Source organism: Opisthocomus hoazin, chromosome 7, assembly GCF_030867145.1.
Source record: "Opisthocomus hoazin isolate bOpiHoa1 chromosome 7, bOpiHoa1.hap1, whole genome shotgun sequence".
Taxonomy (NCBI): Eukaryota; Metazoa; Chordata; class Aves; order Opisthocomiformes; family Opisthocomidae; genus Opisthocomus; species Opisthocomus hoazin.
Window position 1 is genome coordinate 13,289,917 of NC_134420.1, and position 265,490 is coordinate 13,555,406.

Sequence of the window (265,490 nt, forward strand, 5' to 3'; positions counted from 1 at the left end):
ACATACACCAAATCATACAGTGTTAGGAATTTGCTCAAGCCCACACAATCTCAAGCTAAATATGAAGTATTTGTGTATTTAACCCATGAAAAACGCAAGTAAATCTGGAAGTGCTAACTAAAATCAGTGTTCTGTAGTGGAACAAAGACCTTGTGAATCAAAAAGCAGAGGCAGCAGAGAATCGTACTTGGGTATCCTTTGCTTTTTATCTTAGCAATCAGTTTTCTCCACAATCAACCACACCTGTATCCCAACATCAGATTTGAAGAAGCTGAAACAGCACAACCGATGCTTGTAAATGAACATTACATGAAGGCCTGTACTTTTTCATTGATGCAGAGAAATCTCAACAGAAAGTATTCTAAGCCTGGTGCTTGGCAATACGGGCAAATACACTATCTTTCTGGACTGCCTATGCTATAACAAAAATACTGTTGTTGGTAATACTAGAGAGCATTTTCAGTCTCTAATGTCCCTACGAAGTATCTTCCTGCACCAGGGTCAGTCTTTCAGTCTTGCAATGGGATCGTTTACTCCTAAATTTTTTTCTTTGTTATCCAAATGTTCTACTTAGGCTGGTTATCCTGAGTTGCTCATCTTGTCTTCATTATCTAGGGAAGTTCCTGACTTCTAAAAGATGACTAAAGCAAAAAAACTTACACTCTGTAGAGTTTTTCTAGGTGGGCATTTCAAAAAAATTGGTGTATTTTGAAATTATTTATGTAACTTTGTTCTAGATCTTGTACTCCTTTGCACAGTAAAACCAAGATATCAGACAATGTAGTGTATTTTTTCAGGTATAGCTCTATGCACTGTTATGCTGTAATTTAAAATATAGAAGAGATCACCTAATTTACAAGGAAGGTGGCTGCCACTTTGGGTTTGTGATTTTTTTTCTTTTTGAGGCTTTTCCACCTTCTTAATATGAAACAGCTTCTAGACTGCAGATATGACCTAGTCCATGTGCATTATAGGAGATGAGTGGATGAGGGGGTTTGGGGTGTCATTTTTGCTTGTTTTCATTGATGCTTTTTTCTTTTTATCTTTAGAAATCTTGTTTGAGAAGACACTCTTGGCCTAAAAATTTCTTTTGCTGTTAATAGTATCCGTGCTACTGTCCTGGGTTTGGCCAGGACAGGGTTAATTTTCACCGGACTCCAGGAAGGGGCACAGCTGGGGGTGGGGGCTGACCCGACCTGGCCAAACAGAGCCGGGTATTCCATAGCATGTGCCGTCATGCTGGGTTCCGGTGGAGGGGAGCGGGGGGAGCTCACTCGCGGCTCGGGAGTGCGCGGCGCCGGTCCTGTCCAAGAGAGCGGGTCTGTTGTGCGTTCTGTTTTGGCATGTTTTCTGCTTATTTGTATCGTTGTTGTTCCTGTTCCCTTTGTTTGCTGTTCTGTTAAACTGCCTTTATCCCAACCCACCAGTTTCTGCCTGTTTCTTTCCATTCTCCTCCGCACCGCTGCGGGGGGAGGGGCGGCCGCGTGGCGCTTTTGTTGCCGGCGGCAGCCGAAACCAAAACAGCTACAGAGCACTTATGAAAGTGCTGTAATATTTGGTTTGCAGCCAAACTGTTACTGTTTAGAAGATGAACCGTTTTGTTTAAATACTGGTGGAAGTTTTTGTTTTGCTACCCTGTCGTTGAGTGTAGCAAACACACTGTAGATAGAAAGTTGAAAACAAAAAGGTTTGAGAGGTTAGTTTTACGAATGTCTTCCTAAATTAATCCTAGGACTATACATATTATCATTAATGCTTCTGAGAGTATTTTTAGGTATGACTTCAGATAGTTAGACTATGGCTTTCAGAAATTTTTGTAAAGTATTCAAACACAATATACCTTTCATACCAGGAAGTGAAATTCAGTGTATACTGTTTCATAGAAACAAATAATCTTAATTTCTAACTTTGTAATTCCTAAAAAAAACAGGTTTCATGAGGACTCAAAGCAATTCCTATTTAACTTGCTCAAGTTTCCCAAATATCTTGTTCCAGATGACAGCTATTTGCTTTTATGACGAACTTTGAGGTATCTATAAGATTGGAATCCAAAATGTCAATGCCATTATAGAGCAGATGTCAAATTTGGGGCAGGAGAATGCCATTATAGAGCAGACATCAAATTTGGGGCAGGAGGGAGGGACAGAAAGAGTGACTACAAGAACCCAGTTTTCTTTCAAAGGATTTCACGCACTCATGTGGTCTGGGACGTACCTGATGTCATGTTTCATTAGCCTTTGGTAATAAATTTGGTTTAGCTCTCACTGGTACTAACTAATGCTGATCTAACCTTGTCTAGACACATCCCTGTCCCGTTCCCACCCCCAACCCCACCCAAACTTATTCCACCTCCACCCCCAAAGATTAAATGTATTATTACTGGCTATGGATATTTATGCTTCAGCAGTGCCTTGTGAAATCTTCCACAGTGCTGTTTATTTAGGAGCAGACCATCTGAACCTAATTCACTTTCTTGTTTTCAATTTGTTCAAAAACTATTATTTTAAACTCTTCAATGTGGAAAAAGTCATTGGCTTTTACGGTGTTCTAACCTTGTCCTGTTTTTGCCTCTTGGTAACCTCATGTGATGAAAAATGTTGCTTGCTGGGGCATGTGATTATCTGTAGCTTCCTCTTTCTTCAGTGGTTATTCACACTGATTCTCTTAGTGTTCATGACAGAGACAGTCTTAGTTCACAGCCTGTACCTGCAGCCCAGCTTCCTCTCAGTTGTGTGGGCTGTTGGCACCTACTCTGCCCAAAAGCGGAAAGGACAGTAGCAGAGCCGTGCTTCACTTCCTTGCTACTACTGTTGACAGGGAGGCGACCTTTAAAATCTAGTCACCCTGCATGTGTTCCTATTTTTATTTAGCTTTGTGTGGTTTTTCCTATGGTGGTAGGGGAGAACAAGCAAAACCTTAAGATGTACCATCTTTCTTCAAATAAATCTATCCTTATTCTAGAAGAGGTTTCCAGACTCACCCAAGAAGTTACAAAGCTCTTCCTGCACGGTACTCCGGTGTTTGTTGTTAAACCCAACTTTAACATGCTTCGCTGTGCCTCCTCAAGTGTTACGTTTCTTTGAAGGCCACTAAGAAGTAGAAAAAAAGTATGTCAAATTAATCATGTTGGTACAGGACTACCTAGGCATCAGAGGAGGAGCTGTGTGAAGTCTTCAGCTGATATCTTTGTTGCTTTTGATCACAGTTCCACCCTGATCTCCTGAGCCAATTGTGCCTCTGTCCTCACCTGCACCACTCATTTGGGGCTCATTTGTATCGATACTGCTAAGTCTGAAAAGGACTGCACTTTTAAGTAGATACCAGCTTTACACAATGTATGTGACACCTTCTAAGAAAGCTTACCTAATGTAGCAGGTAATTTTTAATAGGAGCATTTTAAAGTCATGTACCCTTAGTCCTCCTGTGAATGAGAACATAAGAATCTAGAGCCACATCAAGAAGCACAGAAACATCCTGATGAAGAAAATATGTAGATTGAGAACTCTGTTTTTTCACTTAGTCATGGAGAGGAGTTAACAATACTAATTCTGCAGCATAGATGTGTTGAATAGCTAAAGGTTTCCTTAATACTAGAAAGTGATGATTCAGATGGGAACTCTAAGAAAAGTGTCAGTAGACAGCAGCATTTTATTCCTTCATCAGGAGGTGCTTCAAAAGGCAAAGGCGGGTGGCAGGACTTCACCTGCTGCAGGTAGCTCTGGTGTCGTCAGAGGGAAGGATCCTGTTTAACTCTTTGTGGCTTCAACAGCATAACAGTGAGTTACTATTGTATTTTTTTCCTGACTAGGGGACTCTGCTGCATAATGAAACCTGTATTTTTTTTGTATTTCTGAAATGCAGAAGTGGTCCCTTTAATTTGTAGGACAGAAACTTGTATTAACTACTTCCTTTCAGAAAGTCCTAAATGGCTCACACGGTGATTTTCAAGAACATTCACTACTACAACTTGAAATGCAGTTGTAGCACAGTTTACTTTTAGTTTTATACCAATATTTTCCCTTGAGGAGCGTAAACTTCAGATTGCATCTTGCAGTTTATTGAACATAAATGCCTTGACTGTATCAGCGCTGGGAAGTGTGTAGTATTCTGCTCTAATTTATTTATCCTTTGATAATGAATTTGGAATTGTTTTTAGCTCTCCACATAGACTGTAAGAGAGTTAGAATAGATGGAAACGCCAGTGCTGTTGTTCAAAACAGCAGTGAGTATGTTCTTGTCAACTCAAATCGAACTTAATTGTGGTAGACATGTATTTACTGCTGTCCTGAACTGAGGTCAGTAAGACCTGGCACTGTCAAGATAGTTTTTGATTTGGTTGCTACAAAATGATTTATATTATACCAAGAAAAACTTGGGTTTGTTTTGAGTCCTAGGCCTCTCAATGCATTATGATTAGTATCTTGAGAGCATAGTTCTCAGTATATTCTAAAGGATTTCATTATAAATCTCTGTCCTTGTACGCTTCTTCAAACTACCCTGATAGGTAAAAACTTCTGCTTATAAATGTTTCCTCTGCTCAAGAGAGATTACAACTGCATTTACCTGATTTCATTCAAATGAATGTTAGAAATGTGCCTCAGTTGGATCCAAGCTTTTTCAAAGTTCAGGAATACTGCTGAACGCATCTGGGGATTCAAGGGGAAGGAACTGTGAAGTTCAAATTCAGACCCAAGTGACTGGAAAGAGCAGACACAAGTTGTAAGCCCTGTAGTAATTACTGTGGAAAATGACAGGCATCCAGTTGGAGCCTCTTGAAGTTCACTGTTGATGGCTGTACTTGTTCATCAGACTGGATTAATATATATGAATCCCACCTTGATTTGTGAAACAGACCATTTGCTTTCAGGAAAGGTATCTTGGGAGGGGGAAAGCAGTCCTGGTTTTCTATATAGCCTTTAATACTCAGGGGTATTTGCTGCAAGTTTACTTCTCTTGTTTTCCTTAACATTTTTCTTTATTATTAATTTTACATCTTTATACAAATACTCTGCTATATATTTAGATATATTGTTCTGCTTATGACAATATAATTGGAAACAAAGATGAAATTGAAGATAGCTACTGATATACCATAAATTAAAGTTTATAAAATTTGTTTTCAGATCATTACTGCCTCTTAACTATGAAAGGCATAAAAATAAAATTTCATCATAATTTTGTTTTCCTTGCTGTAGAGATAGTGGTGCTAACGGGAAGGCTGATGATAGCAGAGTAAACTTTAAAAAAAAAAAATAGTGTGAAATACTTGTGATTTCTCTAAAATGGGATCTCTCCTAGTGTTGTACTATACCTTTCTGTCCAGAGATACGGTACACAGTGGAAGCATTTGGCTCCAGAATGATCTGCCCACTGTTAGTGCTTTCACAGTGGCTGATGTGGAAATGTGCAGCGCTCTTCCAACGATCTGAAACAAGCGGAGTGATACTTCCTTTTTTCTTCTCCCTTGCTGTGTGCTGGGAAAGGGTGGCTGGCTCTGGCTGTGTGTGCCAGCACCTGCCTGTCAGCTCTTGGAGGGGGCCAGCCTCCACTTGGCCTCCTGATGTGCAGTTCCAGAAGAGGACTGCAGAGACAGATTGCACCCAGGCTTACCTTTGCTCTCCAGCACAAGCTAAGCATTTCTCACCAACTGTTTTGATCTACCGGAAGTAGCTGTAATATATTTAAATGAATGGCACGTCTGACTCTCCTGTTTGCTCTCTGAAAAGCTGGATCCTATTTTCTATGGCCTCACTCCTCCTTCCACCCCCGCTCTCTCCCCGCCTTCCCCCAGAGGAGGACAGCACTGCCATACAGCATAGCAATCCTCGGCGCTGGAAGTGGCCAGTTCAGGACAACTGGAAAGGAATTTGAGCCATTACTGGAATTCTAATCTCAGACTCTTCTAGAAAATTGCTTAACAGCTTTTTGCTTGTCCTTTTGGGTCTGATGTTTGACAGGAAATGAGCTTGAAGGGTTCAGGAGCAGGTCATAGAACTTGCCTTGCTGCCAGCTGCTCTGCGGACCTTAACAGCATGTTTGCAGAAATCTGATACACTTGCTTATTATTAAAGCCTTTTCTCTGAGAAAAGTTACTTCCAAAGCCAGGTCCTACCAGACATATTGTTAGCATATTGCATCCTAGTCTCTCTGAATTCTTCTGCACTGACACTTATTATGACCTAAGACTCTAGACATGTGAAAAATGCTATTTTGTAATTCAAGGCAGAGTGAACAGTTGTGTTTGCAGCCATGTTTATGTTTGTCTTTTGCAGCACTTACTTTGTTTGTCTTTTTTATTCCCATCTGTTGGATCTCAGAGAAACCCAGATACTTTCCCAATCTTGCATAATTAATGTTAGACTTCATAAAATACCTGAAATCTGGTTTTGAGAAAGCAGTTTTAATGGATGGGCTAACAGTTTCCTGTGTGGCAGCTGAGAAGTATATTCCCAAGCAAATCTGAAAATAAAGCAGCCTTCATACTTTCTGGGAATCCTATTGGCAAGTCAGTGTTGTTCAGACTAGTACGAAGTTCAAATAGGCCATGGAGACTGGTGGCACATCCCTCTTTCTTCACTATGTTCCTGATTTAGAAATTGCTTTCCAAATTAAAAATATCAGAGCGGGATAGACCAGATCAGGACAGTGTGGAAGCCAAGTAACGGAACTATGCTGGCAGGAATATTGCAGCTAAAAAGCTGTAGCAGAAGTACCCTTGATCACCTGCTTTAAAAGTGCTACATCTTCCCCAGAGGAGTTTAGAGCTTTGTATGTTATCTCATAGAGGGTCATGTCTAGAGAATAATCCTTTCACAGAGCCTCTACTTTGAACCCTGGAGGCTTGCTTTTCCTGTCTTCTTCCTCCTGCCCAAGAAGTTTAGGTGCTCTTGCAAAAATAATTAAGGAGGTGAAATTAAAATAACAAAATATGTAAGACTGATCGGCTATATCACTGCATTTTTTTAGCCTCTTTGTATTTTTATTTCTCTCTCAGGTCTTCACTTCTGTAGGAATTTGGCGTATCTGCAGCTTCTGCTCTTTAATACCTTGCTCACTTAGCCCTTCAGTTCAGCCTTCTCAAGCATCTGCTGTCTCTCCAGAATCAGTGTGTCCTGGAAAACTAAATGTGTGCAAATACACTGACAAAAAACAGAAATATGGAATATAGAAATGTACCACTATTTTGACTTCTTAGTTTCACTGGTGAAAAGTCTTCCAGAAATCTTGAACAACAGCTGAAATGGACTTGCAAGCTCAAAAGACCTATCATTCATGGATAACAACTACTTCAGCACTAATCATTTGAGGTTCCTGCCCCGGGTTAAAAGGCCAGTCTATTATTAATGAAGAACTGAATAGTAACCCTCTGATTCAACAATATTATTACCAGTTTCAATGCCACTGAGCAAAAACAAGATGTACCTTTTGCTTCAGCACTGCATATGTACAGCACTCTATAGAATGGAAAAGCCAGGAATTAATAACAAGTAGGATTCTGACTTGAAATGTTTCTGGTCTCCTTGTCTTCCTTAGGGATTCTTGTAAGTCCTGCTGCGGCTCCGTAGCAACAGTGTTTGAGAGGAGCTACTTCTATCTTAACAGGAACTCACATTTAAATAAGAGTGGATATCTAGCAAAACTATTATATTACTTTTTAGTGCAATGACTGCTGTGAGTATGGGTAAGTAGAATAGGTCATGAATGGCACAGATGATGCCAAAGCCAGTTAAATAAGTTGAAACTTACTGCCTGCTCAGGACCTCCTTCTTGTAGGACAGTCAGGGTTTTCTATGTAAGAGCTGGAAAAGGGGGCGGGGACAAGCCCACCATGTGAAAGCAACAACAAAAAAGCCATCGATGCTCCAACAATATAGTCATTTTTTGAGTGCATCCTTCCCCAAAAACAAAACCAGTTCCCTTGCTGTCAATGGAGGATCTATAACAGACTGCGTAGTTTCCCATGAGAGTATTTGGGAAATTTAAAACAGTAAACAAGCTCCTTAGAAGGAATGCTCTGTGCACCTCCTTGCTACCATATGAGGCAGCAGTCCTGTCTACGAGACCCCTCAGGTAAAACACACAGACTTCCAGCAGTATAAAGTGGCAGCTCAAATTCACATGGTATCCAAGTACTTGCATTCATGCCATGAGTCTTCATAAACTTGGGGTTAAGGTGTGAGAATCCTTACTGAAGGGGTGGTCAACCCTCCTGACGACTTTAGCAAAATACCTGTGTGGCAGGGGCCACAGGATGTGTTTCGCTTCTGCATCTGTATATCCAAAGCCAGAGAAAGGATAACCTTCAAAAGTAGCTCACAGAAAGGAAAGAGCAGTAGCTCTGCGGAGACCTTATCTCCGTGTTGCAGAGGATGCTGTTCTGTTTGTGGCTTTACCATAATCACTGCCTCGGCACAGCACTGGTGCAGTGGTGTTTTCCTATGGGCACTGCCCTGGAAGTGTGTCAGCCCCACAGGTTTCCCTCTTTGCCCACATGAACATAATTAGCTAATTCTTTGGATCGTTCAGTTGCATTGTAAAGATCTTTTAACTTTCTCTCTGCTGGCTGACTTTTTCTTTAAATTTTTAGGCAGATTAGCAAAGAACACTGATGAAACAAACATCAAAAAGGAAATTCAGTCTTGGAAAGGTTAAAGATAGCAGTGTTTGCAGAGGAACTTCAGAACATAGACAGCTACATGACCCAGTGAAGTCACCTGGATGAAACCGCTGAACGTTGCTTCAGTACAGTGGCTTTGGGATATTCTTTTGCTTAGATTTTCATGGTTTTGTTTTTCTTAAAGAAGAGCATTTCTGAAAGAAGAACATTCCGTTTTACCACAACAGAAGCTGAGAAACCAGTACTGTGCTTGACTGGGCCTTTGTTTCAGAAAACACATATCAGAAGAAAAAAAAAAAAGTGACCCAAAAGATAATCATGATTGTAAGAATCATTAATTTTTTCCTTCTGGGCAGAGGCCTGAAGAAACTTGCTTGTAAAGGCAGAATTTCAGGGGAAACTCCAACTTAGAGTCATCCTTGACTCGCAAGCCAAACAACTATAAATGATGAATTAAGAGCAGTTTAACTCACATCTGCATGTGGATTCTCCTGTTTTTGTCATATGCTATCAGCTTTTCACATTTAAATGTTCTTCTCACTGTTGTAAGAGCTATACAAAAATCAGAGGAAACAGTAAGCTTGACTGTGCACAGAGTGTTATCAAATGTGCAAGTTTGCTTGGACTGTAGTGTAAAGGAGCAGAACAACACTTTTGTATTATCACCTCTGGCCATCCTGCGTATGCTAACAGTAAATGGGTGGAAAAAAAATGTTGGAAACTAATGTTGTTTTCTTAAACTGATGCTGTTCACAGCAATTCACCCTGGAGTGCTGAGGCTAGATGCATTGAGTTTTTACTGTCTCGTGGGATCTGTGATTATGTTGAAGGAAAATGATTAAATTTTTTGTTTTCTGAAACAAACTTGATTATTTTGTACAGCCACTTTAGTAATCATCTCTTGTGGTCCGAACGAAAATATCCAGTGAAGCTGCAGTGGGATTCATTTCATTGACTTCAATAAGCTCTGGATCAGACCTATGGGAAATAAAGAATGACTTTCCCCTAATCTCTTGAATTCTTCTCCTCTCTCATTCCAAAGTGATTACCAAATTGGTGAAATGGAAGGAATAGTTTCTCTTGGTCTCGTGTTCTTCATCAGTCTTTGGGTTTATTTTAGGCTATAAATTGCCCTAATCATGGATGCTTTCTTGTTTTTGTCTTACGATGTTTAGCTGCAGAAGGCTAAAATGCATGTTTAGTGCCTTTCTGCAGCTGCTGTTGTACTGAGATTGTTTATCTGCATAGTGCCTGTCTGCTGTGGCTTCTTAGGTATTTCACAATCTCAGAAGCTCAAAATTCTTTAGTATAGTTTTCAAATTGATAAGAGAACAGAATCACAATGTTCTGGGAAGGAGTCTATCAGACTGAAAAAGGTAGATTTTGTTCTCCCATTGTGAAAGCGTTGCTGAGGGCCAGCAATTTTTTGTGGCTGTGCTGTCTTGCGGTGCTGCATGCCCCACTTCATTGCTGGCAGAGCGCAAATGTGTGCAGCAAATGGTTTGCTTAAGGGTGTGCATTAGGCTGGTAACAGGATACACACAGTGGTTTTATATAGCTGAATTGTATAGCCATAAACATTGTGCAGTGAATACTGTCACTCTACAGCCAAGGTAGTTTCAGCTGTGTATCACTACAACTGTCCAGTGTTGCAGTGTTTCCAAACAAGTGTTGGGCTCGTTAGCCAGGCTTCCCAAGATGCATTGCTACGATCTTGGGACTTTACATACTGTGCATTGTGGCATCCAACTGCAAGATAATGGAATTTTGAGGCTTGGAGTGAAATTTAAATTCCCATGATTCTTCTTACCTCACATCCATCTTGTTTTTTGCAACCCCGCCAGCACCAGTTTGAAAACATTGGCAAGCACCGAGATGTTCGTGGTGATGAATATAAACAGGCTGTTGCAAACACGTCTGAAGACATGCAAAGTTTTCAGGACCAGGTCAATAAGGGCAGCCAAGGAGTGGTCTGACACCAGGCACACAGAGCTCTACTCCTACGCCTTCTAGGGCAGCCTCTCTCAGGGCAGTGTGGTCTGTCTTAGGCAGCCAGTGATGAGTGGTAGCACGTTAGTTTTGTAGGTCTGGTATTACAAATTGGTAAAATCCACTGTGACCAAAGCTCTCCTCAAAGCCTGCACAGAAGCCCTTCGAAGGGGTTGCAGGGGTTTCGTTATGTAAAGGCAGTTCTCCCTTTGACTCATGCTTCTCCATCCTTAAGCTTGCTATGAGCTAGCTGCTGACTATCTATGCCAGGTAGAGCTGCTCACTGACTGTTGCATAGGAGCCATGTGCTGCTATAGTAGGTACTTGCAAGACTGTGCATTTGTGAATCCCCGCATTATTTGATTTGGGTGACTCGGTTTCTTACATTTGGAGCCCCTGGAATAATTCTGTAAAGAAGGGCCCACAAAGCCTGCAATTTCTGTGAAAGGTTCACCTATATTAAGGCATAGTGGTCTTGAAAAGCCCCTTATGCCAGGCTTCCCATGCTTGCGATTCTTGACCTTGCTGCCTCTGGCTGTGTCCCTTGCTGCTACTGTAGACTTATTTGTTTGCCTGTAGTCTCCATGTCAGGTGTGTCACCACCAAACTACAGCAACGGCATGAGCTCTTCTGCACAATCGTTCATGAAACAAAGGGCTGCAATGTTATGCAACAGATGGGGGGAGGAGGCTGGTAGACCCTGAAGGCAGACTTATCGTATAGCAATTCAAAACACTAAACAAATGCTGCCACGACTGGACTATAGTCATTCATGCTCCTGCTTCGACAATTAAGACTGCTGATGGAAAAAAGTGTGTTGTGCTTTTTTTGGAACTCATCCCGCATAGTAATGTTGTGATGTATAGCCTCCATCCTCCACTTAAGTGTGTGGCTGGAGTGGTGAACATGCAGAAATGCTTTATATGGGGGAGGGTTCATGCTTTGTACAGAAAGAAAAGATTTCTAATAATAAACACATTTTGTATGGGTGTGTGGTGAGTTGTTTGTTTGCTTGGTTGTTCATGATTTTTTCTAAAGAAATTATTTGTGAAAGATCATAAATAAGTGTCCTCAGTGCACACTGGTCATTGAATGCTAAACTATCCTACTGGTAGAAGTCAGCAGTTAGGGCTCTCTCAGTGCCCAGCATTCTCTTTGCTGTCACTTTGTGTAGAAATGCATGATGGTGTGGGCCAGACAGAAAAGGGTGGTTGCAGAAGCAGGGGCTTGCAGAGGGTGCCCAGGCTGCAGTCTGTAGTCTGCGATGGACTCTTTGAGTCCCTCGCTAGGTGAAGCAGGCTGACTCTTCAACCTCTGCAGCAACTGCATCTGCGAGGCCACTTCTCTATTCCCTGTTTCACTTTAGGAACCCTTTCCTCCACTGCTCTGTTTCTTTATTCGCCTCCTGGGATGCCCTTGCGAGGATTTTGAACATGTTGTCATCTCTGGAGCTCTTCTTTTTCCTACGTAGATTGGACAAGTATTTGCTTAACGACAATAGCAGCCCTGTCCTTAGTTGCCATGAGTTGTCAGCTGTTGGGGGGAAGGAGAGAATGAGCTATTGTAAGAATGATGCTTTCATGCCAACTGGAACAAAGAGCTTGGGTTGCTCCCCTTCCCCCTTTGTTTTAGCTTTCTGGTTCTTCCCAGTCTTGGAGACAGCAAGACATTTTAAAAAATCTTTTGCCTCTGAAGAATGGGGGTATCAGTCTACCTTGAGGAGAAGAGTTTAGAAAAATTCAGTACAAATCAGACTAATGTCCACATCTGTTCTTACGGAGCGTGTTGTGGAAGGGGAAAACAATGGTGCATGCAGAGGCAAGGTGGTGTTTGTTTACTTGTTGGTATTGACTGTACTTTCTTAAGCAGGTATCCCTTTTCCATAAGGTGTCGGACAAATGGAGCTGTTGCACTGGAGTGGAAGGACGCCACTGGCTCTGAACATTATGAGTCACTTCGAGAGAACTACACTGCTGTGCAATTCTCTTCCCTAAATTAGATACTTTCTTAAGCAGGTATCCCTTTTCCATAAGGTGTTCCATAAGGACAAATGGAGCTGTTGCACTGGAGTGGAAGAACACCACTGGCTCTGAACATTATGAGTCACTTTGAGAGAACTACATTGCTGTGCAATTCTCTTCCCTAAATTAGATTTCCTTAAGGTTGCTCTTATTTTTTGTTTCTCTTACCTTTCCCAACAACTGCAGTCTGCATGAATTGCACAACAGTTAAGTGACCCAACAGTCCAGAAAAAAGTGTGCAAAACCCTAGTCATGTCTTGAATCATCTGTATTTTTGCAATCTCTGGCTTCTTTTTTTAATCCTCAGCCACTTCTTTGCCACTACAGTTAGAGCTTGTATTTCTGTTCTGTTAATTGGTACATTGCTGCAGTCTTCAGTTAGGTGACAGCGTAGGGTGGAGGGGAAGAGAGAGTGTTAAAAGAAAGACGGTTTAAGCAGCCAGATGGTACATAGCAAGACTGAGCAATTAAAGTGTTCGTTGTTGCTCATCATTAGGGGAATCCAGAGAGCCTGTACTTTTTCCAGCGTGGCCTCTACTTGGAGTGAGTGAGCGATACTCTCTTCTGTTTAAAAAGAAGGTGGGGTAGTGTAGATGAACATAGCAGCCCTTGTAGGCTACCTGGAACCAGGCTGCCTTAGTGATACCACTGTAAGGGCAAGAGGAGCTCTGACAAAGTAGAAACATTCCCACCTTCAGCTCTGTGGTGCACCTTGTTTCACTGATCAGCACCATGGTCTTCAGACCATGTCTCCAGTGGCTGAACATACTGAGGTTGAGGCTTTCACTGTTACGTTGGTCCAGTTTGACTCCCTAATCGCATGCAGCAGGAACAGATTTCTTTTGTGACATCCACAAAGTCCTGTGATGAGTTTTACTGGAAGTATATCCCAGTTCAGGGAGCAGTAAGGTTTGGGTTTCTGTGAGCACTCGGGTCACCTGGGACTGTGTTCTATCCTGCTGACCAGTACTGGCACTATCATCTGGGTAACTGCTTTTGTGCATTTGTTCCTCACACTGGCTGCCACTCAGATGTGTGCTGCTGCCCGCCTCGCCCAGAACAGGGAAACCAAATGCCTGGGTGCCGGACCAGGCAGGGGCACAAGCCGTGACTGCTTGCCCTGGCAGGATGGGGAATGCAACGTAGCAATCGGGACATCTTCATGACTGGATCTGCAAAAGAAGGTCCCAGCTGCCGTTCAGCACTGTGTGAGGTGAGCTCTGTTTGGGATGATGGCAGCACTGTGACATGCCTGGCAAAAATTACACAGGTTGTTGGGAAACCAGGGAACATGGGGTGGAACCAGCCTCTGGGTTCACTGGAAGAAAACTGAACTCCCGTCTCCCTCATGCACAACCTCTAGAAAACTCATAAGTAGCAGCAACAAAATTTGAATTCACAAGCAACTTTTTGGGGTTTGGAGTATTTGTTACGTTTGTTTTGTTGTTGTTGTTTAAGTAGAAAATTTTTCTGATCAATGCATGGTAAATTATAGCTACAGATAAGGCCTAAAGCATGATATAGTGTAGATGATAGGGTCTGCTGATAGAATCCAGGCATGGGGTTATATTGAGGATTTGTCACAGACTGATCATAGTTTAGACTTTATCCACTGTAGGTTTAGGTCTGATTCCTAAAACTGTAATTTGTGCATGTGATCCTTTCCCTCCCTTGAAGCCTCATTAAATGTATATTTTAGTAAATTGCTTCATGTTTCTAATACAGTTGACTGAGCCCTAGTGCTTAATGGAATTTCTTGTAATGGGAGTGTTGGAGCTGCAATGGGATGATGGATGGCATCAAACTATAGGACAGCTTTGTGAGATGCATCAACTGTGAAGTCAAAATGTGTGCACACACTAAAAATGTTTCCGTATTGCCATGTGAGTTAGTATGTCACAAAAGCATTAATCAATAGGCTTATTCCAGGAATTATTCTAAGGCTGAAGGGCAATCTGATCATCAGCAGAAGGATATTGGTGCTGCCAGAAACAAAGCTGCAAACAGCACAGGAATTTGAGAAAATATATTCAGTGCTGTATTTGTAATAGATTTACATATTTGTATAACTGCAGAATGAATTAATTATATTCCTACTGCTTACACTACAAGGACATGAGAAGATAATATTTTCCGCTGATGTTGATAATAGATGTGATCTGTATTAAGTAGGTAAAAATTATTTGAGCAAAAATTCCATAAAAATTGGCAAATCATGTATGGGCAGCTTTTCCTGAAAACAGGCAAGAAAGTGAACTCAAGAAGTGTTGCTGTAAATCTGTATGCTTAGCTACACTTCTAATGCTGCTAGAAAAAACCAGGAAGTTTTATACTGGCTTATGCAAAAATACGTAAAATTATGAAATGCTACTGGAAACTGAAATTGTTTCCCCATCACCTTTACGTTGCTCAATGCAGCGGCTATGCCAGCCACCTCATATTTGGGCCAGGAGGCACGACCACTTTGTCAGCCTTCCCAGGTTCCTCCGTGCTAGGGGTGCTGTGGTTGATGGGGCTGATTGCCCCTGGTCTGCACCACCAGCCTCTGGTGCCTGGGAAATACTTCCTCAATGGCTCTGTCAGTGCTTTCAGGCCGGGGAGGTAGAGACATTTCTTTCAGACTCCTGTGGGAGTTTCTGATATTTCCAAAACAAGGTGGATTTTTTCCCCCCACTGAGAGAGGAAGCTTTCAAAATGAGACGTTTTCAAAACCTTGTGTCTATTTATATGGATATATAAAATAAAGATATCTTTTAATATATATGTTTAGAGCTATATTTATCTGTAAAATAAAGATATCTTTAAGCATACATATTTAGAGATGAGGCTAAAGCCAAATCTACCTTTTAAGCCCTGGATTGCCCCTGTCTTTTCTAGCCAGCAGACACGCAGCAGAGCCAGCTGCAGAGATAAGAGTCAACCTCCCTGTGGCAGAGTGATTAAAACCTCCTGATCTGAACTCCTGCAGACTCCCAGCACTTCTGATCGAGATCTGAGCTTGGTGGCACAAGCCCGTTTCTAGCACTAGTGCAGACAGCTGAACCACTACAACAATCACAGCTGAGCACTAGAAAATGGAAGAAGTGAGTCACATCAGGGAGATGAAAGCCAACGCTAAGTGCTGTGATTATTCTATCAAAATGACTGCTATAAACATGTCTTTAATAAACAATACCATCAGGTGCTATTAACTGGTGACACTTTCTAATCTGGGATTGTGAACTGGCTGGGTTTGTGTACGCTTCGGTTTGCAGCAAACCGCCAGGAGCAGAGGGGTAGCTGCACAGTCTGGAGGCCCACCAGGGTACAAAACACCAGCACTGGAGAGGGGCTAGCAGCCCTCTGACCAGTTGTCACAGAAAATCACGTGTGCCAGTACCACCCTGGAAGTGGTTTTGCAAGCACCACAGTGGACGGCAGGGGTGATGCAGCGGGTGGATGGCACAATGAGGTGCCCAGTTCCTCCTCCTCAGTGCCCCGGGTGATCCCTGCTTAGTGGCAGCGGGAGAAAGAAGGCTGTGCAATGGGGCTGCAATGGGAGAATAGTGTGGGACCAGGCACATAACACCGCTCGCTGTAATCTGACAAATTATTTGCTGGCAAAGCAGGAGACCTAACCTGTAAGCCCCAGGGGCTGTGCTAGCAGCAGCCAGGGGTCTCAAGCAGGCTGTAAAACCTGGCCAGAAATCAGAGTGAATTTTTGGGACCTGGACTGACATTATTTCTGTGTCATTGCTTGGGACAGTAGTTTGAAACTGGTTTGCATGCTTCTACATCCACTGCTTTTACATTGTTTGAGCTGCACTGTAAATATAACAGGCAAAGCTATGATTGGGCGAATTCAGAATTCTGCCGTGGTTTGGTTCAACATTCATGGATTGCACAGTTACAGGTACTACAAAACCAAAAAATCCAATTATTTCAGTGCTTTGATGAAACCCGCTATTTTGCTTTAGTGGTTGCACTTGCAACTGCTGTCAGCAACTCTCCTTGCGCACTTTGCCAGCAGGCTGCTTTCTGGAGCCCTGCTCAGCAGGAAAAGCCGTTCTGTCTGTAATCAGACATATTGACCGTCCCTTTCAAAGAATTCAAGAATAGGAGAAGAAGGAGAGATTTTTCTCACACCATCGACTCTCTTCATGAGACCAGGAGCTGAGACCAGGAGCTGAACCCTGAAAAGTCCCTTTAAAATGTCAAGACCATGTAAGGTACCTGTGTCCCACCCTTCTTGGGTGTTCTTGGCTCCACTGTGCTTGACCTGAGTAATATCAGTCCTATTTGTTTTGAGTAATTCTGGTTTTGCTGCTGCATGTCTCTGTGAATGAGAAGCAATGTTTCTATTGGCAACAGTTAGTTCTCCAGCCACCCATATCTCCTAGAGTATGATAAAAGTGCAGAATGAACTCTCAGACTCTGACCTTTCCAGCCTGTGTGTGTTTTGTCACCCAAGTGGACTGAGAGCAACATTTCATCCTTTAAAGGTTGATGTGTCCATGCTAGTGGAAGAAGTTGTAAGATTCGGGTCTATACTTTGAAGATATCTCGGTATTTGGATTTGGAGGTTTGGTTGATGCCACTTGTAAATCCAGCTCCAGCTTCTGTAACTTGAGAACTGACTGTGTGAAATCACTGGGAGCTCTGCCATGCCTATTTGGGTGTTACAATTTCATACTCATAATTTCCTGGGTATGAGATTCAGTGTTTCTATCTGAACCAACTTTAAGTAGGGAGAAGCAGGCTACTAATAAAGTTAACTCTCTGGGGATTTTTTTTTTCTTTGTATGTTCGTATTTCTCGGAACTCTGCACTGCAAAACTTTGGACCAAAGGTGGGCTCAGGTTTAAAAAAGCAAGAAGTGCTCTTACAAGTCTGTGGGAGGCATCTCTTTGGCATCCATGTGCTCTTGGCTGCAATCTTCAAGCCACTGGGAAATGAGTGAGAATCTAGTCTTCTGCACACAGTGTCAGAATGCCTGCTAGTTTTAAACTTACATTTTTAAAAATTATGAAAATGCTTTCTGTTTAAGAAGAAGATATCTCCCAAGAAGTATGTCTGCTGCAAATGAGAGTACTGCAGTTCTCGTAAGCTTCTCCAAAGCTTGATGGAAGTTCCCTGCTAGATCTGTAAGCATACCCTGTCAAGTTCTGAGTTATGGAAAGTACCTCTGCTGAGTTCAGATTTCATGACCATTTGTTCTTTGCACAGGCTATAATTTGTTTACTCTTCACTGGAATGTTGAATCATTAAATTAACATTTATTGATGTCAGTGGTGGCAAAAGGTAGAAGCTGTCACTTACTAGGAGTGTAAATAGACGTGTTGGATGACTTTGTGGGATGTCTAACTTATTTTTGTTCTGCACTGCTACGAAGTCATGGTTTTTATGTTGCTATATTCCTAGAACCAACAACAACACCTGCTCTTGCATCTCCCCCACTCCTCCTTTATGGCCTAGAAGGGAAAGTGTAGTGCTGCTGCTGTTCATGGGGGTGCACAGCTCTGTGGTAACAGAGGTGCATGGTGATGGTGACTAAAGGTCCTTCTGTGACTGCCCCACGGCATCTTCAACGCCAAGCTCCGCTTTGCTTTTCCTGGATGGGATACTCCCAGTCTACACTAGAGTAGCTACTTCCCAATGCACGACTGTAGCAAGGTAATTATCTTCTAATGTGAGATTCTTGCTTGTGCTGTATCCAGGACATAGGTTGTTATTATTCCAGAACAGTATGTATAAAGTATCTACCTATACAGTATACATAGAAAGTATAAACCTGAACAGAGAAGTACTGATACTGTGTGCAAGTGAAGTGAAGTGAGGCTGGAGTGATTGTTTTGTTGTTGTATGCCCACCTGGGTCTCATTTCTTTTTTTCCCTCCCCCTAAAAAGGCACTAAGAGCCTGTATTAGAGAAAATAAGCCCTTTTTTGTCAGGGTCACATAGTGGTTACATGATAAGAAAAGAATGTATATCCTTGAGCAGACCGTGGTTTACTTGACCTGGTGAAATCTTGGGGCCTGTGATCCCATGACAATTAGACAGACTCCAGAGTTTAGACTTTTTCCTATGCATCCATGTTATTTCAGTTGGAGGCTCGCTTCTCAGCTCTGCTGCTTCTATATGACCCTGCACAAATCCCTAAACTCAGTTTTTCAGTCTTCTGCTCAGTGATATACAGGGTTAACGTGGCTTGTTTGCACTGTGTTGTGTGATCCCCTGATGAAAGCTATCGTGTAAACTCTGATAATCCAGCATGCACGTACTGAAAAGCTTGCAGTCTGAATAGTTAGACATGCTTTCTTCTCACTTTCAGGGAAGACAAGTCTTTCAACATGTTTTGTTTTCAGATTTTGATCTTTAACCTTGATACTTACGATGGTCAGAAAAGGGAGAGGGTTGGCAAGTGTGTTTCTGGTAGAGATAAACCAGACCAAGACCAGTGGAGCAGCTGGGGGGGATCCTAGCTCTTTCCTGTACAGCACACCTAGCCCAAGAGTAAAGTCTGTGTCATGTCAACAAGCAAAGATCTGCCTCCACTTGGCAACAAGTCCGTAATACTAAACTTGCTTTCTTGGTGTTCTTTCTTTCAGTACTGCTGGTATTTTCTTCACCTTCCTATGTCAGCTTTCTTCTTCAGGCACAAGAGGGTCACCACTGTGTTCTTTTAACAAACTTGAGAGGAGGAAGTAATGCTAGAAGTCTTTTAACAGCACTTAAGCATCCTTCTTTCACTCCTTGCGAGAGGGGAGAAGATGATGTGGGGAAGTTTTAGGATTTTCTTTTGACTTTGATTTGTCCAGGTGTAGAAGCTACATGAAGCAGCCGAGGGTTGTAGTTTCATTTGTTCTGTCCTCTGGTTTCATTATTTTGGAAATGTAAACAACGCACAAAGTGTCTTGTTGCAAAATCTTCCCATATGACTAGTATAAAATTATCTTGGTTACGTAATAGTTTTAAATCCCCATTGCTGATAATATTCCTTCTGGTTAAGTAGTTCAAAGGTAGACATCCAAATCAACATATTCTTGATCTCTCTTCTTGCCATAGTGGCTTCTACCGTAGAAAAGACTGCAAGATTTGGCCCACTTTCTGCAGTGGTCAGTCTGCACTTGAATATTAGTACAATATTTTGAAAGAGAGTGATGCCTTTGTAACACTAGGTGAAGTGCTGCAAGAGTACTCCCCTATTTGGCTTGTCCTAGGACAGGGTGGAGGGGCAGGGTCCATACCTGCCAGACTAACTGCTGGATGTGGAGATAAATGCTCACTGGGCATATTGTGAATGATTCCCACCTACATACCAAAAATGTTCTTTCTTAGAGAGGTTTTGCACGTGTTCGAGCAATTTCCTGTACAAAGCCCTTCATTTGTAAATCTGATATGTTTGCTATAGACCAATAGTGCTATGGTAATAAACAAGTGACAGTTCTCACAATTAATGCCAGCGCATGACTAGCCTCTTTCAGACTAAAATAAGTAATTCCACGGTCTTGTGAGTACGACTATGAGGAAAGAGATTCCAAAATACTGAGTACTTGAGGGGGCTAGCAAAAAATGCAAACATTTGTCTTTCAGGTTAATACCCTGTGTGGATGCTGTCATTCTGCCCTCAGGACCCTGTGGGTTGCCATCAAGGCTGTCTCTGAGCGTGTTGAGAGAAGTTAAAGTCTTATTAATATAGGTCACATTCCACTGATGTGCAGCTTCGAGGTGCTGAGGACGCCCTTGTTAAAATCTTGGCAGATCATCACAAGCATCTTCCATGCTTTTGGCCTGAGGGAAGTGTTCCTTCATGAACTGCATTAGTCAGGAAAAAAGGGGAAAGTTTCAAAACAAAGCCAAAGTTCAAATTCAGAAAAAAAGCCTCTCTTGCCTTTTTAAACTGTGTATGGTTCTGGGGCACATAGTTGCAGGCATGTGCACAGCCACAGGAGTCGTGAGGAAGGTGTGTACAGCTTACTGAGAAGGGAGCTCTCTCTTTCTACGTGGTCTGATAAGTACTGACTCCTCCGTTAAAGACTTGCACTTTGCCAGGAATTTTTCCCAGCTCAAGCAGACATGTTCCCAGTAATGAGAAAAACCAGCTACTGAACTTCGATGAACTTGCAAAAAATACCTGAATTTTTACTGTAAAAACCTTTTCACCATGCAAGTGGCTGGAATGCTTTATGACTAATGGCAAAAACTTTAGAGCAAAATGAGGGTGTCATAAAGTCTAAGTCTGTTCCTTAGCACCTGGCCTCCCTAGGAGGCTGCTCAGGGGGCATCCTCTTTGGCTGGCCTCTTGCAGCTGCGTGAGGAACATGTTGAGAAGGGTTAATATAATAGATACCAGTTCTGGTTGCTCTTCAATGGGGAATCTCAGTAGCTGGGTGAACACATCAGGAGCAGTGTCCTATGCAATCTTACCATAGTAGTCCCTGTCCTTTAAGCATGTATTATGTACAGATGAATGTTAATTCTGTGGAAGGGGAACAGGCAGAATAGCAATTTAAAAAGCATTGTAGAAAAAAGAGAATCCCTGTTACACTAAAACTTTATATCTGTCGTGCATTTACTTTGAAAAAGAATGCTGGAAGCTGATTTAAATAAGTGAGCATGCTTTAAGTTCCTCTCTGCTTTGTACTAAGAGTTTTCAAGTCCAGCTCTCTCATACAGATAGATAAGTCCAAATAAAAATTAATTATAGTATATAGTTACCTTTTCTCTCCACCTTAAAGCTTGGAATCTGGTAATTTTTACAGTTTGTAAAAATTTGTTATGTTGTCAGGCTTGATGAAATAATACTAACTTCTGTGTAGCCGGGGACCTCCATTCACTGTATTCTTCACTAGATGCAATTCACAGAATCACATAATGTTAGGGGTTGGAAGGGACCTCTGTGGGTCATCTAGTCCAACCCCCATGCCAAAGCAGGGTCACCTACAGCAGGCTACACAGAACCTTGCCCAGGTGGGTCTTGAATATCTCCAGAGAAGGAGACTCCACCACCTCCCTGGGCAGCCTGTTCCAGTGCTCTGTCACCCTCAGAGTGAAGAAGTTCTTCCTCATGTTCAGGTGGAACTTCCTATGCTTCAGTTTGTGCCCGTTGCCCCTTGTCCTGTTGCTGGGCACCACTGAAAAGAGTCTGGCCCCCATCCTCCTGACACCCACCCTTCAGATATTTACAGGCATTTATAAGGTCTCCTCTCAGCCTTCTCCAGGCTAAACAACCTGAGCTCCCTCAGTCTTTCCTCACAGGAGACATGCTCCAGTCTCCTCATCATCCTCATAGCCCTCTGCTGGACTCCCTCCAGTAGCTGCTCATCTTTCTTGAACTGGGGAGCCCAGAACTGGACAGAGTACTCCAGACCACTGTAAAGACTTGAGTGGTTCCTGGAGTGGTCACCAGTTCAGGCAAGGTTGTAGTTTGAATATTGCAGTGTTTTTTATGCCGAAACTTCCTGGCGAGTGGGACAGCAGCTGAACCTGCTGGTCTGCTCTGGCATTGGTGATGATTGATAGACCTGCTTCAAGCAGGAGGTTGCGCTGAGTAACACCTGGTGGCCCTGCCAACCCGTGTTTTGTGGTGCTTTGTGGTAGTTCATGGAGGTGACGCTGAGGTTCAGTAGCAGACAAAGCCAAGCAAGCAGGCAAGGTGTAGAAAACAGACTGCATAATTACAATAGCACGAGGCCACAAAGGAGTGTTGAGGGATGGCCACTGGGTTCACATGCCTGTGCATATGCTGGGGTTTGCCTACGCCTACTGTATTAATCTAGAAGTGAAAAGATGTAAGTCTTCATCTCGGGAGATATCCAGCCTGGCTGAAATATTTATAGCAGTTAGTTTCTCTGTTCAGAACAGGCCAAAAAGATTGGTGTGCTTTGGATGAGTGTGTCTCTATTCACATTTCAAAAAATGCCTGCATCTTAAATTACCTTCTGCAGGCTGCTATGAAGACTGAAGTGTCAGGGAAGGACCTTTGTACATTTGTAAAATGATACATTGCACTGATGTTATATTTGTCATCTGATTTTGAAAAAATTAGCCTGAACAGAGGAGAAAATGTTTCCTATTTTAAATCTGTCCAATTACTTTATCTGTGAACAGTTTATGAATGTAGCTGGCATGCTGTAAATCTGGGAGGGATTCTTTGGACAAAAAACCTAGTGTATTTTGTACAGTTTTAGCTGAAAACAAGCGATCTTTTGAACTATCCACTTTGAAAGGATGTTCACTGGCTATATTCAACAAAATTTTAAGTGTGTGTTGGGGGCCTGTTAAAAGAATTCTGAAAACAACACTATTTGCTGGTAAGACAAAACTTCCATTGTCGTGAAGAGAAATTATTTGGGATTGATTTTAGACTGCAAATAGTCGGGAAAAATCAATTCTGCCCCATTGCTTATATTGATAAGTAGGGAATGGTCATGCTCAGCAGCTTACTGCACAGAGAAGAAAAACTACAAAAATTACTCAAGACTCCCTTGTTCTCTCTGATGCATTTGAAGGAGAACTTGGTGGTTCAGCAAATGAAATTTGAAAAGCTTGGTCATCCACCCCAATTTTCTTCCCTATGGAGCATTCAGGTGGATATAATGCTGTGCTCACAACCATCGTCTTGCACCTCACTAACATCCTGGGCCAGGGCTCCCCATCCTGGGGGAGGCAAGAGCTCTCCTGCGTAGGAAGCAGCACCATATTTGCAGCCTGCCAGAGAGAGCGCATTGGTAGCAGCAGCAAGCATGTCCCCAGCAGCCACGCTGGCTGCAGTGCACCACTTGGCCTTGGGAAGAAGCCACAGCCCAGCCAAGCCTGACGGAAGGGAAGCATCCAGCCCATAGGGAGGGAGAGCAATGGTGTGCTGGGGTGGCAGGAAGGTCTGCTTCAAGGAGGAGCTGTCTAACTAAGACAGTCTCCCACAAGAAATCTAAGGCATGTTTAAAGTCACCTTGGTTCAGCATCTGACAAAGGCAGACCCAGGAGCCTCGCTTTGTCCCCTGGGGCCTTGTTGAGACAGTCAAATGGATATTCAGGAGTATGCTGGAGCAGAGCTAAACCGAACAGCACACAGCTGTTTTACCATCATAGAAAGTCTAACTTACTTACAAAGAGGATATTTTCCTTGTTGCTTTGTATGATTTTCTTTGGAGACGGATGGTCTTTTGGGCTCGCTGCTTTTTCACTCATCTGTTGAAAAGCCCCATTTTGGGACATCCCAACTCTTCCAGCCAAGAAGAGCTGGATTCGGCTCCTGGCTTGCTCAGAAATGGTTGCTCAAGAGCAAAATGAAGCATTCCTGTCAGGAATTGGATGCACAACATCCAATGCACTCCTGGGGTCAGAGAAATAGGTCTTAGACTTGAAGAGAAATCCTCCGCATGGCAGTACATTACGTCAGTACAGAAATGGACCGTCCGATTTTGCATTCTGATATGAAACAAAGCAGCCAGTTGATATGTCCAGCAATATGCAAGTTTAATAAACATCTTGTTCAACTTGTGGACAGAATAAATTGTTTCATGATGTCTGCTTAACAAAGCCAAGTTGCACACCTCTCTATATTGCAACTAGAATGCTACAGTTAAGGGGCTGTCAACATTTTCCATCTGGATGGATGATTTAGCTGCTTTGCTTCACATCAGGGCTGACTTGACATTTGACTTACCCAGTGATGCTACAAGATTTCTGTTTTTACTGAGTATAATTTGCATCCACTGGCTATATCATTCTTGGGCTTGAAAAATGAGTTTTTAGCAGCATTAGAGTACAAGAAAAATGAATATTTAAACATATAATTTGCACATCCCTGGAGAATGAGAAGAAACTTAGAGGCGGATGCACATAGAGCCTGGAGATGGCAAACATTCCCCTTCCTTGCTTTTAATCTTAAAAAGGTCTACGGGATTGAACTGTTACTCATTAGTGCCTGCCTCCCACAGCTTTCTGTTCTGTACCAGACGCACAAGGTTTTTATAGAAAGCAAACTTGTTGTACTGTGTAACAAGACTTGAATGCAAACATTTAATTAATGTTATCTGTTCAGAAGCATTATTTGAACAAAAGTTAACCTTTCTGTGCCAAAGCTGAATGCAACTTTTAAACTGGAGGTTAGGTTTTTTTGTTCCTCTGACCAATGTCATGGATCGATGTGCTGTTGGTACAACCGCTTTCTCAGATTTCGCATATAGAAGTCTATGACGGAGTAGTAACTTCATTAATTCGGCCCATACTGATTCAGTTGTATACTAATATTTTGACCTTATTCCCTAGGAAATAGTCTTCCTGCTGCACAAACTTGGAAAGCGTGGCCATCTCTGCGGTGTGAGCCACATTTATGACAAGCTTTCAGAAAGATAATATTTCACATGTAAATACGTGACTGTTGGTTCTTAACACTTTCTGTATTATCGGAAAGAGTTATGGGTTCTCATTGTCCTGTAGCTTTTGAGTATTCCTTTCTTTCCATTTTTTCAGTACCCTGAGATTTATATTTCTGTGTGTCCTGTAACCCAGGAGGGACAAGGATGTGAGTCCTGTGCACAGCTGACCTCGCCTGGGCTGACACACAGTTTTGAACTTTGAGCCCCAGCGCAGAGGATAAGGATGCATATCTATAAAGGTATTTAAGCAACCAACTCCTTTAAAGCGTTTGTGCATCTAAAGCCCTGTAGTGGATCCACCAGCCTCCATTAAGTTGGTGTGTGGAGAAGCTGGACATGATTACACATTGACAGACTCCCATAGTCTAATACAGTAATCACTGAGGTGGATTCTGCCTCATTATCTCAAATAGGAAGAAACTAGTCTAGGAGTTATGTTTTGTGAAAATACAATACAAATTCCTAACACAGTTTTCAATCAGGAGAGCATGTTATTGTTGAATAATTGATACCACTTCATGGACTCTTATTTTCTGTGCCTTAAGGAAAATACAATTAAGTGAACTTCTATTTTAAAACACTGCTCTTTCCTGTCACTGATGAAGCAACAGCAATTACAGAACATGGGATTTTCTGGGAGTGTTGGTTGTTTGTTCTCATTGATATAAATTTTGCTGCATCTATGTGAATCGTATTTGTAATACTCCCTAAGGCAGCCACTAGACACCTAACTGATTTGACTGGTGACTCTAGGCTGATGTGTTCTTGCTGCCCACTAAGGCATGTCCCACAGCTGCAGGAGTTAGTGTTAGAGGTGCTATGGCCCCAGTGAATAGGGTTGTATATGATAGTAGCCAAGATTTATGGCATACTTTACCCTTGGGCTGTTGCTCATATCTAGACAAGCTCATTTCTCTACATAGAAAACTGCTTCTTTCACTAACCAGCCCAGAAACCAAAATGTTCACAAGTGGTGCAAGTCCATTGTCTAGTCCTTGCCTTTCCACTCTTATTACAGCTTACCAAATGCAGAGATTTGAATCTTAACATAACAAGAAGTGTCAGAATTGGGGATTAATTCTCTGTGAAATAATTTCTGTGGTGGGATGCTGCCAGGAAGCTTGACTCTGCATTCCTTGGACACCATAGATTCCCACAAACTGCAAGGAGAGGGCTGTGTGGGCAAGGAACGTGGCATGAGCTTGTAATTTTTTCAGCTAGATAGAGATATCTTATCACAGAAGTGGGATGCTCTCGAGAGCCTCTTGTGCTAAAAAGTCAACCCTTCTAGGACTAGGACCATTTATAGAATGCTGATTTTTAGTGCAGAGCACGTTTTTATAACTGACTTCTGTAAATATTAAATACCAGGCCAATTAAGCTTGACAGTGCTGACAGAAACTTAATTAAATCAGTGTGAACAGTATCAGTCTTGCATAACTCTGTTTCCATCAAAGCATCAGAAGTTACGATTTTTTTTTCTTTGTCCCTTTTAAGCGATGAAGTTCTGACAGCTTGTTCCCATTTGCAGTACTGCTAGTTCATTAATTTGTTCATAATTCTGAGCTTTCTACTCCACTCCCTTCTCTCTTTGGTTCTCTGTTTTGCATCCTTAGTGTTCACATTTTGGCTTATTCCCTACAATGCTAGAGTTCAAGTATGCCTTTCCTGTAACCCTTCTGTCCCTCCATTTAACGGCAGAGGATACAAACCTGCAGCCCTTCAACAAGGAAGGATCTTGCAAAACACTTAACTACTGAGAGCTTATATTTGGTGTCCAGCGCTTCTTTTTTCTGGTGTTTTTTTTTTTGGAAACTGAGTCTCTAGGCAAAACTGTCATTTAAGCACAGAGGAAATTCAGCATGCAAGTAGATTGCTGAGGCAGGGCCGCTCTGAGATGCTGACAAGCCACGTGACTTCTGTGAAACAGGTTCTGATTAATTAATGGGTATGTAAGAGTTAAAGGTCATGTAAAGTCTGGTCTTGTTGTCAGAGTCTCCTACCTGTCTGCCCATGCACAAGGGGGACTGCTTGCATGCCAGCCTTTGAGTCATGCAGCAAGACAAAGGCAGCCACACATGCAAAAGAGCACAAGCTAGGACAAAACCCTCTGCTTTCTGCTCAGATGAGGGGCAAAAATGCTGGCAGGCCCTCTGGTAGCAGCTCACCTCTTTCTCTGGTTTTGATATCTGCAATTTGATACCCACCAAAGCAGCTCTTACCTGAGATGAGGGCAGGAAATGCTCATGTGATTTTTGCAACTTCAGCCTGCTGGGCTCCTCCCCAGGGGGCCACAACACTGAGTGCTGGTTGCCCCCTCCTGTTGCCAGATAGCTGGGGAGCACCTGCCTTGTCAGCAGGGGGCGGACAGCATGAACGTGGCTTCATCTGGCTTGATGCCACCTTTGGGTCACCCCAGGAAAAGGAAGTTCCCAGCTGCTCCCAAGGACAGCTTGAAGTCCTCTATTTTTCTGGAAATGGTGCAAGGGAAACTTAACCTGGATGTGATCGATGGGATCTGGCCTGAAGTCTCCTCTTCAACTCAAGAAATAATTTGCCTTTCTCTCTCTAAACATTTTTGGCTGTCTCTGCTTAAAAGCTTTATATAATTTTACAAAACTGTTCACATATACAGAACTGCAAAACAGATAAACAGGGAGAGGAGCTGAGTGTGTATAAAGCCGGAATACAATAAAAAATACTTAAAGACTGTGATCAACTTGGTAGCACACAGCAACCACCAGGGATGGTCACAAGGGTTGACTTGAGTTCTGCTTGCTCTCTCTTCTGCTTTCTTATCCCGTTTACATCCTTGATCTCAGAGTTAATCATTCTGTGATGACTTAGACTTGATCAAAACTTCAGCTCTTGGGAGTAAGTATTGTTAGCATCTTCAGGGAACATGTGGATCAAGGTTTCAGGGTCTTGAAAGTGCTACCATGTCCTGAAAACCCATTTCTTAGACTGCAGTTCATCATCTTGTCTGTTCTCCATTTAGAACCCTGTTGATTTGTGTTCAGAATCAGCCCGCATGAAGTAGAATACAAATAAAGAGGTTTTGTGGAAGACTACTAGAAAATTGTAATCTTCTGGTCCTATCTCTCCTTCCAGACATATCCTGAAATGACTCGTTCTTTCTTCTCTCTTTATTTCACAATGTAAGCATTTCACAGAGGAGGTGATAGCTTTCAGTGCTTTAGCATTTCATCTCCCTGTGTCTTCACATTTTTTTCCACTTTCTCATCTGCATGTTACCAACTTAATTAAACTGCACAATGACTTTTAAAATACAAACTCTAACAAAGGCTAACGAGGATGTTTCTTGGCAGTTGGTCATTGTTTTGCCTTGGACCCATAGCTTCACTTGCTGCTCTCCACTGGGCGCTGAACCCATGCTTGTGTTTAAAGATAACTGCTCCGAGCATGATTATATCACAGTTTCTGTGTATGCTTTCAGGGGGGTTTAATGTTGTATAATCTGTCCATTATAGCCATGCTTCTGGACAATAGCAGGCTGTAGAATACAGTTAGCAAATCTTGTTCCTGTTCATTCCCTGACATTACATTTAGGTTTTGATGAGCTGGTTTAAGATCACGCAGAAAAAAACCCACAAGCTCAAAGTAATGGCTGCAAATGTAACCAGTTTTCTTAGTCCACGAGCAAAGATGATATGGCCTCTAGCCAAGATATGTGATATTTTTCCATCTGAATCTGTCTGCCAAAGCAGCATAAGCTTAAGTAAGACTATTTTTACCTAATCATGCAGATTGACTAATCATGTTGATTTGACTGGACCAGCATTGGAGAATAACTGCAGCAGGTATCATCTTTCTTTGTGGGATTTCAGGTAAATTTCTGCAGCTCAGTCTTGCAAGTATGAGCAAGTGGAGTCTGTTGAGAGCTTCCCATTCTTTTTGTTATACTGTGACCTGTTTTCCACAAGCAGTACCAAAATGCTAATTAGTTTTGTAGCAGTGCAATTCGTCATGATTTACTTATTTCTTCTGTAAGCATAATTAGTGGATAAAGTCAAATTCCATTCAAGACTGAGCATAAGTGACTTTGTCTCAGTTTCCTGTCTTGTTTAAGATATAGTTGATGTTTAAAGAGTTGGGAAGTCACGTTCCTTGAAAGGCCTTGTTCCTTTGAATTCCTGTAAACAAACATCTTTAATTTCTGAGCGCCACTTGTCAGCAAAGTCCTGAAACCATGCTGAAGCCGTGTTATTGCCACATAGTTGCATGGGTCAGAACCATCTTTTGCAAGACTAGAAAGGAGCTGATCTTGTCTCAAATTGTGCTCCTGGTTCCTAGAAATACTCTTGCTAAAAGATAAGCAAAATGATGTAATCACAGATGTCCACTGGGTGTTCTGGATTGAATGAAATCCTCCTTGTGTACCATGGGAATGGTCATAGAATAGAATTCCAGATGGGCTAATCATAACGCAAACATCTACTGAGGTTTCAAGTTGGGACGTCAGGGGGAATAACTATGGAGTAAATGTTAAAAGGAAAGGTGTTTTCATCCTGATAGGGGAAAGCTCTTACCTCAGAGTGGCCAGGGCCCCTTACTGAGGGGAAACGCCCTCGGAGAAATGCCCTCTTCATTTGGCCAGCATGAATTATGACAGCATTTCCCAACCAGTCCACTCTTGGACTGGAAGATGAGCTCTGGGGAAGGGCATTATTGAAATCGCTGATGCCTGGATGAGGCTTTAGAGTGGGGTCCCCTGTTTGTCTTCATTAATGTTTGAAAGCATTGTGTGGAGAATAGAGCCAATCTTGAGTTTGCTCTATATGCCATCCACAGGTATCAAGATGGGAGAGATTTTTTTCCCCCTGCTGAAGCTGTCTTTATGCTTTGCATATAATGTAAACAGTGTGTTTAGAAATGTATTGTCTGTGGCAGATCTGACATCACAACCAAATTCTTTTAAATACAATGTTTAGGGGGAATTGTGTCAGCTGCCTAACACTGAAAGGTATTGAATGGAATTAAGCAAACCTTTTCTTAATTAATAAATGAAAATGGATTCTGAACTTTATCTAAGGGTCACTTTGGGATGATTTCTAGACAGAAAAAAATCTTGGCTTTCTGGCAGGACAGCTGTGAGGGAGTGTTCTATTCATTAGAACACAATTTGTCCAAGAAAACACATTCCAAGTCCTAATCAATTTAGATGAAATCTTGCTGGACAGGGTTCAAGCAGGTCAGTTGTGGAGTCTTATAAAGCCAAACCCACATGTCTCAGTGGGCAAGAGGCAAGATAATCTTAGCTTACAATGGAATGTTTAAACTTACATAGCTAAGACACTAACATAGGCACAAGAGTTGGTTCTTTTGTGTGTTTGTTTTTAACCAGAAACATGTGAAAAATTAGAATTTTCAAAAAGAGGGGAAGTCCCTTGAAGACATAATCACTCATGGTGAATGGACTGCAGCCAGACTCATCCTTGCTTTAGCATGTATAGAAAGTTTTTTGGAAAAGAGCAGCTTCCAAAGTGCTAGAAAGGTAGGTGTGCCCCCAAATGAAGGTCGTCGGCATCACACACTCTTGCAGAGTGTTATAATTCCCGGCTGTATAAGGATTTTTTTTAATGAACTGCATCAGTAGTGGAAATTCAATAGTTTGGAGAAGCTGTTGCATAGATAGCCCTTGGGAAAATGACACCATGCACGGCATTGTTCAGCCGTTAAATGTACGCTCTTCATGATGACACATTGCTACCAAGCACAGAAAACCACAGGATAACGCACCCCCAGCTTTCCTGGTGTTAATGGTAACTATTTTAGGGTTTGCTTTTCTGTCATTCAGTTAGTCTTTCCATTATTGCAGCTAGTGGTTCAGGCTGCAAAAGGGTACTGAAATAACTTTCAAACTATGCGTTTGCAGATCCAAGCTAAAAATTCCCATAGGGATGAAATATAACGTGAGCAATCTTAACCTGGGGAATATTTAATTTCTTAACTTGAAATGGTTTTCTATCTCGCAGAGTCTTAGCAAAGGTTAATCTCCACCACAAATATGAATCAAGCGTGTCTTTCGCAGTAACTGTCAGTGCTTGGTAGAAAGCCACAGCAACAAGTTGCTCTCTGAAGTGCCAGCTTACATCCGCCTCTTTGCTAATGGATCCTCTGGTCTCCTGCATCCATCGCTGGAAAGTAACAGATACACCACTTCTCCCGTCTCATCATTCTTTTCTCGCACTTGAGGGCCTCCACTGACTTCAGAGATGGTCTTTCTAGCTGCAACTGGCCCTGTCTACACTACAGGGCAGTCCCTGATTTGTTACTCACCAGCCCTCTCCTGTCCAGGGACTGAGACCTGAGTCAGGAGCTGTCTTTTCTCACCATGACTCCTGTAATTTCAAGGGGCAGTGAAACACCCCCTTTGCCAATCCTCTTCTCTCAAGCAGCACCATACACAAGACCACCCATGCACCTGCATCCACCCTCTTGACTCAAAGGGGGATTTACCCACGTGACTGGGTCTGGATGTGAAACAGAAGGAGCATACAGTATTGTTAAGCAACTTGTGGTTAAAGTCACAAACTCTGGAGACCCCTCAACTACTGTAAACGCCAGCAGTTCGATGTCCCACAGCCTTTTCATTCCTTCAATGCCCTGCTCTGCCAAGTTGGCCACCTGAGACTCTGCTCATTGCTCTTGTTTTCCCTGGCTCTTCTCACTTGTTTACTTAAAGATCTCTTTCCCTCCCCTGCACTTCATTTGAATTTCTTGCAGGAGGGTCTTATAAGGACACCTACTTTAATCAGAATTTCCTGTGAGATAATAGGCAGCTTTTTTGGGGTTTTGCATGTTTTGAAATAAAATTTAATCATTTCTTAAATACCCCTTCCCCAAACTCTGCTTTAAAATAAACCCTTTTCTTACAGAAAGTAATGGTTTTAAAGCCCCAGTTTAAAAGACGAACTCTGTATGCGGGGGGGGGGGGGGGGGGGGGGGGCGGGGAGGAATGGGGGGGGTGTACTTTGCATGCAGGAGGACAGCCTGTCACCCAAGGGAAAACAGCCAACATGCTGCTGAAGCTGACTGCATATTTTCCTTTTCAAAAAGCACTCAAGACTAAAACCACCTGTGAGTAGGTCTATCCTCTTTGGCTGATTTAGTAGGGCCTAGTGCAGAGTGTCCTCTCAAAAGGCACACATTTTCACAAGGTGAATGAATTAGTTTTTATGTGGCAGGGCTAGAGCTTGTTGGGAATGAACTCATTAAAACTTTGTAAAACAAACTGCAAGCAAGAGGTGCAATATTTCATTATTCAAACCCAGAGAATAGACAGGCGTCCTATGGAAAAGTGAGTCATATTGTCTGTGGTACATTCTGTTCATTCTGTTACAATAAACACACGTGCTTGTTTGCTGAGCCTATTAGCATCCAACTATAAACTTGATTAGGAGGATGAGTTCCTTGTCCCGCTGCTGGGTTAGTGTGTGCACAGCCGTTTGGTCACTCTGTTGTGTAACAGCACCAGTCATGTCAGACTGCCATTCCAAAATGAAACAGCAGCACTTGCCTCATTTCTTTCAAATCCATCCCAAATTTCTACTAAAGACATCAAAGGAATGACTCTAATACTTTCCATGCTTTCTGAACGACTCATCTTTTAAAGAAACTGCTGGGAAATAAGGCATGACCAAGGTTCCTTAATTTCAGGGTTTGAGGCTTTTAAGAATCTCATGGAAAAAAGTGAAAACAAGAAGCCACAAACCCACCTTTTCATAAAACATCCATATTTTATGTATTGGTTTTAATTTCTGTGCTACTAATTTGAGTTGGTTTTACAAGCCACATGCCAGAAGATAAAACAGGTAGTTAGTCTAGCTTTGTGATTGCAGAAGGTAAATTAGCCGATCAGATGTATTTATTGCTACCATTGTTGGAAGATGGTGGCTAAGGAAATTATTTTTAACTAGGAGGATGGTTGGCTGCATCTAGAACTAGTAGTTAAACAAGGGATTGTCTGCTGGAGACAAAAGGACTTCTGGGAAGGAAGTTTCTGTGCAGCATAAGTAGCATTTTGGAAATATGACTCTTCACCAGTTCTAAGATGCCTGCTGTATTTCTAATGACTGTGGGGTGGTAGGGATTGCTGTGGATTTCAGTGGGAAGAGAGTTGGAGATTAGCCATGGGTTAGAAACTCATTGGGTTATAGCTTAAAGTGTTTCATCTATTTCCATAGAATGACTTGCTTATTACAATTATTTGTCTAGCACAGTGCTCCAGGAAGTGAGTTTACTATCCTGCAATATCTGAAAGGAAAGGCTGAGGACAATGAGTATCCACCGTCTGTCTCCAACAGATAGGCATTCCCAGTTTCTGGGGTGCATGATGGTATCCTTAAGACTGCTCATTTTGCTGACTTTTTTCTCACACCTTCTATCCACATGTCAGAGGGGCAGTGGCATGCAGTTGCAGACTCTCTCTAGCACAAGATGGAGCACGCACTGAAAATCTGTGGAGTAACAGCATGAGACTGTGGGTAAAATGACTGCTTCACTCCTCAAACTGAACCTACCTTGGGGCACTCAAGTAGGGAAAAAGGAGTCTTTCGTCTTTTTACTATAGCAAATATCTGGTGATAGTTTTTGTGGTGATTTCTGTCCCTGATAATAGTTCTTTAAAATTAATTCCTCTTCAAGGTATCCAATTACTAAAGTCCATTCCTCCTTTTAAGTCCCGTGTTGCAGGTATTTTTAGCAGTCAAGGAAAACCCTGTATTGTCTCTCCTCAAAGTCTACTCATGCCAGTGTTTGCTGAAGTGGAAAAATGCTGCAAAGCCATGTCAGATGCTTTCAGCATGCAGCCAGCCCCAGGAGCCAGTCCAGCTCGAGGTTCCCACCCAGCAAGCCATCTCCCAGCACACAACACAGCAGCAGCAGCTGAAGGCTCTCCTCATCCACTGCAGTGCCTCAGCTTATCTCTGTGAGTCATTCTGGGAGGAGTGGTGGATACACCAGAAGGCTGTGCTGGCATTCAGCCTGACCTGGATAGGCTGGAAAGTTGGGCTGAGAGGAACCTGATGAGGTTCAATAAGGGCAAGTGCAGGGTCCTGCACCTGGGGAGGAACAACCCCATGCATCAGTACAGGCTTGGGACGGACTTACTGGAGAGCAGCTCTGTGGGGAGGGACCTGGGTGTCCTGGTGGACGACAGGTTGACCATGAGCCAGCAGTGTGCCCTGGCTGCCAAGAAGGCCAATGGCATCCTGGGGTGCATTAGGAGGAGTGTGGTCAGTAGGTCGAGGGAGGTTCTCCTTCCCCTCTACACTGCCCTAGTGAGGCCCCATCTGGAGTACTCTGTCCAGGTCTGGGCTCCCCACTTCAAGAAAGATGAGGAGCTACTGGAGAGAGTCCAGCGGAGGGCTACAAGGATGGTGAGGGGACTGGACCATCTCTCCTACGAGGAGAGGCTGAGGGAGCTGGGCCTGTTTAGCCTAAAGAAGAGAAGGCTGAGAGGGGATCTTATAAGTGCTTATAAATATCTGAAGGGTGGGTGTCAGGAGGATGGGGGCCAGACTCTTTTCAGTAGTGCCCAGCAACAGGACAAGGGGCAATGGGCACAAACTGAAGCATAGGAAGTTCCACCTGAACATGAGGAAGAACTTCTTCACTCTGAGGGTGACGGAGCACTGGAACAGGTTGCCCAGGGAGGTTGTGGAGTCTCCTTCTCTGGAGATATTCAAGACCCACCTGGGCAAGGTTCTGTGCAGCCTGCTGTAGGTGACCCTGCTTTGGCATGGGGGTTGGACTAGATGACCCAGAGAGGTCCCTTCCAACCCCTACCATTCTGTGATTCTGTGATTCTATGTGTCGCAGGAGGACATCTCTTAACTATAAATAGTATGTTTAATAAACCTGAGGTTTTTTTAATCTTTAGATGCTCATAGCGATTCACAAAAAATAAAATACGCAGCCCAGCATGATCAGCTACACGCTGGGGAAAAAATAGTACACAGCATTGAAGTGGTGTGTTTGAGCAGGGGCAGGATCTTTCAGTGGGTTCTCTGGCAGGAATGAATGGTTGGCACTGTATTTTTCTAGGTAAAATACAGGAAGAGTATCTAATAATAGAGTCTGTTGAATCCAGAGCAGTCTGAATTTTTCCAACACGCCCTGCACACACACCTGTGTTGCAGGTGGAAACACTACACTTAAGAAATGCAGAAGGACTTGATTTCTGCTGTTTATCTCCTTACTTTTCCCTACCAGTAACTGTCTGCTTCCCATCATGGAGATTGTCTGTGGACATGTGGTTGAAGTGATTTTCTTTTTTTTTTTTTTTTTTAATCTGCTCTCCCTGGGAAAAGGGATGCTCTATGTGTGTGAGTGCTTAGACCAAAGCAGGGGATGTTGGGAGCTGCAGGTCCTGGTCTTTGCTGTGCTGGCTCCTGGTGAGGCATGGATATGTAAAGCCGTTTGGTATATGCTGATGCAATAAATAACATGTGTGAGCATGATGTGATTTCTGTGGGTGCAGGAGCATCTCTTTGGGAACTCTAATGTTTTGTTTGCTGACAGTATCACTGTAGTGAAGAAGCTTTTAGTTGCTTCCCACCTTAGTTTGTTTAGCTATAAAATGGGAATATGGAACTTCCTAGAGAACCCAGGGCTAAATTTTTAAATATTCATAGCTTTTGCATACCCTTGAGGAGAGTATAAGCTGTAAATTTCTGAAGCTCCATACCAACATTTCTGTGGTCTAAGCATCAAGGGACCCCCTTTTCCAAAGACCCTGCTGTATTCTCTTGGCTGTATGTTTTGTGGCAAGCACGTGTTCAGTCCTTGGCATGTAGAATCTCAGCACCTAGACCTCACGACCCCTTTCTGTGTGCAGACCCAGTATTTTTTCTCAGTGGAGCCTGTCCTGCTGGGGGCTGCAGGTTTGCTTTTGGAGCTAGGAAGGTGCCTATTGTGTGTGCTGTGCCTTTGAGGTGCAGGAAGCAGCATCTAGCAGACCTGGACTCAACGGTCTGTTAGGGCACAGTCCTAGCATGCACAGGGAATAGCCCCCTTCTAGCATCTGCACTGCCCTTACTCAAGGCACAGCCACACTGTGCACACTGGGCCATTCACCACCAGGGCTGTGGACATGCGTGGTGCCTCCCAACAGGCTGGAAGGTTAGTTGGTCCACCCTGTGCTTCTTGGTAACAGGCTCTGATGCTTTATCACCAGCTCCTGGGAGGCTGTGACATTTGAGCTTCCACTGGCTGCCCCAACACAGGGAGGTCAAACAAATTGAATTACCCTTCAAACTAGTTGGATACGGCTTTGATCACTGTCCATTTGAGACCTTGTGTGTTTTAGCTGGAAAAATGCACACCACGTTCCAGCCACCTCCTCCAGCCAGGAGAGTAGTGATGCCACTGGCAAATACATGCACTCGTGGAGCATTACTTAGCTGGAAAGTTATCACTGAAGCATGTCCTCTATCGAGAGCAATCTTGGCTTCACTGGGCCTATCTCTTACAGATGTTAATTCCTTACTATTTTCTTTACAAGTTCCAGCAGAATAGTAAGCTGCAGTAAAGAGGGGATATGTTCAATTTAAGCAATAAGATTACTATGCTCTGAATAAAGCCACTTTTATTAATAATTACCTCTCTGCCGTGACTTTAAATTCAAACAGCTGGACAGACTCTGCTCTTCATTAATTTCCTTGGATCCTTTGGCATAAAGCCCTCAATTCCTGTGATGTAATGGTATAAAAAGTTGGCTCCTGCCTGAGCTTCTACCCACAACTTCTAAATTCAGACCATGGCAAATTTCTGCAGATTTCAAAGACAGGCTATGCTCAAGACGTGCTGATGCCTTCAGTCGCACCCTATTGCACCAAACAACAAGATTGTGTGCTTTTTATAACTGGGATCATAAATATGACTCAGATGCACATGTTGTCTATGTAAGCACTTGGGGTTGGCTATCACTTTATGGCACTGGGAAGAAGCCAAGCCAAATAAAAACTGTTTTGAGTAAATACTACATTTCTAGAGCATGAATAAGTTTTCTCTGCAGCCAATTTGTCACTAATGGGAATAAGGAAGAAGACGGGGTGGAGGGAAAACAGTAACTAAATCATCCAACTAAACACAGACAGTCTGCAGCAAGACCTGTTGTTTCAACTCGTCTGGGGTGTAATATCTGAGATAATTCACAGCAGGTCTCAGCAAGGCCACAAGTGATGGAAATAAAAATAGCTATATAGTTCAGCATCATCATGCTGCATGGCTTTCTCTTGGGTGGGATCTCCACCAGTTGTATGTAAAACAGGCAAAAAAAGAACGAAGTGTCCTTCTCTTCCCCACTCCCAAATGTGCAGTCTCGATCATGCGGATCCACGGAGATCAGTATTGCTACTCACATGCTGAGCGGTAAGCGTGTGCATATGTCTGTTCAGGATCCGGGCCAAGAGGGAGGATGAGTTTTTCATCCTGCGGCTCTGGGATCCCAGGGGATGTCTGTGTTGCAGAACATGTGGAAATAGAAAATGAGCCCGCATGTGGCTTTGTGCAACTGCACCAGAAGGCGAAGCGGCTTATCGGCCGCTCGCTGGGGCAGTGACACGCCACCCCACCACCAGCATGTAACACTGCAGGGCTGGTCAGCATGCCTGCTGGCTCTGCTCCAGCTCTTCCAGCAAGCTAATATGTCTCAGCCTCCCCTCACCCCCTAAAAACGCACTTACTCCTGCCTGTGAGCAGCGCTTAGCAAGCAGCTTATGAAGTGCTTCATCTGCCTGAAATGCAAAGGGGTAAGAGCAATGCTCTTTCTGTACGAAATTATCAGGAAACATGCCATCATATAAGGAATCTTCAAGTATCCCAAAAATCATAGCCAGATAGAAATAACGAGTGAGAGTCTAGCTTTGAAAATTATTAGTGGCTTTCCCATTTTCCTAATGGGCATGTAATCCTGAGCATTGTGCATTCCTTTGTGTTACACCTCTGAGCTTTTGCGTACCAGATAAGTGCTTTCCTGAACTTTGCTGTCTCTTCCCTTTTTTATAGGCTTCTTTGGCATAGCAGGAGGAAAACTTGGAGGTTTTCAGACAGGAGCATTCATTCAACTGGTAAAAGTGCGTATTTCAGAGGTGCCTAAAACATTCAGCTACACAACTGGAGCAGGTGGGTGGAGAGGCATCAAGAGCATTGGACATTCTCATGTTCCAGCCATCCCTATCAGAAGCATTTGAAGAGCTTTTCTGTGCAGTGGGTTAGACTAGGACTTACAGATAAAATGTTTTAAGGGCTGTGAGCCCTGCAATGACAAGGACAGCCTTGACGTCAGCAGAGCTGCACCTCCAGGGACTAGTGCTGAGAAATCAGTGCCCAGCAAAGCGAGCTTTGACTGTGTTTCCAGGATCTGGGTGATAAGTCTTTTTTCCATGCCTTCCAAGCTGCCAGTGGTCATTTTCTGCCAGGAGAGCAGACCAAGCAGTGTACAAGGGACAGACTCCCTCCCCTTTGTAATGCATTTTACAGTTCAGAGAAACTTTTGTAACACAAGAAAGCGTTTTTGCATATTAGAGCTTCTAAATTGTTAAAACAGGCGGAAAATCCTAGTTGCCTTTAGCAGACAAAAAAAAACCAGTGAAAAAAAAAAGTTTTGGGTTGCAGAATTAACAAAACTGGGAGCTGAAGACTGGTTTCCAAGACCAAAAACGTATTCAGGGAGTCATGTTATACTTGCAAGTTTAACACAAATACTTGAGCCTTCAACAATGGTTTGCACCTACCTGCAAAACTTGTTGCTCTGAGTTGCAAAGCTTAAGCTCTGAAAACTGTCCAGAGATGCAACGTCCAAGTCAGTCATGTTTAGATTTACCCCAGGATGTGTCTGGTGCTCCACATGCACAAGGGAGAGGAAAACTTACCTGGGCTTGATTCAGCAGCCGGAATTAGAGATGACAAGAGAAGCCTTGGCTGGAGCACAGCGTGACTTTGTGACTACTGGCTTAGTTTTCCTGACACTTTGGGAATAGCTACATGGTGATTTAGCTCCAATAAATTAGAGAGCTAAAGGCTGCTTCAGTTTGTGGTTGTTACCCAAGAGCTCAGCGATGTGTCACGGTGGAGGAACGTGAGGTGCTGGCAGGAGATGGTGCCGGGGGCGCTAGTTGTGCAGTGGTTACCCTGGTACACATGGCCCTTTCCAGGTCATCACACAGCAATCTCTGATATGCACCTTGTGGACATAATTTCAGTCTATCATAGTGTGGCTTAAAGAGCTCTCTTTTTAGGGACAGATGAGTATTTTGCAGATGTTTATTAATCTATGTGCTTTTTTTTTGTGGACAAATATCACGCACGTTTCGTCAATGGGCAAGTGAGGCATAAGGAGGTTAACAGACCTGATGAAGATGATAGCAAGTCAAATTGTTTGGAATTTTGTAGCTCTGAAACACCATCTTTGTAAAACAAAACTCTCTCAGGAGTAATAGGTTTTCATAAAACAACAGTTCAAACTTGTTGATATATCAGGAAAAGCAAGAATGTAGAAAATGTGAGAGTTAGCTTTGTCTCTCAAACTAAACCACCAGGTTCACGTTCCTATGGAGAAACAAATATCCTGCAGGCATGATGGTGTCTTTGATATATTTTTGGAAGTTGAAAACTCCCCATTTTGATGTCTGAGCGAAGAATAAAACAACGGTTTTGTGGGCCAACAAAAGGTTTCTGGAGGAAAAAACCTCCAGTCCCACTTCTCAAGAGTTTATGACATAAGCAGTTAAGCTAATGTAATCCAATTTAGCCTCCCCTACATTTCAAAATTGGATTAAAGTTTGTAAGTCGTTGAGGGGAAAATGTTACCCAACAGAGTAACTGTATGACTCTCCAATTAATGTTGGTCCTTCGCAGCTGTGGGTGCAGACCCTGGTTTCAGTCACCCGAATAAATCAGGGTAACCCAGTGTGCCCAGAGCACACGGGGTGGGATGCCTCTCTGCTGCTCAGCCTTTGCAGTTGGCCCACTGAGCTGGGATGGCTGGGTGTGCCAGCAGCCTCGTAATTCGTAATCTGCCATGTCCTCTTTTTACTTTTCTTTGGTGAGATAAGTCATCCAAACCCTAAGAAAAGGTTTTGGTTTGGTGTTACGTGTGCTTTCCTTGCAAAGGAAGAGTGGGTTTTTCCTCCTGCGGTAGCATTGTTTTGCTGCACGTAAGCGGGTGACGCAGCTCCAAGCATGCTACCAGCTCAGCTGTAAAGAACCCGGGCAGTACCACATCTGTGTGAATCTGCCTTTCAAAACAGGATCCACAGACGTGATTAATTACAGGCCTGCCGAGGAGAGGCTTTGCTGCCGCGAGCAGTTTCACCAGGCCGCATGGCGGAGTCCGGCTGCCATCTGGCGTCAGTGGCTGCAGCGGGGCAGTGCCCCGCAGCGCGACCCTGAGCCACCCCGGCTTGACGACAGGGCTCTTCCAGTGGCAACCTCTGGTCTACGTCCAAGCTGTGAGCAAATCCTGCCCAGACTTACCAGGGCCTCCCACCACCGTATCTCACGCATTCCTGCGGTGGATCTGGTATTTCTTATTGTTCTCCCGGTCGCTGGGGGAGCAGCTGCAGCTGCCCAGCCGGCCTGCTGGGGCAGGAGCTGCGGGTCCCAGAACTAGCCGGGGGCTTTGGAAAAATTGTGTCAGTCTTCTCACCCTGCTTCGGCATGTAGGGAGTTGGGGCTGATCAGGAGGGGTGAGAGAAAAATGAGAAAGAAATGGAAAATTGGAAGAGCAGTGAGTGGTCGCGCAGGAACTTTCTGCTAAGATAGCTGCACCAGTTTGCAGCAATAGAGCACGTCTCATTTGCTAGGTGGTAAATGCATGCTAACTGGTACGCTGTCAGCTGGGTCACAGGGACACCAGTAGGAGTGACTGGTTGAAGTATGGTGAGGAGAAGCAGAGACAGAGCTGTCTTTGAAGCTGTGCAGGACTGGTCCGCACTCGGCAGAGATGGCAGAAATACCAGGGAGTGGCCCGGCCCAGCAAGGTTATTTGGCACCTGGTGTGGTTTTCTTTTTCCCTTTTTATTTGCTGAGCTGTTCTGCCAAGCTGGTTCTCGTACCGCACCCCATGCCTGTACCCAGCCCTTGGCTGCCCAGCCCTCGGAAATAGGATTTCAAGGAATATACGCTCTGGATTTTCTCCTGCCGGCAGGGAGGATTTGCTGGCCGGAGGTGACCTGAGAGCAGTTGTGGGTTTGGCTCTTGCCATCCATAATGGTGACAGTGAAGGGAGCACGGGCAGGCAAGTTTCTTTTGCAAGCCAGGCCACATACAGCTATGCTACGAGACCAGGCTTATGGAGATGGTTGTTTTTCGCCAGCTGTCTCCCCAGGATGCTTCATGGGCCAGCAGCGACCCTTTGGGCATGGTGCAACCCTCACAGGCAGGCAATGGCCACACTAAAGCAAAACAGCAAACACAGAAAATGCCACCTTCATCCCCACAGGGAGCAGCACCACACCACTCAGCTTTTTGGGGGAGACCTGTGTGTGAGTAGGCTGTACACCCCCCCCCCCCCCCCCCCCATTTCCCACCTTCTGTTTGGGAAAAAGAAGCCCAGGGCAACATAATCTTTCTGGCAGTGCAGAAAGCCTGGCTGTGAAATGGGCCATGCTCTTCCCTCACAGGTGGACGTAGTAGTTGACTTCATGGCTTGGAAAGAGCATCGCTGGCAAAGGAAATGGTTGGGAAAACACAGTCTCAGGCTGCTCCAAATGCAAAATTGCAGTCCCAGCTATACTCTGAAATGGACTTTCTAAAAGTGTCTAAGCGGAGTTTGACCTTAAATAGATGAAGTGGTTTTTTTCTTTTTTTAGTCAGGACCAAGGAACCAACAACCCAGAGGACCTGAGCTTCCCCAGCACTTGCACGCTGTGTTGGGGCTGAGCTCTTTGGAGTGGAAAGAGAAATCCCTGTGTTCTAATAGGCACTGAAACAGCTAATAAATGTCGGCACTGAGGGAGCCTAGGCGGCTTTTGAAACTGTCTCATGTCAATGCTTGAGTTTTTAATCCCATCTGAGACACTAATGTGTTCAAATTAGACTTGTTGGCCAAGTTAGGTGAAAGGACACAGGTGCTTTGTGTGCCTGTGGGTGAAAACATCCAATGCAGGCCTGCATGAATCATGCTCAAACACCCTCACAAACATGCTGGTAGGTTCCCTGTGGTGAAACCTGCATTGCCTCAGCAAATCACTGTCATGTGCTTAGAAAATAGGTGACAGCAGGAAGAAGGGCAGGTGAGCACTTGCACAGAGACATTATTAGGCCCAGATCTTGTAAAAGCTGTTTAGTGTGCTGCAGTCATGGCAAGTAGTTCTATTAATTAGCAATGATATTAATAACAGTGTATAAAACTGGTGCTAGATGAAGCTCCTTTGATACGGCCAATGGGGAAAAGTGAGAAAGTGAGTGCAATTGTTCTGGGGGTTGGTTTGTTTTTTCTTTCTTTCTTTTTATCAACATTCTGCCCAGTCTGTCATGAGCTTTCCTCTGATTGGCTGCGCCTAGCCTTCTACATTACCTCTGTCAATCAGGCTAAAATATCAGAAAGCTGGGGGGGGGGGGGGGGGGGGGGTGTGTGTGTGGAAAGGAGGCTCTTTTGGAGTGGTCTTTCCAGGAGTGTCTTGTAGGTATTAAAAACTGCCTCATTGAATCTCTCTCAAGGCTTTTCAGGCTGTTTTGCATCATAGTGATCCAATTTTAATTCCTTTTAGAGAGGTAAAGCAGCTAGTGTTTTCCAAATCTTTTTCATCTTAAGTGTTTAAACAACCTTTGGCCTTTCCATTTTTTTAAAGGCTATGTACTTCTGACATACTCAGAAAGCCAGTTTATAAGCCAGTACTTTTCTGCAGTTTCGCTTCCCTGGCATTTCCACGTAGCTGAAGTCCACAGTGAGATGCAGTGTATGAAAGTCACTATAGTCTCTAAATTCATGTAGTGTCACAAACTTTCTGTTTGTGCTTTATTTTGGAACTCTTGGCTACATTAGCAGCAACAGGAGTCCTCCAGACATGGTGTCTGTGTGGCTGCTCACCTTGCCTGGTGGGGAGTCCTGCAGCCACAGGCTGGTGTCTCTCCTCACTCACCCACCCACACACCCCTTCCCCACCCCCTCCACCTCCCCCCCACCCCCATCTTCCCTCCCGCATTTGTGATTTGAAGGGATGAGTCTCGGCTGTGATCCCAGAAGGGGAATATGTGTAAGCTGGACATCGCACATCCCTCAGCCTGGCTGCAGCCTCGGGGTTTTTATCCTGCACCATTAATGCAGCACCATTCAGTAGGATGAAGGGGAATGGGGTGCGAAAGGATAAACGAGGCATGTACATGAGGCACCTGGGAAAACACTACTTGCAGGTAAGTAACCTTCCTTACATGTTTTTTTCTTGCCCTGCTTTACTCTGTAAAAGCTGTATGGCCGCCCATGCTTTGTGCTGCAGCTGAGAGCTTGCTGGGTGATGTATTCAACCATATGCATTGTCCTTCCATGATGCAGTAGGGTTTTTCTGGAAAATGTGCCTGACATCTTCAAGGCTCTGAGCAAAAATTTATCCTAGGCCAGTGGTAACACTTTTATTGAACTCCTTTTTTCCTAGGCTCACGGGATGTCTCTGGGATCAGATGTACCTAGCTGACATAACAGAAGAGCCAGACTGGCGCGTGAAATCAAGGACAGCAGTGTGCTACACTGAAGGCAGGGAGTTAATCGTAACACAGCAGGACAACTGGTTCACGTTTAACTTTTTTTTTTTTTTTTTCCCCTGGCCTTTCTACGTCATCGTACGTCTCCCCGGTAAGCGGCTGCTGCAGTTGTGGCCGGGGACTGAAGCCGGAGTGGTGGCTCAGCGTCTCGGGAGGCGTGAAGCCCCTCTTGCCGAGGCGCGCTGGGGAAGCCGGGCGCCTCAGGGCCGCCAGATGGCAGCTGGAGCCCAGCGATGAGCCGGGCCGGTGCCGCGGCTGCCGCCGTCATGCGCAGAGATGGCGCGCGCGCGCGCGCGCGCGCGCGCGCAGGCAGGACTGGAAAGTTCCGAAGTGGTGAGTGGGGTAGCTAAAATCTTGCTAGCGTGGCGGGATGTTTTCATGCTGCTAAAGACGAAAATTTTATGGCGCATTATAATTTCTCTCCTCTGTGCCCTTTACTTTATGAACAAATAATTACCTCTTGCTCCCAAGCAGCTAAAAGACCTTATGGGATATCCCCTTTTCTGGCCATGCACTGGTTTGCTCAAAAATTGTTTACTTAACTGCTTTACATATTCGAGATAAAAATCAGAGCAGTTACTTTCAGTTCACTTTTACTGAACCAGGTGGTGCGGCTACTGTTCCAGAAGGCCTGCAGAACTTAACAGTTGCTTCTTTTGGGCTTGGGATCCCCCCACGCCAGGCTACAGCTACTGTCCTGACACGCTGTTGCTTTCCCATATAGGCTTTGCTTTTGTGGCTGTTCCTACAGGAAAGTTAAACAGAAGTATGAGATGCTGGAAACCTGCCTGTTACAGTTCAGGAATGTGTGAATAAAGATGTAAACAAATCAAGTCATAAAATGGTCTCATAAATCAGCTCCATAAAATGGTCATAGGGAGAAAAAAGAAAAAAAAAGAAATCCTGTCTGTGTAAGGAGAAAAAAAAGCGGTTTCTGGTTTGCAGGATTGTTTCAGCAGCAGCTACTGAACTGCAATCTGATTGATAGACAAAAAAAAAACAGACTAAGCCCGCCCTCCAGTGTATCCTGCCAAGGTCTGAAGAACAGCAGACACAGCTTTCTGCTGGCCTCTGCACAGGTAAGCCTGGCGTGTACGTAAGGCACTACAGCAAGGCTTCTCGGGGCGGAACAGAGACCTCTGCAGCATCACATTTCATTGACGATATCCTCACCCTTAGCAGTTTCATTGGTTTCTCAGAACAGGAGTGCTCTGACCTTTGGGTTTACCAGAAATGACACCACACCAGGGTCCAGTTTTCCATGCGGCACTGTTTCATGAGATGTGATGACTCTGACTCACCACTCTATTCTGTGAATGCTGCATTGAGTGTAGCTTATTCTAAAGTGGTATTTTTGCTCAAAATGCAATTGGTTTATTTTTAAACCAACCTCTTCCCCCACTTTTAATGTGCAACACTTCATACAAAGCTTTCTTATTTTGTCAGAGCAAGCAGGGACAACAAAGCTAAAAAGAGACATGTCTCATTTCCTCTTCGAATAGTGACTAAGAAGACAGACAGACAGACACAGATGACATTTTCATGAAGGGCTGTTTTGCCTGCAGAGGCACATAGCTGTGTGCCAAGCTACCCTCACTCCGCAGCCATTTATCCCCATCACCTTGCTAAGAGCAGGTCCACCCTTGTCCCAGGCTAGCACTGTTAAGCATTGATGTGTTACTGTAGATGCAACTTGTTCTATCAATTCATTTACCATCTGGCATGCTTTGTGTTTCAGAAAACAGCTAAACGGCACCTTCAAAATACTGTTATTGAGCAAGGTTGTCTATCATAGCCAAGCATCATTATACTGTATCAAGGTGTACTGAATACAAACATTTAAGTGGTGCTGTTACAACAAATTATATTGCGTTATCTGTGTGACTATTGCCTTTATTATGGCTTTAATCCAAATCCCATTGAACAGGCCATTAAAAGTATATTTCTTCCATAAATGTAATACTTCTACACAACAGTTTTGAACTCCAGTAACCCAAAAGAAACCCATGCAAAAAGACATCAATTCAGAAATGTAAATGACTTTGTAGTACTTTATTAAATAATCAATTCTAAAGAACAGTAAAAAATATGAAAACATGCATCATTTGGTGTTCTTAAAAAACATTTGTCAAAAATACAGACTGTTAGAAAAATTAAACAAGTTTAGCCCCAATATACCTTCTGCTCTCCACATAAAAGATGGATATTTATAAATACTGTTCCATCGCTTTTAGCAAAGTTCAACAATGTATACAATAGTATTTCCATTACAGTTTTTTTCACATTTCTTCTGTAAACACAATCAATTTTAAAAATACCTTGTTAGCAAGCTTAAGGAACTACTGCTTTCCTGTACAGTAAATATAAGTAGGAAGATCTTGGATTTTCCTGCCATTCTAGTCAGCACTCCATTTATAGAAACATTAAACATTTCAATTAGTATAAAAATACAACCAGAGAATAAATGTCTGAGAAGTTTCAGTATTTGAGTGAGTCTTAGTTAATAGGCAAATAAAATGCTATTGACTTCCAAATCTGAAGATCACTTCTGTACAGCTTCTGCTCTTCTGAGATCCAAGTATCACAATGCTGTACACAAATACACTGGTTATCCAGCTGAAAAATTCATTTATTGTTTTCTAAAAATAACATTTAGCTGAAGTGAAAAGCAGGTGCTAGGAGAGGGTTGTACATCTTCAGTCTACATACAAAGGTCAAAGTTGACTAACAAGCCACACCTGCTCTTTAGGAGGGGGGACTTAGTTCTCAAAACGTCTGTACAATTTAGCAAGAATAATATTTGATTTAGCAATAGACTGACTTGTTGTCTGGCATGGGAGAGATCTACAAAGCAAAATCACAGACTTGTTCCTTTTCCCTATAGAAACAGAAATAACTGGCTTTGTCCCTGGAGAGAATTTTGAGACAGAGCAGTAGGTTCTTTGGGAAGCCTTGTTAGTAGAAACACTGAAAGTATTTATTGACAGGAATTAGTTTTTTTCTAAAACAGTATTGCTACACATTTGTCATTTTTGTCTAAAATAAAAAATGTCTAATTTAGTTTTCCTCTTGTATTTTTTTAATGTGGTCTCCAATTAAGAATAAAAGTGCTGCATCTAAAACGGTGGTATGTTATAACCCGATTTGTTGCACAAACATAGCCTTGATGGAGATAACAGTTGGTCTGTGTGCGCTATCATCTTCCATTCATCTGCTCCAGAAATCTGCCAGTCAGAACTGTGCATCTTTTAAACTATGAAGTGAATGTTCAAGGCTCTTTTTAGCACTTCTCAAGTATGAGACAGTACAAGAACAATCTTGCAACACTACTTTTTCCCAGTGTTTTATTTGGTATTTGGTACATGTCTACATCCAGTTCTTTTGTTCAGATTCCTGCAAACAGAAGAAAACAGGACACAAAAACCTGACGAGCCAGCAGGTATCCAGTGATGCCAGTCTACTCTTGCCAGGGAAGATAAGAACTGAGCACTAAGCACTGTGCAAAGAGCAACAGATGGACAGAGCAAAAATAAAAGGAGACTCAATGGACTCAAAAACAAAATGAGACTCAGCATTGGACAGAACCTCCAGGACTGATTTATCCTGGGTTTAAATTACACTAACTGAACCAACGAAACAATTGCTTCCCTTGCTTTTTGGAATGAAAGTGGTGCTGTTTGATCAGTTACATGCTCGCAGATTGTTACAGGCTAGTATAAAAACAACTCTGTCACAAGCTACTTTTCAACAAAAATCTTCAGTTACGCGTCGTTACTCAGAAGTGGCTTTTTTCCCTTTCCAGTTCTTTTGTCTTTGCTCCAGTTCAGCTTCAGTGAAGGCGGCGGGACCCCAGTTTGTGATTAAGTGAGGATTCTTGGAACCTGGAAGACAAAGTGCAATACTTGAAATAGGTGTTTCTGAGAGGGACATCGCTCACCCAGAGTTGGTGGCACACGCCGACTGTCGCCACGTGATGATTTGGTAAGTGCTTTGCTTTAAACAAACAAACTAATAATAACTAATAATGATAATAAACAAAATTAATTGTTATAGTAGGGCCAGTAGAGGTAAAGACTTGAAAGTTACCATCAGCAGTTCTCACAAATGTAATATATATAGGCTGCCGTGAAACCAACAAGCTACAGGAAAAGGCAGACTTCAGTAAATCACTAAGTGATCTATGTGAGACAGAATGAATACCAATTTTTTGTAACTTTTCTGTTGATAACTTACCTGGCTCTATCAGTCGAATTAATCCCTCATGATGAGCTACTTTATCTTTCCAACTCTTGGTATTATTAGCTGCTGCTTCCAACTTCTTCTTAACCTCCTGAAATAAGACACAGCCTGCATGAAAATAAGTACAACTTTACTCTATATAAAAATAAAAAAATATCCTTTTAATCCAAAGACAGAACCACACTAATTCAGCCAGCACTCCGTTTAGAACAGACAGGATTACTTCACTTATAACCAGCCTAAGTCAGTCACTAGCTGTATAAAAGCAAGCTGTCAAACCAGAATCCAAAAATAACTAGGTTTTACAAGATTCTGTAGCTGTGCAAGTAGGGCTAGTCTTCATGAAGACTGAAAGCATGAACTGTAGTTTCAAAACAGGAAGATGCATCTTCTGTTCCAAACTAAGAAGAGCTAGTGGGTATTTCTCACTATCAGAAATCATAAAATGTAACCAAGGAAAAGGACCACTGGTGTTACACCCAAGCAAGAAACAGGTATTCTTCAGTCTAAACTGGTCTTTTGGTCAATTCCAAATGGAAAGCCAGAATGTTCAATTATGAGTCAACTGTCACAGTGACCTACTCGATCATTTGTTTTGTGGATTTGGCTGGTTGGTTGGGTTTGTCTGGGGGTTTTTTATGTCTGTTGTCTTCAGCAGTTCCTTTGGAGTAGTAAATTGATATTTCATAATATACAAAAAGCCTGAGATGCCATCTAAACAAAAGTCAAGTATTATCTAAAAGCAATCTAATGAAGGTGTTAGATGTAACACCAACATGGTAAGTTGTAAAGTGGCCAGAACTACCCCACCTGGGCCCTTGCAGTCACTGCAGCATTCGTATTCTGTGGCAGCTGAGAGCTCACTAGCTTGTCCTTCACAGAGCTCACCCCAATGGTACAGAGACAGCATAAACACACTCCATAGTTAAACAGAAATTCAGTCATGTTTTGTTTCCTGACCTAAACGCACACAGGATCAACACCTCCCTAGCCCTAGAAAGTGTGCAGCACCTCAGACTCCGTACTCACTGGATTCTGACTCTTATTTCTTCCATGAATACAACAAATACATTCAGCAGTGCAGGGAACAGGCCTGGCATCTGGGATGCGAGGCACTGCTACACACTGAGAATCTGAGGTAATTCCTAGCTACTCTTGACATCAGTTCAGTGCTTAAATACCTTTTTGAGGAGCACATTGATTTTTCATCTGTAGAAGACAACATTGCCCCATTACACCATCAAAATATCACAAGAATAATTCAAAAGCTTAACGCATTTAGTTACGACAGCAATGAGACTGCACAAGAATAGTTAGTCTGCAGCAGAAGACAAATGTACACAGAGTATTTCAGGATATGACTGAGCTGGCTTGCATGCAAATTGGGACAAAAGAATAAAGGACATGGTGCATCTACTGGTCTAGACCAAAAAACCCCAACACGTAACTATCCTACCTGTTACTATAATTTTTGTGCCATACTAATCCTTAAAGAAGCATGATATTGATGAACTTCAAATTCAGTTAAACTACTGAATACCTGGCTAAGTATGAGAGGTTGATGAACAGAACAGCTCACCTCGTATTGCTCAAGGGCCTCCTTCCTTTCCAGTTCAAGTTGTTCCAGTTGCTGCATAGCAACTTGTAGAGCCCGTTCCTTTATCATTCTCTGGTTTTCTAGCTCTTGCTTCTCTGCTTCTGTCATCTGAATGGTCTGTTGCTGCTGCAAGTGCCATTTTTCCAGTTCAGCTCTCTTTGCTGACTCTTCTTCCAGTAACCTGCAGTGGAGATTGTGATGTTATCTGCACTTTAAATAAGCTATGTCCATTATGCAGCTAGCATACATGTAGGGAAGCCAAGTTAATTATTTTCTTTCCTTTTTTTTTTTAAATACTTGGGAAGCAAGGAAAAACTTACTGCTTGTTGGCTTGTCTTCAGTGTAAAGCTGAAAATCATGCCAGCAGTGCAACCAGTCTGGCTGCTACAAAGGGCTATTCAGAAAATTTAATCAATAATGCAAATACACAACACTGAAAACCACAGAAGAAATAAGCATGCATAAGTTATCTTAATCGTCTTAGGAGGACTGAACACATGAAGAAACAAACCACACTAAACAAAGCCCAAGATGAGTAAGGAGAGACTTAACCCTTTATCAATGACAATTTAAACCTGTGATAAAATATAGCAGAAAGTCATATTTACAATTGTTGCTTTATAAAATACACAACTGAAAATTCTGTACAGAGTGATCTCAGTTTTTCAAATGTTGACATGCACACCACCTCATGAAAAATAAGCACGCCTGCTTTTCTGAAATTGCTGAGCACTCCCCACTACTAAGGGCTAATCGAACATTTTAAAAAGTCATAAAATACCGCTTTAGCCTTCATAGTTTAAGGGAAAAAAATAAGTCTATCCTGTGTGTGTTTGCACTTCAAGCTAGTTCCCCCTTTCCAGCAGTGAGTCCAAGATGCAAACAATCTTTAATACACAGTTATGTTTAATGCACAGTTATTTATTATTGCGAGGGGGAGTGGGGAAGTGAAATAAATCTCTACTAGGAAAAACCATACCTGGCTTGAAGTTTCCTTACAGTCTCTTCATCTTGACGTGCCTGTTTCTCATCCTCCAAAGCGTCCTGTAGCTGCTTATACATTTCTTCCAGTTCACGTACTCTCTGTAAATACTGTTCCAGTTCAGATGATTTCTGAGCAACCTGCTCTTCCATTTTTTGTCTTACCTAACAGCATAAATTGAGGACATGGATGAGCTACCATTCAACTCAGGTTTCCAATTTTTAAAGGTTTCCCTCAGATAATGTTTTCAGAGACAAACCTTTTCCTGCTGCCTGTAGAGCAAAACTGATAAGATCAAGTCTAGATTTGTAGATGTGTAACTACGAGCATTTTAAAAAATAAATAATAATACAGGTTACTTACATCGCCCTACTTCATGCAGCACAGGATTTTTACAGGGGTTTAAACCTAACTTCAATCCATTTGATCTTGTCACTTAAGTTTACATATGCACACTAAACTGAAGGAAGAGAAAACTCCTAGAGTCCCCAGACACAAAGGCTGGTTTAATTACACTGTTTCCACTCCTTTCCTCAGGCAAGTCCTCCCTTGGCAGCAGTGTATTTCACACAGTTATAGCTGGATGATGGCACTGCGACAGCAGAGGATGGATAAAGGGGTGGAAATTGGCTAAGGAGGTTGTTTTTGATAAGAGAACAGCAACTGTAACAAAAAGCAATGGTAAGGGATAGAGGAAGGTGAGGAGATGCTGCATATCCACAGTCACTCAGTCATTGATCCTTATTACCCTCCTTTCACTGACCAGAGCAGGAAACCAGGGGCACTGTGGCAATCAGAGCCATCCTCCCACTCAGCCCATCACTTTGCTGGGGACAAGAGCAGTCAGATGGTTTTGAACTGAGTCACGATAAAGCACCAAAACCTCAGTATTCAGCAATACATAACGTGTACTTCACAGAAGGTGAGCACAGATCCTGAACTCAGCAAGAAAGACTTACTGTCAAGTGTGATAGGATGTCATGTCCTGCTCTGCAGTCTGCTTTCCCTCAGCTAACCTAAATACCACTGACCCGGAAAGTGATCATATTCAGAAATTCACACTTAGCCCATAAAGCAGCACTGTGTGCGTTTATGTCCTGAGACTTCCACCACATCGACTTGGCTATTTCTACCCCTTTTCCCCAGCTATCAGAAAAGCCTGTTATGCCTGACAAAGCCCTTGAAGATTGAAAACTAGTTCTTTTCGAAATTCTCTGTGTGGATAACAGTAAAAGCATTGTAAAGCTACAGTATTTCTTTAAGTTTTTCTGTTTGTCTGGGTGTATAAGCATAAAAGAACACACAGTATAAAAAAGCAATAGTTTTTTTATTCAAGTCAGAAAATTCCTAAAATGCATTTTGATTATGCCTGTGTTCATTTTGCATATTCATATAGTATGTACTTGCCTCAGGTTCTCTGTCTTTGAAAATTGCAAGGATATCTTCAGCCTGCATTTATCCCTCAAACAGTCAAATTATTCCAAATTTTCCAATAACACATAAGTCTGGAATGCTATACAAATTGTAGGCAAGCTGTTCCAGTATTTGAATTCACTAGTAAAAATATTTTATTCCTACATCTCTAATAAATGCAACACAGGTTGCATTCTCCAGCCTCCTGCAAAATTTCTGGAACCCTTTCAGTGACTGCCAGTGAGGGAAGTCACTGCTGAACACATTGCTCACTATGTGTAATCATAGCAAAAAACCACGTGCACTACTCACCATTTTTTCTCTCTCCAGCTCCAAACTGAAGCGATCTTGTAATTCGACTTGAGTCTGAAGTCTTTTCTTCTCTTCCTCAGCAGCACGAGCAGCTGCTACTTCCAGTTGCTGGAATAGAAGGGTGGGGTGTGGGGGGAAGGAGAGAAGGAAAAAACAATTTGTCAAAACTAAAGCATTTGGAGGGAATGGAATTTTATTTAACAATTTTTGGTTTTAACAAAAATGGAAGAAACCTTCAAAAGCATTAAGGCACCAGCTTTTTTTTTTTTTTAAATGTCTGAGATTATTCTCAATCTCTAAATCTAATTTTTAATCTTGTTATTTCCAAGACAATTTTAAATTTACCAATGAAAAGTCAATTATCAGACTTCCTCCAAGTTTCTTTTGAGTCCTGCTTTGCACAGCTGACAGAAATCGCTACATTTCCTTCTCTATCTATCTCGTATGGGACAGAAAACTATTGTGGAAAACCACATCCCAGCCAGGACTGCACGGGAGTTCCAACAGTGAAAACGTGCCAGCATTCATAGAGTTCATAGAGAAACAGAAGCGAGAAGCACTAAATTGCCATGGGAAAGCAGAAGTGCCATGAACTTTGACTGTAAGAAGCAATTGTGCTATCGTGAATCACATCCCTTTAACATCCCCTAAATTGCCATGTAAGGTAAGTAAAATTCTAATTGATAATCATCACTTGAAATTAGGGGAAAAATTAGCCTAGTCAGACCTAAGGCCTAGGAAACAGCTACTGGTACCTTCACACCTGTTTGCAACTTATTTAACTTGTTTTGCATCTTGATTTCACAAATAAAGACAGTGGTCACAGTTTTTCCTTTCATCAGGATCTAAATAGCGTGTATTTTTAGAATGCATGGAAGGTTAGAAACGTACAAGTACCAGCCAAAACTTTACCAATGCTGAAAACAAAATAATTCTTTCACAGAATTTTCCTGAGAAAGTTATCTGATACTTCAGAGGAAGCATAAAGCAAGCACCCTTCTTTCATAATCCACTAGACTGGTGAAATTGCTTCCACAGACCTTCAGTAAGAGCAGGACATCCATCTTCTTTAGTATTTTTGGAAGGTAACATATTTAAACCGTCTTCCCTCACGCAATCTAGATGAACTAATGAGATGCCTAAACAATTAAAACTGTCAAGCTAAAACTTTCATTCCTTTAACTGCTTGTGATACCACTCTAGTCTGAAATAGATGGGAAGAAGGAAAGAAGGTGGCTCTTAGTTTCTGGTTTTAACCTGTAAAAGATAGCACAGAATTGCTCTCCTTTTGAAAGGCTTAAATGATACCAGTCTTTTAGAAGTAGTATTCCTCCTCTGCCAGAACATTGAAAAGCACATAATTGTAGTAAAATCCAAGATGCCTATTTAAGTGAAATTTTATTTCCTTCCCTGCTTTGAAATTAAACAAACGTTGCCAATACTGAGCTGAGAGGGCGAATGTGCAGAGTGACAGGAAAGGGTGGGTGTTAGGCTTTTGCCAGAGAGCTCAACGAGAAAATGCACTGTTTGTCCACTCTTTATCAGTAACTTCCCGATTAATTCATGTCAGAGGACATAAATTCCTGGCAGGTAAGGTTACTGGCAACAACTGTGCAGTTTAGGGAAAAGTCCCAAATGCTGGGAGCAGGGAAGGATGGGGAATCAACAGGAACACACCATTCCAGCAGAGGTTAGTTAGCACAGTCTCTGAATCCATGCAAGACTGCAAGTTTGAAACAGAAAGGGTGCGCATCTTGTGCATGCTCTCTTGGTAAGAAAACTTACTGTTCAGTTTGTTCAATGTGTGTATCTCAAAATTGCATTAAAAATATGAAAAAATCTACTTCAGACAAAGGCTTTTATTCTTCTGAAATTTTCTGCTGCAGGAGCTTATCAAAATACAAACCAGTCTCAGTGCGCACTTTGGCAGATTCTGTGTAAGTGGTGGCTCACTGCCATCAGGAGCAAACTCTAAGCTTTCCAGAACAATTCAGTTTCCTGAACCATTTACAAAGACTTTTCTGTGAAAAACATTTTTCTAACTAATCAAACACTAAAAGTTCCTCCAACAGTACCTCCCCACTAATTCCACTTAGTTCAAGTTGCAGTAGTTCATGTCAGAGACAAAACTACCTTCCTTGAGAAGTCATTTTAATCCAGTCCACTTCAAAAGATGCTTCTTGCCACAACTCTCTTTAGTTTACCCATTGTGATTTCTACAAAAGACCCTGGAGCCTGTCAACATTCTACTGCTCCTTTGGGGTAGCTTTTGTGTATTCTTCCTCTTAACTTTTTCTCCATAAAGTAAACTCAGCACAGAAATAAAGCCCTGTGATTTCTGTTAACAGGTATGCTACTTGCCAGTAACTTGCAGGTAACACAGGCTATCCTTTAAAGCATATTTTGCACTTTGAATCTTAAACACATGGTAGAATATAGGTGCTAAAAGTAAATTAACAAATGGTTTTCCACTGTTAGACTCTATTTAAAGCAAACAGAATAATAACCACATCAGTACTGTCAGTGCAATGTTAATTAAAAAAAGACAAACTTCTCCTTGCCACAAATTGTGACTTAATGACAAGACTTTAAAAAAGATAGATTTTGGATTATTTTATTTGCTTCCTAGACTCGGCACCTTTAAAATACTCTCACAGTATTTATAACTCGCCCTCCCTCCCTCCCTTCCCAAAGATCACTAAAGTTTTTTCTGAGGGCTAAAATTAGTGTTTTTCATTCACTCAAGAAATGATGCAGACTTGTCCTAAATGGGAATGCAAAAAAATCAAATTAATTTAGGAAGGTAGTGAACGAACGACTCTTTAGACTAAGCACCAAGCAAAGATCTGGATTGCTCTAGAAGCTGGGACTCAGCAGCTGAAATGCTGGGCAAGCAGTGAAGATGGAGGCATTTGACAGCATTCTAAGATATTTCCAAGGCACGCTCCTCATTAAAAGGCATCATGGCAATAAAACCCATAGTAATTCTTCTTGCAAGTGCTTAAAAACAAAACATAGAAACAGAAAGTATATCTGCATCCTAATCAAGTCTCTGTGGAGAACTGTAGCAGAGGTACTAGTTGTTCCAAAGTACAAAGATCTGTCAGCATGTTCAATCTACTGTTTGTGCAGCCACAGCAAAGGCACCTTGGTGTTGTTGGATTTAGACTAAAAAGCTGTCTACAAGCAAAAAATGGATTCAGCAAGTATTTTGCTAATACTCAGAAATTTCTAGTCCAGTTCTCAGGCTTTTAGAAGTCAATCCAGCATTTACAAGGAACATGCATTTAAACAGTTAATAAACGGTTGCTATGTGTCTCAGCTGTATAAATCTCACCCAGACTACTCCGATTATGCCTATACATACTCACAAAATCACTTCGCATTTTTGGAATCTTTGTAAATTAAATTTATCTCTGGAAACTACATCTGTGTGAAGAAAAGAGTTCCCACACACATACAATTCACATAACAGAACTTTGGAAAACCGTAAAAGAAAATCTTAATGGAAAGCCCCAAGTCTGACAGACAACATCTAACAAAAGAAAAACAAAAAACCCACAAGTAACTGAAAATACTAGACTCCCCAGTCCCCAAACGCCATCCACACAGCTGGGGCTTTCTTCTACACCAGCTTCACAGTACCCTCATAAGCACAGGGGACAGGGCTGGGCCACATAAGTTACTACGAGCCTACTGAACAGTCCTTAGAAACTGCTGCAGTCAATGCTAAAGGCTTTACTTGCAGGCTTAACCAGCAGATCTACTTGCTTAGGGGGCTGATGCTGACACAAGCTCACTTCCTCTGGAGGAGTTCGCTCAATGTGTTTGAACACCTGAACAGGACATAGATGTCTAATTATACTTCAAGAAGCCCAACTCAACTACAGAGATTGAGCTTAAAGCTTGAAGGTTACCAACTCCCACTCCCTCCCACCTTTCGCACAGTCTCCAGTTCCTTCTGCTTGTTCTCGTTGGCCATTTGCAGTTCTTTCATCTGCCGCTCCAGCTCTTCTTGCTCAGCTAACAGCTTCTGGCGCAGTTCTTTTCGTTTTTGGCGTGCTTCTTTGTGGGGTGCAGGGCTCCCCGCTCTCAGCAGGTTTACAGTGGTTTGTATGGCTGGAAAGGAGCATGTAAGACAAAGGGAGAGGAAAAGAATACCAGTGAAGGAAATGCTAAACTTTCTGGATAGCCTTAGTGAATAAATACCTGTGGTGTTACTTGTTTGTTGGGTTTGTTTTTTTTAATGTATTTTTAAATCACAAATAACTGTTGTCAGTTCTCCTGATTCTCATCAGGCTAGCTGTCAATACAAACCAAAAGTGAAAGGTGCTTGGCTTCCAGTATTGGCTATGTGCCACAAGGATAAGGTCTGGCAATTCCCATGCATTATGTCAATTCCAATACTGATTTCTAACAGGCAGTGGACATACAAGTCACTTCTACACCTAGCTGCAAAAAAAATCCCCAACACTTCAAGAATTCTTACTGCCTAGAGTCAGTGACTCTAATCAAGCAGTAAGATGTTTTCTAATATATATATCACTTACTTCCCTAGAACCAATCTTAAACCCTTTATTCTTATTGATACTCATAGGGAAAACTTTCTCCCAGTCAGAAAGTAGCTCTCATTCACTTATATTTAGCGGGGAAATATTCAGAGAGCAAAGCTGAGGAGTGGCAGATGATTTTGATATTTTATTCACTTACTACAACTGTGAAAAAAAAGCTCTCCTTTTGGAACTAAGTAATCAGTCATCATACATCAGATTTTGGTGCAATTGAACACATGCTTTAGGTAAAGAGGGATGTGCAAATGAAAGCACACAGCTCCAAATATTTAAATGCTGCACACACTTCAATGGCATTGGCAACAGTTGCTTTGCAAGGGCTTCTACCTCACTCTGCAAAAGATGCGTGTAACTCACTCAGCACATATCTGGGAAGGTCTCACAGAAGTATTAACTTCACCATGGGAATAGAAAAGGAAGCCCCAGTTCCCAGCCTTATCCTCAGCTCAGCAAACCATGCTACCTCAAGCAAAACTGCAAAAGCAAAGCCAAGATTTCATGGTGCTGAAATGAACCTTTCCCTTTCTCCCCAAAAGCAACAATTCACAATGTTTTCCTTCCCCATCCCTAGAAGTACAGCCAATATAGAAAAATCAAACAACAATAATCTCCATTTCATTTTGGTTATTGCTGCCTAAATTGATACATCTAAGTGACAGAAACTGATTCCCCTTACATGAATCCTTAGTTCTTCCTGAGTCTTAGGCTCATTAAAGACCCTTTCCACGTGCCCAAAACAGATATGTCAAAAATCACAAGACCAAGAATTTCAAATTTGAGTAAAATACAGCTGTACTAAAGTACAGCTTACTTTCACATAACTAAGATTTTTGAAAACTCACCTTGAATCCACTCCTGCTTTTTCTTTTTATCAGAGGCACTGATCTCAAAGCTTTTATCGAGACATTTTATGAGAAAAAGGCATTTTTTTCCATCTTTATCAGGCAAGGCCTAGAATAGGTCACAAAAGGATTAGTTGCAAACACTGATCATAGAATCATAGAAAGTTTTGGGTTGGAAGGGACCCCTAGAGGTTATCTAGTGCAACCCCGCCGCAGTGAGCAGGGACACCACTAACTAGATCAGGTTGCTTAGAGCCCTGTCCAGCCTGGTCTTCAATGTTTCCAGGGATGGGGCCTCCACTACCTCTCTGGGCAACCCGTTCCAGTGTTTCACAACCCTCATTGTGAAGAATTTCTTCCTTACATCTAGCCTAAACCTACCCTGTTTTAGTTTAAAACCATTACCCCTCGTCCTGTCACTGCTGTCTCTACTAAAAAGATTGTCCCCATCTTTCCTATAGGCTCCCTTTAAGTACTGAAAGGCTGCAATCAGGTCTCCCGACAGCCTTCTCTTCTCCAGGCTGAACAAGCCCAACTCTCTCAGCCTGTCCTCATAGGAGAGGTGCTCCAGCCCTCGGATCATTTTTATAGCCCTCCTTTGGACCCGCTCCAACAGTTCCATGTCCTTCTTGTGCTGAGGGCCCCAGAGCTGAACGCAGTACTCCAGGTGAGGTCTCACCAGAGCAGAGTAGAGGGGCAGAATCACCTCTCTCGACCTGCTGGCCACGCTTCTGATATCTGATGTCAATCTGCACACATGCAATTATCTGTCACAGAGCTACAAATACCGGCACTTAAGACCCTTGATTAAAAGGGTGTTTATGAACTGTTCTTATATAAAGTAAAAAAAGCTCTGTTAACAGATGATGTCAGGAGTCCATCCCACACACAATAAATAAATCTCTTCTCTTTAGAGACATTCAGAGTTTTTGGTGTTTGCTTTTTACCTCTACGCAACAGTTGCCATCCAGTATGATGTCTCCCTTCTTGTCCTTCAAATCTTCACTTACATAGTAGGAAATAATACTGGGTTTTAGCACAAACCACCGTTCCGTCCAATTTTTCCTTTTGTGACCTTTTTTTAACATATAGCCCTGTAAAAAGAAACACATCAGCTGAAACTCCCTTCCTCTGTTGAAGCACTTGGTCTTTTGGTTATGTGGCTTAAAGGCCCAAAAGAGCACACAGAAAAGTTAGCTCAAGGTCCTAAATACTTCACCCACACACTTTCATTCCTAATACCAGCACACTGCTAATTGTTTAGGCAATGAGAAACTACTCACTGTTCTTCTGTCCAGTTTTTAAGTAATTGGGTAACCTGAAGAACTGACCAATTATTACTGTCATTATCAAGTCATTATTATGACTCTGTGGTCCTCTGATGAGTTTTAGTATTTAATTTTCTTCAGTTAGGCAGAGGCATTAGCCATTCCTAGGACCCCTCTGTTAATATTTCAATGACAGCTGTTATTAAAAATCAGTCCCATGTGGATGCATGCCCCGGTGACAGACATCAGGCTGCATCTATGCACTGTGAATCCAGTCTGCTACAGGATATTCCCAAGGACAAAGCAGAAGCATCCCTGTCCTGGGAGTGGCTCTACCCTGCTAACACACTCATTTAGCTGCACCCTGTTGAAGAGGCAATCCCATGTAGGATACTTCAACTAGTGTGTTAGAGAAACTGATAACAGAACCATATTCCTGGCATGTTTATTGAATGGGTTATGGGAGCACTGGTTAAGTCTGTCTTTTCCCTTAAAGGAACAGAGTTTTATCTTGATATAAACAATGCCAAGATTTCACTCACAATATTTTATTTTCCTTGAAAGATGATCCACTCAACTTCCTGTATGAGCAAAAATACTTGCAAGCCTTAACAAGACTATTTCAAAAGAAGAAAGAGAAGCCCATACTTTGCACTGAGTTTTATATAAATGAAAGAACAAAAATTGTTATCTCCTGTAATTACAATAAATAGGGCTGGTATCACAATCAAATCATCCAACTTTGCCTCTGCTGAATATTAACATAACTAAAATACAAGCAGCAATACTAAGTGCAGTTATACTAGTTACCCTGTTATACATTATCCAATGCAGCTATGGCAATTCAAAAACCATCTCATGGAAAAGAGGGTGCACAGGGAACAATGTAATAATTGACCATTCTTTCAAGCATTTGATTTTTAGTGATCTTACCAGGGGCACTCCTGTGACCTAGTCAGTGTTTAATCTAGAGTGTCAAAGTTTGCCAGTATTTCAGCTATTCCTGTCATTTCTGAAACCATATTCCCCAATTACTTACATACCTTTTTGTCTGACTCCTAACTTTAGAAAAAAGTCAAATCACAGATGAAATTGAAACACCTACATCAATATAGCTACAAACAAGCCATACAGAAAGCACTGTACTCAGTATTCCAGATTAAGAGGATCGAAAAGTTGGAAAGCAGACCAAGGTACATTTTTCTGTAATGCCTTTTAGCTATAACAATTTTGGATACAAGCAAAAAATGAATGTTCTGTGGCATACTGAAGTCAAAGGTGTCTTTGTGTACAGGTCTGAGGGGAAAAAAATTCAGGATAGCTGGAGAAGTTATTTTGTTTAAAAAACAGAATATACAAAAAAGAAACACCCCCCCTACACATACAGCTTACCTGTGCTCAGCTCCTCTACCCAGTTAAACATGGCCAGAGCCAAGCCTATGCCTATTCCCTTGCCATCCCACCCCCTTGCTCCAAAACAGGCATGCGCAGAGAAGCCGCTTTGTTTGCCGCCTCCATACTCAAGCCCAAGGTCTGGGTGGTTGCACTCTAAGTCATAACCAGGTGTTTTTCCCCTTCCTGACTGTCCTGGGTTCAGCCAGGACAGGGTTAATTTTCACCAGAATCCAGGAAGGGACACAGCCGGGCAGGCTGACCCAACCTGGCCAAACAGAGCACGGTATTCCATACCAGGTGCCGTCATGCTGGGTTCTGGGGGGAGGGTGGGGTGGGGGGTGGGGTGGTGGAGCTGGGCGGTGGGAACTCACTCATGGAAGCTTGGGAGCGTGCAGCGCCGGTCCGGTCCAGGAGAGCGGCTCTCTGGGTTGTGCGGTTTGTGTTGTGTTTTCTCCTCATCTGTATTGTTGTTGTTCCTGTTCCCTTTGTTTGCTGTTCTGTTAAACTGCCCTTATCCCGACCCACCAGTTTCTGCCTGTTTCTTTCCATTCTCCTCTGCACCCCGGCGGGGGGAGGGGCGGCCGCGTGGCGCTTTTGTTGCCTGCTGCAGCCAAACCATAACATCAAATTTGGCACCCAAGCGTGGGGTGGGGATAACGGCAGGGCTGAGCAGCATGTGTTAAAACAGCTTTCTTAGATTTTGTTATAATTTGTTGTACGCATTTACTGTGTTAGTTAAACAGTCGCCGGTAAAAAATGTTTCTTTGATCAAATGGCTGTGGTATTTGAATTCGTACCTGCTGTATGTGTTCACTGCCGTGCTTTTCATCATCGCGGGGAAAAGGATCAGGATTATGATTTTGCTCTACTGTACGATATCAATTTATGACATGATAACATCACTGTGCATGAAATTAGGCTTGTATCTGCATGCGACACTGCGGTCATTTCCGTACCTCGGATCCTGTGTCTTAGAATTTGTTAATAATCAAACCCAGCCTCTGGGGAAAACCATAGGGGATACCTTCCCCAACTGTTCCTTCAGGCTAGTCCTAACAGCTTTTGAGAATTTTGAGTACCCGTGGGATGCTCAGGCCAGCACTCTCCTTTTGTTCTGCCTCCTGAATGGGTTGCAGGTTTTGTTTAGGGTTAAACAAGTAGTTAACAACATCGTGCAGAGAACTGCCCCAGGGCTGGATAGCTCTGAGTGGCTGGGTGTGTGGGACAGCATGGGCAGGTGTCTAGGGCAGTGGGCACCCCCGGTGTCTTTGAAACTCACCCCTGAACAAGTGCAGAATCCAGAAAAACAAGTAAAATATCTGCAAAAAGTGTGCTGCCACCCTGGGAACTCCAGAGAGACACAAATCACAGCAATGTGCTGGGGTCTGGCTCACGCCTACCGAGCCCTGTTCAATCTGATTCAGTGCCCTAAAGGGGAAAGGGGGGGGAACAAAGTGGCAGGCACTGTGACTGGCGCTGCCCCCCCCAGCCGGCCCTGCAGCCCCTCCAGCCCAGCAGGCAGTCACAGCCCCCTCCCGACCGGCACTGCCACTATCACAGGGGCGGCCCCGGTTTCCCCAGCAGGCATAGCAGTTGCTGCAGTTCCAGCTCCAGCAGCAGGCATTGCAGCTGAGCCCAATGACCAACCTGTGCCGGTAGCAGTTGCCCCTGTAAAACTAAAGAAAGACGCAAAGAAATCAGATCGCTCCGGGAAGGATGACAATGAGCCAGGGTCATCGCAGGAGATAGAGACGGAGATCATCACCTGGTCCCTGTCCCTGAGTGAGCTGCGAGACATGTGGAAAGATTTCAACTGCCACCCAGGCGAGCACATTGTCACCTGGCTGCTGCAGTGCTGGGATAACGGGGCCAGCAGCTTGGAATTAGAGGGCAAGGAAGCCAAGCAGCTGGGATCCCTGGCCAGGGAAGGGGGCATTGACAAGGCCATTGGGAAAAAGGAACAAGTCCTCAGCCTCTGGAGGAGACCTCTCTCAGGCATGAGGGAGAGGTACCCCTTCAGTGATGATTTTGTATGCTATCCTGGCAAGTGGACCAATATGGAAAGGGGTATTCAGTACTTGAGGGAATTAGCTGTGCGGGAGCTGGTTTACTATGACACAGACGATGAGCAGGTACCCACAGACCCAGATGAAGTCCAGTGCACATGACACATGTGGAGGAAGTTTGTGCGGAGCGCACCCTTCTCATATGCCAACTCACTGGCAGTAGTAAATTGGAAAGGTGAAGAGGCACCAACAGTGGATGAGGTGGCTGTCCAACTCCGGTAATACGAGGAAAGTCTCTCTTCCTCCCTCGTTTCAGCTGTGGAGAAACTGTCCAGTGACTCGAACAGAGTATTTCCTACTCCCCACCTCTACGGGCCAGCATCTCGGCTATTAGGGGCAAGCGTTCCTCTGCTCAGGAGAGAGAATACAGAGGCTACACACCACGGGGCACCCTGTGGTTTTACCTGCGTGACCACAGAGAGGACATGAGGAAGTGGGATGGAAAACCTACCTCAACCCTAGAGGCACGAGTGTGTGAGTTGCGAGGTAAAACAATCAAAAAAGCAGATTCTGCTAGGAAAAATGCTGCTGCAGTTTCCAGCAGCCAGCTCTCCAGACCAGGTAGACAGTTTGATCTTGATTCTGATCCTCTTGAAGGGACCTCCAAGTCATTTTTACATCAGGTGAGCAGCAAATTCTCTGACCAGGATTAGAGGGGCCCTGCCTCCAGCCAGGTGGAGGCAAGGGACAATCGCCTTTATTGGACGGTGTGGATTCAGTGGCCTGGCACGTCAGATCCACAAGAGTATAAAGCTCTAGTGGACACTGGTGCACAGTGTACTTTAATGCCATCAGATTTCAAACGGCCAGAGTCCATTTGCATTTCGGGAGTGACGGGGGGGTCCCAAGAGCTGAGTGTATTGGAGGCTTAAGTGAGCCTCACTGGGCAGGAGTGGCAGAAGCACCCCATTGTAACTGGCCCCGAGGCTCCGTGCATCCTTGGGATAGACTATCTTAGGAGAGGGTATTTCAAGGACCCAAAGGGGTATCGGTGGGCTTTTGGCATAGCTGCTTTGGAGACGGAAGAAATTAAACAGCTGTCCATTTTGCCTGGTCTCTTGGAGGATCCTTCCGTTGTGGGGTTGCTGAGGGCTGAAGAACAACAGGTGCCAATCGCAACCACAGCGGTGCACCGGTGACAATATCACACTAACCAAGACTCCCTTATCCCCATTCATCAGCTGATCCACCAGCTGGAGAGTCAAGGAGTGATCAGCAAAACTCGCTCACCCTTTAATAGTCCCATATGGCCAGTGAGAAAATCTACTGGAGAGTGGAGACTGACAATAGATTACCGTGGCCTGAATGAAGTCACACCACCACTGAGTGCTGTCGTGACAGACATGCTAGAACTTCAATATCAGCTGGAGTCAAAGGCAGCCAAGTGGTATGCTACAATGGACATTGCTAATGCATTCTTCTCCATCCCTTTGGCAGCAGAGTGCAGGCCACAATTTGCTTTCACCTGGAGGGGCATCCAGTACACCTGGAATCGACTGCCCCAGGGGTGGAAGCACAGTCCCACCATTTGCCATGGACTAATCCAGACTGCACTGGAAAAGGGTGAAGATCCAGAACATCTGCAGTACATCAATAACATCATTGTATGGGGTGACACCGCGGAGGAAGTTTTTGAGAAAGGGGAGAAAATAGTTCAGATCCTCCTGAAAGCCGGTTTCGCCATTAAGCGAAGTAAAGTAAAGGGACCTGCGCAAGAGATCCAGTTTTTGGGAATAAAATGGCAGAATGGGCGCCGTCAAATCCCAATGGATGTCATCAACAAAATAGCAGCTATGTCTCCACCAACCACCAAAAAGGAAGCACAGGCCTTCCTGGGTGTTGTGGGTTTTTGGAGGATGCACATCCCAAATTACAGCCAGATTGTAACTCTGTACCACGTGACCTGGAAGAAGAACGATTTTGAATGGGGCCCTGAGCAACGACAGGCATTTGAACAAATTAAACGGGAGGTAGTTCATGCCGTAGCCCTTGGTGCAGTCCGGTCGGGGCAAGATGTTAAAAACGTGCTCTACACCGCAGCCAGGGAGAATGGCCCAACCTGGAGTCTCTGGCAGAAAGCACCAGGGGAGACTCGAGGCCGACCCCTGGGGTTTTGGAGCCAGGGATACAAAGGATTGGAGGCCCGCTATACTCCCACTGAAAAAGAGATTCTGGCAGCACATGAAGGCGTTCAAACTGCTTCAGAAGTGGTCGGCACTGAAGCACAGCTCCTCCTAGCACCACGATTGCCGGTCCTGGGCTGGATGTTCAAAGAGAGGGTCCCCTCTATGCATCATGCCACCGATGCTACGTGGAGTAAGTGGGTCGCGCTGATCACACAGCGGGCCCGAATGGGAAACCCCAGTCGCCCAGGAATTCTGGAGGTAATCATGGACTAGCCAGAAGGCAAAGATTTTGGAGCATTGCCAGAGGAGGAGGTGACACATGCTGAAGAGGCCCCACTGTACAACAAGCTGCCAGAAGATAAGAAACCGGATGCCCTGTTCACGGATGGGTCCTGTCGCATTGTGGGGAAGCAGCGGAGGTGGAAGGCTGCTGTATGGAGCCCTACACGACAAGTCGCAGAAACTGCAGAGGGAGAAGGTGAGTCAAGCCAGTTTGCAGAGGTGTAAGCCATCCAGCTCGCTTTAGACATCGCCAGTCAAGAGAAATGGCCAGTGCTCTATCTTTACACCGACTCCTGGATGGTGGCCAATGCCTTGTGGGGGTGGCTGCAGCAATGGAAGAAGAACAACTGGCAGCGCAGAGGCAAACCTATCTGGGCTGCCCCATTGTGGCAAGATATTGCTGCCCGTCTGGAGCAGTTGGTTGGAAAAGTCCATCACGTGGACACCCACGTCCCTAAGAGTCGGGCCACTGAGGAACATCAAAACAACCAGCAAGTGGATCAAGCTGCCAAGATTGAAGTGGCTCAGGTGGATCTGGACTGGCGACATAAGGGTGAACTGTTTATAGCTTGGTGGGCCCATGACACCTCGGGCCACCAAGGAAGAGATGCGACATACCAATGGGCTCGTGACCAAGGGGTGGACTTGACCATGGACACCATCGCACAGGTTATCCATGAATGTGAGACATGCGCTGCAATCAAGCAAGCCAAGCGGGTAAAGCCTCAGTAGTATGGAGGACGATGGCTAAAATATAAATATGAGGAGGCTTGGCAGATTGACTACATCACACTGCCACAAACCCGCCAAGGCAAGTGCTATGTGCTCACAGTGGTGGAGGCCACCACCGGATGGCTGGAAACCTACCCTGTGTCCCATGCCACTGCCCGGAATACCATCCTGGGCCTTGAAAAACAAGTCCTGTGGCGACATGGCACTCCCGAAAGAATTGAGTCGGACAACGGGACTCATTTTCCTAACAGCCTCATAGACACCTGGGCCAAAGAAAACAGTATTGAGTGGGTATATCACATCCCCTACCATGCACCAGCCTCTGGAAAGATCGAGCAGTACAATGGGCTGCTAAAAACCACTTTGAGGGCAATGGGGGGTGGGACTTTCAAAAACTGGGATACTCATTTAGCAAAAGCCACCTGGTTGGTTAACACCAGAGGATCCACCAACCGGGCTGGTCCTGCCCAAGCAAAACCTCAGCGCCCTGTAGAAAGGGATAAAGTCCCTGCAGTGCACATGCAGAACATGTTAGAGAAGACAGTCTGGGTTAGTCCTGCCTCGGGCAAAGGCAAGCCCATCCGTGGGACTGCTTTTGCTCAAGGACCTGGGTGTACCTGGTGGGTAACGCGAAAGGATGGGGAAGTCCGATGTGTACCTCATGGGGATTTGATTTTGGCTGAGAACAGTCCATAAATAAATTGTATAAAGTTAATTGTTAAATAACCCTGTCACTGTCTGTTATCACTGTTATAATTGTTATATATTATACCAGTAGTATCATAGTAAGAATCATCCAGATTAAAGAAGGATGGACTTTTTCATTAAAACCTAGCAGAGCACAGCGATGATGGAACTGGACCTGGTTTTCAAAAACTGGCACCCAGCAACTTCATCAAGATCAACATCTCCTGCAGACTGTGGGCACGGGCTGCACCAGATACATCAGCCGTGAGCTCCGGGTGCAGCAAGTGACCACCCATCACCACACATCACCTCTCCTGCCATGGAAGACCATTACGACAGATGGAGCCCGAAGTCATGGATTAAATGAACTCAATGGACACTTTAGAGTGATGATCCATAGACTAAGGGAATGATACCTGGAGACAGGAGAAGTGGTGGTGATCAACTGGACAATGGGGGACCTGGGAATGACGTAGATGGTATGGAATAAGGGGTGGATAATGTCTTGGGTTTGGCCAGGACAGGGTTAATTTTCACCAGAAGCCAGGAAGGGACACAGCCGGGCGGGCTGACCCAACCTGGCCAAACAGAGCAGGGTATTCCATACCAGGTGCCGTCATGCTGGGTTCCGGTGGGGGGGGCAGCGCAGCGGGAACTCACTCGTGGCTCGGGAGCGTGCAGCGTCGGTCCGGTCCAGGAGAGTGGCTCTCTGGGTTGTGCGGTTTGTGTTGTGTTTTCTCCTTACCTGTATCGTTGTTGTTCCTGTTCCCTTTGTTTGCTGTTCTGTTAAACTGCCCTTATCCCGACCCACCAGTTTCTGCCTGTTTCTTTCCATTCTCCTCTGCACCCTGGCAGAGGGAGGGGCGGCTGTGTGGCGCTTTTGTTGCCTGCCGCAGCCAAACCATAACACTGACATACTGAATTTGCTTTCAAAGCCAAGTCAGACTGATATTTTCCCCTCAATTTCTGCAAAATCTTTATCTATTGTTTCTGTGCATCAGCTGCTTCTCATCTTCCAAGAGGCCACTGACAGCTCCTGGGGATCTTTTCACACCAGCTGTCACATGAGGGACACGTCTTTCAGAAAGCTAAATATCACAAATTTAATTATCACTGCTTCCCTCCAGAAGCCTTGGAGATCCAGGATAAGTGTACAATATAAAGGGTAATATGAGACTTCACTTCGATAGGGTATGTAATTAATTAATACCTTGAAGTAATCATACACTGCAATAAACAGGACAAATCTGTGGATCAACATGGTATCAGGGTACAAGCTGTGACCAAACCAGACATTTGTAAGTCACACAGGGAACTCCATTCTCCATTAGGCCCCTGACTGTCCGGGAGGTGCTGGGCCAAACCTTGACACAAACTACATTTAAGTAGGCACTACTACATTCAAAGGCACTCAAACATCCTTGAGAAAGAGGCCCAGCCACCAAGAGAGGAAAGAAAGGAGACAGTAAAAAAAAAAGGGGGGGGGAGGGGGGAACAATGCAGCTCCAGAGAAACACACAAGACAATTTCAAAACTGAAAAGGAATCCAATTCCCTCACATTTCAAGTGGAAAGACTGACCTGACACTCATTATGTTATTTTCACAGAATTAAACAGAATTATTTAATTTTGCCCTTCACTGACTACATGTGTGTGTCCTCAGCCCTTGCCTCCAACAGGTGTTGGGGTTGATGTAGTTTGAGAGTTAGCATGACTAGGCCGCTTAAGCAAAACACTTAGCATAACTGAACAGGCCGCTGGAAAGGACAGCTAAGAATAACAATTGAGAAAGTTAGCAAAAACAAGATGTGTTCAAGGATGTGGAGAACAGTCTGTTGCTATTGGCGTTAGTGCATAGTTACCAATTATAAGGGAATGTGGGGCGTGTGAACAGTGTGTGATTTATGTCTGTAGCCTATCCGATGTAAGCATAATCGTGTGTACAGATATGGTAAATGTATATAACCGCACAAGCGGGAGAATAAAGTATCTGACTGTGCATCTTACCAATGCGTGTGAGAATCATTCCCGTCCTCTCACGGGATGCTGAGACTTGGCATTATGGTGACCCCACGGATTTATCGCAGCCGAAAAAAAAAGGCACGGGACTGCCAGCTGGCGAGGTAAGCCGGGCTGCCCGAGAAAGGCAGGAGCGGATTCGCGGCACGCCAGGGGGAGCGTGAACATCGGCAGTATGGGTTCCACTGTATCAGCGTCAGAAAACATGGCGCTGAAAAGCCTGTTGGAATTGGCAGATCGAGCCGATGCTAAGTTAACTAAAGGAGACATATTGGGACTATTATTACGGTGCCGCCGCCGAAAGCTGATAACAACAATGGATCAGCTGTTCGATCTTGATGTGTGGCACAGAGTTGGGATGGACTTGTGGGACTCTGTGCAGGTCGGAAACAAAGAGGAGTGACAATTAGCCCCTGTTTTCCGAACTGTTAAAAATATGATTGCTGATATGAAGGACGATGCTACTGCGGCTGCAGCCGCCACGAGAGCTGTTTATGCAATCAGTCAACCCGCAGGAGAGTATCAAGATCCCTGTACAGCATCGCTGGCTTGTGAAACGAAGCTCTGTGGAGAACCGAGTGTGGCACCAGCGCCACCTACAGCCCCACAACTGCCGGAGAATGTGCCGCTCCCGGAAATGGATACTGACTTGCCCGAAGGACCAACATCACTATTATACCCAAAGATTCATAAAAGTGAACTTACGGACACATTGAGAAAGCAGCAGGATCAAATGACAAAGCTGTTGGACGAGATGCAACAAGTAGAAAAAGGATCCCGTAACGCCACGATTGAACAGGCATATCGAAAGGCTCACCAAGCCATAACAGACAGTTTGCGAGCAGTCGAGCAGCACATATGTGGGGAGTCGGACGGGATGGGGGAGGTGATTTCAGGGGGGTCAAATAATGGAAGCATTAACGACAGTGCGCCAGCACAGCATTTGCAACAGCACTGGGTTAGGCTCATGCTGGAAGACGGGGAAATGAGCTTAGCTGACGCTGATCACTATTTACGCAGTAAATACGGTAAGGGGGTGGGGGATGACGAACGTGAGGCGTGGAAGAGGGGCGTGAAGTGGAGAGAGCAAGGAGGGGGGGCATCCGGTGTTCACAAGCCTGATTGCGCGTGCGGTGGGTGTGGTCTGCAGGGACCCGGCGGTACGGAGCGGGGTGGTGTGGCCGCTGGAGGTCGGAGTGGAGACGGGACGCCCCCGATACGCGACCCTAATTTTAACATGGGTCAACGATGGAGGGGGGTAATAGAAAATGCTGTAATTGAAGGACAAATGCTACCAGTTTAACAGCATTCCCGGTGTTTACGCAGGGGAATCAACGGATATGGGCTCCTTTTGACTGGAAAACAGTGAGTCAGTTACAAAAAACTGTAATGAACTATGGTTTAGATAACAAGCAAGTTATGACGCTGGTTACCACCTTTTTCAAAAATCAGATATTAGTACCAGCTGATGCCTGAGCCTTGTTAGAATTGGTGTTGCCCCCCACTGCCTTTATGCTGTGGAAGGATAAGCGGCGGGATAAATGTGAGGTTGCAATGACGCAAAACCTTCAGCTAGGTGCCGATGATCCTTTACGTGTAGTTACACTAGACCAGCTCATGGGTACTGGCGCTTTCCGTGACGGGGCGGCTCAAGCAGCGCTCCACCCTCGAATATTGCAACAGTCACAGAGCTTAGCCCTGGCCGCTTTAACTGAGTTACCACAGATTGGGAAGCCTGTATTACCTTATACACAGATTCGTCAGGGTCCTGATGAGCCGTACATGCACTTTATAAACCGATTAAAGGAAGCATAAGATGCGGCACCGAATCTGCCAAGTGAAGCAAAAGGCGCAGTAGGAAAGGATTTAGCTTTTCAAAATGCCAACACTCAATGTCAACAGATAATTGCATCCCTACCTAGTGGGTCTACCCTTAGTCAGTACATGGAGGCTTGGTCCTGATTACCTTGCTTAGCGGGGGAAAGAGAGAAGGCCAGAATACATGCAGCTGCTATGGCCACTGTTTTATGACCTGCCATGCAAACGGGGAAAGGGGATCAAGGTGTTAAAGCAAAAACTGGTTGTCTTATTTGCGGAGAGGAAGACCATTACAAAGAAACTGTCCTCAGATCAAGAAGCAAAAGGTGGTGGCTGACGAATTTGTAGGGACATGTCATCGATGTGACAAGTTCGGGCATAAAGCAGCTCAATGAAGGTCGCAGTTTAAAAAGGATGGTACCCCCCCTGTCGGGAAACAGGCAGAGCAGCGCCAGGATGGGGGGCGTGAGGACAAGAAAGTTCCCCACAGCTATGGCTGTCTTGACGAGCTCCGAGCCGCCACAAGCGGCTCCGCAGGAGTCGATCTGGCCACGGGACAAGACATCACTATAGAAGATGATAAGGTGCATGTCATCCGCTCAGTAGCCACAGGACCTTTAGGTCATGGGCTGAGTGCATTGTTGGTGGGACGATCCTCTGCAACTAGACAGGGAATTTTTGTCCTACCAAGAGTAATTGATGCAGATTTCACAGGTCCAATAGGGATTATGTTAAAGGTATTCACGCCACCATTAACCATCAAACGAGGAGCAAGGTTGCCAAACTAATTCCTTTTATTGCTCAGGTCCCCCTAACTGACCCTAACTATAGGGGAAGTGATGCCTTTGGCTCAAGTGGACCCCCCTTGGTGCATTCGTACAACCTCTTTCCACAGAACAGCCCATAAGAAAGATCACTATTAAAGGACCGAACGGCATTGTACTAAAAGACCAGAAAATGTTGTTAGACTCCGGAGCAGATGTTACTATAATCCCGAGGGCCCAATGGCCAGAGTCATGGCCATTGACGGTAGTGTCGGGCATGGTGACAGGAATCGGTGGTGCAACAGCGACACAAATGAGTACTGAGTTCAATTACCTTTGTAGACCAAGATGGTAAGTTGCTGGCACAAGCACGCCCTTATGTCTTCAATACCACTATTTGGCTTTTAGGCAGAGACGTATTATCACAATGGGGTTGTGTCATTCAGACGCCTTTTTGACAGCGGCCATTGAAGCAAGCGCATCCAGGCCTACAATGAAGCTCACGTGGTTGACAAAAAAGCCGATCTGGGTGGACCAATGGCCGCTGTCTACTGAAAAGCTCGCCCATCTCCAAGAATTGGTGGATGAACAAGTGAAGTTGGGGCACTTGGTCCCATCCACTAGTCCTTGGAATACTCCTGTGTTTACCATTCAGAAAAGTCCGAAAAATGGAGATTCTTACAAGACCTAAGAACAACCACCATGCAGACCAACTAGTGACAGCCACTCCCGTACAACTGTCCACAAGCTTTGATGCTGCACGAGCAGCGCATTATTTTTTCCATCAGTCCGCAGCGGCGCTGCAAAGACAGTTTTCATTATCTAAAGCAGATGCGTGTGCTACTGTTGCAGCCTGCCCTGACTGTGCGAGACTCACTCCTATACAGGATGGTGGTGTAAATCCTCGAGGTCTACAGCCCAGACAACTTTGGCAAACCGATGTGACTGAGTTCCCCCAGTTTGGGCGTTTGAAGCACATCCATGTCTCTGTTGATACGTGTTCGGCTGCCATCTGGGCAACAGCAGCTACTTCTACCAATGCCAAAGCAACCCAATGACATTGGGCGCAAGCCTTTGCTGTGTTGGGAGTACCTGAACAAATTAAAACTGATAATGGCCCAGCCTACAGGTCTCAGGTCATGGCCCGTTTCCTTCAGCGGTGGGGTGTTAAGCATGTACGTGGCATCCCATACAACTCCACCGGTCAAGCTATTGTTGAGCGTTCCCATCGCTTACTAAAAGATCATTTAAATATTTTAAAAAAGGGGGGGAAAGCAATCCCCGATAGACTGTCTACACAAACCCCTTTTTGTCCTGAATTGGTTGAATGTTAGAGCAGGTCATAGTGACCCCCCAGCTGTTCGGCACAGGGGAACAAACAAAATGTCTGTGACAATGATGTGGTGTTAGTAACGGTATTCTGCCTGGACAAAGGGGTTTGGGAAGGTCCAGTACGACTACTCACTTGGGGGAGGGGATATGCTTGTATTTCTACAGATAATGGACAGACGGAGTGGGTGCCGGCAAAATGGATCAAACCCATCTTGAACACGGAAGAAGAAGGGGAGGTGATAAAAAGATAGTGGACCCGGTTAACAAAGATGCTAACCACATGGTTGAAGGCACTACATCCTAACAATGTATAGCTGTTATCTGTACTATCTGACGAGTGTCAATATGAGTGCCTGCTTTCTAGGGCTCTGGAGTTAAGTTTTGGAGTGTGAATTATTTTGCTCCTTTCTGGTAGTAGAGTTTGGGTACCCAGGTAGGACCCTGCTCTTGAACATCAATGGTCCAAGGGATCGCAGGACCTCCAGCCAGCACCGAGGGATTCTCAGGGAGAACCTCTGATCACTGGACCAAAAAGTTCTGAGCAGGGACTATTAATAAGACAAAGGCATTCTTCCAGTATCACTTCTGTTGCCTGCCTGCTGTCTGTTCATAAGTCTTTGTAATATTTGGATTTATGTTGAAAACTTGGTGTGCCTGCGTGTGTGTCTGTGTGTGTGTGTGTGTGGTCGCGACCATAAATGTGTAATTTTATGTGTTTGTTGTCAATAGTGTTTGTATTTCTGTGTTCTGATGGATTTATTTGGTTTTTGTGATCTAATGGATTTGTCTGGACTAAGTAACTGCCTTTGCATCTTCTGGTTTGGTAAGTTTTCTGGGTTCTGCCTTTAGACTATTGTATCTGCATTCTGATTTATTGGGGCTGCGGAAGTATTTGATGCAGCAGGAAACAGATGGGGAATTTCTGGCTGGTTAATGTCACTAAACAAAATGTTATTGCTTATTGTTGTAATGATTATGGCAGTGATTATGTTGGTCCCGTGTATAATACGCATAACACAAGAGGCACTAGAGGTAACTGTGAAGAAAATTTTTGTGATGCAACTAACACCAATTGAGCAAATGTTTTTAAGATAATGATAAGACAGCTTAGCTTTTTTTGAAAAGAAAAAGGGGGAGATGTTGGGGTCGATGTAGCTTGAGAGTTAGCATGACTAGGCCGCTTAAGCAAAACACTTAGCATAACTGAACAGGCCGCTGGAAAGGACAGCTAAGAATAACAATTGAGAAAGTTAGCAAAAACAAGATGTGTTCAAGGACGTGGAGGCAGTCTGTTGCTATTGGCGTTAGTGTAGTTACCAATTATAAGGGAATGTGGGGCGTGTGAACAGTGTGTGATTTATGTCTGTAGCCTATCCGATGTAAGCGTAATCGTGTGGACAGATATGGGAAATGTATATAACCGCACGAGCGGGAGAATAAAGTATCTGACTGTGCATCTTACCAATGCGCGTGAGAATTGTTCCTGTCCTTTCACGTATGCTGAGACTCGGCAAACAGGCAACAAAAATAGACTTTTGCATTGTTCTGTGGATATTCAGAAAGAATTTCCTGTGCCAAGACCTTCTGATGGTTTCTTGAGAACAGCTTAGGAAAGTCTGCCAAGAAAGCCTTTGTTTCTCTCCTCACCAAGAAGTCAAGAAATCAAAGGTGAAAAAAATTCTCTGTCAGGTAAAAGTAAATTTTAAATAGCTCTCTAGGTAAGCTCTGCTGTCACCCCTCAGCTCCTTATGATATTTATACTTGCCATGAAAGACAGACAGTTGTTAAAGCCATTCCTAAACTGATAATCCAGCCACTGGAAATCTGAAGAAACTGAAGACTGACAGAAGTTTGCTAAGAATATAAAGGCCAGCATGACTTCCTGTGTTTGAGTACAGGTAAATAAGTTGTCATTCACGTAGCCTGCTAAGCAGAACAAGAAGAGAGATCGCTCTGGAGCTCTTCTTGCCCTGCTGAAGTGGGGAAACTTTGAAGCAGCTGGAGCAATACCTTTGACCAGACTCCTTGTTTGAATACAGAGGTTATCATCAGCACAACTTGTATTTGCTAAAATATTACTGCAACTAGAAAAAAGCATTTTCAAAGACTGAAGAGCTGTCACCAGTTTAAGAACTGACAGCGTGTTGTAGATATTCTGTCAGCTAAGAAGCAGTTGATACTAGTAAAAGGCTGTATTTCAAGTCAGAGCACACTAACTTTCTAAAAAAAAAACCCTCTCCCAACAAGCAACTCATTCATAATACTGCAACAATCTGAACAGCAACACTTTATCTTTTATAAAAATAAGCTCAAATTAAAGAACCCTTGTAAGTAATTGTTATAATTTGGCCGAGGCCGGCAACAAAAGCGCCACGTGGCCAGTCTGCCACCCCTCCCCCCACTGGGGTGGGGAGGAGAATGGAAAGAAAACAGGCAGAAACTGGTGGGTCGGGACAAGGGCAGTTTAACAGAACAGCAAACAAAGGGAGCAGTAACAACAATACTGATAAGGAGAATACACAACACAAACAGCAGAACGCATAGAGCCACTCTTACCGCCCACTGACGCGCACGCTCCTGAGCCACGACTGCCTTCCTGCCGCCCAGCTCCCCCCAGCCAGAACCCAGCATGATGGCACCTGGTATGGAATTCCCTGCTCTGTTTGGCCAGGTTGGGTCAGCCCACCCAGCTGTGTTCCCTCCTGGCTTCTGGTGAAAATTAACCCTGTCCTGGCCAAACCCAGGACAGTAATTTACCTAATTTCCCCCTGCTCATTATCATCGGGTAAAGAAATCTCAGTACATGTCTGACATTTTCCAATTATGCAATAAATTGTTCTACTTGAAAACATTAGTTCTCTGTGGTTCTTACCTGTTTGAGTACATCTAATATAAGCTCACTGAAGACTTCATTCACTGCCATGGATACCGTCTGTCGGTCCATCCCTTTACTAAACTGCCCACTTCCAATGAGGTCAATTAGCTCCCATGCAGAAAGACCTTCTTGAGTGGTGTTGAGAGCAATCTTATAATGGTCAAACTGCTCTTGCTGCCAGCCTGCTCCCATTGCTTCAGTGAGTTTTTTAAGTAAATATTCAATCTGTACAGAAATACAAACAGAAATTAATTCTTTTCAACAGACATGGAAATCAAGTGTTTCAGAGCTGTAAACTAAGCTTCTCTAGAGACTAGCATTACAGCTAGATTCCCACGTTCACACGTAAGCCCATAAACACAGGTGATTTAATGAGCAAAGATTTTAAGCTCCTGTCTCGGTTGAACTTTTGACTGCCAAGCTCATCCCGCAGCTACTGTCTTCATAGTAAAGAAACAAAGAATTGAACCTGACAGCTTATTTTAATATTTCAGATTCTTACCGAACACATGGGACCTTCCCTGCAACAGCTTCCAAACTGTGATGACTGAAGTGTGAGAAAGCAAGAAGTTTCAAAAAATATTCTTGTAAGATAAAAAGCCAGCAAATTAGAAAAAATAAGAAAAGATGGCAGTTTGGACAGTAAGTTAAATGAAAAACTACCCAGGTTCGATCACTTATCTTAGTCTTCACCTGACTCCTCTTCTCCAGCTCTCAAGCACTTCATCACTGGACACAATCTTGGCAGATGTATCAAGAGAAGTAAAAGAACAAATTTTTCACGTCCACTTTTATTGTTTCCAAAATAAACTCTCCTTTTCATTTAATCTTTCATCATTCTGTAGCATTACCATACACAGGGTAATAACACTAATAACACTAGTCAAAATAAACACAAGTGTGAAAATGAGGGAAAGAAGGCTGGATTTCTTCTTTTGTCTGTTTTTTATGTTGTTTTTAAACTCATCACTGTTCACTCTTTAAACAAGGCAGTATTTCAAACTAAGCTCATCTACAGCTTTGGGCACATGTAAAACAATTTTAATGGCTCTTTAAACAAAATAATTGGTGAGAGCCTTCCTACAAAGACCTCTACACTGCAAAGCAAAAGCCATGCTTTGAAGTTTCTCTGACTGAAGACTGAAGTCACAGGATACCAATTACAGCGTTTAACCCAGTTTGAACACAGACCAAACTAATGTGGCATTCCACTATTTTGGGTAATGGCTCCCCACTTCAGAGAACTCGACTGCCTTCAGCAACCAGCCAAGCCGCCTGTGCCCTCCCTCCGGAGGAAGCCTGGGGAGAGGGTGCTCAGTAACCCAGCACAGGAGCACCCTCCTGCAGCAGCTCACTGCAGGGACGAGGCAGCACCAGCTCCCCCAAAGACTGGCCTTTCTCTCCAGCCACCACCAGGCCAGTACAGACCTGGTAGGTCGGCCCACAAGGCTGCAAAGGACAGGGCTCCTGCCGGGTGCCCTGCTTAGCTGCAGAGTGGGAACTGCACGCAGCCTGCTGGAGGTGGGGAGGGAAAGCACCACGATCCTTTCACAGGTTCTCTCTGCACACGTGGGAACACACGAATTCCCTCAAGTGCTGCTTTTCTGAAGGTCAGTCCTTCACGACAGTCTGCTCCACTTTCAGTTCACATATTTTAGGTGTGGTTTTGGAAACACTAAGTGACTCAGGAGTCTGAATCCCATTATCAAAAATTATTGAGGTGTACAGCACGAACATGCCTTGTTAAAAAGTGGTGGAAATCAAGTATTTCCAGGACTTCATTTTTCTAATCACCAATGCCGGTTCACCTCTGTTCCTCAGCACTGCTTGAAAATGCAATGTAATTTCTCCTACAGGTAAGAAAAACCCTGGCTGAGAGAGCCAGAGGATGCTTCACCACAGAATAAATTAACTTCTCAGATACAGATCAGAGTCATTTTTCAGCAGGCTTTTGAGCACCCAGCAGTCTCTACGTAAGAGCTTTGGGAGTAAAAAGAAATTAAAAAATGTTTTTTCCCCCACACGTTTCACCACAAGGGCTCCCAGCCCTCAAGGTTTTGATACAGCATACACGCTAGTTTTGTGACTGTTGCTTCTCTCTCTTGCAACTGGTACAGGCAGATCTCTTCCTTTCTCTCACATCTATGATCAAGAAATACACAAGTGTGTAGCAGAACACACTCATCTGGCAAAGCAGTAATTACCAAATTCATCCCAAAGCAGTAATTACCAAATTCATCCTACAGATGGGTGGGCTTTTCTCACTATTTTCTCTCAGTAACTTAGTCTCACAGTCCTTACTATAGTAGCACATTTTGCTACAGCAAAATGGAGAAGCTACTGAAAGCTGCTGCACTGTCTAGAGGAAAGTTTCTGCTGTGTTGAATGAGCAGGAAGCGTGTATCCCTCTGAGATGTGGCTGTCGTATCCTCCTCGTAAACAGTGTCTTAGGAGAATACAGGCTAACCAGGCACAGAATATGCCTCCAAGGTGGGTACAGAAGTTGTAGAGAGCATTGCTTTTCATTTCAGCTTCCCTGAGCAAGGCATTTAAGTATTTTTAGCTCCTCATGCAATTCTTACCAGCAAAGATACAATTTGAACAGAGGCTTCTACAAACGTGGCATTCAAACTGTGGGCAAGTGCAACTAACACAGGGTACAATGTTCATGGTAATCAGCAAAGATGACTTTCAGCCCTGTGCTATGCCTGCCTGCCATTTGAAGATCCCCATCAACACATCACTAACGTGACCACAAATCCCATTAAAGTACATAAAATATCTAATTATTTTAAAATACATTAACTTGTCATAACTGAAAAAGGACCTATGCATATTACAATTTAATTTCTAAAATTAAAAAAAAAAAAATCAAGCTTTATCTTGCATTCAGAGAAGTACATGGCTAACCAAAGTCCCCAGAAAAACTTTATCTAACGTATCTGCACAATAGCAACAGTGAGTGCTGGGGTGGGGTATAAATATGCAACAGTATGACTTTGCATAAAGTAAACAGTAAAGAAGTTGGATCCGGTAAGTGTGGAAGCAAAGAATAGACCACACATTATGAACTCAAATGAGGAACCTCTTAGAGCAAATGACATTTCCCCTCCTCCACAAAGAGTCATGTCAACTCAGCAAATAACCAACAAATTAAGTCTACTGGCTCAAACATAACCTACTCTTGTGGTTAAAAAGTAGAGTGTCAAAAAGCAAATGTGAAGCAACATCAGAAGACTGGACCTTACTCACTTTCAGATACAGATGTAAAACCACAAGGAGATTGCTAATGCTACATATGCCAGTACGGACCAACTGGCTCCGCAGTATGAAAAACAGCTTCCATTTTAAATTAACAGAAACTTTTCAGTCAGAATTTGCCAAGGAAAAAAAAAAAAAAAAAAGAACAGAGGCTCTTTCACATGAGCTATGCAGCCTGTTTGGTACCTTCTTTCAGGGGGCACTTTCTTTTCCCGTGTTTCCATACCTATTTGCTTTGCTTTTCCAGGTATTCCTGGCACTGTCCTCCATGGGGAATCACATATCATAGATGTTTCACATATTTTTCTGATATACAAGTGGGTCTCTTAGAAGATGAAAAATGATGTCAAGGAGGCCTTCGTGCCCAGCAGAGCATGGCAGACAAGGCTATTCTGGTTCACGCTATTTAAATAAACTTTGTGATATTAACAGAGCAGAAATAAAAAGTCTATTCACATTGTACAAAATTCTGTGGAAGCACACGTTACTGGGCAAGAGACATGAAAGCAGTTATATCCCCTTTCACAGTCATCACCAATTCCTTTTTCTCAACCCATCAGCAGATCACTTACTTTTAAGTCAAATACTTGTTTCCTCCTTTCCATCAACAAAAAAATCCCCATACTAGAATTTATTAGACTTCATGGACAGTAACTACTCTGGATTAATAGACTGTGACAACTGTGTTCATTATGCAGTGTAAGCCATTATCTTATTTAAATAAAATTAGCATTAAGTAATATAAGGACAATCTGCTGTATAAGCTGAATATGGTCTTATTTTTTGCAGGAATCAAGGAAAAGAGTAGCGAAATGGGAATAACAGACGCAAGTCATAAATAACCAAACATCTTTCTAACCATCAACTTGTAGAGGTCATGGGTCAATTAAAAGCCCATGCAAGCAGCTTTCATTCTAGCTGTATCAGTTTTGATTTTATTTCTGAACGGCCAAGGTTCAATTCCCAGTATTTCATTCACTGTATCAGTTTATGATACTAGAATGCAGAACAAGGAAGGTCGCAAAAAGCCTTTTTCTGCAAGGAACGCCTCCAGAAGAATCACCACTGGACTGCTTCAGACTTTCACCTCCTTAGTCTGAAAAGCATCACCTCATTTTCAAATGCATAGAAAGCCAATAGGATTAGAAATGCTACATGTTAATACATGTATTAACAGGCTAGAAGGCAAGTGAAAAAAGGCTTTACAAATCTTCTTTCCTCAAGAAGTGAGGCTTACAAAGCAGACACCAAATACATTTGGCTTATTTGAAACAAGTTACGTGAACACTATATTACAACACTCAGAGTGTGCAGCTTGCAGTGTACGTATCTGCGAGTTTCACCATTAAGGATGGCCCAGAAACACAGCTAACCACATACCACTGCTTTCAGGCAATAAAGCATTCCCAAGACTACAGTCACACATCCAGAAATAAGAAAGGGGAAGTGTTTGGAAACCTTTTTATAAAACAGAAAACATCTGATAAACAATACCAAGGCACACAAATGAGTCTGTAACAACTAAGAGGTGAGTTGTAAGGGAAGCTGATGACAGACTAGAAATATTTCTCCTCTTATGGCTACAGTTCTCTCCACCTTTCTTCCCTTTATTTTACCCTTCTCATGGAAGAGGTAATGCCTGTGAGAGCTGAAGGAAACACACACTCGGATGTCTGCATCTCAGCTGATCTAGTGGAAAGGACCAGCTGTGGGGAGTGGAAGGAGCTCCCACCCAGGCCCCCACTTTCTGGGCGCATTAGTGATACAGCTGCTTGGTAAAGCAATTCTATTAGCCAAGAATTATAGTAATTCTGAAAGCTGTCCATCAGGACTAATTTTAACTAGAGCAAACAAAACACAGCATTGTTTTTCTCCAGTCCATCTATATCTCTTTGAAATACCGCATTCAACCAGTTCACAGAAGTATTTCACTTCATGCATAGCAAGGCTTCTCACTTGAAAGGGGAGGGAGATTGCAAATGTGATACTATTTTGCATTTCCCTGGGATGTGAGCACCTTTGCAAAATAGATATTAATGGATCTGTGTTCCTTTCCAACTCTCCTAACTGGTTTCAGCTGCCCACCAGTCACCAGCAGAAGCTACACTGGAGCCCAAGGCCATTATCAGCCAAGCCTGATGCCCTGCATAGCCACCAGCTCTTGTCCCTCTGTGACCTGACTTCTCCCCACAGCATAGAGGGATCCTCTCTAGCTTGAAGTCACATCCCAAAACTGCACACCCCAACCCAGGCCCTTTCCCATGCTGAATTTTAGTAACCTTATTTCCCTCAAGTGCAGCACTGCCATCTCTCCTTCCATGACAGGTGAGAAGCATTGGCCAGATGCTGCCTCTGGCTTTTAGCCTGGCCTCTGCTAAACAAGCAACTTCTGGCCCTTGCGTCACCTCTTCACTGCTTTCAAATTCCCTCTTTGCAACTACTTTCCTCACTTTGCTCTTTCTAAAGCTTTCCTTGGCCTGCATCTCTGAAATCAGTAGCCTGTTTCCCTTCTCTAGTTGAGCTGCAGCTGTTCCCAATGTGCTGCCCGTTCAACACCTGGGCAGGGAATCAAGACTTAACACTTTGCAGATGGGTTAACAGCCCCACCACAATTAGCTAATATGAAAAGCCCAGCACAGTAGCACTAATGCAAAAGTACACAACACAGGCAAGAAGAAAGGACAGCAGCCTCAATCTTTAGTCGGCACAGTCCAAAGAAGGTAAAACTGCACCCAAGCAGGAGAGTTTTCCTGATATGAAATTGTTTAAGTGGACAAACCACTTATTTAAAAAAAAGGGAGGAGGAGGAAATCACACTCCCAAGGTGGTCTCAAAAGGTAGATCCTCCAAGGAGGAGGAAGAGAAAGCATTATCATAGCCACATGAAATAGTGTCCCGGCTTTGGCTGGGATAGAGTTAATTTTTCTGTCAGTAGCTGCTCTGTTTTGGATTTAGTACCAGAAGAATGTTGATAACACTGATATTTACAGTTGTTGCTATGAAATCAAGGACTTCTTCCAGTTTCTCATATTCAGCTAATGAGCAGGTATGCAGGAGCTGGGAGGGAGCATAGCCAGACAGCTAGCCCAAACTGGCCAATGGAAATATTTCATACCATGGACGTCATGCTCAGTTTATAAACCGGGGTTGGCCAGAGGGAGAAAGCTACCTTTTCTCTCTTGTTTCTGGGAGTTTGAATCTCTGTCTTGGCTGGGAGTTCAAACTGTTTTTTGGGCTGCAAATGGGTTGTCAGGTGGTGAGAAAAATTGTGTTGTATATAGTTTGTTTTGCATATTTATTATTTTCATTGTTATTATCATTACTATTATTAGTATTTCCTTTGTTGATGTATTAAACTGTCTTTATCTCAACTCACGAGTTTTCCCTTTTGTCCATTTCTCCTCCCCATCCCACTAGGAGGGAAGGGGAGGAGTGAGCAAGCAGCTGTCTAGTGCTTAGTTGATGGCTGCCAGGTTAAACTACAATAAGTTGTATCAACACATTCACTGGTGACCTAGGAAGTTCTATTATAATCTTCCCATCCACGAGATGGGAAGCAAAAAGCGATTACCCTTCCAACCTGAAAGTATGAGGCAAGTTTCGAAGTTACTTAGAACATGGAAACAAAATCTCTGAAACCCAAAAGCCTAAGAGGAGGAGGGGAAACAGCTGGATCTCACACAAAGGACTCCAAGCCAGAAACTGCAGTAAATTGTGTGCCACAATATTCTCAGCCAACGATACGAGCAACAGACAGGGAGGAAAGAAAAGCTTGCTCCTTGGCTGGGAAGCTATAGTCACGCATGAAAGGTTTACATTGGTCTCACCAAAAACAAACATCACAGAGCAGCGATGCTTCCATCACCCTCTCCTCTGTTCTTCACTTTTCAAAAATCCCCTCACTTTACACATGACATGTGAGCAATTTTGTAATTAAATGATAGGATGCAATATACAGTGGTGAAGACTAAATATATAATCAAGTTTTATTATGAACTCAAGAGGCAGAAAAAGTAAATGGAAAGGAAAATACCTCTACTAGCTACTAGTATCATTTTGAATACTATTGAAAGGATTTATTTTCAGGAATAAATTCTCAGCACTAAGAAAACAACTACAAGTTTGTATGAAAAAATGATTTGCAAATCTGAAGTTTAGATTTAATATAAAAAAACAGACATAAGAAATTAAAAGGCATATTATGAAAGGTCACACAGAGAAAAAGCAAAACTGACCAAAATTGAGACTTTACATCTTTACTTTCAGAATTTTATGTAAATGGGTAAATGAGTAAATGTGGAATTTTCCAGCAGCACAGAGAACCCAAGGAGGACCGGTGCAAACCAGAAAGGAGTACATTCAACAGACAGCATTCCTCCACCGGCTGATTACATTACCTGTGTGGTGTAAGGCAAAAGGTTAGAGTGAATACAGGCATTGTAGCTGATAAGAACAGAGCAGCCTTTCTTTGTCAGGCTCTATAAGCTTTCTTTAAACAGTATTGCACAATTTAAATCTTGCCGTAACCAAGGAGGTACAGACACAGATCTGCCCCACGAATTTTTAAAATACTCCAAGTAGAAGGGCAATACAGGTTAACCCTAGACATTAAGGATGGGAAAGCAGGTAAATAACAGCAGCTATGAAATCTAGAAAACCTCTTTTGTGCTCAGAGACGACTGCAGCCCATCTCCCAACAAACAGACACATTGCTATTACCCGGCATCAGCTACAGAAGGCAGCACAAATCTGAGGGCTTACTTGGGAGAGAAGGAGCAAGTGAGCAACGCCAATGCGCCAGAGCTAGCAGGTCTGAAGATTTTAACCATGCCAACAAGTAAGATATGAAATATCTACCCTCAGGTAAGCCAGACTGCGCAGTGGGGAACACAATGACAAACTAGAGACGTGGATTTGAGTCCCAGTTTGATTAGTGATTCCAACCTTCTACCAAAGTCAAATCTGTCACCTTTAAGAAAGCAGCTGTCTTAGCTTTTATAACCATGATCCCTGTCTCCCAGAACTGACTGCAAAAACAGGAAAGCAAGCAAGAAGACTGTCCCATTTTTCAGGGGAACATAGCATGCCAGGTAGAGCCCTGTCATCACCAGTCTGGAAAAAAATAGAAACTTTGTACAGAGTGAAAGTCTTCCGCTAAAAAGTGATGGATATGGCAAAACTGAGCATTTTATTTTGATAGGGAAGGGGAGTTATCTGTACTCTATGGTTTGACACAACAGTTTGGAGTCCAACAGTTATGTGATAGTGGCATGTAAATCAGACTGGTTTGACACCTGACTGTTAAAAAATTTGCAAATATTTATTAATCAGTACTCCAGTGCCGAACTGCAAACCCCTGGGATTTCTGTATACAGTTTTGCAAGAGATTATTTATGCCTACAGTTCTGATCTTTCTGCTTCTTCCCTCGCCTTTCCCCATGGGTAGAATTGTGGAGACATCAAAATCTTGCTTTAGGGTTAAAATACCTATTTGAGCATTGCCCATACTTGTTAATGGACTTAAAGTATAAAGAGAGATCTCTGGTATTATTCGTTCAACCATTTCAAGCAAGAGTGTTCAGCTGGTGGCTGCTTTTGATTAGAAACAGACATCATCATCAAAGTTCATACTTCTCCTTTTCATCAGGAGCGTGACATGAGACTGAAGACTCATCTTGCAAGTCATGGTAACAGAGAGCAGAGGGGAGAATTTTTTTCAGAATCACATTGATGTATTAATTGTGCAAAATTCTGATCACATGTAAGCAAGTACACTGATTAAAGATCACATACATGCACTATTCCCTGAGTGAAGCAAGAACCTCAACAGCTCCAAGTGTTGGTAGTGGAGCCAGCACCAGCTAGTCCTCACAATAAGCAAAATAAGCTATTTACTGGGGGGGCAGGCAGCACATCCCCCTTAGTCCAGCCTGTTTAAATGACAGACACATGCAGCCATCAATATCAAAAGTATCCTGTGTGAATCCCCATATATGCACTCGGGAAGACAAAGAAAAAGCACCCAAGACCTTATATTATTAAAAGAGTAGAATAAAAGTTTTACATAAAACAATTATTTTCTCTTAAATCTCTAGAGAGTAGCAAACATTAACATAGTTCAACTGGAACATTAAGCAAACTGGTGTTAAACAGCTTAAGTTTTTGTTTTTTACCTCCTCAGGTACAATGATTAAAGGGTATTTGTCCTCTGATAAGAAGTTAAAAATAGCCCACACTTTAAACGCATCTTCATCACTCATCATCAAAGGACTTTTAGAGAGGTTCTTTTTAGCACAGAGAGTCCAGCACATCCTGTTGAATTCAACTTTGTCAAAGTTTCCTTGAACCTAAAATGAAGAAATTGAACAACAACAAAAAATTAATATGCACGAATGGCACAGAATAACAGACTGACAAAGTTTAACAGGGTAAGTCACAGAAAAAGCTCTGAGAAAATTCTAGTTTGCAAGAAATGTCAAGGCGCAAAAAGAGCACTGTATCAGCCTAGTCTGACTTCCTGCATGGGGTCAACTAAGGAATTTCTTCCAGCAAAATCTACATTCAACCTCCAATTTCTGGTTGAGTTAATAACACCCTGACTTCATGTGAAGGAGGCTACACTGCATTCTGCGTTTCCTCTAGCATGTTTCCAAACCATCTTCACAACTGTCTCATTTCCAGCTGCCCTTCTATTCCACTGAATTACTGAGATTTTATACAGAAAATTTGGAAACCATTATAGCCAAAACTACATGTGGATATGCTGAAAGCAATATTGGAACAATAGCTGGGAAAGACCTTTAATATGTTTTTCCACTTCACGTTACTCAAACATAACTCTTGTAGGATATTCATAAACATGTAATAATTTTTTTCTTGAACGCTAATCCACTGAAAATCTTTCCTTTTTCTCAGACTTGCAAATCTTCACATTATTGATAGCAAAAATTCCTGTCATTTTTGTTATCTTTTCTCATACCTAGCAACTGTGCCCATCTGTGAATTATTTACAAATGTGAAAGATTTCATTTCCTCTGTTTTATTTTTAAACGCTCATTTATATTAGAGACGAAATCTATTTATCTAACTACAGCTTAGCAATGCTATTTCTTTGCCCACGTGTAACTGATAAAGGCATGTTCTGCGCTGTAATGGAATTCCCTTGGGATTTCAGAAAGCACGTCTAAGGAACAGATTCTTGTACCTCTTGTGGTAACACCACCAGTAATATTCAGTGACATTTTCTTATAATAGGTTAAACCATGCATCTCAGATACCTCAAGGACACCATTGCAAACTGTATGATCCAGTCTGGTAAGTGGTCAAATACAGTGGAGAGTGAGACACAGTGGCTAAGTCAGACTAAGGAAGTGGATGAACTGATGTGGGTGGAGGAAAAAAGAAGGGAAAAAAAAAAAGAAATAAGGAAACAGGAAACCAACCCTACACCAAGAAGCACTTCACAGTACAATTTCCAGGACTGAAAGTGGGAATACAAAAGAAAGCCATAGACTTCACATGCTTGCAAAGCAGGCCAATAAAAGTGACAATGCAAGAGGCCATCTACAGGCTACAGCTGTCCTTTGAAGAAGGTAGAAGCTGTATGAGCTATAGTTGCTACAGCCAGAAGCTCAGCATCCTGATTGTTCGCACAAGAAACATGTCTTAAAGGAAACACCAGCTGAGCAAACAAACACCCTCTGGAAGAAGGGCTAGAAGTCAGGTTTCCTTCTCCTTCCTTCAATTTGACAGCAGTTCATCCCTCATCTACTTCTGCCTGTGATTTTTTCTGTCTGTCCCCAGCCTGCCCAATGAAGCTTGACTTCTCTCTTAAAACAACTTCACCCACCCAGATGATTAGCACTTCCACCTTGGAAATGCCCTTGTGGTTACGTTACTCCCAAGGAAGACACCAACAAGGTGCGAAATCTCCTTTCCTACAGCCACCACCTGGCAAGTGCTCTAAGCACTATAAATAAGGTGGGTTGCTCCATGAGCAGCTCATGTTTTAAAGCACAGGAGCAATCAGTGACCACAGGAAGACAGGTGGAGAAAGGCATGGGCCCTGGCCAGGGTAAAGAAAAGCGCATGGTTTGTGGTCATGTAGCAAAGCTGGACCATGTGCGCCTCAGAAACTCATGTCAAAACCCAGGTCACCTACAGCACATTACTGCCACCAGGATCAGGCAGCAGCCAAGCAGAAGGTTTCAGGACCATTTTACTGCAGTGAACTAGGTTGCGCCATGCCAGAGGTCCCACTTGAGACATACAAGTCCTTTCTTCAGAATCCAGACTTGATTCTGAAATGGACTTCATGGGACCTATGCAGCATCTGGAGTAGAGGCATTGCTTAGGAATTATTCAGGAGCAATAATCAGATGAGTGCACAAGTCCCGGCTCTCCAAAACAACTCTAATTTTGCATCTGTGTTTTTTTTCCTAAATGTTCAGGCTGTCTGTTAAATAAAGGATATAATCAGAAAATTGTTGTTCTGGAGATATTGGGAGTCAGGGATGGAACTAAACAGTTCTCCTTAATAAAGAATAAAAATTTTCCTCAGCAATTTCATGTAGCAATGCCAATTATTCCTGGTACCTGTGTTCTACACGTACATTTGCATGGGGTGAAAGGGGAAGGAAGATGAAAACCCAGCAACTAAACCCAAACTGCATTAGAGCTAACTCCATACTAAAGTCTTGCCTGTGATAATTTGGCTTCCTTGACTGGTGATAGTCCACTGTAGGTGGCTACATAATAATTGCTCTGAATGAATAATCTCTCTGGATTTATGAGAGATCATTTCTAAGCATCATTTCAAAAATTAAAAATATTTGAGCAGTTTCTACATGTATACTTGAACTTATTTGCAAAAGTACTTCAAAGTTAAGAAACTGTAAAAGTAGAACCTTTTCAAACAGAAGGTACTAACGTCAAAAAAAGGGTCATAAACAAATACACACATCGCTTTTTCATGACATGAACAAAACACATAAAAACAAACTGGGTCAAAGACTATCCTGGAATCTAAATTTAAAGAGGATTCCCCCAAACATCTTTAATTACAGTGACACTCTACCATGAATCCTACACTGAAATAATCTTGATGTGAAACTAAAATAAGAAATTTACGACACTTTACTGAGAAACCGGAATTTAGATTGTGTTTGGCCAGAATACTCATCCTGCTTGCAACTTGTGTAGATGTCACACAATTCTGTTACTTAATTAATGGACAGATCTTTGTACAAGAGATTTTTCCTGTGCACTAGTATATGTTTTTAACTGTACTTCCTAATTTGTCCTAATTATGTGAAGTCACTATTTCATTTGGAAACTTCTACAGTATTCTACACTACTGACTCTGTGCAACTTTCATTTGTGAATCTGTCCAATTGATGAAATATGCAAATGAACCAAGCCCTGCAACCTTAAAACTGCTTAAACTTCTCGAGATAAAAGCATGATATATCAAAGACACCTACCTTCCCTTTCTAAGAAGTTTCACAAAATAATCAAGAGAAAAATGCAGCAAACCCATACAATTTTCTAGATGTTTAATTTCTACTAGTATGCAAAGTAGAATTTACCATCATCAATATCCTACCAAATAACCCTAAAACATAAGGAAATACAGAAAATATCTGGCTTACATACCAGTGATCAGATCAGTTCCTAAAACATAATGAGCACTGGTAGTGTAAACAGCATTCACTAAGGAGATAACCTGAGGTTTAGAACGAAGCCCTCCTTTGTCTCACCCCACTATGACTCTTCCCTGATATAAATAAGGCATGTTGTAAAACACCACTATCACCATCATTGAAAAGGAAACATTTTCAACTGGTATTAAAATACAGACATTGTAAATAATGGAACATGTTAAAATATGGTTATGAAACCAAGTAAAAAAAAAAATTATGAAGACATTATACTGGCAAGCGACAGCTCCCTCCTGAAAGGGACACTTACAGAACAAGAATAGATTTTGTTTCAGATGCAGGAAAATCCTAGATACATCTGTCTGCTAAGTAACAAGCAGCATGATACTAGAAATCATCAACAAGGCAATACTAATTATTAAAAAACTTATTCAAATTCCCTATTTGGATAAAGGAAATTAGTTGCAACCAATTTGCCTTATTAAACTACCGACGTGCCTTTCTTGATGACTCCTTGCTTCTATATAAAGAGGCTTTATTGCAGGGTAACACAGGGTAAGCCAGCACCAAAACATAAAAAGCTACAACTGCACTTAAGAGTACAACAGCAGTTATTTCAAAATGTTACAAAGTCCTCTCAACAAAATGATAAGTCACAGTTACATATCTTTTTAAAACAAATCTAAGGATTCATTCTTTAAATATTTTACTAATGTTTTAAAGTAAAATATCTTGAGATCAAAAAAATATCTCGAGCATGTTGCTCTTGCTCAAATCAATTAATCCACCAGAAGATGTATAATTGGAAATTGAGATAACTTCCTCTGTATGTGGGACTATAAAGCACTAGTCTTTCTTCAGTAGCTTTGCTTACTAGCAGAAATTAATAGCAATTGTTCTACAATCACCCCATCGAAAAGAACAGATTATGCCTTGGAAGAAGGAAATAAGAAGGGGTTTCTTGTTTGCTTTCTTTGCTTGTTTGTTTTAAACAAAGAAGACATGCTATGAACCAGTGACTTCATCCTGCTGCATGTTGTCACCTCTAAAAGATGAGATGTCACAATCAAGATTTTTCCAGTCCACAAAGCCAGCCTTCTGTCATTTTCATTCAAATTTCAGTAATTTTTAATAGTACATATTGAAACAATTTACAAGCATGTCGTCAGGATTAAATAACATTAAGTTATAGGTAGTTTAATCCTGTTCCTTAACACTTTCGTCTTTTAAGATGAACTAATGGTATGGGTATACCAGACAACTATTGGAAGCCAGATCAGTGTATGAATAAAACAACACAAGAAACTACATGCAGTCATGCTCTTTCCTTTCATGAGAAAGCAAGGTAGCTTGTCCTTTGTTTTTACCATGCGGTAAGAAGGTGCCCCAGAGTAGCTCAACACTGTAAATTCACACCAACTTGCTTATGCAGCCAGGTCTTTCATTTTCAAACTGAAGTGTTATTTAAATGCAATTGCTCCTCATTTCCATAACTGTTCTTCCTATAAACACCCTTTAACAATAAAGCATGTTTATATTTGAAAAAGCCTTCCATCTCTATCGTTTTTGGTTTTTTTTTACTTAATGACCTGCTACTGCCTACAGTAACAAAAACCACTGCCGTTCAGACTCTACTACTGTAATCTTTCGGTCAAAAAGTAAGGCCTTTTCGTTTTCCCCAAAATTTGTATACAGACTGCTTGGTCTCAGTTGAATCTTTCAGGAGCTCAGACAGGCAATACAAAGTGGAAATGAGATCAGAAACTTCTCAGGGACAAAGCTAGATTCTCCAACATCAAACAACCAAGACATTAAGCGGGTACTTTTATGTGTATTAACAGCCAACAACTCCCACACATAAAACAGGACACTATTACTGGGAATGAGACAGACTAGAGAGGCAGAGGAGCAGTTAAGTCTTAGCTAGATATACGAAGCTTCTCCTGCTTCCAAGCTACCAGACTGCATTATATATATATATCACATTTTCTACCAGTATTAAATGTAGATTAAAGAAGCAGCAAAAATCAGCAAATAGGGCTAAGGAGTTTGCATAATCTGCAATTGCTGCATTGGACTTTTCAGCAGCATGTCAGTTCAGGACTTCTTAACTTCATAAAAGAAAGCAAACATCTATGTATATGCAGCCACAACATCAAAGTTTGATGGTTTCTGGGGTCAGCCCCCAAGTGTACAAAAAATCAGTGGTATTGAAGCTCACGTTTGCACTGTCACGTGGGCTGTTTTCTACCGTCTAGACCATTCTCTCAACAGAAGTTGTCAGAAAAAAAGCAGGAAGATAGGTTTTTTTACTTTAAAAAAATTTCACCCAAAATCTTCAATGCACAGCTCCCAGAGCCCAGCTCTGACTCAGTGACTACCTGTCTTAGAACAAGATGCAGAGGAGAGCAGGGGAAACCCTGCTGGCTTTCCAAAGCTTCCCCCAAAACAAGGTACAACAGATGACTGAAGAGTGCTCAGGCACTAAAGGAAAGAATATGCAAGATGGAACTTAACAACATTTCATAACATCACCCACGGCAATTATTTGAAGGGATCTATTTATTAAAATACCTTGTGAACAGACATTAAAGATATTTTTGCCCTTCCTGTTTGAAAAGGAGTCTATGAAAATATTCTGTTATAGCCATAGCATAAAGCAGGATAACCTGTAGCTCCAAGACACTTTCAAACAAATTCAAGCTGCGGTGTTTTATTAATATGAACGCTGTACTCCATGAACACAGCTCAGACAATGATCAGCTGTAATAGAAACCAAGGAGATAAAAATGAAGTAGAGAACAGTGCACCATTCCATTTTCAGGCACAGGCTCTCCAGGAGTAACCACCCCATCACGACCCCACACAGGCACACTCACAACCAGAGTGTCTTCGCACTAGCACGCTTCCTGCAGCAGGAGTCTACTGTAAAGATACTCTAACACAAAACCTAATAAAGCGAAAAACAGAACGCAAGAATTCAAAATTTACCTTTTCCAAGATGAATTTGTTCAGATAAGGCATGTAACCCTGATTGGAAACTGGTCCTTCATCATCATCCCTGAAGTGCTCCTCCAAGGCCACTGGGTCGTGGGGAACATTTAACACTGTGCACAAGTTGTGAGAAAGGACCTAAGGACAGAATAGAAGTCAGTGACACTGCTGTTGGCCTTAACCATGCTCTGTTCTCTCCAGAGCAGAGCTGTGATTTGCAAAACTATGCACAGAAAGTGACACCTGCTTGTCAGCACAAGTCCTACCCAGTGGATTTTTGTCAGAAAACAAATTGTAACCAAAACAGTTGACACCAAGGATTCAATGGCTTCAGACAGTTGCATGTTTACAGAAGCAATGCGATCATAGATAGGTCCATTCGTACAGAATTGCAAACACAGCTACAGAAGCTTCCCTTTGCACACATATACTTATGCATTTGAAAACCAAGAGAGGGATGCAGAAACACCAAATATTTACAGAGTGAAATTAGATAGCTATGGAAAACAACCACGAACACCTAACCTTTGAAATTATAAATATTTATTATCTAGTAAAAATAAGGAAGAAAACAACTCAATATGTACCTTCACTTTACAAAGAAATCACCACTCAAATTAAAGCATTAACTATGGATTTCTCTCATCTGTTGGTTTTCAACATTCACCCCGAGTTTCAGCTGGCACAGGAAAAGTAATGTTATAGAAAGGGGAACAGTTTTGGTGTGCTTCTCAAATTTTTATTTTAAAAAGGTATTTGCATGAATTACGTCAAGAGCTTAACACCTACCGCCACTCATGTCTGTTCTTGAGAAATGACCTTCAAGAAGAGGCTACACACTTGACCAGTTTCAAGGAAGTACTGAAATACTGGAAACTAACTGGTAGCCAACACATCTCAACTTCTTCAACTTAGGCCGAGTTTTGCACGCACAAACTGACGCCTGGGTACCAACAAGAAGGCAGCAGAGCCTGGGCAACAATGACTCCTGTGCCACCAGCACCTTCCTAAGCAAGGCAAAACACCATCCCTTTCATTGCTCATACTGTTTTAAGTCAAGTCAGTCCTGTAACAGGCTGCCCGCTGGATCTTAAACACACTGACACTTGGGAGCCCTCTCCCCTTGGCACGATCCAGAGTTAAGCCTCTGAAGAACATGTACCAGCTACAGGAACTGGGTTAAGGATTTAACAGGAATAGTCTGCATTAAAAAAAAATGTAACCAAGAACCAAAGGCACAAAATACAGGTGAAACAAAATTAGGCAGAAGTAAAACAGATTGCATCTTTTGAAAATGCATGCTGCTTGTAGCATTTTTTTTTAAACCAGCAACTAGACTGGACAGACCGCAACCGAATTTTGGTGTATGTTTTTCACTATGCAGCATAAAATTAAAAAAAAAAAAACAAAACAGCCCCAAATGAGAGAAAGCAGCAAAAAAAAGGTGCAGAAAATTTATAAGCAGCTCTATTTAGGTGAGTAGACATAAAGTGGTCCTGATGGGGTAGCTGCAAAACAAGAAGTGAAAGTCTGAATGCAATAAAATTAAAATTGTCTGGGCTCCCCCTCAAAAATGTATATTTACTTTTCCTGTGTATGATAAGGAGACATGCAGAATCTAAGTGCTAGTTAGCGTAAAATTCTACAAAGATGGCTCAAGAGTCAAATTCAGCTCAGAGGAGAATTCTTCTCCACATACCTCCAAAGTTACACTTTCTTTTAGAAAAGCACACATTTCCATAAGAAATATATATTTTCATTGCTGTATGATTACAGTAAGCCACTGGAGCTAAGTGGGTGCAAAAGTCTAAAAGCAGAAAAACAATAGTATCAGCCATATTACAACAAAAGCTGTATTTCCAAAAATAGCAAAACAGTATTTAGAAGTTATCACATTTCACTCAATGCTCCATCAACAGTGTATTTCCCTCAATCTACCCTTACTTTTAACCACCACATCAAACCAAGTATTTGAGTCCATGTGATTTACATATGAGGGGAAAAAAAAAAACACACTATCATGAGTGTTTCCCCTTCTATTTAAGGCTTCTGTTGTTATTCATAGAAGACCGAGGAATTATTGAATTTTTGAGAGATAAAGATGATCTCAGTTTTCCAACCAGACTGTAGGTGCTGTAACTAAAAAAATACTCCACTAATAAAAACATTCTAAAAGCATAACTGATTTAAGCTTACCAGCAAAATAACTTCAAAGACTCTCTTATCATGTGCTTTCTACATGTTTCTCTTCCCCATTTTTCAGCCTTCTTGCTGTGCTTGGGCTGTCAGAAACCTAGGTGGTTTCCACATCAATCAACCAATTTACCAGGAAAGAATTCCACTTTCAATCATTTTCTAAGATCTGCCTTATATACCCAGTGCTCTCTTTTCACAAGTCAGGAAATTCCTCAGTGCCTGCCAAAGCCTGCCACTCTCTAATATGGTCAAGCGCCAGCTGAATTCTTGAGTTGCAGGGTAAGCCTGAAAAATTCTGCAGTGAGGTCTCATTTTGTTTTGTTCTCTCAAATCATATTATCTGGACCATGATACACTCTATTTTGATGATCAATTAAAAAAAAAAATCTGACTGAATACTAGGTTAATTGAGGTATGAAAAATTGCCTTGCCTTGCAGAAGCTCTGTCAACCATGAGGAAGTTTTGTACCAGTAAGGATTATTCCCCCCTGTGCCCACAGGGTTGCTAGGCAGCTTCTTCCTGCAGCACTTACTATGCTCTGGATGCCATGTTTACCAATCTACCTTCATGCCAGAGCCAATTCCTGCCCCAGGCTGGAATTCATCTCCGCACTGCAGTGAATGCATACAGTGGTGGTCCCCAAACTGTAGTCCATGAGACAGTTGTCACAAATGAGTGGTTTGGAGGTATTTGCAAGAAGTGATTTTAATAGGAATTAATAGAAATGTGATTTAACAAAGTTCGATGTCAAGGTCCACCGTTACTCACTAAATGACTGGAATACGCAAAGGAAAATCAAGATAGGATTGAGGTAGAATGATTTATACAGACATTGAAGAAAGATGTAAGGGAGACTCTCCTGTTGAGTTACAAGCTTCAGAATCGACCCCCTTGCCTTCTAAACTCCTTCTCAGAGAGAAGCCCTGGTGTGGTTGGATCCAGACCACAACAGTTTATATCTAAATTGATAACTGTAAATGTAACAAATGTAACATGTAGGGGATGTTATCACTTCAGGTGGTCAGAATCATTGCACAACCAAAACAAGTCTTGGTTCTTTGTGAATAATTGGGACAGGACGGTTGCAAGATAAGGGACTCCTGAATAATCCCTTTAGGCGGCTGGGCCTTGGGAGAGCAGGTATACAAACAACAGAGATAAGGAGGCTGCAGGATAATCTGAAAACCCCACCGATTACCGAGAGACGCCAAACAAACATGCGCGATAGACATCATCATATACTAATGAGTTCTCGGTAAAACTATGATAAGCATTTCTTGCAAATGTAATGAATGTGTACATTAACATAGCATAAATACCTAGTAAGTGTGTCCTTTCAGTGCACACATTTGGAGGAGAGATCCCCCGTGTGCCCGGCGCCGTAATAAAGAATACCTGCTTAATAGTCTTCCAGCTATTGAGTCTTCAATTCCAGCTTTTCACGGCATCAAAATGATAGATCTAGCAGCAATTTAAGGTTTGTTCACAGTTAAAGAGAGAATCATAAGAGTTCAGCAGCAATTAATCGTTGGTTAATTCAGCATTTACAAATTTATTAAAAAGGATTCACTACAATCACAATAGTAGGATATCATGATGTGAATTAATTCACACGCACACAGACAATATGCATAGATAGAGGTACCTCAAGTTCCCCTTAAGTGAAACACTCACTTCAAATGATTTTCTCAATGGGCGAAGGCTGGGCCTCAGGAGTGAGGGACCCTTATAATTCAGCCCAGGTTCCATCAGCAACGGTAACTGAACTTAGGGAGTTCAGGGGCTCTGAGAGGCGTCCCACTTAGAGGGAGATGCTGTGCGCAGCCCACTGCAGTCCCAGAGAGCTCAAAGGGCTTCACTTGGTACCGCTGTTCATAGGGTCTCAAGATGATTGACTCTGGTCATCAGTAACATTCCATCCTGGCCACAATCTGCATGAGGTAATTCTGGTATCTTGCCAACAACTACACAATTCCAGTGCTTTCCAGAATGTATAGTTCTGACATTTACCAGGCAGGTACGATCCAGGCAGCAGGAATTCCAGGTGCAATCAGGGAGTGCCTGATCGGCCCAACTCACTGCTCTTGTACAAAGACAAGAAAAGTGCCAATTTGTCCCAGCTCACTGCTCTTGTAATAAAGGCTGGTTCTGAGATCTCCAAGTGGTCTGATGAGGGAGGGCTATACCACCACAACAGCACAAGGAGTCCACAAAGGGTCCAAAGCCAGTGCACTCTCAGCACAATTTTTCCACTTCAATGAAAAGTTTCTTAAGAAAGATGCCTAGTGGTACCCTGGGAATACTGAGGGTGTTCTACTCTAAATATAAATAACTGGAAGAAACAAGTGAGCTAGACACCAAAGGTTGTTACAGACTTTGTATTTACTTTATTTATGGCCAGTCTCATGCTGCTTTACCTGGAGTGCAGATCTCCACCCCAGTTCTACTCTGCCACAGCTAGTCCCCTCTGACCTCCCATTTTCCAAAACTTTCAGCATGTGTTGAATTGTTACCATCTGAGTAGTTCCATTTAATCTTGTCCATAAAAGTCGTCTGCATTTCTAAAGGGAAAAGGAATATCTGCTAGACTACTTATTGCTCAGCAACAAATATTTGGCCCAGATGACAGCAGGAGCATTAACAGGGCAGACTAATCCTACAGCGGCTATTGTCAGTTTCTTCAGTACTTTTTTCTTTCTCTTTTACATCTTTCATGGGGTCCTCTCCCTCCCCCATCTCTTTTTAAGATTTTAAAATGTTGGCATCACAGATCCCAACAGCTCTATTCAGTGGCTTCATGAAAATTCAATCCAAGACATTCTTGGCTCATCTCTCCCTGACATCCATGTCAGCAGCTAGCCAGCCAAAATAAGGCTACTCACAAGTACTTTCCCTTTTCCTTTTTTGATCAGTGTGGAAACCAGTATTGTATATGCCTCTTGCCACAGGTCTTTTCAACTACAGTATGTCTTAAGCATATAATTTCTTCCGTCACAGCATCTCCAAGGCACAGTTTCCTTATCCACTCAGGTAGCAAACGTTTCATTCAGAGTATCATTATTTAAGATCGTGGTTAGCGCAGCAACGTCTTTCCTATTCGGCCGAGCATATTCAAGCTCGACCTCCACCAGCTCAGGTTCCTGACACTAGTGCCCTTCTCCCACATCACCTCTGTTCCTTCATTTGCTCCCGGCTCGCTTGGGCACTCACAGACCCGCTGCTGCCATTTTCAACAATCTCATCATTTCCTCTTGGCTTCATTATCAGTACATCCCCTTTGGCCCCCAATCACATACTGGTGCCAGCCCACATCTGTCCCACTGCCAAAGGAATTGCCTTTCTGCCCTGCAGCTCCAGGCCCTTAGGAAGAGCTCCCAGTAAACATCCTTCATCTACTGCGCCTTTCTTCTACATCTTCCTTGAAAACAGTTGACAAAACCTCAAGGACAAAGGTTAAACAGGCTGCTGATCCACTGGCAGCTACTGCTCTCAGGTACGGTATCATGGCCCTGTCATCTCCTAATGCCCCTCCTTTTGGTCTACAAGCTGCCTTGGCTTGCCAGCTCTTCTGGAAGAGGGACATCCCTCCCCTCACATCTTACAGACACAATTCCTCATGGCTACCCTAATACAAACACTTCTGAGCCCCGTTAATACTGTCAGAGTACAACTCTCTCATAGTGAGTCACAATGACTAATTTCCTACCATCCTTCAATGTTGTACAAAGTCTATTGTCCTGCTGGGGTCCTGCCCACTTGTCACAGGCACTTAACCCTTCCAGTGCCTTGCTACATTGTTTGAAGTCTTCCTCTTCATTTGGACTGTCCCTCTTGCCCCTGATTATACCATTCCTCCTCTTCCCACTAGCCACTGAACTCCCATTTAGTAAAAAGGTGAAACAAAGATAGGAGGTGTCATAATGCTGTAACATCCCAGATATAATTTAAGACCAGTTTAAATTTTCTGAGTCTGACTAGTAACTTTGGCCACCCAAATATTATGGGCCCAAACAAGACCGTATTTTCACAAGGTATTCACCATCCATATCCTGCAAACATCACAACAGAAATCCAAGACTTTGAAAAGCCACCCCAGGGGTAGCGCGCAAAACAACGCAAGAACCCCATTGCCTAAGCAGAGCCAAGTCACAAAGCAATGTAAGGAAGAGCTTCCAGATGGAGTGTAAAAACTAATTGGTATGTATTCTTTCCAAGACCCAGTCATACACACATAACTGCAAGGAGTATTGCTGTTTGCTAAGTGTAACTACGTTTAAAAACACAATGTTTCAAGATCTGGATGAAAAGCAGACTGAATGTTGGCACATTACAGAAATTTTTAAAATAAGTCATTTTTAAAATTGAAGATTGCAGGAAAGATGAAATTGGATTTAAATATAGGAAAGCAAGTATTTGCATTTAGCTTGTGCTTGAACCACAACAGCAGCTATAACTGCACACACAGAACTTCAACAGCAGCTATAACTGCACACACAGAACTTACACTTTAGCCAGTTTGAAAGTGCTGAAACACACTAACAAAATAATGATTGTGTCCATATTTAAAGGTGTAATTTAGAACAGAATACACAAATATTTCTGCTGATGTAGAAAAAAGGGTAAGAGCTACAGTAAGCAGAACAGTAGAACTTCTGAACATTACTGATTAGACAAAAAACCAAAAAACAACAATAATCAGCACATATGGGAAGAAGACAATATTCAAAATTACACAAAGGACTCATTTGACTATTTGACTGTCTCTTCCCTCAGTACATATTTTTTGTATACAAAAGATACAAATGGCTAAAAGACGTCTCATGAAATCTTCCCTATTGCAAGCAAGTCCTAGTCTTCCCTCCAAGTGTCTGCTGTTTCTTCAGACTACAAAACAGACCCAATTCGCTCACCTTCATCCCTTTGCTCTAGATACATTAAAAACAATGTGTCACGCAAACCCTTCACAGTATGGCCTCAGCTACCGAACACACGTCAATTTTTCTCACAGTATTTAATGAAAAATATTTATTTTTATGGAAAACCTAAAGATCACTTCTAGGTGGAGAAACTAGAAATCACTCTCTTTAACAACCAAGATGTTATACCTAGGACCTTCCGCGCAACAGGACAACACCACCTTATACTGGATTATACAACTCAAAGATCCCTTGTCAGTGACTTTTCTCATTGAGGAGGGAAGAGTTCAACAGGTTACAACATTGCATGTTGTTCTCCGAAAACAAACAGGTTTTTATGTTTTTTTTAATAAAAGGACTTTGATTAAATTATTAAACATATTTTTCCAATGCTATAGATCTCTACTAACCTATCTCCAAGCTTCATCTCTCCATTTTATAGGGGTACTATATCTTCCTCATGATAGTGTGGATGAGAAATACTTAATTGTGAAATACCTTCTTAGTGTAACACAGCCCTAAATCAATCAGCCAGGACCTTGTATTTTGCTGTCCTGCCTAGCCCTTTCTGCTGCATTGATGTGGGGCTACTGCCATAACGTACACCTTTTCTCCCCAGTAGAACTATCAGTTTGACACCACATTCATTATTGTTACAAAAAGCCTACGGAAGAACACTCTCTATCCCTTCCTGTGTTTCCTGAAAACTCTTGGTGACCACAGGAGAAGGCAGCAGCCTCATTTGAGACTTGTTTCTGCATTTCCAGATCCCCCACTTGACACTTCCCTCAGGAGCCTTTATATCACAGACAGAACTGCACAGACCCACAAAGACCCACTTTTTTTCATCCCTTCTCTCTCACAGACAGACAGAATGAAACATTAAAACTGTTTAGGAAGATGTTTGAGAGGTAACGAGTGGATAAGTTTCATTTCCCCTCTCCTTTTCATTTTTTACCTTTTCTAAACACAAGCATTTGTAGACATGGGGCTCTAAAAAGACAGCAGAGCATGACAAGACAAGCAACTGTGCTTCAGTTTGGAAATACCACTGCTGCTCTAATCCATCTATGCCAGTCAATGATCCCACAGAAGTGATGACACCTCCATCAGAGCAAGCTGCACAAGCCCACCAAGCATGCTGGCTGCTTCTTTAACCATTCAATTCACCCCAGCACCTGTGTGCACAACAGCTTCTTCACCGACCAGCACACCAACACATGCTACAGACACACCTCCCAGGTGAATGCACTGAGCACACAAACCGCGCCAGCGCACACAAGGAGTGGTAGTGTGTCAGGAAGACAGAATTCCCTCAAAAAGCAGGACAACAAAAAGCCACCTCTTTGCAACCTACTGCAGTTAGTCCTGCAACACTGTAACACAAATGCTCACTGTCATGACGCCACTTGTCAAAGACCTGGGACCTATACACGTTTGCAGCTTGAGCTTGCAGTGAAGTCTGGCCTCTCACCTGACTCCTGTCCCACTGTCACTTCTGGCGAAGTTAGGCAGTATCTTACAGCCCCAAGTGAAGAAAAGGAGAAGAGGAACAGGCTGCTTGCAGCACGTTGCACGTTGTGGACACTTATTACATAATACTGAAAACAAAGTCCACTAGCTACTAACCACGCTTGGAAATACTGCCCACAGCATGCCCAGTCTCACTTGTGGAGTTAATCCCACAAAGGGCACAAACTTTAGCTAATTGTTGCAGCCAACACAACTCCAGCGCTCAGCACAACGACACAGTCTCCAATGTCAAGAACACAACAGGTGTTGTGTTCTTATTAAAAATATTTATTTAGCCAGATTCCTACTATTATTCCCAGGCCAAAATGGTCCCATAAAGCAGGGCCAAGATGGGATCGGGTTCAGCAAGCTGCCTGAGAGCTCTTGTAAGAGCACAAACATTACTTCAGCGTATAAGCTAAAGAAAAAATAGCACAGTTGGAGCCTCTTGACTAATTCTCCTGTTTATATCCAAATAAGAGAGCACTGTGGAGCCTTGATCTCCCTTTGGCATGCTATGAATTTCACTTGGATGCAGCCAACTCCTATGGATGGGACATTGAAAGATTTTGGCCAGAAAGGGTACCAAGGACACGCAGTTGAAAGCAGACCAGAAGCACAACAAGGGTTTGTGCACCGACATCTCAGGAGGAACAAAGTGCTTGCCTGAGCAGAATGAAAATAAGCCTCCTCGAGGACACGGAAAGGCTCACAGCCTCTCACACCCATCGTGGCAGCCCCTCACACCCACACCGGGCCCCCGCCCCACACCGCGTCCCCCGGGCTCGCCACCCCTCTCTCCTCGCTGGCCCCAGCAGGGCCGGGCCGCCGCCCCACTTGCCTTGAGCTGCGACTTGGAGACCTTCCCGCTGCGGTCGAGGTCGAGGGCGGTGAAAGCATGCCAGATGGACTTCAGCAACTCCTCCTTGAGGCCCACCATGGCCGACCCGCCGGTTGCTGCTCCCGCCCCGCTCCCGCCGCCGCTCTGCCTTCGCCTCGCCCGTCCCCACCGCCACCGTCCCCGCGCCGCACCGCCCCGGGGGCGGGTGCCCGGCCTTGCCCGGCTCCGCAGGCACCGCCCCGGGAGCCGACCGTATCCCGCCTCGGAGGAGAGGGCCGAGGGGGCGCGGAGCCCGGGCGGCTTCAGGTACCGAGGAGCGCAGAGCCTCGGCTGGTTGGCCCGACCTCCCCGCGGGCAAGGGCAGCCCCGCAAGGACCCTGGGGGAGACCGGCGTCTACTGCGGCCAGTCCGGGCTCCAGCTTGGGGTTGGTCCTAACGGGAGGCACCGCCCGATTTTCGCAGTAGGATACGCTCACACAGAGGAAAGTAACTTTCTTCTTAGACTGTTTCAGCCCCAAGAATTTAAAAAAAGCAGCTTGCAACGAAGCCTACATACAGCTGGACTTCCAGAAGTTCAGTCAAAAATACCGGCAGGAGGGTTAAAAGAAAACACCTTACCACTACTTTCAGAAGAGGAGTGGTACAAATATCATCACAAGAAGTTCTGTTGTTAGGGGGCTGGGGGGGTGTGTGGTTACGTTATAGGGCTGTGGTGTCAAGACTAAGCAACGGTGAGAGCAGCTGCTGTGCAAGGACCTAAGATGTCTCCACACTCCTTGTGCTTTCTCACGGATCCCTTGGTGGTATTTCTCTGCTAACAACATGGTTAGTCACATCTAGGCCAGAAGTGGCAAGAAGATAATGTCACAACATTTATTGCTTTGAATACTACACCTAAGATAATTCACAGACCACAGTTCATGATCAAGTTGAGGTTTCATTTTCATGGATTTTAAGCAGAACCACTAAGATTATGAATTCAAGACATAGAACAAGGAAAAAATTAACTTTTTGAGGGTCCAATTTTAGTCTTCATCCAACTGCATCATCAGAACAAAAGTAGCACTCTGCAAGATGACTGTTTTGCACCAAGTGGTGCTGGTTCATTATGATCCCAGTAAGAAAGGCACTCAGACTCTAAACTACCACTTCAAATGCCATTTATTGGAGCTAACACTATAACGAAGAGTACAGAACCGATAATCTTGCATTCCTTCAGGTCCTGGGAACCCTGAGCTGTAGCAGCATCAACCAGGTCTCAAAGTGCAACATGTCACACAGATCCTGCCCATTGAAAAATTGCACCATTTTGGTCATTTGGATTTTCTTACAAGGAAACAACCCTATACATTGTTTCTGCTGCCAAACAGAAAGGATGTTCACACTAGAAGCTCTTGCTTTTTCAGAGAAGTGGCAGGCCATGCAGAGGGTATAATCACAGGTAGCAAGCGGAAGCTGCCCGCAGGCTCCTCTGGTACAGTCAAGCAGTTCAGTTTATCCCACGGCCATGGGACACACGCAGCCCCACATGGGCCTGGAGGCCAGGCTGGACAGGCAGTGCACTAATCCTCAATGTACAATGGTCTTCTGGTAAGGATCACTACAGATGAGCAGATAGTGAAGTCCACTGTAAGAATTACTTTAAATTCTCATATGTGACAATTCATAAAACGAGTTTTCTATATGTGGGAAATTGGAGACTAGAATCATCGACAGATTTCTGGTAATTTTTATTCTTTAGTGTCTTCTCTAGCTTACAGCAAGCAACAAAAATACTCCACCAATGCAGAGATATTGTAGTCTCTCAGTAGTACAGTGAACAGTCAAACACAATCCTGCCTTATTCAGCAGGCGTATCCTAGCAGCCTTTTCCCTCTCATTTTTCTTAACATTTTTCTCCATAGTTTAGTCAGGACTTTGGAATCTGCAGACAATTATTTATGCTCTTTCCTCAAGATGGATGGTGTGAACTAAACAATTAACATCAATTAATTGGATTTAATTTCCTCATGAACTTGATTTGCTAACATTTTAGCTGTTAATATTACCAGAAACATCTATCATCTTGAAGTAAATTAGCATTTCTCTAATTTGGCCACAGCTATTCCACCTAAGGAGGAAGGAAACAACTTTTGCACATGCAGATAACCTAACAAACTTACTTTATTTAGTAGCTGAACAATCACAAGGTCACCAGTAAATACAGGACATCTCTGTTAAAGTGCATTGAAATACAGTTAGGTTCTATGAAATGTCACTGAGCAAAAGCAATTAATATAGTTCACACATGATTCTCCTCATGGCAGGGACTTAATTTCTGTTTTGAACATAGGTCAGTGATTTTCAGCAGCACATTTTTATAAAAACAATAGAGTGGAAAAATGAAATAAAAAAAAAATGCCCCACAAAGTAATTGTAAAAAAAAAACCACCAAAAACATGTACTTTGCTTCATTCTTCTTCTTTCTTTCTGTTATTCCTGTTATTCTGTTATTTAAATGACATGCGAAAATCCTTTGCCAGAACAGGACCTGTTTTCCACTGAAAATATAAATAGTTCCATTCAGGTCAATAGGTTATGTTTCGTTAAAATGAGTAGTTTATAAAAGCCTCAGCTGCTCCAGCTTTTGGCAGGTTAATCAAAAGGATACTTACAACTTATGCATAAAACTAGTACATGATTTTATATAGACATACTCATATTTAAAATAGATTTTATAGGATTGAACGAATTGAGCAACAACAGATAAACTGAAGTTCGTATGCAGACATAAACTTGCTGTTGAACAAAGCCTTTTTTTATACTTACCCAAAATAGCTTTAACAAAGTTACAGGACTAACTGCATCCACACCCAAAGTGCAAGTTATTTTAAGCAACTCTTCTGTTTTAATGTGCTAGTCTGATCTTTGTTTATCAAAGACTTTACATTCTAAGCCTTTGAAGGCAAGATTGACTTATAATCCATCAAACATCAATGAACAGTGATCACACTTAACCATGAAGTCCTTGATAGCACTACATAAACTCTAAATTTCTTGCATGGTACAAAAGTTAGTTCTGATGCAACTTAACATACTTCTGCTTTTCTCGAAAGCTGCCTGACATCTCAGCAACTTTATTTTAAAACTGTGCTTATTCTAATCTTGTTTGCTCACCACAGTTAAAAACACAACTGAAGAGTGGTGAGGAAATCAGAGGGAAAACCGGCTCACAGTCTCATAGAGTGACTCACACTTTCAGGAAGAAGCTTTAGTTAGACCCTGCTGAGGCTCAGCCTTAAGAGGTCACTAACTTTTCTCTTCCTCCTCCCTGCAGAAGCTTAATTACTCCTTGTTAGCCAAATAATAACTATTTGTCAGGGAGGTTCTAACCAGAGGAAAGATTACGCATTTGAATTGTTACTAATTTTGTTTTATGCCACTGAGTCAGTTAAGCTGCCATCAAGGAAAGAATTCAGACACATCGGCAACTCAGTTTTCTGCTCATTGTTACCCCAGAGAAAATCTTCCTGAACTGTGGCTAGACCAGTCATTTTCATTCTCCACAGGAAAAGTAAATTGAAGCAAATGGAAACTGAAGACCATCAAGCCAACTTTGTAAAACTATAATACTGTTTCCAGTATCTGCCATTTCACAGTGATGCTTCAGTAGAAAATCAAACTAAAGCAAATGCCAGTATTCATCAACGATGTGTCATAGTTTCTGAACAGACTAGTCCCACCATAAAACATCTCAAGGAAGCATTGGAGGGCAATGTAAAAAACAGTAAGTATATTTGATGTTATACCGCAACCCAGTCCTCAAGCCATTTGAGGAATTTGTTTGTCTATTATTTTTAAATACTTAAAGGTTTTATCACTGGCCTTATACACATGCCTCAAACATTCTCACTGAAACTACGTAGAAATTAAGCATGAAAACTATTTTAGGTGAAATAGGAAGTAGCATTAGATGCTAAATCAGAATGGCAGCTCAGTCTCTCCTACAAAAAACACACGTTAATTTTCCATTCATTTCTAAGACTTCTAAAGCAATCTTTGAAGTGCTTCCAGCAAAGCACACCACCTTTACTGTAATTTTCTGCTATTTATACACATATGCATAACACGTGCATTTCTATTCAAACTCGACAAAAGAAACATAATGAAGAGGTAAAACACAGAACATTAAGTTACCTTCCAGTTCCTCCCTGCTAACATATATCTTACTCTACATTTGTAGCTGATAAGGTTTTTCTCACCAAGTTACAGAACTCACCATAGAACAGAATACCACAGATACCTTACTTGCAGAAAGGAAGAGGAAATTAAATCCCAAGTGTGTACTGTAGTAACCATCTGATACCACATTTTGGGATGCAAATTGGAGAGATAAATGGTCAATGGAAAAAGCCATTTAAGCAGGCTTAGTGTAGAAGACTGTCAATCAATATTGACTTGGTGTCTACAAAACCAAAAGGAGACAAAATTCCCATTTGCTAAGGCATAGAACAAATGTGTGAGGAGATTCTACCCTAAATATCTTAACACCTGAGTAGCTGAGAGTGAAAAGAGGCAAGAGGAAACAGCTGCAGAGGTAGGAAGCTCACCCAAGGTTGGTGGGAATACTAGAGGTTGGGAATAGGAGGTATTTCTCCTGCCCCTCCTATCCCTACCCTGCAGAACACCTTGCCTTAAATACTTTAATTAGTAGTGCATTCTGTTGTCTGTAAATCAGTAGATGAACAAGATCATCTCCATCAGGATGCAGGCTGAACACGCAGAACCTTCTCCTGTGTATAAATGGTAATTCAGTAACAGTAGACGTTTTTATGTCCCTTAGCCCACCTATCAGGCAGTAACCCTGGGGATACATAGAACATCATTAATCAGAATTAGGCCAGTTATTCTGCTTTCATCTTGAGACAGAGAAATCAGTTTAGACCAGCATGATTATTCAGATGTCATGCTAAATATTGATGCTGAATATTAGAAGGGAGTCAAATGACTGGCAAAAGGAAGATCTTTGAAATCAATTCTTCAGATATTTTAAGGCTACCTAGAATTCCAGGTAATTTTTAAGCATGTACAACCTCAGATCCCTGAGCAACATGTTAAACAGTAAAAAATTGCTTCCTGTTTAATTAGGCATAGCCATATACTCTCCCCAGGGCACATCACTTTGCCCTACACCAATGCCGTTGTACTTTGGCAAGATAGTGTCTTCATCCAGTTCCATCTGATTAAACAGAAGCAGGACCTTCATCTCGTGTGTGCTCTCCTTACCAGTCGCCGCTGCTTCTGCTTTCTCTCTGCAGTGTTTCTTGAGACAAGAACCTACGTGTCAGCTCAGCAGCCTCCAACTGGGGGAGCTCGCAGCTCGCTCTCAGATGGTTTCCACAGTTCACTGAAACAAGGTGAGGTTCAGGCTGGGAACAGCCCTGCTTTTGACTGCTGCTGGTCATTGCTTTAGACCCGACTCCTCAATCATAGCTATAGCAGCAGTATCTATAGGTAGCACACATACACATATTTATTAAGTGTATATACATGTTATATACTAAATCACATATATGATGAAATCATGAGGATGCTTTTTCCAACCCTACAGAACCGAGGGGGTGGGTGCGGATGACAAAATAAAAGTCAATACTTACCTGAGCTACTGGTGGCAGGAATGCTCAATCATTACCACAGAACAAGACAATTATTTCTTAACATTCAGGATCGAGTGTCATACTAAGACACAAACACTTTAAATACAAACATTTAGTGTACTGTTGACTATTTTGTCCACCAGGTGTTGCTGGAGACTACAAAACACATTAAAGACAAAGGCAAGCTGGTCAACTTTTGGTAGGAGGTCAAACCATGCATGGTGCTTCCCCCCCCCAGTTCGAGAAGAATAGAGTGACTAAGTATACTTTTATTCATGAAACTTTCAAATGGTGTAAAGTAATGCAATCTATGAAATTGAAATCCTATTTTCAAATATACAAGCAGTGCCCACCTCCGTTTCTAGATGGAGATAAAGCTTGTCTATAACTTCATAAAACAGCCAAGCAGTCAACAAGTTTTGCAGGTTCTACATCTTACTAATTCAGATCCATCCCAACTAAAATAAAACATGTTATTAGGTCTGTGATAATCAACAGCTTGTATGGGGGAGGCAGGGCAGGAAATCAGTGAGCCGACAGGACAAGGTCAGGTTGGATAGGGTGCTGAGCAACGTGTTCTAGTTGAACACATCGCTGCTAAAGGGGCAACCCCCCTTCTTCTGCAGGGGGGGTTGGACAAGATGACCTTAAAGTTCCCTTCCAACCCAAACTGTTCTATGATTCTATGACACCTGGAAACTGGAAAAAACCCTAGACAAATACTGTGTATCAATAGCTTAACAAACTCAAACCAAACCAAAGAGATTAAGATGACTTTAGTAATTCTAGCTGGTTAATCTGTACAGATTTCTGGCAAGACTTGCTGGGAGTTTGATGTGCAATCTATGAACGCAGAACAACAATTTCTAGTTATGTTTCAGTTTCCAACTGGAAGGTGGTAGCTTCTCTTTACAGACATACTCCTCGTCCATCTGTTGGCCTTCATGGCCATAGTGGACCAGTAGTATGCATGACTATCACAGTACTGTTTTCTAGAAAAAATATTCTCCAAATAAATCCAATTTTGTTTCAATAGTAATGGCATAAATAGAATTTCATCTAGTATTTGAATACCATACATGACTCAATATTTTAAAAAATATAGCATTTATGATTTTATTATAATGGTTTAGCCTGCGAAACAGTGAAAAACTAAGGATCATCGATATTTCTACAGGTACTCCATGGAAAGATTTGATTCACAAGACGAATTATCCAAAAAGTGAATCAATCCTTGATACTTAAAATTCACATTAAGAAGTTGGGGGGTTAATACTTTGTTTCCAACAAGAACTAGTTTTGTACAGTCAAATGGAAGACAATTAATCCAGAAATAAACCATTTAGATGGAACAATTTCAGAATATTCTTTTGGAAAGCAGCATCTTTTTAGTGTTAGGTGGTGTTATGCCTTTACAGGAAACGAATTCTCTAAGAGCTTTAGTCCACTACACCACCCACTCTTTGGGCACAAAATGCAGCAAGACTAAGCAAGACTAGACAGGTAGTGTTTTCCAGTAACATATCATTAGAATATGGATTTGAGACACTGGATTTATATTCAAAGACAGAAGACAAAGAAGCAGACAAATATATAGAGGAGGTGAGGATATGAAATACCCGCTTTTCAGTTATTTTTAGGCTCTCTTTCTATGTAGTTCTTCAAGAAGTCAGGTACTCTGATCAAAAAAGTTAAGGTACTGTGCTACTTCTGCATTGGAAAATTAAGTTAGATGAATTCATGAGAAAAATGATTAAACAGTAAATGTAGCTATTTTGAATAACACATTTGCCACCCAAATCTAATGCTTGCTTCTTAAATTGAGATAAAGCTTTCTCACAGTGCTGAAGCTCATCTTGTTATGCCATGCTTGGTAGAATTTCTTCAGCTGACATCTGACTTTCTACATTTTGTGGGAGGCTAGTAGCTTCTTCCACCTGAAAAGGTGGCTTGCTTAACTACATACAAATTTTGCCCAAGTGTTGTTTTTGCAGTAAGTTCATAAACTACCAAAATTACTCTAAGATTATTTCTATTCAAAAAGAAAAACCCTTCAACATCAGTACAAATAGATACCACTTCTCACTCAGCAAGCATCTGAACCATAAATCACTGGATGCTGGGAGTATTCACAGGAAGCATTAATGCACTTTCCAAATCCTCTGCCTCTTCCCACTGACCACTGTTGGGGCCAGGATTCTCAGCCTCACCACTGGCTTCAGGAAAGCTTATGAAAGTTTGAGATAACATTTCACCATTCTTACCGCTCCCATGAACTACATAAAAACCCTGAAGCTCCTTTACAAACATTCTCCTTGGCACACAGGAGAAAGTTAAAACATCCAAAGCCACTTCAGTTGCATGGTTTATGCCAGGCACCCCCTTCCATGGCAAATACAAAACCTGTGACCAGCAACAGAATAGAATCATAGAATCATTTAGGTTAGAAAAGACCACCAAGTCCAAGTGTAAACCTAACACAACACTGTCAAGTCCACCACTACACCATGTCCCTAACTGCCATGTATACACGTCTTTTAAATACCTCCAGGGATGGTGACTCAACCACTTCCCTGGGCAGTCTGTTCCAATGCCTGACCACTCTTTCAGTAATTTTTCCTAATACCCAATCTCAGCCTCCCTGTCACAACTTGAGGTCATTTCCTTATGTTGTATCACTTGTAACTTGGGAACAGACACCAACACCCACCTCACTACAACCTCCTTTCAGGTAGCTGTAGAGAGCAATAAGGTCTCATCTCAGACTCCTCTGGGCTAAACAACCTGTTCCCTTCAGCTGCTCCTCATAAACATATTCCCTAGACCCTTCACCAGCTTTGTTGTTCTTTGGACACGCTCCAGCACCCCAATGTCTTTCTTGTAGTGAGGGGCCCAAAACTGAACACAGTATTCGAAGTGCGGCCTCACCAGTGACAAGTACAGGGGCACAATCACCTCCCTACTCCTGCTGGCCACACTATTCCTGATACAAGCCAAGATGCCATTGGCCTTCTTGGCCACCTGGGCACACTGCTGGCTCATGTTCAGCCGGCTGTCAACCAACACCCCAAGGTCCTCTTCCCCAAGCCTATGGCATTGCATGGGGTTGTGACCCAAGTGCAGGAGTCGGCACTTGGCCTTGTTGAACCTAATACAGTTGGCCTTGGCCCATCAATCCAGTCTGTCCAGATCCCTCTGTAGAGCCTTCCTACCCTAAAGCAGATCAACACTCCCACCCAACTTGGTGTTGTCTGCAAACCGAGGGTGCACTTGATCCCCTCCATCCAGATCATTGATAATGACATTAAACAGAACTGGCCCAAATACCAAGCCCTAGGGAACACCACTTGTGACCAGCTGCCAACTGGATTCGACTCCATTCACCACAACTCTTTGAGCCCAGCCATCCAGCCAGTTTTGCACGCAGCGAACAGAACAGCTCTATATAACTACTGTGTATAGCTTGGTTGCACAGCCATACCCATACTGATGTTACAAGCCTCTGAAAGTGAGTGATGCAAGAGCACATAATTAGCATAGATAGATCAAATTTATTTACACTGTTAGGGAAGAGAGGCTTACTAAGCCTCTCAAGTAATAACTTACTAAGTTTGTTAATCCTGCACCAATTGATATTTCTGACTGTTTAGAACTATGCTTTAAGAGAGGTCTCATTTAGTGTAGATGAATGTTAACATGCTGCAACAAAATCATATGAGATCTTTTAAGTTCTCTCACAAACAAGACAGGACTATCATACAAAGTAAAAACAAAGGTATTCCAGTCCATCAATTTTTACTGATCAGAAATGCACATTCAGATTAATAGTTACCTAAACCAAGCCTCTGAATTTCACCGTCATATATACATAGCACTGAGACCTCTTACGAATAAAAATACTTGGCAGTTTTCATGTACTAATTACGAAGTTAAATTTTTGATAGTCACATGCGACTCTAATAGAGCAATGTAAAAACTTGCCCAAGAGCTCAATCTATTAAGCCTTTACTCATTTTAGCGTATCTCTCTTCTCCACAGGAGGCAGAATACAAATGCACATTTTGCATCCATGCCACAGAACATGCTGTTACTGTGTTCCCTAGACTACTCCAATTCCTCCCACTGTTCTCTTCCCATTCTCAGCAATTCATGAGTTTTCCTCTTTACCTCAGACCCAGGTCTTTCTTCACATAGTTTTCATCTAGTCCTCCATCTTCAGCCATGGGTTCCACTTCACATCTTCCAGAGGCTTCATCTTTCCAACATGCAGTACCATTTCTGAAGCTGTAGAGACAGACTGGACAGACTGCTATAGATACCAACGCAGAGACTGTGGTGCTTCTCTCATAAGGGAGTATGGTATCTCGGTCCCACTCTCATGAGAAGGAACCAAAAGCATTATGCAGGAGCAGGAAGTAGATCTAATCAGGACTTGCCACAGTATATTCCTGACTCTCAGTATTTTATTTCTACAACTACAGTGTTAAATAAGTGTTAGACAATATTAAACAAAACTTTTAACTTTAATATTCAAATTCAACACTAGTAATAACAAATAGAGCACAAATGGGAAACATTGTTTAAACTAAAATTAATAAAGACACAAGCCAATAATTAGAACAGATTATTTTTTAGCAACATCTGTCAGTCTGGGTCCAACATCAGTACAGGTTCCGACAGCCACATTCTGTTCATTTTGGAACTTAAAACTGAATAGCTAAGCTTTGTCTGTTGGCAGCTCAGACTGCAGTTTCAGTATAGTATATTATAAGCACAATGAAACTTATGTACATAAACAATGAAGAACACTTACACTAAACAATTATTTACAAGTACTCCAACATAAAAAAAATATACAATAGCCTCAAGAATGGACAAGTGAAGCAAATACCAACATTTAGAGAACCTTCTTAGAGAGAATTACAAAACATCAATAGCCAAGACATTAACAATTGCACTACACTAATACAGAGTCCAAATATTAAATTGGTGCATTATTTCAGAATGCACTAGCTTTGAAAGAAAAATGCTGCTTTCACTAAAATGCAGCCTAGATCTGTTTCATGTAGTTGTTTGAACAAGAAGCCTATTAACACAATAATGATTGTTTTAATGCTACAGTTTACAGCGAGAACAAACTAAAAATAGCAGCAGTTCCACGTGGCACTTAAATTCCACAGGTTTCTAAGCTGTGGTTTATGCAATGCCTACAAAGTGCTCCCAGTTGAATATACAAATAAAATTCACAATAAAAGTTTACCTGACATCAGGTACATTGAGTGTAGGCGGCCTTACAGCCTATTTTTCAAAATATATTCCCCTCTACTCAAAAAAAAAATCAGTAACTATCAAAGCAAGGCCCCCTCCCTCTTAAAGATCACTAGAGATACTACTACTTCTTACAATGCTGTAACACTACAAAGCAGCACACCACTATAGTGGTTAACCCTGGGATGATGTAACATCTAACTGTAACTGAAAGGCTTATGGATTAACATCCAGAATCCTCTACAGACAAGATAATAACTGAGTCCATTAACTCAAATACAGCTCATCAGCCATATTGTACAAGTAAAAACCCAGAAGCACTTTCTGTAAAACTAGTGACACTGATCAAAGCCAGGACAAGAAACCAGGAATTGAATGCTTCCTTCAATTCCTTAGGCTTCAGTCCAGCAGTGATACTATAGCCATCCTCAGCAGCTCTTTTAGACTTCATAGTTAGTATATAGTAAGACTAACTGAGCGGATCATTTTCTTTCCAAAGAGTCGAGATGGTCTATTTTGTGTCGTAGATCTAGTTGTCATTCTGTCAGTGAACAGTGCTCGCTCCTCAGCTGCAGCCTTTGCCATCTGTGCCTTCTTCAGCTCTCTGCAAGACATTGACAGAGTCACACACAACGGTATCAATAAGGACTAGAGGTGTATCACACCAAGAGCTGTGAATATAATTCAGATGAATTACAGCAATTCAGAATTCAAGACTTGCTGTCAATGGTCTTAGTATGACCTAGATTACCATTTGCATCCACCTGTTTACAACCCAGAAGACTGATGTAGAATGTTCATTACTTGTCTAGATGTTTTTTTCTTTTGAACAATAGGGGAAGGAAATGACATAGTCACACAACTCAGATTTTGAAATCCAGCCTTTATAAGCAGCTCAACACTTCAATTATCAGAACACAGCATGATGCTGTTTACTTTCTAGTACAAGCCATATGATAGATCACTGAAAGAGCTAATTACTGAGGTTTGCCCAAATGAAGCATTCAGCCACAACTGAACTTCTCTGGAAGATTCAGACAAACAGACAAACTTGGATGAACATAGATGAGCGTAACCTGCAACAGACAACTTGGGAAGCATCCTTTTCCTTTTGCATACCCACATCAAAAGTTTATCACCACCCAAATATTTTTTACCTAACATCAAAATGTTGAGCCCAAAACTGCAAGGCTGAGTCACTGAAGGTAATGCACAGGCCACTGTCCCCACGCAGCATTCTGTTAACTATTCTGTTTCAGAGAATTACCAATAATCAGTCTGAGGACGAAGTTCAGTAAAACTCAGGACAAAACTATGAAAGTCTGACTAAAGAGAAAAGTTATCCTTACCAAGGGTTTCCCCAAATAGTTCTTCTTTCCTTAAATGCTGACATATCGCTAAGTTTAAGGATTCTCCTGTATACTCTTTTCCTTCTCCTATCCCAAACTATCCCTCAAAGAATTTTCTCTACTGTAAGAAGTAGTATTTCTAATCTCAGTTCACATCTGGCCTCCAAAGCAAGATCAAATTTTACAAGCTTGCTGCACACTGGTGTAGTTGTATTTAGGTTTTAGTTAGGTGTTTTAGTTTGATAAGCTACTCCCATTCTTGTAAGCCAAAGTATTATTCATTAACATGCATGCCCCATTTAATCCTCCCCACATTACCACTGTATCAGTTCACTGCAAGAGAATGAAACCAATTTTTAGTCATCTTTCCTGAAGACTGAACATGAGTCACAAATACACACACATGCGTGCACACCCGCCCACCACACCATTACCAGAAAATGAGGTTTTACAATATAATACTTCCATTCTTCCCTAGAAGTCTAATCATGAATTCTTCCTTCCTCTGAAGACAACGACACAGTAGAAAAATTGAGTTTCCTTACAAGGATTCCTTTCGGTGATGGTAACTTACACACACAAGTTGTATCTTAAATATGTAAAATGCAGGAGTGTTAAAAAACCAAAATCAACAAAATAAACCAAAAATACCTAACTATTTTATGGAACACTATCCAAACAGCATTAAAAACTACTGTAGATAAGTGTTCTTTTTAAATCATTCTTGGATTTACAGTTATTTTGAAAGGATGTACCCTACTTGTTGCCAGCCAGAAGCAGTCTTCACAAAATATTAGCTTTGCCAGCTTCCCCTTTTACACGATACAAAAATATGTTGTCTTTATACAAGCCAGTAAGTTACCTCAACAAATCTGTCCTTGAATAACCTGCACAAACTGTCAAATTATCGTGTCTGCAGCCCATGTAAGTTATAGGAAAACTATAAAGATAACCATCTAAAATGGCCAATCTGGCTACATTCAGACTGTAGCAATGGCAAGATAAGCAGACAGCAATGGAGAATCCAAACACGAAGTTAACATCTCCATTCAAAAAGACCCAGTCAGAAAGTAATTGATGTTCTATATTGTCTCATAAAAGCCTGGCTATTATGCATAATGCTTGCAAAGTTAACTGCAGTGAAAGAGTCATATAATTGCTTCTTAACTTACTCGCTCTTTCTGTGCAACTTGAGCAGAAATCACTTTCCTAAAGGGAATCTCTTCTTCAAAGCTTTAATTCAGAGTTGAGAGTTTGAGCAAGGGGTAGGACAAGATCATTTCCTGATACAAATTATTATCTAGTAACACTGCTGTGTACAAGTCAAATTAGTCCAAAAACATTCCTGACGTGCCATTTCATTTAAGTTCAAAGGAGCTCATTTAAGTCTGAAAGAGCTCATTTAAGTCACGTTTGCCAACATGTTTCAATGTACAGATGACCTAGGAAAACACAGACTCAAATAATATAGATGTAAGTTACACTATACATGTCACAAAAGTATGCACTACGCTTGAAACATTTTTTAAAAACTGTAATGTTTTGTATGCCTTGAATACTAAAAGCGTAGTTGAGATTCCCTTCGAGTGTTAAAGAAGTTCCTTCTATGGAGAAAGTTCCTTCTACAGTTACATAACCCACTTTGCACTCTCAGGTACATACATGCATGCAGATTTGTGGACCTCAGGCAGAAACAAGGACAGTCCAGTTTTATCATCACTCTACTGTCATACAAAAACCCATTAGAAAATAAGTTATATTTAAGGACCCCAAGGAACTGCTTACTTCTGCAAGAGTGAGTTTTTGAATTTTTCAGCGTTCAGTTCTATCCGGAGCTGCTCTGCGCTCTTTTTCGCAGCAGAGAGAAGCGCTGAATGCTTGACTAGTGCCACAGCTGAAGGCCTTTTCTCTGGATCAGGATTAATCATAACCTTGGAAAAAAGAAAATAAGGCATACTAGTTAATGCCAGTAATACACTAAATTACACTGATCAGTGAGCCACTAGTACAAGATTTCTTACTTTTAGTAAGTCTAGTAATTCTTGAGAAAGCACTTGTGGTATTCTAGGTAGGTTTCCTTGTCGAATTTCATGCCATTGGTCCCCATTAGTTGGAAGTGGTTCAGCCCCAGCAGCACAGACAACAGTCAGAGCAAGAGCAAAAATATCTGCTTTTGGCAGATGAGTGTAGTTCTTGAAAAATAAAGAAGAATAAATTTACTACACATACCACCCAGTGTAAGAAGAAATCTAACAAGACAGTTAAACTATGCATCACTGAACACATCCGCAATATTACATTCCTCTTTAAGTACTACTAGTGTTCAAGAAGATACCATTTAGGAAGTTTCTCCTCCAGCAAGGAGGCGACAGACAGCAACTCATTACTCCAAAGACAACAGCATGCAGACCTAATATCAGTATTTTCCACAAACAGAACAGATACCTCTTGCAGGACTTCATTTGCAAGAAAACGGCTATCACCTTCCTCCACTTGTGGACTAGATACTCGAGTTACATGACCAAGGTCACCTGCAAAAAGAAAAGTTATTTTTAAGAAGACAAACAGACAATACAATTCTTTTGAGCGCAAGCATACTGTTTCTCACCTATTTTAAATATGACTCTATTAGATGACCAGTCATCATCATCACCTTCTTCTGAAGTTGTACTCGGGACTGATGTCCTAGATATGAAAATATTACCTGAAAAAGAGCAGAATTGTTAAAAAAAAATTTCTGTCCAATTTCTACTTCATCTAGTTTCACTACAGTTTGCTTTAGCCACACCAAATTTATAGTTGTATACATACCCAGTTCATAGAACAAGAAACTATAACCTACTTGCTCTGGCCCCTCTGCTGGGAAAGGAGCCAAGTGTTATGCAAGTAGAGTCAATTACACAAGAAGGACCCAAGATAAACTCAACAACACTTTAAGTTTGCTAGCTAACTTTATAACTGACATCTCTGTACTGCTATTTAGAACTTCAGTGAAGAATTTACAGTTAGTAAGCTGGGGCTACCTGCTTATTTTTCTGCAGCAGATTAAATTAACTGAGGAAGTTGTCAACACAGAATAAAGCAGTTTACAAACTTACTAGGTTTGATATCCATGTGTACCAGTGACATTGAATGAATGTACTTTAAGCCTCGAGCCACCTGAAGTAGCAGGTCCTTCAGTTCTGGTTCAGTAAAATGATGCATATTCCTGTAGTTTTCACTTATGGCATCTGCTAAACTGCCACCTAAAACAACATTAAAGAAAACAACTAATAATTTTACTTCAAACAGTTGACAAAGTAATGACAACTTGCTTCCAAAAGCAAGTACAACTAACTTCCAAAATTAACAGTGAATATATCACCAAGAACTGCTGATGATACACAGGAAGCGTAAAATCTAGTGCTGTATCCATTTTTTGTAGCCATGTAATATAATAAAATTATTTCTCTGCTGTAGTTGCCATGCAAATTAACAGGATACCAACACAAAGGAAAAGACCTTCCTCCCTGTACCAATCTCTGGCAGGGTATCAACCATAGCAAAAAGCATCAGAAATCATGTCCATCTCCCTTTTTCAAGGAAACTCCCCAGCAATTTTCTCTATTCCAGCTTGTACTACTGTACAGAAAAAAGAACAGTTTTGCTGCTTGCAAATGCCTCATTGTAATTCCAATTTTCTTTAACGTTTAAGACTTTGGTCCGCAACTTTGTATATTTTTTGCTTTATATATCTGACATACCTTTTCCAACAGAAAGGAATATCAGATGCATCTGAGATAACGATGGTACAAGCCACATGTAGGGCAATCAATTCCTAACTAGTGCTATAGATTTGTAGATACCTGTAAATCTTCAAAAATTAATTTTTAAAGCAAGTTCAGAACAAGCAATAAACTTACTTACCATTGCAATATTCATTCTGTATAAGCATATGATCATCTTCTGCCCATGCAGAGTAGTATCTTACTACGTGAGAATGCTGTCCCAGAACTGCATGTGCATAGACCTCTCTTAAAGCATTTTGCCTGTTACAGTCACAAAAAATAACAGCACACAAGAATATTATGAGGAAAAATTAGTCCAATTTCAGCTTGATAAAAACACTTATCATAATATCATGCCCTTCTACCAGCTCAGGTTTCTAATGAAAATCTTCATATTCAGCTCTGTGGCACCTTAAGGTAGAAACAGCTAAAATAAACTACATTGTATTAAAAGACTAAGTACATGCAACATCAGAAAACAGGTTACATATATTTCTTGAGGGAGCTGCCACTTCCATTACATACTTTCCAATCACCAGCAAGCTTTTAGAAGCATCACTGGAGTTTTAGGAAAAAAACTAATGATGATCATAAGCCAGGAGCGGTATGACTGAACTCAACATTCTTAACTTCTTGCGTGGAAGTCTGGTATGGAATTTTGAGCAACTCAAATTTGTGGAGTTTTATAACAACTATATATAATAATATATATTTACATATATGTATATATATATGATCACTGCAGTTCATTTATATAGCCCCTCCTGCCATTAATGCAAGTAAGGATTATTCTTACTTTCCAGCTGAGAACTATCTGTTTCCACACAGAACATCAGGACAAACGTTGGCTAGGAGAAAGGAAAGGCCAAGTAGCCTTTCCTCCCCAGTACTGCACAGTACTGGGGGGGAGGGGGAAGCAGGTAAAGTGACTTCAAAATTGTATATGTTTTACATTTAATTTATGTGTTTTTATACTTGTCTCTTAAATGACTTCTCTAGACACCAATACAAAGAGACGCGGTAGGAAAAAGCACCAAGAGGTGACTTCTAGCTTTTAATAGTGGAAAATACTCACTCATCCACTGAGCCAGCCAAGGGTTTCTTAGATCGCTTTATTGCATAGATACAGCCATCAAGTCTCTTCACACATTTAAACACAGACCCAAATTCACCAGATCCAATCTTCTCCAACTCATGAAATTCAGTTGTGTACCGTGACTTCATATTACTTTCTGTTATTGTTATCCTCTGCAAAGATTAGAAAAGAAAATGTTTAGATTTGCAGATGCACAAACTGCCAAACTTAGTACCAAGTTCTAAAAATTAATTACCTTAGCAGGTCTAATAGTTTCATCTTCAGGCTCTCCATCACTTGCTTCCATGTCCTTGCCACAAAAGCTGAAATTAATTCCAGTTACTTTTGCAGAAGTAATACGGATTAAGTAAACTTAAAACTGAAGTCTAGTAGCTGTTGATTCTTCTGAGTTCTAATTCTCCCAGTCTACCTAAGTTTAGTTCAATTAATCGAATGCTAGACATTTATAAGCACTCACTAATATAATAAAGGTACCATGCTAATACCTTTCTCATTTCTTCCTTCTTGTTTCCTACTAGTATTTAATGTGGTTTTCCTTCCTTGAGAAGAGACTGTGTGCATAGTTCATTCAGTCAGGTAAAGAGATTGTAGGACACAGCCTAGTCTATCTTCTCTGCATACAAATCAAAATACTTGGTGCTAAACAGTTATTAAGTAATATCATGCATCTCAAAGTAGGTACTTTAAAGAGTTTTATGCATCACTAACAGATTTCCAAGAAAAAAATACTTCCATAGAAGCAATTTGTAACAAAGCTTTTGCAGCTAAAAGTAGTTCTAAAGACAAGACTAACAAAGAAAGATACAAATTACTCACTCATTCCAGTGTGTTCTCTTCCTCCTACGACATTTTCCTTCAGAGTTGTGAAGGAACATGGAATCAGGAGTGAAAGGATTGATGTTCACATGAGGTGTTTGTCGAATGTCGTCATCTTGCTTCTCCGATCTCACAACATTCATAAATAGAGAGCCCCCTCGAAGTTTGACTGAGCTGGAGCCTATTCCTTGTGCTTTAGAAAGCAAACTCTATATTTATTAAAAAAAAAAAAAAAAAAAAAAAGGGGGTGGGTGGGGGTACGACATGACAAAAAAAGAAGATATTTATAGCCTCAATATTGCTTTAGACATAAACAGTCAGGTAATGCGTGAAAGCCATCATTACAATATTGTCTAATCAAAATTAGCACGAGTTGTTTAAATACTTTCATTTCCATAAAAAATAATTCCAAAGAAACTATCAGGCTTTACGCTCCACAAAAAGTGTTAAACACTCAATGTTAAAATAATTTTTAAAAGACAGGAAAGATTATGAGAGCAGTGTTTTTCTGTCTTTAATCATGTCATCACCTAAATTTCTTGGACGATTCTTTGTCCATGAAATGAACACAGATGAAACTCATGGACCATCCTGTGCTGTATCACCATGATTTTCACATACAAAATAAGATCAGACCTAGGAAATGATCTTTGGTGACTACAAATTTAGGTGGCGAGCTAAAAACACAAGCAAATTAAAGATTTAATGCTGATACACAGATGCCTCTTCATGAGCCTACAAAAAATTGCTCAAGAAGTGACAGCACTGTTGCACTGTCAGTTCCATATCTGAAACGGATCTTTTGTGTGGTAACTCGTCAGACCAGGCATTTTCCAGGCATGTGATGAAACCCCTCCCAGTTGGGTAGAAGTTTCCACCTGAGTGTCCTACATCCTGGTGAGGATGCCAACCACTGACCTATTAGATAACAAGCAGGAGTATTCCTTATCCTAGCAACACCTTACAAAATAAAGAATTAACATAACTAAAGCCTAAATCACCACAGGGAAGAAGGCTCAACACTTGGGAATCTCAACTGCACTCCCCAAACCTGGACTGGATGAAGACCTTTAAGCCCCTGTCTTCCAGATTCCAAAGATAACCTCTCCAATGTAACCCACGCAGAATTTGGGCACCTAATTTAAGAATCCCACTGAACCGAAGTATTAAACCCTTGGGTTTAGTGTCACAATCCACAAGACTCAGACATCTCTAAAGTGTCTGCTCCTAACTCAGTAGCAAGATCATCACCAATTTTACCATTTCCAAACATGTATGACTGATTTCTACAGTGAAACCTTATTTGAGACGGAAGCTGTAGAAAACCATTTAACAAGGTTGCCTTCCTCGCATCCTAAATCAGTTGTTTTCAGTCTATAGACCCCTGGTAGGTTATCCCCAAGGATTATCCCTGGATTTCTCTTGAAGGACTGTATGAAAAATTAATCAAGAAAACACACCTATTATCACTAGATTTATATTCACTATACAGTGTTTTACACGAGTGTCGAGTTCAAAAGCTGAAATATTGTTACTGACAGAGTTAAGAGCTACCTATCCCTTTAAGCTTTCAAATCCACCAGATTAACAGCATCAGCTACTCAAATAGCCTTTTACATTTGATGCAAAAAAGCGCAGACGCTGAACTTGCACTGGCATACAGTACTACAGTAGTACTGCAGCAAGATTTACCAATTTACTGACAGACACACGGGAGTAAATTCCAATTCAAATTTTAACTTTCTGGTTATGAAGGTACAAATGCCCACACAACACTAAAATATTTAAGAATTTAATAGTCTACTTGCATCTTTTTAAAAATATTTTCCAAAAAATATAGCAGAAGCAGGGTACTTCTGTATTTATATATATAAAAACGTAAAATTATATTATTATATGTATTTTATATACATGCGGGGAATTATTCCACGCGCCCAGTTACCCCACGGGACAAATAGCACGACTCGGGGTGCCCGGTACTACTTTCGCCTCCCCATCCGCCCATAGGTCCCCCAGCCTGCCGGGCGAACGGAGAGGCGCCTGCCCCCCGCCGGGCCGAGGGAGCCACGGGAGAGGCGGCGCCAACCCGGCCTTTAAGGCGGCGCCCGCGGCTGCCTCCCTCCCCCGCCACCCCTACCCGAGCGCGCAGCCTGAGCGGACGGCCGGAGAGCTGCGCCCCCCGCGGGTTACATAATCGTAACGGCCGGCCCGTGGGCAGTCGCCAGCTGCCGTTCCGGGCAGGCGGGGCGATGCAAGCGGCTCGCGGGGCGGGCAGCAACACTGCCCGGGCCCCGCCGCCCCCGAACTCCCGCACTTCAACCGCCAGGCACTCCGCCGGGCCGGCCGCCGAGCCCTGCCTGGCCCAGCACCCCCCTCCGCCCCACCCCGGGCAGCCCGGTCAGAGGGCCCCGCGGCGCGGGTGTCTCACCTTGGGGGTGTGCGGCGTGTCGAAGAGGCGCAGCTTGCGGAAAGTCTTGTGAGGCGGGGTACCGGGGTAGTCGGGCAGCGGTGAGCTTGGATCCTCGCTCCGTACCCGGCAACCGCTAGCCGCCGGGTGCGGCGGGGAGCGCCCGCAGTGGCGACGGCCCTTGTGAGGGGGCGGCGAGGAGGGCGAGCCGGCCATGAAGTAGGCTCTAGACGACTTCACCGGTGAGGAGACGAACCCCTCTTCCTCCCACGAGTCCCCCTCGTCCGGCAGCGGCGCCGCCGCTGGCTCCATCTCCTCCTCCTCCAGCAGGGGCGGGTCGCCCCGCGCCGGGGTGCAAGCCGCTGAGAGCGGCGAGTCCGCCTCCTGGAAGGCCGAGTCCTCGCCGGTGCTGTTGCCGCTGCTGCCGCCTTCCTCTTCCTCGTCATCCTCCTCCTCCTCGCAGTCGCTGTGGCCGCTCAGGAACAGCAGCTTCTGCCGGATCGGGGCGGCCGCCCGCCGGGCGGAGACCCGCCGCGGCGGCGCCGCCTGCTGCAAACTGAGAAAGCTCATGGCGGCTCGCTGCGAGCCCCTCTCACGGCCGAACCCGGCCGCGCCCGCTGCCGCTACGCTGCCCTGCGTTCACTCGGTGCGCTACGCCCCTAGGTGCGGCGGCAGCTCCTCCCGGCACGGCTCACCTCCCGCTGTTCAGACTCAGCGGCTTTCCCGCGACCGTTAGTCACGGGGTGTACATGCCAGCCAATCACTACCGCCCACTCGGTTTGAAAACACACAGGGTGGGGGCGGGCCTACAAACGGCCGCGTCACGGCGCGCTTTGGCGCGAACGCCGCGAGCAGTGCGGGCGGAGGAGGAGGCGGGGTTCGCCACCCGAAACTAGGCCCGAGGCGGCCGCACGTACGTGTCTGTCTGTTGAGGCAGGGGGGCGGCGCCATCTTAGCCCGCGGTCGTGGCTACGCCCAGCAGCTGCGGCGGAGCCTGGGGTATGGCCGGGCCGGACCGGTACCGCCCGGGAAGTGGGCGTCGGACGGGCGGCGACTCTGAGCTGTCCAGCCCGGGCGAGGCGGGCCGTGCGCTACCCTCCCGAGCGTGCAGCACCCCGCTTCACAGCGAAGTAGTTTTGCTCCCATTCGGGGGCTGGAAGAGTGCGCAAAAGTCTCCATTTCATGTGCCTGAAAACAATAATTCTTTTTAGGCCAGTTAAGATGACCTTTTTTAGCTAAACCAAAAAATTAATACATTCCAAATAACTCGATGCACGTGATTTAAAATGCAGTCAGAAATACAGGAGCCTCAAATACAGCACCCCATGCTGTTAATGATAACTACAAGACACTTTGAAATGAATGAGACGTCTCAGAATGGCAAACATGATTTACAGTGGATGCCGTTCATCAGACAGGCTGTCTCCCTACAGATGCTACAACTTTGCCTTGTGACTTCATTCTCTGTCCCGTACCACCTTGGTGAAATGTAACCCAACAATTAAACCTGCCAATCTATCTCCTGTACCAAATCACCTTAAAATCAACCCTTTGGGTAACAAGTCCTGAAGAAAACATTTTTTTCCAGCCACAGGAGCCCTGAACAACCGAAGACAGCCAGGTGTGTACGCCTGTTGAGTTTTCCTGTTTCCCCAGGCTCTCCAGGCAGGCACTCCGTCCCCTGGACATGCAGGTAGTGCCAGGGGCTCACTTCCCTGAGAAGCTGAGGGCCCATGAGATGCTCGGACCCTGCAGCATAGACCCTCTTCTGCTGCCTGCTGAAATGGGACACCTATATGTCCAACAGGTTATTAGTTTTAGATTTTATATTGAGGTCCAAACCAAATATACCAGGACACTTTTTCCTCCCGTTTCCACACCAGTGCTGTTCACACAACTGCTGCTCTCCAACCTATGTGCTTTTAGGATGCAAGAAACACCACAAGGAAGGATGCTAGTGTCCCATACTCCAGTTCTGCTAGTGATTCCTCCTTTTTTAACCTCTTCTGCCATAAAATACCTGTTTCTTTGTAGAGAACTGCCTCACAGGGCAGCACAACTGTCCTCAACAGCTCTCATAGTACCCTGCAGGGATTGAACCAGGGGCGTGCATGGGGGCAACTGCCTGTGCCACCAGCACTGTATGAATATAGGAGCATTTTAAATTAATTTGGCTAAGTGGACCAGCCCATCAATATAACTGTACTCATGCACACTCCCCATGCCTGTGCAGTCAAAATGTTTTAGCTCAGATGTCCATCAGCTCAGTGTGTGGGTCACTACCCTTTTCTTTTATAAGGCCTACATAGAAACATTTCTGCTTAAATATCACATCCCTACATATTTGTCACACTTTAAATGGCCTGAAAGCTTAAGACAGTTTTTGTTTTCAGGACAAGCAGTGGTAAGCCATAAGAACACAATTTTTGAGATTATGGAAACCTGAAAACTAGTTTCAGAAAACTGAAAGTAGCCAACATAACCTATGAAAATGGGATTGGGCAGCATTTACAGAGATACAGCTACGTCAAGCCAAGTGTTGTAAACATGCTTAGTGTGTAATAATTTAGAATCACAATAATGTCCCATTAAAAATACTCATTTTTAAAACTGAAATGCACAGTATAGCAAATAGCAACTGAAGCATTCAAGTTTTAGAACAGACAATGTAAGAGAAGGCTATCAAAAAAATACAACATCTCTTTCTCAATTAATAGCCCACAGAGGGAGATGCAAAGCAATTCCTAACAAGTGACTCAAAACACCCCAGCCACTAGTTGTGGCTTGCTTCAGTCAATATACGAAGTTTCCTTTTCTTTAAAAATGAATAAAGAATTTAAGCTTTCAGTAAATCCCTCCCCCTGAAATATCAAAGCTGCAGTTTCCTTCCCAAACTCAACCTAAATATAATTGGTGCTGCGTTGCTTTCAAGAGTCTGCAGACACAGGTATTTAGTAAGGGTAAGTAGCCAACTGAAATTCAGTAGCTCTACTGTATAGACTTTTAACTAGTGAATTGCTAATTACTGGAACAGTTTAAGTGGGACAAAATCAAATGGAACAATTCAGAGTTCGTACAGAGAAGGAAATATTTCTGAAGAGAAGATAAAGATACATGAGGAAAGGAAAAAAAGGAATAGAGAAAGAAATAAACAGCAGTAACAATTGTTTTAAAAGAACATTTATTTGCAGTCTGAGAGTAAATAAAGGGAAGTACTGAATAAATATGTAACTATAACAAAATGCATAGTTGCTATCTAAGGACAGCATTCATAAGCTCTACATGTGTGCTGTTCTAAATTTGCATCAGGTGTTCTTTTGCTGTAGTTTAATGGGACCATAAATGATTGTGTTGAAAAGATTATTTTCTCCCAGACTGAGTGTGGCAATTCTGCTATCCTGTCCACCATGACAACCACTATTTCTAGCATTACGAGGCCTATAAACAGCCTAACTAAAAAGTACCGCAGAGCCAATTCCCTCAGTCAGAGAGCACATTAGCAGTGGACGTCATCACAGAAGGAATAGAGGTGAGCAGCGAAAACATCTGCAGACTTCCACTGTGCCATACTCTGAGCCAAATTCACCCCAAATTCTCGGAAACTGATTAAATTGCACCTTTGAGCTTTTGTAGATCTTGCAAACTAAAGCCCTGATCTTCCAAATAGATGTAACAACAATGTCCAGGCAGTGACTGACTGATACTCCTACAAATCTGAATGGTTTAAGGGGTTTCAGGATATATTTGCAAAATTGGCTTCTGGGGTTTTTTAATACTTGCTTTTAAATTAAAAAGTAAGTCTATCAGTCTAGTGCACTGAAGATTTTGCTACTAGAAGTACTTATCTGGGGCACCACATAGTCACTGAGAAACAGCTGCTTTTAACTATGAGTTTTCAAGCTCAAGCAAGGGAAACCATTGTTCCCTCTTTTGTGGGTAGCAGGGAAACCCAAATAATGATAAATGGGAAAGAAATGGAACAATAGCCATTTTGTCTAGCTGTCAGAGGAAACTGCCAGAGAAGTGGGTACACCGCCATCAAGTCACGATTTCCTGCATACAAGTTCATCTGCAGTCTCACAAAACCACTTTTATCAAATTGGAAGAGTTCTCCCAAAAACTAGATGAAACCCATTCTAAATCAGCCAGTATAGTTGTGAGACTATGATGAGTTCATCTTACTATGAGAAGGGTAAGTGGAGTGAAAAAGCAGAAGAGGAGGAACATCAAGTTATTACATGAAAACCAGAAACACTACAGCCATCTGTGCCAAGGCTGTTACTGGAGAACAGAGAGCAGGGACAGATCTGTTCTATTCCCGGCTTTTCTCTTGGGTTCCAGCAGGTACCTAGGGACCAGCGTGCTTGTCACAAGTGCCAGTGATGGTGTTCCAGTGTTCACGCAAGACTTGGCATATACAGGGCTAACAGGTCTCAGTGGTAGTGTGCCAACTGGGAGATACTGTCTTCGGGCCACTGACAGCTTAAAGGGGAACTGTTTAAAGATTATTTTATCTGGGGCTGTGCTCTAAACAGCTGCTGTTGGTTGGCAACCTTTTTTTCTTCATTACAAGGTCCACAGCTGAATGGGTTCACCATTAAAAGGCAGACTTTGTGTCCAAAGACATGCCTGTAGTTGATGATGCCAGTACTTTCACTCTTTTTAGCCTATAGCAGATCAAGCATTTCTCAAGGATGTATTCACCCAGGAAGACTAAATAATAAGAGCAAGAGAACAAGGTGGAGAATAGAATGAGGAATTTGACAGCATGTAGGATGCCTCCAAAGTAGAGAACAGCTTCTGTGCCCAAAATCTGGCAATTTAAGGGAAGATCTGAAGATACTCAGAAGTTACAAGGTACATTAAAAAAAGCACAAGTTTTGCCAAGCAGTCACATACAATTCAGTATTTCTCTGAGACTATGAAAGCACACAGTCTTAACAGGTTTTAGTGACACCCTTTTTGCTTGTATGTCTGCCTCTTAACACTTGAAATCTCTGCTTACAAAGAAAATGGCAAAAGAACCTGTTCCTGAGAATTACATTCAAATCAGAAATATCCTCCAAAACATCCTAAAAGTTGAAGAGACAGAATAACTGCCATGACTGAAAACAGGTACAATTAGAATGCTCTATTCCTGCGCTGAAGTGAAGTTAAAATGATCAGAATGAAACAGAAGTCAAGATTTTGTATCTGCAATTAAAAACCTCAAAATGTCTAATGTACAGAAACTAAACAGTCACTACTAATTTACCAGTATCACCAACCTTCCTCTTTTTCCTCTTTTAGGGAGCATGCAAAACCATAAAAAAGGTACTCAGCCTTTTTTTCAGATTTACTACTATTCATTTTGATAATCTCTTATGCATACCATTTAAGGTAAGACATTTTGCAAACATTTTTTAGAGATGCAGATAAAAAGATAAAAGCCTAGTAAGAGTTTCAAGAACCTCAGTCACCCTTTTCCCACTAACACCATCCTCAGAAACCTACATACATTCAAAAATCTGTCTCTTACTGTCTTGACTATATCTGTTTAAAAACAAAAAGCAGCTAATCCTGTCTGTCCCACAAACCATTCTTGTACTTTCTGATTTTTCAGTCATTACAACCTATATTCAAATCTGAATTAGCTATGTATACACCAAAGCACAAAGCCCACTGGAGATGCAGCTTTTGGACATTGTTGTTTCTCCAGGAACCTTCTGCAGCCACGTAGTAGTTTCTGTTATGCCAGCAGACCTGCCAGATGTTAGGAAGTCAGCTTCTTTTCCTTGTCTTGCCTAAGATACCTGCTCAGAAGCCTCTCAGCCAAATACTACAGAATCAAGCAGTAACATGATGGGAGGTCTAAAAACCCCCAGAAAAATAAATACAGCAGCCAGTCAACCTAAAGGCTGGAGATGGATTTAACACAGGAAAAGGTAAAATGTTTGGGTTTTGACAGTAACATAAGGCACTTTTTTTGTTACAGAAAAAATTCCACATGAGCACTTGTGCCCTGAAAATGTAAATGTTTTTCTGTTTCTGAGTAAAATGCTTCAAATCATCTAAACAGAACAAAAATAATCCAAATAAAATTGCTTACTACTTCAGAACCTGAGATGGATGGGATTTAAGGAGGTCACATTTCCATTAGAGATAAATACACAGACTGTGTAGACAAAACGCTTGCTTGTTGATGTAATCTTGTATGTTTACTGGGATAATTAAAGTCTGCTTTCAATATAATCCTCAACTGAAAAAGTCTGGTGCAGCATTCCTGGCAGGGTTGGGTGTCAACTACTTACTGCTAATGGGGATGGTCTAATTAGATTGTTAGATTTTCCATTGGCCAAGTGAACTTTGCTAGCAGAATGAAAAATAGCAAAGGCATGTCAAACTTCTGGCAACACCTAAGCTACATTTTAAAATACACATAATACAACAAGGAAAAAATGCTTGTTTCCGTGCCTTGTTTGGAGTATAGTTTACGACACCAGAACTGAGACTGGCTCTTGATTTTTTGGTCTCCTGTCATAGGGTCCAAGCTTTGGAAGGTTTTTATCAATGGAGCAAAAAACCACTTGTGGCTGTTCAAAAATACATTGCTTTGCCAAAAAAAAAAAAAAAAAAAAAAAAAAAAAAAAGAGTACCTTCTTAACAGATGGAGTTTGAATTTATGTATCTGCAGAGACAACGTGTTCATTTCTATCTATTTCAAGACAAAAATGATGCAAGCTGAATAAATGTATTTTTAAAGTTCCAAACAAGTGTAAGGCAATAGCTGAACGGGACACAAGTTACCCTTCGTTTCCAGTCTCCTAATGCCTTCCTGCTTAAGAAAATCAGTTTGCATCCCACCCAACTACTAATGAAATTTCATCTGTGCTATATTTGAAAATTACACAGAAAATTTTACAGAACATTTAATTGTTTTCATTCAATAACAAACTAAGAGTGACTGGAATAGGTTCGTTATAGGGCACTTCTGGATATTGGTAACTAGAAGCTACAATCAACCTAAGGGGTGCAACCTGACTAACCTCAACAGCTGTAGTGCTGAAGTTGCCAGATTTAGAAACACTCTTGATGACATCCTTACTCCATACCATCTTTTCCTGGTGCCTAAATACCGATTAAATAGCTCCCGGTCCCTGGGGAAGGCTCCCTGACTCTGCAGAGTGATTTTTCCATATTCTAGTACAGCACTATCATCACACAAACCAGAGCATCCAAGTCAAAGAAATTACTCCACGCAGTATTTGAGGGGTTACAAGGGTTAGGAACTAGAGTAAAGTTTACCAAGAACTGCCTTTCCAAGCTCAGACATTTTGTTTATCTGGACTATCAGCCCTGTCCTCTTGTGTGCTAAGCAGACACCACATGCCTTTTCTCCCACACTGTGCCTGAGTATCTCTGGTATCAGTCAGCTGATTGGTTGCAGAGATTAATTATACCATCAGGGATTATCGCTGTTTACAACTTTGTTTTCAGGCTTCAGGATTTACTCTTATATAAACACTGTCTTCCAGCGTCAGCCTGTTCATGTGTGTTTTGGCATTAGCTCTTTAGGGTAAAAGCTGTCCTATTGTTACGCATCTGGCACAACAGGTCATCAGCCTGGAGCACTGAAAATAACTGCCTCTCTTTTTACCATCGTGAGAGGCATGGAACTACAGTAAAGCAAAGCCCACAGTGCTGAAAAACTGTAGAAACATTTAAAAGGGAAAAGTTGACTGCAAAGTCCAGAGAGATTTTGGTTTTGTTCCTTTAAGGGAGGAGTTGGTATAGGCCTGGAATTCAAATCTTCAAGAAAAATTGTGATTGGGAATGCTGGAAATGTGGGAACCAATTTGTAAGATGAAGTGATATACTGAGATGTTTTACTTTATAGGATTCCTCTTTTACAAATTATTTCCTTCTAGTGTGCCAAATAATTCCCTTTGAGACAGAACTTTCAAACAGAACAGTAAAATCTATGGGGATAAAGATTTCTACTGCCAAACACCCACTCCTTTTTGTCATATTCTTTGCTTCCTCCTCCTGAAATCCTTTGCACCAATATTCTTATCTAACCCGATTTGGTCTTGTATAATCTGCATGACAGGTCCTTCTCACACCACCAGGCAGCATCCGCTTACCGAAACAGGTCCTTCTACTGTGGTCTGAATGGAAGCAGGGTGGAAAAAAATCACACAGATCTCCCTGTTTTAAAAACAAGTCTATTATGAATACACACCTAATGGCTAAGAAGCATATAATCACCTCAGCTTCTCTTTAAATACTAAGCAATCTAGGTCAGTCTGGCTTAGCTATTCAGTAAGTATGCTTTCCTTTATAGGTTTAGCTAGCACAACATGGAAGCACAACCTTTGACTTGGGAGTTCTGCAAGAGTAATGGGTAAGATACCAGTAAGATATAATTTTAAAAATACTGCAGCTTTTCCTGTCTGAGCTAGTTATGAATGCCTTGCCGCAAACCAACTAGCATGAAAAGAGGAAAGAATACTCACATTTGTACAGTGGTCAGAAAATGTCCAGGGAAATGAGAAGTAGTAAGAACTGAAGTTATTTCTTTGCTAAGTCAAAGCCACTGTTCCAGCCACCATTTCCAGAAACTATTAGCAATGAAATTTAAGAAGAAAAAAAAACAAACCTTGAACGTTCATGTCAAATGATACATCTTTAATTTCTAAAAGGTGGTAAGTACTAAGAAACTGATCTAGTTGACAGGCAATTAATCCTCCTTGCATAGTACATTTATCTCCATGGGATATCAAGAATTACAACACTTCAGGAAAACTGGCACCTAAGTGAGAAAGCAGCTTCAGTCCTACATAAAAATTGCAGACAACCTCAACGTTTCCAAGTTTTACTTTGTAATGGATCCAGAGAATAGTCTTTGCTTTGTCCATATCTATCCCACAGTGTTGTATTCTTACACTGCACTTTTGAGTTGGCCATATGTATGAAAAACATAAAAGGCTGCAACCCACACTGATACAGTAATTCACAATAAATTATCTTCATTCTATTAAAACTTGGCCTTTTTGAGATCAAATACCTTAAGGTCCGTAGTTATGGACTTTATTCTTTATGTAAAACGTGTACCTCACAATACTTACAAAATGATTACTTGATTAACACTTCATCCAGAAGATGTTTAATCCTTCCCTTGAGAAGGTAAAAGGTGAGAGGCTTCAGTTTCAGAAGTGCTCTTGACACTCATCTAAAATAAGCACTGAATCTTACATGAAGCCAAAAAAAATTTAACTTGCTTAACAAGCTTACTAACAAGACAAGAGTAAATACACTTTTTCATATAAAAAAAGTTTAAAGTTACATTTTACTGTATGTGTCAGACATAGCTACAAGGGATTTTTTTCCTTTACAGACTGATACGTGGAAAGAAGCATTGTACTTACATCATCATCAAATAATCACTTTTATCTAGTAACTTGTGTCCTGATTTTCAAAAGCACTGATTATCAGCATATCCTAGGTACTGAATGGTAGTAGCAGGCACTGTTGAAAATAGACTATTGGTACTTATGCTGCAAATGCACCACCTGAAAATATTTCTCTTGAAAACAGGCAGTTTACTTTTTAGTCAAAATTGGTTGACTAATAACTATTTTAAATCATTCTTGTAGTGTTTTAGAATGTTTAAAATAACACTAATTACTTAATACACTATAGTGGATTATGCTCAAAAATTTAAGTTTATGATAAATAAACTTTGGAAAAATTTATACAAGGCCATAAATAAATAATTTTAACTTCAGTCTCATTAAAAAGTAAAACAGTACATCACACAACAATATCATCCTATCTAGACAATACAAACTTACTATATTTTATTGCATAATAATTTGAGAGTAACATCCTAAGTAAAATATGTAAAGAAACAAAATAATTAGATTTACTTCCTTTAATATTGAACAACCAAAGCTTCTCCTTTGTACATAATCCAATTTAAAGATAATATAATTAGCACTTCCAGCATGAACAGTCTGTATTTACAATGAATGAGATGGCGTGAGTAATTTAAAGAGTATTCAAATCTGTATGAAACAACTAAAAATATGAAGATTTACAGTAGGCTCAAAATCCAAGACTTTTCCATTTATGGAATGCAATTTAAAAGGCTTTGTCATCTTTATTACTTGTAAGGGTTCCCGAAATGATGATTTTTAATAGTATTTTAAACATTTTAAATCTTCACTAATGCCTTAATTATTTGTACACAACATTAAAAATTAATTCCAATACTTCTATTTAATTTTTCACTTGCTTGTAGACCAGTCTGAAATATGATGAAAGGACAACAAGGAAATTTACTATATAATCCTAATTCCATATTCCTCAATGTACAATGGTTGGAAATAGATGATGTCAGTCCATTCCAAGGGTTATGTACACAAAACTTACAAAATGTTCTTTGCTCTTGCATAAAATGTGTACACAGTATCAATGAGTTGGGAACTTCAAAGTTTTTTTATGAGCTGCTGCTGGCATGGACCTTTGTGGATTGAAAACAAAATACCGTTCACTCTATTGTTCTGGTAGCAGTTTTAGAAGTTAATCATCAATCCCTGGCGTTTCACCCTGTTGTATTCTGGAGGCTATTCTAATGGCTTCTTCCAGAGACTGTTGTTCTCCAAGCTGAAACAAATGCATTTAAACATAAATAAATCCAAAATTTTACATATGGATATAAATTTGTGAAAAAAAATTAAATATGAAACCAAAGATCTAGATATGGATCAATACTTTAGCACAAATAAGCGTGATCACTATTGTCACACCTCTTCTGGGTAATATATACTAGCAGCTATCTAATCAGCATGACAATTAAGATAGCTTCTGATAGCAGATTAAACTGAGTTTCCATGTATGTACTGAATAAATTTTCTTCAGAGAATGCTGCATGGTAAACACATTTCATGACACAAAATAGATGATATTTCAACTTGGCAGATACAACAAAGCTAATATAAGGCTTTCAAAAGACATGGTGGCTGTTGAATTACATTTCAACACTGGTAAATCAAACATTTATCTTAAAACTCTTGCAGAAAGTCAGCTCTTTGGAACAGCATATAACATTAATATAGATAAAAAAGCATAATTACTGCAGAATCATGACTATAAAAAAGCAGTCATGATGATACTGTTCGATTCTACAGTAGTTTAGAGAGGAAATTATCTTGTAATTGCAACTACAAGGACATCAATGTATCTGGGACTGTCAGAAGCAACAACAACAAACCCTGAATAAAGACAGTAGGACACATTTTTGGGGAACAATCCCAGTTTTATAATATGTACACCATGCATGTACATCCAGTGATGGGAACACTGAAGACAACCTCAACCTAAAAAAAAAAAAATGTACAGCTGGCCATTACCTATTGACTCACGAGAAAGATGTATGACAGTGTGAAAAGTAGAACCAGATTATTTGACAGATGGATAGACCTGACCGGACAGTTCTAAATATTGCTTGTAACTTTTTACAGTCACTGGATATCACATTCTGGAACTACTTAAATTAAAAAGAGCTCTGTTACCACCTCCTCGGGACTTCAACCTGGCTATCAGGTTACTGGCTTTAGCAGTATTTAGAAACAAAATGGATTCATTTATTAGTACGAAAGTACAAAAGAGAAACAATCAAGAACACAGGAATAATGAAAAATATTTTAATTTTGGATTCTCTCTCTTCTATTTGTATTCTATATTTTAATTAATACAAAGATACTTCACCAAAAGCTTCACTACTGGTAACAAGAGGGGCATGTGCAAGGAGCGTCTATGTTTTCCTTTCATTCAAAGGCCACATTACTGAGGGTGCAAGTTACTTTTTCCCCCCCCTTCTCTTCCTCTCATGCAAACAACTGCCTTCTGACATAGCTTCTCCTATATGCAGCCTTGATTACTGCCAACTTAGCTCAAAAGACAGGAGTTTAGAATTCAGAGCTTTGACTTTTATTGCTTTTCAATCAGCACCTTTTGCTAAATGTAAAACAGCAAGCTCTCACTTCCACGTGAACATACTAACACAGTTCCTTTCAACCTGAGCTCTTAAGAGAGTAGTGTGCATACATACGCTTAGACTGCAGCATTAATCCCAAGACTCAAATGCTCAAAGGTTTTGATCTCATATTAGTTTCAGCAAATATGAACAGTCTGAGGGAACTAGACTTAAGTTACTGTTACTTCCACATGCAAAGTGTATGTTAACCCCTGGAAATGAAATTTGTGAGTGTATTTTCTGCATTTCTTCTTCTATTTGAAGCTATTTCCAAGAACCTTCCAAGAATACATATTAACTTACACTGCTTAATACAGATTTGTTTAGAAAATCTTTTGAGCATCTCCTCTCTGCATAGGCACACTGGTGTTCTTTTATATTGGTATTTGTCAGAGCTAAGGCCCATCATGCAAACCATACTCCAAGACAGTTGCATACACTCGACTGCCTTTGAAATTCATAGGGTGTATCACATCCATGAAAATCATCCTTCTCCTAACTGTATACTCTTTCAGGATGTCTGGTTCCTGAGATTCTCCATGTTATCTAGAGTAAAATGTGTGCCTGTGGTGATATCCTGACAACAACAGGATCCAACCCACAAAGTGTTGAGTCCCAATTCCACAGTGCATTTGAATACAAAAGTAGCTTCATTACATTCCCACTGGACTTCTTATTTATGCACAGTTACGCACAGAATCAAGAGGGCTATAATGTGGACCAAAAGCATTAGGCATTTTGCAGGATTGATATTACTATGCAACTCAAGATTTAAACTAATTCAACTCCTTTTATTTTACTTTGAGTTTAAAATTGGCTTCTGTCATTGGAGTGGCAATTTCCCTAAGATCCTTCAATCATTTATTTGACCCTTGACTGCAATGTCATTTAAAGACATTAATTTTTAAAATACTAGATCTTTCAGATTTAAAATTTCCAAAAGCTTTTATTAACTACCATCATATCATATGCAACAAAAATAATATATGCACATACTTATGTTAAGGTTTGAGGTGGCATACTGGCCATTGTTTGCCCTAGAAGTTTTGTTCGACCTTCCAGTCAAGCCAAGCTTCCCTCTGAATAAACTATTCACAAAAATGCTCGTCTAGGTTTTGTTTTCAGCTACTTTCTAGATAAAAAGCTTAATTTGTGCTTGGTTTACACCTTCTTTTAAATTAGCACAATTTAAATTAAACTCTTTCATACGCAGAAACTACTCTTTTATTACAGTGTCTGGACAATGTGACGAACTATCTACAGAGACTGCTGCTTGTACCGTGCTGGTTTGACACATGAACAAAAGGTTACTATTTCCAGAGATTTTTGTTTATTGATCTTTCTACGTAACTGTTTATGCTTTTTCACTATTACCATTTCAAGGTTGAAATACCATAAATTCAGTAATTTTATCTGTGTGAGTTCACAGCAATTTACCCTTGAGGAACTCTCAAGCCTTGAGGCTTTGTATGTTTCAGCTTTATATGTAATGGTGAAGGATGAATTCCACTAAAAACCTGTGACTCCATGAATGATTCATTTGACCTGAAGTTTGGATTTCCCCTAACTTCTCCCTTTTTCGGAAGTTCTACAAGTAGATTTGGAAAATCAAGTGCTTATTATTCCTCTTCCTAACTCTATATATTATTTAAAATATGAGATCATATGGTTATGGACTATTTTTTCAGGGGAGGCAAGCTTTGTTACGTGACTGGGAGCTTCTAGCTTTAGAAGAAACACTCCAAAAAACATTTATCACCATCTTACCTGTACTGCAATTTGTGTTCCATTGGATGTAGCCAACAATGTAACAGGTCTAGTTTCTGTAGTCACTAAATGGTGGCCATGTTGCTGATGTCCCATTTCTGATGAGGCACTATGAAATGCTGCTAAGTCTTGAGCCACGATAGCAACCTTCAAGACCAAAGGAAGAGAATCAACTAGATCACAGATGTTATTGTTACTGACCTCATACAACCGTTACTCTTCAAAGTTAGTTAATTTCAAAGCTGTGATTATTCATGGGCATAAATTTATTGTGCAGAAGATACATTTTTAAAGAAAGGTTGCCATCAATGTTCTCACAGTTATCTATTAGCGCTTGAAATATAAATATCCTCAGAACAGCAAAGAAGTTCAATAAATGTGCCTATAAAAGCCTGTGATTATTTCTACATACACAGCATGGTGATTAATAATTATCTTCATTTTCATGTGGCACATTTTTAGAACAGTAGAATGTATTTTAACTTAAAGATTAAAAATTATATGAATGCATTTCTACTAAAAAAATTAGTTATTGTATTTGTATATTAAAAACAAAATCGCAAATATATACTTACACAAATGTTTCCTATCTGCCAAATGAATTACAGTCCCATAATGTTAAGTGGTGAAGTTACAGTTCATACTAGATTTTACTCTTACCTCTGCCACTCATTTGCTGTGTGACTTTGGGGAAAATACTTAGCATTTCTAGGTCTTATTTTACATTCACCTACATGAATCACCAGACTGGTACCTCAGAATTTTTTCTTGGTGCCCAGTTATTGTTTTTAAAACATTCTGCCATATGTTGATGTAAACCACTGGAGTAGAACCCATCTTACTCTTATGAGGGGAATGGTATGGCCAGGTGTTTCAAATTGCGTTACTTAAATAAATCTATGTGAATGACAATTGTCACAGCTTAGGTGCCTATTTTATATCATCTTATAAAGGAACATTACACATGCACACAGGATAATATCTTACCTGCTGTCCTTCGGTGCCTTCTGCAGTAACCATTGCTACGGAATGTGTTCCTGCAGAAGAGATGACAGCGTCGTGGGCAGGGACTGTGATGGTGGTGCCATCTTGTGTTACCATAGTGATAGTATTGCCAATGGCCTGCATATCCGCCTGGGATATGTTGACCTGAAACACAAAATAATTCCTGAAGTAAAAAAAAGAAGGTTTGATTGCTGCTCAGGTCATACCCGAGTCTCAGCTTTTGGCAACATGTTTTTTAAGTAAGGTTTGAAAGAAATGATTATACGCATTTGAAGTGTAACAGCATTTATCAAACAAATTCCTGCTAGTTGGTTCAGCAGGAATAATCCTGCTAGTTCAATTTCTTCATTTGAAATAAAGTGTGTAGCAATCCAGAACAAAAAGGCAACTTGTTCATAATAGCAGGAAAAAATATTTTAAGCCATGTTCACAACTAATATACTGGCCAAAAGATCTAGTAGCTGTTATTCCACTTCCTGACCGGCATGCTCATACATTCCTTCAGAAACGCCGTCAATCTTTGGCCAACTCCCTGTCTTGGACAAAGCACCCTCATTGCATTAATCTTACTGACTGGGATCTAATATTCCATGACCTTTCAGATGCACTTACCTACTTACAAAAATAAAATTATGGCTCTCATTAATAAGAAAAAGGATGCATACTTGCCCCAGAGTCTACAACTCCATGTTAATCAGATCATATCCCACATAACTGCATGATAGATTATCTATGTATGTGTCTTACACAACAGACAACGTGACTCAAGGTAGTATCACCTGACATACTTTCATTTTAATGGAAATACTAGAGAGGCCTATAAGGGCTTAGAATTTAAGCCACGAATAAACAATTCCTAAAAAAATAAATTATATAAATTACTGATGTCTCCAGTATAAATGCGTTAGGGCATCAGATACATGGTTTGATGTCCTATTTACAAGGTAGTAAAACATCCCAGAACTGAAGTCAAGCTGAAGGATAATTTAAATAAATGCAAGAACTCCATGTCAAGGTTTCTGCAGGCCTTCATTTTAGAGCGTAAAAATGCCAGTTACTTAGCATTGCTGCAATGTTCAAGGCTGGCAACCTAACAGCCCCCCTTAATATTTAATTTCCAATTTGAATTTAGAAGAGATCTTTCACATGCTACTGGCATTTCAGCTACCCTTCCAGGTGATATATAAACTTCTCCACATATGCCTTTGATATACTGCCACAGATAAACAAAAGAGTTGTGGTGAAATGCCCTCCCAATGAAATTTCAGATGGAATCTTTAAAAAATATATCCACAGGAATTTTCAAGTGGAAGTAGTATCAAAGCACTCCTTATCCTCTTGTTTATGTTAGAAATGGTAAGAACTACACACTACCAAACAGCTTGTAAAGCAGGCACACACCTGGACTAGAAAGATTTCCCACCACCACCCCCCAAAAGGGTGTGCAGACAAGACAACACTGAAGATGACCATCACATACTAATAGAAGAATCAGGGAATTCCGAGAAACCTCAGAAACTAAGCTTTATATATAACAATTGTTAAAATAGCCCATGCCTACTTTAAAAGTGACAAAGATAACAAGGATAGCCAAAAAATCTAGCTGTGCATTAAAATGTTTCAGATGTCAGAAGATATGGTTTAATTTAGGTACTCCAGAGGAGGCCCAATCCTAAACATATCTTGACCCAGCTCCAAAGAAGCTTCTTTCCTTAAGAAACCCATGTACGTGTATATCAAGAATCCTAACTGATTTTAGAAAGCACATGGAGTATTTGCAAACACCTGCCTCAATTCTCAACATATTTTTGTCAGCTCTTTAACACTGCAGTTACTTACATGTTGGGTTCCATCCTGGGATATTAATGCTACTTGTTGACCTAATCCTGACTGAGTAACTGTAGCAACCTGTGCAGAAATTACATCTTCTCCCTCTACACCTGTCACATAGGTTATCTGGGAGCCTTTGAGAACATCTTCACCTTGACCTATTTGATAGAAAGAAGGCAAGAGGGTAGTTTACATACTCTAAGTGCTGCCAAGAAAGCAAATGACAAGGACTGAGTGCCAGCCTGGTTTGAAGGTTTTAAACACTCCAATGGAAAAATTTTAGGGAAAGATGAGAAAAATAAAAGAAGGAAAAATACCAAAAGCAAGTCAGAATGTCTGTTGTTTTGGGAACACGGGGTATAATCTTTTAGCAATGAGTTTTCACACACATAACTACACATAAAGAAAAGATACATTTAGTTTCTAAGCAAATAATAGTGACAAACATTGCTTATTCATTCATTAAATGTAACCTCTCCATACAAACACAACTGGCAGCTTTTAAAAAGAGTTAGAAATTAACAAAAATACAGAAGAGCACAGTGATGCCTTTGTGTGAAGACTTAAGTAAGTTCATTATCTTAATAAATGTTTAATCCCAGCAAACGAATCTTATCATTCCCTTAAAAGAAGGAATTGGACTACAGCAAATCTGCTTGAGGCATTCAGTGCAGTTTCCCACATACACGTACGCAGAACAACTTTTCTGACCAAAACAGTTTGCACATGTATTTCCTTTATTCAGTCACATCTAAAAATCACAATTTGACAAGTGATATTTGTTCTATCACAGTACTTCCTTCAGTCTGATCTTTTATAGTCATAGGATTCAATACTCATGACACCATTAAAAACATATTCTAAGGAGTACTACAGCACATGACCTTACTTTCATCTTTGCCTCTAGGATAGTTTACAGAAAATACTATTAACCACAGCAAAAACAGCACACTATCAGGGTGCTGCAAGACAGATTTTCCTTTTCTCAAGGCATGCCTGTACTCCTGCACAAAAGACTCTGACCAACCATTGTGTGAGACATATTCTTACAAAAATCCCCAAGAAAAATCCAGTAGGTTGCAAACATAAGTATTTTAGACTCACAGGTCCCTTCCCACATTCATGTTTATAGCAAGTTTGCTGGGACTGCAGCTCAAATTTCTCTCCTATTCTCAGGACTGCTACAAATGAGTTTATGATCTGGTGAATTACTCTCTCAGTTTCTGTTTACAAGTTGCCTACCACACTAACAAGTCCTACAAAGAAGTTAAATAACTTTATTAAGTACTTGAGATTTTTATCTGTTTTTATTTCCTTGGTTATAAAAAAAACAGCAAAATATTATCCTGCCCATTTTTTTTTTTTTACAACGAGATTCAAAGACTGAAACTCTAACCTGGAGGTGGCTCAAAAAAAGCCTCTTGTTCTTCTTCAATGGGCTCTGTGTCATTGTGTGCTGTCCGCTTGTGCATAGCAAGTGTAGAAATCTGCTTGTATGTTTTCCCACAGTGATTACAGTTATACGGTTTGGAATGAGTATGTACAACATGATGTTTGTATAAACTGGAATACTCTGTAAAACGTTTATCACAACCAGGAACTGTACAGACATAGGGCTTCTCCCCTGTATGGAAAAACAAAAGGGATAAAGAGAACTTAATCCAGGATGGACAGAAAAAATTGTCAACAAATGTTATTCAGTGACACACCTTTATTATAAAATCATAGAATGCTTTGAGTTGGAAGGGACCTTTAAAAGGTCATTAGCCCAACCCCCCTGCAGTGCCCAGGGTCATCTTTAACTAGATCACATTGCTCAGAGCCCTGTCCAACCTGACCTTGAATGTTTCCAGGGACAGAGCCCCCATTACCTCTCCGGGCAACCCATTCCAGTGTTTCACCACCTTCATGGTAAAAAATTCCTTCCTTATATCCAGTCTAAATCTACCCTCCTGTAGTTTAAAACCATTATTCCTTGTCCTGTCACAACAGGCCTTGCTAAAAAGATTGTCCCCCTCTTTCCTATAGCCCCCCTTTAAGTACTGAAAGGCTCCTATAAGGTCTCCCTGCAGTCTTCTCTTCTTCAGGCTGAACAGCCCCAGCTCTCTCAGCCTGTCCTCATAGGAGAGGTGTTCCAGCTCTCAGATCATTTTTGTGGCCCTCCTGTGGACTCGCTCCAACAGTTCCATGTCCTTCCTGTGCTAAGGGCTCCAGAGCTAGATGCAGGACTCCAGGTGGGATCTCACCAGAGCGGAGTAGAAGGGCAGAATCCCCTCCCTCGACCCGCTGGCCACGCTTCTCCTGATGCAGCCCAGGATACAGTTGGCCTTCTGGGCTGCACGCGCACATTGGTGGCTCATGTCAAGCTTTTCAACCACCAGTGCCCCCAAGCCCTGCTTGGCAAGACTGCTCTCAATCCCCTCATCCCCTAGGCTGTATGGATATCAGGGGTTGCCCCGACCCATATGCAGGACCTTGCACTTAGCCTTGTTAAACCTTATGAGGTTCACACAGGCCCACTTCTTGAGCTTGTCCTGGTCCTTATGGATGGCATCCCGTCCTTCTGGTGTGTCAGCTGCACCACTCAGCTTGGTGTCATCTGCAAGCTTGCTGAGGGTGAACTCAATCTCACTGCTGAAGTCACTGATGAAAATGTTAAACAGCACCAGTCCCATACATACCCCCGAGGGACACCACTCATCACCAGCGTCCATTTGGACATCAAGCCATTGAGCACTACCCTCAGGCTGCAACCATCCAACCAATTCCTTATCCACCGAACAGTCCACCCATCAAATCTGTATCTCCCCAATTTAAGGAGAAGGATGTTGTGAGGGACTATGTTAAAGGCTTTACAGAAGTTCAGACAGATCACATCCATAGCTCTTCCCTTGTCCGCTGATCTAGTCACACCATCTTAGAAGGCCACTAGGTTGGTCAGGCAGGACTTGCCCTTCGTGAAGCCATGCTGGCTGTCTCGAATCACCTCCCTGTCCTCCATGTGCCTTGGAACAGCTTCTAGGAGGATATGTCACATGATCTGCCCAGGCACAGAGGTGAGGCTGACATGTCAGCTGTTTGTCATTACCGACTGTACTTCAATTTCAAAAGCAACAGTGAAGCTCAAGCTCAGAGTCTATCAATATAGCCTCTCACTGTTTTTGTTTGGTTTTGGTTTTTTTGTTGTTTTGGTTTTTTTTGTTTTTTTTTTTTTAAACTACTGCCAATGAAAGTTGGGCCCTTTTTTCTCCCTATCATTCCATCTAAAACATCCTATTGATGAAGACAGAAGGATACAGGCTGAAAGCTGCAATGTCAATTTAGCATCATATTTAGAATTTTGTTCTTTTATTACTGGAAGCCCCATACTTTTCCTCAATGATCAGGTATGTTGACACACTAGTACAATTTCACTTACTTTTGAGTCTTTAAGCTCTGAAGAAATCTATAGGAAGCATATGTTTAAACAATTATAGTTCATATGAAAACACCTTTCATTGAGAAGTCAATGAAACAAATGTCCAAATTACATAATAAACTAAAAAGATTACCTGAGATACAAAATGTACCTCTATGAAACTTGTCTGTGCTTCTATAAAATATATAAGGTTACCAAGATGATATAGCTATCACTTGCTTTTACATTTCAGAACTTTAAAATTTGTGCCAGTTATTTCTGCTGACTAACCCTGCCAATCAAGTTGGATAAGTATTTTCACCTCCGTCTATAAAAAGAAAGTTTTGACCACTGCTCCAGCAGCAAGGAAAATACAGCTGGGATGAAAAGGTGACTCACAACAGTGAGCCAAATTCAAGCTCAGACTTGCATCTTACTGTTATTTATTTAAGAGCTCACAATGGAGGCAAGTCCCAAAACCATATTAAGGATTTAGCCGCCCAGTGCTCACTGAAGACAAGGTTTTGCATTCGTTTTAAGAAACTTTGTATCCAAACCAAAGTTATTCTGTCTTGACGGCAAGGCAGAAAACCTAACTGCTTAACTATTCTCAGCTAAGGGGAGACAAGGCCCAAACAAAAGTACCAAGCCAGGTCATATAAGCATGACTATACCCAATTACAATGCACCAAAACAGTGTTCACAAGGAGAATGAGACAGCCTCTCCAAGCAGATTCCACTTCAAAATACAAAACATTGCTCATATACCTGTGTGTATTCTCACATGATTCTTATAATTAGTTGCACTGGCAAAAGCTCTCCCACATCCTGGCTCTGTACAGTAATAAGGCCTTTCGCCTGTATGTGTCCTGATGTGAACCTTTCTAATATTAGATGTTGTGAATGACCTGCCACATCCTTCAAATGGACACTTAAAGGGCCTTTCACCTGAAAAAAAAAAAAAAGGTACAAGTGCAAAAGTTATAAAAGAACAAAAATCTGAAGTTACACTTAGACTGAATGTAGGAATCTAAAGCTACTTAATTCTCTCTTTGAGATCCTCAGTCAGAAATACCATGAACATGCCACTGTGGAGTGTTTTACTGTTTAACCAAAACTGGCAAAATTCAGGAAAATCATAAAATCTGTTAGCTAAGTTATGAAGCATTTAGATTGTACTTTATAATGTATAAAACACTCTCAGCTGCTTTGATTAGCTTCCACATTGTCCATATTCTAACTTGTATTTTACACCCTCCCCCAATTCATACATACATTATCCAAAACAAGTGTACCACACCATTTGTACATTTGTCAATTGTAATTCATAAAATAAAAAAAATACCTTCATGATTTAGCATATAACCAAGATACAAATACATTAGTAAAACTCATTATAGAAAGCTCTTAACCTTACATGAGAAGAACCAACTTTTTAGAGACTGCCCTGAAACCCTGAAAGTTTCAACTCCCAAAACCAAGGCAATCACAAATACAGCTTCTTTTTAAAATAAGTCTAGTCATGTAATATAAATTTAAGCACAATAACTTACATCATTGCACCAAACATTTCACCACAAACACTACATAAGGCCAAACCCTGTCTAATACTCCAATACCCTGACCCTTCAAATCAATCAAACCACAACGAGGGGGAGAGTGAAGACGGTTAAGTTTGGAGAAGTCTGAGCCACCTGACATTGTAATTGCACACTTCCTAGAGCTAAGTACATTCCACCCACTGTACTGCTTACCAAGGAGAAGAATCTGAGAGCAAGAGAGGGCAAATTACCACCACAGATACAACAGTAAGTATTTAAAGACAGAAATAAAAAACAAAGTCCTGATAGAGACATTAATACCAGCAAAGTAGTTAGCTCCTTGGCAGAGAAAACTGTAATTCACTCCTTAGGGCAGCTGTTTTGGGAAGGTTTTTCAGCTTCATGCCAAGGCAGTGCGCGTCTATCAAGTGTACATGCCGCAGTGTTGTTACCGTGGCTCCCTAATCCTTGCCTCAGCACCGACCTCAAATCATGCCCGAAAGGAACACAGTTGCAAAGTCAACCCCGCCCAACAACAGACCCTGCCTTAGAAACCAAACCACATTGCTCTTAAAGAATGCCTACAAGAATGTCATCCGACCGGTTGGTGAAGCCAGCCTTTAAGTTTCTGATGTACTTGTTAGAAAAGCGACCTGTTTCCAGGTGACTGAGATTTCTACCACTGGAAGTACAAAGCAAGTCAGAAGCCTTCAAGCTCTACCCCACAGCAGCTATGAGGAACCATCCACACCAGCTTTTCTCATACTAGAAGGGTATGTCTAGGGAAGTCATGGAGGAACCCAAGGCAAGCATTTGATGGCAAGAGAAAGTGAGACTGGACTGCCACTGAAAGAGAGGGAAAAAATCACTTTTGTCTGAAACAGGCAGAAGATTAAGAAAATGCTAACACCACTCTACATGATAAAGAAACAAAAAGATTTCAGAGCCACTGGAGAGTGTGGGCAGAGCCCAGACTTGCCTCCTTCGGGTGCACTGTTGCAGCTTGCATAGGGTATGAGCATACGCTACTCTATCCATCTGCACGAAGGACTTGGTGCAATTTTCTTCTCATTCTTTGGCTTCCTGCAACTACTCATAAATCTGAAAAAAGACACCTGAACTCCAGTCCCTGGACTGCTGGGAGTCTGTGACTGTACTATTAATATTGTTCAAATGCGTAAATGGTTACATAGGGCTGGCTGAAGTCTTTTGTCTTAACTACTATATTAAAGTGATTAAGTTACCACACAACTTCTATAGCTGTAAAGAAGCAACGAGAACAGTCTACAGCTAATCAAGTTGTCCATACTACAGAAATGTTTCAGTTCGTGGTCTGTACTTGATGTAGTACATAACGTCAAACAGTTCTCTTCTAGAACTGAAAACAGATGACACTTTTACGTCTTCATCCTGATGACCAATTTAACATCAAGATAGCACTAATCCCAACAGACTGTCTTTGAATATGGAAGTTCAGGAAAGCAGAATTATCTCAATGTAATCTTGAGTTTTTATCATTTTCATTGCGTGCTTTTATTCCCCCCTCTGCATTGTTCTTTTCAACCTGAGAAAAATCTTTTGTTCTTTTTTACTCTCTAAGATTCAGAAAGTTCAGTGGGAAAACTTGTCAGTGTTCTAGCAGGCAAGTAAATATACTTAGTGGAATAGGTTAGTAAGTGATAGATTATTCTTCCCACATTTAAGGGGTGGGTTGCTTTTTTTCCAGAGATCTCCGGAGCAAAGAAGACATTGTGCAAACTTCTTTAGAAAGTGTGTGCACCCATAGAGTTTTGTGGAGTGTATGCTGTCTAGAAATTATTTGTGTTTTGGCTTTCAAACAAATCTTCTTTTAAGCAAAACGTAAGGTTTTATTTTTTATGCTATGATATTTTTGTTCATTTTTCTGCTGCAAGAAGAGAAGGGTAATCAGGATAACAACAAGCTCAGAACTATCAACCTTCAAGAAGCTGGCATGCAAGTTATGTTAAAGCACCAAAGTTTAAGAACACTGATGCCATTTCTAAAAGGTGAGCCACATCGAGCAAGAGCTCCTTGTTCTGTTACAGATGCAAACAAAACTGTAAAGGCACCAGGTGACTCAGTGAAAACTTAAGTGATGCACTGGTAAAAGTTAGTGCATTTGCAATAGCAATGTGAATACTTAAGCACTTTTTCCAAGAAAAGCATGCTGGATTTATAGTAAATGCTTACCATGCTGAAATGCTGTTGAGCTCATTGGGCTTCAGAAAGAGAATATACAGAGGCTGATTTCATAAGTATAAAGTCACAGAATGATCAAAGAGAAAAAACAATCCACCTAAGTGAATTAACAAGAAAAATAATGGGTGATAATAGTACCTGTGTGGGTTCTGATATGTTTCTGCAGATCTCCTGAAGTCTTGAAGGATTTAGTGCAATTTTCTTCTGTACACCGATAAGGCTTTTCACCAGTATGTGTTCGGACATGACTTTTTAACCCATACCCTGAAGATCAGAAAGGATGTTATAATAGTATAAGCACAAAATTAGGATACTCATAAACCATCACTATCAAAAGCTGTGCTTGCCATTGCAATCAGGAAGCTGCCCGATGAGTAAAAGTTGCTCTTTCACTCTTCACAAGCTCTTCACTCTACCATACAGAGCAGCAGAACTCTAGATACAGTTTAGAAATTCGTTCATCCTTTATTTATGAAGAGAGTACACTTCCATAATGCTTCTCCTTCCCTTCAAAAGAATAAACTGTAGTGATTATAATTAGCTCATACAAAAATTAGTCCGTTAATGACATCAGCAATAAAAGCTCTACTGCTATCCAGGCTCTAAGTTATTCCAATTATTTTAAACCACATTATTAACATCATCATATACATAGGTGCCTACTGATAGCAGTCATGGGCACTCATTCCCTTTAACATTACTTCTAGAAACTCATCCTCATCAAAAACTGTACCAGTCTAAAGCAAGCTTTGGATCAGGCCCTCTGTAAATTATTTTGCAAAGAGCATTTTACCAAGATTTTCCTTTCTGCACTTCCCTAAAAAGATCATGGCTAGAACACTCTGAAACAGTAATTTCAGAAAATGACCTTGAGTTTTACTTGTGTCCACAAGGGATCTATGTATTTCTACAAAATAAAGTAACAGACTGTAAGATGACAACACACCTGCTTTAGTTTCACGTGTTCACACTACATCCCTAAACCACCTGAAATTCCTTTTTTTCATGTTTTTAACACAAAGCATGTCTACCAAGCTGAGCATTAATTCATTCTTACATATAAAACAAACTCAATTTCATAACCCAACCCAGGAGAGTTCTTAGTATTTAAACAAAGAACGTTCAGTACTTAAAATGCACTTCATCAAAGGCAAGCACTGCTGAACTACAGAGGTACAAAGGCTCTGGCCAAAAATATGGTATTAATAGATAAACAGCTGTTTATAGCCATACATCAGTCTGTTGCAATGGAAGAGAATATTTCATTATGTAGTTTTGAAATCCCTTTACAAACACTACGCAATTAAACTTAGATGCAGCCTTTAAAGTGTGGTTGTTTCCCTTTTGAGCTTTCTCATCAGTATTTCTTTTGCTTGCTTCTATTCAAAGAACCAGTATTAAATGTATTAGATTAGATGAAGTTATTTTAAAAACACTTTTTTTTAAAATTAAGCATAACTTTTCTAAGCATCACACTAATTTACATTCAAAGTAAAAGAACAAATTTTAAGGCAGTTTTGCTCTTTCATTTTCTTCCATGTTTCATTCTTCATAATTGCATTTTGCATGATGAAGTTAATTCTAGGAGACAGCATTAATGAACAGGTCTGCACGAAATGTAGAGTTCACTTCATGAGAAATGTCATTCTTTGATACAAATTCAGTAAAGAACACTTAAAACAGCATCTTACATCACAGTTCTTTTCAAATTTGTAACATAAGATCAGGTATTTACCTCTAGCAACAGGTTCAGCTTCTTATTATCAGCTCTCATTTAACTTATACTGTCAGTTTCTTAAGAAAGGCCTGTTTTTGCAGCATTCAATCTGACTCCAGCATGACACTTTCAAGTGTTTCACCTCATTACTCTTTCAGGAACATAAGAGTTAAATCCTCTGTCCTTTTAGATGCTACGCTAGCTGAAATTACGAATGTTTTGTTGGGTACTTTTCCCATAGTTCTCCCAACAAAGTTCTTAGCAGTTTAAAAAAGGCAATATTAAAAGCTTATTTTATACAGAGACAAACACTAAAAAGCAGGAGGAGCTAGCCTACAAAAGATTACCTGTTGCAAAAGCTTTGCCACATCCAGGATGTTCACACTGATATGGTCTGTCTCCTGTGTGTGACCTTTCATGCACCTGTCAAAACATCCAATACACTGACTTAATGAAATGTTGTATCCGATAACTTCACAGAAACAGTTTGTTCTCAAATACAATATATTTTATTTCTCTTCCTGGTATCCACATTCAAGTGTCACCTTTTCAAATCAGTGATAAAAAAATAATGAAATACAGTAACATTTTTTTCCCTAAAACTTAAGATGTCTCTTTCCAAGGTCTAACCTGATCCGTTCATTCAGTTTTTCAAAAAACATTTCTGTAAATACACTCAGAGTTGCCATCATGCAACTACATTAAAGACAGTATGCAGACATGCCTCAGAGCCCATTCTCTATCTGATTTTTGACTCCACTTCTAATGATCCTCTTATACTGCATGAAACCTCTACAGCAAGGACACCATTTTAACACATGATCCATAGTCAATTACTCACTGACTCCAGAGTGTTTTGTCAGAGACAAGGCAGCACTGCAAGGAGTTTACCTCATTGGCAACTGATTACGTCAGCCTAAACTGGAATGTGAACAGCTCTACACCCTTACTGTTTCAGCAATTCCTTTACTTAATTCAAAAAAAGGAAGAGAATTAAGGAGTTGCCACCTGTAAAGAAAAGGTGTTCCAGTTTTGTCGGTTTGAATGTTGATTGTTTTGAAGAGTTAGACTTTCTACTATGATTCAGAAATTGGAATTTTTACGTGATCCTGCATACACGTAAAGTAAATAAAGAGAACAATAAATTTCAGAATTTCTGTGAAACTGCTGGTAGAAACTATCTCAACAATAGATATCTTACATGCTGGCAATATAGGAACCTAACATGATTCCACACCTGCATCTATCCAGAACACTAAGCAAAATCAGCTGAGCACCTGGGACAACTAATTATTGTAGTATCAATCCAATAAACATTTGACAAAACAGCAACATTGCAACTGGCTCTCTGTTAATTTCTGTTACTTTTAACCACCGTAAAAAAGAAAATCCTGCCTGCAAAGTAACAATCCTCATTTTACCTTAAGATGGTGAGCTGTTGTGTACAGTTTTCCACAGCCATCATAATCACAGCGAAAAGCTTTCTCTCCACTCTGCTGAGATTTTGCAGTCACTCTTGTTCCATGTCCTTGCAAGACAATCTTAAGTCGAAAAAAAAAGTCATTAAAAAAAACACAATGGATCAGAAAGGTCACACACTTTATTTTGCTATCAAATCAGAACTGATTCTGACAAGTTTCTTTTGCCTCTCTTTGCTATACCACGTATTTCTTAGTCCTCAATAAACTAAAAATAAATAACTAAAAAGCATAAGTTCTGATAAAAGGAAAGAGAGAAACTGCAAAACTTATTTACTTGTAGCTAGCAAATTTAAGTGCATGCATTAATTAGCCAAGTAACAACAAAGACAGAGTAATTTAAAATATAAGCCCAGCTAGTACACTGAAGAGGCTTAGACTGCATCTAATGCACTGGATCAGTTTCTCAGGGAGATTAGCCATAGATCAGACCACCTTCAAAGATAAGTTGATGCAAAGGCCAAACAGTAGTTAAATGCACTTAAAATGAGAGTGTTTTGAAAATGAAGGAAAGCATTTTGTACTTTGTCTGTGACGCATGTGTTTTCATAAAACTAGCAAGCAATTTGAGCTAGGTTCTACTCTTCTTTCTGGCATGACACAACAGAAAAATATGCAGAATAGCTTAGTAATGAAACTTTAACCCCTTTTAGCGGCTTCTTCATACACTAAATCACAAGAAACATTCATACAGACTGAAGAAAGAGGCAGAAGCTCAAACATAAAAATTGTGATACAATTGTATGCAAAGTAATTGAGACTATTTTAAAAGGTCTATCCCTTCTTTTAAACCCCCTACCATTCTTATGGATCCAATTCCATTCTGAATTGTCAGGGGAACAGTTCACAGAATGGATGAAGTGGGCAAGCACATCTGGAAATCTTCTAGTCTAATAACCCCTGCTCAAATCAGGGTCAGCTGCACCAGGTTTCCCACAGCAGTATCCAGATGGATTCTGAATATCTCTTAAGGACTGAGACTCCTGAAGGCTGCCCCCAGCCTTCACATTCCCAACTAATTCTTCTTTGTAAGTATGAGGTCCAGCAAAGTGTCTCACCTTGCCAGCTGCTCAATAACCTGCTTTAGGTTGCCAGTTGCCACCCCTGAACTTCAGAAACCTCCTGGATTTCACGTGCCCTGTTGCAATGCTCTTCCAGCAGATACCAGGGTCATCAAAATTCCTCATGAGGACCTTCGCCTATGAACATGAGGCTTCTTCCAGCTGTCTGAAAAAGGCATCTACCTCTTCCTCATCGGGCACTCTGTAGCAGACAGCCACCACAACACCACCCACATTGGTCTGCCAGCTAATTCTGACCCACTGGCTCATCACCCACACGAAAGCAGCGCCCTATGCAGTCCTGCTGTTCTCTCACACAAAGGGCAGCTCCCCCTCCTCACCTGGCCTTATTAAAGAGCCTGTATCCATCCATTAGAGCACTCCAATCATCTTAACTATCCCACCACATCTCCCTCATCCCAACGAGACTGTAGCACTGAAACTGCGCACAGATCTCTAATTCATCATTCAGATAGTTTGGAAACTTGACTGAGAACAACTTTTCTATGGATTCTTCAGGGAGGATCCCCTCTGTTACCTTCAGACTGTTCTGAAGACTAAAGATGCAAAGTTGAATACAAAGTTTTTAACCAACTGAAATGTACACCACCACCACCACTTCAGAAAAGCTTCTCTGGAACCATGGGGAAAAAAACACCTCATGAATCAAGAAACCCATTACTAACACCATTGTTTAACCTACAATATCTTGAATCACTGAAGTTACTTTAATACATTAAGAATCATGAAGACTATGCTTGGTTGAGCACCTGCACTTAGGCATTTTTTTTTATTTGTTTTTTTCTATCAGTAAACCTGCTAGTAGTTATCTGTTGTTTCGGCATATAAAAATATATATAGTTGTCAAGATCTACTATAAATCTGAAGTACGCCAAAGTTTAAAAGAAAATTAAAACAGTTCTATGATCAATGTGCTATTTGTAAAATCTGTAAGGAAATAACGAGACATAATTTTACCAATATTGATACAAAGCAGGGTGAGAGTTAATAAAACCTAACACTTAGGAAAATAATCAGCTGAACATCACGACCATTTCTTTGTTCAAACAGCTGTTTGCAGAAATATATGTTTCTTCACATTAGTTGGTATGACTTGAGGATTATTAAGAATTCCGTTAGTTATTATCATTCAACAAGGACAGATACAGTTCTTAGAAGATAATGCAATCTGAAGAAACTAAAAAATTTCAGATGTTAGGAGGCACAAAATCAGAAGAACATAGCAAATAAAGCACCTTTATAATAATGTGAAACTTCCTGAGGGCAACTGTGTCCTTCAAAATACTTTTAAATAGACAAAATAAAAAACCGTCCAATTAAAAAAAAATCACAAATACATCCTAAGTTTAGACAAGTAACAAAGGTAATTAAGATTTCTCATATTGTACACATACAAACTTCAGTCCTATGATTCTGCTTTTATTATGAACAGATGGATATGATCGGTTTGAAAGGAAATACTGCGTGATAGCCATGTGGTCACACGTAGTCTTTTGTTTTGACATGCAGAAATCACAAAGAAGTTTTATGCTTGTTTGGTGAAACACCTAACCACATACAAGTTTGAATGACTGCTTAGCAGCATGACATCCGTTCTGTTCTTGTGCTACCTGTAGACTTAAGAAGTTTATAAATGTACACTTATTTAATACTATATCTAAATATGAGACTATTTTGTCCCCAGTAATACATTATTTCAGAATGAGTTACAAATAGGTATCTTTATCTCCTTACATCAAGATATAATCATGAGTAAGATTTTCATAGATCATCGACAGCTTTGGGACGCTTCAGTTGGCCAACTGGAGTCACCTTATAGGTGTCAGAATTTGAGACTAAACCTCAATACCTTTTGAAATATCAGATTTTTTTTGTTTGGAGAATATAATGCTCCGTAAAATTGGCACATTTCCACATGATGCCTATGTTGCCACACATGTATAGGATAAAGCAATCTCCAGATTCACCTTCATTTGTTTTAGGGCTGTAGCCGAAATCACTATGCAACTGCTTACTGGTTACAGGTCACTTTGCTTAATAGCTTCTTACTTCTAGGTAAAAACCAGTCAAGATCTTTCTTGAATGTTGCCTTTTGCTGGAGTTATATCCCTATTCCAACCTATGAGTGTGCAAAACCTCTACATTTCTTGATTTCATTTTATGGAATATATTCCAATACCATAAATAATGCATGTATTAGCTATTCTATCCTTTCACAGTCATGCCACACAGGCAATAGTAGAGTATCTGCAGCTTTAAATAATGTGGGACCTAGCTTTTAAAAACATTAAAAACAGAGAATTTTGAGGTTACTGACAGAGGTGAGCCTACAATTCTTCCTTTCATGGGTACTGTACTATATATACCTTGGAAGATATTTTTCCTCCTTTTCTAATACATTACCTCTTAAATTAACCACAAGGAAAAACAGGGCTTCTCTGACCAAACCTTTCTCAATTGAATGACTTTTCCATTTTTCATTTTGCCATCTGAACATGTGAGGGTATAGGGGTTTTGTTACTATTTTTGCTGTCGGTCATAATTCTCTGAAGGACAGAAAACATTTTGCTTTGTCTTTTCCTTTAATAAAGTATGTTATGATGACAAATAACACTCTCCTTACATAACTGTACAAATCCCAGTTAAAAAAAAGCTTAAGACTTAATAACTTGTACCTGTATTTTCCATTGCCCTTTGAAGTTTTAAGTTAATCTTTTCAACATGAAAAATTTCATATCCAAAAGATTTTTATACTTCTACATACTAACAACATGAATACAGAAAAAGAAATGAAAGTATTTTTCTGCTTCTTTAAGCATTCACTACGAGCAACACCCTACCTGCAAAGCCTGCAACCAAAGTCAGGGACTCTAAGAGGGCAAATGGAATCAAAGTCACCCCCCAAAGAGAGAAGAGTTCCAGGCATATGCCTAAATGTCTCTCTTGAGAGGAAAATAATTCATTAATTGTGTCAGTATTCCTTCTGCCTTAAGGAATATAAAAAGTCAGTTCATTCTCTGGAAAAGAATTTCTGAAATACTTATGCCCTTACTAATGAAATACTGTGGTCAGCTTGAAAAATCTTAGAAATCCAACATAATTTTGAATTACATATTAATAGAAGACCCCCAGAAAGTATTAAAAGATCTTTTTTAAATCCTATGAAAGGATTTTGTACAAAGTGAGAAATATGACTTATCTGTATAGGTTTGAGATCTAGAATTCCTGAAGGGCAGCAGCAGACCCTAGATCATGGCTATGCAGGACTACCTATCATGTACGCTGCTGGGCAGAAAAGACCAAAAAAAAAAAAAAAAAAGATATACTTAATTATTTTGTGCTGGGCTACATACCTGCATTTTTTTATCTTGTTCATTTTCACCTATCATTCCTGTGCCACTAACACTGTCATTTCCATCAATAGACACCTGAAAAATGAAGTTGGAAAATGAAATGAAGGGAAAAATATTTACAGGTTATTTTTATTCGCCTGAAAAACAGAGCGTTACAGACAGTTCCTGAGGGCTTATTTTATAGCTCTCTAGCTCCCTCTTGAAACATGGTCATCCTACAGTACATTAGCTTACAGTAAAATCACCACTTGTAGCACCTGCATTATAGAATATGTGAGCATCTCAAAATTGTCTTAAAACAAGGTAGGAAAGACTGCAAGAACCAAGTATGTTAACAGACTGACAAATGTATTAAATTAATAAATTTAACAATACTGAGTTCTGACCAAAAAAAAGAGAAAATGTATACTTTTTTTATAATAGGGATCTATCTCACTCCCTGTTAAGCAGAATTTACTTGTTTCGAACAGCACAACTCGTCTGCAATCAAAATACTGAAGACAATGTGTTACACCTCAATTTGATATAGTCAAGATTACAACAGCTAAGCAAAGACTCATGTATTGCTCCATAGGTTTATTTTCAAAAACAGTCTACAGGAAGAAAAAAGTATTGCTGCTTCCTAAGGAGCTTATAAAAATATCTGAAAGAGTACTAGATGCTAACTTGAAATTTTTATTTAATTAAAGATATAATTGCCCAGTTAAAAACAAACAAAAAACTCTCTCACATATATCAACTCAAAGAACAGTGTCTTATTAATTACTGTAGAAAGAACGAATTTAAAGTATACTTTATGTAGTTTCCCCATTCCTTAATTGCATCTGTATTCAGCACAGGCATTCACAATACTCTCTGCATCCACTACACTCAAGTCTGAGACTGATGCACCTAAATCTAGTCTAAATGATTTTATTCTCCTCTAAAATAGTTTGGCAGGAACCCTACCTCAGCTGGTATGTTTATACCCTTTCACTAAAGAGGTCACTGCAGGCTCCTGAGAATGTTAATGGTTGCGTGAAGTATCTTGCTAAAAGCATCAGTTAGCAACACTTGGGAGACTGAAGCTGAACTTGTCCCACAAGAGGTTTTCAGACTGTACTGTCTTTCTAATTAGACAGTGGTGAGCAACATACTTCTGGCAACTTGAAGTTAAAACAGTGACAAGGAAATCACCCAAGCAGAAGCAAGTTTACATTGGAGACTGCAAGAAGGTAATTCTCGGGTGATTTTTTTCAAACGAAATAACAGCAATTTTAGGACCTTCTCCTGCAGAATTTTTGAAAGGAGAGAGAACCTGTGCATAAAGAAGACTTCATCCTGAACTTCCTGTTGGTGGTTGAGAAAGGAACAGCTGACATGAAATTAAAGTTCATCAATGCCACTGGAAAGATATAATCCAAACGGAATGTGCCTGCATGTGTGTAGACACACACAAATCCCAGGAACTGTACTTTTCCAGCAGCTGGGATATCGCAGGAAAACAGCTTATAGAAGGAAAGTATGTGTTGTAACCTCTTCACAATTCCACGTATCTTCTGACTTTATGTTCGCTGAGATCAATGATTTCCTTTTTCCTTGGTTGCTTTGGGAGGATGGTGGCATTGACTTAGCCCAAAATTAAGAGGGCTCTAGTTAAGTTTCTGCATGTGCTCTGCAAGATCTGGGAAAGTAGTACTATGCCCAAAAGAGAAGCAAGGGACAATGAAAAAATGTATGTGTTCCACCACTTCCAGCAAGTTAGCTGTAGTCTTCTTGGATCTCTTTGTACGAACTCTATTATAGAGTTCCTACACTGATCTTGGGCAGCCTACTGACCTTTGCTATTTCTGCCTGTTACGTACAACAGGGGAATAGAGAAGAACCACCACTGTCCAAATCCGCATTCAAAATTTTCTTCACCTTTTTAAGTAGAAAACCTTCAAAGTTAACAAAAAAGCAAGATACCCAATTTTAAACCTTTTTTTTTTCAGTACTGGGAGAATTCTGGAAGGATTCCAAGGAAGATCTTTGAGTTCCTCCTAGACTAAAGGAACAAGCCAAGCATATAGTGATGCATTCCCAGAAATATTCTCCCAACCTCAAAGCAATTTGTGGCTTAGCAACTTCCTGAACTAGGAGTCACATGTTTCTACCCAATAGCCCTGGATACATTTTTCTTCTATGAATTTATCTAAATACTCTTTGAATCCAGGGAAATATGAGCATCCACAATATCCTACAAGTAGGACCATGGCTTAGCTTTGTGCTGTTTCAAAAAGTATTCTTCCCTCGTTTTTCTTGAACCTTTTACTTGAGAGTTTCATCTGATGTTTTCCAGTTCTTAACACCGGTAAAGACAATGACAAGTTGCTACTCTTCTCTGTGCCACTTAAAACTTTATAAAATTCTATCATATACTTACCTCGTGTATTTCATATGTTTGGTCATCATTATTGCCCCTTCCTGTACCTTTTTCAATGTTCCTATACCAGCTGCTATGAAAAGTATACACTGCCTCACTATGAAGCATACATGGACATGGAGTAGAATCACAAAACCACATTTCTCCTTTTAAGAGAAAGACAGGGGTGTGACAATTGAGCTGTTATTTGCTTTTGTATGTAAAACAGGTGCAATACTTGGAAACACACTTCTACTGACTGTGCCTGAGAGGTTCTAGTAGTAGCTTTCAGATTCATGTTCCGAGAGGAAAGCTTAAAGAAAATAAATAGAATTTTTCCTAGACACACATCAGTACACTACAGAAAATTCCAGAATTAAAAAACACATGTTGAGATAAACTGGACAAAAAATGCAAATTTATTTGCATTTCTTCTGTTTGTTCTTCACCTTCTCAAAACAGAAACTTACAACAAATTATGATTAATACAGCTCATTGTCAAGAAGGACAAAGTTATGACTGATTTAAACCTAAATTAAATAGTAGCTAGGGAATGTGTAAAAGCTCGTCAGTACAGCTCAAATAACCCTGAACTACCTTTTATTTTATTTTTATTTTAGCCAAACACAACACAATCTGACTGGCTCTCACAGGATCTCCACAATTATAACAGACAGAAGCATAATGGAAAAAATAGAGTATAAGCCATTTAATTATCCTAACTGGCCTTCTCCCAAAATTTGACAACTCTCAGTGACATTAGAGGACAGGTTTTAAAATTCTACTCTTTTTCCAGAGCAATACAAACACTAATGGTAATCATCCAGCAACTGGGACGCTGCTAAACTGTAAAGTCATGGAAGTTCTACTGCCCATTATTATACTGTACTTCTTAAAACATGATGTACATAAAGTGGACAACATGAATTTTGAGCATCATACTACATTTTACTATTGAAAGTATGGATCAAAGTTTTTTCTAAACTCAGTAACTGCCTAATTGTCTATTTTACACTTCATACCATGTGTTGTCCTTTCCCAGTACACCAGATCCTTCTCTTCCAAATGCAAGAAAAAAAAAAAACACCAACCAAAATCCAGCAATAGTGCCTGAACAAGAATAACTCTTAACTGTGTCCTTTGCAAATAGTCTGCTGTCAAGAGGCTCCTTTCCAATGCTGTATTGCAGAGAAAATTATTATTTAGTTGTCTAAATCACTTTCCAAATCAGTCTGACTCCACATCATTTCGGTGTTCAATCTTTTGTTTTTTTTATATGCAACACTACACACACTGGAGTTGGTCGTGATAGTGAAGCACTGTCACAACAATTTGGTGTTCTCTCTTCTAAGAGTCTGAAGACTCTCTTAATAATCATTTTAATTCTTAGATCACAATTGGCTTTTGCTGCCAAGTATCTTGTGATGCTACATTAAAATGTTATGGATAGAGAAAAAAATGTCTTCCAGTATACCTTGGCTGCATATTGCTCCAAAGCACTGATGGTATCTGGGTCAATGGCAGCATCTCCTGTATGAAGACCTGCCACTGTGCCATCAGCCTGAATGGCTAAAATGGTATCTGACTGTGGCATTTGCACTGTGTGGTGAATGTACGCAGTGGTTCCATCCTCCAGCTGGACTGCTTGTAATGCACTCTGGTCGTAACTGTCTGAGAAATAAAAAGAAAAGGAATAACAATGTCTTCGTGTTACACGAGAAACTACTGCTGTTTAGGAAATGCCTCCTGAAGTTGTATGTATGTATGAAATATATGAGATATAACCACTAGTACATGAGAAATATCAACACTTAAAATATTCCTATGAATAGCACTGATGACATTTTTTTCAAGACCACACCTCCTACAGCTTTATTTCTGCAAGCTTATTAAAGTGTAAAACCAATTTTATATTGGTCTAGCTTTATTTACAAAGGAAACCAGGTACACAAACATGCTTTCCATTTTGTGTCCACTCATAATTGTACTGATGTCAACACCTCAGATTTTAGAATTCATAAATCTGATCATTTTAAGAACTGAATCATGCAAATATGCAAAAGAAACACATAAAATATAGGGCGACTTTCAAGGAAGAAATTCTTTATTATATTCTCTGCTCTTTGTGTTGCTGATTGTAGAATGTAATTCTTGTGGCATCAGTTTAAACAGACTTAAAATATCTACTTGATCACTTTTTGAAGAGAAGTAGTACTATTTCCAAGACTAGTGTAATCATCTTCCACAGAAATCTAAGTTATCATCTGAAATAAATACATTTGCATTCTTGACTGTCAGCTGTCACATTTTCTGCCCTACTACCTAACAGCAAAATCATCAATAGCATGAACTTTAAAATTTAACTCAATTTCTACATTCTTTAGCTCAAGAGGGATTGATTGATTCTTACCTGAATTGCCTTCTCATTTTCACATGCAATTACTGCTGAAATTTGTATAAGGGCTTACATTCTCTAACATGACATACACTTCATTTAATGTGATCCTGAGCTAAAAAGTAAGTGAAAGATGCTGGTTTTGTTTCTGTTTATAACTGTTACACAAGATCCAAATAAGGAACTGAACAAGTCTCATTTCAACAATTTCCAGACATCACAAAGTAAAAGCAACAAGTAATCTACATTGGGAATCATACTAAGTGACATCATAATCTAGACTACCATATTTTATACTGCTGAAGTTCTGTGGAACTCTAATGTAATAAATCACACTTCAAAAAAAAATTACCTTTCGAGGTGTGGTGAATAAATGCTGTAGTTCCATCTTCTAGCTGAACTGCTTGTCCATCTTCCAGACGCAAGCTGTCCCCTGTTTGGAAGAGAGAATTACAATGCTTCAACAATAGTCTAAAAAATCCATTAGCTGGAAAGATTAAACACTAAATACCTAGAATTACAAAATACCTAGGATCCCTTCACAACTGGCTCCATTAAAATAAGAAATCAACTATTATAATGACTGTTAATTACTTAATATCAATATTTATGAGTAATACATTATTTCAGAATATATTGCTTGTATTATTACACTTACTGCTTTTAGGCATGGGCACGTGTTGAACATAAGCAGCAGAACCATCTTCTAATTGAATCACTTGTCCATCCATTAATTTACCATCTGAAATACACAATTAGAATTCTTAATATTCTGTATGATACATCACAGTTTAAACATACAGTTGATACTTTCTGGATAAAAATATCAATAAAATATCACAGAGAAATAACGTTTTGTAAAAATGAGCACAGTATGACTATACAGAGGTTTTAAAATTCTGGAATTAAAAAAAAAATGGAAAAGGCCTGATGTCCTATCCAGCAGGCAGAATGTTGAAATTTGGGTTTGAATTGTAAAGATCATCTCACTTCTGTTTGACTTATGTTTTGAATTTGATATCTGCATCTTATTAGTAGCAGAAAAAAAAATGTTTATTTTATACTATTACTGCAATACCTGTAATTCTCAGCTGGAATTCAACCTTCATAAACATTGTACAGATTTTGCCTGATTTTACAATCCAAAGACAGGGTTAAAAATTTCAATACCAATGATCATCTTAGTCATTTACCTACCTTTAGAATTGTGCTGTATGTAAGCAGTGGAGCCATCAGCAAGGGTAACTGCTTGCAAACTTACACCTTCCATGTTTTCTAAGTTGTCACCATCTAGCAAGGAAAAAAGTTCATATTCATTATTACCAGCATCAAACCCTAAAAATCCCAATTTAACCACCTCCATAAATTATTACATCCCCTTAAAGCATAATAATTTCAGAAATAATAATAGGAAATATTTCTTCCATGCTTTCTGGTTTTTTAACCATCTACTACGGTCTTAGGTTCAAGATTTTGCTCTGTAAACGTGACACCTAGACTGTTATTTTCCTTAACTAAAAAAATTATAATGTTACTGAATAAGTAACTACAAAGCTGATGCTGTAGGAGAAATATCAATTAGGTCATGAGTGTCAACAGTGAAATAACGAAATATATACATGTATTGATAATTTTGTTTTATACACTACTACCTGTCATTAATACACATAAAACTATTTAGAGTAGAACACATTTAGGAAAAACTTTTTCATCACATGAAGCTGTCAGAAAACATCAAGTTTAAACCAATCCAAGATCTCCAATCTATTTTAAAACTCAACTTGTTTAATATACACTTAGATACAAACTGAAGTTACAAAGTATAAAACTATATAGTATAATATACAAAGTGTAAAACTATAATGAGAATAAAGTCAGATTTTATATTTCCTATTTTGGCACATTTACACTCCTATTACCTTAATTAAGAGATCATTTCCTTTCAGAATTGGTAAACTTAATCTCAGTTAACTAAGAATAATTTGTGTTAGATTTTTCATTTAGAATATACTATGTGAGTTCTGGAGTTTTATCTCAATTTCAAACAGAAAATAAATCATAACATCGAGATATTTTAACCTGAAGGTTCACCTTGCACAGCTACAGCTTCCGTTAGACAAAGAGTTACATGCTGGGCCTCCATTCCTCCTCCAGAAAATTCAGTCATTCCCTGAGAGTCTCGATTTATCTGCGCTAATAACATTGTCTACCTAGAAAGAAAGTATTCACAAAACACAGATAGAAAATTTAAATACAGAACCAGAACTAGTTAAAGAGAATCCTGCTACAAATATTTTATTTTACCTTTCACATGAAGAAAATGCAATGAATGATTAACTTACCTGGAAAATACTTCAGCGGAAAAAAAAGTTAACTGAAATAGGTAAATATTACTACCTCAATTACCTAAGCTGTTAAGAACTTCAGGCAGCAGTTACTAAATTATAGTGCATCAATCACATTCAGATTTCAGTTAAATATGAATTATTCAACCAATGTATAAAGAATAATGATGATAATGATGGTATAAGTTAGGATATCTTTCTGTCTCCAGAATTAAAATAAAGCTGACAATTCACCCACTGTCACTGATGACAACAGCAGGGCTTTAACTATATAAATCAAACATCTCTCCAGTGCCAGTAAGAGGTCTAGAATCTATCACACACTGGGAAACACACACTTCATTAGTAAGTCTGACTGAATGCTCCAACTATTTCCCTAAACTTTCCAGAAAGGTTTCTATGAAAAAAAAAAAAATCCCTCCTTGAAAACAATACAGTACCTCATTGTAAAATGTATTAATAAGACAACAGGATAGTGACTGGCGAGCAACAGTCATAACTCTGCCTGTATCTCTTAGAACCAGATCTAGCCATCCCTTTAGATACTAATATTTTACCCACATATGTTTCAATATGGGAGATTAGTAATAGCTTTACAGAGTCAGTAGACTTCTTAATTTTCAGTATTACTAGATTAAGAAGCTTTAAAGAAAATATAGAACATTGCATTCTACTAACTCAGATGTTGGCTTTCACAACAGAAAATAACGAACCAACCCCAACCCCAACCCCCCCCCCCCAAACAACCAAAAAAAGAGCCACTGAGTTCTGCACACCCTTCAGTTCATGCAATACACACTTAGATGTGGAATTGCAATGCAGGCTACACAGCATTGAAGCAACTTTCCTCCCACCCCAATCTCATGATCATCAACAGTTTTTCCTACAAAAAGAAGCAGTTAGATAATCTCACAAAAAGGTTACGGATAAACAATCAAAGTTTTTAATCTTAGTATGGTTCTATGACCTGCTGTTTTGTAATTCAAGGCTGAGAAAAATAATCTAGGTTTTTTAATTTACTTACAATTATATTTCTAAATTACAAAACGATTTTTACCTCTACAATCCAGAAATCTGCCCTTGAGTGAGCAATTCCTCAACGGTCTCAAAGACCACTGAGAGACTTGTGCTTACCTCAAAACTAAACAATAACAAAAGCAAAATTATACCATTTAGGTACTCCAGCATGCCTGCAGTATTTTAAAGGTTTGGTATATTAATCTAGTAGTTGAAAATTATACCCACATAATATTTTCCAAATACATCCAAGTGACTTTGAACCAGATTCTATTTCCTAGAGAAGCAGGCAGCTACAGAAGTTTCTTAGTCTCAACAGAGAAAAAGCCGACCCACACCCAGCTGCTGCAGCTCTGCTGCTATTGCTGTCTGAAGTGCTTTAATCCAAGTGCTGTGCACAAAGCAAATGTGTCACAACGGTCCAAGACCTGCTAACTTTTAATGTCAGGTTATATACCATGTACCCACATTACCTCCTGAAACTGGACCTGTAGTCTAAATCACCTTGGCACGCATGAAAATACTATGGACAGTTTGCTTAACTGTTAAGAGCCCAGTTAATGGAATAGCTACACTTCAATAAAGAAAGTGGAAGCGATAGCTTTAGGAAGGTTTTAAGCCTCCTGTAAAAAAAGCAAGTTTTTTCATGCGCTACACTGAGATTTTCTGTAAGAAAAAAACACTACTAATTATCAGTTCACAATTCAGTACAAAATATGCCTTCCAACATCAAAATCCTACATAGTATCTACCTGGAATATCAAGGAGATTAAAATACAGACTTGCAATAGAGAATCTGAACCTTGAACATCTCCGAGCATCAAAAAGAAGACACCGCTAAGATAAAAAGAAAAAAAAATTAAAAAGAGGAGGGAGAGATTTTTTAAACATCCAAGGGAAGATGGGAAATTCTTGTTCCCAGCATCCCTTTCAAGAAAATAAGCTTTTACAGAAAATGAGGTCTCTCAAAGAGATGTAATACAACAGAAAAAGAGCCAGTGCAGAGAAGCCATCCAGGCTAAATGGTATTTGTACTACATGTTTCTGAAGAAAATGAAATGAAATAGCTGTTTTGGATAATATAATCTAAGGGACAAGGAATTGTATGAGGATATAAGACATCCTGAGTTCAACTCCTTCCTCTGCCATCTGCATCTAAGTGGCTTTGGACTAGTAACTTCTTTCCCTATTACTCCTTTATCCCCACTATCTCAAAATAGGGACAAAATACTTACTTAGCAAGCACTTTGCTAATAAACAAAAAATGGGACAACAAGCTGTAGCTATAGGATCAGTTTAAACAAGCATTGAAGTCAAACAGCCCTACCCTCAGTGTTTGTGTACTGTGCAGCAAATAAGATCACAAAACTGATGCAGTCAAAAAAAATAAACTAGCACCAAAACCAGTCCTATTCCAGACCAGCTTGCAAGGACCGCTTCTCTGGAGGTACTGCTAGTTTGTAGCAAGTTAAATTAAGTAATTATGGTATGAAATGTTAGTGGTGCACCAAGGTTGTCTGTTGTCTTACCTGCTAACACTGTTCTCTGTATTGTCAGAGTTTTCCACACACTCAATTTTCAGGACACCTCATGAAGCAGTTTGCAAAGCTGCTAAAGCATGTCACACACTGGAGTAGAAAGGCTACACAACCACTGGTTTTGACTAGAACCACATTCTGAAACAATTCCAGCAGGGACTGCATCTCCAAGCCCTTTCAGCTTGGGTCTACTTTAGACAAAGTACCTTTAAAGAAGACCCCAGCATCTTTAATATACTATCTGCCTTTAAAATAGAATAATGCCCTTCCTCCAGAGCTTCTCTCAACTTTGGGGAAGCAGAGAGGAAGCTTGTCAATGCAGACAACTGCAAATGCCTGAAAGAGTCAGCGCAGATAGCTTAAAGAATCAATGGCTATTCTGGAAGAAGAAGAAATCTAATGCAAGATAAATTTAAGGGCCAAAGGAGCAAAAGTATTTGTTTGAATTATTTTACAGTGTTTGTTATTAGAGTGTGGCTGATTAACAGTTATCACATGCTGAAGAGAAATCAGTGTACTGCTGCACATCGCAAAGCAACATTCACTACTTTCCTCTATTCCAGATGATCTAGAAAGCTGTGTGCTGTAACTCACACACACTGTGTGGGTGTTTTCTCCCCACTCCAACTCCTTTAAAACTATCCCTTCCAGTAAACTCTCTTTCCAATCCTCTGTCCTTTCACTCACTTATCTCCCGCTCCATCCCTTCTCCTTGAAGTACCAGTTTCCTTCTTCAGCCAGTCCTACCATGGTACCTAATTTCCAGCATGTCCCTCTTCCCAAATACAATCCCATCCTTCTTGTCAAAATAATCTCAAATACTCACGTCCACCCCAACTCCTTCTGCAACTAGTTCCTGAGTCTTCTCTTATTGCTAGTCTGCTCTACATGTCCATCACACCATTGTCTACCAACTTACTGCCTGTTTGTCTCAAGATGGTTCACGTTCAGGCCCATCTTAGAAGCACATCCCCTGGCACGGAGGTTGTAGCACTGGGACGCTCCCAGACAGCAAAACCCCAGCTTTCACTCACTCTTTGGTTATGCAGCAGTTTTGCTCTGTTACTCTGCTGTGGAGGGAGGAGTACACTCAATCAAAAGTGAATGTGCTGCTCACTTTCAGCCTCTCTTCTTTCTCCCCAGTGAAGGAAGAGAGGCTAACCAGACAGGGCTACGATCTCTGAGGAAGAGGATAAGGAAAGAACTGAATGAAGACAAAGCTGACCTATGTTGTGGAGAAATGGGTCAGGCTATCACAGAGATATTGCTGCTACAGTGTTACTTTTTTTTTTCCCCACCTTTTGTAACAGTGGTCAAATACAGGAACAGATTGCCAAGAAAGGTTATGGACTCTCCATCCTTCTAGGCATTCAAGACTCAACATGACATAGCCCCAGGCAACCTCGTCTAATCAGACCTGCCCTGATCGGGGCCAGAATAGGTAACCTCTGGAGGTCCCTTCTGACTTAAACTGTTCTATGCTATCTAACCATTTTAATATTGTATATATTTAAAACAGTATCACCATGCTGTTGGCACATCACCAACCCTGCAAATCTAGTCTCCCATCATATTTTTATTCATTTGCCTTGTTTTTTTAAAACCAGTCTGTTTTCATCAAACTCAAGTCTCTTCCCTTACCTCAGCTTTAGGCACTTTCTTCACCTCCTTTTCTGCTAACTGTCTTATATGCTGCGTTCTCCTCAGCTTCCAGCAAATTTGTCTTCATGCTTCTTCCAACCCAAATCTCACCAGCTTCTTTCCATAATCCACCTCATTGCTTTTATTTCTGTGCATTTGCATCACTAAGCTTTTTCTTTAAACCGCCCGTCTGCCAGTAGTTTTGTCAGCAAGAATCTGGGAGAGAAGGATTTCCTTTACCCACTTCAAATATTGCACCTCATTAGTTAAAAAGCAGTTGAAAGCATCCATTTTTAGGAAAATACATGAACCCTGGGGTGGGGCCTGCATAGCTGCTCAACATGACAGATGCATGTGTATTCTGCTTAATCTCAAGAGCGGTCCTACAGAAAAGACACAAGTGCAGCCTTAGTCACGAAGCACTTACTGAAGTGAAAACCTGAGACTTGACTTTGTAAACTCTTGCGTATCTTCACAGATCATACACAAGCTGCAGTTTTCAAAGGCACGTTAATGATGATATTTGGGAAGGCTTTCACAAGGACGGTAATGCATATTGCATTCCTGAAATGATTAGTCACCAAAATACTCCTATGCTATTCATGCAGAGAAAATCTTACCATTCTTTAAGATGATTAAAATACTTCCCACAAAAGAGACCGAGAATTTTCTGAGGCAGAAAATTATTAAGACTGAAAAATCTGAACTGAAAACAGTATTTGATTGGAGGAAGCAACAGCCAGTCACAAAAAGTGATGCTGAACAAGTCTTGCACTGTTAGTTACAAAGCAAAAGCACTGAGTTAGTGATATGTATTGCTGACTTTATTATGTTTTTTGACAAAAGTTGCACCAGCGAGGTAAACCCCTAGTATAACACTGATAGATAAAATATGCCATCCAGCAGGGTACATAGGTGTAATTTTTTATTAAAAAAACAAACCACCCCCCCAATTCTCTAAACAGAAAAAAATGTGAACTCAAGTATGCTTTAAATTCTCAACACTCAGAAACCAGAGGGATGCAGCGGTGGAGCAGAGGAGAGAGGCTGGTTTAAAAAAAAAAAAAAAAAAAAAGGATTTTTCATGAAGACTTCATCAAGTTTCCTATCTAGAAAGCACCTCCTGTATTTTTCCTTCCACTACTACCCAAACAAACAGGATCTTTTGGGTGCTGTCACTTGTTTTGGAGAAACGATGCAATGTTAGAAAAGATAAACTCAATCTAGCAGCTGGAAACAGGAGTCTCTGCTGAAAACTAAGGATCAAACAACTAAGAAACAGCAGGTGGAATTTAGGCAACTGAAGAGCAAAGCAGGAGCTGGTAGAGCACATGCTGCCACAGAGCAGAAAGTGGGTCTGGGGAACTTGGGAACTGTGGCAGCTGAGAGGACAGCACGAGGACACCCCATGTAGTAGAGAATGTGGCAAGTAACAGCTGGAAATTAGGAGGAATTTGCCATTTAAAGAACAACTATACCACTGTATTGCTGGACAAAGGAAAAAAACCTGCACTGACAATAGCAGGAACTCCTTAAGAGAAAAAAAAAAAAAAAGATGATGCTTAGATGATTATTAACAGGAAATGGAATAAAGTTTCTAATGGCAGTCATGGAAGAAAACTTCCAGTTATAAAATGCAATCTAGAATGTCCAGGAAGAAACAACTTGGAAAGAAAGACAGGAAAAAAGCTACTTCCAACATTTAGCAACCTTGTGAATTGTTCACCCTGCTTGCGCAGACAGCACTGAGAAGATTGAAATTCTATCCATTTATTTCATCTGGAAAAAAAAAATCACTTTTATTTTTTAATACACTTCTAAATATCGGAATTTTATAAAACTTAAAAAAACAACAAATAAAAACAACTCCAGAAAAGGAAAATGTCAAATGACACATAACTCCACAATACTGAAACTTGCATGAAGGAATTTTAGGAAACTGCCATTCCCATGTTTAACAAAGCTGCATCCCAAAATCAGTTAAAGTATGTCAGCACAGTAACATAATGTAGGTTATATAGCAAGTTCTCTCTGAACATGAGGAAGAACTTCTTCACTCTGAGGGTGATGGAGCACTGGAACAGGCTGCCCAAGGAGGTTTGTGGAGTCTCCTTCTCTGGAGATATTCAAGACCCACCTGGACAAGGTCCTATGCAGCCTGCTCTAGGTGACCCTGCTTCGGCAGGAGGGTTGGACTCGATGGCCCACAGAGGTCCCTTCCAACCCCTACCATTCTGTGATTCTGTGAATTAAATACTGGCTGCACTAGGATCCTTAAACAACAGATATGATTGTAAATATCAGTAATTTCCCAAAACTAGTCCAGTTACAAACATTTGTGAAAATCAAAATTTGTACCTATAATTAACATTCGGGTTAAATACATTTCAACTGATAATTAATATGCATTACAGTTCCAGGTCTCACTGCAAAAAATGACGGACAGACTGAAAAACTCTCTAGTCCAGACAAAGTTTTTTTAGAGGACCCAAGTATATAGCTTACTAATTACATAATGGCATTTGACACCTGTAAGCTCAAAAATAAAAACAGCAGAACTAAGGTTCCCTAAAATCTGTTCCCATATATACCTGTATGATAATCTTTTCCAGTGTTACACTGGAAATCTGTAGCAGGGTCAGAAATGAAATCTAGAACCTGTGGATGCTTTGATCAAATGCTTCAATAGATGAGACTTGGATTTCTTTCTTCATCAACAGCCCTTACCTTTTTCAGTATTTCACCACTGCATTGAAACACTGATTTCATGCTATAATTGGTCAAGACTGACTTTAAGTGAATAAACATAACAAACAACTTAATGTTAGGCATTTCTAAACTCTACATGCTTTCTCCTACAATCTTAACTTCTTTTACTGTATTTTTTTCCAGTCTCTTGTAAAGGCAAGCAAAACATACTTAAACAGCACTTTCCACCACATTAATCATCCATTGTATAAAATGGAAACAAGGCTGAAATACAGAACACAAACCTCTGCTAAAGAATATGGTAGCAATAGCTGGATTCAGAGGGGTAAGATATGCAATTTAACAGTGAATTGCACAATTATTTTCTAGATAGCAAAGAAGTGTTGCGAATTACGAACCACGGGTTCCAACTCTGGCCCTGAAAAACCTAGTCAAGACTGACAGCACTGTCAACTGCTTAAGCATGATGCATACACTCTAACTGGCAGCACAGCTAACTTGCAGAGACTTATGTTACCCAAAGCAGAGGTTTGCAGTCAAACTCAAGCCTCCTTTTTACTCTTTTTGCAGTATTGCAACCTTCCTGTTCCACCAGAGATACATCCTGGTTGTAATGCAGTTCAAGACTAATTCGCTGCCACAGACTTTAATATTTCTTCACAAAAACCATATAAATGCAAGACCAAATTTATCACTGCCATAACCAAGCACAACTGTTCTGACTTCAGCGTGAGCTGTGAGAACCATATTTAGCCTCACATAACTACTTTATGTTCTAGTAGTTTTTTTCCCCAGTCATCACCATACATTCAGTTTACATCTACGAATTGTGAATGTTAAAAGTATTGTCAGAGACCACTGTGTTTTACAAACAAAAAAAAATTGGATTAACCAGTGCAAGTAAAGAATGTTTACAAATCCTTACTCTAATATTATGAGATTATGCATATATGTGCAATTTCACATTGTGGGAGTGGTCAGGGTGCCATGATTTTCAAATGTACGGCACAAAAAAATGCAGTCAGATCAGAAAGCTACCCACCAAGAAGTCCTGATACTCATTCAGAGAAGACTCTGGTTGATCCCAAATATGACTGTTAACTTCTCATGTTTCTTGAATATATTAAAGAAGAAATTACTGGTCAATCAGTGGAGGTCAGAGTAGTTCCATCAGTGTATTAACTGTCAGCAGTGCTGACAGAAAGCTAATTAAACTCATGCTGCAACTCTGGGACAAACAACCTGTCAGGAAACACTTAGTTCAATGATCACATTTGCCTTGAGTGGCACTATTACAACAGCACAGTTTTTAAGTAACTACCGCAGTGACCAGCACAGCCTCTTGAGCCTGAGATTTGAAATGTATTCAGGAGCTTTCCAAGAGATTCGATTCCAAAAATCCTGCACAGAAAGTAATAAGCAATTGAGATCCATACAGCACAGTTTGCAAAGGTACATAGACCAGGATTCTTAAAGTTTTATTAATACAGAAAAAACTATACTAATGTACCTGATCAGTGATCAATGCACTAACGAGACAGTTATTCTTAGCACACTTGACATATAGATTTAGCATGAGAAAAGAGACGTATAACCGATACCAAAACACCAAATTCAACTGAGACTGAAGATACCTATGCACCATTTGGAATCCTTGTTTGTTTGCACAGAATGGCTTGCAAGTGTATTGCGACAGGAACACCACAAACTCACCTACCACAACAAGCCAGCAAGTTTCTCTGGACTCAGATGGTATTCCTTGCTCAAAGTTGACACACATTTCTTCTCTCCCAGGCAAACTTGTATTATCAATGCTCACGCATACCTTCACATTTCTTGACTGAAGACTGACTGGTAATAAATTACTTTTAATAGTCAAAAAAGGATAAATAATTATAACATGCATGCATGCTCAGAAAAGAAGTTGGGCCTGAGATTAGAAAAAAGTTGAACCTATGGCAAGTCATCTGATTTACTGTATTATACTTGAAAAACTTAGAACATCATTAACAAAACTTAAAAAAAAAATCTCGATTTTTCAGCGCACGTTAGTGAGATAAAGCACTAGATTTCATTTCAACTGGATTTTCCCCCTGGAAGTCACAAAACGAGAAACAGACAAAGCGCTTAAAGAATGAACTTGTGTTTTTAAAACTACGGGCTTTTGGGATTTGTTTTTTACCATTAAGTATATATACACAAAATACTGGCAATATAAAGAAGGCATCCAGATGACGTGTGTCAGAACTGTCTTCAAATTACTCCTAGAAATAAGCAGCAATGCCCATCTGCAGGAAAAAAAAAGTTCACTTCTGAATCACTTTAGAAGGCTACTTAATCCTTAAACCATAAAAAATCATAAAACCTCCAGTTATATCAATGAGTGTTAAACAAAACAAGGAACATTTGGTGAATAGGTGAATACTTAAGGGCTAAAAATCTGAAGGAAATTGAGACCAACTATTTCTATCAACGTTTTACTTTTGTGTCAAACAGACTTCTACTAATTGTCAAGAAATCGCAAGTGTCTAATTTACATCACCAAAACAATTAATCCTGGCTACACCCTTTCAAATCCTGCAAAAGTACTGAGACTGCCAACAAAACAGGGAATTTTGAGTGGGTTGTTTTGTGTGGTTAATTACTAATCTGATAACTACATTACAGATGTATCAGTATTAGCCATGACAGTTAACAGCAGTGTCTATGCTCATATTTCAGGAACTAAACGGACAGCCTACTGAACTGCCAACCTTTACTCTTGAATTGCAAAAAAATAATTACAAATGTAAACTGAAAAACAGTAAATCTAAATATATTCTAAGAAACTCTGTGTTAGCTGTTAGTCCATGTTAGCTGAGTATGAATATACTTAAGATACAGGCAACATCAACTAACTTGCAAATACAGACCATCTTCCAATTCTAGAGAAGTCTGTAATCAGAAATGAAGTCCAAGAGCATTAACCAGATAACACAATTTTCCCCTCAACAAGTGTATAGAGAGGGAAACATTCAGCAGACAACAAAATACAGACTGAGGGAAGCACTAAGTAGTTGCAAGTGTAACTTTGATATCAGCTTTGAATATTGCAGAACTTGCTGGAATTGTAAACTCCTTTCAAAATCAAGAACTTCGTTTTATTTAACAAGCGCTGTTTTGGTGGAGCAAAGTACAACCCCACTATCCAATTAAAAAAGCGGTGTAACCCAGAAAATTGCAGCAGACTAAGTCACTGGAATCATTCACTAGTTTAGTCCAATTCCGTTTTTGAGTAACTGATGAACAATTCCTGGTGCGCAGAGCACAGAGTGAGAGGACCAAAACCATACTCCCTTCAGTAAATACAACTAAGGGCAGACCAAGTTACAAATGTAAAATACAGGCAGAATCCCACAAACCCCACTGTGCAAGGATGTGTTGTAAGGCTTCCTTCCCTTCCTCCCGCAGAAATATGGTGTCCATGGACAGGCACCTCCCTCCGATTCTTCACTCCATCCTCAGAACAATGCCTATGCACACATCTATTTACAAGAACTCGCATTTCAGAGCCGAGAAGAGGATCTGTTAGGATCATGATGCACCTCGGGCATCCATAAGCTAAGCAGAAACCTTCCTTCAATCTTTTGGGATTTTTTGTGGCACAAGGCACAGAACAGGCTACCCAATTCACATTCTTTTTACCAAGCGCACCAATTTCCTTGTGGCACAGAAGAGATGAAAAAACAAACCGCCCACCAGTTAATGCAGAAAGATCAGAAAGCATGCTGTTGAGCTGTAAAAACATGCAAGAGACAATACAATACAGGAAAAAAGCCAGTGGCAAGCAAAGGCAAACAAAGGTTGGCCTAGGATTCTATGGTATGCACATACACAGCAGAGGCATCAGGAGTTACAAAAGATAGCACGGGAAGCAGAAATCGTGGGGATGATCAAGGACAACCGTACAAGTCAAAATATAGACAGGAAGAAATCTACAAGAAAATACAAGAGCACAGAGACAAGTTAGAACTTTCTCGTATTTGCATTCTGTCCATTACAATGCTTGAAACTGGAGAATTGCCCTGATTATCAGGAATGTGCTGTTCGCTTTGTGTGTGGAAACTCACCCAAATTCAGCTAAGCACTACGCTTTGGAAAACAAATAGTTTCCCACGTGGCAACTAAAGACTCCTCAGAATTTAATAACAGTGTTTCTCAAAGACTCCACCTACGCTGAGCATGTTTTCACCCAAACATCTTAAGGCCAAGATTTACATGCAACAGCAAGGAAAGATCAGCATCCCACACTCAAAACGAAGCCCAATTACAGTGTAAGAGAAGCAACCCAGTTCTAAACCATTGTCTTTCTGGCTTTATTTTAAAACAAACCCCATACATTTTGTTAAGACCACTACATAAGTCTGCAAGAATACACTCGCAAATGATGTTTTAAGGAATGCCCAGGGAAGATGGTCTTCAGGGAGAGACCATTACCACCACCAAGCCTCAGCTGAGGAACCCACTGCACTTCCAGCAGAACTGTAGGTGTGAAAGCAGCCCGCCAGCACCCCACGAAGCAGAAGCGCAGCAGCAAGCATCCTGCTGCTTAGAATCTGATGACCGACTGCTCCAACTCCCACCAATTCCCTTCTCCTGGATAGTACAGGACAGCAAAATGTGGGCCAGCAGCGGTCTGCTGAGCTGAAGCAGTACATAATTTGAGATATTCTAGAGACAAAAACAAATTTACAGCCTAATTTTGGCACCCATTACCAGGGAATATTCATCACTTTTTTCTCAGGAAATGGGCACAGGGACAATAAAGATTGCCAGCTCACGACAACCACATCAAATGCTACACAGACACAGAGACAGAGTGAAGCCCGTGTGACTTTCCAGCTAAAGAAATTTTTACACTTGCTTAACTATTTGCTTTTATTTGAGCTTCTAATATAAGACAAAATAACGCTTCCAGAGATAGGATACTAGACATGAAGCATTATTTGATTACAATAATGAGAACAGTTTATGTAAATTATGCAATCAATTTGAAATACATTTCTGAAAACTGTTTAAAATGTGTTTTACATCTCGAACAAACATATATTATTTGACTACGTATTGTTGAGTTTCATTTTGCAGTGATTCAGATGAATAGCTTCTGACATACATACAGCTTGAAAGCTCAAGACTTTAATGCATAAAATACAGAAAAAAAGCCATGAAAACATGGTTATGTTGTACCCTGCCATTCTAAAGCTGTATAGCAAGTACACTTACACAAAGAAGCTAAGATGTACTACACACATACTACATCTCTTAAAAACCTACTAGTTAAGGAAAAACAAATTTAGTGTTTCAGGTACATTCACCCTGAAGCTATGACATAAATATCTGGTACATAGTTGTCTAAGGCACAACAGATTTACACCACCTGAAGCAGGTTCTTGAGAAAACTGGACGACAAAAGAAAACATACTCTTTGAAAGACTGTAAGGTTGAATTTTATGTTTCACTGGTAAAAGGAATAAAGTTCCTTACAAGTACTGGTATCATTCTACATATAATGTCAAATGTAATTCTTTGGTAGTTCAAAACAAACCCATAAGATATTTTATACATAACTGGAGCTGCTCAACTGCAGGCGTATTTTACCATAAAATTTAAATAGCACGAAAGTCACGTAATTTTTTCTTGACAAATAAGCACCGCAGATAAGACCTTATCAGAAAAAAAAAAAAAAATTGCGTTACTGCAGGTAATTTTTCTAGACAAGGAGCTTCTCGCTATCCTGTTCTATTAAAAGTTTAAACAAGAAAAACTGAAGGAAATGAGACGAGAGAACAGGCTATAAAACGCTTAAAATGATTTTTCACGGTATTTTGGTGAACTGCAAGAGATGAACTAAAATAGGTTAACTTCACAAGCTCCGTGTGAGGACCTTCTCCTGTCTTAGCACAGCAACAGCCGCGCTCTACAATAAAGCAACGTCAAAAATGAGCAACTTCATGCAGTAACAGTGAACTATTTCCTCCCAAATGCGCACGTATCAAGCCACACGTTAGGCCGCGAGAGCTCTTTAAGGCAGTTGTTTTGCTGCCGCTTTCCAACTTTGCCCTTCGTCAAAATGGAAACACCTCATGTTAAAAAAAAGTAAACGAAACCTCGAATTCATGCACGGCGAGCGCCAGGACCCCCACCAGTATCCCCACCCGCCCGTGCCGAGAGCGCGCCCGCCGCCACCGGCTGCCCCCGCCCGTGACGCAGCGGCTAACGGGCGCCCCCACGCCCGGGCCTGCGACGGGGCGGCTGGCCGGGGCACCCATGGCCCCCCGAGGGCCGGGGAGCCGCCCGGGTCGGCGAGGGAGCGGCGGAGACGGAGGTCTGTACCCAGGCCGGCGCGCCCCGCGGTGCAGAGCGGGACGCCGGCGGGCAGGCCCGGCGGGAGGGGGAGGGGCCAAGCCGTGTAGAGCAGGCGGGCGGCGGAGCCGTGGCTTTATTCGTGTCGGTCGGTGCCGGCGCTGCCCGGCTGCCCCCGCTCGCTGCCCCTCGCCGCCTCCCTGCGCGCGGCGCAGAGGGCGAGGCCCGGTCCAGCGGCCCAGCGCGACGCCCCAAGCCGGAGATGGCGGTGGTTAGAATAAGGCACACTGGGTAAAAACACATTTATATACTAACCTCGCCGAGAAATTTTCCAACAATTCCTCCGTCCGACCACCATGCACCAGGACAGGAAACGGCCGCCTCAACGCCCGCCCGCCTCAGCACCGCCCCGAGCCGCGCGGGCGGGCCTCGCGCCCTGTGCTAACGCTGCTCCCATTGGACGCACCGCGCCGCGCGTCACTACCTCCGGTCGCCATTGGCTGCCTCCAGGGCCCGCGCCAATGCCCATTGGCTAAGCGCCCAGGGCCCCGCCCCGTGGCTTCATGGCTTCTCGGCTATGCTGGGTGCGGGGCCGCCGCTGCCGCCATTTTGTACCGCGGGGAGTGAGGCTCTTGTGCGTCAGCAGGGGAGTGAGGGAAGTGGGCGCCATTTCCTTCCCGGAGGAAGGGCGCAGGGCGGTAGCAGCGTTTGGGGACGGCCCGAGTCCCTCGCGGGGACCGCGGGGAGGGAGAGAGCCAAAGAGGGGAGCGGGAGGGGCCGGGTGCGCCCTGAGGTGGCTTGCCCCCGGCATTGCGGCCGGCCCCCCGCGGTGCGGACGGAGCGGCGTGGCCCGAGGAGGCGGGGGCCCGGAGCTGGGCCGTTGGATGCCAGTGGGGAGGGACTCCTGGCTCGACCGGGGCCTGCCTGCGGGCTAAGGCCCCGCCGTCGCGGCCACCCTCGTTAGGCCCGTGGCGCGCGGGGCTCGTTCCGAGGCGGTGAGGAGGCAAGGAGGGAGACTGCCGGAAGGGGGCCGGGACGCGCGGCCCTTACGGAGGGGCTGATCGGGGTGGCGAAGGCCCTGTCCTCCCTTCAGCTTCCAGACGCGTTACCTTCTTCTGCCATTCCAGCCCAGCTCTTGCAGATAAGGACTCTGTTCCTACAGCTGTGCTTGAGAATATTTATCCTTACATGATTTTAGGTATAAAAACATGTAATAGTCCAATAACAGCTGCACAGGCAATTAAAGGGTATTACAGTTATTTCAGGAGATATTTTTTCCAGAACCCCAACTGTGCAATTAACATGAGCTATCACCGTTGACAGGACAATATGCCCAGCTCAGTAGGGCTTAGCTGACCTTTCCGAATGTGTCACATATAAAAGCATTTAAGTTTTTTTGCCTGCAACTCTGGAAGAACAGTTTTAAATTCTTGCAGTCATACAAACACCCCAAAACAGCTTATTCCCGAACAGGCCTAATACAGAGCAATTTTCATTTCTTAGTTTCAAGCTTTTCCTCCTGTTTCTAAATGGAAACTCTCACCCAAAATACAAATTACAACCATCAGTTTGATTTGAGGTACAGTCGCTGTGAAATACCCAAGATAAAACTATATTTTAGGTGTACCAACACCTTTACATCAATACATTACTTGTTAACATCTGTCAAATCCTGCAACTCAGGTTTTCCCATTCTGTAGTGCTTTCTGTTTCAAGCATCAAGATCTAAGAATGGTTATAAAAAACAAATATGCAAACAAATGACACCATTTAAGTTACTTAAACTACATATTGATTGCAAAATAATTTATAATCTGCTACACCACCAGACAAATGAAGCGTTTCCTGGGTATGTGGGAGGCCCCACAGAGCACAAGGAAGAGAAAAACCCAGCTCAAGGAACTCGGCTCTCACTTTTATAGGCCATAACAGCATAATATGGAGTCTTAGACCTTCCAAGCTTTTCTCAAATTTTGATAAACCTTTTTTTTTTTTTTAACTACTGCATTCAGATTAAAACTTGAATAGTGGATTGAGCAGAAATTCAGAACAAAATGTTCACTTCTGCATTGATTTTCAGAAGCAGTGTTCATCCACTGCTGCTCATTTACCAAAGAAAAATTAGTAGCCTAAGTCATGGAAGACTGCTAAAGCCTTAAAAAAGCTTGCACCAGTGTTACCTAAACTTGTCCAGGTCTGTTAAATCAAAACCCATACATAGGTAACGTTGTGTCTACCAATAATACTGACTTGGGAACCATGTCGTTCCCCCTAGGAACCTGCAGCACCCACTGAGGAGCCGTCCCCTCAGCTGTGCTGCTCGGAGCCATCGGTGAACATCAGTCCCGCTGATGAAACTCCAGAGAAGGATGCAGCTGTGTATCTTCGGTGTTGAATACACACACGGAGAGCATCAGCAGGGCTATGACTGCCTAGAGAATGAACTGCTTAAGTACAAAGTACGCAGTTTCTGAGCAGCATCTCAAGGAAGTTACAGGGGGACAAATTCAGGCCCAGGAAGTGAAAATGGTTAACAAGAGAAAGTAGGTATGAAGGATTTAAAGGGAAATTGACAGAATCATATAAAGATGAGATGTGCTGAGAAGCTTCATGTTTCTGCTCTTTGAGAACTGACAGTCACAAGTGGAGAAAATTTCCTTTAGAAAAAAGTCAACCTGTAAATCTTATCAGGAATCAATTTCTAGGCACAATTAAAACCATCTGCATGTTTATCGTCAGGTATTCTGTAACTAATCCATTGCAGACATCTTGAATGTCAACATTTTAAAAAAACAGTGTATGACATAACTGTGTTAAATATAAAAAGCTTAAGAGAACTGTGGTTGTGCCAAACATTTGCCTGAAGAAATATTTTAGAAAGGAAAATACAAACCTTAGAGCTATGTAATTAGAACAGGACTCCAAAGTACTGTAAGAATACAGCTATATTCAAAACACCACACTGAAATAAGGGAAGATAAGGATTTGCTTCAGATATTTATTAATCCAAGGAGATCTTCCATAATAGAAAAAACAGGCTTTAAATTTCCCAGCTCTTCCTTCAGAGTTGCATTATCCTTGAAAATGGAATGGATAAATGCAATTTCTAAAAGGAAGATCAATTTAAAATTTGACATGTGTATCACTGAAATTGATATATTGCATCACAAAATGCACTATCACCAACAACAACGTAAAATTGTTTGGCAATTTAAATAAATACATTTCTTGGACCAAAGGAAAGCAAAGTTCTAGATCCATTCTTAAAAAAATGCTCCTTGCTAAACAGTCTAGCGACACATAAAAGCACCCTTGAAGTAAGACTGTATTCCTCACACCAAGATAAAATTCTTCCCATGACTAGAAAAATGTAACTGTTCCAGAAATGACAGTGGCACTAGATTGTTGATTTTCCCCTAATTTTTTTCATCTGCTTTGTATCTAGAGCCTTCTCGCTGCTGCTTCTGTCGTATCTTCTGCTATAACGCAAGTGTGTCTCATCTCTCCTAAAAGGTTCTCATACATTTTTTGGGGATGCATAACAAGATAAGCAGATACCCAACAAGCAGATGTTCAAAAATTGTCAAACTGGGCCTTTTTCAAGGTCAAGGAATGCACAGAAAAAGGCATGCTGTAATTATGTCTGTCACCTTCTTCTACAAAAATAAAACCTTGTATAGAGATTATCTTGAGGCTGGAGTACACCTATATGTGTTCATGAGTTACACATTTACAAAAAAAACCCAGTTCTGCTATATATACTTGGCCAGTGAGCTAAAGATTCCAAGTACTACCGTGGTTCTCATACCACTACTATAATAGATACTCTGTTTCAGTGTTTAATTTCTCAGGTTTTTTCACATCAGGTGTAATATCAAGCCTTTTAAATCCGCAATTTGCTCTTAAAGTATCCCTTTGGTATTCGGCTAGGGCACCGTGGCATCATAGTCCTGGCTCAGTCTCTCACATTAGCACTCTGTGTGCAGTGAATTGCATTTGTGAAGAAAGGCAGACCAGGGAGGAGTGACTGAAAAAAAACATTACACCTGCCCAGAGAAAAGCGCTAGTGGTTGTGCAACAAATGGAAGGCAGAGCATGGTGCTGGTCAGCTCGTCAAGGAAACGCCAAACCATGAATTCCTGCTACTCTGCTGATGCAAAAAAAAAAAACAAAAACACACCACACACACCAATTTTCTGAAGACTGCATTTTGAGTATCATAATATATATATGTGCATTTCATTTTTACAGATATAAACTCAGTTTATTTTTAACCTGTATTTAAATTTTGGAGGCTTACATTAAATTAAGGTAGCTTGTTCAATATCAATTGTAACAGCAGGTGACAATTTTATATAAAAACAGCCAAAAGAAAAAAAACCCAAACATTTGATTTAAAAGACCTGACACCAATGATCTCAAGGCAAGATCAAAAACCTATGGATTTTTGCTTTCAGAAAAGAAAAAGGGGGCATTTAAGCCAACCCATTCACAGCATCTCCCTGCTGGCTTCTTCATACAGTGGTTTTGATAGTGGTCCCAGAGGGAACTGTATTTTGCCTCTCTAGCTAAAATATTAGTTACTATAGCAACTTTGAAGGAAGAAAATTGTGGCTTCAAAAATGAAAGACTGGCAAAACTCCAAATACACTGTCTGGATCAGGCAGACAACAGCACACACCAATGCTGGGAGTGCAAAAAGAGGGAGAATGAAATGCAGGAGTAGTGCACCTGCACTACCACATGCTGGATGAAGAATATTTTGAAAAATTAGGGGAAAAAATTGCATTCATAGATCATAGCTCAGATTAGCCAAATTAAATTGTTGTGTTTTTAAAATATTGCATACATAGATGTTTCATCCACACACTTTAATTGGCTCTTAAGAGCAGAACTTCACATCTTATTTACCTACTTTAGAGAAGGTAACTTTTTCCTCAGTGCTTACAGTACACATTTGTATCCAAATTTCACCTTGTGCAGTGAGATCTTTAAGAAAAAGAAAGGACACGGAGGGTGTTGCTATTTTTTTTTAGCAGCAATGAAATATCACTAACCCCTTTTTACACAACCGAATTCAAGTCACAGCCAGAGGTGACTGCACCACAAAGTCACCAGGTACAAAACTGCTAGTTCAATTTAAATTAATAATTTGAAATTATTTTCCCCAATACTTCCCTTATTTTTTATAAACAGCAAACATTTTGCTATTTTTTTACATAGGCTAGCAGGCTTGTTTCAATATGAAAGTGCTAATTCATTTACAGATTTATCAGTTATGTAGTGCTACATTAAGTGTCCAATATTCTACATATGAACAATCTTGATAAATGGAAATGATGAAGATTAAGTAAGGCTATCTGATTACCTTATCTTATTTACATTAAAAGAACAGACACCCAATAGGAGGGGAGAAAAGGGAAACAAATTGGGCAAATACTCATACCGCCACAGGTGTAAAAATTAAGTCTGCCTTCTAGCTTGTACTGTAAATGAGACATTTTAAACAGTCCTGCAGCCCAAGCCTGTTTTTTTTCCTCAGAAAAAGAAAAGCTGCCTTCATGACATCCTCTCTTGATTTCCAATTTCCAAAGTGTGCCATTTGAAGCTTTAAATTCAGATTCTTCCTATCTTCAAAAAAACCTCTGGTTTGCTTTCCAGTATTAGGTTGCATGATCAGGTCCCACTTCTGGGGCTTTTGTCCAATCTATTTATCAATTAGTTTAGAGTGAGTTGTAGATAACATGAACCAGTTCTGGAACCACTACTGGGAGGAACACAAGCTCTTCACTACAATCACACAGTAGCAGTTAAAGTGATAACTCAATTCATTCCTGGGGCAGGGCCTCCAAAATTAAATGAAGTTGGCACAACTGGAGCATTGAATTTGTATCCTCCATGCTTTTCAATCATTTTGGATTCTAAAACAAAACAAAAACATAGAAGGAAGATATTTTAGTGCCTGTGTAGGGGGGAAGACAGATGAAGATTCTGTGACTATTTTAAGCTTCTCAGAGATACACGTTTAACCTGAGGTTACCCAATAATCAGCATCAACAAAGTGGCCCCGAAAAACAGATGGACCGATTATTTATTTATTTATTTTTATATTGTTATAGCTATGCTTAAATGAGTTTATATTTTTAAGAGCCCACATTTTAGTTTTTGGACATGAGTATGTAATTTTGACATTTCAGAAACAGGACATGAATGAAGGCTGCACTTCTGAACTTGCTAACAGGCGCCTAGTTCTTTCTGATTAACATTAATAGACTTTTCAGTCAAATCAATAACAGAGCACATGTACCAAAAAAAGTACAAAAAGCAGTACACAGATATTTGCTACATTTTCAGTGTTCCTATCTCAATTCAATAATATAAGCAGAAATAGCTACTGAAGCACCAGAAACAGACTTTTTAGTATACATGCATTCCCCTCCCCATACCCAAGCAGATAATTTGGAGTTAAGGTCACTAGACCATCTTATAATATAATTCTGACAGAAACTACCAAGTTTATCACTTCATTTTCAACTAAACCTTAAGATCTTTAGGTATTTGAGGTCCATATATTCATCACTGTAACTAAAAGTGGTAGTTAAGCTGTCTGGTTTTACTAGCTTCCATCATTTGAAGATTATTGCAAGTCTGATTTTTACAGGCTCTAATACATGGACAACTGAAAATTATGTTGGTAAAGGGCAGATAGAAATGTGTATTTCTATCTACCTTTACAAAAACCTAGATAACACAGAAGGTTATATTATTCCCAGCTCAAGACAACAACGCTTATTAGTGTCTTATTTCCAGACTAAGAGCTTTCTCTTACCTCAAAATAGTTGCAATCTCTCTCTTTCTGGGAATACAGGACAGCTCATATTATCTAGAGGATCTGCATTTCATCTCTGTTTCTTTGGAAAGGCCAAAAAAAAATATTGCCATAGCTGATGAAGGGCGGGGGAAAACATGACCTGGGGACCACCACTTTGTCCCCTCCAGGCTCCATAGTGCAGAGGAAGACAAATCTCTTAGCTTATGGAAATTCTTAGCTACATTCATGACAGAAAATTATATTCCAAATCCTTCTAACTGCATGTCCCCATGTGTGGTAGGTAGCCTACATGGAGTATCAGTATGCTCTGATAGTGTGCAAGAATTTACTGTAAGGATCTAGTTGCCTAAGTTAAACTTCACAATATGAACCTAACTTGCTCTGTGAATAATCAGCTGGAAAAAAAGGAATTCTTTTTCATAAAAGGTACAAGTAGTATATAGCCTCATCAGCATGACATCTAGTGCTTGACAGGGGTCACAGTGAAACTGTATTTTATAACCAATAAAAGTGGATCACTCTGGACACTTAACAAGCTTTGTAAGGTAATGTAGGCTGTTTTCTGACAACAGGTACTTACAAAATGTGCATTCTTACTACTAATCTTTTAACTGAAAGATTTCTGAACTTCTATTTTAAAACATTTAGTAGTAATTGCTCAATAAGATGCACGATATGAGACTGGACTGATCACTCAAAATTCAGGCTTGAAAACTCGCTTACTCTCAAAGACCTGGGAAAACTTGGGGGAAAAAAAACCCCTGAAGATCTGCCCACTTCCTGTACTTTTAAATTTGTATTATCTGTACTGAAGAATAACAATCTGAAATATTTAATAGGCTTAATGATGTAGCTTTACAGATGGATACTACTTCCATAATTTGGTATTTTACAACCCATAGAATCAGACTATCCCAGCTGGACTAGGTCATATCAGGATATAATTTGTCAGCCACTTAATGTGTTTGTTACCATATCTAGAGTTCATCCACCTTCAGGTAATCAATTGTTTTAAAATCCAAGCAATTACAACAAACATGCTTTTATTTACTTGGCCACTTCATTAAGATGTTTCTATCATTCCTTACACCTGTGGTATGCCACACAATTTGTGCATTGAGGCTTTGTGACCTGACAATCTTAAGAGATTTCAAACATCTCTGGAGCGTAAAACAACCCTGCTTTGATGAAAACATTATCAGGCTTGAATTATAGGCATTTTCTGTATTATACTTCTTGAGCACATAAACAACATTCAAACAAAAAAAGAAGCAATTAATGGTATAAAGGGGAAAAAATACCATGTGCTGCCCGCCTCTGATCTGCCAGAGTTGCTATGTCCTGCAATTGTTTTCTTTGTTCTTCATTAAGACCCTGTGTCAAAGCTTGGTACCACACAGGGTTACGATTCTGAATTGCTGCAAGAGAAAGGAAACATAAGCAAAAGGAAAGCGTTCATTAAAATGTTCTGTAACTCAAAGCTTACTAACTCACTACCATTTTAATCAGAATAATATTCTGTTAGGGTTACATAATTCAAGACACTTAAAAACACTAATACAACCTCTGACCTCTTCCCTCCCACTGCAAATTCATTGAAGCGTCTCCCCCCACTCTAATGATAGCTTCACCTCGTTCAAAGCACATATTGGAAAACCTGTTTGGAAACTTTCAACACATTCTAGTTTATAATGGTATACACTAAACTTAAGTTAAAATATAAAGGAAATAAAAGTTACTTACTCTGAAAAATTGTTTTAAATATCTGATATTCATCAATAGGGTTGTCTTCATCATCAATAATTGTGGAATAGCCTTCCAAAGCAGTCTCTTCAGCATCATCTTCTTCCCAGTCTTCATCATCTCCATCTTCACCTGCCTGTTTTGCTAGAATTTCTAAATATTCTTGACCATCTTCATCAATGTCATCTTCGTCACTCCCCAATTCCTCTGAGTTAAACATCACACACAAAAAAATTTTATTTTGAGAATAGTAAGAACAACTCTTTAGGAAGATAGGTGATTATGCAAAACAGGCAACTGATGGAACTGGTAACAGTATAGGGCAGATTAGAAAGGGGGAAGCTCATTTAACTCCTCTCCTAGTGTCATGCTCTTCCCCCCACCAGACAGTCTTCTCTCACACTAACTGTGTTAAGTGGGAAAGGAAAATCTTCTTGTTATAAAAATTTATACAGAAAAATGTACATACAGACAGTTTGGAACTGCACTTGGTGAAACATTAAGCAAAGCAATATTCATGCTCCAAAGAAAGTCTGAAATAATTTGATGAAAACACTTTTAAAGGCAAATTCAAAAGGGCTGTTGAAAAGAACTCTTGAGAAATACAAAATGTAATAGTATGAATGATCTATAATGACAATAGGCTGAAGAGTCCAGAATTCAACAGCAGAGAACAAAAAGAAACCGGGCTTTAAGGAGATAGATGAAAACCAACAGATTTCCACTCTGAGTGTGGAAAACCGTTTCAAACACTCACTCACAGAGACACCAGGCTGATGATGGAAAGATAAAAGTACAGAGCAAGAACTAAAAGCTTAAGCAGAGTACAGAGAAAGGTGGAAGAAAGAAGTATGGGAAAGTTGCAGGTAATTCTGAACTTCCTATAAAGAAGACGGCACAAAATGTGAAAGTTTGTGAAACGACTGTATGAAGAAGAAAGTCTATAAAGGCTGATAAAGTTGAGGTTACATTAGACTGGGGTGGGGAATCCCAAGAACTGTAATTTTCAATACACAGCGAAAACACTGGCAAGCTCATGGGACAGTCTGTAAGATACAGTCCAAACTGTATAATGGATTAGAAAGATTCCTCGAAACTCCTTCTACTGACTCTTACCCCTCACTCAAATGGGAAACATACCCCAGTAATAATTCCTTTGTGCAATGACAGCGTCCACACACAAAAGCTAGCTTGATGGGACTTCAAAGAGACTCAGCCTAGGAAGTTAGTTTTCAAGAGGGACTGGAAAGTAAGTCAGATATACTTGAAAGTCGTTACAAGATGTCCAGTGTTCTACCGCAACTTTTGATTTTTCGAATTAGGGAACTCTGAAGAATTCCACAAAGGAACTCGGCATCTCCATCAGAAAAAATGAAAAACACAAAGTAACAGCGATGCTTCAGTTTCCATACCTGTTTCCTCATCTTCTTCAGCTTCATCATCATCATCACTGTCATTTTCATGCTCTGCATGACACGCATATGCTCTTTTCAATCCATTAAATAAAAGGATAAAAGCTGGCAGAATCTGGCCAGCAACTTGATTTAGAACCTGTGGTATTTGCTCCAGATCAATAAGAGCACATAAGCCAAGCACGCACATCTTTCTATCATGCAGTCTACAAAACAAAACAGTAAAAAAGTTACAAATATTGTTACAATTTACAAGCAGGTAATATAGAGGTGTATCACAGAGAACAATCTTCAAAATCAGAAACACTTACCCCAAGAAACAGTCCACATCATTAAGCCACTGTGTTATGAAGTGACTAGTGACAGGCTCCACATTATTGGGAAAACGAAGATTTTCCAATGTATTTAATAGTAGATGAGGATTGTAATACAAAGCAGCTATGGCAACCTGGAGGCACATTGTTCGCAGTTCACTTGTTTTTACTTCTCTGGTCAACCTCTCTAATGCAGCTTCCACAAATAAGGGTATGCACTAAAGAGATAGAAACATTACAACATCAGTGATCAAAAATTAATTCTGTAGTTCTGTATTTCACACTAATGTTGACAAATGGCATAAAACCAGTCTGGTGCATAAATACAGAGGGCACAAAATGGGAATAATTTTTTTTGCCATCAGAAGTCATATGTGAAGATGAAATGAAAAGGTGAAAAGATTTAATCTACCCCGAGCACATGGATTTTGTGACATACATAGTAGGTGTACTTCCTAGTTCTATACCTCATGTTTTAAAAATTAAAACTAGAGGAAATGCGTACACTAGGAATTTCAGAAAAATCAACTTAATCTTTTTTAATATCTACAACAAACTCAAGAGACATTACTAATATTCCAAGAAAACAGCTATTCAAAGGAATATTCTCTTCAGACATGCCACGCTGAAAAAAAAATTCACTATAGAAGATTTTCTTTCAAATAAATTAATGTTTCCAAGGACATGTCCACAAATATTAAAAAGCATGCAAAAAATGTTTAAATAGCTGTTATGCAGTGCTCATCACGTACACAATGGAAGCACACAAATTCATCTCTCAAGCTGCAACTTCTGTATGTGCATAATGAAGTCCTTTATTCCTCTATGACATTAATTTGGATTCTAGGAGCTTCATTTTTATTCTTATTTATTTCAAGGCTATTAACTTGACAGATTGAATAATTTTCATGAAATATTCACTAGCATTAATTTAATTAGTCAACTTTCAGAACCAAGATGCTCCTAAAATAGTACTTTTCCAGATTCACAAAAACACTTTACACTGAGTTTTGCAGTGTCCTAAACTCTTGAGACAAAGTGCGCAATAACAATCTTTGCAGAGCTGTTAACTGAGCAAGCAGTAGGACTTGTGACATTGAAGCAGAAGACAGGATTACTAGTCACGCTACGCAAACTCCTCAAAATGTAACTCATGTTAACACATAATCAATTAATATTGAGAATAAAACATTTATTAAATATTATAGTAACCTGATCAATGCCACGCCCTTTACACTGAAGAATAATTACTTCTAACAGCTTTGCTGCATGACATTCTGCATCTTCTCCAGCAACTCCTGTAAGGACCTGAAAAATAAGAATTGCCATTCATGATATCCCTTCAAGAAGTATTTTCTATATACTGCTTTGCTTTGAAAATCTGATATAAATTTACCCAGTCTATTACAATGCTAGCATAAACATCTATCAGTGAAGCAGCCAAATCTACAGCAATGGCTCAGTATCACAACTAGAGACTGTAACACTGCTGAAGGCAGGTAAAACTAAACTACATGTTCAAATATTCAGTAACTCTATGGACACAGAGCTTACAACATTAACTGTAATAAGCAGCAGATGTCATTTTGCAAAGGTTTATTTCCACACACAAAAAATTTTTCTTACGCTCATGTACTGAATTTTGTAAAAATTTTATTTACAAGTTTGGGATATCCAGTGGGAGACCACGCAATACCTAAAACTTCTGTGTTAAAGATTCACTGTGCTCAGCTAATAAAACGCTAATCACTAAGAGGTTATAACAGGCTAATTTTCTTTTCTATATACATAAAATGTTCAAGTATTTACAATCAGCCTAATCAGCCTGGTTGCAAATTGTTTTCAGATAAAGGCTGGCAAGAGTTATTCACTATAATATTTAAACACCTTCAAAAGAATTGCTCAGGAAATATCACGGTCAGGGCAGCTGACAGTTCACCGTGGTTCTTATACAGACACAACAGATGATATCCAGAAATGGAAAACTGCAATACCCACAGATTACTATTAAAGATTATAAAATATTAACAGCATCTTATAAAGAAGGAATCATTTCCTCGCATAGGGCTAACATTCTGGAAACCCTTGTATTCTACATATTGATTGCATAAAGAAAGCCCAGCTGGCAGCTACCTATAATACACAGGAGCTGAGAAGCTGAGTTAAGTACAGAAACACGGCCCAAAAATGACTGGACTGAGTCAGAACTGCATTCCACTCTCAGCTTTCATCACTGACTTGGCATGAACTTAGGAAAGCAATTTCCTATTCCTATCCCTCTATACTTTCCATCCCTACTCCACTTGTTTTAGATAATGGATTTAAGACCTTTAGCATAGATATTGTATGTGGTATCCTAGCCATAGTGAGGCAACCAATCCGAGACAAAAGAGACCATCTATCTTTTGCAATATGCATAGACGTGTTTTGCATGCCCATATGCACAACGTGTATTACACAAAACACACATGCATAAAACCCTGGGTTGTTTCATCTGCTTTTTTTGTGTATGATTTATTTCTCCCTTTTAGCAAAAGCATGTATCTCAAATTTGATGCAACCTCTTTAAATTTCTCTGAAATAACTTAGTAATTGCGTAGCATAATGCTTTAAGAACAGACTTCAAAATTCTTCCGTTTTACAGTTTGCTGTTGTTGTGCTCAGTTTAACAGTGTATTACTTCAGAGATCACAGGTTTTCAGAATCACAGAATGGAAGAGGTTGGAAGGGACCTCTGGGGATCATCTAGTCCAACCCCCCTGCTGAAGCAGGGTCTCCTACAGCAGGCTGCACAGGACCACATCCAGGTGGGTTTTGAATATCTCCAGAGAAGGAGAATCCACAACCCCTCTGTGCTGCCTGTTCAGTGCTCCGTCACCCTCAAAGTAAAGAAGTTCTTCCTTGTGTTCAGATGGAACTTCCTATGCTTCAGTTTGTGCCCGTTGCCCCTTGTCCTGTCACTGGGCACCACTGAAAAGAGTCTGGCCCCATACTCTTGACACTTTTTATTGATTCTTTGTTATCACAAAGGAATCCACTTACCTTCTTGCACATACTGTAGATCATTTCAAGATATTTTGTGTCTGACAGAAGTGTATCTGTATCAACAGTAACATAATTATGCAAGAGAGGCATCATGTCTGTATTAAAAGAAGCATTATCACAGTTAGATATTGTTTGCATGTTTTATTAGACAAGCTGTTCAAATCAGGTTGAAATCTATGTATTAGTTACAGTTCTTGCTTAATGTTTGTCAAGATAAGCATGTATCTAGTCACAGATGCCTTAGTAGCAAAACAAGTCTGGTTGCAGCAACAGCAGAATAAAACACTTCTAGTGTAAGTGCACTTCAGTGTTCTCCTAGCATTTCAATCAAAATGCAACTAATTGTATGGTTGAAATCACATGTATGAAACCATTTGGCTTTCTGATTTATTTGTATTACTTACCAGTAAAATAATCAAAGCCATCCTGCTGAAAGACTTCAAAAACAAGAGGAAGAAGCTGCCACATTTGTGCAGAAACTTGTTGACAGGTCAGACTATGAGCCAAGGAAAAGATCTCCTCATAGAACTCTAAAACAAACAGAATCTAGGTAAATTTAATGCCAAGCCTACAGACTTAAAAAATAAGCCAACAAAATTACAAATACCTAATACATGCTGCTGCAAAACTGTTCCAATAACTTGTAAACAGATCCCTTCCAGCTGCTGGGTAATCTGAAAAAAGGAAATTTATGACTGTTTTCAATGGAGTTGACATTAAACACATCTTAAATAAAGTAACTCAAAGCAGTTTCTATTTAGACAATATAGTCTTCTAAAAAAAATTCAAATGATTTCTCACATTTTAGAGCACTAAATGTGTAAAAGCAGCACTTTTTAGCTAAGGATTTGTAAGATAGCTATTAATACAAGGTGGTTTTGGAATATTATTTGAATATTGGAAAAATCTCATTATAGGATAACTTTTAAAAAGAAAACCCTGACAGTAACCCTATGCAACAGTTCAGTACCGTTAAAACACAGTAAGTAAATGTATATATCAAAGGGGTAAGCAATGGAAGTTGCACAAAGTATTTGCTGTTCCGGAAAAGTGAAATTTCAAAAACCAAACCCAAACAAATACCAAACCACTTCCTAAACCTAGCTTAGGATGTTCACACGGTATGTGGACAATCAGTCTTGCTCTACAGATTCAGACACTCTTCCCAAATTGTATTTATTAGTCCCTGGAGCAGCTAACAAAACAGTCATTATCCTGTTTAGGGCACTTACCTTGCGCAAGGACAAATACGGGTTGAGCTTCTGGTCTCAGCTATGCAGAATAGGATTTGAAACTAACCAGCTAAATACCTTATCTCTTGGAACACTGGTCATCCTGTGTGAGATGTCTCTAAATATAAATGTTTACTGATCAATGTTTTACAATTTAGTTCCTCAGGACTAGCATACTGTTACACAAACTTTTAATTTAGATAGTAAGAATTTGCTGACAAAAACAAGTACATGAAAAGCTTGCTGAGCAGCTTTAGCAACAAGTAAATGACTGAACTGATCCTTGGTTTATTGCATGGCAGCACCAGATTCTGACCTTTGGCATCCAGAATTCGTACTATGCTGCTTCCTTAGTAAAGTCTTCAGAGCCCTGAGAGTCCAGTTTATTACTGAACTGTTTAGTCACTATAAACCTATAATCTATTTATCAAAAAACCAGTAGCTGGCTTTCTCAAGAAGGATTTTTATCAACAATAGCATCTTTCGAATGAGCTGTACTCTGGACAGAAGTTAGTCCGTTCAGTACAACAAAACTAAATAACAAGTTTTCATCACACTGGAGAATTCTGCAGTGCAAATTAGGCAGGTAAACAAGACTATCATTTAGTATAGCCACAACAGCTGTATGCATAGGCATCGATTCTGTTGCACAGAGCAAATTAAGTCAGCAGAGACAATGTTCAAAGCTAACTGATGTTTTAACTATTTTCTCTGAAGAGCAGACCTCATCATATCAGATGAGTTTTCGCAGCTGAGCTGACAGAGTTCCACCTGTTAGAGACAAGTTGCTTCCACATTTTTTAACAAGAACCCAGATTTTTATGGGAAATACTGTGGCAACATTTATGCCTTATTACTACACATACTGTGTCAGAAATGTGACCCACTCTGTTACAACTTTATTGTGTAAGTGCTTCACTGTTTCCTGTTTTAAGATATTTTTGGCTGAAAGGACAGTTTTTCAGGTAGCAGTACCAGGAACACCAGAACTACAAAGGACTTGCAGCGTCTTAAACAATATATATTAGCTTTAAAGTTATTTTTACTTACTTCCTTGTGATCTTCAACCACACTGAGAAGTGTATCAATAGTATTCAAGATTCCCATTGCTGTCACTGCTTTGTCATCACTGCCCTCTTCATCTGGTCCAGTCTGGATCACCTGGTTAAATGTCATTGCCTGCATGTAATAGCAAAACAACCCATAAATATGTCATTTAACTGACATTTAACTGTTTGGAGATTAAGAACAATTGTGCAAGTCTGGTATTCTACACAATTTAAGGAGGACTTCTGCTAAGAAAAAGTATATGAATATTAGAATAAAAAGACATAAATTACATTAGTTTCCATGAAAAAGAATAAATTTTCTATGAGTAAAGTTTTTCTGACACAAGATTTAATTGGTTGAACTAGACTGGACCACTTTGCAGGCATTCCCAGAGAGGACAAACAATTTAATTTCAACTCCAAGGCAAGGGCCTTTAATAGGGAAGCACTGAGCTGACCTCTGCTTTTGAAACCATTAGCACAACTTGCTAGATACAGCTGTTCAGGCTCTGAATTTTTCCTGCAAATTAAATTTTATTTTCACATTACATACAACATAACATTATTTTCACACCAAAATTTTGTTAAAAATCTGCTCTTTAATTTCCCATTTTAGAACAGAAAATCTAAGTCACATTGTAGAGACTACCTAAAATGTGCTACCAAAAATTAATTATTAACACTATCAGGAGAAAATATGTATAAAAATTTTTCAAATATTTCTACAATCGTTCTTCGAAATTTTCATTTTGTTCAAGTTATGAAGCCACTTTTGAGAAAAAACAGTCTGAACGTAGAAGAAAATTACTGCACTTAAGCAGACTGGAGTAACAACAGCTATTGATTGACAGACAACTATCTTAATTTTAAATACCAATCTGGCACATATTCAACATCTTCCTAAGTCATCAGAAAGTCTTACCAAATGCTGTGTCATTTCTACTGCAATTGGGGTAACTTCTTCACTATATTCACAGATCATCTTCTGAATCACATTAGTAAGATCATCATTTTCAGTCTCTCTTATAATATGGAGTAAAGCTTGCATTACTGGTCTAATGAATGGAGTAATATATTCTTTAGCTGTAAAACAAGTGGAAATATTTGAATTGACATTCTTACAAAACTACAGTATAAGACAGTCAATATATACTTTATTAATATTTAGTGCTTCAGCATTAATATGTCAAAACCATGGGTAGTATAAATCTTACTAACAATACTAACATTCAGAACAATTTTTTAATAAAAATGTATACCAAGAGGATCACAACTGAAGTATGAAAATCAGAGATCTAAAGACTGCATGGAATGCAAGATTACTTATCAATGCAAATTTTAATTTGAACAGGAAGAGGTACATATGCATTTTTGTCAAATCTGCTGAAGTATTTGATATAGAACTTATATTTGTTTTGGGGCTTTTATGTCAGCTTCAGGAATACTAAGCAATGTAAACCCTGCTAGGATAAAGAAAACTTTTTTTAAAAAAATAAATTTGAACATGAATGAATGTATGCTGAGACCGATATATCACCACTGTATTCCTCATTCAGTGATTAGGTACCGTATAACTGATTTTATTGTACCATGAAACTGTGATGTTATTTATAAAATTTTTGCAGCTGAAAAATTACAATAAGTGATTACAAATTACAATTGCAAGAAGTAAATTAACATCATGAAAGAAGAGAACAAGTCTCCCTGAACATTGCAATATTAATGCCTATTCCAGTAAAGCTTGCTGTAGCTTTAAGAAAATAGGACTACCTTTCTCTTGATTACTGATCAGAACTTGAAGTGCTATTGCAGCTTCCACTTTTACAGGCATTTCCCTATCATCTATCAGACACCGTCTTGTGAGTTCTAAAGCTGTCTGGAGATTCTGGTCACTCTTAAATTTGACTTCACAAAAATAATGAAGAACCCAACAAGCCTGGAAAAAAGACATCGAACAAATTCAGAGTTACAAAACCTACAAACAGGATTATTGACTACTTGTATACCCACAACCCTCACAGATTATTAAATCTGAAGTACAACTAATGTTGAACAAAGATACTGTAAAACTCTGATAGATGAAGATGTTTGAGATTGTGGAGGCTGGCCACTGGGAGGCTTGTCTTACAGACATCACCAGACCAGTACTATGATCTCAAGTTCGTCTTTGGCCACAGGTTTTGTGTGAGCAGTACAGTCTAAATGCAAAACACAAGCAGACCATACCACCAGACACAGATGGAAACTATGCACACAATTCTGCAGCCATTTTAAAATTACACAGTAGCTATCTACAATCACATGTAAAGACTAGTACTAATCTCTGAAATAAGCATACAATTTATTACAGAACAGGTGCAGAGAGGAGTGCATTTGTTAGAGGGAAAAATATAAAGAATATTCCTGAACTCTTCAGCTGGATCAGACAGTTTATCTTAACAGTAAATCTTACACCTCCTTACCCGTGCTCGCATGTAACCCAGCTCACTGCTGAAGAGAGGGAACACATGATTCTGCAGCATATACTCCATCTGATCTTTATATATCTTCTTCTGTCAGAATATGAATAGAAACACATCAGTTTAAAACTTTATGTAAAAATGCATTTTTAATCCAGTAAAAATGTCATATATAAAAGTGTGAACAGCATAACAAAACCCTCAGACTTTTAACTTCCTCCTTTATTAAAGTCTGTTAAGCAACAATGAAATCCCATATTAGTAATTAAACTTGCATCCTACATCGACTTTTATAATTTTCAGTCAAAATAGTGACACTTTCTTCCTATCATTTTTTGACTCCTCGAGACACTTTTTGCTTGGCAGTACATTACTCTGGTATCAAAAGCAAAAGTGGTCAGGGAAACTTCTGAGAGTCATGATCCAAATACAAGTCCATACCCTGCATCTGTTTTACAACCATTCTAATTGAGCAAGGTTGCTAATTTCACTTTATTTCCTATCTTCTCTACACAGAAAAGATCTCATTAAATCAACAGCCCCACACTGGATGGATTTTTTTCCTTTCTTCCACAAAAAAATGGAATGTAGTTAAGTGTAGCACAGGAAACGATGTAGCAATTCTTACTAGAAGCAGAGAACTTAAAGGAACTTAAAACAATCATCTTAACTTGAACATGACCTAATAGAACTTGTGTAATTAAGCTGAAAACAAAACCAAAGCAATTAAATTCAACAGCTTTAAAAAAACCCCTGTAAACTCAATGAGCTATTCTCATTTCTTCTGAGACACTATATGTGAAAGAAAGGAAAAGAGGGAAAAAAGAACCAAAAGAACCTGTAAACTCAATGAGCTATTCTCATTTCTTCTGAGACACTATATGTGAAAGAAAGGAAAAGAGGGAAAAAAGAACCAAAAGAACCACCAGATTTGTTATGCTTACTTTTAGGAGAATTTCAGCCAAAGAACCAATCATATGTAAAGCACCATCCTTCTTACGAGGGTCAGCATTTGGCTCCGTAAGGATCTGATAACAAAAGCCCATTGTCTTCTGCAAGACCTAGATTACATTGAAGGTTAGTCACAATATTTCAGTCAATCGTTTCAGGTACCAGTCTCAGTACTCTGAAATGCTTAAATCTCTAATAACAATAACGTGCTCCAAGTCTGGAATTTGGATAATATTTTAATAGCAAGTAAAAGTAAATGAGAGGAATGATAAATTTTAGTGTATTTTGATACGACAGAGCAGAAAATGAAAACTTTTATTAGTAGTTCTTTCAGCAAATGGAGACTATAAGCTAAATCTAATTAATGTATTTAAGTAAAATTCTTGAACAGATTACCTCTTTCCGTTTACTACATGATGTAAACAATAACGTCTGAGCAGCAGTTGTGGGAGAAATGAAGTCTTCAAATACATCTATTAAGTAAACATATAGCAGCTATAAATTTTGTTTCTTTACTACAGTTCATGATCTTAATGTAATCTAATGATTTAATATGAAATAAAAAGAACAACAATATTCTTTTCAGGTGATTAATTATGCTTTCTTACTACAGTTATTCCAAGACCAAACAACGGTAACAAATGGCTGGAGATTCCTGACACGTTTCACCTTTTTCGCGATCACTGGCTCTACGTGTCTGATTTGAAATTGTACATCTTCCTTAATTTTAAGATAAACCTGTTCTAACAATAGAAGCAAGACACGGCAGTCAATTTTTCACATATATGTTATTTGCTGTACAGGCAAGCACACATAATTGATGAGTTAAATATGCTTAGTTTCTTATTTCTATGCAGAAGATTATCAGAGCCTTGTATAATACCTGTACTGTTTACAGGTCTGACTCTGAACTGAGGGATAAGAAACTCCAAAACCCATCAAGATTCCTTGTTCTAGCCACATAAAAGTCCTAGTGGAAGGAAGAACTTGTTCAGGAAGTCCAAAGTATATTCATTCTTCCCCAGCCTGAAAGGACTGCACAGACTGATGTAAACCCCAAAAACAAAGTACCAAGCCACAGGAGATGAAATTACACCTAAGTCTGGAATGCTAGGCTTACTTCATAATGTTTCATTTACTATTACAGTAAATCTGTTCTGAACTATGCCATGTGTGAAATTCCTTAAGATCGTAAAAAGTCCAGAGCCTGAAATATTAGCTGTTGTAAAGCATAAACTTTTAATAACATTAAACATATGTAATTATTGCTAGCAAGACCTGGACTGTTTGACTTATCAAACTAAAAACTCTGTAACTGTCAAAATTAGCTATGTTTTGAAGTGCAGAAACACCTATGTCATTGTTGATTGTCATATGTTATCTGTCATTTCCACCAGTATATCCAAAAGTTCACTATATGAAGTTACAGTATTTGGACAATACAAACTGTTTTTCTTCTCCTTTTAAAGACTAAAGCCATCTCTATTTTCACAAAAAACTACAAAAATCCCATCTTTGTGTGAATTTATATTTTAACATGAGTAGATTTCAAATTCTCACCAAATTTCATGCGAATATATTCATACGGATCTTCTTGCCAAAGCTCTTCATCAGCATCTGTATAGCACATCAATGGAAAAATAACATCTTGGATAATTCCCTGCAACAAAGAAAAAAGTTGGAATGAAGCTAGCATTACTAAATTAATCTCTACATGCTGTCCTGTATTTCACAGATTTTGTCCATCCTGTCACTTCTCATACAAAAAAATTGGCTAGCTTTGCTCATGTATCAAGATAACACTCACCAAACAGGCCTAAACTCTTTCCACCAGCAATTTATAATAGCAGTCCCTAAAACTTGAATTCTAGCAAGGCTAAAAACACTGTACAACACACTGACTAATGTACCACTGAGTCATCTAAGTATTAAGGCCTGAAAGTGGTTTACTTGAATATGAGGTTTCAGATTCTTCCAGGTGACTGCATGTGACACTCCTTGATTGATGTAATTCAGTGTTTGCTGCAGAACTCTAGGAGCCATGTACTGCTTTTCCTTGTATTGATACAACACCTTCAGCAACACCTAGAAAAATCAGATCTCATCAATAGCTTATACTGAGCACAGACCATTTTAAAGAGAAGAATTCTACCCTCCCTCACAATCCTACATAAGAACCCATCTAAATACAACAACCCCCCCCCGTTTATTCATTAGACTAAAATGGGTACTGACTAATACTTCTACTAAATGTCATTGCTAATTTTATAAAGCAATTTGCAGCTTGTATCAGGTGCTGCACATCTTTTATAAACACAATCCTTTAACAAGACAAAACATACATGCCAATTCATCACCAGCATAGCCCATGGGACCTTTTCCTCTAAGGTTTATTATCCCATCCTGCCACATTTTAGGGGCAGAAATTCATGCCCAAACACTGCACTGGTAAAATACACTTCAGGCAGTCTACCGACTCTTGCCTATGTGCAGCCTTACAATAATGACGCTGTACGAAGAATGCATGTGTATGAAGAACGATGAACCAGCCTCTCCCCTTGGCTTTTTGGCCTCAATTCTTCTGAGGTGGCATTCAGAACTATTCACAGGGATTTACATTTGTCCATGGTTCTTCAGGAATAAGGACATGAAATGGACATGAGACCATTACTAGTAATTAAATTCCAGGTCACAGGAAAGTTTCGTATGGGTAACGCAAGGGGGTTTCCTTGTAACCCAATCCGGGTCAGTGGCAACACTGCACCTCCAAGAGCAGCAGCACCAACTGGAGAGAAATGACAAATTCCATTTCCAGGTTTTCACTTAATTCTTCATATAAGACAATGTTTTTAAAACATCTGAGACTGAAGGAACTGAAAAGATATCCATCAATCTGTACTTTCACCAAGAAAACATTTCGGGGAAATCAGATTCATTATTTTGAAAAGTAATTCCATTGATAACATTTATTACACAAGCACTGAAGCCTTCTTCCCAAAGGAGATGCCTTGCACTTGAGTTTAAATTTAACCATGAAATTTGTATTTTTACAAGTGGTTTTATGCTCTAGATGCATTAGCAGCCCTCAAAGTTTAACTGTTTGTGTTTAAAAGCCTCCCGGACTTCAGAAAAAAATTACTGGTTGTTACCCTCACCTGAGTATAAGGCTTTGGTGGCATTAGATATTGACTTAGGATAGGAAAGGAAAAAAGAGCAAATGTTCAGACTTGCAGCTGTTTCAAGGATTATCAAAGAATACACACGTCAAAATTCCTTTTTAGTCTCTTGTGAACTAACTAAACCAGAAAATTATTCTCTGCAAAAACAATACCTTAAGTGACAGATGTTTGTAACTTCCAAAATCAGTAAAACAGGAGTACATGGTAAGACTAACATGCTTCTTGAAGTTGGAACAATTAAGAATGTTAATCGTTAAAAGAGTCTAACAAACTGGTAACAAAATTGATTAAACACGTAAACAATTCTGCAACATATTTAACTTCCTTCATCACATGCCTTAGTCTTTCCAGAAGTATTTGGAAAACTAACGAAGACTGAGATTTCTTGGTCTTACACAGAGTACATGACACTCCAAAGACTGACTTCCTTTATAAATTTTAACACAAGCAACAAAGAAATTAACCTTTGAGTATATGATGTTAACACAGTACTTTTATAATGCATGGATCCGAAACGCGCTCCATGGCCTAAGTCACACCATGGTGGCAACTCAGGAAAGATTTAAAAAATATAAATTACGGGTTCTTTGTTGTAGGCAAAAGTATTAATCCTGGGTCTTTAGCAAATTAGAACTTAACATACAGCAATACAATCTTCTCTGTGGAACAAGAAGGTTCAGGTAGCTGGTGTATTTGAATTTTAGAAGGATATGAAGTTTCTTTTTTTTTTTTTTTTTCTCTGAGAAAGAGAGATTCTCCAATGTAACAGGACAGCACACAGAAAAGCCTAAATTCATTAACAGTCAATGAAGAGATGGGGAATAGTCCTTGGAAATGAGGACAAAGCCGAGGCCTAACAAATGGTCTTTGCAGCCATGCTTACTTAGGACAAGTGCTTTGGTCCTCTCTTTTCACAAATCTAAGCAGTTTCATGATTCAGGTGCAATGAGAAATTGAAAACATGAAGAAAAAGTTTAAGAACTGCAGTAAGGAAAAGCAGGATGTGGGATGGAAGCTCCAGGGCAAATAAAAAAAATTCTGCAACTGTGTCAAACAACCAGGCAGTAGCGTTCAACTAGGGCTTAGTTCTGGCTCATCAGGTCTTTCAAAATGAGAAATGTCTTGAGCAAAACAGCTGCTAACACAAGGCATAAGAATCAAGGTATTCCAGCTAGGCAGCTCAGCCTGTTTTGGACAGGCTTAAGAAAGTTTAGCTAGAACTAATGTTGAATGTACTGCCTTTTTTTTGTGTTGGTGACATGCACATGACAAAAAAAATATAGAGTAGATAAAAAGAATGATCAATGGGAAGTAATTATGAAAATAGTATTAGCAGTATATCTTAAGTTTATACTTGAATAACCTGTAATCCCATACCATATATTTATCTATTACTTCTTTAGTAAAAGGGTGCGTACACTTTGAAGAGTAAAGAGAACTCAGTCAAGCATATTATCAGAATTTGTATTCTTCAGTATTTCACAGATTTCCCATTTTTGTAAAGAAATACATCCTACTCAAAAATCTTCCATAACATTTATCTGAAGGATTAAATTTCTTCATCATACATCCAAGATTTATCTTTCGCACAGAAATAAAGGACAGCACCTTAATCTGTACTTCTAAACAAGTTACATTATTGTATATGAAGAAACTGTAAGCACTTTAAAGTCTTGCCTTTTAGCAATTTATTTTAAAGAACTGAATTCTTGGTGTTTACTAGATGCAATTAACAGCAAGGATCAAATTTAATTCAAAGATAATGTAAAGAAAAAACACAAAGTATTTTGTTGAACTGTTTAATTTTATCTTTTCAAAGACATCTTTCGCACACAGAGTCTTTTGTCAGAACTTAATTTTATCTTGGAAATGCAAAGCAACCAGTAAGGTCTTAAAGAACATGTAAAAGTTATCTGTCTGATGTCATGTACAGGTGACAGATGAGCACCTCAGAAGGTGATGCTGACTCCACTTATCCGAGCATGACAAATGTTCTTTTCCATTTCAATACTTTGGATGACATTCTAAAAACATGCATTTAGGAGATACTTTCCCTACTTCTCCTCTTTTAAAGTCCTGTAATTCATTTTAATTTCATTGGGAATGAAAACGAAGAAAACTAAAACTGAACTAAGAACTGTTCTTCTGATTAAAATAAAGGCTTTGAAGAAAACATTCTGCTCCCTGAGATTTTCACAGGCTAATAGTCTATTCACATTTACAACCTAATCACCTTAATATAAACAGATTTGTGAGCCAATACAAGGAAATTTGACAAAAACTACTTGAAGTTTTTTTATAAATAAACTTGTTTCAAAAGAACAGAAGCCACCAGCAGAGCCAGGACCCGAGAATCAGACCCAAAAATTTCCCAGTATTCACGGGATTTCTTGCTAGTTCAAAAAGTTCATATTGCTGACTTTAAACATGTGCGCTGTAAGAGAGGCAGACAAAAATTTCTGCTCCACCAATCCATTTTGTCCTTTCAGGAAAACCTGTAGGTTGCTGTCATGTGGTAGGACTATCTGAATCATAAAGTTACTCCAATAAAGATAAATCAAGGACAGCTTGGCGTAACATTAATATATCAGGTTACAAACTGCTGTAATCCAGAAGACACTTTGTCTATAACAGACCCTGCAGAAGTGGCAACCCTCAGACAGGGAGATGAGTGAAAAGCGACCAGACTTACCTGTTTGTAAGTGAACCTCTGCTCCATCAGGCTTTTGCAGAAGCCTAGAAAACTTACTATTTAATGACTTTGAGTCAAAAAAAGAACTATATCAGAGTTAAAAGGGTCGGTAAAAAGGTTAATCACACCACGTAAATATTATGCCCATCTCTTCCAAGAAAAGAGAAAAATATTTAGCATTTATCAGAAGCTCATCTGAGGGCTTGTTATATGAGAGCATTTACTCTATTTGCAGATTATCAATGCTGCATAGGCTATTTTCAGTGGATTGTACTATGTGGCAATTAATTTTTCAATCATTGTTTTCTTTTAACCTGCAGATATTAGTGCTTTCCATATAGACGTGCTTAGAAAACAACAATCGTGAAAAAGAGCAAGCAGCTTTTTCAGAAAATAATGAAATAAGAAATCACTACCAATTCTAAACTTATCCTAACCCCCCCATATTCGGTGTTCCTTACCTGTTGAACACCAACAGCAAATGCCTTCAGGAACACTTCAGCAAACTCACTGTACTCCTTGGAAACATTACCAGGGCTTCCATACCTAGAATTAGAAGCAAGTATGCAAATTCAAGGGTGTAGCAATATTATTGACTTGAATATTTGTTTGGTTTTTTTTCAAAATAATACTGGAAGAGAAAATACCTCTCAAAAAGTCTAGCTAAGATATGCAAAGCCCACTTCTTGCATTTCCACCACGGCAACTCAGGTCTATCATCTTCATCAACTTGAAGGGTTTCCTTTAGAAAAAAAAAAAAAAACCTATTATCTACCAACCATTCACAAAGAGTTCAAATTATATGTATTTTGAACAACTGTACAGCATATTTTGCTTTTAACCTGCCATTTGCACTTCTAACTTAATAGAAGTATAAAGTATACCATATTTAAAAATAAATCACATGATATATGCTGCATAAATGGTCAAATTCCTGAAACAAGAAATCAAAATAAGTTGTGCTATAATTTCAAAGCAGCAGAACTCCCATACAAGTTACATATTTTCAAAAATTTGTCTAGCTTGTTTAAAACAACCTATTTAGATTAATAAATTATTTTCTTGACATCTGCTGAGAAAAAAGAATGCAGAAATAAAAAGCTGAACTTTTAAACACTCCAATGAAGGAAAAATATTTAAGCTTAAAGATATAAATAGCCAAAGGCCACTTACAGCTGGTACATCCCTATCGACAACAGTCTTCAAGATTTCTATCCATTCAGTCAGGTTTTGCTGATTTATCAACTCCAAAGGTAATGTGTACTTAATAAAACAAACAAACAAAAAAAACCCAAAAAAAACAGAAAAGGCAAAATAAATTTATTATAAAGCAATTTGAAAACTATGCTACTATCACAGTTTGAATTTTGAATTTTGGCTCTTTCTAATCTTAGTCTACACTTAGCTACCATGAAAGATTAGTAAACGACTCAAAAAAAACAGGTTGAAGAACTTAACACAACCTAGTCTATATCCTCAATATCCTCAAAGGTGCTAGAGATCTTTACTCCAATTTGTTCTGCTTATGCAATGCTAAGACACCACTTAAATGAATGTTACACTAATTTCTGAAGTGATTAACAGCATATTAACAGTTTCATTCCGAACTGCTGCATTTACACTGGTAATTCTATGTAGGCTGACCTCTACAATCTGTCATTAGAAAACCAATTTTCTAATTTTCTAATTGGTTTTCTCCTCTACCTTAGAGGATGGCATGCATAAGTTCTATCTAATGCCAACCAGGAATAGCACTGTACAAAAGTACAGCACAATCAAGCATACAAAAAAATCTGCGATTCATATCACAGTTGAACAGTAGGGCAAATGATTCAGATGTAATCTAATATTGTTAATATTTCTGTCATTTACTATTTTAAGGCAAAGCATAATGTTTTAAATTAAATTACTGATCAAGTATATCCAAAGTTTATTTTTTACCTGGACAAGGGCATAAAATATTTTGAAGATCTGTTTCTGGATGAGGACAGACTGATCAGATGGATCACTCAAGAGCTGAATAAAGCTATCCTTCAGAACTGGTAGAAAATGTTGCATTGCAGCTATCAAAGGACTTCGCTCCTCTGGTTTCTTGTACCTTTAGACAAGAACAAAATAGTTCTGTAGATCTTTCAGGTAGCTTTTGAATTACGAAAGTCCGCTTTTCCTTGGTGTAGACACAAGTAGGTTATATTACAGTTCATAACAACATATGATTTAAAAAAAAATCCTAGCCATTTCTTGTTACAGAATTTGAAACAAAGCTATAGCCAGACAACATTACAGCTCAAAGGCAAGTTATAAAACCGCTGAGCGTCCATTACTCCACTATATACTCACATTAATTTTCTGCTGGTAATGCACTCCTGCCAACTTACTCACTTTGAATACTACATCATGTTCAGCCACATCATTACTATAGTGAAAAGCAACTGGAGCACTACAAAAACTGCAAGCAAAAGCTACACATTTATTGCCAAGAATGGCAGATGCTGGGCTAGTCAGTAAAATTCCAGAAAGACATTTGTCAGAGTTCACAATTCATCAAAATATTTCCAGAAGCTGAATTACCTCACTGACATTGAAGAAATTAAACTATGAGGTGTCTCACATCTTACCATTTAATTTGCCCAAATTTAACAATTTGATAGAGAACGTAGGCTTCAGCAGTAGACTATGAGCAGGCTTCGATTGCAATCCCCCTTGAAATAGTGCCTCAGACCTTCCCATGCTGGTGACAGTCCACCACCAGCTTGCCTACCCTGAAAACAAGGCTCCATTTCCTTTCTCAAAAAATGTCAACATTCCTGACAGGAAATGAAGCCACATTTTGAAATCTTTCTCCCAACTTTTAACTATCAAAAAAGGAGGTCTTCATTGACTCCACAGTTATCACAGCAGAATAGGATCTTGTCCATACTGGTGACGATAATAAGAACAAAGTAAAATATCACTAAGACTGCACAGCTTCATTTTTCAATTAAGCCATTAATAGTGTAATACTCTTGGACCCTTGTGGGAGATTTTTGGGTTGGGAGATTGGGTTTTGGTTTGAGGTTTTTAAAATACATTTTTGGTACTTTTCACTAACATTAAATATCAATGTTCAGCCTCTTAAACTGTGCCAATTTGCAGAAATATAATATAAAGGCAACTCAGTCTGCTGCCAGATGGTATGTTCTGTAAAAACTACTACAGAACATTGAGCTCCAAAATCCTGTTCAAGAATATAGTTTACGTGTGTTTTCTGAAATAGAAAACTAACTATAAGAACTAAATCTTGGTCAGGAAAGCTCAGTTTCTGATTTCCACAAAAGACATAAATAGAAAAAGACTAGAAAAAAATGACTATGCAAAGAGCAGCCATTTGATCTTGCTGGCTGGATATGGAGAAAAATAAATAATATTGAAAAGCCAAGACACTTACCTTCCACACGAAGAAATTTTTTTTTTTTTCCCAAAAACCCCTGATGTAAGTAATTTAACAAATTTTAGAGAGACATACTTGCACCTGTATTGTTATGCAATCCTACATGATTTGTGAAATTGACCCTTGTTGACTTGACCAGAAAGCTAAACAAGCATGAGCAGATGCTGGCCTCAGCTAGAGTGTTCGATCAACTACTATCATCAACACACCTGTTACCTTAGTTAATCATGCAATGGCTGTGCTCATATCAAAATTCTTCCCTACACAAGGATTGCTATAATCGTAATACACTACCAGTAAACACTTCATGTTTCATATCTCACAGACCTCTGCTGTATATTTAAAGATGTTTAATTTGAAAATCAAGTGAAAAGTTATTGTCAGCCACAGAAGAAACTCCAACGTGGGATTACAAAGGTCTTTATAACATTCCTGTGTACAAGGATTTTGGAGAAACTGACATTCACCTGTTTTACACTAATTTACATAAAATTCACGGAATTAGACAGTGACATTTTTCAATGCAACATTTTAAATCAAGTACCAGAAACAAAAATATTATGCTTTGAAAGAGTAAGTTGTGGATTCCATCAGTTCCACTACTACAATTCCCTCACTCCAGGATCACATTGTTCTCTGACCCAGCTATGAGCTTCCTACATGCCTGCAGCAGCAGCTAAGCTCCACACAACATCTCAAATTGCAACCTCAACTCTAAAGCTGTGAGCATAATAGTAGATACAGAGCAAAGAAACTTCACCTGTATCCTAGTCCAATGGCTTGCACATAGGAGAATGGTGGGCTTTGATAAAGATTTTCTATGATGGGTTGGACGAGGCTATTAATATTTCCAGAAGGATCACACCAAAGTCAGTCAACTAATTCTGAACTTCCTAACATTCAAGATTTCACACTTTGAATCCTTTATATCTTTACTGTGACTGACATACAGAGTATAAACTGTTTAAGAGTCTAAACCTGGTTTAAATAAATAATAATTTTCTGCAAAAGTCATGATTTCGAGCAGATTTTCTTACGGCTGTCAATACATAAAAAAACAACTATTAAATTAAGGCTTTAAAACACCCTCCTTTTTCTGATCTCAAACCTTTAGTAAAGGCAGCTTTTCTGTAATTTTTTAGTGGAGAAGATATACACACCAACATCTGCATAGCGAGTATTCAAGAACATTTTCTAAAATAAGATTTCTATCACCTTTGTGTAATCCCACACACAATTCTCATGGTTACAATATACACACAGAATACAAAAAAAATACACAAAAATATATTAGTTCTGCTTTTTTATATGGTAGAAAAAACTTACTCATAGTTTTTCACAAGTTGATAAAGACAAAGAAGAATTCCAAGCCAACAAGCACTGTTGTCAGACTGAAGATAAAATCCAATTTTCTCTACAACTGCAGTCCAGCGACTAGGATAATCATGCTTGATAATATGGTGAATGCAAGTAGTAAGCTGTACTCTGGAAATCAAATGCACAATGATTAAATAAGTTACTACTATTATTTTAATAATATTCTTGTGGTGTTGAAACAGCTAATACTGCTCAAATTTAGACTTATTTCAACTTCTGTTTAGAAGTTTTAGGTTCTGTACTTTCTGCTTAATATTCTCCATTTGAGAAACTAAGTTTCTACATGCTGCATGAGCTGAAAACTGTTTTTCTATCTATATTAATTCTAAGCTCAGGACAGGATACACAGTGTATGACAATGATGCTTAGCACACAGATGATCTTAGTTGTGTAAAAAAAAAAAAAAAAAACCCCAAAAAAACCAAACAACAAAACAACTCCAAAACCGTAAGTCAGAAACCACAGTCAATTCATAAACAGGTTTAAACTGCATACCTAATCAGCTCAGGAGAGTGAATAATGGCTTCTACAATATTTTCACGAATACAGTGTCTGTCTTCTTCTGGGATGGAGTAAGGTGGGATCTCTCCTGGTACAGTTTCACGATCTGGCCAATACTGGGTTATCATATTTTTCAAGTAGATAACCCCTGTGAGACAAAAGTGGCAAACCAGCTGATAGCCATCCAAAGTACAAAACAAACATTTTATTTTGCAGACAAATTCATTTTAGAACAAAATTGAACTGATTAATTCATTGACCATTTCTGACTAGAAGAATCAAAATACATAAACCACACAAATTATGAACCTAATAATTTACCAGGCCTCTCTTTTATCCATTTATTGCAATGTCTGTATTTTTAGTTCAGTAAAGACTGTGTTTTCGTGCAATAAACATACTGCTTTTATCTGTGCTACAGATAAATAGTTGTGCAACGTTTTAGCAACACACTTCTGAAAAATCCTTTATAATAATTTTCTCAGTATTTTAATTAAAACAAAGCTAATCAATACTAATGACTATCTAAGACATCACTTGTAAGCAAAAAAAAAATAAATCTAAAGTTTGTGACACAGGAGTGACTGCTAAAGAGAAAAAGAGCTCCTTTATACCAAGGTTATGGGCCACAGCACTTTGTAACATACAGGCTGCTGGCACAAATGCCCTCATTTACCATTTGACAACCAAATCCAAACTGCTTATGTGGCAGAATATAGATTATAGCACTTGGAAAGAAAAGGACTTACAAAATGCAACAGGAAGTCTCAAATTACAAACTAATAACAAAGTTACCAATTATCTAATTCTGTGTTCAAATCCATAAAGCAACTTCTTTTCCCAAGTTTCACACAAACCTTCTGAAGATTCAGAAACCAAAGGGTTTCTGAAAGGGTCTGCAACCGTAAGAAACAATCAGCAGATACATGCTGAAGTGACACAGAATTTAATCCATGCTCAGTGGGATTTTTCAAGCCACAAATTACTTTGCAAAAAATGCACTGTTTGTAAGCTATGCACTGTATGAGTTGTCTTCACTCTCTAAAGACTGCCTTAGTTTTTAATTAGCTTACACTGAGGGTGAATTTTCAGAGATTGTTTTCAAACTTTCCCCTTTTCTTGTATGTTATACACGTCAAGCAGTAACTTTTCTGGGTCATCATCTGCACAGCACCCCCAAGCAGTAAAATAAATATGCAAGTCAGACTTATGCTGAGAATAGTCTACTATGTAGATTAAGATTACACTTCCTGAACTGTCAGAAAAAGCACTGAAGAATTGTATAAGAAACCTCTATCAAGTAACCACAGCAGCTTTAAGGTGATGTTGGAGTTACTAATATTCAATATCCAGTTTCACTGATGGCTCATGTGCAAATCAGCAGTGTTCCAAAAAACATAATTTGTTTTCTTCCACTGAAAATGTTCAGAAACATTAGCATTACAAGGACAAGGCTAAACTGCCTCCTTGGACCAGGTATACCAGCATCATAAATCATTGTTTCCCCAAAGATATTAACTGACAAAGGGGAGCAATCACTGAAGAGCCAGCCACGTCTTCTTTCTATGTTCCCTATTCACTGTACGGTGCCAGATATAGTTCACGGTGAGTACAGTTAGAGCAACTTCTACCTTTTGAGTATTTGAGCTTAAAGCCATTACATTTCTTTAACAGTATCTGTATTTGTGTGTATATACCATTAAAGTAGATACAATTTAAAAAGATTCAAAAACTTGCCTGCCTGTCTCACTGGCAAATCCAATTGCTCAGACATAGTGATCTGAAGCAGAGTTGAAACAAAGTTCACTGACTTATGAGCCTGTATGGGAAAAAAAAAAGAATATTACTGAGTCACAATTTGTTAAGTTTTAGAATACTTCTATTAAGTTTTACCATCTCTATACTGATGTAATGCAATTAATAGAATGCCAGCAATTCAGACAGTTTCACAATAGTCAGCTAATCAACTAAAGCATTCCAAAGTTTCAGGCTCGCTGTCTTCTGAAGACAGCATGAAGGAAGAAAAACCCTACCGTTTAAGGTAACAGAGTTGAAGAAATCATTAAACGAGCAATGGAATTCAGGAATCAGTCTTTTACAGTTACTAAACATGTTCTTCATTCAGAACAAATACTTAAAAGAAGAGTATCTAGATAGCCAGAAAAAACCAAGCACAGCAATTTTACAGTGACCTTTAACAAGGTATGAATTCATTACATAATAATCTAAGAAACAGATGGCAACTAGGTTTTAAAACTAAGCCCAGCCTTAAGCAAGCCTGTCCAACTCATAGTTCATCTTTCTGACAAAACAGCTTCAAGCAACCATTTATGCATTACCACAGCAACTGTCAGCATAACTATGCAACAGCAAACCAACAGTATGGAGACCTAAATGGATGACATCCGCAGAGTAACAACTTTGCAAGGATTTGCAAGAGTTCACTTACAAAGAAAACAAAACATGTCTTTTTTTTTTACAATAATGAGAAGTGTCATTGATACACTGAATACTGTATTGTATTTTCAATACGAGGAAACTAATCTTCACGTTATTATAGCATCCTTTACCTACCTTTCCAGCATCAAGAACTTGAGACATCAAATGAATTTCACTGTGAAAAGTGAACTGTAATCCTTAAAAACTGTACTTTTTATAACTGGAAAAAAACACAATCTTCCTCAAAGTCAAGAGTCAATGGACATGAGCTGCAGTGAAGGAAGTTTTTATTTTACAAAGAAAAAAAAAATTCAGAAGGGTGGCCTAGGTCTGGAACTGTCTGTCCACAGAGGCTGTGGGACCTCATCTTTTGAGGTACGCAGAACTGAACCAGACAAGTCTTGATCTACCTCATCTAACTTCAAGTTCAGTGTAAAAGAGACACCTAGGACATGACATTTGTTCATGCATTTGCACTAAGATTTGATTTGTGTAGCTTGTTTTCTGTCTCCTGTTATTTAAAACTGATTTTAAACAAAGAATGAACTTGAGTTAAGAAATCTCCCCAAGATGTTAAAATGTTATACATATTCATCCTGTGCACTAAAAAACTACAGGCTACAGAAAACCCACAGAAGCAACACTCATGTCTGGTCCAACTGAAATGTTTATGTGTAGAGTATGTTTTGATAAACTGGGAGTAACTGACACTGCAATATGAGCATGCATCTTTCTGACCCACGTCTCTGACGTCTCCAAAGTCCTAAAGAAGCAAATACACTTTTAATTGAAAAGAAATACATTGAATAAATGCATTTAAAATAAATTTACTTGTTGGTATTAATTTCTACCACAGCTCCAGGTCCATTAAGTTCCTTCTTTTCTTAAATAACATTACTAGACATACTTCTGCAACACATACCAAATGGCATTAGAGCCTAATTCAGCACAGTATTCAATTATATGCCTAACATTAATGTCAGCGGAAGTACTCCTGTACTTAAATGTGTTACTATGAACCTGCTGAAGAGAGCTTTCAGTTTCAATAACCTTTAACTGATCTACAAATAAGGTCATACTACAGTCTACATAAAAAGTGTAAACTGATGTCTTTCCACAATGACTATGATAAACTTAACAGCTATCTATTCAATAGTGAAAATTCGCAATGTATTTCATGTTTGGAAACTGAAAAACTTTTAAACCTATAATTTCAAAAATGAAGGATTACTTTCCTTTTTTCTTGATAAATGTCAACCATTCTTTTTATAAAAACTATCCATTTCAATAAAAAATAGAGAAATTGCTTAAAAACCATCAAGGAACTAGTGGGAATAACAAAACAAATTGAATACAAAAATGTTGTATCTTAAAAGCAAAAGCAACAAAAAATAGACACTAGTGTATGAAACTATCACACATTAAAAGTTAATAAAATATCAAAGAATAATTTCCTCTTCATCAAAAACACCAGGACTGAGCCTATGCCTATAGTAAGCTACAGAAGCTCCCTAGAAATGTCAATTGTATTAGTACATGAGATTAACATATTTTCACTGGATTCTTTGAACTAAAACAAGTTTTAAAGGATAGGAACAAAACATCTATACCTTCATCTTGGTTTTTTTTATACATCTTACAAGTATCCTCCTTATTGACACCCCAGGTATCAGACACCAACTAACCACAAGGATAAGGTACTTTCTCACCTTTAGTGGTTCAAAGCAGAGATTCAGACTAGAAATAATTAGTGCTTTTAATACAAGGTAGCATAAGTAAAATACCTTGTACTTTCCAAACAAAGCCTCTTCTTAATCCATTCAGTTCATAACTAAATACACGCACAGCTACATTAACACTTCTATGCATTCTATATGGAATATAAAAGACTTCCAAACTCCTTACAAAGATCCTCTTCCCTTACCACTGAAAGGAAGGTGATTCCAGAGAAACTGAAACGTGGGGAGGAGTAAGGACAGCTACATGAAGGCATGTGTGTACTGAATGGTCAAATAAAACCCCAGGTACTACAATAACCTGTCACTTGCTCCCTTGTTTTGCTATACTATTAAAGAGAACATCCAATGTTTTATTGGCACATGGAAAAAACAACTGAACTTAAAATAAGACACCGCACAGGTGCCGATTTTGTATCTACAGCATTAAAAAGTACTGAACACACATCCATTTCAGCTATTTTAATCTTCAGTATTTTTACTCTCCAAAGATGGCTGCCTCTCAGGACATCATGTTCCTCTTCACTGGCAGCACCGCTAAAAAAAACCTCAAACAAAAAACCCCACACCTATTTTAGGTACATATTCTATACAAATACTAGCTTTTGGTTATAGTGCATGCAACTAGACAGTACTCTGCTCTACAAAAGGTGAGCTGCTAATGAAGATTCATTAAAGGTCTATCAGTGAACTATATGAATGTAGAGGATTCTGCTGGTCCATGCACACCCCAGTCTCCAAAAGAATCGGATGCGCTGATGTCACTTCAGTGAAAGCCACTGACAAGTAGCGTCATTCTACACAGAAGTCCCATGGCTCCAGCACGTGAGAACTAAAATCAGGATTTCACAATGGTTGCTATCACATACTCTAAACTGTTTGGAGAATAGAAACAATTTCTACGACTTTAGTCTTGACACCAGTAAAACTTTGTCTTTTGTTCTCTTATTCCTTGTTTACAAATATCCTTTTAAAATAAGTATTAAATTTAGAGAACTACAATGACAACTGGAAAAAAAAAAACCAGGTTCTGTCACAGTCAAAGTCTGTTTCCCAATACGTAACTCAACACAAAAAAAAAAACCCACAAAAACACCCCACCACACAACCACCCAAAACTCAGCTCAAGTCCTTCCCCCTTACAAATCCCCCAACATGCTGTGTCACTGGGGTGACATTGTTGTCTAAGAGCCAAAGAATTCAGGGACTTTTCCCAAGAGCAATCTTTGCTATGCAGCCTCACTAGCTGAGGAATGTATCCTATCAGACCACAAACGTTGCACCACTGCCTGTTAATATCAATCACTGTTCCAGAACATACAATCTTTTTGCATATTTCATTGCAGTTGTTCCTAGCAGTGTTGGTTTGTTAGATATGCACTAAAACACACTTTTGAGAAAAGTGTCATGCCAGCTACATAACAGGAAATCATATAAATGAAGTTTGAAGTTAACATTAAAGAGACCAGTTCCTAGGATACGGACTGTCAACAGTTAATTATGATACAGAAAAGCACTTTTACTCCAGTAATGGTACTCACTAAAGTCAGTTACATTCATCATTAATACCAGAATTATTGCTATCTCACACAAAGACTGCATGCCACTAAATAATAAAAACAAGAAGCTTAATCTCAGCTAAAAAGACCTCCGTGCATTCTTCTTAGACATTACGAATTTAATATATTATAACAGACACACTACTGTAGGTACCTCCTTTACTGTTACAAAAAAGCAAAACAGAAGGATAATACTTACTATACATTGCTGAACTAGAACCCTAGGTTATTTATAGTTATTCAAAGTAGCACACATTTAAATAAAGGCTAAAATTTATTTTTAAAGGAGCTGAAAAAATACAAATTCAGCTCATCTCCCCCATTCCAATTTTGAAAAAATCTACATGCAGAAAGCACCAAAGCACCATAGCAGCATCAGGTGAACACAACTATTACATTGAGATGAAACAGTTTGGTTTTTTATAGAAAGGTAAGGTCAGGAACTGTAAGGCCATGCTGAGTCAGCAAACTGCCCTGTAGCACTCTTTCAATTCTTTTTTAAGAACTCAGGAGGTGTGGAAGTCATCCTGACCCTGAGGTTTTTGCAAGGTAGTTCTGCCACCTCTCATGCAGCTACAATGTACATGTAAATCCACTTTTAGGTCCACAAAAAATACATACACGCTTATCAGATCTTGCAAACACCCTTGATGCTCATGTCATCAGAGCGCTGTCTGCACGTTCTGAAGCCTATTTACTCTTCTGTTCACAGTGAGAAAAGGAATGTGCTCTTAGCAAAGGCTAGTTAAGCATACATAGTAACTATTTGCTAAGTCATGAGAAAGTGGCAAGTCACCCCATCTGCTACGACTTTACCTTGTACTGGTTAACACACATCAAGAATGTAACTTCATAATGAAGACAAAGCTCCCTTGGCTCCTTAATGTCCCCAAGGGGATTTCTGGTGTTGGACCAGCCTTGATACATACAGTTTAAAACCATCCTTTCCCAAAGCATCTCTCATCTACCACACACCAAAATATATAGACGTAAGATAAGGGAAATGAGAATAATCAAATACTTTTGATAAAATGTCACACTAACAACTTTAAAAGAGAACCTATGATCTGATAATTGGAGCCAGGAAACTCATGCTCTGTTCATTCTCACTCACACTACAATATATAGCCATAGGTGTCGTACATGAAGATCACATTAGAAAAGGTGAAAAAAAAAATTACAGATTAAACACTATAAACACCTACCCCAAAGTATCCAAAACACAGCATTTCAGCATTTGGAAATTCCTGGGTGAAAGGCACTACCACGAAATCAGCAGCTTGATTTTTCCCCTTTGACAACCTTTCACTCCAAAGCTCCCAGTAGTTAAGAGTCCAATCATTTAATTTAACAATTCCATTGCTGTGACTTCTGTATCTATTAAGGAGGCAATGAAAGACACTGAACTAGGCCCTACTACTTTTCAACCGACAGCGTGCTAAGGTGACTAGTCAACAAGCTAAAGCATTTTTCCTTTTCCTGTTGCTTATACTAGAACATCAAAAAGCTTAAACATAACTTCTGAAAAGCACTGTTTCAGTAGAGCAACGGGATAACATTTTCCTAAACAAACTCTGTTACGTTTTGACTGAAAAAAATTTAGTTACTGGGGAGCGCACCTTTTTTTAAAACAAAAAATTCTCAGATGCAAAAATCGAGTTATTAGTCTAAAAAGATGTCTTAATAGCTCATATGCACTGCTGTTAATCTCAGATACTTACAAGACATATATAATAGTTAAGTTAAATTCCCTGGAATTACAAAGAAACCTGCAAAGAAAGTACTGTCTAGCAACTGCACCTTTATAAATATGTTGATATTAAAAGATGAAACAACATTGTGTATTATTTTCAGTGTCATTCCATAGCTGCATAGTTAAAAATATCTATTTTCATCACCATATCTGGGAAACACTTTATACACATAGTACAAAGACTGTTTCAAAAGGAAACAATGTCTCCTTGCTGATTTCCAGTAGTTTACTTAAAGAGTCTTGATTCTAAGTCCTTGTAAAACACAGCTTTGCCCCATAAGACAGGGACAGAGACAGGTGAATACCTCATATCATCAGCTGGAAATTACATGAGAAGCTGTTGGACACAAGAGCTAGTGGTATCTTTCCCTATAACTTTTCACAGTGAGGAAAGTAAAGCCAAAGAAACTGAAATACCTGCAACATTTATTTTTTTTTTTTAGCATATCTCAACTCAAAGTTCTCACAGCATTTTATGTGCAGGCAATATAACCTGATAAAGCTTAGCGAAAGAAGAAATAAGGCACAGAACAATTCATGACTTAGTCAAGGTGAAAGGAAAAATAACGAAGCCTGGACAAATCAAGACCACCCCAGTTCACTTTTCCAGTCAGTAGAAACTTTGTTGATTCATAGGGTATCATGAAGACAGATCTAGATACTTAACTCTTCCATTAATTAGGAATATCAATTACTGACCAAAACACATTCTTTTCCGATAAGGCCAAATGACCATTCTACTGAAAACCAGTCTCATCAGCTCAATAGAGGCACGTCAGACAAATTAAACGTAAATTAAGAGGTCAGCCAAGGACAACTATTAAATTATAAAAACTCTTGTGTGTGCCTGGCCACTTGCAAGAATAGCATTTACTGCTGTATGATTTCACCTTTACAGAGAAAGAGACACCCATACCTGAAATAAAATATTAACTGATAACACAATTGCCCTAACATTTAACAAATTTAGACCAGTATCCAGCAAGCAAATGGATAACTGACTTCAATAAACCTATGCAAAACCAAGATCATGCATGTGACTAGCATTACTTCTATGTACAAGTGCTTCCAGACTAACAAATACTTTCATCACAAAAGGTCTGTGCAAGACCAGTGAGCCTACATTTCCAACAATAAAAAATTCTTATGCACTGGTTCAATAATGTCTGGTGTTTTTAAAGGGGCACAGATATTCGGATTTTATGCCAGTCTGAAACTTGTATAGTATATTATAGGCCATGACATTTTAATTAAAAAGTGTGAACAAAAGCCAGTTGCCATTGAGCATGATCCTTCATGAAACTAAGTTAGCCATTAGCTGAAGACCCAGACTGGCAGAGAACGTAATTTCCTGCACATTCAGCAACTCAATACCTGCAGAAAATAGCTAAAACAGATTTCAAGCAAGTTACCATATACAGATGTTGACATACAGAGAGCACAAAAAATTGCATTTTGGGGCCAGCTTAAGATTTCATATATATTACTGTCTTTATAGGCAATTAAATTATTTTCATATTTTGGTTTAAATAAGAGACACTAAAATACTTTTTACCAAAGTATATGGAGAAGACAGCCAATTACTTTATACAAACCTTAATAAACATTCAGTAGTTTTACAGCTATTTCAAATGTACCTAATATTTATGTCATTCACCTATTAAATAACACACAGGAATTCAGCCTAATTACACTTTTTCACAACATGAGAAGCTATACCTCTAGTTTTTGAAAGTTTCTCTACCACCAGCAGAACATTTGGCCCACCTTTATCTAAGCTCTGGTGAACATCTGTTGCACTAAATGTATTTTGTCAGGCCTAAAGTCTGCTTAAGAGCAACAAAGAAAAATGTTTGTGGAAAAAGACAACTAAAGGCACCACAAGAGCTGCCACTCAGGCTTATCCTTCACCTCTTCCATCAAGCTACCACCTTTCTCTGAGTCAAACACAAGAACATTGTTTTTTCAAAATGTATAAATGTCCCATAGCTGTGTCTCATCAATAAAGAAAAGTCTTCACCTATTGGGTGGAGCTAAGTGGAACAAAAATATAACCTTTTTCCAAAATTGAAACCTGTGGAACTAGGACCTGCTGTTTTTGTTATATCCCAATATGACACGTGAATGTAATTTAAGTGGATGACATACCTGGGTTGGGAACCCTGTCTTGCCCTGTCTTTTGGGCACGTGTCAATACTATACCCAGAAAGCACACTGACCTCAACAGCACTGCCAAACCCTGAGTCCAAAGGATATATTGGTATTGTACAAATATTATGTAATGCCAGACTATTGAATCTATTTCTGAGCTCAGCCCAGGCCATCCTCACTACTTATGAAGTGATAGGGAGTCTTGCTACCCTTTCTCCCATTGACAAATTATTGCCTTCCACATCCAAGACTGCCCTTAGATAGCCCTAGGCAGCACTCGGTCCAGCCTCTGAGCCACCAGGGCCCTGCGCCACCGATGATTTTAAACACCCCTCTACAGATCTACCCTTTCTCCGGCTGAGCAGGAAGACAACGGAGGTAATTTGTTACTGATGTGAAAGGCAGCGGGGGCCTTCTCCCCAACGCCGACCGCTTTCTGCGTTAAACAGCCCCCCGTTCCTTAAGCAGCCCCGCCCGGTACGGCATGGCCTGGCCTGGCCTGGCCCCAGCCGTAGGCCCCGCTGCCATGTGCCAGGGACAATAAGAGTCGGGTGGCCGGACTCGGCCTGCAGCCGCCGTGACACCAGGTGGGGCCTGGCGGAGGGAAGGGTCTGAGGGCGCGGGTAGACGAGGCTGAGGGAGCGTGTGGGGGCGGAGGGGGGCAAGAATTCTACACCCCCCAAGCCCTCCCTGCTCCCTCAGACCCGTCTCCCCGCGCCCTCGGCCCCTTCCCGCCGCCCCCGCCCCGCTCCCCTCTCACACAGGCCTGCCCCGACCCCGCCACCAGAGTCATCCCCTCCCTCCGCTTTCCAGTATCGCGGCGGCCCGCGGCCCCAGCCCAGGCTCTGTCAGCGCCCTCACCTCGTTAAGCTGCCTCTCGGCGGCTTCCCGCAAGGCCGGATCCATGGTACCCCGCAGGGCCTCGATGATAGTGTTGGGGTCCATGGTGGAGGCGGCGGGGGGAAGAGGAGGAGGAGGCAGAGGGCAGGGGCAGGGGCCGGGGCCGCGCCGCACCGTGCGCACATGGACCCGCCGCCTCACAGCGGCCGCCGGCGCGAAAGGAAGGGAAAGCGCCAAAGACCCGGATAGAGCTGCCCCCCGCCGCCGCCAGGGAGCGGCGCCCCTTCCGCCGCCCGCGCCCCGCCTCCCCGCCGCGGGGCCCCACGGGACCTGTAGTCTAACGGCCGCCCCAAAGGCCGCCGCCGCGCGCCCAACTTCCGCTCGCCCCGCCAAACCGGGGCGGCGGGCGGCGACGGCGCTTGTAGGGAGGCCGTGCCGCCGCCCCCGCATGCTGAGGGGAGGGAAGGGATGGAGAGGGCTTCGCCGCTTGTCTCCCTCTATGTGTGAGGGCTTGCTGCCTCGAGGGGCATGTGGTAGTTGGGGCAGCGCGGGAAACGGCCTGAAAGCGTCCTCGGCCTTGCGGTAGGCCCCGGTGGCTGGTCGGTGCTGGGCTGCCCGCCTCTGCAGGCGGGGAAGGCCGGCGCACTCTCTGCCCCGGACTCAACGGCCGCCTGAAGATCTAAGTAGAATCCGTTGTTTTATCCAAAGTCCCTTTTTTTACTATGTATGCTTCCCGTTTTCGGAGTGGCTTGGATGGCTGGTGAGGAAGGAGGGATGCGTGGGGGCATGGGTCTCCTTTAAAGGCACTTGCATTATAATGGGCACAGGGTACAAACAGTTCTTAAGCATTTGGCAAAATCCAGCGTTTTGTTCTGCTAGTTTTAGCAAAAAAGAAAGAAATGTGGAAGATGTGTCAGAAATCTGTCAGAAAATCAATATAAACAGAGCTATCATTTCTGGAGGTGTCGACTCAGTCACAAAATCAGAATTAGACTGCGTAAGTTGGTCCTCTATAAATCACTTCTGCAGGCTTTGTCCTACAAGCATTTAGGCACTGAATGAATTTCACTTACATGAGCAGTCACAATAAAATAAGCAACACTATTTATAAGTTAGGTGCATAGTGATTTGTCAAATTTAATCGGTAATACACAGACTCATTCACTGTCATGTCTTCCTTTGGGGAATGACATGCAAGTGGTGTGCTTCAAATTTTGAGTTATTTTTCTGAGAGGAGTTATTGAACAGTCAGGTAATACAATAAAGAAAAAAAGATTAGCCCATCCTGGAACAACTCTGAAATGAAGGCACATTAACAAAGAAACTGCGTATCAAATAGAAAAGCAGAAATGCAGATACATACAGAAAATAATATAAATTAAAAGTGATACAAGTTAGAAAATTGATAAAGGACACTATTTCTTTACTTGTTTAGTCAAAGAGTTTCACGAAATGCCACATTAAAACTTGATTGCCACCCTAATGTGCTAGTGGTCTTGCAAACATTTCCCATACATGGAGTTAGTGTGGGCCACAGGCTATTCTCAGCACGCAGCCTCGATGGAGCCAACTTGGTTTTGAAGGCCACCCTCTCTCAGCTGGCCACTGTCCCAGGGAATGGGCTAAGGCAGGCTAACCAGTACAGTCTCAGCTGGCAAAATCTGCACTAGCCAGGTTTATCTAGAGTGTCTTTTCACATATGAAACAGCTTGAAAGACTTGCTTTTGTATATAAATTTTCCAAATGAGTAACATGATTGTTGCTGGACTAATAACTGGATTTCTCAGTTTCTCTTGCTACTGGTTTGTTGGTGGTTTGGGGTTTTTTTACGTAATGCTAAAAACTGTGATTTACACTACATGGGTGTTGGTTTTTTTTATTACAAGTATGAAAATGAATGCCTCAATTATAAAACTAAACAGTGAAGCAGCAATGAATGGCTAGCTTTCTAAATAAGCCCAGGAGGCGTATGGACCCAGAAGACCCAAGTGGCAATGTAGCGTAATTTCAGGACATGATGTCATAGGATGTTCTTCTAGAAGTTACACAGATCTGCAGTCACACAGCAATTCTAGATGTTGCCCAAAACGTAAAAAAGGTGAAATACTGTCGATTCCATACTGTTAAAAAATGCTACAACAAAGTCTTTTCTATTTTTTGTGTCACAGCACAGATAACAAGATCAAATCTCAATGTTCTTTGTATCACAGGAGCAAAGCAATAATGCTTCTAACCAGAGAGAATGTAGGTGCTAAGCTGATCCAACAATTTATGAAAGAGAATATATCTTCTGTAAAATGAAAAATACGTACTTCAAAGGACAAAGGGCTCATGATGTGCTGGTTATACATAATACTCTTTGTCAGATATACAGATGTGAAATGCTGCAAAGAAAAGCACAACAGGGTGCAAACCATTGTCAGCAGAGGTGCTGTGGCTAGAGAAGCTTATAGCCAGAGCTGTTACCATTTGTATACAGAAGTGAGGAGGACAAAAAAAAGTTATGCAGAAGAATGTGTAAGCAATTGTCCAGAGTCTGAGTACTCTGAAACAGAAAACATTGTACGTCAAGGAATGTTTGCATTCACAAGGTTTGCCTTTGCATCTTTGCTTGCCCAGAAATAATAACAATAGCTAGCCTCACAGTAGGATTAATTGCCTAAATGCTTCACAGAAAATAATAAACACAAGATTCAGTCAAGATGGACATTTCATGCAGACTGGACACCAGCTTTAAGAAGAAACATCCCTGAGGTTAAAAAAGAGTTTATCACACATCTGAATAATTTGTTGACATTACATGTGTCACGGGAAATTTAGTGTTAGAGGGAGATGAAATAGTAAGATCAAAGAAAGGAGACATACTATCAGTTTGAGCAGAGCAACTGAACAGATGACAACTGACATCACAGTACAAGGTACTGGTGAGCTGTGGCATCCCGAACAGTGACATTTTATTGGTATTACATAAATATACCCACGTCTGTCAGATGCTTTCTTTGTATAGTATTAGCAGGATGAAGAAGGCTTGAGCATAGCTATCAGAGCACAGCAGTTAGTGAGGACTTCAGCCAAAACTGTTTAGCAAACAAAGGAGGTAAAAAATACCCTACCAAAGCATAAATAAATATCTTGCAAGATGCAACAGATTAGTTGATACAAGAATTAATTTTTAAATCAAATTTCAAATCATTAGAGTTAATACTGGAGAGAAATGTGTCCATTAGCCAGAGAAGCCTCATGAAATTCTGGGTCTCAGAATAGAAAAAAGTGTATACATGCTGCAGAAATTAGCTGCCCAATAATGTTCTGTATTGTGTATTGACACTTGTAGACAACTTCAAGCCGCTGTGGGAGAACTGAGCTTCTCAAATTATCTCATAAAAGGCAGATGTGGTATTGCGCAGCTCTCAAACATTGGATACAAATCAGTCGCAATTACTCCTGAAGATAAACATACTCTCATAGACTGTCTTGGGTTTAGCAGCTATGTATATTTTCCCTGGAAAGTTGGAACAATAACAAAGAAATATTTGTCAGCTTTACAAAAATAGTATACTCCCTTGGAGCTGACTGCAGAGCATTGCTTAGCATGTATGCCTTTCTGGAGTACCATTCTGTTTACAGTAACTGAAAAGTTAGAAGCCAAAAATTGTGTATATAAGGATTGCAGCTATCAAAGATGTTTCTTGAGCCTCGTCAAGGTTGGGTGCTTTCACCAGATCTTTCTAAAAAATTTTGCAGAAATTTTTATACCATCTACATATTCCAAACAAGGTAGAAACTGGTAAATGCTGGTATGAGCTGTTCTGTGCCAGAACAAATTTGACAGTAGCCAAATTGACTCCAGCTATGCAAAGGCAGTGTATTCCTGCATCAACAGCATTCAAAATACCAACCCAGAATTTGGAAAAACATACTTGCATGTGAAGGTGCCTACCAACAAATCCAAAGGGAGTTTGGACATGGAGTGAGTGGATGAATCACCAGCACCCAAAGCTGTCCTGGAGCTCCTTCTGCTAAACCAAAGATCACAATAGAAAGGAAAACCTATGCACAGAAATACCGTGCTAATATGCAAAGTTCTGAAATAGCTACTTATATTAGCCTTAAGAGGAAAAGCTCAAATGGGATTCAGATGTGACACTATAAAATGATACTGGTGATAGTCAACAGGATTTAGTGTAAAATCATCAAACAATGGTGATTAATTGTTTGAGGAGTTCTCTAGTTTGGCTGGGAAAATGATGCAGAATAAATGGGCTTCTTTGCTTTAAAATTTCATAGTAGGCTATAACACTGAGCACACTTTTAAGGGATTGAGAACTGGCTAAATTACATTTCTCGGTAAAAAGGTGATAAGTGAAGAGTGATTATGTAAGGGACTGGTTCCTATTGGATTTCTATGGATACCACTGGATGACTTTGTGCTGTATGGTATTTTAAGCAGTTTTGAAATAAATATAAAAGTTGCTGCAGATCATTGCAATGATGATTTAGGATTAGCAAAACAATCCTATGTGGATGGGACAAGTTGGTAACTGGAACAACAAACAGAAATGCACTTTTATGCAGCTAAATGTAAAGTTAGACTTTTAAGAACAGAAAATGCAGGCAGGTTTCTGTATACTGAAAGGATTGTCGGGGATACCATGGGCATGCAGGTTGACATGAGCTCCCAGCAGGAAATTGTGGCAGAAGACTTCATAAAATCTTTGAGTTGAAAACAGAGGTCCAAAAAGGGAGAGAAGGGATTTGTCCCTTCCTCTGGTGCTGAAGAGACAGATGCTACATTGCCAGAGAATAGCTCTAGCATTCATGTTTTCTAAGCATTTACAAACTGAACTGTTTAAAATAACAACAAAAATTGAGGTGAATAATTTGTTCTCTTCATCTGTGTGAGACCTGTTTGAAATGTCCAAGATAGTTTTAAGTCCAAAGTTGTGACGAGTCTTGATTACTGTATGTCACTACTATAATGATGAGATAAAGCAGAGCTTTAGTGAGCATGGTATGGTAGGTTCATTATGGAGTCCCTGCTCTGAGGTTGTCTCTAGCTGAGAGAGCATGATGTCATAGCGTGACCATCCTGTGGTTGCACAGCTCCCTTTAATCCCCTCTAGTCAGCTGGGAGCTGGCTTCACCTTCTAGGTAAAGTTTGCTGAAATTTTGTTCAGGGTGGATATGAAGAAGCCACTAAGCTCCTTTATGTAGCCATGAGCTCAATAGTTGCTCCATCCTGCCAAAAAAAACACATCACCCCCACCAGCTCCAGCCAGATAGCAAGGCTTGGGCAGATGCTAAACCCCATATTCAAACTAGTTTCCCAAGGGACAGAGGCTGAAAACAAGATTCAGTCATTAGCTGGTGGAAGTGTATGCAAGCAGAACAGCAGGAAATGAAAGCGGCAACGAGACAGTCACTGTAATAGAGCCAGTGACATATTAAGGTCCTGAGTAAATGCCAAGAAGATAGAGCTTTTATAGAGCTTTTAGATCAATGGCCTCTTTAAAAAAAAAAAAAAAAAGCTTGAGCAGTGTGAAAATAAAGCTCTGATGTGTGATACTTCTGAGTTCAGAAAAACTCAACTTCTAATTTATTTTTTTTAAATAAACATTTCTGCAAAGGTACAGGACTCCCTCATCAGTTCTTACTTTTAACAGCTAACTCTGTGCAGCAAAGTGGGAAAAAAGAGCAACAATATCTTCTCAAGAAGAAAAATAATGGGTACTGAACAGCTCCTTAGTGAAGAAAGGTGTAACAGGACTAAATATCTAACAGATAAAACTTGAGAATCACTGAAACAAATTCCCAGTGGCAGTAATCACACCCTGTCTCTTGATGTCTTCTGATTGAGACTGGATGGCGCTCTGGAAGATATGTTTTAGTAAAAACACAAGCTGTCCTTCAGTCAAATCAACAAGATTAGGGCTTTAATAAAAAAATGCGCATAAAACTTGAATTGCCAGTACTATACAGGATGTTGGACGAGATGATGTCATCATAAACTGCATGGTGGTTTGTGTTTTGCTGTTTGCTTTCAACTTAGGTGTATCTGCCTCTGAAGGCTCGGTTTCCACAATTAGTCCAGCTAACCCAGCCCAGAACCTGCTTCATGCTCTGTGCAACAGGCAGTGGAGCAAGAACATCTGTAACTACGTCAGTTTTATCTCCTCCTACCTCATGCACTGTTTATCCAGCCTGAATATTTATATTTGTGTAAGCATCTATGCTTTTAGCTTTCCCTTATTGCAATATGGAGTCCTCTCCAGCTCTGTAATTCCACTGCCTGCCAAACTGTGTGAAAAATGTGTTTCCGTGCGGTGAAAATAAAACAGAGAGGCAGTTTCAAATAAGCCTCAGTGGAATGTAAGCACAGACGATGAATGTCAGACACTAGAAAATGGTGAATTCTGTGCACAAAAACATTGAATTTCGTGGCCCACAGGGAAAATGCCAAACTTAGAAAGCTGCAGAATGGTAGATCTGTGACACCCTGGAGAGATGGGCATCACAGCTGGAGATAGTAACTGATAACTGCGGCACTAAGAGTTTATAGTCTTTTCATGTTTTTAATCCAGTTGCATAACCGAAGAAGTTGACAAATGCATTGAATTGAATTGTGTTATTGTGAAATGAAAACTTATGCTGAAGATCACAGAATGGCTCCAAGTCATGTCCTTAGAATAATGACTGTGATCACTGTGTTCTCCAGTAATGTTTTCTCTTTATGTGCATTATGGGCCTGGTTTTACTTTATTTTTGCAAGAAAACAGGTATGTTCTTTCCTTACCATTCCTTAAGTAGGACCCTCAAGCTCACAGTATTTTTTATGATTGTTCCTAGTGTTACTGGAAAGCAGCAAAATAATTTACTCTGAAACTTAAGTTTGGAGTTTTAGAAAGCAGGGATTCCTTATTGCAGTGCTGGACGCACAGGGGATAGTTCTGCCCAAATGCACATGCCGAAAAGACACAATGACTAGGTATTTATGCTATGTTAACATACATATTCATTACATTCCCAAGAAATGCTTATCATATTCATGATTTTTCCAAGAACTCTTTAGCGTATGATGCGCCCCACACATTATGACTGCCCCTTGTTAAGAAAAACAGGAGGGTAATTGTCATAGGTGATTCCCTTCTGAGGGGAACAGAAAGACTGATATGCTGACCAGACCCACCGCATAGGGAGGTCTGCTGCCTCCCTGAGGCCCAGTTTAGAGATGTCGCTAGGAAGCTCCCTGCTCTGGTGCAGCCCTCTGATTATTACCCGCTATTGGTAATGCAGGCTGGTGGTGATGAGATTGTGGAGAGAAGTCCCAAGTTCATCAAAAGGGACTTCAGGGCACTGGGGCAATTGGTTGAAGGATCAGGTGCACAGGTGGTGTTTTCCTCCATCCTGTCATTGGCAGGGAACAACAGTGAAAGGGGCAGGAAAACTCACCTGATTAACAAGTGGCTCAGAGACTGGTGCCATCGGTGGAATTTTGTTTTCTTTGATCATGGAGAGGTTTACACGGCACCAGGCCTGCTGGTGACAGATGGACTCCAGCTGTCTCAAAGGGGAAAAAGGATTCTCGCCCATGAGCTGGCAGGGCTCATCGAGAGGGCTTTAAACTAGGTTCAAAGGGGGAAGGGGACATCACCCAGCTCACTAGAGATGAGCCCAGGCATGGCATGCCGGGGTTGGGGGTGAGATTGACAGCCCAGCTCAAGTGCATCTACACCAATGCACACAGCATGGGCAAACAGGAGGTGCTCGAAGCCATTGTACAGCAGGACAGCTATGACATGGTTGCCATCACAGAAACATGGTGGGATGACTCTCATGACTGGAGTGCTGCGATGGATGGCAATAAGCTCTTCAGAAGGGACAGGCGGGGAAAGAGAGGCGGTGGGGTGGCTCTGTATGTTAGGGACTGCTTCGATTGTATAGAGTTCAACGATTGTGATGACAAGGTTGAATGCTTATGGGTAAAGATGCGGGGGAAAACCAACAAGGCAGACATCCTGCTGGGAGTCTGTTATAGACCACCCAACGAGGATAAATAGGCAGATCAAGTTTTCATAGAATCACAGAATGGTAGGGGTTGGAAGGGATCTTAAAGATCATCTGGTTCCAACCCCCCTGCCATGAACAGGGACATCTTCCACTACACCAGGTTGCTCAGAGCTCCATCCAACCTGGCCTCGAACAGTTCCAGGGAGGACGCATCCACAGCTCCTCTGGGCAACCTGTTCCAGTGTTTCACCACCCTCAGGGTGAAGAATTTCTTCCTAATATCTAATCTAAATCTGCTCTCTTTTAGTTTAGAGCCGTTCCCCCTTATCCTTTCACTACACATCCTTGTGAAAAGTCCCTCTCCATGCTTCCTGTAGGCCCAGTTCAGGTACTGGCAGGCTGCTATAAGGTCACCCCAGAGCCTTCTCTTCTCCAGGCTGAACAGCCCCAACTCTCTCAGCCTGTCCTCACAGGAGAGGTACTCCAGCCCTCTGATCATCTTCGTGGCCCTCCTCTGGACCTGCTCCAACACATCCATGTCCTTCTTATGTTGGGGGCTCCAGAGCTGGATGCAGGACTCCAGGTGGGGTCTCACGAGAGCAAAGTAAAGGGGCAGAATCACCTCCCTCGACCTGCTAGCCATGCTTCTCTTGATGCAGCCCAGGATATGGTTGGCTTTCTGGGCTGCAAGCGCACAGTGCCGGCTCATATTGAGCTTCTCATCCACCAGTATGCCCGAAGTCCTTCTCTTCAGGGCTGCTCTTGAGCCACTCTCTGCCCAGACTGTACTTGTGTTTGGGATTGCCCCGACCCACGTGCAGGATCTTGCACTTGGCCTCGTTGAACTTCATGCGGTTCACACAGGCCCACCTCTCAAGCCTGTCAAGGTCCCTCTGAATGGCATCCCTTCCCTCCAGCGTGTCAACCACACCACACAGCTTGGTGTCGTCGACAAACTTGCTGAGGGTGCATTCAGTCACACTGTCCATGACGCCAACAAAGATATGAAACAGCACTGGCCCCAGTACCGACCCCTGAGGCACACCACTCGTCACTGGTCTCCACCTGGACATCAAGCCATTGACTGCAACTCCATCCATCGAGTGCGTCCATCGAGCCAGTTCCTTATCTAACGAGTGGTCCATCTGTCAAATCCATGTCCTTCCAATTTAGAGACAAGGAAAAGTTTTCTATAAGAAGCTGGCAGAAGTCTCACAATCACTAGCCCTTGTTCTCGTGGGGGACTTTAACTTACTGGATGTCTGCTGGAGAAACAGTCTAGGAGGTTCCCAGAGTGTGTGGATGATAACTTCCTGACACAGCTGGTAAGTGAGCCTACCAGGGGAGGTGCCTCCTCTCCAGCAACAGAGTGCTGTTCACTACCGGAGAAGGACTGATGGGAGATGTGGTGGTCAGAGGCTGTCTTGGGCTTAGAGACCATGAAATCACAGAGTTCTCAGTTTGAGGTGAAGTTAAGGGGGGGGCCAGCAAAAGCACCACCATGGACTTTTGGAGGGCAGACTTTGGCCTGTTCAGGACGCTGGCTGAGAGAGTCCCCTGGGAGAAAGTCCTGAAGGGCAAAGGGGTCCAGGAAGGCTGGACATTCTTCAAGGAGGAAGTCTTCAAGGCACAGGAGCAGGCTGTCCCCATGTGCCGCAAGACGAACTGGCAGGGGAGACGACCGGCCTGGCTGAACAGGGAGCTCTTGCTGGGACTTAAGAAAAAAAGGAGGGTCTACCACTTATGGAAGAAAGGGCAGGTGACTCAAGAGGAGTACAGGGGTCTGGTTAGGTCATGAAGAGAGGAAATTAGAAAGGCAAAAGCCCAGCTAGAACTCAGGCTGGCCACTGTTGTAAGGGACAACAAAAAATGTTTTTACAAATACAGCAACAACAAAAAGAAGGTCAAGGAGAGTCTCCACCCCTTACTGGATGCAGGGGGGAACATTGCCAACAAGGATGAGGAAAAGGCTGAGGTACTTAATGCCTTCTTCGCCTCAATCTTTAATAGTCAGACTGGTTGTCCCCAGGGTAGTCAGCGCCCAGTGCTGGAAGACAGGGATGGAGAGCAGAATAAAACCCCCATAATCCAGGAGGAAGCAGTTAACGACCTGCTGTGCCACCTGGATGCTTACAAGTCTATGGGACCAGATGGGATCCACCCAAGAGTGTTGAAGGAACTGGTGGAGGAGCTGGCCAAGCCACTCTCCATCATCTAGCAGCAGTCCTGGCTAACAGGGGAGGTCCCAGATGACTGGAGGATCGCCAGTGTAACACCCATCTGCAAGAAGGGTTGGAAGGAGGATCCCGGGAACTACAGGCCTGTCAGCCTGACCTCGGTGCCAGGGAAGATTATGGCGTGGTTCATCCTGAGCATGCTCACGGGGCATGTGAAGGACAACCAGGAGATCAGGCCCAGCCAGCATGGGTTCATGAAAGACAGGTCCTGCTTGACCAACCTGATCTCCTTCTATGACCAGGTGACCCACTTAGTGGGTGAGGGAAAGGCTGTGGATGTTGTCTACCTGGACTTTAGTAAGGCCTTTGGCACTTTTCCCACAGCATCCTCCTGGAGAAACTAGCTGCCCATGGTTTGGATGGGTGTACTCTCTGCTGGATAAAGAACTGGCTGAATGGCCGAGCCCAGAAAGTGGTAGTGAATGGAGTTAAATCCAGCTGGTGGCCAGTCACAAGTGGTGTTCCCCAGGGCTCAGTTTTGGGTCCTGTCTTGTTTAACATCTTTATCAATGATCTGAATGAGGGGATTGAATGCTCCCTCAGTAAATTTGCAGATGACACCAAGCCGGGTGGGAGTGTCGATCTGCTTGAGGGTAGGAAGGCTCTGCAGAGGGATCTGGACAGACTGGATTGATGGGCTGAAGCCAACTGTATGAGTTTCAACAAGGCCAAATGCTGGGTCCTGCACTTGGGTCACAACAACCCCATGCAATACTACAGGCTTGGGGAGGAGTGGCTGGAAGGCTTCCCGGCAGAAAAAGAACTTGGGGTCTTGGTTGCCAGCCGGCTGAACATGAGCCAGCAGTGTGCCCAGGTGGCCAAGAAGGCCAATGGCATCCTGGCTTGTATCAGGAATAGTGTGGCCAGCAGGAGTAGGGAGGTGATTGTGCCCCTGTACTTGGCACTGGTGAGGCTGCACCTCGAGTGCTGTGTTCAGTTTTGGGCCCCTCACTACAAGAAAGACATTGAGGTGCTGGAGCCTGTCCAGAGAAGGGCAGCGAGGCTGGTGAGGGATCTAGAGAACAAGTCTTATGAGGAGCAGCTGAAGAAACTGTTTAGTCTGGAGCAGAGGAGGCTGAGGGGGGACCTTATTGCTCTCTACAGCTACCTGAAAGGAGGTTGTAGTGAGGCAGGTGCTGGTCTTTTCTCCCAGCTAACTAGTGATAGGATGAGAGGCAACGGCCTCAAGTTGTGTCAGGGGAGGTTTAGATTAGATATTGGGAAAAATTTCTTCACTGAAAGAGTGGTTAGACATTGGAACAGGCTGCCCAAGGAGGTGGTGGAGTCACCACCCCTGGAGGTTTTTAAAAAAACGTGTAGAAGGGGTACTTCAGGATATGGTTTAGTAGGAATGGTGTTGTTGGGTTGATGGTTGGACTTGATGATCTTAGAGATCTTTTCCAACCTATGATTCTGTGATTGTATGATATGTTAATGTCTTTCGCGCATGTCTGTTGGCGCCTCCAGGTGGTCATTGGGGGTCTTCAGATGGAGGTTATACTCTTCAACACCGTGTCTGCTGATCGACCTTTCCTTCTGTGCAAACTCAGTTGTAAGATCATGTATACCATGTCCTGCAAGGTTGCTTTGTTACAGTTTTATGGTCACTTTGTAGCCTCCCTTATCTTATGGTCCTGCGCATCTGCTCTCCCAAGGCCGAGCTGTCTAAGTTCAGAAGTCTCTTATTTTACAACCTTCCCAATTATTCACAAAGAACCAAGACTTGCTTTGGTTTTAATTAATCTGTTGTGCAATGATTCTGAGACCTAAAGTAGTAACTTTTATCTACATCTGCTACATCTGCTACATTCATTACATTCACAGGTATCACTAAAATGGACACCCATGGATCAAATGTAATGTGGACTTGAAATATGAGGAGCAAATTTATAGAAAAATCTAAGTATAAGGGATGTGCATCCATGATTTATTAGTTTTCAAATGGATGCTGATTTTTAAAACATGAGCTTTCTAATGCAGTTTTTACAGCCAAGACACGGCAATAAAGTGAATTTGTTCAGAAATAGCTGTGAAAATGTTCAAGCTGGGAAACAGGCAAAAATTTCTGAAACTTCCTTAGAGTAAAAAAAGTACATTTAAGCTATAACTTTGGCTGTATTATTAAATATGTGCTCCAATAAGACTTATACAAGCTATATGTGCATTTATCAAAGTATAGTATTTCTTTCTATTTAATAAGACAGAGAGTTCAAGTTAGTCCTGTTTAGAATAATTTTAGTCTTTATAATCATATCCAGTTTCCATTTAAATTGATTAAATAACAATCACAGAATCATATAATCATAGAATGCTCTGGGTTGGAAGGGACCTTTAGAGGTCACGTAGCCTAACCACCCTGCAGTGAGCAGGGACATCTTCAACTACAGCAGGTTGCTCCAACCTGACCTTCAGTGTTTCTAGGGATGGGGCATTTACAGCCTCTCTGGGCAACTGTTTTGGTTTCGGCTGCCGCCGGCAACAAAAGCGCCACGCGGCAGCCCCTCCCCCCGCCGGCGTGCGGAGGAGAATGGAAAGAAACAGGAAGAAAACCGGTGGGTCGGGATAAGGGCAGTTTAACAGAACAGCAAACAAAGGGAACAGTAACAACAACAATACAGATAAGGAGAAAACACAACAACGACGGAGAAAACAAAACAAAGCACGACCCAGAGACCCGCTCTCCCAGACAGGACCGGCACTGTGCACTCCCGAGCCATGAGTGAGTTCCCGCCGCACTGCCCCCCCCCACCGGAACCCAGCATGACGGCACATGGTATGGAATACCGAGCTCTGTTTGGCCAGGTTGGGGCTGGGTCAGCCCACCTGGCTGTGCCCCTTCCTGGAGTCCGGTGAAAATTAACCCTGTCCTGGCCAAACCCAAGACATTATCCACCCCTTATTCCATACCATCTACGTCATGCCCAGGTCCCCCATTGTCCAGTTGATCACCACCACTTCTCCTGTCTCCAGATATCATTCCCTTAGTCTATGGATCATCACTCTAAATTGTCCATTGAGTTCATTTAATCCATGACTTCGGGCTCCATCTGTCGTAATGGTCTTCCGTGGCAGGAGAGGTGATGTGTGGTGATGGGCGGTCACTTGCTACACCCGGAGCTCACAGCTGATGTATCTGGTGCAGCCCGTTCCCACAGTCTGCAGGTTGGAGACGTCAATCTCGATGAAGTTGCTGGGTGCCAGTTGTTGAAAACCAGGTCCAGTCCCATCATCGCTGTGCTCTGCTAGGGTTCATCAAAAAAGTCCATCCTTCTTTAATCTGGATGATTCTTACTATGATACTACTGGTATAATATATAACAATTATAACAGTGATAACAGACAGTGACAGGGTTATTTAACAATTAACTTAATACAATTTATTTATGGACTATTCTCCCCCAAAATCAAATCCCCATGAGGTACACATCGGACTTCCCCATCCTTCTGCACTACCCACCAGGTACATGCAGGTCCTTGAGCAAAAGCAATCCTGTGGACGGGCTTTCCTTTGCCCGAGGCAGGACTAACCCAAACTGTCTTCCCTAACATGTTCTGCATGTGCACTGCAGGGACTTTATCTCCTTCTATGGGGCGCTGAGGTTTTGACTGGGCAGGACCAGCCCGGTTGGTGGATCCTCTGGTGTTCACCAACCAGGTGGCCTTTACTAAATGGGTATCCCAATTTTTGAAAGTCCCACCCCCCTTGCCCTCAAAGTGCTTTTTAGCAGCCCATTGTACTGCTCGATCTTCCCAGAGGCTGGTGCATGGTAGGAGATGTGATACACCCACTCAATACCATGTTCTTTGGCCCAGGTGTCTATGAGGTTGCGAAAGTGAGTCCCATTGTCCGACTCAGTTCTTTCGGGGGTGCCATGTCGCCACAGGACTTGTTTTTCAAGGCCCAGGATGGTATTCCGGGCAGTGGCATGGGGCACAGGGTAGGTTTCCAGCCATCCAGTGGTGGCCTCCACCATTGTGAGCACATAGCACTTGCCTTGGCGGGTTTGTGGCAGTGTGATGTAGTCAATCTGCCAAGCCTCCCCATATTTATATTTTAGCCATCATCCTCCATACCACTGAGGCTTTACCCGCTTGGCTTGCTTGATTGCAGCGCATGTCTCACATTCATGGATAACCTGTGCGATGGTGTCCATGGTCAAGTCCACCCCTCGGTCACGAGCCCATCTGTATGTCACGTCTCTTCCTTGGTGGCCTGAGGTGTCATGGGCCCACCGAGCTATAAAGAGTTCACCCTTATGTTGTCAGTCCAGATCCACCTGAGCCACTTCAATCTTAGCAGCCTGATCTACCTGGTGGTTCTTTTGATGTTCTTCAGTGGCCCGACTCTTAGGGACGTGGGCATCCACGTGATGGACTTTTCCAACCAACTGCTCTAGCCAGGCAGCAATATCTTGCCACAATGGGGCAGCCCAGATAGGTTTGCCTCTGCGCTGCCGGTTGTTCTTCTTCCATTGCTGCAGCCACCCCCACAAGGCATTGGCCACCATGCAGGAGTCAGTGTAAAGATAGAGCACTGGCCATTTCTCTTGACTGGCAATGTCTAAAGCCAGCTGGATGGCTTTCACCTCTGCAAACTGGCTTGACTCACCTTCTCCCTCGGCAGTTTCTGCGACTTGTCGTGTAGGGCTCCATACAGCAGCCTTCCACCTCCGCTGCTTCCCCACAATGCGACAGGACCCATCCGTGAACAGGGCATCCAGTTTCTTATCTTCTGGCAGCTTGTTGTACAGTGGGGCCTCTTCAGCATGTGTCACCTCCTCCTCTGGTGATGCTCCAAAATCTTTGCCTTCTGGCCAGTCCATGATTACCTCCAGAATTCCTGGGCGACTGGGGTTTCCCATTCGGGTCCGCTGTGTGATCAGCGCGACCCACTTACTCCACGTAGCATCGGTGGCATGATGCGTAGAGGGGACCCTCTCTTTGAACATCCAGCCCACGACCAGCAATCGTGGTGCTAGGAGGAGCTGTGCTTCAGTGCTGACCACTTCTGAAGCAGCTTGAACGCCTTCATATGCTGCCAGAATCTCTTTTTCAGTGGGAGTATAGCGGGCCTCTGATCCTTTGTATCCCTGGCTCCAGAACCCCAGGGGTCGACCTCGAGTCTCCCCTGGTGCTTTCTGCCAGAGACTCCAGGTTGGGCCGTTCTGCCCGGCTGCGGTGTAGAGCACGTTTTTAACATCTTGCCCCGACCGGACTGCACCAAGGGCTACGGCATGAACTACCTCCCGTTTAATTTGTTCAAATGCCTGTCATTGCTCAGGGCCCCATTCAAAATCATTCTTCTTCCGGGTCACGTGGTACAGAGGACTTACAATCTGGCTGTAATTTGGGATGTGCATCCTCCAAAAACCTACAACACTCAGGAAGGCCTGTGCTTCCTTTTTGGTGGTTGGTGGAGACATAGCTGCTATTTTGTTGATGACATCCATTGGGATTTGACAGCGCCCATCCTGCCATTTTATTCCCAAAAACTGGATCTCTTGCGCAGGTCCCTTGACTTTACTTCGCTTAATGGCGAAAGCGGCTTTCAGAAGGATCTGAACTATTTTCTCCCCTTTCTCAAAAACTTCCTCCGCGGTGTCACCCCATACAATGATGTTATTGATGTACTGCAGATGTTCTGGAGCTTCACCCTTTTCCAGTGCAGTCTGGATTAGTCCATGGCAAATGTTGGGACTGTGTTTCCACCCCTGGGGCAGTCGATTCCAGGTGTACTGGATGCCCCTCCAGGTGAAAGCAAATTGTGGCCTGCACTCTGCTGCCAAAGGGATGGAGAAGAATGCATTAGCAATGTCCATTGTAGCATACCACTTGGCTGCCTTTGAGTCCAGCTGATATTGAAGTTCTAGCATGTCTGGCACGACAGCACTCAGCGGTGGTGTGACTTCATTCATGCCACAGTAGTCTATTGTCAGTCTCCACTCTCCAGCAGATTTTCTCACTGGCCATATGGGACTATTAAAGGGTGAGCGAGTTTTGCTGATCACTCCTTGACTCTCCAGCTGGCGGATCAGCTGATGAATGGGGAGAAGGGAGTCTTGGTTAGTGTGATATTGTCACCGGTGCACTGTTGTGGTTGCAATGGGTACCTGTTGTTCTTCAACCTTCAGCAACCCCACAACGGAAGGATCCTCCGAGGGACCAGGCAAAATGGACAGCTGTTTAATTTCTTCCGTCTCCAAAGCAGCTATGCCAAAAGCCCACCGATACCCCTTTGGGTCCTTGAAATACCCTCTCCTAAGATAGTCTATCCCAAGGATGCACGGAGCCTCGGGGCCAGTTACAATGGGGTGCTTCTGCCACTCCTTCCCAGTGAGGCTCACTTCAGCCTCCAATATACTCAGCTCTTGGGACCCCCCTGTCACTCCCGAAATGCAAATGGACTCTGACCCTTTGAAATCTGATGGCATTAAAGTACACAGTGCACCAGTGTCCACTAGAGCTTTATACTCTTGTGGATCTGATGTGCCAGGCCACCGAATCCACACCGTCCAATAAACGCGGTTGTCCCTTTCCTCCAGCTGGCTGGAGGCAGGGCCCCTCTAATCCTGGTCAGAGAATTTGCTGCTCACCTGATGTAAGAATGACTTGGAGGTCCCCTCCAGAGGATCGGAATCAAGATCAAACTGCCTACCTGGCCTGGAGAGCTGGCTGCTGGAAACTGGAGCAGCATTTTTCCTAGCAGAATCTGCTTTTTTGATTGTTTTACCTCGCAACTCACACACTCGTGCCTCTAGGGTTGAGGTAGGTTTTCCATCCCACTTCCTCATGGCCTCTCCATTGTCACGCAGGTAAAACCACAGGGTGCCCCATGGTGTGTAGCCTCTGTACTCTCTCTCCTGAGCAGAGAAACGCTTGCCCCTAATGGCTGAGATGCTGGCCTGTACAGGTGGGGAGTAGGACATATCCTCTTTGAATTGCTGGAAGTGCTGGGACAATTTATTCACAGCTGAGATAAGGAAGGAAGAGAGACTTTCCTCGTATTGCCGGAGTCTGACAGCCACCTCATCCACTGTTGGTGCCTCCTTACCTTTCCAGTTTACAACTGCCAGTGAGTTGGCATATGAGGAGGGTGCGCTCCGCACAAACTTCCTCCACATAGATGCTGTGCACTGGACTTCATCTGGGTCTGTGGGTACCTGCTCATCGTCTGTGTCATAGTAAACCAGCTCCCGCACAGCTAATTCCCTCAAGTACTGAATACCCCTTTCCATATTGGTCCACTTGCCAGGACAGCATACAAAATCGTCACTGAAGGGGTACCTCTCCCTCACGCCTGACAGAAGTCTTCTCCAGAGGCTGAGGACTTTTTCCTTTTTCCCAATGGCCTTGTCAATGCCCCCATCCCTGGCCAGGGATCCCAGCTGCTTGGCTTCCTTGCCCTCTAATTCCAGGCTGGATCCCAGCTGCTTGGCTTCCTTGCCCTCTAATTCCAGGCTGCTGGCCCCGTTATCCCAGCACCGCAGCAGCCAGGTGGCAATGTGCTCGCCTGGGTGGCGGCTGAAATCTTTCCGCATGTCTCGCAGCTCACTCAGGGACAGGGACTGGGTGATGATCTCGGTCTCTATCTCCCGCGATGACCCTGGCTCATCGTCATCCCTCCCGGAGCGATCTGCTCTCTTTGTGTCTTTCTTTAGTTTTACAGGGGCGACTGCTACCGGCACAGGTTGATCATTGGGCTCAGTCACTGTGCCTGCAGCTGGAGCTGGAACTGCAGCAACTGCTGTGCCTGCCGGGCAAACCGAGGCAGACCCTGCAGCTGTGGCTGCAGCAGCTGTGGTGCCGGTTGAGGGGGCTGTGACTGCCTGCTGGGCTGGAGGGGCTGCAGGGACGGCTGGGGGGGCAGCGCCAGTCGCAGCGCCTGCCGCTTCGTTTCCCCCCCTTTCCCCTTTAGGGCACTGAACAGTGTTGAACAGGGCAGCTCGGTAGGCGTGGGCCAGACCCCAGCACGTTGCGGTGATTTGTGTCTCTCTGGTGTTCCCAGGGTGGCAGCACACTTTTTGCAGATACTTTACTAGTTTGTCGGGATTCTGTACTTGCTCAGGGGTGAGTTTAAAAAACACCGCAGGTGCCCACTGCTCTAGAAACCTGCCCATGCTGTCCCACACACCCAGCCACTCACAGCTATCCGGCCCCGGGGCAGGTCTCTGCACGATGTTCTTAACGACTTGTTTAACCCTAAACAAAACCTGCAACCCATTCAGGAGGCAGAACAAAAGGAGAGTGCTGGCCTGAGCATCCCACGGGTTCTCAAAAGCCGTTAAGAATAGCCTGAGGGAGAAGGGGGGGGAAAGAGTGAGGGAAGGTATCCCCTCCGGTTTTCCCCACAGGCTGGGTTTGATTATTAACAAATTCTAAGACATAGGATCCAAGGTACAGAAATGACCGCAGTGCCGCATGCAAATACAAGCCTAATTTCATGCACAATGATGTTATCATGTCATAAGTAAGTCGATATCATACAGTAGAGCAAAATCATCATCCTGATCCTTTTTCCCGTGATAATGAACAGCATGGCAGTGAACATATAAAGCAAATACGGGTTTAAATACCAGAGACATTTGATCAAAGCCAAAAACATTTTTACTGGTGACTATTTAACTAACACAGAAAAATGCGTACAATAACAAAATCTAAGAAAGCTGTTTCAACACCCGCTGCTCAGCCCTGCCGTTATTCCCACCCCACGCCTGGGCACCAATTTAATGTTTTGGTTTCGGCTGCCGCCAGCAACAAAAGCACCACGCGGCAGCCCCTCCCCCCGCCGGCGTGCGGAGGAGAATGGAAAGAAACAGGAAGAAAACCAGTGGGTCGGGATAAGGGCAGTTTAACAGAACAGCAAACAAAGAGAACAGTAACAACAACGATACAGATAAGGAGAAAACACAACAACGAACCGCACGACCCAGACAGCCGCTCTCCTCGACAGGACCGGCACCCCGCACTCCCGAGCCGTGAGTGAGTTCCCGCCGCGGCGCCCCCCCCACCGGAACCCAGCATGACGGCACATGGTATGGAATACCGAGCTCTGTTTGGCCAGGTTGGGGCTGGGTCAGCCCACCTGGCTGTGTCCCTTCCTGGATTCTGGTGAAAATTAACCCTGTCCTGGCCAATCCCAGGACAGCAACCGTTCCAGTGTCTCACCACCCTCATTGTAAAATATTTCTTCCTTATATCCAGTCTAAATCTACCCTCCTGTAGTTTAAAACCATTGCCTCTTGTCCTGTCTCTACAGGCCCTCTAAAAAGTCTGTCCTCATCTTGTTTTTAAACTGCCTTTAAGTACGGAAAGGTATCAATAAGGTCTCCCTGCAGCCTTCTCTTCTCCAGGCTGAACGGCCCCAACTCTCTCAGCCTGTCCTCGTAGGAGAGGTGTTCCAGCTCTCGGATCATTTTTGTGGCCCTCCTGTGGACCTGCTCCAACAGTTCCATGTCCTTCCTGTGCTGAGGGCTCCAGAGCTGGACACAGGACTCCAGGTGGGGTCTCACCAGAGCGGAGTAGAAGGGCAGAATCCCCTCCCTCGACCCGCTGGCCACGCTTCTCTCAATGCAGCCCAGGATATGGCTGGCTTTCTGGGCTGCACACGCACACTGGTGGCTCATGTCAAGCTTTTCATCCACCAGTGCCCCCAAGCCCTGCTCTGCAAGACTGCTCTCAATCCCCTCATCCCCCAGCCTGTATGGATATCAGGGGTTGCCCCAACCCATACGCAGGACCTTGCACTTGGCCTTATTGAACCTTATGAGGTTCACACAGGCCCACTTTTCGAGTTTGTCCAGGTCCCTCTGGATGGCATCCCATCCTTCTGGTGTGTCAGCTGCACCACTCAGCTTGGTGTCATCTGCAAGCTTGCTGAGGGTGCACGTGATCTTGCTGTCTATGTCATTGATGAAAATATTAAACAGCACCAGTCCCATACAGACCCCTGAGGGACATCACTCGTCACCAGCGTCCATTTAGACATCGAGCCGTTGAGCACTACCCTCTGGCTGCAACCATCCAACCAACTCCTTATCCACTGAACAGTCCACCCATCAGTTTAGAGAGAAGGATGTTGCGGGAACTGAGTCCAAGGTTTTACAGAAGTCCAGATGGATCACATCCATTGCTTTTCCCTTGTCCACTGAGGCAGTCACTCTGTCATAGAAAGCCACTAGGTTGGTGAGGCAGGACTTGCCCTTGGTGAAGCCATGCTGGCTGTCTCTAGTCACCTCTCTGTCCTCCATGTGCCCTAGCATAGCTTCTAGGAGGATCTGTCACATGATCTGCCCAGATACAGTGGTGAGGCTGACAGGTTGGTGGTTCCCAGGGTGCTCCTTCCCACGCTTTTGAAAAATGGGCACAATGTTTCCCTTCTTCCAGTCACCAGGGACTTCACCTGACTGCCATGACTTTTCAAATATCATGGAGAGTGGCTTGGCAACTGCATCAGCCAGTCCCTTCAGGACTCTGGCATGCATGAGATACGAGTACAGTAGAACAGGACTAGGATTTTATTATACTAAAAACTCACTCAGGATGAATTCTCAGCACTTAGGAAAGACTTTCCATTTGCAAGGAACTACACAGATGCATTAAGAATTTTAGTAATCTAGTAATTTAGCATTCAGTTCATTAACTCATTCCAGTCTGTACGATTCTAGGCAGTTCCCTCCATAACACGTCTGTGTTCAGAAGGTGTGCCAGTGTGTCTCCTCGGCAGCAGATGTAATTGCCTGTGAAGCATTTCTAGAGCCCTGACAGCCAGGGAGGCTGTGAGGCAGTCAGGGTGGGTCAAGGCCGTGGTGAGGAGCCTCTGGTGTCATCAGGGCTGCCCACACCCCTGGGCATCAGTTCCTAGTGCTACTGTGAGATGATACCGCAAGCCAGAATTTTGGGAAGCTCAGTTTCCTTCAAGAACCTTAGGTGCCAGTAGGTATTTAGACTATGCAGTTTTCCACAGATGATGAGCAGTGTGGATGTCATCAGTAGCAGTGAGGATGTACATGAGAGAGGAGACATCAAGAATAATATGGAGACAGTGAAAGGAGAAAGGAGAGGGAAAGAATAGCAGAAGTGGAAAAGAAGGAAGTAATATAGGAAAAGAAGGTGTAAGAAAAGAGGTAGAGGTAAAAGGGATGAAGTTGGATCATGAAGTCTATTGTGACTATTATGCAGTATGATTGACATCAAATGGCTGTAAGTAACATTCATCCAAGGATGAGAAATCAGTAAATGATTGACCTCTAGTGATGTCCACAGTCTTGCACATTTGGGATTTATTATATATTTATTATAAAAAAGAAAATATGTTTTGTTTTTGCTGGCATGGTACAATATTATTTTTTCTTACTTTTCTAGCTTTTCAGATCTATCTTTCCCTCTGTCTTTTCTAAGCTTCAGGAGACAGTTATGTATACTACTAAATCAATATAATGAATAATGGTTTATCTTTACATGAAAGACTAAATTGAACCTTTTAAAACTTCCCTGTTTAATTTTCGTAAACAGCAAGTTCAAGAAGACAGTTGTCCAATGCCAAACAGATACCCTTAAAATGCATTCTATGCCAAAATTTTAAGTTAAAAATTTAGGCAAGGCAAATATGTATATTCTTTCCACTCCATTCCCCATTTGATATGGAAACCTTTTTTCTTTCAGAAAAGTAAAGTAAATGGAGAGTACAGTTACCAGATTTCTGCATAATACAGGGGAAGCAGATAGACAGAAAATAAGCTTTTTATGCAGGAAAAATGTAAAACCAGTTCTGTTCCTTTATGGAATACATAGCTGAAATAATCAGGACTGCATTAACAGCAGAGGCCCCATGCAGGGCAGGTGATGAATTGGAACTACATGGCCAAGTGCATTTCTTTGGGTCTGACTGCAAATAAAGGAGACTGACTGTTGCTTGGTCTTTGTCTCTTTGAGAGGAAGTGTAATAAAGGCATCAAAGAAATACCCAGAGGCAGGCAGGGCAGTGCTTACTGACTGGGAGAATAACTAAGATTAGATACAGAGTCTGTGAGCAGAAAAAAAAGATGGCAAGTTTACTTACAAGTACTAACAGAAACATTAGCTCTTTCTGTTTGATTCTTGCTAGACTAAATGAAGCACAACTTTTGATATGTATTTCCTAAATAAGCAGGATTTCATGAAAGTACCTTACTCCATCTAATTTTCTGTTAGAGATAGCTCTATAGATCATAAGCCTTTGATAGCCTTTGATAGCTGCTGTCCTTGTTTCAGCTGGGATAGAGTTAATTTTCTTTCTGGTACCTGGTGTAGTGCGGTGTTTTGGATTTGGGGTTAAAATAATGTTGATAACATACTGATGTTTTTAGTTGTTGCTAGGCAGTCAAGGAATTCTCAGCTTCTCATGCTGATGTGGCCTGGCAAGTATGCAGGAAGCTGGGAGGGGACACAGCCGGGACAGCTGACCCAAACTGGCCAAAGGGATATTCTATTCATATGATGTCATGCTCAGTATATAAGCTGGGGGAGTTGACCGGGGGCAACAATTGCTGCTTTGGGACAGGCTGGGTATTGCTCATGGGGTGGCAGGCAATTGCATTATGCATCACTTGTTTTGTATTATTATTATCATCATCACCTCTGCCTTTGTTTTCCTAGTAAACTGTCTTTATCTCAACCCATGACTTTCTACTTTTTCCCATTCTCCTTCCCATCCCATGGTGGAGGGGTAACAAGGGAGTGAGTGAGCAGCAGTCTGGTGCTTGGTTGCTGGCTTCCAGGTTAAACCATGACAGCTATGGAAAAAAAAGAGTCAAAAATAACAAAATTTGGGTTGAGAACTGTGGAGATGTGTTATTTCCTAGATGGAGCAAAGATAAATATCAGAATTTGAGTGCATTAAACCCACACTTTTTTGTTATAAGACCAAATTCTTGTCATTTCCTTCTTTTACTTGCATTTCAGATGTTACCTGATTAGCACTTTTATTAGGTGACTCATAGTGTTTATTCTTTGCAAGTCTTTCCAATTAAGTATTGCTGCACAAATAGGATTAATATGTTTTTATTGAATTGTATTGTTTTAAGTACTAGTATTTTCTCATTTAACAAAAGGGGTTATAATGCTGAGGAAGGGTAAACACAGGACCCATTCTGACCTGTATGTAAATTGCTGAAGAAATACAGATATTAAAACAAGCAATGAAATTGTTATCATTGAACTTTATACTCTACCTGTGGCCACGTGCATGTGTTTTGTGATGACTGTTGGTGCACCACTAACTGTTTATGTGGAATAATAGGTGGGGGAGCTGGGGTGTGTATGTGCTACAGCTGGGTATCTGCCTGGGACATACAAATACGTAGGACACATAACTTTCTCTTAGTTAGCTTCCTGCATGAGCAGCAGCCCACAGGTATTAGCATTACCTTTGGCTGAGGCTAGCTGAGTTAGTACAGAGCTGGCCCTGAAATTCATACACTTGTGGCTTCCAGGCTCTTGGTAGCCAACATCTAGATTAAAATTTGCTCAGTTAGCCTGGCCTGCTGGACAAACACACCTCATGACTGCTGCATGCCAATTCCAGTAGCTGCAACAGCAAGGCAGGTAATGTGTGTGGAAACAGAGAACCCTATTGCCAATGCCCATTTCTTTGGCTGAAAAAGAGTCCGTGACTTTTCCATGAATTTTGTGAAGTAACAAAGTGGAAAACACTTGCCCTCATTTCACCTTTTGAAGGCAGGTGAATGATGCATGCAGGGCAACATTGTGTGCTCAGGATAACAGAGCTATGTCATCTTCCTCCCTGGGCGCTTCTCATACACCTTGGTTCCTGCTTGCCGGCATTCTGCTGTTCTACTCGTGGCCTTTCCCAAGCAGGATTCCTCGCTTCAGAATGTGAAATGAATTTTCATTGATATTTCTGCTGGGTTGACAAGATAGAATAACGAATGGCTACAGCTAAATCATGCTGAAAGTTTATTAAAGAGTTTTCATGAAATTGTATTACCTGTACAGCAAGTAATTCCACATAAAAAAGCAAACATGCTGGTTCAGCTACAGTAAGGATTTCTACAGAATAATAGCATACCAGCTTTTAAAAATTATTATAAAGCCTTTTATTAGTCGTTCTGTGAATTCCTTTTATTTTCTCTATACTAGCCTTGCTTATCAGAAATTATTACATCATGTTAATTAATAATGTCTTATACAAGCATCTGACATTTCTGCAGTCTTTGACTTTAGCCTATTTTGTTGCAGGAAGCAGGCCCAAAAGCTGATCTTGTAGACTGTCCACAGGCAAAAAGGAACTAGTATTGTGTGCAGTAGAAAAAGTGTGCAAATTTCTTTATCACAGATATTTGTAGATCTAGATTTCTACATTCCGACAAGCTATTCTACAGGAAACTTCTCTAGGACTGGGTGCATAATATTCAAGCTTCAAATGAAGAGGTTTCCTTCACAGAACTGCCTTAGGTGAAAACACTCCATTCTTATCAGACTGTCCCCATTTAATCTTGAATCCTAATTAACAACTGTCTCTGTGATGCTCATTTATTGTGATAGTAAGTGCTATCAGTCATATTATAGATTTTTCAATTAATTTAATAATTTCCCATAGGAATACATGTACAGCAATTAATTTCTCAGAATGTTAGCAGCTTTTCTAAAATGTTTCAATTAAACACATTCTGACAACTTTGATGTTGCCCTGAATTTTAATTATTTTCCATTGCAGAATACTGGTTTAATGATGACCTGATTATATTTCTTAAAAACTAACTATGTGTGTGGTTGCGTATAGCAAGGGTGAAAGGTTTGTTCCTTGTGGATTGGTTATTGGCCTGCTCATTATGAATTAGTTTCTGGAGGAACTTGGATCTTAGAGGACAGATCAGGAGAAATACTGGGTACTTTCACTGCAGACATTTTGTATCTCACAGAAAAAGTAAAACAAAAGACAATTTGGCATGACATTTGCACATATTCTGGTTAGAACATGCATTCTTAAATTGTGAATTGTGAAACACTGTAACAGGAAAAAAAATCATCATCCTATTAGCGTTTACCCTCCTAGTCTCAAATACAATTCATGCGATTTATCTGAAGGTTGCAGGGACTCCATACAACATGGGAAACATTTAGAAGTTCTAAACTTTTTTGCAGGAACTCTTGCTTTTTTTTGAAAAAAATAATACTTTTCCTTTTTTCTTATCCTTCATTCTTCTACAATCTGTTTTATACTCCCATTTTACCTGAACACACTTCTTCATCTTCCTTTCCCTATTAGAATTGTTGTTCCATATTTTCTTCCTGAATCATGTGTCTAACCACTATGTCATTTTTTTCCAAATATTTGTCTGTCTGGTCTCCATTTACAAAGATCCCCAATTTTTCCTCTCTCACTCCTCTAAAACAGAAGAAATTTTCAAACAAAGTAGAAAATCTGACCTCTCTCTTCAGATCTTCTGAGACCCTTGGGCAACACCTGGAAATAAAGCACAGCATCAACCAACCGGCAGTCCTCTGCCTGCCAACCACCAGCCAGCTGTTCACTGATGACTGCAAATGACTGCTGATCGGGCTATTTAAATCTGAAAATTATTAATTCTAAAAAGTAAGATGCATTTAGTTTTGAAAACCTTCATTCAGGTTTCCAGTGTAAATCAGTAAAAATCGCAGAAATAAACCTTCATCTACCTGACCACACTATTCTGCGGTATTTCTGTACAGCAGGTGCTTTCTGACAGACTCTGAGATCACCCACTTTCTCTCCTGAGCAGCAGCACTGCCTCTAGTTTCAGCCATTTTTGATCGCTCTGTATTTTGTGCATCAATGCTGTGAGAAATGTCCTGCTGTTAGTAGGAGAAAGAGCTACTGCATTTGTATGACTGTGTGATGAACTGCATATTCTTCCATCCTTATCCCACACATGTACATTGCTTACTGTCCAGATTCATGTCTCTGCAATGATCCTCTTCAGCAAGAGAAGTCTGTCTCTCAGAGCATGAGCAGTGAATGGCTTTGATCATCCAGCCTGCTACAATTTGTCAGTACATTGGTGATAAGAACAGATTCAGAAACAACACTAAAAGCGGCAGAACTTCAAGTTGATGATTTAATGAAGGTTGGAAGAAGGATGAGTAATCTAGTGCCCCTGTCACTCATAGCACTACCCAGTATGGTGTGTAAGGCCTTGAGTCACATAAAACAGGTTGCTACTGCCATCAGACCCCATTTCCCGTGTGTGACATAACATTGTTTACCAAGTTCAGTAGGTAAGAGAGAAATGTATTCCCAGGACATAAAACCCTTAGGAACAGTGTCACATGACACAGTGCTACATTGAGACATTCTGTGTGGTGAATGACTTCACGGACCCCAATCTTGTGCTCGATCAGAATCATTTTATTGCTCAAGTGAATACCTTATATACTAATACAATAGTTACTAGAGCCAATCAGCTTTGGATTCGTGGCTTTGCGAATGCCAGTTCATGGTTGCTGTTTTCCAGGATCTTTTGCAGCTGGATGTGTGAAAAAACAATGAGAACAGAGAAGGGAGGCACAGGATGCGCTGATCCTTCAGGGTCATGAGACAGTGCTGTTCTGTCTCGAGTTATACAGTTCCCACAATTCTGAGCTTGAATTTCAGAGAAGCTGAGGTCAGAAATCAGATACCATTTCAGAAAAGGTCTGGATTTATAATTTCTCCTTTGCCAGGCATGGTTACCATAATCTGGGTCACAATGCTTAAACTCATTCTGTTATTTAGGTAATTAATGAGAAGACATGCAAATCTTTCCTAACACTGAAGCAAGTGTTAATTTTATGGTTTTATTGGTCTTCTTTTCAAAACTATGTGCCTGCGCTGCTGATTTGCTCCTCCTTTTCCAAGCTAAATGCATTTACCACTTAACACCAAAGGATAATTAAAACTGTGATCAGAGCATGACATGGAAGATGATCGCTGATAATTTAACCATTTGACCCTGCAATATCATTAGGCTATTGGCTATTGACATACCCTTTCTGCTGGTAACCCAGTTCAGGTAAGCAAGTGGCATGTTATGTCAAGACCACATTCCAAGAAAGCTGTAGAATAAACGAGGAGCTGAACTGGTTTCTGTTCAGATCTCAACAAGTTCTCATTTTTTTATCTTTCACAGTGTTTAGTCTCTGCTTTGTATCTTATTAGGTTTTTTATTTTTTATAAACACATTTTCTCTTCTCTAGCTTCTTTCTTAGCATTAGGGGACAGAGCTAGGACCTCAGTTCAGGGCAAATTAGAATAAAAGGAAGCTTTTTTCATGATATCGTAACCTGCTTAGCCTAATTAGAGTGAGAAAGCAAAATGCAGAAAGGAAATGTCAATAGACAGTTACAATGATTTGACCCTTTGTCTACTTTTTAAGAACGTAGCAGCAAAAGGAGATCACTCAGGTGAGTTCCAGCAGGTTGTTCCACTTGGGCCTTTGTGAGGATAATGGAAAAAGCATCTTAAAAACATCTGATTGCACTCTGTAGCATTAATTTCTGTCACTACTCCAGCAGATTAGACACTATCAAAACTACACATCCCAGCATGTGTTCAGTACCGGGAGATGGCCTGAAGCTGGCTATCCAGACCAGTAATCTTTGTAAGTTACCCTCACATGAACCCCAAGCTTTCCAGATAAGGCATGTTATGGGCCCATATTGCTGGACAGTGCATTGTGGGTACATCAGGAACAGTGACCTGGCCCACAAAAAAGTAGACAGTAATTGATGGGGGTGAGACTGGATAGTGTTCAGCCTCAGACACAGGCTGTTTAAACAGGCATTGGAAATCTCCACTTCTGTTTTTTTCTGCCAGTATGCCATTCCCAGTGTTACTTCTGAACAACTCTGTGGCCACACAGTGAGGCAGTTCAGGAACTAGTCCAACAAAGAATAAACCAGCAAAAAGAAACATGGAAAGAGTATTATTCAGTGAGATCAAAGGTCCCTGCTCAGGTTCACTATTCACCCCCTCCCTGTTGAATTTGTGTGTCTAAGAACAAGAATTAAAAGACAGAAACTTCTGCCAACACCCCAATATATACCCTAAGCCTCCATTTAACTGAGCTGAAACTCCAACTCCACATTTGTAGAGGCAGAATCTGTAAAAACAGTCTGAAAAGTATGTCATGGCATCTGAAGAGAAATTAAAATAGGTCTTTGATCAGATTAAAGATAGTGTTTTATCTGCATGGAGTAACTTAGATTTGAGAACTTTTGCCCTGCAGACAGATATGTCCAGCTACCTTGTCGCTATACGTTAGAAGGACTCCTTGAAGGAATGTATTCCTCCTTAGAAGGAATTTTTATCTATGTTAGTATAAACTCAGCTGTAGACAGGGTATAAATTTGAAAATTACATTTAAACCTAATCTAGTATTAAAAATGAGTCACCACTAATGGGTGTATCTCAGAATAAGGACATATACATTCTCTACGCAAAAATTTACAAATGTGATGGTTATCACAAGTAATAAATGCTAGATAATAAATACCTCACCTGCGGACAAGCGCTGCATGGCTGAAGTCTTGCACAGCCATGTTTGAATCAAGTAAGGACTCTCCTTGCAGCTCCGCATACTCACTGTTCTCTTGCACTGCCTCCCTTTTATCTGTCTGTGATTTGGACTGCTGTTCATGTTGGCCTCCCCCAACAGTGCTGTGCTCCATTATCTGAGGGTTGTGCTGTGCTTCACAGGTGCCTGCAGAGAGCTTTGAAGCAGAAGACACTGAGCAAGAATAAGGTGCCAGAAATATTTTCTTGCTTTGGAAGTATTTGTATACTTCCTTTGCTACCTGTCTTAAAAAGCTGACATTGGCTGAACTGTTCTGTTTAGTATTTTCATCAATGACATAGACAGCGGGATTGAGTGCACCCTCAGCAAGCTTGCAGATGACACCAAGCTGAGTGGTACAGTTGACATGCCTGAGGGACAGGATGGCATCCAGAGGGTCCTGGAGAAGCTTGAAAAGTGGGCCTGCGTGAACTTCATAAGGTTCAATAAGGCCAAGTGCAAGGTCCTGCATCTGGGTTGGGTCAAGCGCTGGTATCAATACAGGCTGGGGGATGAGGGGATTGAGAGCAGCCCTGCCGAGCAGGACTTGGGGGTATTGGTGGACGAAAAGCTGTACATGAGCTGGCAATGTGCACTAGCAGCCCAGAAGCATGGCCAGCGGGTCGAGGGACAGGATTCTGCCCCTCTACTCTGCTCTGGTGAGAGTCCAGAGGATGCCACAAAAATGATCCGAGGGCTGGAACACCTTTCCTATGAGGACAGGCTGAGAGAGTTGGGGCCGTTCAGCCTGGAGAAGAGAAGGCTGCGGGAAGACCTTATTGCGGCCTTGCCGTACTTAAAGGCAGTTTAAAAACAAGATGAGGACAGGCTTTTTAGCAGGGCCTGTAGTGACAGGACAAGAGGCAATGGTTTTAAACTACGGGAGGGTAGATTTAGACTGGATATAAGGAAGAAATATTTTACAATGAGGGTGGTGAGACACTGGAACGATTGCCCAGAGAGGCTGTAAATGCCCTGTCCCTAGAAACATTCAAGGTCAGGTTGGACGGGGCCCTGAGCAACCTGCTCTAATTGAAGATGTCCCTGCTCATTGCAGGGGATTGGACTAGGTGACCTTTAAAGGTTCATTCCAACCCATTCTATGATTCTATGGTATTTTCTGCCTGAGCCTGTTCACAGAAGTCATGATGTAGGCTAGACTGAGTTGGAATGAGGTAATTGACAGATTCAGGTGGAGTTGTTCAGCCCTCTTCCTGTTACGAACAGTAAGTTATGTCTGTCAGGAGGACACTTGAGATTCCATGCACTGTGATGAGAAGTCCCTCTTTTCCAGTATTTTTAATAATTTTGTCTTTTCAGAGAAAGTGCTTTCACTCTTAATTTGCAACAAGACAAAATAACCTTAAATTCCTCTCTTCTTGTATTCAAATATAGGATATGAGCAGACTAACCAGAAAAGTTTCTTTCCCCATTTCATGCAAAACACTGGTACATGCAATAGAAAAAAAATAATGTGGCTAGCTGTTTAAGGTGATCTGTGAACTATTAATTAGGAATAACAGCTATATCAGAACTGAGAATGTGGCTTTTATTTTTACATTTGGGGACAGAAACATCTATTTTACTGTGTTTCTAATTAATTAAGCAGTAATGAAAATAGGTACACACTATTAAAAATGTGCATTTTGTACATTTGTACATAAATCTGTGTACAGTGTGTTGTATGTACATATGTACAGTATGATCTGCTAGTATAATTTTGTTCAACGCTTTTGAAAAGGCAATCTTACTCCAGCAGACTCCTGGATATTGCATGTATGTACTGCTATACTACAGACCTCAGAATGACTCTGTCAGACTCTTTGCCAGCTTCTTGCCACACTGTGCTCCAAGAGCAAGGTCTCTGGCTACTGTCTTTTCTGAACCAGTTCAAGCAATATGTACTTTCTCTTTCACTGGGTTTACTGTTGTATTTGGGAAGTCACTATGACCTCCGCATGCAACACCTGGCAGCCATGCTGAGAGACAACTCGGCACCATCACTGAACAGTGACAGACTCAAAGCCAACCAGAGATGATACGCTGAGTGCTCATAAACTTCAGGATTCCACCCCAATTTTAGCCAGGCCAGAGAGGAAGTACCAGGAAGAAGGCACCTATACAAAGTCCTTTTTGAGAAACGTAAGGAATGATGTCACCTGCCATGCCTTCTCTGCACATGTTTCTGTTGAAACTGCATTCAGGCTCTGCAATGGCTTACGAGTGGGTACGGGCAATAGTAGGCACACTGAATCTGTTGGTTATTTAGCTAAAGATTGCAGCTGGGCCTTCCATCACTTTGCGGGGAATGCTGTCAGCCAGGGAGGTGAGCTCTGATGTCATCTGCCTTTCAGGCTGTTACAACTTCTTTTTGCAAGCTACTGCCTCTCTGAGATGCCAGCAAAGCAGCTCCCTGTTCTGTGTAAAGCAAAATCAGCCACTTTATTCTAAAGTTTAAACTGTTAGTTATAACAGTCATTTCTTGCCATATATATACATAGCAAAAATGTTAAAAGAATGCAGTTTTCTTTGTGGTTGTCAGAAAGAAGACAATAGTAGGGGAAAGCAGGAGAAAAGGGTTCTAAGAAGATCAAGAAATTATACATATGATTTACTTATTGATTAATGCGCCTGTTTTCGACAATTTTCAGCTAGAAGCTCTCAGGAGTAGGATCACTCTCAGTCTGTCTTCCTCCTTCCTCGTGCTGACAACTAGCATGACTCAGTCTACAAAGCATCAGCAGTGTCAATGACTCAGCCATGTGACACATGCTCTATCAGTCCATCTAGGTGTGATTTAAAAAAGAAGCAAATACAAGTTTTTGTGCTGTAGGAAGACAGCTCTTTCAATTTGATAAAAATAAAAAATTCCACTCAACCACCCACAGAAGGAAGTGATTTCATATAGCTGACCACTTAGCTGCCACCCTAGTAATTCTCAATATATTTTGTTTCTTTCTGGCAGGTCAAAAAAAGCATTTTTCATTTTGGTTTACATATAATTTGAAAGAATTCATATTCTGAGTTTAAGGTATATTTTCCAAAAACCAATTCATATAAAGCTTGTGAGTACTTCCCTCATTCAGTCTATAGCCTTTAAGTACAGAGAGTACTGCTCCCACTGGTAAAGGCACTGAGCAAACTCCAGCTGGAGACCAGAGCATTTATATCTTTCTTTCTCTGCTGAACAAAGTATCGTGCAACATATGTGCTGTATCAGGAGGGGCTTAGAAAGAAGCTCCAAAGACAGAGGAGATGAGCAAGGAGCTTCTAGCAGAGCTCAGGTGGAAGAGAAAGGTCTATGGAATGTGGAAAGAGGGACAGGCCACTTGGGAAGAGTACAGGAATGTTGTCAAAGCGTGCAGGGATGCAACAACGAAGGCTAAGGTCCACCTGCAATTAAATCTGGCAAGGGATGTCAAGGACAACAAGAAAAGCTTCTTCAAGTACATCAGCAGCAAAGGGAAGACGAGAGATAATGGGGGGCTGCTGCTGAACAAGGTGGATGCCCTGGTGACAGAGGACGCAGAGAAGGCAGAGTTACTGAATGCCTTCTTTGCTTCGGCCTTTAGTGCTAAGGCTGGCCCTCAGGAATCCCAGTCTCTGGAGGTAAGAGAGGAAGCCTGCAGGAAGGATGACCTTCCTTTGTTGGAGGAGGACTGTGTGAGGGATTGCTTAAGCGATCTAAATGCCCACAAATCCATGGGACCCAATAGAATGCACCCACGAGTGCTGAGGGAGCTGGCAGATGGCATTGCTGAGCCACTCTCCATCATCTTTGAAAGGTCCTGGAGGACAGGAGAGGTGCCCGAGCACTGGAGAAAAGCCAATGTCACTCTAATCTTCAAAAAGGGCAAGAAGGAGGACCCAGGGATCTACAGGTTGGTCAGCCTTACCTCTGTCCCAGGAAAGATGATGGAGCAACTCATTCTGGAGGTCATCATCAAGCAAGTGGAGGAAAAGAAGGTTATCAGGAGTAGTCAACATGGATTCACCAAGGGGAATCACGCTTGACCAATCTGATAGCTTTCTGCGATGACATGACTGGCTGGGCGGATGAGGGGAGAGCAGTGGATGTTGTCTCCCTCAACTTCTGCAAGGCTTTTGACACTGTCTCCCGTAACACCCTCATACGCAAGCTCAGGAAGTGTGGGCTGGATGAGTGGGCAGTGAAGTGGATTGAGAACTGGCTGAATGGCAGAGCTCAGAGGGTTGTCATCAGCAGCGCTGAGTCTAGTTGGAGGCCTGTAACTAGTGGTGACCCCATCCCCCAGGGGTCAGTACTTGGCCCAGTCTTATTCAGCTTCTTCACTGATGACCTGGATGAAGAGTTAGAGTGTACCCTCAGCAAGTTTGCTGATGACACAAAGCTGGGAGGAGTGGTAGATACACCAGAAGGCTGTGCTGCCATTCAGCCAGACCTGGACAGGCTGGAGAGTTGGACGGACAGAAACCTCAGGAAGTTCCACAAGGGCACGGGCAGGGTCCTGCACCTGGGAAGGAACAGCCCCATGCACCAGTACAGGCTGGGGGCTGACCTGCTGGAAAGCATCTCTGTGGAGAGGGACCTGTGTGTCCTGGTGGACGACAGGTTAACCATGAGCCAGCAGTGTGCCCTTGTTGCCAAGAAGTCCTGGGATGCATTAGGAGGAGTGTGGCCAGCAGGTCGAGGGAGGTTCTCCTTCCCCTCTACTCTGCCCTGGTGAGGCCTCATCTGTAGTACTGTGTCCAGTTCTGGGCTCCCCAGTTCAAGAAAGATGAAGAACTACTGGAGAGTCCAGCAGAGGGCTACGAGGATGATGAGGGGACTGGAGCATCTCTCCTACGAGGAAAGACTGAGGGAGCTGGGCTTGTTTAGTCTGAGGAAGAGAAGGCTGACAGGGGACCTTATAAATGCCTATAAATATCTTAAGGGTGGGTGTCCAGAGGATGGGGCCAGACTCTTTTCAGTGGTGCCCAGTGACAGGACAAGGGGCAACGGGCACAAACTGAAGCATAGGAAGTTCCATCTGAACATGAGGAAGAACTTCTTCCCTCTGAGGGTGACAGAGCACTGGAGCAGGCTGTCCGGGGAGGTTGTGGAGTCTCCTTTTCTGGAGATATTCAAGACCCGCCTGGACAAGGTCCTGTGCAGCCTGCTGTAGGTGACCCTGCTTCGGCAGGGGGGTTGGACTAGATGATCCCCAGAGGTCCCTTCCAACCCCTACCATTCTGTGATTCTGTGAGATTTTATGTTGTTTATGAAGTTATACATTATGTACAGGGGATACTTTATATATGAAGAGAGTAAAATCTATTTTCAGTCCACAGCTATTGTTCTCTGTACACTGCAGAGTGAAGCTGTTTCCAGCAGTGCTGGTCTCAACCATGTGTCAAAAGTTTTCTTGCTCACTCACCAAGATCCAGTTACCAAAACTCTCCTCTGAACACCTAAGGGATGTGGCTTATAGTGGTAGTTTTCATCCTCTGCTTTCTTTCCTGTTACTGAATATAATTTAATGTTTTAAATAGAGGTTTGGAGTTATTTTACTTACAGAGTGAGTCCTAAGGAACACTCCTCAGACATGTCCCTTTTTTTTTTCCTGAGTGAATGCAGAGGTTCTGCTGATTATTTGTTAAATGTGAACATCTTTGGAGGTGACTATTTAAATTGTCAGCAGATACTAAAACCTGCTGATGGTTTCAAAGTTTAGTAAAATAGCCAACATATTCACAGTAGCAGTATGCCCCGCAAGGGGAATCAAGAACAGCATAAAACAGACAGTCTAAGAGTCTTCTGATAATCTAGTCTAACAAATATCACTTATGCAGTATAGTTCAACTTCAAAGTGATCAAGTTAATGAATTCCTAATTTTCACTCTGGCAGCAATTCAGAAAGCTGGAGCTCCATAACACTGAGTTGATTAAGGTTATCTTCTTTATTTTTAATGAGACATATACTAACACTGGGAGCTTACTGCAGAATCAGCATCCTGGGAACCATCAGCAGGCCATGTGCTTGTAATAAATAGAAGTAGAAACACAAAGCAAATTTGTATTGCTGTAATTGTTTGTTGTGTGTCTCACAGTGGTGTCTTGGACAGTGGGAACTGTACAGAATTTAGCAAGAGTCAGATGTTAGCCTAACCTCTGTTGTCAGCTTACCTGCATTTGGGTAATGCTGAGGGGCTACACAATACAAAGCCAGTTAATTACAAGTCAGACATCCACTGAAGCAGGCTCTGCCTGACTCCTTGGCTCTGAGTGATTACTGAATAACAAACATGCCAAACTGGGGTTCATGCCACACCGTACAAACCACTACACCAAAATAAGAGATAGCCCTTGCAGCATTTAGAATCTACTCTACAGATTTTAAATTGTGGTACATATTTTATTTACATCTTTCAGTATGTGCTTTTTGTTTCAGGATGACTAGGCAAACATTCTTCTGCATAATAATCTTCTTTACAATTTTACTTCTAACATTCTTTAGTTTAGTATCTATTTTATGTTTTGTCAGAAGTTATCCAGACAAGAAAGAAGTCCCAGTGTTTGAATCATTTTACCTGGAGTACCAGAAGCAATGAGATAATCAAAGGGAGACGACAAAGATGATGTGCACTTACAACAGGGAAAAAATACTACCTGCTGCAGTGTCAGCAATTCCCATCTTGCTAGTATGTACAATTTTCTAGTGAAAGGGTTTGAAAAAACAAAGGATTCTGTCATCTGGTACCAATGCCCAAAGCAACAAGTTTATAGACCTGACTGGCTCCTCAGGGCACTAGCATTTCTGAAATCTCAATCAAAAGTATTAAAATAGTGAATTACATGTTTTAATGAAATAATTCCAAATAATTTGATTCTAAACATAAGAAGTCCTGAGTAAATTAAAGCTTCATGTGGAATCTGCTCATGAGTTGAAGCTTTGTTTGGAGTATGATCACAATTTATAGTTTGGATTATTTCCTTCCACTGCATTTGGAAGGGGCTGTACTTGTGTGATAGCATATTAGACTATTTAGATCTTAAAAGAATCAACTTCCTGTAGACACACTATAACACAAGTGGGTTTTGTACAGTAGCAATAGAGCAACGCTTTTAAGAGCTCTGCTGTGTGCTGAACTGCATGTTCCTTGCTGCTTTATGAAGATCTATGATCTCATGAAATACAATCTGTAAAATTCTACTGCTGTAAAATTATTTATCTGTTGTATCCTGTTCAAGCAATTTTAAAAGAGATGCTCAGTCATGGTATAAAGTTCGTTGCAGCCAGAATATTCAGATAAATGAGGCTGACGTTAAATCTTAGAATGCTCTCCAGCTGTCTCCTCCTTTCTACAAAAGGACTCTGAAGAAAGGCTGGAGATCTGTAAGTAGATAGAGCTGGAACAGGGGCGAGTGGGTGACACACCCTCTCCCTCTGCCAACACGCCTGCCCAGAAGCTCATGCAATGCGCGTTGTCTGCACAGTTCAGAGTGTTCCACCTGGAGAACACTTACTGTAACGCTTCTTGCTGACGAGGAGTGTTGAAAGGTTAAGAGATGTCCTATTGCCAGAAGATCGCATGAGGAAATAGGTGCTTCCAGGCCAGATTCGTCTTGAATGCCAGGGAATCTGTGAACATCGGGAGATAATGCTCTGGCTTTTCTGAGGGATTTCAAACCCTCTTACTGACAGGAAGAGACGTGAAGAAAATCCTGAGACAGCTCGGAGAGTTTTCCTTCTTCCCGGGGAAGCACAGTGCGGCTCATTCAAGACACCGAACTGGACCTTTCTTCTTGGAGATAGAAACAAAGTGAGAGGGCACCCCGCACCATAGTTATCCCTATTGAGCGCACGTCCGATTACCGTATATACCCATATAGACGTTCCCAGAAAGGAGGCGTTACCATATTTACCGTCACTAACCCACCACCGCATTTCACAACGTGAAGCCAAACACGTGCTCCCGTATATCACGGTACAGAAGCGCAAAACCCATAATACGCCTCATAAAAGGGCCAGGCCGGAGCAGCGCATGCGCTGTGCGGCGACGGGAGCGCGACCTGGTGGGGTGGGAGGAGCGGTCAGTCCCGCCTCCTTCCCGTGGCTCTCGGTTGCCGGTGAGGGCTGTTCTGGGCCTGATTTGCAGGCCGGCGGGCCTCGGCGTAGTGCGGAGCTATGGCGCAGCGGAGGGCGGCAGAGCGCGGCCCTTGCCAAGGCGCGGTGGAGAGCGCCAGGCACCAGCGGCAGCTTCTAGAAGGTGCCGGGGGTTGGGGCGGCGGGAGGGCGCTAGTTCGTCCTGCCAACGGTCAGCGGTCGGCGCGGGCGGTTGGGCGGGCGAGCGGCAGCACGGCCGCCGGGGGCGGGGGGGCGGCGTGTGGGGAGGGGAGGCGAGACCCCGTCGCGGGGCATGTCAGCCGCTGCTGGGGACCGAAACGGGGCGGCAAGGCCTCCTACACACACGCTAATGAGGAAACGTGTGGGTTCGTGTGTGTGTGTGTTATTGCACTACCAGCACGACTATAGTACAAAAAGTGGCAGTGGCAGAAAGTGCAGTTTGCTGCGTTTTCCTGTTTCGTCAAATTGTTTTTTCTTAATTATTGTTTTCATATATGTGGAGAAGATACTGTTAAAATAACCACCGCTGAGGTATTCATGGTTGTAATTGCTGCATGAGTACTGCCCTCTGCCTCTTGGGCTTTAGCAGAGCCACTGCGAACCTGTGGGATCGAGCTGACCTCAAAGTGAAAAATGTTAAAGCAAGTAAAATTGCGGGCTCATCCAGCTGGCTCTGTTTTGTCCATGGATTTCATCACCCTGTCGCTGAATTTCCCGACAGTGAGATGCCAGTGCAACCAGTTTGAATGTTGCCTGTTGGCATGGTAGTCATGCCACTGGCATCTACAATGAAAATACGGCCTTTGTATTGTTTGCGTTTGTCAGGTGAGCAAGACTAATGCTCCATGCAAAGCTGTGCTAGCCTAGCAGTGTCTGAGGAGAGTGTTTTAATACATCCACACATACACACCCTTGTGTGGATGCAGAGAGTTCTTACTGTTTGTTTAAAATTCTTTGTGCATGTAGCTACATTTGTGCTGGTCAGTATATTGCATGTATATGGTCATATTGGTAAAAATCTAAAGTATAGAAGACACTTAAACTGTAATTGTATCACTTACTGCACTCGTATTACTTCCTTTACACAAAATTTTAAAGACTAATAAAAACTTACATAGGCATAACCAAAATAAGACTTTTTTATGTGAGTGTAAAATATGTGTAATTCAAGAGCTTGAGAACTGTAATCTTTATATCCCAGGCTGGTGGATGGGTGTGTTTGCATGTATCTTCTCCTGATGAGTGTGTCTCACCTAGTTGGCTAGTGACTGTGCCTGGTGTTCTTTATTAGGAGGAAAAAACCTAATCTGTTAAATAAGCCTGTTTCAAAGTTGCAATGTACATAATGGAGTTTTAACTTCAAGTTAAATGTCTGGTTAACTAGACTGGCAGAGATTTCTGGCGAAAAGGAAGAAAAAAATGTATGGCTTTGTTTTGTTCTGTTTCTCTTTACAAACATTAATTGAGGCTTAAATTATTACGGATCGTAGAAGTTGACTTCTATGGGATGATTGCCAGTGTAAGAACTTCGTATTTGTTTGAAAGCTTTCAGGGAATGTGAGCAATGTGTTGTATATGTTATTGAAAGCATTAGTGGGAAGGTTATGGCCACAGAGAGCTTACCTTAACATTTCTATAAAGTGTAAGTTTGAAATATGTCATAAGAATTGAGGGGTTTCTTGTTGTTGTTGTTTAACTTTGTTTTTGTTCAATTTCAGGGAAAGCTCAGGCAGAAGGTGGATCAGCTCGGACATCACTTCTTATTTTAGTGTCCATCTTCTTATCAGCTGCTTTCCTTATGTTCCTGGTATATAAAAATTTCCCAGAACTTAGTGAGTAAGTATGTCAGGAAAGATTAGTATGTTTGCTTTTCATTCAGGATCAAAATGCAGAGGAGCCTACATGCAGTTAAGTGATTTTTAAACTGACATGAGTTAATAATAGACATAACCTTGTTTTTTTAAAAGGCCATTTGAGTGTGTACAACCTCAAATGTCAGGATACAAAGCTTAACACTGAAATACTAACCGGTAGGATCTGTGTAAACAGAGTTGTACTTGACCTAGGGTTTCTGTTGCACAGTTGAGATACCGTGTTTTGAAAAGTTACCCCCTGTCCTACTAGCAATGGTAACTCACTATATTCTTAACCTTCTTCAGTTGAGAGCCAAAACTGCTTTGTTAGAACTAGGTTTATTTTAAAATTCCTCGTATACTGGTATAACTGCAGGCTGTCACCAAAAGGGGACATCCTTTTTCCTTCACATCTAGCTTCGTGTTTTCTTTTTCTCCTTTTCATTGCATCTAGTTCTTGTGTTGGGAAGGTAGGTAGTTTGCCAAGATGGGAGCCTGCTTGTCTGACAATTTTCTTTCTTTCTTTTAGTAGTTAATTTTCTGTCTGATTAACTTGCTCAACAAGTTCAGTTTGCAACAGTCCAATCACTAAGTCTGATACAGAGGAAGAGAGGACACTCAACTGTGCTGCCCAGGGTTGCACCAGATTAAGGTGTGACATGAGATTTTGCTCTTAAAGCTTTGTTTGTTCGTGAGGTAAAGCTGTACCACTCTTGCTGCCGTTCAAATGTTATGACCCTAATGTTGAGGCAGTTACAGTTATTTTTGGCTGAAATGTTGACTGCTGTTCAGTTGCCAGGGTTTAGTTTGAGTAATTACTTCTTTTTGATCAATACTTAGTAAGAAAAAAACCAAAACCCAAGAAATGAAGCTGATTATTGTAATGAATTAAAAAATGTGGTTTGCGAATAGGATTTTCTAATACAAAACGCACTGTAGATATTAAGTGTTCATCTGAGAACATTATCACAACAATAATCATGTGTGGTTTGTTTGCTGAGGTAGTTTAGTGATGTAGTGTATGTAATTATCTATGTATTTAATAAGTAATTTTACTATACTGTTGGATTATATTTACCACCATTGCTGCTTTTTTTTTTTTTCCTTCCAGAGAAGAAAGAGAATGTATAAAGGTTCCTAGAGATATGGATGATGCGAAGGACTTGGGAAAAGTCCTGTCCAAGTATAAGGACACATTTTATGTTCAAGTATTAGTGGCTTATTTTGCCACATATGTTTTGTATCCTTTATATAGATGGCTGTTTTGCTATAGTCATACCGCTCTGAAAAAGAAATGTAAAATATAAACTTATAAATTCTTCATCATGGGTGAAGAAGGCTAACATACCTATGTGTATTTATAAATAGACACAGGTATTCCAAAATCTTGGAACTTAAAAACACCTCTTAGGTGTTTCAGTATGCCTTCAGGACTGTAAGAAGGGATTGAGTAGAAGGAAATTGATGCATGCATGTATAGTGATAAATACTGTTGGCGATCTGCATGCACCTTCACCTTGGCTGTGTCTGTTATGGACAATATTATTAGTTTTGATATTAAACTTGGTCTCAGTGTTATGCTAACTTTTAAAGTTGCAAAATGAATCGCCAGTTAGAAATGACTGTTGATTCTAAAGGAAAACTGAAACTACTGCAGCGCTCTTCCTTGAGACATTCAAAAGTGGCATGTAAGCATAATTTACAGAATTTTTTACAACATTTCTGAAGGAAATTGTTTTGAGGCTTCTTTCATTTGCACTGCCCACATTCAAAAAATAAATCTCCATTTCCTGTTAGCGAGTTAAATTTCTGAGTACTTTCTGCCTGGGGAGACCCAAAGGCTACCTGTATTCTATGTTAACTTCTTTTCCTTGAGTGCTGAGTATATTAATTAATCATTAAACACACTCTTAACTGGAACACTTAACTAAAGGTTAATAACTTTTAAAAACTGTAGAAGAGATCTGTTTCATAGTTTAATGCAGGAGGCTTTTGCAGCTCAAAAATCGGTGCTGAATGTGCCATTAGTAATTAACCTCCAGTTCGTTCTTTCACCAATAACAGATTTATGAAGAAAATTTAGGTATTAGTTTATATATTAACAAGAAGTAGAACAGAATTGGCTGTTTGTTGAACTACTATAGCAGATGGTGTGATGACATTTATCATCTCAGCAGCAGTCTGATCAGTTAGACAAGCATGTTACAGTTATGTCGGAACCTTGACATTTGCTTAGAAAAAGCTGTACTGGTTGTAATAGACTTAATATCAAAAAGCCAAATAACATTCCTTAATATTTCGGTCAATTCAACTCAGATAAAATAGTGTGCAAATGTTTTATCTTTATAAGATTTCTGTCCAGAGTGCGTAGTACATCATAGTCTCAAGTATGCATAGCAAGCCTTAAGCTCAACAGCCTGGTCGCTTATGCTGCGGAAATTTAATTTTTGCCTTTTTGAAAAATTCTGACTGAAATTAGTGATCATGTACCTTAGTTATCTACTAATCGCACAATACCTATTTATAATGAAGTAGTAGTTGCCTTCATATGTGTCAGTCTTCCATGAAACTCATAGTAATTATGAGCTCGGACAGGAGTTCTGTGAACTTTTCAGAGAGAATGGCTGAAATCTGCATACCTCTAGTCAATAATGTAAAGTCAGAGGTATGTGTTTCCTGTAATGTCACAAGTACCAAGTGTCAATTGTAGCACAGATAAAGAGAAAAATGTGATAACAGCTTTTACATAGTGACTTATTTTTGTATGTGTAGTGATCAATCTACCCCTTGTTTCACTGTGCTTGGCCTTCTTGTGCTACTCTGCAAATGTATTTTGAAGTAAAGATCTTCAGAGGCTATGCCTATTTGTATTTATGCTTTTTCAAATTGTATTATGTATCGTGACTGCTTATAAAATTAAGAATTGGGTAGTTTTTAAAATTTTATTTTTCTCTTAACTAAGATACATCCAGCTTGCAAACATTTGCTATCCCTGGGTCTATATTTCTCAGTATCCTGTCAGGGTTTCTTTATCCCTTTCCACTCGCCTTATTTCTTGTTTGTCTAGTAAGTATGGAAAATAGTTTATGAGGGTGTATACGTCTATCCATTTGGAATACAACCAAGCATCTAAACAGCTTCCTATTTGAAATGATCAGTCTGAGTGAAGTAGCAGTGTGAATGAGTTCTCATTCAGCTCTGTTGTGAAAATGCCATTACCCACAAAATCCACCGTAGCACTGGGTGATGTTCTAAAAAGCTAAACTGTTAGTCTGAGTTTTCTTAATAAAGGAGGCAGCTGGGTGTGAATTAGCCAGTTTCCTTTTCTTTAAATTTGTCTAGCATCCACCACAGCCTGACTGTAATTTCAGAATATAATTATTACATTTTTATTATCACACTGCAAAATACATCTGAGTGGCTGAAATAGCTTTAAATAAGAAGCTTAAATTAAGATACGAAATGTATGTTATTGACAAGCTTCAAAAAATGTAATTTACAAAAGACGTAGTCATAATGAGCCTTAGTATTTATGAATGAGATAATTAGGTAGGTTTGGAGGCCCAAGTTTATGAATTCTGAAGTTTGAATGTCTTTAATGGCAATGTGGCTCTTATTTGCAAAGCTTTCACGGTTCAAAATCTTAAAATAAAACTGCAGAAGCACTCAGTATTAACTGATAAATAATCAACATTGTCTACTTTGAATGTTAAGATTGATCTAAAAGCCTTGGAATTAAAGGAACTGTGTTGGGTCAACAACATCCTATGATAGAGTGTGTACATACTGCTGAAGGATAGCTCTTCAGCCTCGATGGAGGGACACATAGAAGGCTCTATCCAGCCCGTGTAGTTAATAGGGATATAAGGCTAAGATTAGAGTTTCTGCTCATTTGTTCTTTTTTTTTTTTTTTTTTTTTTTCCCCCCCAGTGCTCAGGACTCGGAGCTTCATTCTGCTATATGCTTTCATACCTAGTGGGACGCCCTGTTATATACAGATATTTAACAGAAAAAGCAGTAAAATGGTCAGAACAGGTAAAGTTTCTAGAGTTGCTGAAACTTACGATAGAAAATGTGTAGTGCAATGGCATGGAAAACTAGGGGGTCTTGTGTATCTAGCTACAAAGAAAGCATTCCGACTCCTTTCTGACACTGTGGAGCTACTTTCTCTGGGTGTTTTTAAACAGTGGGGAGTATTCCTGAATTTATCTTTTTTCCTGTGAGCTGTTTTTACCTAGGAAGAGTTTGCAATGAAAACCCACCTGGTTTAGCTAATGTCAATAGGAAATCTCTCCAGTTTCAACTGAAAGTAATAGCTCTATAAGCATCAGAACTAATGAAAGCTGGGTTTGTGGGTTTTATATGGGAAGAAAACCCGTGGCTGTATGTCTGATTGCAAAACTTCAGTTTGAAGATGTTACTGTGGTTGGACCATTTAGAAGCTTTCTCTTACACTATTTGGTAACATTAGTTTCAGCAAGTGTTAATCATCAGATGAAGTTAAAGATTTTGCAATACAAAATCATGATGTGATTAGTATTTGACCTCATGTCTCTTGCTTTGATACTCTGAAACATATTTGAACAAGTATTAAATGCAACTTAGTACTGTACTCTGTTCAAGGTGTTTGAATCGCATAAAATTATTTTAAACTTGTTCCTCATTAGGTAAGATGTGGAGCTGTGTCCATATTAATTGACCTTGTTAAAGACTACAGTAGTATTTTGACTCTTGAGCCAAGTAAATTTTAATATCGTGGTATAATCTTGAGGCTATTCTCTGAGAGGCAAATGGTTACTATTTCTATTAGTAGAACTGAGTATGTGATTTAAAATTATGCCATTACATGTGCAGCTCATCTCATTATTTCCAGGTTAATTGGACTATACTGTTCTTGCATTTTGAGGGCTAAGACGTTTTATGTGCAGGATTAATCAATGTTTATGTATTTGTCCTTCAGTGAGATTAAAAAAACCCACAGTGGTATTACTGAACAATAGCAGGGCTATTGGCTTTAGTGTTGCAGTTGAAGCTAAAGTTGTCTGAGAGAAGAAACAGGATTGTGACTGGGGCTGGTACAGGAGATTTCAGATGGAATTGCAATCAGACCAGGTTTTATTTCAACTGTTTGGGGCCAGATGACCATGTTTATGCTTAGTGAAGGTCTGCCAGGGTAGGCCAGAAGTGGTGGATGCTTTGCTAACCTTATGGTTTGATTTGAGGTTACAGTTCTTCTTTAAAAGGGCTGATGTGCTAAAGCCAGCCTGGAAGGAGAAGAGGCTTTCATGTAGTACTAGTGTAAGGATCTGAGATAGACTTGAGAATATAATGAAGACTGTAAATAAAGTTGGGGCTGTTGTGGTAATGGGTAACGTTAATGCTAGGCATTGTAAGGTATTGGTAGATGGGTTTAGCGACTGTGCTGACAGCAGCCACCTGATGAACTTCAGAGACATGACCTGGGTAAGTTTCCAAGTGAGGAATACAGCTATGTTTCAGGTTTGATCATGAGTTAGGACAGAATGGGCTGAGGAACAAACTTCGTTGCTAGTTCCTGCAGAAGCTTTAGGAATAGGATGACGAGCTGGCTGTGTTGATTGGGTTGGTTAGTTAGGCAGAGGTTGCTGTGCTAAAGTTAGTTAGGCCTGCTGCTGTACCAGATTTCTTGTTTGCTGTTTTAAGTTGGCTGATTCAGACACATCATCATCATGCTCTACCACAGACTAGTCTGGTATTTCCAGACTAACTTCAGTACTATTTAACAGGTGATCACTGATGTACTTCCTTGAGTCACTTACTGTTTAACTGATTTTTATGTTTGCAACTTGTAAATTTCTACAAAAGATGCATAAAAACCCCTAACAAACCTCTAGTAGTAAAATCATTGTGTATTTTCAAGGGAGGGATTTTTTTACTGAATTTTTTTTGTTTTATTTTGGCAGGTTGAAAGGCACAGAGAACACCTCATTAACTACATAATATTTTTGAGAATAACACCTTTTCTTCCCAATTGGTTTATCAATATAACATCTCCTGTAATTAATGTGCCATTGAAAGTATTTTTCATTGGGACTTTTCTAGGTAAGAATTCTGGCTAGTGAACTGCAGTTTGGGGTGGCCAGAAGAAGGGGTAGTATTTGTGTCTTCTCTGTATGTGTTGTTCAGCAGAGATCACCACCTACTGGTTAGCTGAAAGATTACACACGAACATTGTTTTTGTACTTTTTGATATATGGAGCTTGTAGCATCAAAACATTTTAGTAGTCAGGACTGTTGTGATGTACTAGGTGAGACATAATGAGCCCAGGTAATTACTTGCTTAAGGAAACATGCATTATATTAACACTTTATCAGTAACTTTTTGTTCCACTTCATGACTATAATACTTCTGTGAACTTCTATAAGCTCCTATTTTAGGCTCAGCGTAATTGTGTGAGGATGTGTGTGACTTTGGTCTGAAGGATTGCTTCTCCCCTTCTCACTTCATTTTGTTCATCATGATATATCTTCCTAGGAGCGAATGAATACTGTAACTAATGTACTGCTAAACACTTTAGTTTTCTAATTTTGTGTATTTTTGCCAATACTTTGAAATCTGGTTAGGAAACAATCCATATTTTTCCTTTATGAATGTAAATAAGATCTGTTTGTAGAGAAACAGCTTGAAATCTGCGGAGTCTAAAGAGCAGAGATTATTTTCTGTGTTTGAGTTGGTGTTAAAAATGCTAACAGTGGTATAAAACCAGTTATTCTGATAAGAATTTTTTGTCTTTGAATTCTGTATTTGTACTCCTCTTTACAAAGAAAAAAGTGCAAGGCAACAAAGTCTGAAATTTTTGGTGTTAAAAGTTGGAGGACTAATTTATGGTGCTTTTTCATTTTTTCACCCTAACAAGTTTGTTTTTCTTCCTTTGCCCTCGTATGCTTTTCATTTCCTGCTCCAGGTGTGGCACCGCCGTCTTTTGTAGCCATTAAGGCAGGAACAACGCTGTACCAACTTACAACAGCAGGGGAAGCAGTTTCCTGGAACTCTGTATTTGTTCTCATGATTCTAGCCATCCTCTCCATCATACCCACTGTCTTCCAAAAGAAACTGAAACAGAAGTTTGAATAAGGATCAGACTGGACCAGAATTTCCCATATTTCATCTCAGGATCAGCACTTTGGATATTTGTATATTTGATCTCAAGCAATTAAAAGGGAGGCTTGTAATTCATAAGAATGTCTTTAAATGAACACATGGCCTAAAATAGAAGGAACTGGGTTCAGAAATGTACTGCATATGGTTTCGTAATCAAACCATCCGTGTTTTACTTTGGGAGGGTGTGTGTGGGGTCCTCAGGATGAAGAAAGTGAAAACACAGATGTAACCCTTTTCTCTGATTATCTGTAGAGCAAAAATTTTAATGTAGATATAAACTACAGATAACGCTTTCTAAAACTTGTAGGAAAGAAACCTTGATTATTCAGTCCAGTTTTGTAACATTCTCTGTAGGCTTGAATGTGATCTGGTCTCAGTACATTTCTCATCAGCAATTTTTTTTTTTTTTTTTTCCTCTTGGAGTTCCAAAATAATAGCATAATATAATAATGGCGGTCACTCAAACAAATGTTTTTCACAGTACTTTAACTACAATGATGCACTCATCCTGATTGTGTACTTCTATTTATTAGTGCTGTGTGGATTTAAATACTTGAATCTATAGCTGCTTTACTAACTGGATTAACAAAGTCAAAGTGTCACATCATTCCCTCTTGTCCTCTGCAAAGTTTTATCTTTGTGAGAGGATATAGGAAGGGAGAGAGTAGGTTAGAATTTTTATCGCGGCTGGCTGATGATTTTGAAGTTCTAATTTTAATTTTTTAATGCTGATTCTTTTGCCAATATTTCACTTGCATAGATTTAACCTGCCAATTTAAGAAAATGATTGTATGATTATAAAAAAAACTCTCAGTTCTTCAGTGCTTTAAAAATATGTAACTTTAAGCAGTGTGATATTCACTTATCAATATCTATTTCTCAAGCAATATGTAAAGAGTATAAAATTTTCCATTGCAGCTCAATTAGCTAGAAATGTCAGGTACACAAATTGGTGCAATTTGTATTAAAGAGCTGATTCCAAATAATATTCAAAGCATTATGTAACAGAAGGTTCATGTGTCCATGTATATAAAATCAAAAGGATGATTCCATTGTCTAGTAAGTCATAACTGGCAATGGGCAACCAGCTATAATTAATTCACCTTTAAGTAGAAGTATATATATTCATTCAATAAGGTATATGTTACCTCCCCTTGTGTACTTATAACTGTTGTAGTTTGTATTGTCAGTGGAATCCCATAAAATGAGGCCCTGATCAGCAAGGAACTGGGTTGTACATTTAAGTTGTTGGGTGTTTTTTTTTTTTTCCTACTGAAACCAGTGCTGTGTACATGCTTTAAGTTGGTGCCCCTGAAGTATCTTGCTGAAATGGGAATCAATACATTAGCATATGCTCCAATTCAAGGGTTTATTTGTATCCTCATATTAACTCATCATATGATAGATCATTGGGATGTGAGAGAACAGTTCCGTAAATGTGATAATATGAAAGGTACTGGTACCCTTAAGGAGTTTTCTTCTTTTTGTAACAATGTTAATTGACTCCTCCGTTTCATCACAGTATTACTTGTAAGTATTAGTGATACACTATTTGTCTTTTATTTAAATCTGGGCTGCACAGTAAATGCTACTTTTTACATAGGTAAATAAAGGAATTCATATCACTTCTGTTTGCAAGCTTATTGTAAGATCATTTAGCTTCAGCACTCATTTTGTTATTTAGAATTTACTCTAAAAGTGTACTTTATTGGCATTTAAAACTGAACAGTGATTATGTTTATTGCTGCAGCTCTAATCTCAGAGGTTACCTACACAGGGGATTTATTCCATGGTAAACTTGAGTGTAAATTTAGCTGTTGTGAGCAAGTGTCCCATGGACTATTGAATGTGAAGTTGCTGTAGACTTACAGCCTACTTTTCTGTGTAGTTAATTTTTCAAGCAGATGAACTCTCAGAATAAATTACCTACTACTTACTGTCCAGTGGCTTTTCTCAATATTTGTCTCAATTTCTGGTCAATAACAGATGCTGTTGTAAAATCCCTTGTATGCTGTATAAAGCCAGTGTTTTGGTGGAATCTTGACACTACAGAAGGAACTGAAATATTTTTCAATTTAATGTCAATCATGCTATCACTGAGTTATATTTCACTGTGTAGATGGGTTCAGGCTATGCTACTGAAAAACCTGTTGTGTTTCAGCGACAGACTGGGTTCTCACCACAGTGGCTAGAAGCCTTAGGACCTTAAGAAAGTAGAAACTATGGATATTTCCCTTTGCAAAACTTAGTGTGTTTTTTAACCTGTCCCCTCTGCATTCAAGTTCAGCAGCCAACAGCCTCAGGCAGTTTCCTGCCCTGAGGACTACTTCTGAGGGGTGTGAAGAGTAAGAAAGGCCTTGTGAAAAAGGAAAAAAAGCACTGTGCTGTGGATTATTGTACTAGCCTACCCTTTCCTTTAGGGAATCTAGCAAGTCATCCAAGAGATAGCTGTAATGTTTTGACAGGAAAACAGTGTCTACCATGAAACAAACTGGGAAATCAGGAAGATACAGCTTTTTTTCTTAGTTGGAAGGAATTTTGAGCTGTGACATGTTTATCTTTTGCAACTTTTTGTGATACCTGCATGATATCATTACTAAATGTCTCTTGCCATTTGATAGGAAAGCTATTACATAAAACACTGTATTTTTTAATACAATGAAGCATGCTGAACTTCCCGCTAAGCTTAATATTTTATTAAACTGTTTAAAATGGATGAGTTCTTCTTAAACAGTATTTTTAAGGACTGATGAAAAATTAAACTGAGCTGATTACATCTGTAGATGAGATTCCTTCTGTTTCTACCTTTATTTCAGAACATCTAGGTAAACTTGACATACTTTTCCACCTGAAGTGAATTTCTTATGTACAGCAGCAATTTTGAAAAGCTTTTATGTTTTGCATTGGAAAGCAATTGGGTCTAACTTGTTTTATCTCCTTAAACAGAACTATTTGCATGACTTGTTTTTGGTTTTGGTTTTTTTTTTTTTTTCATGAATTCCTGATGAAGGCTTATGTGCTAAAGTTGTTGTTATAGCTTCATTCATCTTCCCTTAATGTTCTGTTATGTCCAGTTTATGGAATTATTTTTTTGCCTTGTATAGAAAGCTGATGTTGAAAGTTTGCTGAAAGGTTAAGACAGAAGAAATAAAAAATGACAAGTTTTTCTTTAAAATGTTAGTGAACTATACTATCACACAAAGTCAAAATATGGTTTTATTGTCAGGTAATATTGAAGATTTTTGTGTGCTGTTCCTGAGAATATTCATCATGTATAGTTTCTGTGATAACACAGTTTTATGATAGTAACTAAAATGCAACATGGATTGCTCTGCTTTGCATTAGAACTGAAGTATGCTGCCTGTCTCAAACCATACAGTTTACTCTGGATTAAACTGAACTACCAGCAGAATTGACTGAACCAGGTAGCTGATGGACTGAAACACCCAGCAGCTACTGCAGGTGCATTTTTACAAATGTAAGGACTAACTGAAGTAGAAGCCTTTGTGAGAGCTGTTGCTGCAGGAATGAAATTTGTACCTCTAGTGTTTTGCACTGGAAATACATTACGAAGGAAGAAAACAGGAAATGCATTTCTTTGTTGTTAGTCACACATATTCTTTTTTTTTCTTTCATTCCTGTAAGTAATAACAGTGGAGTAATAACTCTGGGAATTGTGAGAGCTAAAGAACTGAGAAGCATACCTTCTAGCGAAATTCCTCCATTCAAAATTATGTTCAGCACAGTAAAGAAATCTTGTCCCAGGAGTGCCGTTTGAGTGCCTGTCCATTCCTTAGCACCAACCACAAAGCCAGTGCCAGAAAGGGGAAGTCTCACTGTCCCTCAAGGTTACAGTGAACTATTTTTCATAATGCGGGACAATCTCCTTTGTATGGTTACAAAATAGGGGGGCTTTTTTTTTTCCCAGGAGGCTGAAAAGAATGCAGGTCAAATTACAGAAAGCTTTCCTTCTGTCATAAATTGTGGTTTGTGAACCATATATTTTAGTGTGACAGTGTTGAGAGGGAAATTAAAAGTTTTGACAGGAGAGTAGGATACAGAGTGAGCTCTTCAAATTTACCTCAAAGAGAAGTTAGATTATTTTCATGACTAATCGATGTCTTGCAATGACACACAGTTCTATCTAACTCTTAGCTGGTGGCTTTATAGCTCCAGGCCACCCAGACTGAAAGAAGTTACAGCCTTTTAATATTGGCAATTAATAAAAGCATAATAATTTTACTAACATACCTTAACTTCCTTTCCTCTTAAAAATATTCGACCTAGTGTAATAATTTGTTTCGTTATTTTGTTGTACACAAGGAAGAATCTGGGTCTGGATTATCAGAGCCAAGATCAGTGACTGATTGTATAACTATGCGAGAGGCCCCAGAAAAGTTCCTTTCTGTAGATAATCTTCAAAACGCAGAGAATTCTGCTTCTGCACATCTCTCAGACTTCAATTATATCTTCATACCCTTAAAAGGTTAGTAGACACAAGGTTAATAGGTTCTGGAGAGGACTGTGCCATAGTGGCAAATAGCTTTTAAAATTCTGCATTGGAACCAAGATCTAATGTTATGGTTATAACTCCTGATTTCTCTTTCATAGCCTAGCACTTGAACAGTTTTATGTGGGAAACCATGTAACTTGAGACACAACAGCACTGTCTCATGACCCTGAAGGATCAGCGCATCCTGTGCCTCCCTTCTCTGTTCTCACGAGATAAGCTGTTTTCACACATCCAGCTGCAAAAGATCCTGGAAAACAGCAACCATGAACTGGCATTCGCAAAGCCACGCATCCAAAGCTGATTGGCTCTAGTAACTATTGTATTAGTATATAAGGTATTCACTTGAGCAATAAAATGATTCTGATCGAGCACAAGATTGGGGTCTATGAAGTCATTCACCACAGTTGTATCCAATAATCTGGAATTTGTGTTTACTGTACTTGGAAGAGTTCCATGCTGTGAATTAGTGATCTGCTCAAAACACTTTATCATTCTCATATTTGACTATTTGTTCTGTGTTCAAATGATTTCTCGGGGGGAATATCCCCAGGGCGGGGGTTGGAAAGACAGAGCCCAGTTGGCCTGTCCACTGCTTCCAGCGGGAGAGCAGGGCAGGCCAGGGGCAGCCTCAACCAAGAATCTTGGTCATCACCCAAGTCTGTAATGATGAGACAGCTCTCAGGTGAAGCCAGAACTGCAAATCAGCAACACAAGTGCAGGATTGGGCCAAATAAGTGTAACCAGAGTCTGATGGAGCCCAGCAGCCTGACTTAAGTGGACCCATGGTTGGTGGGGTTGAGACCCAGGCTGAGGCTGGTCAGGGCCACTATGGCCTACTAGTGCCCTCTTAGAGGGCGTTTCTACCTTGATATGCTGACTTTGGTGGGATTTATCCTAGATTATATCCTAGATTATATCCTCTGATTCTCCTCCAGTGTTAAGGGAGACCCTGAATGTTCAGTCTGAATACTATAAAATTTGTTTTTATATAGATACAGTGAATCAGACATTTTGATACCCAAGCCCCCTTTGAGACACCTAGCTCAGTGTCTCAAGTAGAACACTAGGTCAGAGCCACAAGTCATCAAACCAGACTGCAGACTTAACCAATGTGTGACCTGGACTATGTCAATATTGTGCAGTTTCCTGAAAGTCTCTTGATCCTATGTTTGCCCTAGTCTTGACATCAATGATGAAAATCAGGGTGTTATCTTGCCTCTTCTGCATGATTCATTCTGCAGTCAAAGGGAACCTCATCATGATATTAAGTTCAAGCTTGTTCTGCTGTGGGGTGCTCTTGCAGGGCTTCCTGGGCTGCTTTTGCAGCCAGTAGGTTGAGTCTCCGGTGGAAAATGTGCAGACCTCCTTGAAACTGTGGATATTTTCAAGAGCCTTCTTGGCTGTCAGTGCCTTGGCTTTTGCCTCCACCTTGGAGGACTCGGTCTCCTTGGGTTGGGGCACCATCCTCAACATGTGGAAGTAAAAGGAGTGGAAATAAATTAAACCACACTTTCATATACTTGCCCTCTGCCCTCATGTTGGCTGTTGACAAACTCTTGGACCTCAATGACAAGTGGCCTGGTGCCATTGCCTGTCTGATGCTCTGGGAGCCCTTGTAGTAGACAGACCTGCACAATGGATCCATGACCTGCTCACAAACTGTACCACAAGGTGTGGGCTCCTGGATCTGCAGAGATGAGGGACAACATTGCATGGGAGCTTAAGAAATGTTCAGCACCTTGATGTGACAGTTCGCCTCCGATCTGTGCCCTGATGTGGGAGAATGTGTGTGCTAGGTGATCTAGTCTGCAAGCGGAATTCCAGAAGTCTGATGTGTTGATGTTGCTTATGCCAAA

At 41.0% G+C, this 265,490-nt stretch overlaps 5 protein-coding genes and 1 non-coding gene across 10 annotated transcripts; 1 reads left to right on the top strand and 5 right to left on the bottom strand.

The window, feature by feature from the left end:
- Positions 1 to 45,752: 45,752 nt before the first annotated feature.
- On the bottom strand, positions 45,753 to 100,725 carry SWAP70 (switching B cell complex subunit SWAP70). 2 transcript variants are annotated; one of them, XM_075425984.1, is made up of 12 exons: positions 100,416 to 100,721; positions 90,947 to 91,087; positions 84,470 to 84,643; positions 75,033 to 75,260; positions 58,619 to 58,765; positions 57,672 to 57,780; positions 56,196 to 56,377; positions 52,259 to 52,366; positions 50,531 to 50,697; positions 49,534 to 49,732; positions 47,949 to 48,045; positions 45,753 to 47,596 (listed from the first exon to the last, which is right to left on the bottom strand). In XM_075425984.1, exons 1-12 carry the CDS (start codon positions 100,512 to 100,514, stop codon positions 47,487 to 47,489), a joined length of 1,761 nt encoding a protein of 586 aa, XP_075282099.1. In that variant the 5' UTR covers positions 100,515 to 100,721; the 3' UTR covers positions 45,753 to 47,486. The 2 variants fall into 2 exon arrangements, with proteins under 2 accessions (XP_075282099.1, XP_075282100.1); XM_075425985.1 differs by having other exon boundaries at positions 47,508 to 47,596; positions 47,949 to 48,062; positions 100,416 to 100,725.
- A 9,830-nt stretch (positions 100,726 to 110,555) lies between these two features.
- WEE1 (WEE1 G2 checkpoint kinase) lies at positions 110,556 to 121,490 on the bottom strand. Its single transcript, XM_075426943.1, has 11 exons — positions 120,776 to 121,490; positions 118,348 to 118,556; positions 117,767 to 117,833; positions 117,511 to 117,683; positions 116,575 to 116,696; positions 115,767 to 115,913; positions 115,277 to 115,372; positions 115,114 to 115,199; positions 114,690 to 114,860; positions 114,454 to 114,599; positions 110,556 to 111,923 (listed from the first exon to the last, which is right to left on the bottom strand). Exons 1-11 carry the CDS (start codon positions 121,322 to 121,324, stop codon positions 111,773 to 111,775), a joined length of 1,917 nt encoding a protein of 638 aa, XP_075283058.1. The 5' UTR covers positions 121,325 to 121,490; the 3' UTR covers positions 110,556 to 111,772.
- A 7,861-nt stretch (positions 121,491 to 129,351) lies between these two features.
- ZNF143 (zinc finger protein 143) lies at positions 129,352 to 172,947 on the bottom strand. Of its 4 annotated transcripts, XM_075425991.1 has the most exons (17): positions 172,849 to 172,939; positions 163,483 to 163,698; positions 159,021 to 159,151; positions 158,139 to 158,231; positions 157,600 to 157,683; positions 157,294 to 157,374; positions 156,021 to 156,217; positions 152,164 to 152,238; positions 147,672 to 147,791; positions 146,598 to 146,673; positions 144,672 to 144,797; positions 141,541 to 141,720; positions 138,772 to 138,999; positions 137,385 to 137,533; positions 135,528 to 135,689; positions 134,541 to 134,687; positions 129,352 to 131,401 (listed from the first exon to the last, which is right to left on the bottom strand). In XM_075425991.1, the coding sequence occupies exons 3-17, from the start codon at positions 159,142 to 159,144 to the stop codon at positions 131,318 to 131,320; spliced, it is 1,926 nt and encodes a 641-aa protein (XP_075282106.1). In that variant the 5' UTR covers positions 159,145 to 159,151; positions 163,483 to 163,698; positions 172,849 to 172,939; the 3' UTR covers positions 129,352 to 131,317. The 4 variants fall into 4 exon arrangements, with proteins under 4 accessions (XP_075282106.1, XP_075282105.1, XP_075282107.1 ...); XM_075425990.1 differs by lacking the exon at positions 163,483 to 163,698 and having other exon boundaries at positions 172,849 to 172,947; XM_075425992.1 differs by lacking the exons at positions 163,483 to 163,698; positions 172,849 to 172,939 and adding an exon at positions 167,905 to 169,054.
- A 4,601-nt stretch (positions 172,948 to 177,548) lies between these two features.
- Positions 177,549 to 213,501, bottom strand: IPO7 (importin 7). The gene is made up of 25 exons (XM_075427597.1): positions 213,249 to 213,501; positions 204,487 to 204,568; positions 202,744 to 202,897; positions 202,198 to 202,356; positions 199,383 to 199,539; positions 198,615 to 198,704; positions 198,089 to 198,183; positions 197,903 to 197,987; positions 193,521 to 193,655; positions 193,131 to 193,230; positions 191,967 to 192,043; positions 191,564 to 191,680; positions 190,623 to 190,712; positions 189,931 to 190,096; positions 189,083 to 189,243; positions 188,162 to 188,290; positions 186,487 to 186,553; positions 186,284 to 186,409; positions 185,877 to 185,974; positions 184,047 to 184,142; positions 182,832 to 183,052; positions 182,521 to 182,726; positions 181,109 to 181,315; positions 180,667 to 180,783; positions 177,549 to 178,454 (listed from the first exon to the last, which is right to left on the bottom strand). The coding sequence occupies exons 1-25, from the start codon at positions 213,330 to 213,332 to the stop codon at positions 178,357 to 178,359; spliced, it is 3,117 nt and encodes a 1,038-aa protein (XP_075283712.1). The 5' UTR covers positions 213,333 to 213,501; the 3' UTR covers positions 177,549 to 178,356.
- Positions 190,243 to 190,423, bottom strand: LOC142362117 (small nucleolar RNA SNORA23). Its single transcript, XR_012764688.1, has one exon. It is a non-coding gene; the product is annotated as a small nucleolar RNA SNORA23 (small nucleolar RNA).
- A 36,562-nt stretch (positions 213,502 to 250,063) lies between the features above and the next one.
- TMEM41B (transmembrane protein 41B) lies at positions 250,064 to 262,296 on the top strand. The gene is made up of 7 exons (XM_075425628.1): positions 250,064 to 250,269; positions 251,846 to 251,963; positions 253,092 to 253,220; positions 254,953 to 255,046; positions 255,911 to 256,015; positions 257,923 to 258,061; positions 258,925 to 262,296. Exons 1-7 carry the CDS (start codon positions 250,188 to 250,190, stop codon positions 259,092 to 259,094), a joined length of 837 nt encoding a protein of 278 aa, XP_075281743.1. The 5' UTR covers positions 250,064 to 250,187; the 3' UTR covers positions 259,095 to 262,296.
- The last annotated feature ends 3,194 nt before the right edge of the window (positions 262,297 to 265,490 follow it).

Bases quoted from the DNA above. Each gene is read 5' to 3' on its own strand.
- SWAP70 (XM_075425984.1), bottom strand. From the start codon at position 100,514: ATGGTGGGCCTCAAGGAGGAGTTGCTGAAGTCCATCTGGCATGCTTTC. The intron at 84,644-90,946 runs GTAAATTTTGAA...TCTTCATTTTAG, and splicing joins ACAAATTCATCTTGGAAAAG to GTTCAAGGAAACTTTGACAA. The intron at 57,781-58,618 runs GTAAAAAGCAAA...GACCTATTCTAG, and splicing joins ATGGCAACTGTTGCGTAGAG to GCCTTGCCTGATAAAGATGG.
- WEE1 (XM_075426943.1), bottom strand. From the start codon at position 121,324: ATGAGCTTTCTCAGTTTGCAGCAGGCGGCGCCGCCGCGGCGGGTCTCC. The intron at 117,684-117,766 runs GTAATTAATTTT...TAATCTTTGCAG, and splicing joins AAACTATTAGACCTGCTAAG to AGGATAACAATAACAGAAAG. The intron at 116,697-117,510 runs GTGAGTATTTTC...TGACTGTAACAG, and splicing joins TTGGCTGGCTCAGTGGATGA to GCAAAATGCTTTAAGAGAGG.
- ZNF143 (XM_075425990.1), bottom strand. From the start codon at position 159,144: ATGTTATTAGCGCAGATAAATCGAGACTCTCAGGGAATGACTGAATTT. The intron at 156,218-157,293 runs GTAATTTTTTTT...TTTATTTCTCAG, and splicing joins TATTCACCACACCTCGAAAG to ACAGTTACGACCAGAGTGCA. The intron at 146,674-147,671 runs GTAAAATGAGGA...ATGTTTTGACAG, and splicing joins CAACAGCTCACCATCTTAAG to GTGCATGAAAGGTCACACAC.
- IPO7 (XM_075427597.1), bottom strand. From the start codon at position 213,332: ATGGACCCCAACACTATCATCGAGGCCCTGCGGGGTACCATGGATCCG. The intron at 199,540-202,197 runs GTAAGTTTTTTC...TCTTGTCTAAAG, and splicing joins CAACTTGTGAAAAACTATGA to GTACAAGAAACCAGAGGAGC. The intron at 180,784-181,108 runs GTAAGTAACTTT...TTTCTCTTGCAG, and splicing joins ATTTAAAACAATTTTTCAGA to CAATTCAGAATCGTAACCCT.
- TMEM41B (XM_075425628.1), top strand. From the start codon at position 250,188: ATGGCGCAGCGGAGGGCGGCAGAGCGCGGCCCTTGCCAAGGCGCGGTG. The intron at 253,221-254,952 runs GTATCCTTTATA...AGATACATCCAG, and splicing joins TATTTTGCCACATATGTTTT to CTTGCAAACATTTGCTATCC. The intron at 256,016-257,922 runs GTAAAGTTTCTA...TTATTTTGGCAG, and splicing joins CAGTAAAATGGTCAGAACAG to GTTGAAAGGCACAGAGAACA.